Below are 288,358 nucleotides of genomic sequence, written 5' to 3'. Positions count from 1 at the left end.
CTGGCCAACCCCACATGGCATGCCCTTATTAGGACAAAACGGTCAGGGCATCCTCCTGAGGCCCATTTCCATCTGAAACAACCAACTGGAAGCTGCAGATCTAGGACATTTGCTACCGCCTTGACCTCTAAGAAGGGGCCTCCCCCACCCACACCGGAGGCCTGAGGGCTGGCAGTACTATGCACTCCATTGGTAAAGAAGAGGTAAAACTATCCCTCTTTTCAGATGATAGGATCTTATACACAGAAAACTCCTAAGAATTCACAAGAAAGCTACTGTAACTAATAGAGAATTTCAGCAAAGCAGCAGGATACAAAATTAGCATGCAAAAATCAGTTGGATTCCTCTACAACAAAGACAATTTCGTAAAGGAAATCACCAAATCAATGCCACTTACAATACCCCCAAGAAGATAAAGTACTTAGAAATAAATCTAACCAGGAACATAAAAGACCTTGTCTTAGTTATCCAGTGCTACTGTAACAGAAACACCACGAGTGGATGGCTTTAACAAAGAGAAGTTTATTTCCTCATAGTAAAGTAGGCTAAAAGTCCAAATTCAGGGAGTCAGCTCCAAGGGAAGGCTTTCTCTCTCTGTTGGCCTTCTCATCAGTCTTCCCCCAGACTAGGATCTTCTCTGTGCAGGGACCCTGGATCCAAAGACCTGCTCTGCTCCCAGCACTGCTTTCTTGATAGTATGAAGACCCCTTGTGTCTGTGCTTGCTTCTTTCTTTTATATCTCAAGAGATTGCCTCAAGACACAATCCAATCTTGTAGACTGAGTCCTAACTCACTAACACAAGTGCCTCCCATCCACCCTCCTTAACATCATAAAGGTAGGATTTACAACATACAGGAAAATCCCACAATACCAGGAATCATGGCCCAGCCAAATTAATACACACATTTTTGGGGGGACATAATTCAATCCATAACAGACCTATATAAAGAAAACTACAAGATGCTACTGCAAGAAACCAAAAGAGACCTACATAAATGGAAAAATATACCATGCTCATGGATAGGAAGACTCAACACTGTGAAAATGTCAATTCTGTCCAAAGTGATCTACAAATACAATGCAATCCCGTCCAAATTTCAACAGCGTTCTTTAGCAACATGGAAAAACAAATCACCAACTTTATATGGAAAGGGAAAAGACCACAGATAAATAAAGCATTACTGAAGAAGAATAGCAAACTGGGAGGCCTCACACCACCTGATTTTAGAACCGATTATATAGCCATGGGAGTCAAAACAGCCCGGTACCAGTACAACAAGGTCATAGACCAATGGAACAAAATTGAGAACCTAGATGTAAATGCAACCATCTCTCAGCAGTTGATATTTGACAAAAGGCAAAAGTCTATTAAATGGGGAAAAGACAGTCTCTTCAATAAATGGTGCTGGCGTAACTGGATGTTCATCTGCTAAAAAAAAAAAAAAAATGAAACAAGAGCCATAGCTAACACCACACACAAAAACTAACTCAAAATGATCAAAGACCTAAATATAAAATCTAAAATAATAAGGATCATGAACAAAAAATAGGGGCAGTGCTAGGGGCTCTAATGCATGGCATACATAGTATACAAATCATAACTAACAACGTACAAACACCAGAGGAGAAACTAGATAACTGGGAGCTCCTAAAAAGTAAACCCTCACGCTTATCAAAAGACTTCACTAAAAAAGTAAAATGAGAACCTACAGACTGGGAAAAAAAAATTGGCTATGACATATCTGACAAGGGTCTAATCTACAAAATACTTCAACACATCAGTAATGAAAAAACAATCCAGTTAAAAAATGGGCAAATATGAACAGACACTTCACGAAAAGCAGCATTTAGGTGGCTAACAGACACGTGAGGAAATGCTTATGACCATTAGCCATTAGAGAAATGCATATCAAAACTACAGTGAGATACCCAAGAAGCCTGGCACTAATCCAAAAAACACAAAATAACAAATATTGGAGAGGCTATAGGGAGAGCGGAACTCTTATGTACTGCTGGTATCAATGTAAAATGGTACAACCACTTTGGAAAACAATATGGTGCCTCCTTAAAAAGCTAGAAATAGAAATGGTTCACACACAGAGAAAAACATTTTTTGATGGTTACGAGGGTAGGGAAATCACTAAATAGTAGACTAGTGTCAACTTCGGTGAAGGGAAAGACAACACACAATATAGGAGAAGTCAACACAACTGGACCAAAGCAAAAGCATAGAAGTTTCCTAGACACATCCAAACATTTTGAGGGCTCAAGTAGCTGGGGCTGGGGGCCAGGGACCACCATGTCAGAGGATGTCTAAGTCAACTGGCATAACATAATTCATAACGAAAATTTTCTACATTCCACTTTGGTGAGTAGTGTCTGGGATCTTGAAAGCTTGAACATGGCCATGTAAGATACATCTGTTGGTCCCATCCCATCTGGAGCAAAAAAGAATGAAGAAAACCAAAGACACAAGGAAAATATTAGCCCAAAGAACTAAAGAACCATATGAACCAGAGACTCCACCATTTGAGACCAGGAGAACTAGATGGTGCCCAGCTATCGCTACCTACCACTCTGACAGGGATCACAATACGGAGTCCTGGATAGAGTGGGAGAAAAATGTAGAATAAAATTCAAATTCACAAAAAAAGGCCAGACTTACTGATCTGACAGAGTAGAGGAAGCCCCAAGACTATGGTCCCCCAACACTCTGTTAACTCAGAATTGAAACCATTCCTGAAGCCCACTTTTCAGACAAAGATTAAACAGGGCTATAAAACAAAAAATAATACACGTGAGGAAAACACTTCTTAGTTCTACCAAATAAATGAGCCCATATGGGTAACTCCTAACGATAAGCAAGACGAGAAAGCAGGAAGGGACAGGAGGTGGACGAATGGACACAGGGAACCTGGGGTGGAAAGGGAGGGTGTGCTGTCACATTGTGGGGCTTGCAATCAATGTTACAAAACGATACGTGTATCAATTTTTGAATGAGAAATTAAGCTGTAAACTTTCACCTAGAGCATAATAAAATTTTTTAAAAAGTTACAGGCTTGGAAACTCTGTAGGGTCACTATGAGTTGGAATTGACTCGATGGCAGTGGGTAATGGATAATCTTGGTCAAATTATATCATCCTGCTGAGCTTCAGTTTCCTTATTTGTGAACAAGGAAAAATAGTGCCTAACTCATAGCGTTGTATGAGTTAAGTGAGCCAATATATTTAAAGCGTTTAGCATTCTATCCAATACACGATAAACACTCAATGAATGTTAATTATTATTAAAGCATATAGATAATACCTATATAAGATATGGAGCCCTGGTGGCACAGTAGCTAAGAGCTATGGCTGCTAACCAAAAGATCAGCAGTTCAGATCCACCAACCACTCCCTGGAAACCCTATGGGGCAGTTCTACTCTGTCCTAGAGCATCACTATGAGTCAGAATTGACTTGACAGCAATGGGTTTTGATTATATAAGGTATATAAAGTATTGACAGCGAGCTCAATAAACATACACATATAGTCATACAGCTTTATATAATTCTATTCTCATCATTGAACAAAGTCCTGAGATTTCAGGGTCTTTTTTTAATCTAAATTACAAGACTTTGCTAAAGTTTATATTCACTAACACTGTTATATTTTATAAAGTATAATGATAGTTTTTATTAAAATACATAAAAAGTGAAATTTCTTATAGTCCCATCTGTGATTACAAATGCCTAAAGATAAGGAACAAGGTCTATGTGGCTGTTGTTATGTACAACAGAAAACTTCATAAATGATTTTGATAGTTTTAATCTTCAGTATTATTAAAAATCTTCATTGGCATTATTAATTAATTTGACTAATAAACTAATTTGAACACTTTGTAAGCAAACGAGGTTTGTCTCCAAATAACTAATTTGTGTCCCAATAGGGATAATAAAAAAAGGTGAATAAAGCCAAGCAAAGAATATAATTAGCAATTTGGTCACAGTCTTTAAGCCATCGCATTGCTGCAGTCTTGAAGAATGAGAAATCGTTGAATGATGATAGAATGGAAAAGGGTTATGACTCACTTGAGAGTGTTCTTACTTTTGTCCTGAAAGGTGAAGAGTCACAACCCAATTTGTGTTATTTCCAGTGGCAAGAGCCCCTCACAGAATTGGAGAGATGACAATGTGGAAAGGCTGTTGGGCCTGAGAGTGAGAAACACAGCCCATGAAGTTAAGGAGTGCAACAATAAGAACCCTGATAAGGCTCCAGTTAATACCTATGATGGGTAAGTGTTGATAAACAACCTATAGTGGGTTCTTGTACAATATTATCCCAAGCAAGTCAAAAGATGCCACCAAAAGAACAAATTACTGAGACCATGAGAAGTCACAATCCCTGAGAGAAGAAAGGTTTTGCAATCTGCTTCCATAAAGATCACAGCCAAGAAAACCCCATGGAGCAGTTCTACTCCACACATGGGGTCTCCATGAGTTAGAACTGACTTGACAGTAAGAGATTTTTGTCAGACGTCTGTGCCATCACCTCCCACACCCCATTCCCCATCACCATAAAGCTGGCTCCTGAACCCTAACTTACCAGATCAGACCAGTTGCCATCGAGTCCATTCCAGCTTACGGCAACCCCGTGTTTGATAGAGTAGAACCCCACAGGATTTTCAATGGTTGATTTTTTCGAAGTAGATCATCAGGTCTTTCCAGGCAGCTCTGGGTGGACATGAACCTCCAACATTTTGATTAGCAGTCAAGTACATTAACTATTCGCACCACCCAAAGGCTCCAAACCCTCACTTAAGGAGCCCCTAAAAAGCTGCTTTGTGCAATTTAATCAATAGTCACACCAGTGTTGTCATGATTAATAAAAACCCAAATCCACTGCTGTCAAGGTGATCTGACTCATAGTGACCCTACAGGGTTTCCAAGCCTGTAAATCTCTACAGAAGCAGACTCCCACATCTTTCTCCTGCAGAGCCACTGGTGGTTTTGAACTGCCGACCTTTCAGTTAGTAGCTGATCGCCTTAGCCACTGTACCACCATGGCTCCTAAGGTTTTACTCTTCATGCTCTGACCTAAGGGAACTCAAACGCTAACCCCAACTTCAACTCTGCATTCGTATTTGGAGAAAAGTTCAAAAGAATCATATTTGCTTTAAAAAAAAAAATACAAATGATATGTTAGCCTATTGTTCTTTCGTTACTAATAGTTTTTGAGGGAAGGTGTGTCCTCCTGACTTCACTATTAGTCCCTGCTGATCTATTTTCTCATGCACATCAATGCCCTTAAAGCATTATGCCCAAGTCACCATGCCTCACAAGGCAAATCTTGAAGTCTGGACAAAATAGTTGGGCTTCCATTTCTATATCTGAAAAATGAGAATAGTGATAGTCTGCTCACATGCTGTTGTGGGGAATATAAAATGAATGTGAAATCACTTTATAAAATAAAAGCATCACAAATAAAGTTAGGTAAAGAAATTTTTATTGGGTTGCAACTCATGGTCTCCTACTTGGGTGTCCTGATTTTCTTAGTTAGGTCTCACTGATTACAAGTAATACAAACCACATCAAACTAGCTTAAGAAACATGAGGAAATGTTTTATAAGGATGCAGTGGCATCTTATAAAACTGAAGAGTAGGAAAGCAGCAGGGTCTCAGAGGGACTAAAACCAGGAATTGGAAGCTCCTCAGGACTCTATCTTGTTTCTCATTTTATTAGTTCAGTCTATGTTTTTCTTCTCAAGAACTGCCCTTAGACCCAGGCAAGAGAGATCTCTGCTCTAGGCTCCGAGCTTTAGAGGGCACCACGCTTGCCCTTCCCTGCCTCAGCCCTTCCCCATGAGGCAAAGGATTAGGAAGATGTGCCCTTCCAGAGCCCACATCACCCCTTCTGGGCACTTGAGGCCCCAGAATTCACTGCCCCCAGTGAGCCTGAGTTAGCTTCCAAGGCCTGCACCACCATCTTTTCTGGGTCTGTCCTCCCAAAGGCAGTCTGCTTCTCAGGGGTGCCCCTCTAGTCCCAAAAAATGGTCAAGGATAGTTATGTGTAATGGTTGTGGAACTCTTGGATGGAACCCCAGGTTGTCCATGTATGTGCAATGTGTGGCCCTTCATGGTACTTGATGGAAAGGGGAACAGGCCACAAACCAGTTCTCCTCCAAAAAGTCACTTTCCATTATAGAATTCTGAGGAGTCCCAAAATTTTAAATTTGCAAATTTTATCTCCCAGGTTGTTATAAAATATATAGGTCAAAATAAGAGGACAGATAAGAAAACCAAAGGCACAAGGGAAAGACTAGTCTAAAGGACTAATAAGCTGCAACTACCACAGTCTCCCCCAGACTGAGACCAGCACAACTAGATGGTACCCAGCTACCACCACTGACTACTCTGACAGGGATCACAATAGAGGCTCCTGGACAGGGCTGGAGAAAAATGTAGAACAAAATTCTAACTCACAAAAGATGACCAGGCTTACTGGTCTGACAGAGACTGAAGAAACCCCAAGAGTATGGCCCCTGGACACCCTTTTAACTCAGTACTAAAGTCACTCCTGAGGTTCACCCTTCAGCCAAAGATTAGACAGCCTCATAAAATAAAATGAGACTAAATGGGCATACCAGCCCAGGGGCAAGGGTAAGATGGCAGGAGGGGACAGGAAAGCTGGTAATGAGGAACCCAAAGTCGAGAAGGGGAGAGTATTGGCATGTAGTAGGCTTGGCAACCAATGTTAATTGTTTAATGAGAAACTAATTTGCTCCATAAACCTTCATCTAAAGCACAACAAAAAAATATACAGAATTTTATTTAGTAGTTTATTAGCTTGATTTGGAGTCCCTGTTGTTGTTTGCTGTTGATATGCCATTGAGTCAGTTCTGACTCATAGCAACCCTATCCATGGAGCTCTCGTGGTACAATGGTTAAGAGCTCGGCTGCTAACCAAAAGGTCAGCAGTTCAAATCCGCCAGCTGCTCCTTGGAAACCCTATGGGGCATTTCTGCTCTGTCCTATAGGGTTGCTATGAGTTCCTATGAGTTGCTATGAGTCTATGAGTGGAGTCCCTAGGTGGTGCAAATGGTTAACATGCTCAGCTGATAACTGAAAGGTTGGTGGTTTGAGTCTACCCAGAGATGCCTTGGAAGAGAGGCCTAGCTATTTACTTCTGAAAAATCAGCCACTGAAAACCCTATGGAGTACAGATCTACTCCGACACACATGGGGTAGCCATGAGTCAAAATCGGCAAGTGGTTTTAGTTTAATTTATGGCTTTCAAATTTTTTAAAATATGATATAAGGAACTCCATTTGTACTCTTGCTTCTGGTTAATCTTCCCATTAAAGTTAGGGATAAACCAGTTCTAAGGAACCCTAGTGGCACAATGGTTAAGGGCTTGGCTGCTCACTGTAAAGGTCAGTGGTTCGAACCCATCCAATGGGTCTGCAGGAGATAAGACCTGGCAATCTGCTCCTGTGAAGATTACAACCTAGAAAACCCTGTGAGGAAGTTCTACTCTGTCCTTTAGGGTCACTAAGAGTCGGAATCGCCTCGACAGCATATAACAAAAATCAATTCTTCTTTCCCAAAGGCAGGCTATACCCCCAACTCCAAAGTAACATGAAACAGGCTCAATCACAGGCAGAGGGTAACAGTGTTTCAGCACTGACTCTAAATTCCAGGGAGAGAGTCTGACTGGCTTTAGCTTAGATGAGAGCTGGGCACCAATCCCCTGTCCAATCTATTGAGTACTGGGAAAGTGGGTGTTTTCACAGAATTAAGACTGTCAGGGGAGAGAAACACCCTTGTGGTAAAACAGGCAGATCCCAAAGAAATTTGACTGGGTAGATTTCCCGTTGAGCATCCAATGTCACAAATAAAATACAAGCAAATTTTATGCCTTATTTCAATGGGATAGATTTGTGAAAAATATGGAAAATCGATACATTCCACTTAAAACCCAAAAACCAAACCCAATGCCATCAAGTCAATTCCGACTGATAGCAACCCTATAGGACAGAGTCGGAAGCGACCTGATGGCATTGGGTTTGGTTTTTGGGTTTTAATGTAAGGGTCGGCCCCATAGAGTTTCCAAGAAGCACCTGGCAGATTTGAACTGCCGACCCTTACGTTAGCAGCCGTAGCACTTAACCACTATGCCACCGGGGTTTCCACCTAGAAGTCAAATTATATCATGCTTTATTAGTCCTTTTCATAAAAAAAAAAAAAACTTTTCATAGTTGACTTTAATAGAAACTATCAACTATAGTGAAGAGTTCTACTGAAGAGATACTAAAATTTTATTCAAAATGAGATTAAATTTCCATTATCATATTTTAAAAAGGTGATCAGTGTGCTAATACTTTTTTCCTTATTAGAAACTCAAGCTGAAGTGTTTTTAAAGCATTCCATTGACTTGTTCTTCCCAATGGCCTTTGTTTAAAAAAAAAAAAAAAAGTAACACACCTAATAAGGTATACAATGTTTCATTAGAAAACACTTGCCAAGCCTTCCAGCTATAGCAGAATGAATACAGTTCATAACTGAGAACTCAAGCAGTCCTAATTGAGAAAACACAAAGGACTGGAAATGTATTTGCTTTGGATACAAGAAAAGCATCCGGAGTAACATTTTTTCAGTGAGGTTATCGCCATACTCCATGTGACAGTATCAAATTTGGAAAGAATGAGAAAGTATATTTTCAACCTTTTCAGAAAGAAAAGAAAAACTTCATCAAGAAGAAAAAAGACAAGCATACATTTTAATTGTTTCCAGGTATGTTCCTTCACCTCAAATAACCTAATGTTACTGTTTACACTTAAGCTGAGAGCCCCATCCATTATACTTAAGTCTGAAGCTTAATCTCCTCTCTACTTTATGCAGACGAAATTTCTGCTGATTTCATTTGGCTCCCACAATGTACAGCCATCCATGAGTCATGTGCAATTCTAAACAAAGGCATCATTTGCTCAGAAGCAAATAATTCTACATATAGGGGATTTCCGGGCAGTAATCCAGTTGTAGTGGGGAACAGAAGTGTGGTGTTCAAACATTTTTGGTCAAGTATACAACTAAAAGGACATTTAAATACAATAAGGCACATAAAATGCTTTTAAGTCTGTTGTTGTTAGCTGCCATAAGTCGACCCCTGACTCATGGTCACCCCATGCACAACTGAAAGAAATGCTGCCTGGCCCAAACTATCCCCATGATCAGTTATAAACTAGGTCACTGTGATTCATAGGATTTCCACCGGCTGATTTTCGGAAGTAGAGGGCCACACCTTTTTTATGGTCCGTCATGGTCTAGAAACTGCACTGAAACCTGTTTAGTGTCACAGCAACATGCAAGCCTCCCCTGACAGACAGGTAGTGGCTGTGCCTGAGGTGCACTGGCCGGGAATTGAACCTGGTCTCCACGTGGGAGGTAAGAATTATACCACTGTACCACCAATGTATCACTTATAAAACTAAATCTAAATATTTTCACAAGTTTAAATAGAAGCAAAGGATGCAATTCTAGTGTATATTTTGATATTTTAAAAGTAAAATGGTTATATCACAGTTTTAAATATATCAAAAAGAACGTAAATAGTAGTGATTTGACGCCACCATCATTTATTTTAAAACACATAAACAAGTGCTTATTTAACAGTTGCCTTTGCTCCTTGAATTCATATTTCCCTTTTGCTTCCTTTACAGAACTGTATGCTAATGTAATGTTTTGGGCTTGCAAGTGTCATATTGATCACCTTCATTATATTTCTTTGCAATAAAACTATGTGTGTATATATATACATATATACACACATATATAAACTGAAATTAAACTTTTTTTCCCTATGACCACAATGCTCAAAAGTGATTCATTAGAAATCTGAATTGAGGTAATATTACTAATAGTGTTCAATTACTGAAAACAACATAAATCATTGCACATTTTCAACATGGTAAAACTGGGGATAGGCAAGAGATAGTAGGCCTTTTTTTGTCACATGGGAGAAGAACAATTATAAAAAGAAGGGCAGCAAAGGAGTGCAATGATCCTTGACCACAGGGAAATTCTCAGGCAAATCAATTCTTAGAAAGAATAAACATGAAAATTAGTATCTGTAAATTGATTTCCTTAAAGCTGTACGTGTCCAAGTATCCCCTGGAAATTCTTTTTGCACTCTAAAGATATGCATACTTTAAAGATCTCTGGACTAGATGATTTTACTTGAAGTTACATTTACATAGCAAGCACACTTACTTAGATTGTTTGTTCTAATCAATAAACCATTAAAGTTTTCTAAAGATGCTTTTATTGAACACTGAAGAAAGCCTATTTAAAAGGGTTTTATCATTTTCATTTGGATTTGCTTGGAAGAGGGTTGGTAGGGATTCATAAGAAAGTAGAAACCATTTTCTTGTCATCCCTACTCGTTATAGCTATCGCCTACCATTGTTTCAGTTTGGCCTGAAGAAGCAGTTTCCTTTAACCCTTAAAATAATAAATTTTTTTTTTCTTTTTTTTTTTCACCCTTAAGCGACCCCAAATTGCTCAACTGTTAGTCAATCTAGATTGTTGGCCATGGGTGGAGAGAGCCTCACTTAGGAAAGATGTACGCTCTTCCATCTCTGCTTGCAAATAGACTCAGTCCAACCTGAGTCCATATCTCTCTTGAAAACTTCACTGAAAGAAATAAAGACACAGTCAATACATTCCAACGTCCTGATTTTGTTGGGTGGAAGAACCTTTTCTCTTAGAGCTATAGTCTCCATGGGCATTTGGTCTGCTTTCCAAGTTATTACAAATGACAGCTTTCCAAATATTTTTCCCCTATATAATTATGGTAGCCAGTTTTCCAGGTTGCCATAACTGTGTTCTTGCACCCATAGGTAATCACTCAGTCAATGCCTACCTACCTTTAGGTACCAAATTCTGTCTGTATTTTTTAAGATACAGGTTTAGTTGCTATAATAAGACCCAGAGTAATGGTGGTTTAAATAAAATAGTTTGTTTTTCATGTAACAGTCCAGGTTTCAGCAGACCTGGACTGATATGGCAGCTCATGGATCCAGATTCCTGCTCTCTTGTTGTTCTGCTGTCCTAGGTAGCAGTCTTCATCTAAGAAGGCTCACCATCACATCCACATCCCAAGTAGCAGGAAAGAGAAAAGAGATGAAGGGGAAGATATGCTTCTTCCTTTTCAGGATATGACACAGAAGCCACACACATTCCTTACGTTCGTATTTATTGACCAATACTTGATCATATGGCCATACTTAGCTGCAAGAAAAATCTGAGAAATGCAGTCTGTTGGTGGGTATCCATGTGCCCCAGTTAAATATTTAACTATGTCGAAAAAGGTGCGGTAGGATAGTGGGGGACAACTAGAGGACTCTGCTATAAATATCTAGTGAGAAAGCTGTATACATTACCTATACAATGTTGAATGAGTCATTTGGATGTCCTCTGATTGAACTGCTATAGTAAGAGCTGCCACCTGCTTACAGCACATGAAATTATACGTTCAATGATAGTTTTCTGACTTGACTAGCTGAGATTTATCTCTCAAAAAATAATTCAGCCTGTGTGGGATGACTATGCATCACATCAAAAGAAGTGCTGAGAGTAAACAGATCAATATTTTCTCAGAAGAATCGTGATTTGCTTAAAAAGACACTGAAGGAAATACCCATTTTCCTCAAGTGAGCTTTTCATTGAATTAGACTGATACATCCAGAAAGATATTTTTCATTCCCTTCCTCCTTCCTTTTCTCTTTTCCTCTGCCCTTTGCTTCCTAGATTCATATTTAGCAAACAGTTACAAAGTACCTTACTTGTTCCAGGCACTTTCACAAATATACCACCCTACTTGATCCATACAACGATCATACGAACTAGGTATTATCATCCAAGAATTTGCAAATGAGAAAATTGAGACTCAGAGATGTTTACTGACAAGCTAAAGATCACATCACTATGTTACACAACAAAATTGGATTTTAATTATAGTATTTTCCTATTACACTGAAAATCTCCAAGAAGCCCTATATCTCTGTCTCAGCCTAAATCAGGTGATATACCTCGTTATGTAGCTTGCTGCTGGAATGGTGTCAAACATTGCAATCCAGCGTATCAGAGGAACTAATAAGTGTAGCTGGTTTAAAAGCAATTTTAGAACACATGGCAGAGACTGCCAGCTGTCAACCATGGATTCATTCCTTCTTCCTTAGTAACAGAACCCTCCATTTAGCTGGGCACAAAGCTACCTAACCTCCCCTGCAGCTAAGTATGACCAACATAAGTAGAATTTTTATATACGCAATGTAGACAGTATCCTTAAAGAAAAGAAGCATGGCCTTCTTTCTTCCCTATTTTTGTAGGAAGGAATGTAAAGGTGATGTTGGAGCCCAAGCATGTGTCTTAGACCATGAGATGGCTTGCTAAGGACAACAGAGTAGCAAGATAAAAGGAGCTTGGGGCTCTGATGACTTCACAGAATAGAGTTCTGGACTACCTATCTACAGACTTTACATGACAAAGAAATAAATTTCAATATTGAAGCAACCATTATTTGGGGTTTCTATTATTCACAGACTAACCTAATTCTGATACAAGTCACACCCCTGTCTTTCTAAGAGATAAGAATAGCTATGTTTTTATGGTGCCTAGCACTAGCCCGTATAATATTCTGGTTCTCTGTCTATTTTCTCAGTGGGAAAAGTTGGGAGTATGATAAAGCTAATTATAGTATCTAGCCCTGCTAAGGAAGACAGTAAAATTCAGGTGGTTCTTTAGGATTGTTGGGAACTGGAGGCAAATGCCTACAAGGCTGAAATCACAAGTGATTCGGATAAAAAATGATAGCAGCATAGCACAGAGGGGAAAAGCACAAACTGTGGCATCAAATCATCCTGGAATCCAGTTCCAACTCTACCCCTTACAAGCTAACTCAGTGGTTTTTGAATTTGTTATTTCATATCTCTGTTCTTCAGATTTCTCATCTATAAAATACTAGATGATAAAAGGGGTTTGTTAATGGATGTCTTGACTGAGGTTGGAGGGCTTGAATGAGAACTGGCAACAACCTAAATGATAATGACCTTATAGGAGTACGGAGGAGATTAAATTAAAAATGCACATAAAGTGTTTAACACAGTTCCAGACACATAGTAAGTTTCTTCCCACCTCTGAGCGTTTGCATATGTAGTTCAACTTCCCTGGATGCTCTCTAACCATCATCAGGCTCCAGCAAAAATATATTCTCTGGGTAACTCCCATTCATTCTTAAATCTCAGTTGAGGGTTCATCTCTTTTAAAAATCCTATTTTGGACCCCCCTCCAACTAAGTTTCAAAGCATTTTATGATTTTTAATCATATCTCCTAGAAAAAAGTTATCTAGGATAGGTACTTGCATTAAAACTTCACTGATTTCTGTCTTCCCTTCTAGACCAGCACCATTCAAAGTGTGATCTGTGAGCCAGTGCTGGTCTGCATACTGTTTACTACTCATTCTCCAGGAGATAAATACTTAGAAAGTAAGATAAATTTTTATAGCAAATTTACACAGTAATTTAGGACTGCATTTTGCATGTGTTTCATTTATTATTTTATTTTTCTAGTAATTCATTTTTATTATAATCTATAAAGTTTTCTGTTCATAATGGATTAAAAATTATTTTAAAAATAAAAAAACTAATCTTACACCACACAGAGTTTAAGCAGTGTTCTAGACCAGTGGTCAGCAAACTTTCTCAAGGGGTGAAATAGTAACTATTTTTCACTTTATGAGCCATATGCTCTGTGTTACAACTACATAACTCTGCCCTTATAGCATGAAAGCAGGCATAGATAGTATGTAAATGAATGGGTGTGACTGTGTTTCAAAAAAACTTTATATTCAAACACAGGTGTTGGGCCACATTTGGCCCACAGGCTGTAGTGTGCCAACTCCTGTTACAGGCCATAGGCTCCTGGGGGCAGATGTCTTGCTTGTTTTATTCTTCATTGCATCTCAGTGCCTAAAAAAAAGCTCACACAATGTAATTGTTGTTAGCTACTGTTGAGTTTAGGCTTCAACTCATGGTGACATTACTTATAACGGAAGAAAGAACAAAATGTTGTCCAGTCTTATGTTATCCCCATGATCACATAATAGGTACTCGGTAACTATGTATTAAACAGAAGAATAGGCTACTTTCTGAATCAAGTGCAGATCTTGCTTGAGCTGATATATAGGTCCCATGTTCAGAGCCACTAAAGCCATGGGCAACCATGGAAGGGGATGTTAACTGGCTCTGATTAACATGATGAAAACCAGGGATATTCTAGGCATCAAATACAGTCTAGGAAGCAAAGGCAATCATCTCTTGCTTGAAAGAAGGAAAGTGTTGGCAATTGAAAGGATTTTAAGAAGGCTGTAAATGTTTGTGAAGGATGGTACCAAACCTGTCCAGTTGCCATCAAGTCAATTCTGACTCATAGCAACCAACGATTCTGACTCACCGTGTCCCTAAAGGACAGAGTAGAACTGCCTCGTAAGGTTTCCAAGCAGTAATCTTATGGAAGCAGATTGCCACATCTTTCTCCTGCAAAATGGCCAGTGGGTTCACATGGCCGACCTTTTGGTTAGGTTAGCAGCTGAGCACTTTAACCACTGTGCCACCAGGGCTCCTCCTTCAAGGGATAGTAGTGGGAGCTAAAAGAGACATAAATGCTTAGCTGAGGTTGGAGAACATGAATAAGAGGTGACAAGGACCCCAAAAGGTGTAGTTTCCTCTAACAGGGCCTGGGGTTGTGTCCTAGGTAGGTTAGCCTAGAAGGTAGATTGCTACGTAAACCTCTGCCACCTTTCCGCTTAAAAACCTCTGATGACTCCTAAGATGAGGTCCAAATTCCTTTGACTGGCATATAAAGTGCTCCATCATTTGATTGCAATCTACCTTTCTAGCCCCTTCATGGTAACAAACCCTTACCCAATAAGTACTGTTCTGAGAGCCACACTGGGCCATTTACTGTTTTCCTCAACATGCCTTGAATTTCTACAACTCAATGCCTTTGCTCTAGTTATTCCCTCCCCTGAAATGCCTTTCTTTTCTCTTCCATTCAGCAAAAAACCTAGTTCAAACATCACTTACACTGTGAACCCTTCATGACTCACTTATCCATATAGACAGCTCGTCCCTTATTCAAAAGTGCTCTGAAATTACATTATATTCTAATTAGTTGTTTGCATGTGGGCCTTTGTGCTGAGAAAGGGAGCTCCTTGAAAGCTGGTTTTAATATTCTAGTGGTTAAGCAGAACTGGCAAAAAGCCCATGATGCTGCATTTAAAGCAACTCTAGCAATATTTTGTCCTGCATTCTATTTTGCTACAGGAACGTTTTCTACGCTCATCCCTTTGCAGATAAATCACATACTCTACTACTCTCAGACCTAGACAGAGGAGAGAGTACCTCCACGCAAGGCTGAATAAGGGCCTTACCTGTACAAAAAACTGAAAACAACCCAAACCATACGGTTGATTCCAACTGATAGCACCTTATAGGACAGGGTAGAACTTCCCAATAGGGTTTCCGAGGCTGTAATCTTTATGTAAGCAGACTGCCACATCTTTCTCACATGGAGTGGCTGGTGGGTTTGAACAATCAACCTTTCAGCTAGCAGCTGTGCACTTAACCACTGTACCACCAGGGCTCCTTATTTATAAGAATGACCCAATAAATGTTGCAACTGTGTTTTTAAATTACTGAATACTGAATCCACAAAAGGCTCTTTAGAGAATTTTTCAATCTCATGTGTATTTTCAGAGAAATGTAATCAGCATGTTTTTTTATAAGTTAATTTACATTTAACTCACCAAAATGTTACCAGTCATCACACTCCAAATCTAATTTTCTTTCTCAGGAAGCAGAATAATCTTTTTTTTCTTCTCTCTCTATTAACCATTTTTTTTTTTTAGTTTTACCAACTAAAATTTGACACATGCTAATATTAATTAAACCCAATTTCTAGTTCCTTCAAAATAAAGTTTCCTAATGAACACAATAAAGTTCAGAATCTCTGGGTCAATATCATCAAAAACTACTAAAGGAACTCAACTTCTCTCTCTCTCTTTTTCTTTTCTTTCCCTTTCATTTCCATTCCTTTATCTCTTTCTCTTATATAATAATAAAAGTTTCATAATAAAACTACATATTTAAAAGCTATATGAGGTTACATGGAACACACCCAAATGTAGCAGCACAAAAATGAAGCCATTTGAGTGTTACATTTAAATAAATATCCTTCTGAACTTGACCTTTGAACACTTCATTTCACAATAAATTTTGAAAAGTGGGCTCATTCTTCCCAAGTTTTTCTCATTTATAACAGTTCCCAATGTACATGTTTTCATTTTGTGAATCAATCTGACACCTCTAACAAAGTAAACTAATTTTCAAATGTGCATGCTCATTCTGTAACTATTATATATAACAAAATCCTATGTCAGGCATGGGAAAAGGTAACAAAAAGTTAGTTTCATGTGAATCTACCAAATATGATCCAGTTAACTATAGGGGAAACAGGCTCTGATAATAAACATCCATGGGAGTAGGGTGGACGTTTAGAACTGACTCAGCCAGATGCTGGGAGAAGGTACAATACGGGGACAAACTCGATATCTGAAACATTGTAACAAACAACAGGGATTAGCCTTGAAAGCAGTCCCTTAGCATCCTTTACAAGGAGATGGGAACACTCCTAACCTAATAATGATAGTTCCATCTCAAAGAGGCTTACAGAAAAGCTGCAAGAGCCAGAAAGATCAGCAGTACCAATGAAATCACGCAATTCATACAGGCACGGCCTGAGTCTCTATTACCAAGAAAGTAAGACAAAGCCTCAGATTTCCAGAAACTAATAGATTTTTTTAATAGATAAGTTACTGACAGTTACTAACGACCCAGATATTAAGGGTGGATGGCCCATTATTAAAACCAAGATACAAAGTCAGAAACCAACATAGGCACAAAATGATGAGGCTTTGTCAGAGAATTCTTTAGCTAGTTCTTGCCTTTCCTCAGTGTTGGTCCTGGAAACTAGTGTGAGGCTGAGAATGCTTCGGGGTTCAAGTGCAGTTGGCAGTGGGGAGGAAAGTACTGCAAAATCCAGCAACCAGACAGGTCTTTGTGGTGCTGAGAATTGGTCCCTGTCCTCACCAGTGATACTCTAAGAACAGAGAGAAGAGTAGATGGTACTCAAGAGGAAATCTGAGTTACCATTTCACCAGAGGAAGAGTTCATGGATGCTGAGTTGGCAAAAGCAAAAGCTATTCTCTACTGTAAGTTTCAGCACGTATGCTGTTTACCTAATAAACAGAACGTTTTTAAGAGAAGGGTGGCATGTATTCTGAAAGAGTTAAGCTACAAATTCATTCAAAATCATTAACTTCTCTGAGATTCATGCGGGCTTCAATGTATTGGACAGGACTGAAGCCTTTCCACTTTGCTGAAAGTTCTAATTGAACTTTGAACTGAAGACTGAGTTATGGGTGAGTGCTGCAAAGAACTTTGCACTCTCTTAATTCCTCTCTCTCTCTCTCTCTCTGGCTGTTGAAACCTGGAATAATAAAGCTATAAGCATATACCTACAGGTTATAATATATTTGCTAAGTGTTTTGTGAACTTGTGACCATTCTTTCCAGTGCTGCAGTGTCTATTCAACTAACTAATGACACCGAGAATAAAAACATAAGGAAACAACAACTGCTACTGGAGGTCAAATTCACAGCCATTGCCCATCTAGACCAGGAGCAGGAATGGATTCATTCTGTGATAGCAACCACCAAAGTCTAGGAATATGATCCTAGAATAATCCCCAGCTTCCCTTTTCAGTCATTATAGATTTTCCTCATTCTCCAATGGCATTTTAGTCCTCAATCCAAAAGAATTTTTTTTTCAAAATCATACCCTCTTTCCTCATTGTGAATTGAAACTCATAAATGTGTTACAAAATCACTGTTACCAAATCACTGAACTGAATAGTAAAGAAGAGATGGCAAGCAAAGAGAAGAAGAAAGAAAACTTTGTGTTAGCTGTATGTGTGTATGGGGTACCGATATAAGATACATTTCTGTGGATTACAGTTTAAAAAATAGGTATAAACATAGACATAGACAAAGATACAGACATACATAAATATGTATGTATGGAAGAAATGGAAACCCTGGTTGCATAGTGGCTAAGTGCTACAGTTGCTAACCAAAGGGTCGGCAGTTTGAATCCGCCAGGCGCTCCTTGGAAACTCTATGTGGCAGTTCTACTCTGTCCTATAAGGTCGCTATGAGTTGGAATTGACTTGACAGCACTGGGTTTGGTGTGGGTTTTTTGGTATAGAAGAAATGGCTAGCAAGCTCTCCCTAAAATGGGAGACATGGTGTGAAAACCCCATGGGAGTCACCCTCCCCCATAACTTCACAGGCATCTACAAAAGTACAACCATAAAAAAAAAACTATCTTTGACAATAACTAAAAGTTAAAGCAGAGAAAATAAGTTACTTAAATTTTCATGTAAACTTTGGAAGGCAAACTTCAATCTTAAGCTAAACTTCAACAAACTTAATTTTTTCATGTTAAAAAAAAACAGGGACAAGTTAAAAGAATGCACACGCAAAGTCTGCTTAATTCTGTTGTGTCTTTCTGTTCTGTTTAGGATCCGCCATCCCCAAATTTAAGTATTATATTTCACTTTCATCCAGTTCTAGTATGTTTTTCATACAGAGTATTTATCACATCTTCCTTATTTTAAGAAAGTTTATTGTTTCCATTATAGGCTGAATTCCCAACTCAACAAAGAAAATATAAAATAAAGAAAATTCACACTTAGAGCTCCCACTTAAAGCAACTAGTGAAGACTTTCCTAGGCAGATTTAAATCTTCTGAATTTATTTATTTAAAGTTTAAGATGAGGGCAGCTTTAGAGATCACATTATATAGGGTGTTCTGTTTAGCTTATTTTATCTCTTTGAATTATACAGACTTATACAAATGTACTTCCTGATCCAATGTAGAGAAAATCTGTGTAACTTTGCAGTGTCAGCCTTTGTACTGGCAGAAATACCCACTGATAAATTTTGGAGTGGGGGTGAGCACTGGAATTCCTTTTAAACAGAGTATGAGCTACATAATTTTCCTCTGATCTCACACCCACTTGTGCCTATCTTCCTTTTTCTCTGCCCAGGCACGGAGTGGAAAAAGATCAGGGAGGCAGTTTGACCTTCCACTCCTATTCTGCTCTCATTTCAAATATGAGTTCAAAGACAGAAATGAAACCCAAGCAGGGTGTGGTTTCATAGTGGGATGTGAGTTTGGCAGGTGCCCAAGCATTGTTATCTCATCTGTTTTACTCACTCCCTGAACTCTCAAAGTCCTATCTCTGATTCATTCCTTCTCAACCCTCTGAACCTTGAACAGAAAGAGCTGGCATTTTACAACTGAACCAGAGTGACAGATACCATCTATGGCCCATAAGAGCCTTCATCACTGGACCTCTACCTACCCCTCTGACCTCTTCTCCTAAAACCCTCCCTTTCCTCCTCGTGGGCCTCAAACACACTCTGCAAGCTTCTGCTCACATGGTGTTCTCTCCACCTGCAAAGCTTGTCCTTTACATTTCTCCATCACCTAATTCAGATCCTTGGTCTATCTCCAGACCTAAAACTGCCCCTGCCCCATCACTATTCCATGTACTTTGCTCTATTTTTATTCATAGCATTTATCATTATTCCCAAGATTATTTCTATTTGTTCATCATCTCCTCCCACCAGAACATAATCTCCAGGAGAGAAGCAATTTTTTTTTTTTTTTTTTTTTTTTTTGGTTCATTGCTATGTCTCCAGGACCTAGCATGATGCCTAAAAGGCAATCAATAAATACTCAGTGATTAAATGAATTAATCTAACCAGGAAGAAAAGCAAGATGAGTGGGTACAGAGATTGTTGTTGTTAGTTGCCATTGAGTTGACTCCAATTCATGATGACCTTATGTATAACAGAATGAAACACTGCCCACTCCTGCACTATCTTCATGGTTATTGGTATGTTTGAGTTCACTGTGACTATAGTGTAGTGACTCCCAACCTAGGGGGTTCATCTTCCACCACCATATTGGGCAATATTCTGTTGTGATCCATAAGGATTTCACTGGCTGATTTTCAGAAGTAGATCGCCAGGCCTTTTTTCCTAGTCTGTCTCAGTATGGAAGCACCACTGAAACCTTTCCATTATGGATGACTCTGCTGGTATTTAAAATACTGGCGGCACAGTTTCCAATATTATAGCAACATGCAAACCATTCCAGTACAGACAGATAGTGAGGTTATGGAAGTAAGCAGTGTCAAACAAGGTAGAACTGCCTGCCCCCACAGGGAAATATCAAATCCCAAAGATCTGGTGACCTGAATCCCAACAATCAGCTCTTTAGTTCCTCCTTTAAGTAATTTAGGATTTCTCTGCCCACAGTTACAGGAATGAAACAAGAAGATTCCCTATTCTTAGCCTTTGGAATATTTTGAGGCACTGTTTACCACTATTTGCTTGGAATCTCTCCTCTCTTCAGGTGCCCCATCTCCATCTTATTTGGCTTTGAATCCAAGTTCCCCTCCTTCACCCTGGTGACTCAGATTGGATCAGATCTGAATATGGCAGCTCCCGTGACAATGCTTCCAGTAGTTCATTCTGCTTAAGGCCCCTGTCAACAAGTAACCTGCCCCCACCTCAGCCGCCCGGGTCTCCAGGGCCCTGCTGGCCTCCATCCCCACCTCCAAAACCAACCCTTCCTATCTATCCCCAGTTTTTCTAGAGACAAAAGATCTTTCATGTTGATTATCACCATGCCAGAAGATTTCCCTACTGTACTTGTCATATGAGCCAATCAAGCATCTTTTTTAACCAAAACAATTTTAATAATTTGTTACAACTGCAAAAGTCCTGATTAATACAGTGACAAATTCAGTGGTTATAGGAATGAAACTTATGAGCAGTAGTCAACTCTTAGAAACAGATGGTTGGGAGCTTCTTTGTTTTGTCAAGGGGAAGTGAGAGAGCTCATCCTACTTGAAGCTGGATCTCAGTGAAAATCTGTAGGTGGAGAAAGAGTACCTATTCCTCCAGGGAAAGGGAGCTAGCATGGGCTTCAGCAGTGCTGAGATCTAGGCTAAACTGGAAAACTGAGATATATATTCGGGATCTGGGAGAAATGCTCATTCATATAAAATAGACAGCTGAAGCTACAGTGGGGTCAGCCTCAAGGCTAACTTGATGTTAAGCTACTGAAGCTCTCAAATGCTTCCTTGAATGAGAACATGATTGGCTTCAGTGACATCAAGGAGGTGGTAGCATTGAGTGATGAATTTGAGGATGTAGGAGTATTTAAGATGCTCAACATAGGTCTGAGTGATAATAAGGTTCAGCGTATAACCATGGCAACCTGCTTATTATCCTCTTACTCTCATAGGTCTTCAATATATCCTCCAGTACTGGCACTTTACCTTTAAGCATACTTCAGACTCTTAAATTGTGTGTTAGACCTATCTACAAAGATGTGCCACAGGTATCTCAGCTTCAACTTCCTACTTCATCTCCCACCTCTTCTTATCCCATCCAATACAATACTTCCCTTTAATCCTGATTCTTCTCTTGTATTGCCATTCTCAATAGCACATTCATTCAAGCAGAAACCTAAACATACATTCTCTCTCTTCCTTCCTCCTTTTTCTCTTTTTCTTGCTCTCTATTGTCCAATCTAATCAATTATCAAGTCTTTCTCCTATACATTGCTTGAATACATCCCCTTCTCTCCACCCCAAAAACTATTGCCCAGTTTTAGGCCTTTATCCTCTCTAAACTTGCAGCCATGGAATCAATTCCGACTCACAGCGGCCCTACCGGACAGAATAGAACTGTCCCATACAGTTTCCCAGGCTGTAATCTTTATGGAAGCAGAATACCACATTTTTCTCCCCCGGAGTGGCTGATGGGTTTAAACCTCCGACCTTTCCATTAGCAGTCAAGCACTTAACCACTGCCCCACCAGGCTCCCACTCTCTCTAATCTCCTAGCTGACTTCTCTACTCACACTCCTGAAAACCACAGTCTGCACTGCAGTAAAAATCATCTGCTCATACTGCAAGTCTGACTGTATTATTCCCCAATGACTCCCTAAATCAATTCAGAAGTCTTTGTTAAGGTCTATTAGACTATCCACACCCTGACCTGGCCTCTGCCTATTTTTCCAACTTCATCTCCTCTTCTTCTCCCATATAATACTCCATGAATTCCAAACTGTTACTAATACCTTTGTTCACCACACCCTTTGTTTACTGTATTTTTTTTTTATTCCTTATCTTTGTTCTTGTTGTTTCTTCTGTTGGATACACCCTTCCTTCTTTCATATTTCATTATTCCTCATTCATCCTTCAAGACTCTGTTTAACTGACTGAGACTAGAAGAATCCCGGCGGTCATGGTCCCCAAACCTTCTGTTGGCCCAAGACAGGAACCATTCCCGAAGACAACTCATCAGACATGGAAGGGACTGGACAATGGGCTGGAGAGAGATGCTGATGAAGAGTGAGCTACTTGTATCCGGTGGACACGTGAGACTGTATTGGCATCTCCTGTCTGGAGGGGAGAGTAAATGGGAGTACGGAGTAAGGTGTATATAAGCTTATATGTGACAGACTGACTTGATTTGTAAACTTTCACTTAAAGAACATCATTTAAAAAAAAAAAAACTCTGTTCAAGAATCATTCTCTCTTGACTCGTCTGTGTTCCCACAGCATCCTGTGCCTGCTTCTTATTTAACACTTACAATATCATATTACAATTACTACTATATGTGTTTATGTGCCTGTCTTCCTGGCTGGATACTAAGTTTCTTGAAGATTAGTATGGCCGCTCCTTCATCTCTGAACTGTCAGTACCTGACACAGTGTCTACTGAGGTGGACTGAATCATTCAACGTCTATGCACTTGAAAGTAGAACTGGATCGATAACTATTTCCAGCTCTCTGTTAGTCACATGACCATACACAAAAGACCATTATCAGTGCTCTTGGGCCATTATACGAAGAGTTCTGCCTTAGCACTTTTAGTGCAATTAGCCAGACTTTTTCTGAATTACTAGAGGAAATTCTACTTTATTGGAATCTTTTGCCTCGACTACATGATTCACTTTCATCAACAATTTGCAGATGCAATGGTCTGCGGTTCTGTAATATGCATATTATATCTGTGAGGATGAAAGAAAACATTCCAAACCTGGGCTGTCTCCCTCCCTTAATATTATAGACAGCCTACTTCTCACCATTGTTCTGGAGAAAGTCCAGAGGATCTTCAGGGTCAATTTGAAAACTACCATAATCGTCTAACTTCCTATAAGTAATAAATCACAAACTCCAAGTAGACACAGTGACACAGCATTTTTACCATGAGCAGACAATGAATTTTCTTCTACATTTATAAATTAATAGACTTAGTTATATGTAATCATTTTGGCACAGCTACTTAAATGATGCTTTGATTATGTAAGATAGTGAAATTTTTAATCATGTCTCTAGGTTACAACATGTGTTTATCTCTGTTTTGATTGTGATATGTGACCTGCTTTAACTATTCAGACAAGAGACACTGTATAATGTGTTCATAGGTATGTGCTTTATAGTAAAATTGCTTAGATGAATCTCTGATAGGTTCTAATTTTAATGAGAGTTTTTTTTTTTTTAATGCGTCTTAACGCCTCTCTGTTAAGAAACTTAATTTGGAAATGTAGAAATTTTAAAGGGTAAATGTATCTATCACTATTTATACGTTTTTAGATACTCTAATGGCCCATTTTGAGAAATATTTTTATCTTTCTTTTCAAAAAGTAATTGTCTTATTAGTGAATGTTTATCTTGTAAGTACCATGAATAACTTAGAAGTAACACTGATGACTTTGCACAAGACACAGCCTTGGTGCTATATGATGAAAGGGTTAGAGATGATAGATGCTTTACAGAAATACATGAACTAAAGTTTAAACAAAGGGCCAGGGGGAAAAAAGGGGGAGAAGGGGGAATAAGACACAAATTAGATATGTTATTTGCAGAGGTATATTTCAGAGGTAATCAAATGTGTAAAATATTTCAAGTCATTCCAAAAGATTTAAAGCTTGGTTCTTTTAAAATAACACACACCCATGTGTTTACTTTGTAAAAATATATCGAACTGTTTAAGATTTGTGCACTATTCTGTAAGTATGTTATAGTTCAATTTTAAAAGCTTACTTAAAAAAAATACATTTAATACAACTGAGATGATGGCAATACAAAACCATGGGGGGCACTATGGAAAGTAGAACTCACTCTTCTTTTTTTTTTCTTCCCCTCCCCCCTCCATATAAAAAAAAAATAGATCTCTTTAATTCATAAAACAAGTGCATTCACGGCAAGGACTGCTAGTTTCTACCAATGATCCATATTGTTAGCATGAGTTAGAAGTTAAATGAAGATAAAAACTGTAAAGGCAAGATTCCGGTCACTTTCAAATAGGAGCCTCTAATGAGTCCTAAAAAATCTAATCATTTCATGTATGCACATATTCATTAAACATCCAGCACTACGTTGAAGATATTTTAGAGCTTAATCTAGTTAAAATATGGGCCCTAACCTTTCATATTTGCAAAGTACAGTAAGTTCTACCGATCCATATACACAATGCCTGTGCATGCTTTTGTGCGTGTGTGTGTGTGTGTGTGTGTGTGTGTGTGTATGTATACGTGAGAGAGAGAGAGAGAACGCAGATGTCCAGGGAGTTTATACCAGCTTTTTTTTTCCCAGTGAGTCAGTGGTGTTGGGTCAGTAAAATTAACATTCCCATCTCACCCACTCGGTGGAAACAAGTTCACATGCAATGGGTGTGTGTGCTGATACCAATGAAGCCTTCACCCAAAAAATACGAATTGCGTTAGCTTTCCTAATAAATATTCAACAAATATTAAATAGTAGTGAGCCTTTTTTCCCTTATTTTTTACAATAACATCTGATTACCTACATCTGGCATTCAATACCTCCCGTGTCAGAGAACTACAGATGAGAATGTCGCAACTTTGGGTTAAAATTAAGGGTCAGAAATTGGTAACTCACAGTGTAAGACTATGCAGCAGGTACACTTTGTTTGGCAAACACAATGTTTTTAAGAGATACTTCCCAGCATTAAAGAATTTGAAGAATTTGAAAAACTGGAGATTTGCGAATCTTGAAAATAAAAGATCTGGAAATATTGGACTCATCACTATAAGGACTGAGCTGAGTACACTCACTTCCTTTAGAGTGGGGTGTATTCTCCGGTACTCTTGCCATACACCTTCAGCTCCATCACTTACATTACCTGTCTAGCTCGTGCTGGTATTTGAAGTTATAATCCCCGGATTTCATAGATGAGAATCTAATTTAGGTACATAAATTACCTAGTCAACTGGCTTATTGAAATTTTATTTCCTTGTTTTCTTCCCACCCCATTAGGGAGGATACTGATACCTTAACTAAAGTATTCTGTTTGTTAACTTTAAAAATGATTCTAAGTGCCTTTAAAAAAAAAAAAAAAACAGTTGCCATCAAGAGGATTCCAACTCATGACGACCCATGTGAATCAGAGTAGAACTGGACTCCATAAGGTTTTCAATGGCTGATTCTTTAGAAGTAGATTACCAGGTCTTTCTTCTGAGGTACCTGAGTAGACTCAAACCTCCTACTTTTCAGTTTACAGGGACTCCGTAAGCACTTTATGGCCCTTTAAACAAAAACACACCAGAATAAATTCCCTTTTATTGGTTGTTTTAAAACGAGAAAGGCAAGTCTTTCTACTCAACAGATTATAAGCTATTATTTTTAATCTATTTTTATAAATTCAGATTTCCATATAATTATTTACTCCTGCCCTGTACTAGAAAAGCAGGTCTGATGATAGTTAACAAACAACATTATCCTTACATACAAAGCATGGTGTATTTCCATGGAGCTAGTCCAAGGTCAAAGCATCCAGCCAACAACTTGTGGAAGTATCTATGTGTGTATGGATATCCTGCCTTTTATTTCCTTAGGTGGTTTTTTTAAAGCAATCTTTTGGGTTTTTCCTTGAAGCATATACAAGTTCTTGATATTAAATGATGGCAAAAAATATATACTTTCTTTTTTGCCACTCATAGTATTATTCAGTTATGTCCACTCTAAACTTTTTCTATTTGTTCAAACATTAAACGTGGGAATAAACTGGACATATGAATATTCCTCTACAGTACCCATCTTTGTGGTAACTTGATAGTCAGAACCTTTGTAAAACAATCAGCCAAAAGACAGATATACTGTTCAAGTTTTTACCTTGAGGCAATTTCCTAGGACTCAGTAAGGAAAAAGGTTTTTACAAGGAAATACTGAGGCAACCTTAGCTGGTGTTAGTGGATGCAGCCTGCTATATTTAAAAAGAAGGACGCAAAAGCTTAATCTCAACATTTAAAAAAAATCTTCAAGATCTATTTAATATCCATTGAAGAAGAGCTACATGCTTATGTTCTGATGTAAATACTTAAATGAACTAATTTTACCAAATGAAACATTTTAGAAGACATATAAAAATTACCATAGCATTAAGAAGTTGTTGTTGTTGTTTTTGTTGTTGCTAGGTACCGTTAAGTCACTTCCGACTCATAGCGACCCTACATACAACAGAACGAAACACTGCCCGGTCCTGTCCCATCCTCACAATAGTTGCTATGTTTGAGCCCACTGTTGCAGCCACAGTGTCAATCCATCTCCTTGAAGGTCTTCCTCTTTTTCACTGACTGTCTATTTTACCAAACATGATGTCCTTTTCCAGGGATTGGTCCCTTCTGATAACATGTCCAAAGTATATGAGATGAAGTCTTGCCATCCTCGCTCATAAGGAGCATTCTTGCTGTACTTCTTCCAAGACAGGTTTGTTCGTTCTTTTGGCAGTCCATGGTATATTCAATATCTTTCGCCAATACCATAATTCAAATCAATCAATACTTCCTTAGTCTTTCTTACTCATGGTCCAGCTTTTGCATGCATATGATGACTGAAAACATCATGGCTTGGGTCAGGCTCACCTTAGTCCTCAAGGTGACATCTTTGCTTTTTAACACTTTGAAAAGGTCTTTTGCAGCTGATTTGCCCAATGCTATTTTTTTTTTTTTATAGTCATTTGATTTCCTGACTACTACTTCCACAGGCTTTGATTGTAGATCCAAGCAAAATGAAATCCTTGATGATTTCAATCTTTTCTTCGTTCATCATGAAGTTGCTTATTGGTCCGGGCGTTAGAATTTTTGTTTGCTTCATAAAAAAAAAAGAAAAAAAATTTTTTTTTTTTTTTTTATGTTAAGGTGTAATTCACTTCAAATAATTACTAGCTTTCCTTGAGGAATTACTACGCTATTTCTTTAAAAAGATAAATTTTCTTGAAAAACAAAACTTTGTACCAATGAAAGCTCTGGTAAAGAATTTGAGAAACATGCCACTTATTATCAACTACCTCCTATGAAGATGATGCAGCCACCCACCTACAGTAGCCTTCAGTTATTCACCCAGGAATAGGGATAAATATATAACGATCCACAATCTTTCCCACACCACCCATTCCCTCTGTACTTGATGCCTTGTGATTGTGAGGTGGTATTCCAACTGTGGCCAGAGAACTGGAATAATTCAGTCAGTCTCTGTAGGGTGCTAACCCTGTGACTTAGAATTCTGACCAGCTGAGTCAACAGGCTAGGTGCAAATAATGTTGTTTACATGAACAATGCATAATTTAACTTTCCTTTCAAACTGGATCGTCCCAGTTCTCCTACCATCTCTCTTACTATTTTTCAATGCCCATTATTAACTATTACTTCCCCATATAGACAAAAGAGAACTTCTTTTTATTTTTACTTTTTATTTATTTTTGTTTTTCATTGCGTTTTAGGTGAAAGTTTACAGAGCAAATTAGCTTTCCATTTGGTAGTTTGTACATAAAATGTTTCATGACCTTGGTTGCATGCCTCACAACATATCGGTACTCTCCCCATTTCTGCCCTGGTTTCCCCGTTTACTTTCGTCCTGATTATCTACCTCTTGCAGCCTTCTCGTCTTATAATTGATTATTCAAAGGAGTATGTTCTTTTTGGGTGTTACAGGATCTTTTTTTTATACTCTCCAAGTTGGAAAACTTGGCTTCAACCATATTAGGAGCTGTTCTTTTATACAAATATGCACGATAATTTAGCCTTTTCCCCACTGTATAACATGGTTTATCCACTTCTACTTATAGACCCTAACCTAGGGACACCCAGGAACTGGGAAGACAGCTTCTAAGAAGTACCTGTTACAGCTTTTTGCATAACCTCTGTTTTATGTATCTCATTACCACCTTAAGGATAGAGATTATGTTATATTATTTTTTAATGGAGCATTGTATGTGAATATGCTTAAAAATGTTTATTTAATAAAAGCAGATAGGGAATTTTATGGTTTAGGGTGGTTCTCAAATTTTAGTGTGCAACAGAATCAACCTACAGGGTTTGTTAAAACACAGGTTTCTGGGCCCTATGCCCAGAGTTTGATTCAGTAAGTCTTTGTATTTATATACACGAATATATATAATATATAAATTTTGTATTTTTAACAACTTCCCAGGTGATGCTGATGCTGTTAGTCCACTGACTATGTATTGAGAACTATTACTTAAACCAAAAAGGTACATCATTTTAAGACTACATGTTCTATTCATGCTTTCATAAAAATACATAGTCATTTTTTTCTGTTGCCTAGTTTTACACACATATGCTAGGTAGAAATGCTACCTAAGATTTAACATGAATGTAGCAAGAATATAAAATTAAAAAGCTATATAAGAAAACATACTTAAGTTGTTATTTAACACTAATGATGTGTGCTAACAGGGAAGGAAAATGATGTAGTCCGAAAAGAAGAGAAAAGGGAAGAGTTTCTCCAGTGTTTCTCCACAAGGGTGGAGTTGCCTGCCAGTGGCAAAAAACAGGGCAGTTCTGCTCAGAAGCTATGCTGCCCAGCAGCTCCAGAAAGGGTGAGCCTGCATTTTTTCTTCTCTCAAAAACAGGACACAGCTGCTCTGCCAGCACCCTGATGCTCTCTCCTCCTAACCAAGGACAGCCCTTAGTTCATGCTCTTTTCATTCCATAGGGAAGGAATAAATCATATATTTCTCTGCTATTTCACCTAAGCTAGAATATAACTTAAGAACAGTGACTTTCAATGTCATTCACCAAGTCAAAAATGTTATAGCAAAGTTAACAGCATCAACAAGAAATGAGCCAGTTAGAAAACTAAAGAAGAACATTTTAAATGTCATTGTAAGAGTAATTTACTTTTACTGAAAAGAAGGCAAGTGTGCATGCAATGAGAACTTAATGTAGCAAACAGCAAAAAGGGATTAGTGGAATCAAGCAATCAAAATGCCTGTATTTAGACAAAAACAGTTTCTCCTTTTATTTGCGGGGAGGGAGTTTCCAATTTTAGGTAGAAGTCAATGTTCCATATTTCTCAAATTTAGATGACTTCATCATGTTGAAATTAGAGTTATTCTTCTGTATAACATAAGAATATTCCTTTACATTTGGATGTAATGCCTGGACCAGCAGTATCAGCTGGCTTTCAATACAGGTGAGGGACACAACCTCTGCTTGTCTAATTTCAAAACCCAAAGCCTCTTTTTTTCTGATCAAACCCTTTACTTGCTATTGTTGTTGCTGCTGTTGAGTCAGTTCCAACTCATAGCAACCATATGTACAACAGAACAAAACACTGCCCAGTCCAGTGCCAATATGCACCATCCTCACAATCATTTACTAACTAGATACAAAAACTGCCTTTTGACAATCTGACCTGTCTCCTTTCAGTATCATTTCACTTATTCTTTTTTATCCCCCTCTTTCCTGGTGGCACAGTGGTTAAGAGCTATGGCTGCTAACCGAAAGGCTGGCAGCTCGAATCCACCAGCCACCCCTCGGGAACCCTGTGGGGCAGTGCTACTCTGTCCTATAGGGTTGCTATGAGTCAGAATCATCTCGACGGCAACGGGTTTGGTTTTTGGTTTTGGTTTTTCCTATAAACCGGAAATTAAGTCTGACCGTTTGATTAGATTTAGATCAAACATTTTTCCCACTGATAGTTCAGAGGTAAAGAGCCCCGGTGGTACAAACAGTTAAGCACCTGGCTGCTAACCAAAACGTTGGTAGTTCAAACTCACTCAGTGACTCCAGGGAAGGAAAACCTGGCTATCTGCTTCTGTAAAGGTTATAGCCAAGAAAACCCTTTGGGGCAGCTCTACTCTGTCACATGGGGCCAATATGAGTGAAAATCAACTCCATGGTACCTAATAACAACAAAGTTCATAGCTGATACTATAGTACTGTGACCACATTAGGAGCCACATAATTTCGGTTTGCTATAGGAGTCCCTGGGTGGCACAAATGGTTAATTAAAGCACTTGACTATTAACAAAAAGATCAGTGGTTCCAACTCACTTTACAGGCACCTCCAGAGACAGACCTGGTCATCTGCTTCCAAAAGGTCACAGCCTTGAAAACCCTATGGAGCAGTTCTACTGTACACACGTGAGGGCAACAAACAACAACAATTAGTGACACTAAGTCTGTTTAATCACTATGTTAATTCATTACCATTGGAGGGAGGCAGGGCCAAGATGACAGCGTAGTCAGATGCTTCCTGTGGTCCTTCTTACAACAAAGACCCAAAAAACAAGTGAATCAATTATATATGACAATCTAGGAGCCCTGAACATCAGAAACAAAGTTGAGGAGTCAGACTGAGTGGCAGGGGAGAGAGACACAGTTCAGAAGCAGTGGGGGTTTGCCAGACCTGACCTGGCCAGCACCCCGCAGGCTGGATCAGCCAGCCCACACAGGCTGAGGCAAGCAGTGGCGCTTGGGACGCGTTTTCCACACTGGGAGAAACCGAGCAGCAGAGAGTCTACACAAGCCTCTGTACCAGGGAGAAGTGACACTGAGTCTGCAAAAGTTAAGTGCAAGCGTCTAATCTACCACATGGGATCAAAAAAACCTACCCCCCCCCCCCCCAGGAAGTACCACTCTCCCATTTACTGCCCTTCCCCACTCTGCTCTGGTCCCAGTCTGGCTTCAGCAATTGCTGTGCCCCCTGGGCCAGAAGTGGGACCCTCACATGTCCTGAGCCATTCTCCTCACTTTGGAGAGGGCACATATTAACAAACAGGAAAAAATAATCTGCCAACTCCTCTAAACTGGGAACTCAGGGCAGGCACAGCCCCTTTGCCTAGGCACAGCCATAAAGGAATTGAATGCTTTCATCCCTGCCTAGACCTGTGCAGGCCCATTCCAACATTGTAGGTCCTCATTAGCACAGTACAACAGGCTATATATCTGAAGCCTATTTTCAACTGCAACAGCTGAGGGGGAGTGGCAGATTTGTGACATTTCACTCCGCCATGCCCATTAAGCAGGGTCCTCACCTACCCACATCAGTGGCCTGAGGACTGTTGGCTCCACCACTCCATCCAGCCACCCACAACAAGGATCCGAATAAGTGGTGCCTCCTAGTCCTTACGGCCAACAGCATTGGGTGCCCAAAGTCCGGCTGCAAAACCCACCCACCTACGCACTCTAGGAACAGGCATTCATGAGCAGCCATCAGCCCCCTACCTTCCTCAGCACATAACCCCCTACTGCAGCCAGATACTTGTACCTACTTCAGTCACCCCTACATAGCCCTACCTGTCGAGGGCTGTAGGTGAGAGCGTGCAGCACACACTCAGTGGCTGACAACCTGGACACCTGAGCAGAGTCTGCACAAGAAAATTAAATGGAGTCTTGGGCTCACACACCTAGTTAACAGCTCTAACCACCTGGTGACAGGGTGTGAGAACTTCAAAGACACCAATAATCAAAGGAGCTCACATGCCCAGCCTATTTTGGGCATAACAAAACAAGAAGCTAGGACACAGAAAGCAAACCTAAAATAAATAAATATAATAACTTGTTGATGGCTCAGTGACAAAAGTCAATACCAAATCACAGAGAGCAAGATCATGATGGTTTCAGCAAGCTCCCAAACAAAGAAACAAGAAATCTCCCAGAGGAAGAGAGACTCATGGAATTACCAGAGGTAGAATTCAAAAGATTAAAATACAGAGCTCTTCAAGAGATTAGGAAGGAGATCAGGCAAAATGCAAACCAAGCCAAGGAACACACAGACAAAGGCAACAGAAGAACTTAAGGCGGCTATACAAGAGCATAATGACTAATTTAACAGGCTGCAAGAATCCATAGAGACAGCAAACAGAAATCCAAAATTTCAAATTCATAAAATTTCAGAATTAGACAACTCAATAGAAAGTCACAGGAGCAGAGTTGAGGCAATGGAAGTCAGAATTAGTGAGATTGAGATAAAGCACTTTTTTTAAATGAAGACACCCTAAGAATTATGTGGGACTCCATCAAGAGGAATAACCTATGAGTGACTGGAGTACCAGAACAGGGAGGGCACAGAAAATAGGAAGAGGATTGTTCAAGATTTGTTGGCAGAAAATTTCCCTGATATCATGAAAGACGAGAAGGTATCTATCCAAGAAGCCCATTAAGCCCCACACAGGGTAGGTCCCAAAAGAAAGTCACCAAGACATATTATCATCAAACTTACCAAAACCAAACATAAAGAGAGAATTTTAAGAGCAGCTAGGGATAAACAAAAAGTCATAAACAAAAAGTCATTTACAAAGGCGAGTCAGTAAGACTAAGCTTGCACTACTCAGCAGGAGCCATGCAGACAAGAAGGCAATGGAATGACATATATAAAGCCTTGAAGGAAATACACTGCCAATCAAGAATTATATATCCAGCAAAGCTGTATCTCAAATCTCATGGTGAAATTAGGGCATTTCCAGATAAACAGACGTTACGGGAATCTGTAAAACCCAAACCAAAATTATGAGAACTGCTAAAGGGAGACCTTCAGTTAAGAGAATCAATAACATCAGATAACAACCCAAGACTAGAACAGAACAACCAAATATCAACCCATATAGGGAAGTCACAAAAATAAAGCTAAAACACTGAAAATAGGGAAACAGAGATATCATTATGTAAAAGATGACAACATGAAAACAAAAATGAGGGACTAAATAATGTAGTCATAGAACTTTCATATGCAGAGGAAGTCAAGGCAATATCAAGAAATACAAGGTTGGTTTAAAATGAGGAAAAAAAAGGTAAATATTAAGGTAAGCACAAAGGAAGCTAACATCAAAATAAAAAAGAAGAAAAACAAAGACTCAGTAAATACAATACCAACAACAATGAAAAAGATGAAAAGAAAATACATAAAGAAAAACAACTCAGCACAGAAAAATTAAGTGGAACAAAGAAACTGTCAACAACACACAAAAAAATGCATCAAAATGACAGCACTAAACTCACACCTATCAATAATTACCCTGAATGTAAATGAACTAAATGTACTAATAAAGAGACAGTGGCACAATGGATTTAAAAAAACATGATCTGCCTATAGGTTACAGACAAGACATACACCTTAGTCTCAAAGACACAAACTAAAACTCAAAGGACGCAAAAAAATGTATCAAGCAAACAAGAATCAAAAAAGCATAGGAGTGGCAATATTAATCTCTGACAAAATAGACTTTAAAGCAAAATCCACCACAAAGGATAAGGAAGGACACTACATAATGATTAAAGGGTCAATACACCAGGTGGACACAACCATAATAAATATTTACAGACGCAACAACACGGCTCCAAAATACATAAAACAAACTCTTACAACACTGAAAAGAGAAATACAGACCCACAATAATAGTAGGAGATATCAACACACCACTTTCAGTGAAGGACAGAACATCCAGAAATAAGCTCAATAAAGACATGGAAGATATAAATGCCACAATCAACCAACTTGATCTCACAGACATATACAGAACACTCCACCCAACTGCAGCCAAGTAGATTTTGTTTTCCAAAGCACGTGGAACATTCTCCAGAATAGACCACCTACTAGGCCACAAAGGATGCCTTAACAGAATCCAAAACATCAGAATATTACAAAGCATCTTTTCTGACCGTAAAGCCATAAAAATAGAAATCGGTAACAGAAAAAGCAAGGAAAAAAATCAAATTTTGGAAACTGAACAACACCTTGCTCAAAAACTACTGGGTTATAGGAGAAATCAAGGACAGAATAAAAGAAATTCACAAAATCAGAGAATGAACACACATCTTACCAGAACCTCTGGGACACAACAAAAGCAGTCCTCAGAGGTCAATCTGTAGCAATAAATGCACACATCCAAAAAGAAGAAGGGGCCAAAATCAAAACATCAACCCCACAAAAAAAAACTCAAACAAATATAAAGAGAACAGCAAAAGAAGCCCACGGGAACCAGAAGAAAGGAAATAATAAAGATTAGAGTAGAAATAAATGAAAAAGAGAGCAGAAAAACAATTGAAAGAGTTAACAAGACCAAAAGCTGGTTCTCTGAAAAGATTAACAAAGTCAATAAACCACTGGCCAAACTGACAAAAGAGAAACTTGAGACGAAACAAATAACCCAAATAAGAAATGAGATGGGCAATATCACAGCAGACTCAATTGAAATTAAAGAATCATAACAGAATACTATGAAAAATTATACTCCAACAAATTTGAAAACCTCGGGATGCAGACCCGAAATTCTCATAAAAAGACCAGACTTAATGGTCTGACTAAGAACAGAAGGACCCCAGTTGTCATGGCCCCCAGACCTTCTGTTGGCCCAGGACAGGAACCATTCCCAAAGCCAACTCTCTGACAGGGATTGGACTGGACAATGGGCTGGAGAGGGATGCTGGCAAGGAGTGAGCTTCTTGGATCAAGTGGACACTTGAGACTACGCTGGCATCTCCTCCCTGGAGGGGAGATGAGAGGGTAGAGGGGGTTAGAAGCTGGCGAAATGGACACAAAAAGAGAGAGTAGAGGGAGGGAGCAGGTTGTCTCATTGGGGGAGAACAACTGGGAGTATGTAGCAAGGTGTATATAAGTTTTTGTGTGAGAGACTGACTTGATTTGTGAACTTTTACTTAAAGCACAATAAAAAAAAATTTTTTTAATTTGAAAACCTAGAGAAAATGGACAAATTTCTAGAAATACACTAACTACCTAAACTAACACAAACAGAGGTAGAACAACTAAGTAAACCTATAACAAGAGATTGAAGAGGGAATTGAAAAACTCCCAACAAAAAAAAAAAGCCCTGGCCCTGACAGCTTCCCTGGAGAATTCCACCAAGCTTTCAGAGAATAGTCAACACCAGTATTACTAAAGGTATTTCAGCGCATAGAGTACTGAACTCATTCTATGAAGCCAGCATAACCCTGATGCCAAAACCAGGTAAATTCATTACCATTGGTATAAATGGTTTATGTCAGCCACTTTTTATGCCTCTGGACCTCGCTGGAAGTATGTTATTCCAGCTTTAATACATTTAACATCAAGGTGGGTCCCCTTTGAAATAGGTGAAGCTCAGCAGACCAAAGTTGGAGCCTCTTTGTTGTGTAGACGGAGCATTCTATTAGGGCTGCTTCCTGGGTGTGTTAGTTTTGTAAACTTTTGCCTTTTTCCCTTTATTTTTGTGAGATAAGGCTTCCAAGCATAATTAAGGCTTTCCTCTGTAATAGTTAGGGAGCCCTGATGGGTTTGTTTTGGTTTTTCTGTGTCACATTTAGAAAACCAGAGGTTCACCATGTAACCTAACGGAAAAGCATCCACAATAAATTATCCATTTCATTTTCATTGGCATACTGTCATACCACAGATCAGTGGCATCACAGTACCACTTGCCTCACTTGGCAAATTATATTGCCAGATCATATTTCTCAAAATGCATATTACCAACCAAAAATTTAAACACACTCAATTAGTAAACATGCATTCCAATATGAAAACACATGCCATCCAAAAAAAAATTGAGAAAAAATGTAGTGACAAAAAGGTTAAGCAATCAGATTCTCCATTGTAAAGGAAAGATTTTTTCCCTTCGCAATTAGCAAGTAATTTGTGAAATGATACTTGGACACTATGTGAATATCCTCCTCCCCATTGGCCTCTCACCTCCTCCCCATCGGCTTCTCACCTAATTATTTTGGCATGTATGACTTATCTTTGCCTGAATCAATTATTTCACTAAATAAAAAAATAATCAATAATCAATTATTTCACTAGGGATTCTAAAATAGTAATTTTTATCATTCTATTATTTCTTCCATGTTAATGAGCTGGCATTCTTTGGAAAAACAAAAGAACTTTTCCTTATTAACTGTTTTCAACAGTTCTTTCAAAGACGACATTAAAAATTTCTTACCTATTTCCACAGTAAGGTGTAATATAAACATCACCTCCAATGGTAACAAATGAGTCTCTCTTTTTCCTCCTTCTTTTTCTCAATCAGAACTCATAGGTTTTTATTTATTAAATGTTTTATAATTATTCTTTTTGGATTCTTAGTTTGTCAAATTTGGTCAATGTCTGCTTCTTCAAGCTGGCTCCTGTGTTCAAAGGCTTTCCAACCTTCTGGCACAAGATACTAGAGACTCAACTTTTACCTTCTGCCTCAGACATAGAATCAGTCATTTCTCTAAGGAAACCTGGAAGCTATAGAAGTGCTATTGCTTCTGGACCCATTCAGTAGATACCAAAAACAAACGCGTTGCCGTCAACTCTACAGGACAGAGTAGAACTGCCTAATAAGGTTTCCAAGGAGTGCCCAGTGGATTTGAACTGCCAATCTTTTGGTTAGCAGCCGTAGCTCTTAACCACTATGCCACCAGGGTTTCCATTTAGTAGACAGAGCTAAATAAAAAACCTGTTGCCGTCGAGTCAATCCCGAATCATAGCGACCCTACAGGATAGAGAGAACTGCCCCATAGGATTTCCAAGGAGTGGCTGGTGGAGTCAAACTGCCAACCTTTTGGTTAGCAGTCAAGCTCTCAACCACTGCACCACCAAGGCTCCAAATAGAGCTAGGACACATACATATAGTTAATTCATGAGTTAACATTGATACTTCAAATTTAACATTACAGGGATTTTTTATTTCTTTGATTTTACATTCCTGTATCTTTTTCTTACACTGAAAAATCTCATTTCCTAAAACATTTACTTGCTTTTCCAAAAAACAGCAGTAATTGTTCAAAAAGTATAATACCAATATTACTACTAACAATAAAATGACTGAGTAATGTTTAAGTTTTCTTTGTACTTCTTTTAATCCTTTGATTATATTTCACCAAGGATGCACAGTGTTACGTTAAAAATTTACTTGAAATATTTTTTTCTCTGTGCAGTTTTGTTAGTACTTTGATATACAGAAAGACTTCTCTTTTCAATTTTAAAGTTTTTAAATATTGATTTTGTGTTTTTTAATATGTAAAATGTTTCCATGACTCAAAACTGAAACTACATAAAATGGCAAACTTAGCATTTTTTAGTATGCATATGTCCCATGCAATATTTGGGACATACTTACACTAAAAAAAATATTTATTGTTTACCTAAAATTCATATTTAATGGGGAGGCCTGTGTTTTATCTGGCAACCCTACATGAATGGCATTTATCTTGGCTTACACTTAATGTTCACTAATTTGTATCATTTATACTATTGTTTACTATTGTTTCAAGTATCTGTCTACAGCAATTCTCAATAAAGGCTTTTCATAGGGATAATCACCAGCCATCCTCCTTTCCTACCTTTTGATTCGTGTACTCTTCCGCTAAGCTAAATGTGTCTATAAAATGGAGATAATAACTCCTTAGGGTGTAGTCTTTTTATTTATGGAAGATTTATATGTAGAATTAGTAATTATTTTTACCTCAGCATTTCTAATGAACATTCTTGGTTGCCTATGAAGTTTATTGCTCTCAGAATATGTCCTATATCTTTTTAATACGAGTTTTCAGTCCCAGCTGTGTAGAGAAGTAATTCTACTCTAAGATAAACTATGGGAGATTCAATCAGATCCAGGGCCTCACTAGGATGAGGCCTAGCAAAAGACAATGGCAAATATACTCCTGGGCTAATCTGAGAACAGTTCCTTTTCTTTCACACACAGAATTTGTCTCCTGGCTACTTCATAACTATACAGTATATATGTGGGCAATTTTATTCAGGCTCTTGAGAAAAAGATATGTTTGCATTTGCATCCTCAGAATACACTGACTTAAACATTTTCACATACTTTCTAAAAATGAATAAAAGTTATTATACCCTCTATAAAATACAAGAAAGTACTTCACTCTTTATCATCACTTGTACTCTTAAAATGGTGAACGTGAATCACTAAGTGCCATTCAGACCATTTGGACCACAGCAAATCCAATCATTCAAAACTCAGTACCATGATTACAAGTTAGGCTTTCATAAAGCTACACAAACACAGAGACTTTGCTTACATCAAACAGTGGACATCTTTAGTTTTGCTTGTCCAATCTTACAAAGTTTCTTTTACTAAAAGCACACTGAATTTCCTTAGGCAGCCATTCCTCCTTCATTCCACATTGCCAATGAATGTAGCCCCACCCCAGCTATCAATTCCAGGGAAGGACAAACTTGCCAATCAAAGCACAACATCCTCCTGGCCACCGTGATCTGCTAAGAGGTGAGCACATGATTCAAGCAAATCCAGTGAGTTAAAAGTGTCCATTAAGTACGCAGCTCAACAGATGAAAATAGACACCCAGCAAAACACATCATGAAATTTCAGAAAACGTGGAAAAAGAAAAGGTTCAGGAAGAAAAACACTGGTCAGAAACAAAAGATCAAGGAAGAGGATGGCTTTGAACTTCTCCACATCAAACCTGGAAGCTAGAAGTCACTGCAGCAACACGTTCAATATTCTGAAGAAAATTATTTCCAACCTACAATGATATACCACGTCAAACTAATCAATTATGAGGAAAAGAATAAGGTATTTTAAATAATCAAGGTCTGAAAACTTTATCTTTCATGCACTCTTTCTCAGAAAGCTATCAGAATATACAGTTCTACAAAATGAGGAAATAAACCAAGAAATAGGAAGCCATGTTGTTGGTAGGTGCTGTGGAGTCGGTTCCAACTCAGCAAACCTATGTACAACAGTAGGAAACACTGCTCAGTCCTGTGCCATTCTCACAATCGTTGTTATGCTTGAGCCCATTGTTGCAGCCACCGTGTCAATCCATCTCTTTGAGGGTCTTCCTCTCTTTCACTGACCCTCTGCTTTATCAAGCATGATGTCCTTCTCCAGGGGCTGATCCCTCCGAATACCGTGTCCAAAGTATGTGAGATGAAGTTGCACCATCCTTGCCTCTAAGGCCTATTCTGGTTATACTTCTTCCAAGACAGATTTGTCCGATCTTTGGGCAGTCCACAATATATTCAATATTCTTCACCAGCACCATAGTTCAAAGGTGCCGATTTTTCTTCTGTCTTCCTTATTCGCTGTCCAGCTTTCACACACATGAGACAAATGAAAATACCGTGGCTTGGGTCAGGCACACCTTAGTCCTTAAAGTGACATCTTCGCTTTTCTACACTTTAAAGAGGTCATTTGCAACAGATTTTTCCAGTGCAATACATCGTTTAATTTCTTGACTGCTGCTTCCACGGATGCTGATTGTACATCCATGTAAAATGAAATCTTTGAAAACTTCAATCTTTTCTCCGTTTATCATGATGTCGCTTATTGGTCCAGTTATGAGGATTTTTTTTTTTCTTTATGTTGAGGTGTAATCCATACTGAACGCTGTGGTCTTTGATCTTCATCAGTAAGTGTTTCAAGTCCTCTTCACTTTCAGCAAGCAAGGCTGTGTCATCTGCATAACCCAGGTTGTTAATGAGTCTTCCCCCAATCCTGATGCACTGCTCTTCATATAGTCCAGATTCTGAGATTATTTGCTCAGCATACAGATTGAGTAAGTATGGTGAAAGGATACAACCTTGACATACTTGTTTCCTGACTTTAAACCATGCAGTAACCCCTTGTTCTGTCCAAATGACTACCTCTTGGTCTATGTACGGGCGAACCATAAGATATAAAAAAAAAAAAATAGATTCCTAGGATGCTAGTAAAGAAAAACCCTAGGATGACATCTGTTTCCCTCATATAGCTGGCAACCAGTCCAAATGGGAGCAAGTCAGAAGGTTTCTGAAGAGATTTCTTCAAGAAGACAAAAATGAAAAAAATGCTTGATTCATCAGTAGTAATCAAGAAGGTGAAAATGCTTCATTTATCAAAAGTATTGAGTGGGAGAAAGTTTGGTTAGAATTAGTAAAAAGAACATGTTAGTATGAGGCACATAATTCCAACATTCAATGATTTCTGTCTTATAAAAATGGTAACTTCATATGGTTCAATTTAGTAAACAACTGATTCAAAACATAAAAATTAACTTCAGGGAAAAAAGGTGTAAAGAACGGTAATGTAATAATAGATACTATATATGGCTGTTCTACTCTGTCCTATAGGGTCACTCTGAGTCAGAATTGACTCGATGGCAACAAGTATATATCTCTCAGCTGTGATTATCATTTCTATAGTCATAATAACGTAAATAACATAAATACTGAACACTGATCTAATCAACAATATAGTGATGTTGCTAGACTGTGTTCAGAAAGAATGCCTGTGTTTAGTGGATATGGCAAAGAAGAAAAAAGAGCTAAATTTTCATATTTAGAAGTGACAAATCAATAAAGAAATCCTAAATCTGAATAATCAAGAAATAGTAATATAAAATGGGGCACTGGTGGTTCAGTGGTACAATTCTCATCGTTCATGCTGGAAACCTGGGTTCAGTTCCTAGCCAATGCATTTCATGCGCAGCCACTATCCATCTGTCAGCGGAGGCCTGCGTGTTTCTACGATGATGAACAGGTTTCAGCAGAGCTTCCAGACTGAGACAGACTAGGAGAAAAGGTCTGGCAATCTACTTTCAAAAATCAGCCAGTGAAAAACCCTACGGATCACAACAGTTGGATCCACAGCTAATCATGTGGATGGCACAGAACGAGGCAGTGTTTCATTCTGTTGTGCATGAGGTTGCCATGAATCAGGGGCCAACTCCATGACAGCTAACAGCAAAAAGAAGCAGCAATATAAGCTTGCTATATTAAAATGTAAAGTTTGAAACCAAAGGCATTAGTTGATAGAATTTATAACAGTTATCACCATGTTACCAATTACAGTACTATAGATACCTGTCTGTGATTAATTAGAAGCCCAGATTTCTGGCTTGAGCCATTAGGGAGATGATGCCTTTATTCATCAAGTCAGGTAAAATAGGAGGAAGAACAAATACGGGGTGGGGGCTACAGTCTTTGGCATGTTACACTTGAGGCACACGCAGGACAAACAGATAGGAATACAAAAGAAGATGGTGAAGAAGTGCTTCTGGAGCTCAGGAGTAAAGTAGTTTGGAACGATAATTTGCCTTCTCTATCGACGGCACTTGGTTATGGTGGGTTACACTAAGGTGATACCACCTTGCTTGCTGAAAGTGATGAGGACTTGAAGCACTTACTAATGAAGATCAAAGACCACAGCCTTTGCTATAGACATAAACAAAAATCCTCACAACTGGACCAATAAGCAACATCATGATAAAAGGAAAAAAGATTGAAGATGTCTAGGATTTCATTTTATTTTACTTAGATCCACAATCAATATCCATGAAGCCACAGTCAAGAAATCAAAAGATGCGTTGCATTGGGCAAATCTGCTGCAAAGGACCTCTTTAAAGTGTTGAAAAGTAAAGATGCCACCTTGAAGGCTAAGGTGCACCTGACCCAAGCTATGGTGTTTTCAATCATATATGCATGGGAAAGATGGGTAATGAATAAGACTCAAGAAGAACAGACATCTTTGAATTGTGGTGCTAGAGAAGAATATTGAATATACTACGGACTGCCGAAAGAACAAACAAATCGGTCTTGGAAGAAGTACAACCAGAAAGCTCCTTAGAGACAAGGATGGCGACACTGTGTCTTACATACCTTGGACATGTCGTCAGGAAGGACCAGTCCCTGGAGAAGGACATCATGCTTGGTAAGGTACAGCGTCAGCGGAAAAGAGGAAGACCCTCAACAAGATGGACTGACACAGAGGCTGCAAAAATGGGCTGAAGCACAACAACGATTGTAAGGATGGTGCAGGACCAGGAAGTGTTTTGTCCTGTGGTACACAAGGTTGCTATGCATCAAAACCGACTCAATGGCACCTAACAACAACAACAACAACAACGCTATGACTGGCTTGAAAACAGGCAGAACTCCATTTTACTAAAATATGTAACCCCAGCATCTGGCACAAACAGCACCTGGAACATTCATCCCCTCAAAAAAATAAAAAGACATGTATCAAGCACCAATATGTTATTTGATATTTAACACAGGTTTGCTAACAATTTATGCATGTAAAGATGTGGATGAAATTATTTAGAGTGGGACTGCAGGGTGAGAAAAAAGCCACATTAAAACTCTGGGGCAAACTAATGTGAAGGAATATAAGGAGAAAGAACAAAGGAAAATGAGAAGGTACAGTCACAGAAATAACAAGAAAACCAGAAGCGCACAGCCTCAAGAAAGATCAGGAAAGAAAATACTTCAAGAAGGAAGAGGTCAATAGCGTGAAACATCCAAAGAAGTTTAGTAGTAAGATATGAATGACTTGTCAATTGGGAGACCACTGATAACCATATAAGTTCCAAAGAAATTCTGGGGACAGAAGTCAGATTGCAGTGGAGGGGAAAAGATAGCTAGAAAATGGAAAACAGAGGGGTGGATGCCATTCACTAAGAAAAAAAATTAGGAGAAAGGTGAGAACAATAGAACTGAGGTTTAGACGTTAAATTTGAGATTCTGTGGGACACCTAGATTGAGATTTCTGGTAGGCAGAAAGTGGAAGTCACTCTTCTATGGGTGGTAATTAAATCCATAGAAGTGGATGAAACACCTGGGCCAGAACATGCAAAACAGTGGTCCACTAGTCAGGAAAGTAACCTGCAACAGTCTGTTTGGCTATTTCTGGGGTATAAACTCCTTTCCCAGGTGAAAATGACTGTCGCAGTGAACAAAAAAAAAAAAAAAACGTAAAGCTGAGAAACTATGTGAGATCCAGAAACAGTGATCCTCAAACTTCATTGTACATAGGAATTGGCTGGGGAAACTTGTTAAAATGCTTATACTGATTCATTAGACCTGGGTGGAATCTGGGATTCTGCATTCTAGTCCCCAAGTACTGGGATGCTGCTAGTTCTTGGACCATACTTCGAGTCACAAGGATCTAGAAGAAAGGAGAACTATATTAGACAGGACTTTTTTCTTTGTTGTTCTAACTTAAAAAAAAAAACTAGTTTAAGCAATAATAATGATGATGGTTTATGATCTCAGGTAACAGAAAAGACCACTGTAATACTTGGTTTCTGGAAGAGCTGAATTATTCCAGGTACTCAAATGATACTGCAAGAATTAGATTTCTATTTTCTGACTCTGATTTGTTCCGTATTGGCTTAATTTAGACAAGCTTTCTCATTGAGGTTAGCACCTGGCATCACCAGGTGTACATTCCCCCAACTCCACACACTGCAGAAGCTCCATACCTTCTTTCTCAGTAGTTATAAAAAAAAAGACCTAGAATTAAGTTTCACTGCCCATATTTAAACCAATTACCATGTCTAGGAGGCAGAATGCTCTAATTGGCCAGGCCAAGATCATTTGCCCAACTCTGGGGTTATGGAGTGGGTTTAATACCACCACAACCACAGAGACTTCACACGGGAGCAGTGGGACCAGAAGCGAGAGGAAACAGTGCTAAGAGATGGAAAAAAAAAAGAGAGAGAGAGAGAGACAGGAAGATGACACACAGATGACTTCCAGATAGATGATATGTAGCTAGATAGACCTACACGTGCATATATATGTATGTACATACATATTTTTTGGAGATTTTTTACCAACTTCTGCAGTCTGAAATTGATCAAACATGTAATCAGGATGCATTGATAATTACTAGTGATTGGAATGCAAAAGTTGTGAACAAAAAAAAAGGGATCAGTGGTTGGAAAATATGGTCTTCGTGATAGAAACAATGCCAGAGTTCACATGATAGAATTTTATAAGACCAACAACTTCTTCACTGCAAATATCTTTTTTCAACAACATAAACGGTGACCACACACGTGGACCTCACCAGATGGAATACACAAGAATCAAATCGACTACATCTGTGGAAAGAGATGATGGAAAGGCTCGATATCATCAGTCAGAACAAGGCCAGGGGCCAACTGCAGAATAGATCATCAATTGCTCTTTTGCCAGTTCAAGTTGAAGCTGAAAAAAATTAGAACAAGTTGCATGAGAGCCAAAGCACAACCTTGAGTATATCCCACCTGAATTTAGACCATCTCAAGAATAGATTTGACACATTGAACACTAATGACCGAAGACCAGACCAGTTGTGGAATGACACCAAGGACATCATACATGAAGAAACCAAGAGGTCTTTAAAAAGACAGGAAAAAAAGAAAAGAAAATGGATATCAGAACAGACTCTGAAACTTGCTCTTGAACATCAAGTAGCTAAAGCAAAAGGAAGGATGATGAAGTCAAAGAGCTGAACAGAAGATTTCAAATGGCGGCTCAAGAAGACAAAGTATTATAATGACATATGCAAAGGCCTGGAGATAGAAAACCAAAATGGAAGAACACACTTGGCATTTCTCAAGCTAAAACAACAGAAGAAAAAATTCAAGCCTTGAATTGCAATACTGACGAACCCTACAGGAAAAATACTAAATGATGCAGGAAGCATCAAAAGAATCGCTGTATCAAAAAGAACTGGCCAGTGTTCAACCACTTCAGGAAGTAGCATATAATCAGGAACCAACGGTACTGAAGGAAGAGGTCCGAGCTGCACCGAAGACACTGGCGAAAAACAAGACTTCAGGAGCCGACGGAATACCAATTGAGGTGCAGTGCTGGAGGCGCTCGCTCATCTATGCCAAGAAATTTGGAAGACGGCTGCCTAGCCAACCAACAGGAAGAGATCCATATTTATGTCTATTCCAAAGAAAGATGATCCAATAGAATGCAGAAATTATCAAACAATATCATTAATATCACATGCAAGTAAAATTTTGCTAACGATCATCTTAAAGCAACGGCACCAATACATTGACAGGGAACTGCCAGAAGTTCAAGCTGGATTCAAAAGAGGACATGGAACCAAGGATATCATCACTGATGTCAGATGGATTCTGGGTGAAAGAAGAGAATACCACAAAGATGTTTACCTGTGTTTTATTGACTATTCGAAGGCATTCAACTGTGCAGATCGTAACAAATTACGGATAACATTGTAAAGAATGGGAATTCCAGAACACTTAATTATTCCCATGAGGAACCTGTACACAGATCAAGAGGCAGTCATTAAAACATAACAAGGGGATACTGCATGGTTTCAAGTCAGGAAAGGCGTGTGTCAAGGTTGTATCTTTTCACCACATTTATTCAGTCTGCGTGCTGAGCAAATAATCCAAGAAGCTGGACTATATGAAAAAGAACACAGCATCAGGATTGGAGAAAGACTCATTAATAACCTGGGCTGTGCAGATGACACAACCTTTCTTGCTGAAAGTGAAGAGGACTTGAAGCACTTACTGATGAAGATCAAAGACCACAGCCTTCAGTACGGATTACACCTCAAGATAAAACAAAAATTCTCACAACTAGACCAGTAAGCAACATCAAGATAAATGGAGAAAGGATTGAAATTGTCAAGGATTTCATTTAACTTGGATCCACAATCAACACCCATGGAAGAGCAGTCAAGAAATCAAAGGACTCACTGCTTTGGGCAAATCTGCTGCAAAACACCTCTTTAAAGTGTTGAAAAGCAAAGATGTCACCTTTAGGACTGAGGTACGCCTAACCCAAGCTGTGGTGTTTTCGATCAAACCATATGTGTGCAGAAGCTGGAAAATGAATAAGGAAGACTGAAGAAAAGCTGACGTCTTTGAATTGTGGTGTTGGAGAAGAATATTGAATATACCGTGGACTGCCAAAAGAACAAACAAATCTGTCTTAGAAGAAGTACAACCAGAATGCTCCTTAGAAGCAAGGATGGCCGACTACACCTCACATACTTACTTTGGACATGTTGTCAGGAGGGATCAGTCCTTGCAGAAGGACATCATGCTTGGTAAAGTAGAGGGTCAGCGAAAAAGAGGAAGACCCTCAATGAGAAGGACTGACACAGTGGCTGCAACAATGGGCTCAAGCATATCGATTGGGAGGATGGTGTGGGACCAGGCAGTATTTCGTTCTGCTGTACATAGAATAGGTTAGATAGATAGCTAGGATAAATAGATGGATGAATGGATGGACAGACAGATAAATAATAGATGATAGGTAGATAGACAGACAGACACGAGCCCTGGTGGCATAGCGGTTAAGAGCTTGGCTGCTAACCAAAAGGTTGGTAGTTTGAATTCACCAGCTACTTGTCTACAGCATCGTTATGAGTCAGAATCACCTCAATGGCATCAGGTTTTATATACAAACTATATGTAAACATGAAAACCCTGCTGGCATAGTGGTTAAGAGCTACAGCTGCTAACCAAAAGGTCAGTAGTTCAAATCCACCACGCGCTCCTTGAAAACCTTATGGGGCTGTTCTACTCTGTCCTATAGGGTCGCTATGAGTCGGAATCTACTCAACAGCAACGGGTTTATATGTAAATATATATATAATTTGCACTATTTGAGCCAACAATCACTCCTTGAGATTTGTAGAGAGTCAAAGGAAAACAACAAAGGAGATGAAACAGAAAAGTAAAAAAAAAAAAAAAATCCCAGACAGAGCAATGTCTTGGAATCTAAAGGAAAGATAATTTCAAGAAGAAGGGAGTGGTCAATTACATAAAATGATGCAGAGCAGATAAGTACCAAAAAGAGCATTGGATTTTACAGGAAATCACTGATGAACTTCATCAAAGAGGTTTCAGTCAAGTATAGAAGTAGAATCCAAATTGTAGTTTTCATGAAAATGAATGGTAGTACAGATTATTCTGTCCATAAGCTTGATAGAAAAGGGAATGATAGTGTGATGAGAGTTAGAAATGTGTTTTTGTTTCCTTTTGAAGATGAGAGAAATTTGAGGATATTTGCATTCAAAGAGAAGAAATCTAAGGGAGAAAACAGAAATGTAGCAAAAGGAAAAAGAGTAATGATATCCAGAGCACAGGTAGACAATATCTCAGCTTTGGACCAAAGGCATAGACTTATTCATTTAAAACACTAAGGGTGAGGGAGGTGAGGATGGAGAACAGGAAGTTGAGTAAAATAAATCATTTCTTTTGTGAACAAGGAAGCAAGGTGGTTTGCCGGAGAGGGAGAGGTCAGGGGACTCAGGAAAACGAAACACAAGGAAAGGGTACGAAAAGAATGGAACAGGCAGATAGACCAGGATGTAAAATCACACTGTCAAGAAGCACTGTGGGTACAGTAGGAATTGGAAGCCATACACTTGTTGTGGCAATAATCCTAATAATTGCTTTCTTGCAGCATTACTCTCCTTTTCAGGTACCCCTGGATGACACAAATGGTTAAGAGCTCAACTACCAGCCGTACGGTTGGTGGTTCAAACCCACCCAGAGGCACTTCAGAAGACAGGCCTGGCAATGTGCTTCTGAAAGGTCACAGCCTTGAAAACCCTATGAAACAGATCTACTCTGCACACATGGGGTCACCATGAACCAGAATCTATTCCATAGCCACTAACGACAACAACAAAGCTCTCTCTTCCACCCAGGCAGAATTATGCCTCCATGCTCTGTCTTCTTTTGCCACTGTTATGGATTGAACTCTGTCTCCCAAAAGGTATGTATTAACTTGGCTAAGCCATGACTCTCAGTATTGTGTGGTTGTCCACCATTTTGTGATCTGATATGATTTTCCTATATGTTGTAAATCCCACCTTTACAATGTTAATGATTAGAGGCAAGCACCAGGAAGCAGAGCTGCCTCAGTCTCAAAGGGTGGAACTACAGGTTGGTGAGGCTCAAAGGATAGGGCCACAGCCTTCTGGATTTCAAAGAGTCAGATCTTCACCAACTTGGTTCCAGAGCGCGGGGCTGCCTTTCACAAGTACCAGCAGGACAGGGCCAGGTCCACTGCCCAAAGCTGGCATGGCAGAGCTGTTATGCCCAAGGGGCAGAAGAATGGGGCCTACCAGCGCTGAGAGGATGGGGTCACCACTCAGATGAACTAGGAGAATGGGGCCGCCCAAAGCTGAGGGAGCAAAGTTGCCATTTCAGTGAGCTTGGAATGTAGAGCTACAGTCCAAGGCCAAGGGGCCTCCACCCAGAATCTGGAGAGTGTGGCCAAAACCTAGAGTCTGGAGGGCAGAGCCTTTGCCTAAATGGTCTCAGAGAACAGAGGACTATTTTCAAGACTTGAGAACTAATGTAATGTGTTGTGCTGACTTGCCTGGTACCAGTTTTTCCTACTTTCCCCCCCCCATTTCTCCCATTTGTAATAGATATGTCTACCCTGTGCCTATTCAACCACTGTACTTTGGAAGCAGATAACCTGTATTCTAGATTTCACAGATGAAGAGGAATTTTGCAAAAGATGAGATTTTGGACTTGGACTTGATTTAAGACTTCTGGAATAATATGATGGAGTATGTTTTACATGTGGCAAGGACATGCATTTTGGGGGGCCAAAGGGTGCAATGTTATGGATTGAATTGTATCCCCCAAAATTGTGTATCAACTTGGCTAGGCCATGATTCCCAGTATTATGTAGTTGTCCACCACTTTGTGATCTGATGTGATTTTCCTATGTGTTGTAAATCGTGCCTGCATGATGTTAAAAAGACAGGATTAGAGGCAGTTTGTTAATGAGGCAGAACTCAATCTACAGGACTAGGTTATATCTTGAGTCAATCTCTTTTAAGGAACAAAAGAGAAAAGTGAACAGAGAGGAGAGGGCCTTCATTGCCACCAAGAATGAAGAGCCAAGAATGGAATGAGTCCTTTGGACTTGGGGTCCCTGTGCTGAGAAGCTCCAAGACTAGGGGAAGACTGATGACAAGGACCTTCCCCCAGAACCAACAGAGACAGAAAGCCTTCCCCTGGAACTGGCACCCTGAATTCAGACTTCTATGAGAACAAACTGTCAATTAAAGCCATTCACTTGTGATATTTCTGTTATAGCAGCACTAGATACCTAAGACAAACACTGTACTCCCAGTCCTCCTATAGCATTTGTCAATATTTTATTATAGCTACTAGTATATCTATCCTTATACACTGTGCTTAAAAGTGAGGATGGCAGACTTTGTCTCACTTACTCTGGACACATCATCAGGAGGGACCAATCACTGGAGAAAGACATCGTGCTGGGTAAAGTAGGGGTTCAGTGAAAAAGAGGGACACTCTTAATGAGATGGATTGACTCAGTGGCTGCAACAACGGGCTCAAACATAGCAATGATTGAGAGGATGTTACAGAACCAGGCAACTTTTCATTCAGAGTCAAAGCCAACTCAACATCACCTAACACCACCACACTGTGCATTCCTCCAGAGCAAGAACTGTTTTACCCATCTTTCTAATTCCAACACCTGGCATAGGGCCTGGCACATAGTAGGCATACAGTAAATGTGTGTTGAATTGATTTGAATAGCTAAACAAAATGATTAATTCTCTTGCAGGTTGCAATCTGAAAAACAAGTTGATTAAATGTTTATATTGATAGAGGAATTAAAATGTGGTTTTGTTTTTGGAACCACTGAATGTTGACGTGTAAAAATCCATAAGCCCTATCTCATTCAAAAATGGTAAGTTTAAAAAAGCAAACACCTTATATTAAGGATTGCTCAGATCATGTTTATGGAAAGACAAGACTAAAAGCGAAGCTTTCAGGATCAAAGCTGTCATGTTGTTGCTTTTTGTTCCATGCAGCTGAGCTTCCTCATGAGACAAACTTCAGATTCTGTCAGGCTGTCCGTTTCTTGTGTAATGCCCAGGTTACTGGGGCAAATGAGTTTAAAAAATAAAAACAGGTTTCACAGTAGAATTGTAAACTGTAATCACTCTAAATGTTTGTTTCACTTCTTATGACCCATCTAAAAATACCTAAAGCTCTGTATGGATGATCTCCATTTGAGCTTTAAATGGAAATGTTCAGCTTTTCTGATGACTGAGGAGAGCAAGCTAAGGCTAATTACCATTTTTAATCAAAACTCTCACCCTGGTTACTAACACTTAGGTTGGATATAATAGGGGATAGGATATAATAAGAAGAGTTGCTCTAAATCTGCTAACATTAAAGAAGGTTTTGTAAATAAAATTTAAGTGGCGTTTTCAAGATTATAGGGCAATATAAAGAAAAAAGAACATTTCACAGAGGAAATAATTTTCTCGTTATGTAAAGTAGAGGGTCAGCGAAAAAGAGGAAGACCCTCAATGAGATGGACTGACACAGTAGCCAGTGAGGATGGGGCAGGACTGGGCAGTATTTCGTTCTGTTGTGCATATGGTTGCTGTGTGTCAGAACCAACTGGATGGCACCTGACAACAACATGCAAGTGCATCAAACTGTCAAGATAGAAGAAGGAGCTGATTAGATTTGAAGTCACTGATTAGGCTATGTTTGCTAGCAAGTGGGATTTCCAAGTGTTAATATGTCAAAAAGTAGGGGCTTTCTCTGATTCTCTCCCTTCCAGGCCATCAGAGTGCTAAGATGGGGGCTGGCCCAGAATGGCAAAGGCCTAGTCACCTACCTAGCTCACGCTTTCAAACTTATTATCATTCCATGTGGCCAGAATAAGTTCTAAAATTTGAGTTTGAGGTTTGGATGGTGCTTTGGCCTAACTAGATTAGAAAAATGGCTCCTTCCCTAACACTACAGTTCAGTATATCATATGTTCCCATATTGACATTTTGGGTCAAAGTGTTAACTTTGCTTTGATTTACAATTGTTTCTTTTGCATATTCCTGCCACAGGAGCTTCTTGAAGGACTACTGAAGCAGGATTTGAGTATTTGTCCCAAGCCAAAACACCCTCAATATAGCAATAATTGAACAAATAAGGATAAAAATTGGAATGCATTTTCCTAGGCATTGGTTTAGACTGTGTTGGAGTTCTGGGTGGCACAAATGGTTAAGTGCTCAACTACAAGCCAAAAGGCTGACAGTACGAACCCACCCAGAGGTGCCTCAGGAGACATGCCTGGCCCTCTCCTTCCGAAAAGTTACAGCCTTGAAAATCTTATGGAGCAGTTCTAATGGAATTGCCGTGAGTCAGAGTTGACTCCACAGTAACTAACAAACAATGACAACTTTACTGAAATTATCTTCTTACAGGTTTATTTCCTCTAATAGATCGAGGGTAGACAGGGACTGCTTTGGTTCCATTTCATATTCCTAGGCTGTAACACAGAACCAGGCACACAAAGGAGCCCTGGTTGCATAGTGGTTAAGAGCTCGGCTGCTAACCAAAAGGTCTGCAGTTCAAATTCACCAGCCACTCCTTGGAAACCTTATGGGGCAGTTCTACTCTTTCCTACAGAGTTGCTGTGAGTCAGAATCAACTCAACAGCAATGGGTTTAGGCACATAGAAAGCACTCAAATGTCTGAGAGGAACTATTTGTCCAGTTCCAGTTGTATAATTAGAATTTCTTTCATTCCTCCAGAGTTAGGAACAAAACTTCAGTGACCTGCCACTATTTTGAGATGTTGACTATCGTGGAAATTTTCCCAACCTGCTTTGCTGGGATACCCCAGCCACAAGAGCTCTAGCCAATGTAAAAAGTGTAACAAGTATCTTTTGTAAAAACCTGGAGTAGTGCCCGCAAGGCTATGCAAGGAATACCAAATTGGAAGAGCTTTAACCTTGGCGATACTGTTATCTATTAACTATGGGAAAGCCACTACATCTCCCAGGGGCCTTAATCTCCTAGTCTGTCTATTGAGGGGCTTGAATTAAATTATCCATAAATTCCCTTCCAGCACTAACATCTACATTAAATTCATCTTTGTATTCCCAACACAATGCTGGACTCATAATACATGCTAAATATTTATTAGCTGAATTAAACTGAGGTTTCCCCAAGGCCTCTAATACATTACTTTACAATGTTTTAGTTCAAACTTGTCATTATTTTCAATGTTAAGTTTAAAATGTAAGTGTTCTCAGGGAAAAGCGTTTTTTCTCCATTTTTCCTTTATCCAGCTTATATAAAAAAAACACTCATACAATGAGAAAAACCACAGTAAGTAAACCTGTACTTTGTAAAATCTAGATGGACAAATTTTGGCTTTAATTGTGCATAAAGGGTTCTCTAAGAGAAATGACTCAGATTTCAAGAGGAAAAATGTCTTAAACTACTTAAGAGATTGTGAAGCTACCTTAATAAGTTTTAGAAATAAATACACAATAACTTACTAGTAATTCATAAGTGAAAAATACCAGTTTTACTTCTTTAACAAGATGTATTCCCTCACAGAATTTATTTTATTACTCTCCTTAGTTTACTTGTAGTTATCAGATGCATTTCAAAGTTATGCAATTATCCTTATTTTTTTTTAAAAATCTGCAATTCACACTTTTCACTAATTTAGTCTTCCCAACAATCAGTAAAACTAGCGTAGTTTTATGTATGTATAGGATTACACTTGAAAGTATGCAGAGCTCCATCTGAATATGGAATAAAGGTTTAACGGTCACTGTTAATGAGGTTGAACATTCTGGTTTCACAACACCATTAATGAGTATCTGCTGGTCCTTCTTCCTAGTAATCACAATGATGCTTTACGCCCAAGAGGTACTCGTTAATGCTGTCGAGAGACTGGAGTGTTCAACCTCAGCACATCAACAATGACCATTAAACCTTTATTCCATATTCAGATGGAGCTCTGCATACTTCGACTTGATGGCAAAGGGTATACATACAGGTACTATATAACTGACACCTTGCTTTATCTTGTTTAACTCTCTCAACAACTCCGAGATTATTATCATCTCCGTTTTTAAAATGAGGAAACTAATTTTTTTAATGCTTAAAGAAGTTGTCACTTGCCCCAGCGAAAAACAGATTAAGTAAATGTTTTAGTTATCTAGTGCTGCTGTAACAAACACCACAAGCGGATGGCTTTAACAAAGAGAAGTTTATGTCCTCACAGTGAAGTAGCCTAAAAGTGCAAATTCAGGGCATCAGCTCCATGGCAAGGCTTTCTCCCTCTCTCCGCCTCCTCATCAATCTTCCCCCAGACTAGGAGCTTCTCCTTGCAGGGACTCCAGGTCCAAAGGACACGCTTTGCTCCCAGCACTGCTTTCTTGGTTGTATGAGGTCCCCAACTCTCTGCTTGCTTCCTTTTCTTTTTATTTCTTGTAAGATAAAAGATGGTGCAGACCATGCCCCAGAGAAAGTCCCTTTATATTGGATCACGGATGTGACCTTAGTAAGGGTATTACAATTCCACCCTAATCCTCTTTAACATAAAATTACAATCACAAAATGGAGAACAATCACACAATACTGGGAACCATGGCCCAGCCAAACTGATACATTTTGGGGGGGGACATAATTCAATCCATGACAGTAAAATACAGTAAGTACATGGAATGATTCCATCCTAAATTGCCAAACATCAAAACCTCAAAGACCATGCAAGCTCCTAAATACCATGCATTCATCAAGCATTCATGAATTTGTCTGACTCGAATAAGCTAATCAAAAAGCTCTCTATAAATCTCAACTAACTAGGTAGTCACTTAAGGGTAAAACGTCAGTGAGTGGTCCAAGTTCACTGAGTTACCAAAAAAGAATTTAATTTTTTATTATGAATTTACCACTTCTTTTAATATCTGATAGCCAAACTACAGTTATAAGGAATCACCCTATCATTGTCAGAGGACATCATTAATGCTTAACATTCTGCTAATATTAACCACAAAAACAACTGTGGTTTGGCATTTCCTCCGTGGCAGATGTTGATATCAAGACTGATAGTCAAGAGTGTACTGAATTTATCCAGAACTTTAGGTCACAAAGATACTTATAAGTTTTTGTTGTTGTTAACTAAATAACCATTTCAAAATACTTGTTAGTGGAGCTACTTAAAAGACCTCAACAATATACTTTCATACCATTACCTACTAGAAGGACAACGTCGTGAACCAGAATCAAATATACCTCCACTTTACCATTTCTCCATTATTTCGTCCTCTGTTTCTCTGGTGGATTCCATAATTCACTGCAACAGTCACACAGAACTCAGAGACTATACTCACGGTTATGTGGCTTATTCGGGTAACAACGGAGATGTAAGACGATACAGTTCGGGTTGCAACTAAGGGTCAACGTCAGGAAACTCAGGGAAAGGTATACGGGTGAGCGCTACTCTCCGTTGTCAACCAGGACAGCTTCCGGTAAGCTCCCTGCTAAGACAGGTCTTCTCAAGCGACTCTCAGTCAGCTCTCCTCTCGATCAAGACCACTCCGCCCTCGGGTTCCACTGTGTTTATAAGCCAGCTCATGTCCTCCTCATCAAATACAAGGCGGCTGCCTAACCAATCCAAGTAAAGGTCAGTTACTGGGGTAGCGCTCTCCAGCCAATCCGGGTAAAGGTCAGCTACCAGGAAGGCCCCCCCCCCCACCCCAAGCCAATCTGGTAAAGTTCGGTTACTGGGCAGGACTCAGGTAACAGGAACAAAAGGTCGATTTGAAGGTGATTCCATACTTTACACCTTCGCGTGGCTAAAATGTTAACCGTTCCAAATTAAACAACAGTTGTGTCATACAGTCAGTCATATAATCTGATAATCAACCAATATTTATTGATCTCAGGCTTAGAGCCTGAACTTCTGTTACACAACTCCATTTCTAGGAATCTGTCCTAAAGAAAGTTGCATCAAAGATGTTCAACTAGGCATTGTTTATAATACAAAATTTTTTAAATACAAAAAAGGCCACCAAAAAAGGATTAAGTAAAATACAGCACATGGAATGAAATGTGTGGTAGACTTAGATTCACTGATACGGAAAGATGTCCGTGATATATGGCTAAATGAGAAAGATAGGTTGTGAAACCATATTGCTACGTAACAAATTACCCCCAAACTGAGCAGCTTAAAACAGCACTAAACATTTATCATCTCACAGAGTCTACAGGTCAAGAGTTTGGGGGCAGCTTAGCTTGGGCGATTCTAGCTCCAGGTCTCTCTGAGGTTGTAGTCAAGACATCACTTATCTAAAGGCTTGACTAGGGGTGGAGGATCAGCTTCCAGGATGGCTCCCTCAAATAGCAGTCTCAGTTCCTTGTTATGTGGATGTCTCCATAAGGCTGCTTGAGTGTCCTTCACAGCATGGCAATTGACTTTCCCTAGAGCAAACAATCCTTGAAAGAGTGAGTCAGAAACTTGAGCTAGGAAGTTATATTTTGCCATTTTTTCAATATCCTATTGGTGACACAGGTCACCTCTTTCTCATTGTGGGAGTGAACTACACTGGGGTGTGAACACCGGGAGGAGAGACTCGTGGGGGACATCTTGGAGCCTGGCTACCTACTGCACTTAGTTAACCAGTTTGATATTGTTAACTAAAGTTTGGATTTAAGTTTCTGAAAAACAAATGATTACTACATAAGGTGGCTTTTAAGAACTTAACTGTTTAAAGTTTTGAAGAGAAGAGTTAAGCTAAAATTAACTCACATTGAAGATTATATTAGTAATATTTATTATTTTAACAGGAAATTATCATTTGAATACAAATGTGATATATGAATGTCATAGGAATTTTTCCTGGCTGTAACACTGATATTCTTGCACTTACGTGGTCTCTCTTTCTCTCTTTCCCTCGCTTTTAAATGAAGTATAATTTACCTACAGTAAATTTTACTCTTTTTAGTGTACAGTTCTGTGAGCTTTGACAAGTATATACCATGATGTAATCAAGGTACGGAACAGTTCCATCACCTCAGAATATTTGTATTCTCTTGTCCTGTTTTCTTCCTTTTTTTCCCTTACCCAAGCAAGAGGAAATACATGTTTTTAGAATTAAATTGATAGAATACCAGAAATTTTGCAGTCTATGAAACTACAATATACCAACCTTGACCTCTAGAAATGAGGTAAACAGGATTGAACTGAAATAGAAGTGTTGGAAATAAAGGAAGCAGAGAGGATGCCATAGTAAAAACACTATAAAAGTACAAGTGCAATGCTCTAGGGGCAGATTTTCAAGCCTAAATTCTTGTCTGAACTAATCTGATACCAACATTTCTTAAACTTGATTGATTAGAATATTGCAGTGGTTTTTATAAAAATGGACAGAAGAATGCTCTTCTTATCCACTCCTAAGCTGGCTTTGAACTTATGCCAAGAGAAAAGTGAATATTAGCTACAGTTTCCAGACAGAAATAACTTAGCCTCATGCATCCTTGGATGTAATTAAGAAAAAGACATTCTCATTTATAATTTCAATGTATTCATGTCTTTCATGTCTATATTCATCGGGCAAATATAATCCTTATCCCTCTCAGTACATCTTTCATATCTTCTGTTACCTCCACAAGTGTGAATAGAACATATACAAGCTTTAAGTAATAGGTATTTTAAAAGCATAAAAAGAACATCACAGTCGTAAAATTTTATCTATAAAAATAAGATATAAATGAATATAAAAGGATTAAAATAAAAGAAATGCAAATATTTTGAGATTATAAATCAAAGAAGCTACATATAGCATACATAATAGCATAGGTATAGTGTGTATGTATGCGTGTGTGTGTGTGTGTAGATAGATAGACAGACAGATCTAGGTGTGAGGGATCATGAGCCAGAAGGGTAAAGATATTTACAATGGGTGTAATAGTAGGGGGTATTTAAACAAAAGTCATGTTTTTGTTAGGTGACATTGACCCAATTTCAATTCATATTGACTCCATGTGACAGAGTATGACTGCCCCATAGAACTTTCTAGGCTGTAATCTTAATGGGAGCAGGTCTCCAGGTCTTTCTACCATGAAGCCACTGGATGCGTTCGAATTGCTAAACTTTTGGTTAGTAGCTGAGCACTTAACCATTGTGCCACCAGAGCCCCTTAAAAGTCGTATACTTTGGGGAAATTCATAAGTATCTAAAGCTCATTAGGAGCCTTGGTGGCACAGTGTTTAAGAGCTTGGCAGTTCGAATCCACCAGTTGCTCTTCAGAAACCCTATGGGGCAGTTCTACTCTGTCCTATAGGGTCACTATGAGTCGGAATCGACTCAACAGCATCAGGCTTGGTTTTAAAGCTTATTTTTTTGGTTTTAAAGTGAAGGTATTCGACTGTGTGGATCATAACAAATTATGGATAACATTGCGAAGAATGGGAATTCCAGAACACTTAATTGTGCTCATGAGGAACCTATATATAGGTCAAGAGGCAGTCATTCCAACAGAACAAGGGGATACTGATTGGTTTAAAGTCAGGAAAGGTGTATGGCAGGGTTGTATCCTTTCACCATATTTATTCAATCTGTATGCTGGGCAAATAATCCAAGAAGCTGGACTATGTAAAGAAGAACCAGGCATCAGGACTGGAGGAAGGCTCATTAACAACCCGTGTTAGGCAGACAACACAACCTTGCTTGCTGAAAGTGAAGAGGACTTGAAGCACTTACTGATGAAAATCAAAGACCACAGCCTTCAGTATGGGTTACACCTCAAAATAAAGAAAACAAAAATCCTCACAACTGGACCAATAAGCAACATCATGACAAATATAGAAAAGATTGACGTTGTCAAGGATTTCATTTTACTTGGATCCACAATCAGCAGCCATGGAAGCAGCGATCGATAAATCAAAAGACCCATTGCATTGGGCAAATCTGCTGCAAAACACCTCTTTAAAGCGTTGAAAACAAAGACATCACCTTGAAGACTAAGGTGCACCTGACCCAAGCCATGGTGTTTTCAGTTGCCTCATATGCATGCTAAAGCTGGACAATGAATAAGGAAGACCGAAGAAGAATTGACCCGTGGAATTATGGTGTTGGTAAAGAATATTGACTATACCATGGAGTGCCAAAAAATGTGTCTCAGAAGAAGTACAACCAGAATGCTCCTTAGAAGCAAGGATGGCGAGACTACATCTGACATACTTTGGACATGTTATCAGGAGGGATCAGTCCCTGGAGAAGGACATCATGCTTGGTAAAGTAGAGGGTTAGCGAAAAAAAGGAAGACCCTCAATGAGATGGGTTGATACAGTGGCTGCAACAATGGGCTTAAGCATAACAAGGATTGTGAGGGTGCAGGACTGGGAAGTTTTTCATTCTGTTGTACATAGGGTCGCTATGGGTTGGAACTGAGTCGGCGGCACCTAACAACAGCAACAGGTGTAAGAAGAAAACACTAAGTCACTGTATTGGTGACTGGAAAGCAAATAAAGGAATTTTAAAAACAAAACTGAAAAGGAGAAACTATGAGAATACTTGAGAAAAAATTAAAAATTGATAGAATTTGGGAAATAAATGTGTTCGAGCTAAGATATCCAATGACTATCACATACCTGTTAATGCAAACCAGCTTAGAGAAATGTAAATTGTGCCTACTCCCTCAGCTCTCTCTACATTATTCTGACTTTAGCCAGTATTCTTAACAAAGCAACATTCAATTCGTCATGGCTCATTTTTCAAGGGCCTCCAGTTGTTTCTAGTGATCACCAAGTTCTTTTCAAAGCTTCCATTCATTTTATATTTAATTATCTTTCATAGAGTTTTATTTGGGAATTACTTGAAACTTACTGACCTATAATTACTAGGGATGTGTAAAGATACATCTAGTAAACTGACCATTTTGAAAAGAATGTCTGTTCAATTAATGGAAGAGAAGTTACTTTTTACTAGGAAGTATGACAAATGAGGAGTTTTAGCAAAATTAGACACTGTCATCCATCATCAACTCAGAAACCTTCCTAGAATCCTTCCATTTTTACCCCACAACGTACAATCAGTCCTTAAGCCTTATTGATTTCTGGCTTCTCTCCATCTGCCCTGTCATTGCCCTAGCTGAGGCTCTCTTCCTCTATGTCTTCAGTACTACAACAATCTTGCCTCCTCTGACCTATCCAGTAGTTTAGGAGGGTAAATGGTGTCTGGGGCAATGTGGATGTGTTTGCCCCTCCTCCTTCTTCCCTATGCCCCAGAATCTAGACTGTATTTTTCTGCCAGAATGATCTATCTGATTCACCTATCTCATGATACTATTCCCCTGTTAACCATTCTTCAATGGCCACCTATAACCTGAAGCAGGAATAGCAATTGCTAATGCCCACAGGGGCCAGGCAGGTGGCATAAGTGACAGTTGAATAAAGCAGACCTGATAGTGACTGTTGCAGAGTGGTGACAGCAGATCCTCATCTAATGTGGGAAAATGTGTCCAGAGCCACCAATTCTTCAGGACAGGTTGGAAATTCAGATTTTAATGTGAAATTTCTGAATTTTTAAATGTTGACAATTAATTCAAACTCTTTTTAAAAATCAACATGAGCCAAATTATTTCTATAGCCTGGGGACCATCAATCTGTGAATTTTGATCTTATAGGATAAAATCAGGGATGTATTACCCAATAAGCAAGGTACATACAGTCTTATTTGTGCTTATTTACTAATCTGTAGTGCTCAATTTCACCTGTTTTTCACCTCATCATGTGGTGAAACCTACGTGAAATTGTGATCTACAGATTAGTAACACAATTAAGTCCATGCATACTTTGCCTATTGTAAACCAGTGCTTACCTTGCTTACTGGTTAATCTGCTCCTGGATAAAATTCAAACCCCTTAGCATGGCATAAAAGACTCTTCACGATCTAGTTCCTGCCTACGTTTCTAAATCTACCTCTTGCCAACAAAGCATGTATGCTCCATCAATTCTGAATTACTTTCAGTTCCAGAACAAGTGTGCTTTTACTTGCCTTTGTGCTTTTGCCTCTGTTCCTCAGCATGAAGTGCCCTCCCCAAATCATACTGCCTCACTCCCAAACACCTCACCTGATTCCCTTTTCATTAGTTACGCAGCTCCAGTGTCACCTCTTCCTGGAAGCCATCCCTGTTCACACTTTTCTCCTTCCTTCCATCTTGGATAGATGTCGATGTAATTGGTTCCCAAAATATTAAGTATATCCCAGTTGTTAACTAAAACAAAGATGAGAGGAGCAAATCTATGCAGGGAGATGTTAAGTTCCACTTCACATGTATTAAGCTAAAATATTTCATATCAGTAGGCCATTGTATAAATAAGTATGGAAATTAGGAGCACTTTCTGGCCTTGAGGTATGGATTTGAGAAAAACTATGTAGAGGGAAAGGAAAAGAGTAAGGATGCATTCTGGGAAATCAGGTGTGGGCAGAGAAAAAGATGTTATGAGAGGAGTCTGAAAAGTAGTTAGCAAATTAGGGAGAAAACCGGAAGACAGTGGTGCTATGGGAGGTGAAAGAACAATTTCAAAAAGGAAGAAGTATTCATCATGGTCAAATACTGTGAAATGTCTGCTGGATTTAGCAATAACATAGTGGTTGTCCTGATAAGACCAATTTTTTGTGTTTTGGGGTTTTTTTCAGACACTGCAAATTCTAAATTTTCTGCCATTCATACAAGTACTGGTAAGGATTTAATTTTATACCATTGAGCTTTCTTTTTTTTAATGTATTTATTGTGCTTTAAGTGAAAATTTACAAATCGAGTCAGTCTCTCATACAAAAAATTATACACACCTTGTTGTGTACTCCTAGCTGCTCTCCCCATGATGAGACAGTACGTTCCTCCTCTCCACCCTGTATTCCCCATGTCCATTCAACTAGCTCCTGTTCCCCCTGCCTTCTCATCTAGCCTCCAGATAGGAGTTGCCCACATAGTCTCGTGTGTCCTTGAGCTGAGAAGCTCACTCCTCACCAGTATCATTACCTGTCTTATAGTCCAGCCCAATTCCTGTCTGGAGAGTTGGCTTCGGGAATGGTTCCAATCTTGGGCTAATAACAGGTGTGGGACCATGACCTCCAGGGTCCCTCTAGTCTCAGTCAGAGCATTATATCTGGTCCTTTTACGAGAATTTGGGATCTGCAGCCCACTGTTCTCCTGCTCCATCAGAGATTCTCTTTTGTGTTTCCTGTCAGGGCAGTAATCGGTTGTAGCTGGGCACCATCTAGTTCTTCTGCTCTCAGAGTGATGTAGTCTCTGGCTTATGTGGCCCTTTCTGTCTCTTAGGCTCATCTTTACCATGTGGCTTTGTTGTTCTTCATTCTCCTTTGCTCCAGGTGGGTTGAGACCAATTGATGCATTTTAGATGGCCGCTTGCTAGCGTTTAAGACCCCAGACACCTCTCACCAAAGTGGGATGCGGAACGTTTTCTTAATACATTTTGTTATGCCAATTGACCTAGGTGTCCCCTGAAACCATGGTCCCCAAACCCCCATCCCTGCTACTCTGGCCTTCGAAGCGTTTGTATACCATCGAGCTTTGATAGATCTTTAGTAATAATGTAAACAAGATTATAAGTTAAATACTCAGGAAAATATTTTTTCAAGTACTTATAAGCTTTAGTTAGCACATGAACAACTCACGTGTTAATACAAGTCATTTGACCGATTTATTTAAGAAGATCTTTTCGAGTCATTTACTAGGCAATTTTTTTCCTCATTCATAATGTTTTATGACACTGGTTGCAATCCCCACAATGTGATACCACGCTCCCCCGTTCCACCCTGGGTTCCCTGTGTCCGTTTGTCCAGTTCCTGTCCCTTCCTGCCTTCTCATCCTGCTTTTGGACAGGAGCTACCCATTTGGTCTCATATGTTTGACTGAACTAAGAAGCATGCTCCTCACGTGTGTTATTTTTTGTTTTATAGGTCTGCCTAATCTTTAAGGAATGGTGGCTGTGGAATGAATAGAAAATAAGGAAGTGGAAACCATAAATGCAGATTACTCTATCAGGATTAAGGAGTCCTATAGGGTCGCTATAAGTTGGAATCGACTCAGTGGCAATGGGTTGTTTGTATTGGGTTTAGGTGGTACAAATGTTTAAGCACTGGACTACTAACCACTGAAAGTTTGGTGGTTCAAACCAACCCAGGAGTGCTTTGAAAGTAAGACCTGGTGGTCTGCTTTTGAAAAGTTACAGCCATGAAGACCCTATGGAGCAGTTCCACTCTGTGCACATGGGGTCCCCATGAGTTGGAATCCAGTCAATGGCAACTAACAACAACAACACATATCAGAATTATTATTTGGAGTTGAGGAACAAACACTAAACTCAAATATTTGGCCAAGGGAGGATTTGTTCTATGAGCTATTTACTAGTATATTTTTAGGATTTCTCAGCAGAGCAGCTATTGGCATTTCAGAAGGATAATCCATTGTTGTGCAGGATGCCCCACACATTGCAAGTCATTTAGCATCCCTGCTCCCTCCCCCCCACTAAATGACAGTAGCACTCCAGTCATTTTAATAACCAAAATAACCTCCACCTGCATTTCCAAATGCCACTGGGATAATGATATTGATCCTACTAGAGATTCACAGCAAAGTCTCCTCACAATAGGTTGTCTCTCTAAACATTTTATTATGAAAAACTTCAAACAGAAAAGTTGAAAGAATAGTCAAGTATTGGAATGTCCATTACTTAGATACAGAAATTCTTGACATCTTACCAACTTTGCTTGATCTATTTATATGAAAGTAAGCTTTAGACATCATGACACTTCACACATGCTTCTCTTAAAAATAACAACAGATTAATTCATAATTGCAACATTATTACTACATCTTAGAACATAAAAAGGAGCCCTGGTGATGTAGTTGTTAAGGGCTGGGCTGCTAACCGAAAGGTCAGTGGTTTGAACCCACCAGCTGCTTCATGGGAAAAAGATGTGACAGTCTGCTCCCGTGAAGATTACAGCCTTGGAAAGCCTCTTGATCTATGTACAGGTTCCTCATGAGCACAATTAAGTATTCTGGAATTCCCATTCTTTTCTCAATGTTGTCCATAATTTATTATTATCCACGCGGTCAAATGCCTTTGCATAGTCAATAAAACACTAGTAAACATGTTCCTGGTAGTCTCTGCTTTCAGCTAGAACCCACCTGACATCAGCAATTATATTCCTTCTTCCATGTCCTCTTCAGAATCTGGCTTGAATTTCTGGCAGTTCCCTGTTGATATACTGCTGCCCATTTTGAACGATCTTCAGCAAAATTTTACTTGCATATGATATTAATGATATTGTTCAATAATTTCTGAATTCAGTTGAATCACCTTTCTCTGGAATAGGCATAAATATGGATCTCTTCCTGTTGGTTGGCCAGGTAGCTGTCTTCCAAATTTCATGGCTTAGACAAGTGAGCACTTCCAGAGCTGCATCCGTTTGTTGAAACATCTCAATTGATATTCCGCCAATTCCCAGAGCCTTGTTTTTCGCCAATGCCTTCAGTGCAGCTTGGACTTCTTCTTTCAGTACCACCAGTTCCTAATCATATGCTACCTTCTGACATAGCTGAACATCAACCAATTCTTTTTGGAATACTGACTCTGTGTATTCCTTCCATCTTCTTTTGATGCTGCCTACATCTTTTAATATTTCCCCCATAGAATCCTTCCATATTGCAACTCGAGGCTTGAATTTTTTCTTCAGTTCTCTCAGCTTGAGAAATGCTGAGCATGTTCTTCGCTTGTGGTTTTCTATCTCCAGATCTTTGCATCTGTCATTGTAGTACTTTGCTTTGTCTTCTCAAGCTTCTCTTTGAAATCTTCTGTTCAGCTCTTTTACTTCATCATTTCTTCCTTTTGCTTCAGCTACTCAATGTTCAAGAGCAAGTTTCAGAGTGTCTTCTGACACCTTTTTTGATCTTTTCTTTCTTTGCTGTCTTTTTAATGACCTCTTGTTTTCTTCATGTATGATGTCTTTGATGTCATTCCACATATGATATGATGTAATATTATGTAATATAATATATATATGTAATTTGTTGCCATCAAGTCAATTCTGACTCATAGCAATCCTATAGAACAGAGTAGAACTACCCCATAGGGTTTTCAGGGAGCTGTTGGTAGATTAGAACTGTCAACCTTTTGCTTAGCAGCCTGAGCTCTTAACCACTGCTACCAGATCTCCAATATATGTATGTTTGTGTGTATATGTGTATATATGTGTGTGTGTATAGATATATACACACACACACATATATGTACTATCCCAGCATATATATACCCAGTGTCTATATATATGTGTATATTTTTTTAAGAGAATATATTTTATATATTCGTTGACTCGACAATGATGGGTTTGTTTTGGTATACATATATATGCATACATATATATTTATATAAAATTTAGAAGATGTTAACTGGCTATCTACATATTAGTTCATATTTGATTCCCCACTTTTTTAAAAAACAATTTTAACCACAAGTCTTCACTGGGTTAATGGTGGTGTTCCAAGTCTCCCTTTATTCATTATCTTTAAATTGTGATGGTGGGGTAGAATTAAATGTTTTCTGTAAGTTCCTCAGGAACTGTGGGGTCATTTAGCCAAGCCAGACCCTTTGTCTGAGACATAATTGAGGACAACCCAGTGGAATATGCATAATGCTCCAAGATGCTATCAGAATGGACAAATGAGCTAAGGGACATATCAGGATTCACACCACCTTCTCTCTACAACTCCAGCTACCATGCCTGAATCTAGCCTCCCAAATAGAAAGAAAAAGCATCCTCCATTCCAGTCTACAAATATCAAGGTTTCAGTGGCTTGTTATTGCACTGGTGATTTTTCAGTCTTGGAAAATTTTCTTTTAAAATGAGATAAGTCATATTTTATGCCTTATTAGCTAAGATCTTAATTCTCAGTTTTTGCCAGTGATTACTTAAGCCAGCTAACAGCAAGAACCAAAAGGTAGGCAGTTGGAATCTACCAGGTGCTCCTTGGAAACTCTATGGGACAGTTCTACTCTGTCTTATAGGGTCTCTATGAGTTGGAATCAACTCGACAGCAAACATATGTATGTATAGATGTGATGGCGAGAATGAGTCACAGGATAAATGCTTGGGGAAAAGAAAAGTTTCAAAGATAAATTAAGCTTTCTCCACATTTTACCTAGGGTGAAGAACAAATAAATCTGTCTTAAGAGAAGTATGGCTAGAATGCTCCTTAGAAGTGAGGATGGCGAGACTTTGTCTCACATACTTTGGACATGTTATCAGGAGGGACCAGGATTTCATGCTTGGTAAAGTACAGGGTCAGTGAAAAAGAGGAGAGCCCTCAATGAGATGGATTGACACAGGGGCTGTAACAATGGGCTCAAGCATAGCAACAATTGTGAGGATGGTACAGGACCCAGCAGTGTTTCGTTCTGATGTACGTAGCATTGCTATCAGTCTGAACTGACTCAGTGGCACATTTCAACAACATCTGAGCTGCTGTAAATAATTTTGTGTGACCCCTTTAAAGTCCTTCAATCATTCTCATCATTTTTATGATGAACATAATGTTCTTTGTTTTGTGTGTAAGACCACCAGTGACTAGGTTACTCTCTAATTCTCCAATTTTGTGTCCTGTTAATGACTTTCTTGATGGTTTGTGCTCTGATATTATTTTAACTACTCTTCTTCCTGCCTTTGCGTGTGTAAACTACCCCCACCCTCTGCTACACACACTCATTTTTGTGCCTTGCCAACTACAACTTTTCCTTTAGGATGGGCTTATGTACCATCGCTCTCTCAAGGACTTCCCTGACAGGCCTCTCCTAATTACCTCTCCCCTCAGCCCCCCAAAGTAAGGCCTTCTGTGCTTTAATTGTATACACTTCATTTCTTTATCTGCATTCCTATCCTTACATCGCAAGTAATATATACGTACGGTGCTTATAACAAGCATTTTGTATGGATATTAGCTCTTATCATTGGATTAAAATGATGTATTTCACTATCAGTCTTCTCCACTAAACTGTAAACTCCTTAGTCTAAAGGACAGTGCTTTACTCATTTTCTTTAACTTAGTTCTTGGATTATAGTAGGTGATCAGGGAATGTTTGAAACATAAGATGGAAAGGAACTACTATTTATTGAGCTCTGTGTTAGGCAGGATTTCTAAAATGGTCCCCCAAAGATGTCCAGCCCTAGTCCCCGGAACCCACAAATATGATGAAATACCACTGCTGTGTTTAGGTTCTGTTGTATGGTTAATTGAATTTAAGATAGAGAGATTATCCAGGTGTGCCTGATCTAACCTCAAGAACTCTTAAAAGCAGAGATTGGTGGCGAAAGGGGAAGTCAGATTTAAAGCATGAGAAAGATGTGACATTTCTGGCTTTGAAGATGGAGGGGATTATTTGTGAGAAACAGAGAGAGTTCTGTCCATGCTGAGAGTGATCCCTTGTTAGCAGTCAGCAAGAAAATGGGAACCTCAGTGCTGCAGCCAAAGACAGTGAATCCTGCCACCAACCTGAATGAACATGGAAGCAGATTTCTTCCTAAGAGCCCAGCCCAGGTAATATACGCCTTGCTCTTAGCTTTGTGTTACCCTGAGAATAGAAACTAGCCAAGCCCACCCAGACTTCTGACTTACAGAATTGCTAGATAGTAAATGAGTATTGTTTTAAGCTATTAAGTTTGTGGTAATTTGTTATAACAGCCATAGAAAATGAACACGAACCCCTTCAGCAGGCCAAGTATATAGATGTAAGGCTCTTTACATATGTATTGGGAATGAATTTCATTTACAGATTCTACAAGACAGGCCATCTTTCCTAATCTTCTATAAAGAACTTAATTAACTAATTAGTTAATTAGTTAATTTTAACTTTAGAGATTAATAGATAGCTGCTTCATGAAGACCTTATATACGATAGAGACAAACATTGCCCAGTTCTGCATCATCTTCACTATTATGAGGCATATTAGAGTCCATCATTGTGGCTATTGTGCCAATCCATCTCACCAAGGGTCTTCCTTGCCCTTGTTTTTCACCAACCATGATGTCCTCCTTCAGGGATTAATCCTTCCTGATGATATATCCAAAGCAAGTGAGTCAATGTTCTGTTGTTACCTATAAGGTTTTCATTGGCTAATTTTCAAAAATAGACTGTAGGCCTTTCCTCCTAGTCTATCTTAGTCTGACAGCTCTGCTGAAACCTGTCCACCATAGGTGACCTTGCTGCTATTTGAAATACTGGTGGCATAGCTTCTAGCATTACAGCAGCATGCGAGCCACCACAACACAACAAACTGACAGACGGGTAGTACCACTGGCTAGTAGGGAATTCGATATCAGCCATTCTTGATGTTCCCTCCCCTAATCCTTTACCTTCACCAGGGTTGTATGTCAAGCTTTTGAGATCATACACAGTGCCGCTGTGGTTATTAGTCATGTTTGCATACTATTCAATGCTGGAACACCTATCCTAGCCTGCATGGTCTCTTCAGGTCTCTTCTCAATATTTAAGTCCCAGCCAGAGGCAAATTACTGTGAAGCAAATGAAGCTTAAGCTTCAGGGTCTATCACTTGCATGGCTCTCTTCCAAGGTTCTGTATTTAATTATTTGTAATTTTATATTCTTTTTCTTAAGCGAAATACCTGAATTGTATAAATGTCATGCCCCACAAAACCTGGGTACTTCCTTCAGTTCACACCTTTCCTAACTAGCTAATTAAAGTGGTCCCCTCTTTCCTACCCTACTAACCAAAAAAAAAAAAAAAAAAACAAACCTGTTGCCATCCGGTGGATAGCGACTCATAGCAACCATATACAATAGAGTAGAACTGCCCCATAAGGTCTCCACGGAGTGGCTGGTGGATTCGAACTACCGACCTTTTGGTTAGCAGCCAAGCTCTTAACCACTGCGCCACCAGGGCTCCTCCTACACCATACAGTCCTCTCATCTGTCAGTAACTTCAGACATTGTCTTTTACTTTGCTTCTCCTCCCAATTTTTGTTCCTTCGCTACTCTTTTAAAATGTATTCATTTCTTGTCCATCTCCACTAGAATGCAGACTCATCGAAGGCATGTCCTTCATGTTTTATTCACCCCTGTATTTCCAAAACCTGGAATAATGATTGACACATAGGTGGTGGTGTGCCAATGTGTTGACTGACTGACCTCAGGGCAACCAAACTGCTGTATTCCAGTCAAGCTTGGGGTACAGCTATCTTTGGCTAGTGAGAGTCCCAGGCCTAGGTTCTAGCCTCTCTGATGCAGCATTCAGCCATTCACTTTGAGATCCTGTCACATTCTTTGGGCATTGCCAGGGATCAAGGAACAAGACCCCACTCATCAAGAGACCCATAGACTGCCCTCTCATCCATCTTTCCCATGACAACACCCAAGAGTGGCTTGGGAGACTTCCTCTGCTTGATTCCTGCTCCTGTACCCCAAATAAAAACAATATTATATGATATTATGAATCAACATTTTTGTGAAGTGAGAAAAGCAAATTTAGAAAATTTTGCTATTTTTATTTATCTGTAACACTATATAAACATACACATAGCTTCAATAAATTCTTAGCCACCTCCTACACTGCTTCCAAGTAGATTACTAGCCCTGAGCTCTTACTAAATAGAAAGTTGGGGGTGACCATTTCAAGCTAGGAAGGAAAGTGTTTTGAAAGCAACTTCTGCTTTCTTCCCTGCCACAAACATCCCTTGAGACAAGGAAGCAAAGTTGCTATCAGTTTAAAGAAGGACAGGAGAGAAGACAAATACAAGAAAACAGACAAAATCTCAATTTTTTTTTCCCTTTCTCACATGTATTATTCCTTTAATCTTTAAGACAACTGCATACAGCTGATCTTATTCCCACACAACAAAACTCAGCAGGGTCAGCATTATTACCAGGGATGCTGTGTCCATTATCACTGCACTTTGTTGTTGTTGTTCTATTATCTTACTGTGTCCATTTTTACACTCTACCCTATGAGGGAATTTAGATGCTTTTTTCAAGATTTGAGTGGAAGAACATTTGGATGCATATCGCAACTAAAACCAAGGGTGCCAAGATGGAGCTCATGCACTAGAACTTTACTTCCAGATAATAAAGCAGGCTTCAGCTGTAATTTTCACCGTAACTATGGAGCATGACTCTTTGTTCCGCAGCTTCCTTCGTGTTTTCTCCCAGGATACATAGATGTTGTTGTTGTTAGGTGCCATCCAGTCAGCTCCGACTCATAGCGACCCTATGTACAAAAGAACACTGCTCAGTCTGGCACCATCCTCACAATCGTTGCTATGTTTGAGCCCATTGTTGCAGCCACTGTGTTATCCATCTAGAAAGTCTTCTTTTTCACTGATGCTCTGTTTTACCAAGCATGATGTCCTTCTTCAGGGACTGGTCCCTCCTGACAACATGTCCAAAGCATGTGAGTTGAAGTCTAAGGAGTATTGTGGTTGTACTTCTTCCAAGACAGGTTCTTTCGTTCTTCTGGCAGTCCATGGCATATTCAATATTCTTTGCCAACAGCATAATTCAAAGGGATCATCTCTTCCTCAGTCTTCCTTATTCATTGTCAAGCTTTTCCATGCATATGAAGCAATTGGAAATATGACTTGGGTCAGGTCCACCTTAGTCCTCAAAGTGACATCTTTGCTCCTCAACACTTTAAAGAGGTCTTTTGCAGCAGATTTACCCAATGCAATACATCTTTTGATCTCTTGCCTGTTGCTCCCATCGGTGTTGATTGTGGATCCAAGTAAAATGAAATCCTTGACAACTTCAATCTTTTCTCCATTTATCATGATGTTGCTTATTGATCCAGTTGTAAGGATGTTTTCTTTATGTGGAGGCATAATCCATACTGAAGGCTGTGATCTTTGATCTTCATCAGTAAGCTCTTCAAGTCCTCTCCTCTTTCAGCAAACTAGGTGGTGTCATCTGCATAATGCAGGTTGTTAATGCGTCTTTCGCCAATCCTGATGCTGAGTTCTTCTTCACATATTTCAGCTTCTTGCATTATTTGCTCAGTATGTAGATTAAGTATGGTGAAAGGATACAACCCTGACATACACCATTCCTGACTTTAAACCACACAATATCCCCTTGTTCTGTTCAAATGACTGCCTCTTGGTCTATGTACAGGTTCCTCATGAGCACAATTAAGTGTTCTGGAATTCCCATTCTTCTCAATGCTATCCATAATTTGTTATGATTCATGCAGTCAAACGCCTTTACATAGTCCATAAAACACAGGTAAACATCTTTCTGTTATTCTATGCTTTCAGCCAAGATCTGTCGGACATTAGCAGTGATATCCCTGGCTCCACATCCTCTTCTGAATCTGGCTTGAATTTCTGGCAGTTCCCTGTCAATGTACTTGCTGCCACTGCTTTTGAATGATCTTCAGCAAAATTTTACTCATGTGTGATATTAATGGTATTGTTTGGTAATTCTCACATTCTGTTTGATCACCTTTCTTTGGAATGGACACAAGTATGGATCACTTTCAGTCGGTTGGCCAGGTAGCTGTCTTCCAAATTTCTTGGCAAAGAGGAGTGAGCACTTCCAGTGAGTTGCATCCATTTGTTAAACATCTCTATTGGTACTCTGTCAATTCCTGGAGCCTTGTTTTTTTGCTGATGTCTTTAGTGTAGCTTGGATTTCTTCCTTCAGTACCGTCGGTTCTTGATCATATGCTACCTCCTAAAATGGTTAAACGTTGACCAATTATTTTTGGTCTGGTGATTCTGTGTATTCCTTCCATCTTCTTTTGATGTTTGCTGTGTCATTCAATATTTTGCCCATAGAATTCTTCAAAATTTCAACTTGAGGCTTGAATTTTTTCTGCAGTTCTTTCAGCTTGAGAAATACCAAGCATGTTCTTTCCTTTTGATTTCTAACTCTAGTTCTTTGCACATTTCATTATAATATTCTACTTTGCATTCTCAAGCTGCCCTTTTGAAATAGATAAGACACTTTCGTATAAATTGGCCTTCCGCTGGCCTGCTTTGACACACTGAGGCGAGTGTCCCAATAAGCCCCTTCCTGTGATTTTTACTAGATTAGCATACCATGGACTGCCAGAAGAACAAACAAATCTGTCTTGGAAGTATAGCCAGAATGCTCCTTAGAAGCAATGACGGCAAGACTTCGTCTCATGTACTTTGGACATGTTATCAGGAGTGACCAGTCCCTGGAGGACATCATGCTTGGTAAAGTGAGGCTCACTGAAAAAGAGGGAGACCCTCAACAACATGGATTGGCATAGTAGCTGCAACAGTGTGGTCAGGTATAACAACAACTGTGAGGATGGTGCAGGATCCAGCAGTTTTTGTTCTGTTGTGCATAGGTTCACTATGAGTCTGAACTGACTCGGTAGCACTAACGACAACAACATTATTATATATGGCAATTAAAAGGAGCTCTGGTGGCACAATGGTTAAGCACTCGGCTACTAACAGTTGCTAACTAAAAAATTGGTGATTAGAACCCACCAGCCACCCCACAGGAGTAAAGACCTGATGACTGCTATCGTAAAGATTACAGCCTAGGAAACCCTGTGGGGCATTTCTACTCTGTCCTACAGGGTCACTATGAGTCAGAATCGATTTGACAGCACACAACAACAACAGATGGCAATTAAAGTCTGCCAATATTTCCCAAAGTGTGGGATATTTAGACTAGAGGTGCATGAGATAATTTTAGGTGGATGCAACATTAAATAACAGCCAATCGCTTAGCAGAAAAGCTATTGTCTTTTCAATATCCTTTAATCTTTCTGATTATGCTCAATAGAAAAATCTCAGGTTGATGCTATATGTCCAACCCTAAAAAAGGAAGGTTAGTAAAAAAAAAAAAAGAAAAATTTTTGAACAAATTGTAGGCCTTGGGGTCAGATCCTTGATAGGCAAACTTTCTAGAATTAAGAACATTGTTTTCGTTGCATTTATTTTTATGACTTTCTTTCATTTATGTCAACTGGAAATATGTTTTCCACTTACCAAAGTGGTATGAAGTTTCTTTTTAAGTTAAATCTAAGCTTTTTAAAAAGTATAAAGAAATACTAAGTAAATAATAGAATTCGTGGTACCTGGATCTGGCAAAATTTGTTATAAAGGTTGGGAAACACTACATTAAGCAATTCATATAGCTAGCCATGTGATGTTCTAACACTGGACCTGTTACAGGTTGCAAGTCACATATATTGGAGGTGAGTTATGTCTCTTTAGCACTGTGTCCACACTTTGAATTGTTGCCAGGCGCTTGTCTGATTCCCAGTTTGTGGTGACCAGAGGAAGTCTATGCACATATCAGCCACAAGTAAACGTGCTTGGGTTCTGTTTTTGGAATGAAGCCAGGTGTGCAGAAAATTCACCCTAAAAAGTTAGAAGCAAGTTCACTGTCATGGAAAGAATCATCAGGCCCAGGGCAGAAGTGGCGAGAAGACTGACTTTGTAACCTGGAGGCAAGGGATCACATGCTATGTTCCTGAAATTAGGATTGGTCTAGAAATGAGGTTAGAAGCAAGTATTGGTTTGGGTTAACTTACTGGATAGAGCTGAATGTCTTGTGATGCTAGCTGAGTGTTAACTTTTCTTCGGGTTCCTAAGTAGAACATTGTAAAGGAATTACTATACAATGAAAGGGAGCCTAGCCTAGGTATAGAGTACAGGAGTAAAGAGGAGATATTGACCAAAGTGCCTGTTGACTGTTCTACTCTCAAGCTTATACATTTAAATTAGAATTCAGGTTTAAATTAGGGATGACAACATGATAGACACATGACTTAAAAGTACTTATGAATCTTATGCACATTTTTGTACTAAAATGTATTTCCAATTGTATAATAAAGTTAATGGGAAAAAGATTCACTGAATAGAAGTTGGGTTATAGAAAATCTCAGTATGCTGCATTGTATTAATTACTTAAACCTTCAGTATTATTTTATCTGGGAGTCCCTGGGTGCAGCAAAAGGTTAACGTGCTCATCTGGTAACTGAAGTGCCTGCCCAAAGGTGCCTGCGAAGAAAGACCTGGTGATCTACTTTGAAAAATCAACCGTTGAAAACCTCATGGAGCATAGCTCTACTTTAACACACATGGGGTCGCCATGAGTCCAGATTCACTCCATGACAATTTTTTTTTTTTAAATAATCAATGTAAAGTAGGCAAAGCAGTGGGTTATCAATTAAAGAAGCAAAGAAACAACTTAGATTCCGAGGGTCATTAAGTCTTTTCTTTATAACTGAAATTAGCTCCTTTTATATGTAAGGTGTTTTATCAAGTGACAATTAGCCATTTTTACCGTTTATTAATTAAAATTAGCCATTTTAGTCTTATTAAAAGATTAATTCTGAGATTTTGGTTTTTGGGTTTTTTTTTTTTTTTTTTGGTTGTGTTGAATATCCAAAAATGATTTACTCTAGCTTTTCGTCTCCTGTGTTCACATAATGCAACATGATAAAATGAATTTTCACGTTCAGTGTTGTAAGTTCCATTTGATAGTAATCTCCACATTGCACAGGTTGATATGTGCCTATGCTGTTATATTCTCTAGTGGTTTTACTAATAATAAACTTAACTATAAGCACAGTATCTCATTACACTGGACTCTTACCATGTGTGAGCACTTAAAATACATTTATGATTTAATTTAAAATTCTTTAAGTTGACCACAATTAACAAGTAAATGAATGAAAACGCATGTCTGTAGTATAACTACGATTTTAAAGAGGTGTGTACAGATCCTATTCTGACAACTACTTGCATGTAATAGACAAAAACTCCACATGATTAATAGTTGCAGCAAAGAAAAACAATTAGCAAAAATAATTTGTTTGCATTTCTATTTTAAGGCTTAATTTGCCTTAAAGGAGATGAAAGGTATCCTTGCACCCCAATCTATGTAGGAGGCCATTAGAATAAGAAAATATTTGCATTTCTTCACATCTGAGATTCATGCCTGGGCAAATTTTTAAGTTCACTCTGCTATTTTGCTATTAAGGTAATATGAAATGATTATTTTTGCTTTCTTCTTTTTTAAAATAAGAAGTTTTTCTTGTCCTGAAATTAGCCATAGGTCCCTAATATTATTAATTCAACAATAACAAGTTTTTAAATAACTTTTTACTGCGTTTTCAGTGAAAGTTTACACAGCAAATTCGGTTTTTAACAATTTTTATAAAAATTGTTCAGTGACATTAGTTACATTTTTCACAAAATGTCAACAATCTCTTTTTTTATTCTGTTGTGGTTGATGAATAATAACACTGTTTTAAAAAAAGTCCCTAAAAAGTCAAAGATTAACATAGTTTTCTGGCCCTTACAGCAGGGGAGGAAGGAAAGCTAAACTCAGTGTAATTTGCGTATGTTAATAGCCCAGGTAGTTTTTTTGTTTTTTGGACTGGTAGCCTTTGGGAACTGCTTACTTAACCACTGTTGTAGTTGTTGTTAGGTGCCAATTGTATATAACCCAGTGCCCTCGAGTCGATTCCGACTCATAGCCACCCTATAGGAGGGAGTAGAACTGCCCTATAGAGTTTCCAAGGAGCGCCTGGCGGATTCGTATATAGCGACCCTATATACAACAGAACTAAACACTGCCCTGTCCTGCTCCATCCTCACAATCATTATGTTCGAGCCCATTGTTGCAGCCACTGTGTCAATCAATCACGTCGAGGGTCTTCTTCTTTTTCGCTAGCCCTCTGTGTTATCAAGCATGATGTCCTTCTCTGAGGACTGGTCCCTCCTGATAATATTTCCAAAGTACCGGAAATGAAATCTCACCATCCTCGCTTCCAAGGAGCACTCTAGCTGTATTTCTTCCAAGACAGACTTGTTCGTTCTTCTGGCAGTCCATGGTATATTCAATATTCTTCACCAACTCCATAATTCAAAGGTATCAATTCTTCTCTGGTCTTCCTTATTCTCTGTCCAGCTTTCATATGCATATGAGGCAGTTGAAAATACCATGGCTTGGATCAGGCCCACCTTAGTCCTCAAAGTGACATCTTTGCTTTTTAACACTTTAAAGAGGTACTCTGCAGCAGATTTGCCCAATGCAATAGGTCGTTGGATTTCCCGACTGCTGCTTCCATGGGTGTTGATTGTGGATACAAGTAAAATGAAATCCTTGACAACTTCAATCTTTTCTCCATTTATCATGTTGTTGCTTATTGGTTCAGCTGTGAGGATTAGTGTTTTCTTTATGCTGAGGTGTAACCCATACTGAAGGCTGTCGTCTTTGATCTTCGTCAGTAAGTGCTTCAAGTCCTCTTTGTTTTCAGCAAACAAGGTTGTGTCATCTGCATATCGCAGGTTATTAATGAGTCTTCCTCCAATCCTGATGCCACAGTCTTCTTTAAATACTCCAGCTTCTCAGATTATTTGCTCAGCACATAGATTGAATAAGTATGGTGAACGGATGCAACCCTCACACACACCTTTCTTGATTTTAAACCTTGCAGTATCCCTTGCTCTGTTGGAACAGCTGCCTCTTGGTCTATCTATGTCCAGGTTCTGCATCAGCACAATTAAATGGTCTGGAATTTCTACTCTTCGCAATGTTATCCATAATTTGTTATGATCTACACAGTTGAATGCCTTTACATAGTCAATAAAACAAAGATATACATCCTTCTGGTATTTTCTACTTTCGGCCAGGATCCATCTGACATCAGCAATGATACCCCTTGTTCCACATCCTCTTCTGAATCTGGCTTGAATTCCTGGCAGTTCCCTGTTGATGTACTTACTGCCACTGCTTTCGAATGATCTTCAGAAAAATTTTACTTATGTGTGATATTAATGATATTGTATTATAATCTCCACATTCTGTTGGATCACCTTTCTTTGGAATGGGCACAAATAAGGATCACTTGCAGTCGGTTGGCCAGGCAGTTGTCTTCCAAATTTCTTGGCATACATTAGTGAGCGCTTCCAGTGGTGCTGCAGCTGTTTGCTGAAACATCTCCATTAGTATTCCATCAATTCCTGGAGACTTGTTTTTTTGCAGATGTCTTTAGTGCAGCTTGGACTTCTTCCCTCAGTACCATCGGTTCTTGATCGTATGCTACCTCCTAAAATGGCTGAACATTGATCAATTCTTTTTGGTCCGGTAACTCTGTATTCCTTCCATCTTCGTTTGATGTTTCCACTGTCATTCGATATTTTGCCCATAGACTCCGTCAAAATTTCAGCTCGAGGCTTGAATTTTTTCTTCGGTTCTTTCTGTTTGAGGAATACCCAAGCATGTTCTTCCTGTTTGATTTTCTAACTCCAGGTCTTTGCACATTTCATTATATTTTACTTAGTCTTCTCAAGCTGCCCTTTGCAGTCTTCTGTTCAGTTCTTTTATTTCATCATTCACTTTTCTACTGTACATGCAAGAGAAAGATTCAGAGTCTCTTCTGACATCCATTTTGATCTTTTCTTTCTTTCCTGTCTTTTTAATGTCCTTTTGCTTTCTTTATGTGTGATGTCCTTAATGTCTTTCTACAACTCCTCTGGTCTTCAGTCATCAGTGAGCAATGCATCAAATCTATTCTTGAAACGGTCTCCAAATTCAGGTGGTATATATATATACTCAAGGCCATATTTTGGCTCTCATGGACTTGCTTTAATTTTTTCAGCTTCAACTTGAACTTGCATATGAGCAATTCATAATCTGTTCCACAGTCTGCCCCTGGCCTTATTCTAACTGATGATATTGAGCTTTTCCATCATTTCTTTCCACAGATGTAGTCAATTTGATTCCTGTGTTTTCCATCTGGTGAGGTCCATATGTATAGTTGCCGTTTACATTGTTGAAAAAAGGTATTTGCAGTGGTCTTGCAAAATTTCATCATGGGATCTCTGATGTCATTTCTATCACCAAGGCCACATTGTCCAACTACCCATCCTTATTCTTCGTTTCCAACTTTTGCATTCCAATCGCCAGTAATTATCAATGCATTTTTATTGCATCTTTGATCAATTTCAGACTGCAGAAATTGGTAAAAATCTTTAATTTCCTCATCTTTGGCATTAATGGTTGGTGCATAAATTTGAATAATAGTCATATTAAGTGGCCTTCCTTGTAGGCATAGGGATATTATCCCATCACTGATAATGTTGTACTTCAGTATAGATCCTGAAATATTCTTTTTGATGGTGAACGTGACACCATTCCTCTTCTACTTCTCATTCCAGGCATATAGACCATACGATTGTCTTATTCAAAATGGCCAGTACCAGTCTATTTCAGCTCACTAATGCCTAAGATATTGATCTTTATGCTTCTATTTCATTTTTGACAATTTCCAATATTCCTAGGTTCATACATCATACATTGCACATTCTGATTATTAATCAATGTTTGTAGCTGTTTCTTTTCATTTTGATTTGTGCCACATCAGCCAATGAAGGTTCTGAAAGCTTGACTCCCTCCACGTCATTAAGGTCGACTTTACTTTGGCAAGTGTGCTCTTCCCCAGTTGTATTTTGAGTGCCTTCTAACTTGAGGGGCTCATCTTCTACCACTATATCAGACAAGGTTCCACTGCTATTCATAAGGTTTTTACTGGTCAACTTTTTCAGAAGTAAACTGAGAGGTCTTTCTTCCAGTATGTCTTAGTCTAGAAGCTCTGCTGAAACCTATTCAGCAAGGGTGACCCTACTGATATTTGAAATACCAGTGGTAAAGTTCCTTGTATCGCAGCAACACGTAAGCCACCACGGTATGACAAACTGCAGACGTGTGGTGGACTTAACCATTAATATTTTATTTATATACTAATTCTTATTTTAGTTTATTTATTAATTTTATATTCAGAAGTAAATGCTTGCTTCAATAATAGCAAACTTCCTACGAAACTCCTCTTGCCCAAATGAAGACTGGAGTTACTGATCTGTATTCCAGAGCACTTTTATGAGCTACCAAATAGGCCACGTAACATTCTTGGAAAACACTAAGGATAAGCTGCCAGTTTTTCTAGGTAGACAGAAAAGCTAACAAGGCTATCCTCAAATTCCTTTCTTTCACTGTAAGAGCTGTATTCTGGAGTTTTTTAAGTGAATAGGTCTTTTGAATTTTAGTGCTAATTTGGAGTTTCTCAGCTCCTTACTCCATCATTATTCCAAGATGTGGTATTATCATTGGTGTATTTTACGCTTCTTACCCTCACCTTCTATTCCTACAGTATTTTCAGGATCCCTAACCTGGGATCATAACAAATTATGGATAACATTCTGAAGAATGGTAATTCCAGAACACTTAATCGTGCCTATGTGAAACCTGTACATAGACCGAGAGGCAGTCCTTTGAACAGAACAAGGGATAATACATGTTCTAAAATCAAGAAAGGTGTAGGTTAGGGTTGTATCCTTTTACCATACTTACTCAATGTGTACACTGAGCAAATAATCTGAGAAGCTTGGAGGAAGATTGGAGGAAGACTCATTAACAATGTGCAATATGCAGATGGCACAACCTTGCTTGCTGAAAATGAAGAGGACGTGAAGCACTAACTGATGAAGATCAAAGAACACAGCCTTCAGTAAGGATTACACCTCAACATGAAGAAAACAATAATCCTCACAGCTGCACTAATGAGCAACATCATGATAAATGGAGAAAATATTGAAGTTGTTAAGGGCTTCATTTTACTTTGATCCACAATCAATGCACATGAAAGCAGCAGTCACAAAATCAAGTGACGTATTGCATTGGGCAAATCTGCCGCAGAAGACCTCTAAAGATGTCCTTTGATGACTAAGGTGTGCCTGACCCAAGCCAGGGTATTTTTAATCACTTTATATGCCTGTGAAAGCTGGACAATGAATAAGGAAGACTGAAGAAGATTTGATGCTTTTGAATTACAGTGTTGGTGAAAAATATTGAATATATCATGGACTGCCAGGAGAACAAACGCATCTGTCTTGGAAAGAGTAAGGCCAGGATGCTCCTCAGAAGCAACGATGGCAAGACTTTGTCTCAAATACTTTGGACATGTTCTCAGGAGGGACCAGTCCCTGGAGAAGGACATGATGCTTGGTAGAGGGTCAGCAAAAAAGAGGGAGACCTTAATGAGATGGATTGACACAGTGACTGCAGTAATGGGCTCAAAGATAGCAATGACTGTGAGGACTGTAGGACTGAGCAGTGTTTCCTTCTGTTGTACATAAGGGTTGCTAAGATTGGGAACTGCCTCTGATGGCACCTGCCAATAACAACAACCTGGGCTAGAGGAGTCCTGGTGGTGCAGTGGTTAAGCACTTGGCTGCTGCTAAATGACAGATCAGAGGCGACTCACCAGCCTCCTCCGTGGGACAAAGATTTGGCAGTCAGCTTCTGGAAAAATTCACAGCCTTGGAAACCCTATGCGGCAGTTCTACTTGCTATGAGTTGAAATTGGACTGGACAGCAATGCGTTTGGTTTCCATTTTGAACCTGGGAGCCCTGGTTGTGCAGGGGTTAAGAGCTTGCCTGCTAACCAGAAGGTCGGCATTTCCAATCTACCAGCTGCTCCTTGGAAACTCTGTAGGGCAGTTCTACTCTGTCCCACAGGGTCACTGTGAGTCTGAATCGACTTGACAGCAACCGATTTGGTTTATTTTGGTTATATTTCTATGCTGGGACTTGTGGTTCAGGAAATTCAGTCTTATAGGTAGATTGTTTCCTAATCGGATTTTGGTCTATTTTAGTTTCCAATATGATAGCTACAATGTAGTCTACCGGAAAGGGTATCATGCTGAGAGTAAACAACGCTAAATTGTTCACTGCTGTATCCCCAGCATCTAGAACAATGCCTGACCCAGAACAGGTGCATAATATTTGTTGAATAAATCCTAATCCTGCTTTTGGGTGAAATTAAACATCAGTTAGTTCTTTGGCAACTCAGTCAAGACAATCCCTAAATTTCCCTTCGATGGTAGTATTTTATGACTTCTCTTATTTTACTTGTAAACGCTCTAAAAAAAACCAGTTGCATGAAAACAATGGGGTGTTTAGAAAAACATCAGTTGGTGGCGGTAGCAAATAGATGAGCTTATATTAGTATTTGTTACGTATCTCCTTTTTGAGTATGAGTAGTCAAACAAGGCAAATTTAGTGTTTCATTATGATTTTTTTTTTTTTTTGATGGCCTCAAGAGGTGGTTCAAATAAGCATGTCGTTCTCTTCACTGTTAATACGTGCAGTGTCTAGAACCATGACTGGCTTATAGGTATTCAATAAATATTAGAAGGGTGGTGAGACTTGTCTCACATACTTTGTACATGTTATCAGGAGCGACCAGTCCCCTGGAGAAGGACATCACGCTTGCTAAGGTAGAGGGTCAGTGAAAAAGAGGAAGACACTCAAGAAGATGGATTGATATAATGGCTGTAACAATGGGCTCAAGCATAATGACTGTGAGAATGGAGCAGGACCAGCCAGTGTTTCGTACATAGGGTCGCTGTGAGTCGGAACTGACTCTTTGGCACCTAAAAAAAATACTGGTTGAAATGGTTGCTATTATTTACATTTCTTTTGAACCCCATAAGTAGATACGTCTTTAGAAAAAGAGGGAGCAGGAAGCAGAAATCCCTTAAAAGGTCAGGACCAGTAACAAGGCCGAACTGAGCTCAAGAGGAATACTGGGCAGCTTAAAGCACTGAGAGAAAAGAGGACCCAAAATAAGCGTAAGGAGGTTAAAAACAAAAAGCCAGGCAGGAGAGGAAAGACGTTTGGCCGGACGTTTGGGTGTTGGCAGGAAGCCACTGCAATGACCGCAGGCCAACCCTGGGCACTAGGCGGTCATCTCCGGCTGCGATCTGGGGAAACTACGTCCAAAGTCCTTGGCTACACAGATCCAACTTTAAAAAGGTTCTGTTCAGTTGTCAGACGCCCAATTCTTCCAGAGTTCCTTGGAAAGAGAAACCACATGCACCTAACACAAGAACTATCCCCCATTCCATTCAAATAACGCAGGCCAATAGGAAAATCTTCCGTGCTGAGCAAACGACTCCGCAGAGCCAAGACAGCCTCGGAGGCAGGTCTGCCCCGCAATGCTGTGCAGGCCAACTGTTGGCCTTCGGGACCCTGGGAGCCTTTAGTGGGGCAGGGAAACCTTCCTTTCCTCCTTCTTCCCTCTCAGGTTGGTCCCAGCCCCCGCGGCCCGAGCCACACCCGCTTCCCTCCGGTGGCCGGGCCGCCCCCGTCGCAGTTCGCGGGAGCTTTCTTCCTGGGGCGGGCACAGACCCAGGGCGCATGCGCACGGGCCGAAGGGCGCCTCCCTGCCCGGATCTCGCGAAGTTACGTTACAGTGGCCGCCGGTGACGGGTGGCCAGGCCGGGGGCGGGAGGGCTTCTGTGGTAGGAAGGGAGGTCCGCTCGCCCGGGCGCGCCGCCCCAGTGCTCTGTGGGATACTGGAAGTCTCGAGCGTTTCCTCCCGGTTCCCAGCCCTCCTCTGGCCAGCCCTCATAGAAACAGTCACACACCCCCTGCCTCCCCTCTCTTCCCTCTCCGCCTCCCCCTTCCCCCCTCGCGATAAGAAGACCCGGCGGCAGGAGAGGGGATGAAGATGGCGGACGCGAAGCAGAAGCGGAACGAGCAGCTGAAGCGCTGGATCGGCTCCGAGACGGACCTCGAGCCTCCTGTGGTGAAGCGTCAGAAGACCAAGGTGAAGTTCGACGATGGCGCCGTCTTCCTGGCTGCTTGCTCAAGCGGCGACACGGACGAGGTCCTCAAGCTGCTGCACCGCGGCGCCGACATCAATTACGCCAATGTGGACGGACTTACCGCTCTGCACCAGGTCTGTGCACCCCGCCGCGCGCTCTCCTGACCCTGAGGGTTTCCGCCGTTCTTTAGTCAGGGCCTCTCCTCCGCTCTGGGCCTCCTGAGGCTGGGGGCGGCGGGAGAGACTCCCTGCTGTGGGGTGAGGGGGCGGTTTCCCGCGAGGGAGGGAGGGAAAGAACTGGTGGAGGGAGGGCGCAGGGCTTGAGGCCCCCTTCAGAGCAGTTGGTATTAAAGTTGGGAATCGGCTGGTTGACGGGGCACAGGGGAAAAGGGACTGTGGTCTGCTTGGGGCCCTAAGGCCGTTTGTAGTCGTGTGTCTGGGATTTGGGGTCGAGACGAGAAGGGGTGTAATGGGTTGTGTCTGGGCCCCGCTGTCAGGGATTTATTTGGGGGACGGGGATGCTGAAGAGAACTACTTACAAGGAACATTAGGGACTCTCGGGCAGATGGACATCTTTGGCTTGTAGGTGGGCATTGGATTTGTTGTACTTTTTAGGACTTGATTACAAATGATGGTAATAATAGTAATCAAGAGCTCTAAGCCGAGTGCCCTGAGCGAACGATTTCCTGTTTTCTCTTTTATTACTCTTGGTTACTGGGGAGGAGAAAACGGGGTGTAATTAGCTGATCTGCACCGGCTGAAAGGGAGGGAATGGAAGTGAGCGTTCAAAAGTGCTTGTCCATCTCCAGACCGGAACGCTTATCTGAGGTCCAGTACTCGGTGTGAGTTTGCTGCAGTGTCACAGATCCTGGAGCCCCAGGTCCTGGGCTGTGCACTGGAGTTAGAAAGAGAAGAATAAACATGGGGCATTCTTTTCAAAGCCGGTTACCAAGATCTGGTTTTTCTTTTGGGAGTGGGAAAAAGGAAAACTGGTCACAAACTTTCCGCAAAATGGATGCTTTGTGCATGTTAAAGTTTTATAGTGGTCTGATTGGGATCTCTCAATGTTAGCCAAATAAGGAGAAACTATTGGCAATCCAGAGATAATGTTGCTTTGCCTTTAACAGGCCAAAAGCAACACGACCACGTAGAGTTCTGCATAAAAAGCAATTTTTAAATGATGGTAGTAGGTAACAAGACATAGCCTCTTAGAATTTTCCTAGTTGGCAACTTGTAATTACTAGAAAACGACTTAACAGCAATAGCTTCCTCTGACAATGAAGAGATTTGTGAAATCTTTCAAAGTTGCTTGGCTGTAAAGGGAAGATTGCAGCTTTATTTTGAGTAATACTGTAGCAAAAACTTGTTTGGGAGGTTGAAACTTAAAGGCTTTATATTTCATGCATATTAGCTTGCTGTCTTTTGAAAAGAGAGGTGTGTGGTAGCATTTTTCCTTTTACTGCTTCCTGTTGAAGTGAATGATGACTATTTTAAGTTTTATTTAGTTGAATTCTCATATCATAGTTGGCTTATAGCCTTTGTTTACAGAGTTGACTGGATGAATTGAAATGATGGATAAATTAACAGGAAAATCTTGACATCAGAATGTGGTACCCAGTAAGGATATAGCTTGGTCTTTAGCTTTTTCTCAGTTCCATTAATTTAGATTCTTTAAGGTATAGCAAACTTTCTTTAGCCTTGCTTGATTTTAAGGCACAGCATAACTCTAGATTTTAAAAACATGACATTTGAAAATGAAAGAAACTTGTGGCATTCAAATGATATTGTAATTATGTAAGATGAATCTTTTCAAATTTGTTTCAAGTGTAATTTTAAAAGATAAAGCTGTTATTTTATCCCTGAGGTCAGCGTGATTGGATAATTTCTTACATTAGTATGTCTTATTAAAATTGTCAAATAGAAATTTAAACTTCCTATTATTGTTGTAGAGACACCCAAATATATTGGCTTGAAGGAGGATGAGAATCTTTTATACATTAATCTAATACTGGTTTAGGTACTGAAAGAGAAAGCGCACTTAACAGGCTTTTCAGATTCTCTTGTTCCCCCCCCCCATTTGTACAATGTTGCAACAATTACCACACTAATTTCTTCCTGACTAATGAATTCAGTGGTTAGTTTGGCATTATATAGGTGGAGTATTATTGAGTATTTGTTTTAGTTGACAAGTACTTAAGTAGAAGTTTCCAAGTTTATACATAAACCATTTGCATAGTATCTTTTTGTAATTTATCTGCACATTCCTTAAGTCAGTGAAGCAAAAGTCTTTAAAATATGAAGCATTAAAATTTTTATTGCGTTCTCTCCACTTGGTATTTCTCATTTATCAACTCTTCTTATACTTTTTTTTTTGCATTGTGGCTGTGAGAACAAGGAGTTCACTTTGGGCAAATTCAGGACAGCAGATAATGAAAGGTGATAAATATAACTTTTTTAAAAAGAACCACACACACACACACACAAAACTAAGCTTTTAAGAAACCTCCTGAATGCTACTTGTTTTAATAACTTAAATTATAAACCTAAAAGGATCCATTGTTTTTTTTTTTTTTAGTAGACCTTGAATAATTTAACTTCTCAAAAGATCTAAGATACCTAAGATATTTTTACGAGATTAATTATTAGTTATTCATTTGGAATATTCATTTACTTTTTTGTTTTGATCGAGTGTCCTAAATTTCATTGTTAGGAGAAATGTTACAGATACTTCACAACCCACAAATATACTTCTTAATCTAGTATTTTGCTTCCATTTTTAATACAAACAGCTTATATTTAAAGGTTTCTTTATTAAATAGTTGAACAGGCTCTTTCATTAGAAGGTATTTCGTTTTCAGGTATTCTTTTTGTACAGGGATAATGTCGTCCATTTAGGAGAAAGAGCAGTGTTTCTTGTCAAATTCTCTGTCTTGGTCTCAAGAATAGCCCTTTTCCCCCTGTAGTTAGAAAACAGTACTGAAGTTAGGTAACCAAAAAAAAACCAAACCCAGTGCCGTCGAGTCGATTCCGAGTCATAGCGACCCTATAGGACAGAGTAGAACTGCCCCACAGAGTTTCCAAGGAGCACCTGGCGAATTCAAACTGCCAATCCTTTGGTTAGCAGCCATAGCACTTAACCACTGAGGAAGTTAGGTGTATGACCTAATTTCTCGTTATCTAGAATGGAGGTCTGGGGTAGGTTTTCATTTTTATGAGTGGGCAGTAATCAGCTTCTGATTTTGTAGCTACCCGGTAGAGTTTTCTCATATATAATCTTTATAATTCAACATACCTTATAAAGATTTTAGGAGACTAATTCAACTCTATGGCAGTTGGTTTGGTTTGGGTAATAGGGTTGTCTGTATAATGCTTTATTGCTGGTTTTTAATGATACTGGTAGGCATAAAACGCAGGACTGAGATTTCTTCCAACAGTTTTCAGATCATAAGTCAGTTCTATCTTTAGCCTTTTGATTTTACCTTAAAATTTTATCTACTTCCTCTGTGACAGTAAATTCCAATTCAATTTTCTCCAGAGCTCCAATACCTCATTTTCATTTTTTATTGATCTGAAATATTGATTTAATATTAAAATTATTAAAGATATCGTGATTTTATCTTTACAGACACATCTTTCAGTAAACCAATTGCCTTCAGTTGATTCTGACTCACGGTGGCTCCATGTGTATCAGAGTAGAACTGTACTTCATAGGGTATTCAATGGCTGGTTTTTTGGAAGTAAATCATCAGGCCTTTCTTCCAAAGCACCTCTGGGTGTACTCCAATTCTAACCTAACTCTACCACCCAGGGACTCATCTTTAAGTAGTAATATAGAAAATACAGGTCAACCCCCTTTGCCATAAAATAAAAACTGTTTACACTTCTACCTGTGTGATTTCTTTAGAGAATCCTTATTGTTCAAACATAGATTTCCATAGTTGTAATTTTTATAATCTATTATCATTTAAAATTAGTTTAGATATATTTTTTCGTATTGTTATACTTTGCAAGCATCTTTTAAGTCTGAATATTATTGTTAGACAGTTTTACATCAATGTCAGGAATTTCTTTAAATTCAGCCTAAAACAAAACTTAAATATCTTTCCTAACAAGACTACTCTTCTCATTGATGCCCCTATTTCTGTTAATGATGTAGATCAAACTTTTTAAAATATTTTAATTATCGTTTACTTACTCTCCTTGTCTATCAGTCTTCTAGCTCTCTATTTCCTTTCTTCACAATCTCTTTTGCATCAGTTCTTTCCCTTGCCGTGTCATTATTAACCTGGTTCGTACCTTTATTATTTTTATCCATACCGAAAAAAACCTAGTGCCGTCGAGTTGATTCTGACTCATAGCGACCCTATAGGACAGAGTAGAACTGCCCCATGGAGTTTCCAAGGAGCTCCTGGTGGATTCGAACTGCCGACCCTTGGGTTAGCAGCCATAGCGCTTAACCACTATGCCACCAGAGTTTCCGTTTTTTACTTGTAGAGCATAGTAATAGCTTAATTGCTTTCCCTGCCTCTTCTGTTCCTCATCCAATTCCATACATATTGCTCTCAGGTTAAATCTTTTGACAGTATCACTTTGATTATGTCACTTCTCTTTAAATTTACATTTAAGGCTTTTCGCCATTTAACTATAGCTTTTTATCCTTGATATAGGGTTCCATTTGAGTTGGAATTGACTTGACAGCAGTGGGTTTTGATTTTGGTATCCTTGATATGGCTCCCTTATGTGTTGTAGCTAGAGCTTCCAGCCAGTTCATTCTTGTTCAAACCCCTGCAGATAATTTCCATTTTCACCCCCAGATGTACTGAATTAGAATCTAAATTTTAATGAGATCCCTGGGTGATTCTTACGTATAACTTCTTGGGACCTTGTTAGAAATGCAGATTCTCAGCAGGGAACTTGTTAGAAATGCAAATTCTCAGCAGGGTTTGGACCTGAACAAACTAGTTGTATCTTTTACTATATGTAAGTTGGTTAACTTGCTTCCATTTGAACAAGATCTTTACTGTTTTATTTCCTTGCATTTGGCCATGCTCTTTCCTCCACCTAGAATATCATCTCTTTCTTGTTTAACAGTCAGAATCCTATTCATTCTTCAGGATTCACCCCACTTGCTAGCCAGAAGGGATCTTTCTGTTCTTTGAACTTGCCTGTACTGTGGCACTTGAGAGAGACTCTCTTCTATGGGGTACCATACTCTCTGTACCTTGTATTTCGCCCCTCTGCTGCTATTAAAATACTTCTTTTTTTATAAGTGTCTTCCTTGGTAGACTGTAAGGATACAGTCTTCCCAGTCTTTTTTTTTTTTCTTGTTTTGTATTTCCAGGGCCTGGTACATAGTAAAGGAACCCTGATGGCACAGTGGTTAAGCCCTCAGCTGCCAACCAAAATATCAGCGGTTCGAACCCGCCAGCCATTCTGCAGGAGAAAAATGTGTCAGTCTACTTCAGATGACAGGCTTGGAAACCTTATGGCACAGTTCTGCTCTGTTCTCTAGGGTCACTATAAGTTGGAATTGACTGGGCGGCAGTGGGTTTGGTTTTTTTGGTTGGTACATAGTCGTGTTCACTAAAGGTTTGTTGAGTTATATCTTTTATATTGTATCATAGATACGTAGTTTTGTTGGTTGCATGTCGTGGGATACGTTTTTGAAAGCTTCACCTCTGGATACTTAGAATGTTGTTCTTGCATATAGTAGGTGCTTAGTAAATTTTTTTCATTATTGGGAACCTGTATGTTTAGGAAACAAATGAAAAACTTTGTTGTAGATCTGTGCAGGTTTTTTAAATATCTTGAGATTATTTAATCTTCCTATTAAAAAATCCTAAATCAGTCCATATCTTGGGTAAGTGTTAGAAAAATATTATATCCAGTTGAGTCATAAATCAATTTACTACCCATTTTATAAGGGGTCAAGCTAGTCCTATATGGGAATACAAAGTAGAATTAGATCTGTGTTCTGTGCTATTATAATCTTTAAAATCAAGTCATCCTTTTACTTTTTAATACAGACTTGCAGATAAGTTTTGCTCTCAAAATATAAATTTTTATCAATTTATAAGGGAGCCGTTTGAAGCTTCTTTGTAAAATATGTGACTGTCTTGTCAGTAAAAGAAATACTTTAGTCTTAATTCTTTAAGTGCTTGGTCTTCTTGGGCAGACATTTCTCACTGAATAGTAATATGAAATGTAGCTCTTTTAAAAATATTCTCATAGGGCCTTTCCAATAAAGTGTTTTCCAACCAAAAGGAATAGAAACTGGAAGTAGTTAATATTGAATTGTTTGTTACAGAATAATTTGAATGCTGTATATGAGTAGTCTGTTTAAAACTGAATATTCAGTTTATAGTTTAAACTTATTTACCTTTTGGGGGGATGTTAAGATTATGGAAGAGTGCATTGAATCACATATAAGTTGTATTAAAATCTGTATTAAAAAGATTGTGCAGTATCAACTGTTTTCTCTATATAATTCTCTGGGTAGAAGAAGCTGTAACACGTTGTGGTATTGGCTTTCAAAACTTTTTGAATTACCCTGTCAATTTAAAAAAAGAAAAAACCTAAACAAACGAAAGCTTCCAATTCCAAACTGGTCCCTTACTTCCTGCAAATAAATGGGCAGTAGACAGCCCTAGCCAAATACGGGATGTTTTTGGGAGGGCACTACTGCCTACACTAGTACTGTCAATACTGTCTTCTCGGCAGTTGCTGCTTTTGTGCTTCCTGGCAACAGTTTTGTGGTCTGACTTTGAAGTGTCATAACCAAGCCCATCTTTCATGTGCTTCAGCTGCAGTGTGATTGCAAGCTGTGACTGAGCATTTTTTAGTGTAGCCAGGTAGAAGCACTGGATGGAACAGAGGAAATTGTTATTTTTCATTACTTATTTGCTGTACCCCATTTAAAAAATACTGTTCAGGTAACAAAAGTGCTTGTGCTTAAAAAAAATCTATGTAGATGATTTTTAAATATAGCTGTTCATAAATTTTTTTAATTTTGAGTGAGCAGGGTAAGAGAGTAGGACATTGGTTTGTTACAGCTACAACTTGTCCCTTCTTGCCACCTCCCAGATTTGCTATTTTCATTGCTCCTCTGCCTGCAAAAAAATTGCCATCTTTCACCTCACCTTCGTTTTGAAAGTTTGTGGAGTTCCACAGTCATGTTGAAAAGATGGCGTATTGGCATTTAGAGACACCCCTTTGAGAGGTTGACAATCTCTACACAGTAAGGAATAGCATAAATCTAATCCCCTAAATGTGGATTGGATTGATCCAGTCCTCAAATTCCCATTTCCATCCTTGTCACCAGCCACCCCTGGGGCACACTCTCTCTATGACCCTAGCTACGCTAGCGCTCACAAGTCAAAAGGACACTGTCCTTCAGACTGCCGTATTGGTGGACTCCATTTGCAAGTTGGGGGACTCCACATGACACCCCAACCTTCTGATTCGCTGGCCACCAATTTGGAGCTGGTTTCCCACTACCCTTTCAGGGTGCCTGCCGCAGGCTTGGGAGTCCATATGACACCCTTCTTTCTGGCTTGTTGACTTCCACTGCCCTTTTTGGCTTCAATGATTTGCTGGAACAACTCACAGAACTCATGGAAAGTATACCATACATATGACTACGTGTTGCCCTTGAGTCAATTGCTACTCATAGGACCCTATAGAACAGAGTAGAACTGCCCCCTAGGGTTTCCAAGGAGTGGCTGGTGGATTTGAACTGCTGACCTTGGCTGGTTAACAGCTGAGCTCTTAACCACTGCACCACCAGACCTCCAGCCTATGACTGAAAAACTACGATGTATTAAAGCCAAAAAGGATACAAATGAGGAGACACAGGGCAAGGCCTGGAAGGGTTGCTAATGTCAGGCTTCCATGTCCTAAGGGATGTGTTACTCTACCAAGAGCAGATGTTCCTCATCAACTGCGAAGCCCCTCTGGGCCTCCATGTTCAGGGCTTGGTAGGCTAAACCATGCCTTCTTAAAGCTTGTTGATATCAGCCTACCAGGTGGATCTTTTCTAGTCTGCACAGCCCCCACTCACCAGCATAGACTCTTAGGTGTGGCCTGGAAGTCCCAGACCAAGGTATCCCCATTGTTCCAAGGGCCATTTCTCTGGAGCCAAGGACAAAGGCCACCTTATTTAGGGTAAAACTAGGTCCTTTACCCTACAAGCTACAACAGTTACTTTGAATTTTTTCTAAGTTAGAGTTGGATATGTAGTTTTTTACTATAGTTGCCATTGAGTTGATTCTGACTCATGGCGACCCCACGTCTGTCAGAGTAGAACTGTGTTCCATAGAGCTTTCAGTGGTTGATTTTCTGAAAGTAGATTGCCAGGCCTTTCTTCTGATGTACCTCTGGGTGTGCTTGAACCTCCAACCTTTTGGTTAGCAGCTGAGTATGTTAACCTTTTGCACTACACAGGGACTCCAATACTATGCTAAAAAACCTAACGAGTTGCCATCAGTCAATTCTGACTCATGGTGATCCTGTGTATTTTCAGTGTAGAACTGGCCCCTGTAGGATTTTCAAAGCTGTTGTTTTTCAGAAGCAGATCACTAGGATTTTGTTTCCGGACACCTCTGGGTGGGTTCAAACCACCAACCTTTCAGCTGATAGTCAAGCATTTAACCATTTGCACCCCTCATCCCCTTTTAAGAGAAGGAAGTATTCTTAAAATTTTTAGTCATTATGGTTCATGATCGGTACCTGGAACTTTCCCTGTAAATCAGCAGAGAATCAAGTGAAGTATATGTGTGTGTTCAACTTTTTCTTCATCTTTTTTTATTTTAGCTAGCCAACACTTATAAAACCTTTCTATTGTAATTAGAATACAGTAGTATTGTATCTAAATTAGCCTGACAATTTAAAATCTTTCCTAAATCTTAGAAACTGCCAAGATTGTGTTTGACTGGCCATCGTGTGCAGAACATTTGATCAGGTGGTTTGAGAAGTTGTAAAAGAAGTTAGAGCAACAACCAAAACACTCGTATTTTAAAGGCATAGAGTTTTGTCTTTAAACTCCTTCGTTTTTCTTTATCTTAATAGCTATTTATTGTTTAGGCATTGTTATATACTCATTTACAGTAAATGCTTTTTTATACATACACACACACGCTCTCTCACACACTTAAAGAGACAAATGATAGGCAAGCCCATATCAGATATTAAAAAAAAGAAAATTACCTCCAGCTTGTCACAATTCAGTTTAATATCTGACAGTTTATTTTCTGTACAGTGATCATTGATACTTATAATTAGTACTTGGAGCATTACATGAAATGCCAGTAAAATTATCTAAAATAACTTCTGCATTACTAAAACAGACTTTTAATGAAGATCATGTTTGATTTTTAACTGGGAACCTTTTGTTAATAAGAATGCCCAAATTTTGCAAAATTTAGCCAATTATATTACAGGTCTAACTTGGAAGAGGCAGTAGAATTTTTTTTTCTTATGGGTATAGGTGACAGCACAATTTAAAATGTGATTTACTTACTGCCTTTCAAATCATTAATCCCCAGAATTTTATATTTCATGAAACAAAGTGTTTTTTAAAATTTCAGTGACTGAAAGAGAAGAGCCTAATTTTTATTTTGCTGTGTAAGCTCATTAAAAACAAACAACCTGGTCACCTTTTACTGTCATTATTTCATAAAGAAAGGCTATTTCAAGAACAATAACAAAAGGATATAATACCCAAATAAAGGACAGTTGGTACTCATATATCCATCAATAAAATTATTGATATATTGACAACAGTTATTATTGGTGCTTTATCATGCATGTATTCCAGGTATAGAGAGTTAGCTGAAGGTTGAACTGATCTCAACTCTATTCCTCATGCCCTCCTTTTGGTGGGGTAGAGTAGTGAGTACTAGTGGTGGCAGGCCAGGTCACCGGCGGGGCCTGGACCCTGATTACCCAATAAGGAGCAAAAAAAGAATTTATCTGGAAGGATTCAGAAGATTGGTGAAAGCTCCCTTTGGGAACCGCTGCCTTTCATACACCCATACATGCACACCTAGGTACACGTACACTAAATACACTAAATCATGCCTCCTAAAGCGAGTTGATATCAGCCTAGTTGGTACCAATATATGTGAATTACACACACACACACACACACACACACTTCATAGGAGCCGTTTTGGCACAGTGGTTAAGAGATCAGCTGCTGACCGATAATGTAAAGACAGCCAATAAGTCAAAATTTAGCAGGATCTTAGATTTATTTTTAAAATGGAATTTATTATTGATTACCAATACAGGTACAATTTTACACAGTTTATGTAGCATACTTTACAAGTGAATTTCTTTAAACAAAACAAATTCTTGGGTGTTGGTTTAGAAAAGGAATCCTTAGCATACTAGCATTAGAAGCTAATGCATATTTTCTAGCAATTTTAATCAGATTTTTTTTCCTAAATAACACTTTCACTATGAATCCCTGTATGTCAGTGTTTTCTGACCAAGTTAGTATTTTGGTGGTTTGTCTTTTCATTGTTGTGCTGGCTAACCATAAAAAGACAAACTTGAGCTCTGTGTTACTGTCCTAAGCGTGCTTGCTAGAATGCTCTTTCATGGGTGGAGACATTCCATGTTGTCATGTGTTATGTAGGCATTTCTGAAATGACACGCAGTAGAAACCGTGGAAAGGAGTAAAGGCATTCCTCAGCTGTCACCTTTTTAGCAATCTATTTAAGTGTATTTGTACAGTGAGTGAGATATTCTGGAGGGAGAACCTCACCTAATAAAAAGCTTTACTTTAACTTGATCATTAGCTCATATTTGAGCTGAAATTACCTTTTGAGGGGGGGTGGTTTAACATGTTCTTTAACAAAAACAAGATTCTAAAAATATTGTCATTTTTTGAATACTTGCATAATGTAAAGGAGATTAAATTTTGTCAGATGGGAATGGATACCCTCTTAGATATGGTAATTGTGTAGGAAAGTATATTTTTGTGGACTGTTAAACACACACATAAACCAGTTACCTTTACTTTGTAGCAATAAACATGCTAGAGTGTTTACATTTTATAGCCTTAAATTGTTCAGGTGTTATAAACTTTTCCAATATTTATTCTCTTGTTTGGAACATTTCTGAAGGTTTTCTCTTGGAGCTTCTGCTCCAGCATGTTTTTTCAATATCCTCAGTATTGAGATATTGTTTTTCTTTGAAGAGAGATTTAATTTTGAAAATGATAATCATTTGAAGATATGTCAAGTGAATAAGGTAGATATGGGTAATCGTGGATCATAAATATTATCAATGATTAAAAACCCATTGCCATCCAGTCAGTTCCAACTCATAGCAACCCTATAGAACAGAGTAGAGCTGCCCCATAGGGTTTCCAAGGAGTGGCTGGTGGATTTGAACTGCTGACCTTTTGGTTAGCAGCCGTAGGTCTTAACCACTGTGCCACCAAGGCTCCATCAATGATTAGATGACATTTTCTAAAAAGCTTATTTTTAATTGGAGCATAATCATAAAGAGGCCAATCTTTGGATTTTAGTTAACTCTTTTTACATTGTACGGAGTTGAGTAAAGGCTTCAGAACTTCTTTATGATTATTCTAGTATACTGTGTTCTAAATTTTGCATGAAGCAAGTCAACATTATAGCTTTGAATATGGACTTTTCTGTGGCTGTATATGTTTTCCACAAAAGATTTTGATGCTGTTCTTTCCAGATCATGACACTGTATTTCATTAAGAGCTGTTATTTTTCTCATGTATGTGTTAATTTGTACAGTTTAAAAAAAAAAAAAAGATTAAAACAGGCAACATATTCAGTAATTTCTATGTCCCTTCCAAATATATGGTACAATCTGTGTAAAAACGTTGCCTCGTTTTCTTTTTTTTCAGCATGCTGTTTATTAACTATTTGAACTATAATTTTTTATAGTAAAATATTTTAAAATTTCCGATCTTCTCAGTGCTTTTATCTTCTTTGTGATGTAGAGATGCTTAAGTAATTAAGTCTTCAATGTACTCTTGCTTTTACATTGTCTTCCTCATACCAGTTTTTTCTTTTTAAACATAGCTTATTTTCAGATTTTTAAAAATTGTTGTATATATTTTATCTAACATGCTTGGTTGCTAACTGAAGGGTTGGAGGCTTGAGTCCACCCAGAGGTACCTTGAAAGAAAGGCCTGGTGATCTATTTCTGAAAAATCAGCCATTGAAAACCCTGTGTAGCCTAGTTCTAATCTGACACACATGGAGTCGCCATGAGTCAGAATTGATGTAACGGCAACTGGTTGATTCCCAAATGAAAATAGTTTAAAAAAATTTTAAAGATAATAATTATTTAAATAATTACAGCATCATAGAGAAATACTTTAAAAAATTAAATGCTCATATACTGATTTGAGTGTTTGTGATTTTTATGCATATTTCCTGCTTTTTTAAAGTTGCACAGTTAATAAGGAAACTAACAGTTGTACAGAAAGGTCGTGTGGGTTATTTTGACCTTGAGCAAGCATCATTCGACTTGTTTCCGCCTAAATGAAGCAGGAAATGCTTATTATATATTAAACTGTATTCTTAAGTTAACATGGTATCTTTTTCCCTTTTCAGCCCACCCTTGACATTTAGAGCTAATTTTCTGTGTGGAAATCTGTGTTTATTTGTTTTATGTGTGAAATGGACTGATAGTATATAAATTACTCTTTCAAAAATCACTTAGGTGAAAAGTTGCAAGACAGTACGTATGACGTAATCCATCTTGAGGGAGAAACTTAATTGCATAGGAAAAAAGTCTAAACAAATGTACCTCAACTGTTAACACTTATTTCTTCTGGGAGGGAAATACAGCAGATTTATGTCATCTTTGAATCTGTTAATAACAAGTAGAAAAAATAATGAAGATGGATCTAAACTGGAGGAAAACTTTTAAACGGCTTATTTTAGTAATGTTTAAAGGATTAAATACAGTGACAATCACGTAATTAATGAATTTTAGCGTGCTAGGTTTTGGCCACTCAAGAAAGCTGGTGTTAAGGGTTGAGTATTTGTTTCTGTATTTTGGCCACCATTTCTCTCGACCTTTCATTTCATAAGGAAAGACTGATCAGCAATGTGTTAGAGACCTTGGGAGAGTTTTTTAAACAAGTAAGAAAAGGCACTGTTGGTATAATTAGATGTATTTCATAGCTTTTGCTCTGAAAAAGTTCAGAGAAAAGATAAGCACAATTCCCAAAAAGGCAAATAGTTTTTGAGGAATAAAAGATTTCAAAGGATAAAATTTGGATTTTAAAATTTTAAACAATTTTAGTGGGAAAGATTTGGAGGAAGATCTAGAAAAGTGATCTTTTTTACAGTGATTGATATCTTTTGCCCTGTTGCATAAATATAAAAAATAATTGGAAATGATTATCTGTTTTAAGAATGAATTGCAAAAATGGCAACAAACCTCTGAGAATAGAATCAGGAATGTTGAAGCCTGGAGTTAAATGAATTTCGTGAAAATAGTTTTTTTTTATTGTTATTATTAATTAATTTTTATTGTGCTTTAAGTGAAAGTTTACAAATCAGGTCAGTCTCTCATACAAAAATTTACATACACCTTGCTATACACTCCTGATTGCTCTCCCTCTAATGAGATAGCACAGTACTTCCCTCCACTCTCTCTCATCGTATCCATTCGGGTAGCTTCTGGCCCCTTCTGCCCTCTCATCTCCCCTCCAGACAGGAGATGACAACATAGTCTTGTGTGTCCACTTGATCCAAGAAGCTCATTCTTCGCCAGTATCATTTTCCATCCCCGTTTGCACTCCAATCCCTGTCTGAAGAGTTGGCTTTGGGAATGGTTCCTGCCCTGGGCTAACAGAAGGTCTGGGGTCCCTCCAGTCCCCGTCTGACCATTAAGTCTGGTCTTTTTACGAGAATTTGGGATCTGCATCCCACTGCTTCCCTGCTCCCACAGGGTTTCTCTGTTGAGTTCGCTGTGGGGACAGTCATCGGTTGTGGCCGGGCACCATCTAGATCTTCTGGTCTCAGGCTGATGTAGTCTCTGGTTTATGTGGTCCTTTCTGTCTCTTGGGCTCATAATTACGTTGTGTCTTTGGCGTTCTTCATTCTTTCTTGTTCCAGGTGGATTGGGACCAATTGATGCATCTTAGATGGCCGCTTGCTAGCGTTTACGACCCCAGACGCCACTCTCCAAAGTGGGATGCAGAATGTTTTCTTAATAGATTTTATTATGCCAATTGACATAGGTGTCCCCTGAAACCATGGTCCTCAAACCCCTGCCCCTGCTGCACTGGCCTTTGAAGTGTTCAGTTTATTAAGGAAACTTCTTTGTTTTTGGTTTAGTCCATTTGTGTTGACCTCTCCTGTATTGTGTATTGTCTTACCCTTCACCTAAAATGAAACTTATCTAATATCTAGTTAGTGAATACCCCTCTCCCTCCCTTCCTCCCCCTCTCATAACCATCAAAGGATATTTTCTTCTCTGCTTAAACTGTTTCTCCTGTTCTTGTAATAGTAGTCTTATACAGTATTTGTCCTTTTGCAATTGACTGATTGCACTCAGCATAATGTCTTCCAGATTTCTCCATGTTAAAAAATGTTTCATGGATTCAACATTGTTCTTTATCGATGCGGAGCATTCCATTGTGTGACTATACCATAGTTTATTTATCCATTCATCCGTTGATGGGCACCTTGGTTGCTTCTAACTTTTTGCTATTGTGAACAGTGCTGCAGTGAACATAGGTTTGCATATATCTGTTTGTGTAAAGGCTCTTATTTCTCTAGGATATATTCCAAGGAGTGGGATTGCTGGATCTTACGGTAGTTCTATTTCTAGCTTTTTAAGGAAGCACCAAATCGATTTCCAGAGTGGCTGTACCGTGAAAATAGTTTTGAAGGCAGTGAAAAGAGGGCTTTAAAAAGTTTTCTAAAAAACAGGAAAAAGGAAGGTGACTGATAGCAAGGAAGTTATCTTACATGTATGTTTGTTTACGTGTATGTTTGTTTAAAATGGTCTTCTACTCAAGAATGACAAAATCCTAATACCCATTATTAAACAGATAGTTTAGTAGAATTGTGTTGATCTCTAGATACCAGTTTGAGTTCTCTGAAAACAAGTTATGTTGACAAGGTTGGAAATTTAAATGTAAATGAGTGAAATGTTCCAAACCAAGTGTAGCTTGATTTTTTAGTAAAGTCCTTGGAAATGTACTTGTCGTGTCTTTGTGATTAAGGTGACAAAAACCTGGTGTGAATATCAGCAGGGTTAGGTGGATTAACACCTGATGAACCATTATGTACAAATCAGTCTGCTGATTAATAATTCAGTGGGAAGACTAAAGTACTGGTCCTTGTGTTCTTAATCTCAACCCTATTGTGTTTAACATTTTAATAGATAAAGCTATGGAAGCAGAGAGAGAACTTCAGAAAGACAGTGTAAGATAGTAGGTTTTGGTCAATAAGATGAAACTTCAATGGGTATCAATGTGAAGTTCTACATTAAATTTGAGATGAGTATAGGTTGGTAGAGGTTATCTTTGACAGAAAAAAAGCCACTGACAGTTTAACAGCAAGCCCAATATTTGACAACAGTATGATAATGACTTTAAAACATACTAATGCATTATAGAGCTAAAAAAGTAGTGTTTAATTTGGATTTTTTTTTTTTAAGTTTTTTCCTCTAGTGAGATATGATTAGAACTGTTTAGTTCTCCAGTATTAGTGGTATTGTCCACTGTTCAACAGATCTTACCAGTTACAGCCTTCTTTTGATTACCCACCAGGGGAGTGGCTCTATATAGCAATATTACTTGACAGAAAAAAGCAGTCCTGTTGTTCATGAGTATGTTGAGTGTGTGTGCATGTGTGCGTGAAAAATGACAAACTGATACATAAATGAAAAAGGTGAGGTATAGCCAAGTCAGTCATTAGGAAGAGCAAGGTGAGAGGACCTACTTACTGTAATGGGTATTAAGACATTTATAAGGCCACAGTAATTAAGATAATGTGGTATTACTGCAAGAATAGGCAGCAAACTAATGATCATAATAAAACCAAAAAAGTCAAAGCCATTGCCATCAAGTCTGTTCCAACTCATAGCAACTCTATAGGGCAGAGTAGAACTGCCTCATAGGGTTTCCAAGGCTGTAAATATAGAGGCAGACTGCCACATCTTTCTCCTGTGGAGTACCTGGTGGGTTTGAACTGCTGGCCTTTCATTTAACAGCCAAGCACTTAACCACTGTGCCACCAGGGATGCTTTGGGTCATAACAGAGTCCAGAAAAAGTCACAGACAAATACGGGCACTTGATTTGTAATTGATGTAACAAGAGGAGAAAGGGTAGTCTTGTTGATAAATGGAACTCAGACAACATATTCATATGGAAAAAAAAGTTAATCTTGGCCCCCTACACTATAAAAAAAAAAAAAAACTATACACAAGAATAATTCGAAATGGATTGTGAATCTAAATGTGAAATGCAGAAGAAATATTGTAGAAGACAACATGTAAGAGTGTGTTTATAACCTTGGGGTACAGAAAATTTTTTTTAAGCAGAACACAAAGATTAACCATAAAGGAGAAGACTGATTAATTGTACTACATTAAAATAATTTCTGTTCCTCAAAAGACAGTATTAAGAGAAGCAAAACCTCAGAATGCGTTTGTCTCATACAGTTGGCCTAGGGCATATATTCAGATATAATTGTGTATGTGTGCATGTATGTTTAAAAACTACAAATCCGTTAAGACTACATGATCAGGCACATGACAAAAGAAAACATTCAAATGGTGATGAAAGTTATCCAACCTCATTATTCATCAGAGAAATGGAAATTAAGACTTCGATAAGATGTCAATACATATCCACCAGCATGGCGAAAATTAAAAACGACTGATAATAGTAAATGCTGTGAAGGATGTGGATAAACTAGAGTTCTCATACAGTGCTGATTGAAATATGTGAGATTTCACATATATTAAAATATGTTCAAAATTTGCCTACATTTTCCTGAGTTAGATATATGTAATTTTTTTTTTTTTTAATACCACTGGAAACATTTACTTTATAGGTTAATACACATTTTAAAACAAATTTTATACGAGACTGCTGAACTTCCTTGTTAAACTGATGCATTGTAAAAATGTTAGAATTTATGGTTATAGATGGTAGGGACTCTTAAACTGATGAGTTGGTGGCTGGACTATATCAGTATTAGTTTAACAAATATTATTGAGTGCCTTATATATGAGGAACTTTTTTTTTTTTTAGGGAATACAGAGTTTAGCAAAGTAACAACACCCACCACTTATTAATCAAATATATCAGTGTAAGTTGTGTTAAGTGTTTTGAAGGAAAATTATAAAGTGTTATAAAAGAGCAAAAGGTTTTGAGAGTTTGGATGGCATCCCTGAGGAAGCAATAATTCAGTTTAAAACTGAAGAATTGATGTGTGTAACTCGGTAAAGAGTTGGCAGTAGAGGGCGGAGAAGTAGATTCCAGGTAAAGGAAACAATACACCTACACCTCACTTATCGACTATCGTGTTATCCAACATTTTGCATTTATTAGAATAGTGAAAAAAACTACTACCCGACTATTTTGCACTTAACAGCATATGTCTGGCAGTAATGAATACCGAGGTATGAGGTGAGAGTAACGCCGGCTGTGATAGTTAAGGTTATGTGTCAACTTGGCTTGGCCATGATTCTCAGTGGTTTGGCAGTTATATAATGATACACTTTGGCTGTTATGTAATGATGTGGTCATCCTTCATTTTGGTGACCTGATATGGTCATCCTCCATTTGCACATACCACCAATTTTCACATAGTAACATGGCCTTTGGAACCTAACCATGTCGATAAGTGAGGAGTGGGTGTATACAAACGTCCTTCATGAGAAGGAGGGTAGGGAGGAGCAAGGCCTGTGGGAAGAGCTGCAAGAAGGCTAGTGTGACTGGAGCACAGTGGGTGAGGGGAAGAATGGCTCAAGGAGAGGTTTTTGTGTTTTTTTTTAATCTTGCTTTAGGTGAAAGCTTACAGAGCAAATTAGTTTCCCATTTTATAGTTTGCAACATTGGTTGCGTTCCCCTCAGTGTGTCAGCCCTTTCCCCATCCCCGCCCTGATGTCCCTCTTTCCTTTCCTCCTAATTTTCAACCCCTTCCTGCCTTCTCATCTTTGCTTTTGGGTAAATGTTGTTCTTTTGAGCTCATATAATTGATTGTTCTAAGGAACACGTTCCTCTTGGGTGTACTGTTTATTTTATGGTCTGGTCTATTGTTTGGCTGGAAATTGGTCTCTAGGAATGACTTCAGTTCCAGGTCAGAATGGTGTCTTAGGACCATAGTCTTGGGGGTTCTTCCAGTCTCTGTCAGACTAGTAAGTCTGGTCCTTTTTTTTTTTTTTGATTTTTTGTTCTATGTTTTTCTTCTGTCCTGTCCGGGACTCTCTGTCGTGATCGCAGTCACAGTGGTTGGTAGTGGTAGCCAGTCACCAGAAGGTCTTAGAGTCACGTAGACTGGTTTGGGTGGTCCATTTGTTCTTTGGATTAACTGCTCCGTTGAGTCTTTGGTTTTCTTCACTCTCCTTTGCTCCAGATGGTAACTGACCAATAGTTGTATCTTAGATGGCCACAAGCGTTACTCACCAAAGTAGGATGCAGAACATTGTCTTTATGAACAATGTTATGTCAGTTGACATCGATGTCCCCTGAGTCTATGGTCCTTCACCTTGGAGCCTAGGGCAAGCAGAACTTGAGAGGTAGGTAGAGGTCTGATCTAGTAGGACTCAGGAGGCCTTGTGAAGGCCTTTGTGTGTGTGTGTGTGTGTGTGTGTGTGTGTGTGCGCTTTTAGTGAAAGTTTACAGTTCAAGTCAGTTTCTCATACAAAAACTTATACACATATCGTTATGTGACCCTAGTTGCTCTCGCTACAATGTGACAGCACACTCCTCTCCACCCTGCATTTCTTGTGTCCATTCAGCCAACTCCTGTCTTCCTCTGTGTTAAGGCCATTTTGATACTAAGAGCACTGGAAATGCACTGGAGGGTTTTAATTGCTTTAATTGATCAGATTTGCATTTTTAAAAGATCACTGCTGTATGCAGAACAGATTGGGGTGCCAGGGAGGGAGGAGGAAAGAGTAACGCCAGGCCAGTTCCAGGTGCTATTACAAGTAGTTCAGGTGGTATAGTGGTTAAGAGCTATGGCTGCTGAATAAAAGGTTGGCAGTTCGAATCCACCAGGTGCTCCTTGGAGACCCCATGGAGCAGTTCTACTCTGTCCTTTAGGGTCGCTTTGAATTGGAATCGCCTCCATGGCAATGGATTGTTTTTTTTTTTTTTTTAGTAACATGCTATGAAAAAAAGGAATTGTCTAGTTGAATATGTTTAACTGTCTTATGTTAGTACTGCTATATCAGAAATACCTCACGTGTGTGGCTTTAATGTACAGGAATTTATTTTCCCACTGTTTAGGAGGCTAAAAGTCCAAATTCGGGGCACGAGCTCAGGGGGGAAGTGTTCTCTGTCTGCTCTGAGAATCTTCACGTGGCATGACATCTGTCTTCCCCCATCCGTGCTTCCCTGCTTCTGCACCTAATCTAACTTTTTTATATCTCAAAAGCAATTGGTTTAACACAAACCCTACACTGACATGGTCTCATTAACGTAATAAAACCCTATTCCCAAATGGGATCGCATACACAGGTATTGTTTTTGTGTGCCTTCAAGTGAATTCCCACTCATAGTGACCCTGTAGGACAGAGTAGAACTGTACCATAAGGTTTCTTAGGCTGTCATCTTTATAGGAGCAGATTGCCTAGTCTTTTCTCCTGTGGAGTGGCTGGTGAGCCCCAGTGCTGATCTCTCAGTTAGCAGCTGAGCGTTTAAGCATTGTGCCACCAGGGCTCCTTTTCCACAGGTACAGTATTTAGGATTTACAACATGTCTTTGAGGGGGACATAATCCAGCCCATAAAAGAGATGTTCTATTGAGCAAACTTAAGCATATTTTGTCAGAATTACTTACAGTCTTTAAAATGCACTGAAGGGGAATGAAGCTGAGGGAGGAGTTGAGCCAAAGTGATGGAAATAGAATCAGGGTCTTGGGGTGCGAGGAGGTTTGGTTTTAGGAAATAGAATAACATGTAAAAGGGGAGTGGGAGGGTGGATCATAGCAAGGACATAAGGACTCTATTTGTAAATTAATAAAACATTTGTAATAATAGAGTAAACTAAGGTCTACTGTAGGAAGCATAATTTGGTAGCTGTGGAAAATAAGTTAGGATACAGCAGCTGGGAAGCCATTTCAGTAGTCAGTGTGGAGATGAAAATACTCCTGGAAAATGCGGCTTCCGGTCTCCATTTAGTTTGATTTGATGTCTGATGTCACTTTCCTATTTACTGAAAAAGAGTGCTTTTAAATCAATGTTTTGCCATTTTAATCTTTAGAATTTTGTGCTTTAGAAGTGATTTATATTAGAAACTATAAGAAGTTGAGAATTGTTAATTTTCCTACTTTCAAGTCAATAATACTTTCTTAGCTGCTAGCTATATTTTCTGCTTCCATAGAGTTGCCTGTAAATGTTGTGTTATATGTATATTTACAACACTAAATAAAGAAAAATTAAAGTTGCACATACTTAATACTAAACTGAAAAAAATTAAATAATCTGAACTATTCATATTCTTCTTGTTCTGTGAAATTGGAGTTGTTTGTGTGTCTGTGTGGGTGTTGTATTAGCTCAAATTTAAATTAGGATTGAAATTTATAGTAGAATAAGCTAAATTTAAAGCATTTTAATTTTGTATAGGTTTTTAAAGATCAGAAAGTTTGTTTTTTAAAAAGCAAAAGTTCATGGAGAGTATATTTTTAAGTATACTTTTAAGTAGATGTCATAGTTATCCCATCAATTTGCATTTTGTTTGAGTCTTTTAGACTAATTTTCTTACCCAGTCTCTTTATCTCCAGCCAAATGTTAAATATGATTTGTTGTCAGTTTACAAATGATTCCTCCTCTTTTTATTGTGAAAACAGTTTAGCATTAAAGAGGGACTGTGATTTGATACAGAACTTTCAGTTTCATAACAAGTTCTTACAACAAGCGTGAAAATTAACTCCTTGGATTCACTATATCTCTATCTTCAGAGAGGCTATGGTTGGAATGGTAGTGAACACATGTAATAGTGTTTAGCTATGTATCAGACATTATTTTAAGCAGTTGGAATAATAAAAAGTGAACACTTACATAATAGTGTTTAACTGTATATTATCTCACAACAATCCCATGAGCTAAATATTATTACTGCATTTTACCAATAAAGAAAATGAAGTATGGGGTGAAAAGAGGGCATGTGCCGTCAGATTGTGGGAACTGCAACCAGTGTCACAAAACAATATGTGTAATAAATTTTGAAATGAGGAAAAGAAAATGAAGTATAATTGTGACTGCAGAATCACAACAAAGCTTATGAATTGCAGAGGTGAAAGTTGAACCTGGGTGGTTTAACTCAAAACCATTCTCTTAAGTAGTATGTTATAGTGCCTCTCAACTATCATCAGGCTCTATCCACATGGTATCCTCAGGAATCCCTGGTGCTTTATTTATAGGGCCGTTGATGGGCCAAAGCAGGTCTGGTAGGTCAGTTATGTCCTAAAGCTAAACTTCTGGATGAGGCATAGGGAATACCAAGGTTTCGCTTTTGACAGCTGACATGCTCTACTACGCTAGGTCTCACTACTTATGATTGTAGGTGCTGTTTTGAACAAGAAATTTAGGACCCTGTTGGGCATAGTGAATTTTATATTATCATCCCTTGATTCTGAATCCCTTTACCTGAAAAATGCTAACTGAATATATGACTAAAGTATAACACAGAGCTAGCAGGTCATAGGGCTTATGTCGGTATTTTGTTTCCATTAAGTTCTTTACAATGTTCATTTTGTCAGAAGACATTGTGTAAAAGCCTTATGAAATGCTTCTGTTTCATTTTTAGTTAAAGCATATGGAATCACATACCTGCTTTTCTGCTAGCTTTTGCTCTTATATGAAGTCATTTTTTCCATTACTAAAAGCTTGTTTGTTTTTATTGGGTATTCTGGTACCAAGTTTAGAACGTCCATGTTTTACAGGACTCTGGATGACAGCGAGATAAAAAACGAAAGAGTACGAGAAAAGCAGTTCCTACTTTCAGTAAAAATTCAAAGGCATCTTTTTTTGTTTTTTTCCCTATTATTAACTGCTTTCTTCCTATTTTGAAATAAAAGTAAGATTAGAACCTACTTTAAGTATGGTAGTTATTGTAGATACAGTACTAACAACAGTATGCTATTTGAAGACCTGAGATAATTATTAGTAAATTTTCAGGAAAGATTCTACTCTTTGACTCTGTAAAAGAAAAAAAATTTTTTTTTTTTTTTTTTTTACTCTCTAAGACACTGTGAAATTTAACATTTTTTAAATACAGCTCTATATAGGCAAAACCAATTATGAGTTAATACCTTAGCTAAACATTTCCAATCCCAGACAGCGACCCATTTATGTGAAGAAATCATCAATTCTTTCAAAAATTCACTCTAGCAAGTAATCTGATTGCTCCTTAAGCTAATAACAGAGGTCGCTCCATTAAAAATACTATGAACCATTATTAACTTATACACAATAGAATATAGAAGTCTTATTCAAATTTTTAAAGAGACATAGATTTATTTTTTATGTACAGTAATTAAATAAGGTTATGTGTACCATAAGAAGCCCTGGCAGTGCAGTGGTTAAGTGCTTGGCTGCTAACTGAAAGATTGGCTGTTTAAATCTACCACTTGCTCCGCAGGGAAAAAAGACCTGGTGACCTGCTCCCATAAAGGAGCATTCTGGCTGTACTTCTTCCAAGACAGATTTGTTTGTTCTTCTGGCAGTTCTTGTATATTCAATATTCTTCGCCAACACCGTAATTCAAAGGCGTCAATTCTTCTTTGGTCTTCCTTACTCATTGTCCAGCTTTTGCATGTGTATGAGGTAATTGAAAATACTGTGGCTTGGGTCAGGCGAACCTTAGTCCTCAAAGTGACATCTTAGAGGTCTTTTGCAGAGATTGCCCAACACAATACACTGTCTGATTTCTTGACTGCTGCTTCCATGGGCATTGATTTTGGATCCAAGTAAAGTGAAATCCTTGACAACTTCCATATACCACGGACTGCCAGAAGAACACACAAAACTGTCTTAGAAGAAGTACAGCCAGAATACTCATTAGAAGCAAGGATGGCGAGACTTCATCTGACGTATTTTGGACATGCTGTCAGGGGGTACAATCCCTGGAAAAGGACATCATGCTTGGTAAAATAGAAGATCAGCAAAACAAAGTAAGGCCTTCAGCGAGATGGTTTGACACTGTGGCTACAACAGTGGGCTCAAGCATAGCAAAGATTGTGATCATGGCACATGAGCGAGACGTGTTTCATTCTGCTGTGCATAGGGTTGTTATGAGTCAGAACCAACTCGACAGCGCCTAACAACAATTTAAGTTCTACATATGAGAACCAGTGAAAAGCAAGCTGGTTTTTTCCTATTGATATTAGCTAAACTTTTAGTTTTTTTTTTTTTTTTAATTCTAAGGTTATGCATTGGCCCTGTAAAAATTCTGTAAAATATTTAAAGAAAAAAAATTACCACAGTCCTTTTACCCTATATATTTTTTGTAGTTTCCTCTGCCTGCATAGGTGTATATATGTGTATGGATGTATTTACCGTAAAGCTTTATTTCTTAATTTTTGCTCTTAAATAATGTTCATTTAGATGTTTAATTTTCTTTACTATTCCAATTTTGTTTCTAGGTTTTCCTAGCTCACTCCCTCATTCATTAATTCATTCAGCTAAAAAGAAATCATTCAGCTAGCACATATTTATCGCATGCTTACTTTGGCACTAGTAGTTTGATAAGCATCTTGGTGCATAAGAGTTTTTTTCAGTGAAAGTAGGATAATTTCCTTAGCATAAATTGTTAGAACTGAATCTTTCAGGTTACATTGAAGGAATATTTTAAACATCTTATTGTAAGAATTATCAAATTCTTCTCAAAGGATTACACCAATCTAATTACCCAGTAGAAATGAGAGTCTGTTTTATTCTAGTCTCACTGCACTGTACAAATATCAGCCATTGTCAGTTACATGCAGAGATACGGATAATTTTTAGTACCTACTTGATGACATCTAACGAAAACAAATGTACTACAGGTACATTATGTACATTTAAAAATATGTGTAAATTAGATCTGTGTTACAATTTAGTGCTTTCTTTTACAGAAAATGCTTGATTCAAACAAAACTAATATACGAAGAAGTCTCTTTACTTATAAAGGTGGCTATAATACCCAATAAATAATGAGTGAGATTTAGAGCTTCAAGTAGAGGGAAGACAGCTGAAAAGAACACTGATTCTGTGCCTTAGGTTTAAATTATCCTCATCATGCCACTAGAATAGCTTTATATTCTTATATAACCCATCCAAGCATGTTTCCCCTTTTGTAAAATGTAGATGACAGGCCTAAAAAATGATTGCCAGGAATGACAGAGAAGAAGATTTGGAATACACAGGTACTGTATGCCTCCCTTCCAAAAAAAATTCTAGAACAGGATATTGAACAACTTTTCTGTATGTAGCTCCAGCTTTTTTTTGTTATTTTTAGTGTAATTAAACTGTGGCTGTGGTATCTTTAGTTTTAGCGAGCTTTTCAATTTATTTTTTGTTAGAATTTTTACACAGTATTTTCCAGAAATACCTTTAAAAGTTGTTTGAAGATTTTTAATATACCAAGCAGGAAAATAATAGCAATAGGAAAACATGAATAGAATTAGGTAGAACCCAGTGAAGAAAGATTATTTTAGTAACGTGGCAGCTGGAATAAAGATTAGTCAAGCCATGTGTGAATTGAATTACAGTATAACGTGTTAAAGTGTATTTTCAAACATGAATTTTGCTATTTTGGGTTTTGGCATTGTTTTTGTATTTATATTTGCACTTAGTTTTGCGTGTTTTTGGTATTCACTTCAGGCAAAGTGATAGTGTTTCAGCGTATCTTGGGAAATTAAGAAATAGTTCTTTTCTCACCTTGCTCCTTGTTTTACTTCTAAAACACACATGTTTTTGTTGAGAATAGATAACTTTTTGGCCCTTGTAAGCATGAATCAACCTGAAGCCTGTGGCCTTTTGAAGAGTTGAATATGGAGCAAGTGAAATCTGCAGACATTTTAAAGTTTATTAGACAGACATTTACATAATAAAATGTTTATTCTGTGGTATTTTAGGGTGATGTGTCTAAGAAATAGAGAGCTAGTAAAGTGCAGAGGGAAGAACCTGCATCATTGGAATGAGCTGCTTCATCTCTGTGAGTCTTCCTTTTCAAAGTCTGTTAACTGAGGATAGTAATTTGCTGTGGTATATGTGAAAATACCTAGCTAGCACAGCCTTCCTTTCCCACTAGTTGCTGTCGGAATTGATGGGAAAATGAGCTAATACTTGAGTAACTACTCTGTTCCAGACCTTTTGTTAGATGTTGGGACACAAAGTATCTGCCTTTGAGCTTATAGTCTGCTTGGGGATACAAAATGAATAGATCTGAAATGGCTAAAGAACATTTTCTCTGTTAAATTAAGCACTTACATGTAAATGGTATCTTGTTTTATTCTAGTCCAGTAGAATTGGGGAGAAAAGGGAAGAACTTTGATGCAAAAGTAATTTATTGTTTGTAGATGATATGAACAAGCAGATTTTCAAGGGGAGAAAGTCAGCTAATGTGAGGGTGGAGGAGAGAGTTATTGAGTAGAGGGAAAAATGTGTGAACTAGGCAGTAATATTTATAGTGTAGCTTTACATTCACTCTTTGAAGAACTGTGAGTTCATGGTTGTATTTACATTAAAAGATAACTTACAGAAACAAGAAGGCAAGCTATGTACATATGCAGTCAGGATCCAGGTTGTGATGTTTAGAATAAAACAGAAATTTAGGTTCTGCTTGATTGTTGTTTTTGGTAGAATGAGTTAAAACTGACTATGAGGTGAAGAACATGGAAGCAATAATAAAAAAAAGCAAATGGCTTTGAAAGTTTAACATCCATTTTTTTATCTCTTTGAAAACTAGTAACTTTCATGAATCAGGTAAATAAGTGCTTGTGAACTGAATTTCATTTAGTTTTAAAATAAAAATCCCACTTTAAAAAAAATTGTGGATCAAAATTTCAAGAATCCAGCATTTGCCAGAAAAATTGACCCAATTTATTATGAGGTTCAGATGAAATACTGAATGTATTAAAAAAAAAAAAAAAAAAAGAGATACAGTACCAATAAAAAGGCTTAAGAGGAAATGCAAGTTTTTCACCTTTAACGTTATTAACAGTGGAGCCTCACAGGAAATGATGTTCTTTCTTAGAGTATAGACTTGAAATTGAAGTCCTATCTGAATTTCTGTATCACTTTTAAAGGAATTGTCAAGTGTACGAAGAAGTTAACCTTCTATCCATCTTCAACGAAGTTATTACAGAATAAGATCTCAAATCCTTAATGAGGCATGAGAACCTGACTTCTTGTTCAGCTGTATTCTAGTTATGCTTCCTTCAGACCCTTGAATATGCTAAGCGCCTTCTTACTTCCAGCCTTTGTTGTATGTTTTCCTTTTGCCTAGAACAGTATCTCTACCCTCACTCTCCTCTCTTGGCTAATTCCTGCTCATTCTTTAGGTTTTGTCACTTCCTCAAAGAAGCTTTCACTGACTCCAGGTCTTGTTTTCCCCAAACCTGTCTTCCCTTGTTAACACCCTGTTCTTTTCTTTCATACCTCTTCTCATAGGATATAATTATGAATTTATTTGTTTGTCTACCAGTGTAGCCCAAGATACTAGCTCAGTGACTGGCTCATAATGAATTCTCAGTAAATAGTTGTTGAGTGATTAAATTAAAACTTCTGTATCCTTCTTTGAATATTAATCCATTGCTTTGCTTTGCACCCCCCTCCCCACCCCCCTTTTTTTCATCGTTTTCTTTCTTCTTTTCCTTTGGCAGATTTAGATAATAAATAACTGTTCTTATTACTGAATGATAATGTTTACTTTTAGGCCAGCTGTGCAGTTGTCCTATACCTTTTTTTTTAGTAATGACATCATCAAGAAAGTGAGGAGTTTAATTGTTGAAGCAAACTTTTTTGCTTCTCCAGGAGAATTGAGAACATACGTTCACACAAACACCTGTATGCAAATATTTATAGTGGCTTTATTAATAATTGCCAGGAACTATAAACAGCTCAGATGACCTTCAGCTGTCATGTCGACAACCCAAATGTCTTCCAACTATTCTTCAATAACTATAGAAACCTTCCTTAAAAAAAAAGGAGTTACTCTGGAAAAAGCTAACTCTTGAGCATGATTGTTCTTGTTGTTAGGTGCTTTTGAGTCGATTTTTGACTTAAAGCAGCCCCATGTCACAGGGTAGAATTGCCCCATAGGATTGTCTAGGCTGTAATCTTTGGGAATTGATCACCAGGTCTTTCTCCTGTGAAGCCACCGGGGGGGTTTGAACCACCAAAATTTTGTTAGCAGCCAAACACTTAACCGTTTTGTCACCAGGTTTCCTTCTTGAGCATGAATACTACTGAATTTTTCTTTCAAGGGTGACCCCTGTTATTCTGGTTTATGTGATCAGTTTCTCAATCAGTAACTTTGGCTAAGAAGCTTATCCTCATTTCTCTGTAACCTAGAGCCCTCTCCTGTGTTGTCCTTGTGCTCTTTTATATATCTCTGTAACATTTCTATAATTGTTTATTTACTTAACTGTCTCCACTACAATATAAGTTCCGTGATTTTCTTTGTAGCCTTAGCATCTAGCACAGTATCTAAAATATTGCTTGCTAGATATTTTTTTTTAGATATTTAGGAAATAATAGTAGTATGGAAGATTCTCTACAGTGACCTGTTTCCATGACTACCACTTCGGGCTTTGAATAGAAGTGGACATTTGGAAGTTGCACTCCCTCAGTTACTTGGTATATAGATACCTAGATGAGTAGTTAAATTAAGATTCTTAATGGGTTGTTGTTGTTAGGTGCATTTGAGTCGATTCAACTCATGGTAACCCCATGTGACAGAGTAGAATTGCCTCAAAGGGTTTTCTGGGCTGTAATCTTTAAGGAAGCAGATCACCAGGTCTTTCTCCCACTGGGTGAGTTCGAACTGCCAGCTTTTCAGTTAGCAACCTAGTGCTTAACTGTTGCACCACCAAGGCTTCTTTCTTAATTGGTAGGCAATCCTATATTGTGGTACATGGCATCTCATTGATTGCTGGATTGATTTGGTTCATCTGCGTGACTATTCAGGAGCTTAAAATTCAGTTTATATGCTTCCTGAAGCCATATGCTTAAAAAAAAATTACCATTCCAGATTGTGTGGAGATACCTCTGAAGATATTTTAAAATCCTTGACAGGAATGTAAATCTGTGTCTGGAAGGATGCGTTCATGGGTATTATAGTAAGGCTTTAGCTGTAAGACTTACTAGGATACCCATGAACATACCCTTCCAGATATAGAGGAGTCCTGGTGACACAGTGGTTAACAGCTACGGTGAGGTACTGCTGCTAACAAAAAGGTAGGCAGTTTGAATCCAGCAGCCACTCTTTGGAAATGCTACAGGGCAGTTCTACCCTGTCCTATAGGATATCTGTGAGTTGGAATCGACTGGATGTCAGCAGGTTTGGTTTTGGTTTTTGGTAGCTGTAAGAAGCTTTGTTGTTCATGATTTAGGCTTACTGCCCTTAATTGAAAAAGATATACTTATGGAAATGTGTGTAGTGTATGTATTTATTCAACAAATATTTGTGTGCCTACACACATGGGGTCATCATGAGTAGAATCAACTTGAGGGTGACTAACATCAAGAATTATGTGGTAGGCACTGTTCAGGACACTACAGGATACATCAGTGAACAAAGATGACAGAAATCACTATCTTGTGGAGTTTATATGGAGCTTGCATTCTACTTCTGTATGTTTATATATGGGTCTGGATCTGACACCAATGTAAGATAGACAGTATAATAATTGATTTTATTAGTGTTACATATTTTATCAGAGGACTTGGATATAATGAGAGGATAGTAGCCAACCCTTGATTATTTGTAGCCTTATTTCACAGATGTGCCTTTTGAATTTTTTTAATATTTTCCTGCCTTATCCAGAACAAGAAGAGCCAAGAAATTAAATTAAACAATTCCATCAAACTGGTATTTATTGTTCTAGCATGTGCAAAGCATTCTGCTATAAATATTGTAGGGGGAAGAGATGGCTAACATATGATCGATAACTTCAAGAAATGATTTAAAAAAGTGATTAGTCTAATAGAAATAAAGCAAGTACACACATATCGAATACCATCCAGATTAAGACAGAAAAGTGAAACGCAATACCAATTACATATTTTTTTAAGTGGGATGTTATACCAATCAAAAAGGCCGAAATAAAAATATAAAATGTTTTTGAGGATGTAGAGTATCTGGGGCTTTTCTTCCTGATTGAGGTGTAAATTGGTACAACTACTTTGAAGAAATGTTTGGCAGTTTCTTAGAAAAGAAAAAAACTGCATATACCTACCCAGAAATTCCACACCTAATAATTACCAAAGAAAAATGAAAACATATGTTCTAAAAAGACTTGTACCAGAATGTTTGTAGCAGCTTGATTCTTAACATTCAAGAGCTAGAACCAGCCTAGGTGTTCATCAATAGGAGAATGGATAAATAAACCATGGTATATCCATATGAGGGAATACTTACTTAGCAATTAAAGGGAGCAAACTGAAACACGTAGCAATATGAATGAATTCCATAAACATTTTGGTGAAAGAAGCCTTTTACTAAATAAGTATATACTGTAGTATTTCATCTACAGTACATGAAATTTTAGAACGGTCGATCTTATTTACAGTGAGGAAAAAAACCCAGCACAGTGGTTGCCTTGGGGGAATGTGGGTTTTGACTAAAAAAGGGCATGAGGGAACTTTCTGTAGTGATGATATGCTTTAGTCTTCATAGAGGTTTGGATTACACAGGTGTATGCATTGGTCAAATCTCAGCGAATGTGTGATTAAGATTACTGCATTTCATTACATACAAATTTTGCATTAAAAGAAAACTAAACAAATATTAAGCTCTGTTAATGATACGCATGCTGAAATCTTTAAGGAAAAAGTCTATAGGTTTACTTCTGGTGCATTTCAGAGTATCTAGATTAACGGATGGGTGAAGGAATGACTAGGTGGGTAGATACGTGATAGAGCAGTAGTTACATGTTAATGCTAGACCTAAATAGTGAGTATACAGGTGTTCATTGTAAAATTCTTTCAACTTTGCTGTATGTTTGAACATTTTGATAATAAAATGTGGAATCAAAGAGGAAAATATTATATTTGGAAGGTAGTATCGGGAAATGTTTTTATATGAACTTTTTAGGATGTACAAGAATGGAAAGGATTTTTTTTTTGGTTGGGGGAGAAGTTATTGGCTGAAGTGTAGAAAAGGCATTATAGCATTAGAAAGTATTAGAAGAAATACCAGGATAAGAATTGGACTAGTGAGTAGTTCGGTTTGGCTGAAGCATAGGGTAAAATATTGGAACATGAAAATGGAAAATTAGAAGGTATTTATGTAAGAAGTCATGAGGAATTTAGTTTGGGAGTGGTAGATCATTCCTCCTCCAAACAAAAGAGAAGAAAGAAGGAAAGTTGGAAGATGTAAGATGTAACGTGGAAGTAGTAGGGTCCTTAAACAATTCGTATTGACCATTTCTGTTCTCTTGATAATGTTGGAGTATAGCTGTTGGGCGTTTATCAGTGGCATTGTGGTTTAGTGGGATTTAATATCATTGGGTCCTTAAGGAGTCTGGAGGAAATTTGGAGTGGTAGATAGAATGTAATAGGAATTCAAGCCAAAGAAATTAAAAGAAAATATGGTAATAGAATATTACAGTGAAGTTAGGGTAAATTTATAATGGGCCAAGTCAACATGGTTTCTTGATTTTTCTAGCATTGCTTGAAAACAACTGCATAGGAAGACGGAGAAAAAATGAACAGTATTACTTCAGTCCTAGGCATCAACAAGTTTTAAGGAATTCTGGGTGTCAAATGCATAGTGGAAAGAGAAGGGAGGGAAGTAAAACCAGTGAATGGTGGATTAGGAGGAATTGGAATGGGTCAAGAATCAGGAATTCACAATGAGAACAAAAAAAGTGAGAGATTTCAGTCAGAAGAGGAATAAAAATTTGGAAAATAGGTCATGATGCTCTTTTTTAAGGATTTCAGAGTTCTAAGATTTTAAGGGTAACACATTTGAAGTGGTGGCATTTTTACCCTCTGCATGATCACAGAAGCCAGAAATTTAAGAGACATTCTTCCAACCCTGTTTTCCTCTTAATTTCCATCTCAACGAGAGTATTTTAGTTCTTGAGTTTTCATTGTAAAGAAAACCTAAAATGTATATGAGCATGACTAGATAGATTGGTGGAGGACTGAATGACAATCTTACAACTGAGTACTGCATCTTAATTTCAGTTACATACCTTGACATTTATTTTGGAGTTGGTGCCTAATAAAAAGAACAGATTTAACTGTTGGATGAGGAAAGACAAATACAGATTTAATGAAGATGTCATGTTTGCAACAGTTAGGGGCCAATTCCCAGCCAAATGACATCATAGACCTTTTTACAAACTAAAGAGAAAAGTGGTGAGGGAATTTAGTCATAACCCAGCATTTCATAGTATAGAAATGCTGAGCTGAAAAGAATTTGTGCCATAGCAAGTATTAGTAAGTTTAAAATTCACTTTGGAAATCAATTTTTTTTTCCTATTGTATTACTTCACTTATTTTTATTTATATATGCATTAAATCATAAATAAAGACCTAAATTTATGTTCTTCAGATAGCATTGTAATACAGAAATCTCAGCCAATACAAGGGAAGTCTGTAGGAATTTTTTCTTCCTTTCAGAGAGATTCCTGTATATTATTCACATTTGAAAAATGCTGTCCTGCAGAGTCTACTTAATTGTCCCTAATCACCTACCATCCCTTCTTGCACTTTATGATCCTTCAGTACCAAATGCCTCTATCAGATGTACCCCACCCTCTTCCCCCACCCCCTTTTTTTTTAGAAAATTTTTTTTTCTAGAGGCAGAGATTAGGTTTCTCCTACAACCTAGCTGTTGTCTTTTTTATTTTTTTGAGCACCTACAAAATATGGCAATTGACATTTTAAATAAAGATCATTTTATTTCTTGTCTGGCTCCCCATTGAAAAGAAAAAAATCAAACCCATTGCCATTGAGTCGATTCTGACTCACAGCGACTCTATAGGAGAGAGTAGAACTGCTCCATAGGATTTTCAAGGCTGCAACTATGGAAGCAAACTGCCACGTCTTTCTCCTGCAGAGTGGCTGGTTAGTTTGAGCCACCGACCTTTTGGTTAGCAACCAAGTGCTCAACTATTGCACCACCAGGGCTCCTTATAGACTCATAAATTTTACAAGAATCTGGATCAAGCATAATTCATCTTTGTATGCGCAGCACATAATACCTAATACGATAGATGTTCAGTAATTATTAAAAAGACCTGAATAGTGTAGCTGTGCCGGTGAAGGCTTTAAACTTAAACTGTTTTTACTCTTTGGAAAGATGCTTTCTGGAAGAGGAAGTTGTTTATTGTGATAAAATAGAGTTTTGGGGGTTGCATTCATATACTGGTTATGCAGTCTGTTCTTTTATTAACATGAGATAGCTGATCAGACAAGATTGTTTGATTACTATCAGACATGACTGTTCTGTTGAGCTTTACACGTTATTGAATCTTGTAAAATGAACTTTCCGCCTTTTTTTGTTCTTGAATACTTAAAAATTAAATTACAAGCTGATTTACTAGTACATTTTATTCTAAGGGCGTGAACGGGGAAAATTGTGAACAAAATCTAAATAATATAAAAGTCATCTGTTACCTTAGGGTCTTCGCTGATTTCCTCAGAATCACCATTATATTTTCTGGGAGCTCTGACATGATCAGCTCTAGTTGCTTCATGTGATTACTCTTTTTAATCACCTCCAGACAAAGACAATATTGCCCATAACATTTATTAGCTCCTTTTTTTCCAGCAGTTGTCCATGTTGATATTAGTTGGTTATAGTACATTTTACAGGGCATAATTTCTCTAATAGTTAATTTTTTCATTTTTGGTAGTACAAGTTTCTGTATTCCTATATTGGAAACTTAACTCTCTGACCTAAAAGGTAACTGGAAAATAAGCATTACTCCTTACAACCAAAACAGAAGTTGCAGAATCCACACACTTAAGCACAAGCGCTTTCACTTTACTCAGAAGTTCCTCCAGTAGTTTGTATGTACTTTTGGGCTCTGTTTTTTAAATGTTTGTCAAATTAAGAGCTACACATTAGAATGAAGATAGGAGGCTGCCAGATAGTTTTAAGAGGTAATAGCTAAAAACAAGATGAAAGAAAACCTAGTAAAAACAAGTGTGATTCCCAGCAAAGCATATTAAGTATCATTTTAGTTGTATAAACTATTGTCTGCAAGGACATTGTTGTATAAAAGCAGAGTTTAATAGTTGATGCCATAATGAGTTAATAAAAAACATTCAGTTACTTTTTTGTGGACTTGTTTAAAATGGCAAGAAAATGTGTTAACAGACTTAAGGAGAATTTCCATCAAAAGTTTTTTTGTTGTTAAAGAAACTTTTAATGATTTATATATACTCTATATAGTTTAAGCTTTATGAATTTGGTCACAGTATTTTGCAGGAACATATTTAGGATGATTTGCAGAAATATATTTAAGAAACTACAATAAAAAAAAAAAAAATGCAAACCCCTGTCACGGTAGCTTAGTTCCTGTGTCTTGTATATTTTAAGGTTCTTAGGTTTTACTTTTGTCTAGGCGTTTCCATCCATGGGAATCCCAAAGCCTTATATGGTCAAGACTTAGCTTTTAGACTTTCAGTGAAATGCAAGGCACCACTCCAAAAAAAAAAAAAAAACTAACAGGCTTTCACTTTGCCTTCAGTGTTCTCTTCTTGGCTGCCTTTATTACTACAATAACTAAATTACTAAGAACCTTAATGTGCATTGGGAGTCTGCCTCACTGGTGGAAGGAATTCCTTTTGTGGCAGTAGTTTTATGCTAGAATGCTAATGTTATTTTAACAAAACATTACATGTTATTGGTTATATAATTTGGTTTTTCTAAAGGAAATTTTAAAAGAAGTTCTGATTATTTTATCTCACTAGAAGGGAGAGGAGGGGAGTCACATCTGCATGTGGTACAATTGTGAAGTATAAGTTTCATTAGGAAAGATGAAAGTGAAGTTATTATTTGCTCATAGTCCATGGGATCCGTGCTACCTAAGTAGCGGACAGGGGAAAAGTGTGAAAATTCAAGAGCAGCAGTGATAGCCAACAAAGGGCGACTTACTATTTCTACTTGGTACAGTCTTATTTCAGCTCTAATACAGCCATCTTTTTGCTTTGAAGAGTGTGATTTTTTGAGTGATAATGAGTATCACTTATTTATACATTTAACTCCAAGAGATTTTAATATTTTCTAGATAAAAAAATTCGTAGTATCAGTTACATAGTTTTCATGTGGGAAAAAGATACTCCTTTATTTAGCGTAAGAAAATTGCTAAAGGTTTTGTGATTTATCCATCCTCCTGTAATAAGTCAGTATGACCAGAGAAAAATTAATTTCTCAGACTACGGTGCTCTACAGGCGACAAAGCATCAACAACGTATTTTTGAGTCCAACCAATGAAGTTAAATCATACTTATGGGTTCCTCCATTCAACATTTAATTATTCTGTAATGTATCCTAAATACTGTGTTACGAATACAGTGACAACTAAGATAGGGCCCTTGCCTTTGAGATTGTATAGTAGATAAGAAGGGGGGGGAAGAGATAATACATATGAATAGGTAATTATAAGCGTGTTAGGACTGATACGTTCAGAATGTTAACAGAAAATGGAGAAGAGAATGATTTCGCCCTAGCTACGTTAAACCATAGGCTCAGGGAAAATGTCCAGATAAAGACATAAGGTAGTGAAAAGAAGACTAACTTGAAGAATTGTAGGGTGCAGGGTGCGGTAAGGCCTCAGCCATATTCAGTGGCACCCTTTTTCTTCTTCCGGAGAAGTTATTATTTAGTTTTTATGATCAGAAAGATTGAAATGTTACCGTTTTTTCTTGGCAGCTAGACTCAACTTCCTCCTCCTTCCAACCTGCCTTTTTGTGACTAGAGCCTAAGAATGTGTTTTTATAAGGTTTTCAGTGTTGGATTTTATTTTACCTGAGAATACTTTATCTGTCCTGTCTGTCTCATCAGCATTTTGTAGCCTCTGTCTTTTTTGTCAGAGATACCTATGTGTGTCAAAATCTTTTAGACAGTTGGAGAGCCATCCCAAATGATGAAAATCTCATTTGTAGTCAGTCTATTGAGTCAGCTGTATTAACCATTGACTGTCTAGTTTAAGTAAGCAGTAAAAAGACCGTTGAGAAGATTCTTGGCTCTCTGTAGTTAATGGTTCACAAAATCTGCATATGATGTTTTTCCCCCAAAAAGTGAGAAATACTATAAAATTATGAAATTACGAGTTCATTGTTGATCAGCAGTATCTAATAGACTTGGAATTCACAGTGCAGTGGTACTTTCATTTATTAGTTACATAGTATGCATGGGACAGTCGTTCCCAGACTGTGTACCTCAACTTGAATATAAAAATAGATTTTGATGATTAAAAATAGATCTTAGTGAGAAAAGAGACTTCTTGACAAGTTCTGTGTAAAGAAATATGTTTAATCCAGTATTTTACTATTTTTAAATGTAAAAGTACTATCATCTTTTTAGAATAGTTGGGGAAAAAAATAACTAAATGAATTTTACGAAAGAAAATTGCACGTATTTCCCTCAATGCCATGGAATGTATAAAAGCTCCCTGTTCTCTTTTTATCTTTTTTCTTGCTGTTTCCCTTCCATCCTCTTCAAAATAAATCAAAACCAAACTAAACCTCCTGTCAAGTCAATTTCGACTCAGCGACCCTGTTGGACAAAGTAGAGCTGCCCCATAGGGTTTCCAAGGCTGTAATCTTTACAGAAGCAGAATACCACATCTTTTTCTCACAGAGCTGCTGGTGAGTTTGAACTGTTGACCTTTTGGTTAGCAACCAAGTGCTTAACCACTGTGCCATCAGGGCTCCTTTTAGAAGTAAATAATGAAGGAATAATAATTTTTATTATTTATAAGGATAGCTAGGGAGCCGTGGTGGTGCAGTGGTTAAGTGCTCAACTGACAAATGAAAGGTCCTTGGTTCAAACCCACTAGCCACTGTGTGGGAAAAAGATGTGGCAGTCAGCTTCTGTAAAGACTTGCAGTTCTGCTCTGTCACATGGGGTTGCTATGTATCAGAGTCGATTTGATGGTAATAGTTTTAGTTTTTTTTGGATAAGGATAACTTCAGTTTGACTGATTTTTTAAATATATATACTGTTTTCACTCTTCAAGCGTGAGTACAGTTTTGGCACGTTATCAGTTATTTATTCTGATGTTACAGTTTTAGATTGTTTTGGCATATTCAAGAAGTGAGGGGTGGTCCAGTGTGATTAGAGCTTTGAATTTGTAGAAATGAAGAGATAGGTCTAAGTTTAGGTAAATCTTAGCTTAAAGGATTAACTGATGATATTTAAGAAGAGTGGGAATGCAGGAAAAAGAACAGATCAGAGGATAAGTAGCAGAAGGGAGAATGATGTTTGGAATATACAAGCTGAAGCAGTGAAAGCTGATATAAATGCCTTCTACATTTACATTATCAAAATGAAGCAGTGTATTTTTTATTTATTGCATATCAAATCATCACAAAACCTAAAACACAGACATATTATCTCATATCTTTTATGAGTCAGAAATCTGGATATGGCTTAGCTAGGTTCTTCTGGCTCAGTCTCTCTCGTGAGATTGTTGTCAAACTGTTGACTGGGGCTGTGGTCTCACTGGAAGGCTCTTGACATGATTTGATACTTGGTTTCTACGAGGTTGTGGGATGATCCAAGAGGAGGTAAGAAAGTGTTATGCCAAGGGAGTAGAGAGAGCACCCAAGATGGAACCTGCAGTCATTTTTATAATCTTAAAAAAAAAAAAAAAATTTTTTTTTTTTTTTCCTTAATCTCCGAAGTGATATGCTGTCGTGTTTGCCTCATTCACTTTGTTGGAAACAAGTCACTCAGTCCTGCCCACACTCAAGAGGAGGAGTTTTAGAAGTAGTAACTATCATGAGATACGGATCATTGCCATTTTACAAGCTACTATTACAAGCAACAAACTGAAAGAACATTATATATTGTGGCATTTTATATCCCAAAATTTATATTAGTAAATATTTGAAAGTTGATTCCTATTTACTATCCTTTGCTGCTTCTTGTTGTTGTGAGTTGCCATCGAGTGGAGACCAACTCATAGTGACACTGTAGGACGGAGTAGAACTGCCCCACGGGGTTTCCAGGGAGCAGCTGGTGGATTCGAACTGCCGGTCTTTTGGTTAGCAGCTGAGCTCTTAACCACTGTTACCCGTTATCTCCCTTTCTCACTGTGCAACAAGATCCTTGGAAATCAATTGTGTTTTTGTTGTTTTTTCCCTCTGTTCTCCATCCAGATGTCCAGCGCTCTTCCCATTTTCTGTCTTGAAAGCATTACCTTCTGCTTGTTCAGTCACTTCATCAGGGTCTCAGAAATGCAGAGTAACTTGGTTAACTAAAATGGAGGATAGTATTTGGTTAAAATAACCAAATATAAAGATTCTTTTCCATATTTTTCCTCAGGACTCAGAATCATATATCCTTAGCTTCGTCCTTGATAATTTTTGCCAAAGCATATCTGAATATAACAGAACAACTACCAGGTTATAAGCCTGTCTTAGATACATCTTTACTCTTTTCCTTGTTGAAAAGGATATAGGAATGTAATTCCAAGGACTTGGATTACCTCTTTCCTGCTTTATTTTTTCCTTCCATGTCCCAGCATGGCAGAAATTTTGCTTTTTTCTTTCTAAACCTCTCCCCTTTACCTCAGTTTAAGATTTTATTGATTTAACATTAATTCCTGAGGTTTTAGAAAAGGGATATAGGCAGTCCCTGGGTTATGAACATCTAACTTATTATTTACAACCCGTAGTTATGAACCAGCCCCCGTAAAGCCTGACTCTGTGTCCTGGGCCTGGGCTTCTATGCTGGGCCGCACTTCTTCTGCACGTGCATGTGCCGCAGCGGGTCCTTGGGTGGTTGCTGACCCCAGCCTGCAGCAGGAAGCGGAGAGCCAACAGGCAAAGGTTTATCATTTTACCTTTGATTTCTTGTGTTATTGAATATATGTTATTAGGTAGCACCAAAACAAAGGAGCCCTGGTGGCACTGCACTCAGCTGCTAACCTGAAGGTTAGCAGTTTGAACCCACCCAGCGGCTCTGTGGGAGAAGGACCTGGTAACAGACTGTTCCTGTAAAGATTACAGCCTAGAAAATCTTATGGGACAGTTCTACTCTATCACATAGGGTTGCTGTGAGTCAAAAATCAACTTGATGGCACCTAACAACAACAAAGCACCAAAATGTGCAGTATTCCCTTTGGTGCGTTGGGTTATATTTTCTTCCACACTGCTTTCTCTGTCTGAATTTTTGCATGTTTAACGTACTTTTTTTTTTTTTCTTCCTGTAATGGGTCTTCATAGTTGCTGCGATAGGCCAGGCTACAAAAGGTCTGGTCCTTGTTTGAGGATTGGTAAGAAAGGTTTACTCTCAGTACAGAGTTGTATCAAAACAATAAACAAGTTTTACGAAGGATATAAACCAGATAAGCATACAGGGATAGAGAAGGATAGTTTTCCACTGTCTCCCGAGTTCTTCATGTGTTGGTGGTCATTGCAGCTCACTTAAAGTGAGAAACCTACTAGGTGGGAGTAGCTCGGAGCCTGGGTTTTGTTGCATTCTATGTCATCAGGCTATTGGGGGAGGCAGGAAAGGAAGGGCACTGCATCCTCATCTACATATTACCAGATAGGTCATTCCTTGCTGCAACATTTATTCATTAGGATTCTATTTCCTACCGCCTCATTTGGCCTATAGTAGGTCTGGACATGTCTTATCGTAGTTGCCATGCTGTTTATTATGATAATACGAACAAAAGTATGTATAAACTGTCTTGGTTTTGTTTCAGATACATTGGTTAGAGATTGTACTCTTGGTCTATATTTGTTCTTTTTACTTGTTCCCCGGGATTTGTTCCATATTAGCCCATATACAGTTTCCTCATTTTTTTGTGTTTTTTTTTTGTGTTTTTTTTGGGGGGGTGGGGGGGTTTGTTTGTTTTTACGTGGAGGGTGGACTGGCATACAAATCCATTTGTATGGATATACCATGTTTTATTTAATCAGTTCTTTATTGACGAATATTTGAGTTGTTACCAGTCTTACACTTACCAAGCTTTCATGGACAACTTTGTACATGTCATCTTGCACTTGTTAGGTGTATAGGCAGAATATAAATTCCTAGAAATAAAATTGTTATTTCAAAGAATTTGTGCATTTGAGATTTTGATAGGTAGGACAGACTGTTTTGGAATGTTGTTTTACTTTTTGCTGTAGCAGCTGCTGCACTGCTGTTGCTGTCTAGTTTTGTATAGCCTAGTGTTTAGTGGGAAACCCTGGTGGCATAGTGGCCAAGAGCTACAGCTGCTAGCCAAAAGGTCGGCTGTTCAAATCCATCAGGTACTCTTTGGGTACTATGTGGGGCAGCTCTGCTCTGTCCTGAAGGGTCGCCGTGTGTCAGAATGAACTCCGTGGTAACAGGTTTATTTTGTTTTGGTTAGTGGCACAGGTGCTGAAGCCAGACTGCTGGGTTAAAGTCCTGATTTTGCCAATTAGCTGTTAAATGGAAATAATAATAATAGTTCTTACCTATGGAGTTGTGAGGATTAAATAAGTTAATTTATGTGAAGCACTTAGAACAGTTCCCTGGCACATTCAGAAGTTTTATGTAAGGGCTACTGTTTGTTTATTTGCGATCTGGCTTGATTCTGCCATTTTTACTACATACTTAACTCCTTAAAATCCTGTTTTCCCTTTGCTTCCGTAGAACTAGTCTTGTTCTTTCTCTTTCCCTCCTGCCTCTCCAGGCTGCTGCTTCTCAGTCTCCTTTGTTGTCTCCCCTTTCTTAAATAGTCATGGTCCTCCAGGTTTTGATGTAGGCTTTTCTTAATCACATTTTACAAATGCTGCTTGTGCCTTGTTATTTATTTTTCTCATTTCAGTTGACATGGGTATCGGTGATTTTCAGACTAAATGAAAATTCCGGGGTACTACTCTTAGCGATACTGATTTCCCCTCCCCTTCTCGTAAGTCTAGGTTGTTTGTTGAGTTGTGTGTCTTGCCTATTGGGCTCTAAGCTCTATGAGTGCAGGAACCCAGTCTGTATCTTACTTCACCAGTGTATTGCTAGCACCTACTAATGAGTCTTGCCGCAGTAAGCATCGATAAATATTTGTTGAATTAATGAAGAATTCTGTGCTCTTTATTGCCTAATAGTTTGCTGGACACTGAAGAAATTAAGAAACAACTAGATCGTTGACCATGTGGTATGTTTGTTGTTGCTTGTAAAATAACTCAGTGACTTAAAGACGTTAACATTTTGGTATATATTTTTCTATATTTCATTAGACCATGTCTGTGACAAGAATTAGATCATATTATACATACACTTTTTTAACCTTTTCTTTTCATTTAAGAATATTTTGTTAACATCTCTTCAGGTGATTAAATATATAGCCATTCTTAATCACACCATCCTTGCTTCCAAGCATTCTGGTTGTACTTCTTCCAAGACAAATTTGTTCCTTCCTTTGGCAGTCCATGGTGTATTCAATATTCTTCACCAACACTACAATTCAAAGGCATCAATTCTTCTTCTTCAGTCTTCCTTTATTGATCGTCCAGCTTTAGCATGCACATGAGGCAATTGAAAACACCTTGGCTTGGGTCAGGTGCACCTTAGTCTTCAAGGTGATGTCTTTGATTTTCAGTCTTTAAAGAGGTCTTGTGGTAAGTAGTATGTAGTAGGCTATCAGTTGAAAAATTTGTGAGACAATTATTCTGACATTTTTTTTTTTATATGTATCTCTGAGGATTGTAAATTCTAGATGAAATATTGTTCCCTTAGTGAGTCTCCAAATAAAAGTGTTGGCCTCTAAAGATGAGTAAAGTGACAGCTGTATAATAAGAATAGATAAGGGGGATATTTTAATCTTGGAATATTTACTGTTCCCATTTTCTTGTTATTCTTATTCAAATACTTTATATTTGTCGGGTAAGGTTTGAGTGTTTAAGCACTACCTAGATTACCTTTCCCCTGGAAGAGTTCATTATTCAGAAATGTTCATTACTTTTTTTAAATCTCAAAAATATTTTTCTCAGATATTTTTATAACGTGTATTTGCCATGTCTAGCTCATTCAATCAACAAATACATGTTGCACCTCCACCTTACTATGTATTGTGTCTCTTATACTCTAGGTTATTATACATAAGCCTGAAAATTTCTTTGTCCAAATGAAGAATTTCTCATGGTCTAGCCGTATTTGTATAACCTGATGAGGAATTGATAGTTCAGTGGTAGAATTCTCGCCTTCCATGAGGGAGATCTGGGTTCAGTTTCTGGCCAGTGCACTTCATGTAACATCCACCACCCGTGTGTCAGTGGTGACTTGTGTGAGGTGGACTGGCGATATGAAAATCCTATGCATCGCAATGGTTTGATACACAACTGATCATGGGAATGGTGAGGGACCTGGAAGCATTTCATTCAGTTTTTTATGGGATTTCTGTGAATCAGGGACCGACTCTGTGGCAGCTAACAACAACATCTTTTGAATTTATTGTTCCAGCATTTTCTCACTTAAATATATGCCTTATTTTGAGTACAGGTTTTATTTTTACATTTAGATTTCCTGCCCTCTTATATGATAAGTAAGTAGAACAGTGGGAAACCTTAATTAAACGTAAAAGCAGTGCTAAACTTGTTACTTGGGCCCATAAATAAATATAATAGATGGCTTCCTAAGATTATAATTGTTCATTTATTTGCCAGTCTTTTAATGCAAGACAAACCCTTTGTTTTTATTTAGTATGAGAGTAGAGATTGGAGTTCATCGTTGTTTTTCCTATATAAATCACACCCATAATTCCTCCTTTAAAATGTCTAGTTTCAGTTTTCTTTAAAATAGAACAAAAACATTGCTTGGGCATTCTTCAGTTCACTTCTTTAAACATACTGACTGACATCTATGTCACCCTGAATCATGACCTGTTTTCTAGTATAGCCACAAATTTCTGCTCCCATCAGTTGAGCTTTTCATTACTGAAAGTGAGTCAGTTATGTTAGTTCCCAAACTTATTTTTTGCCAGTGGTATTTGTTTTGGTAAGTACATAATTTACTCCAGTGTAACATAGACATGGGGGGAGTCGCTCTGCAGTACCTACGGTTACTCTGTCAACTACTAGCTGAAAGTTTAGTGATTTGAACCCACCCAGGGGAACCTTGGAAGGCATGCCTGGTGATCTGCTTTCGAAAGGTCACAGCCTTGAGACCCCTATGGAACAGTTCTACTCTGCACACATGGGGATTGACTTGGCGGCAGCTAACAACAAGAACAACATAGACATAAAATAAGAATGTAAAAAATAGTTTTTTCTGTGAAGTAAGAATTAAGAGAATTTTTAAGATCAGATCAATATGTCTGATAAACCCAAACCCATTGCCATTGAGTTGATTTCTACTCATAGCGACCCTATAACACAGAGTAGAACTTCCTCATTGGTTTTCCAAGGCTGGAATCTTTACGGGAACAGACTCCCACATCTTTCTCCTACCGAGCAGCTGGTGGATTCGAACTGTCGACCTTTTGGTTAGCAGCCACCAAGGTTCCTTCAATATGTTTGCTCCCTACCAATATTTAGCTGTGTTACTTGATTAGCATAAATTGTAATCATGTGAACTATTGACTATAATTCCATTTTCACCTTAGTTGCTATAATTACATTTATGCAACTAACTCTTTTCCTTTGCTTTTCTCCCTGCACCCTGTATAATTTGTGTGAATGAGCTTATGTAAAAGTTTGAAGGAGATTTGGAATCCGTAAGATTTTCTTAGTGCATCTTTTAAAACCTAATAATTATATAAGATAACTTGATTAGAATTCATTGGTAGGTGGGGCTTCTACTAAAAGTAGTACTGAAAATAATGACAACTCTGTGACAGACACTTTCTTTTGTAATGTATAGAGTGATAAAAATAAAGTTTTGAATAAATATTTTAAAAAAGAAATTAAATGGGGAGGATTTACCATGTAGATTATATATTTATTTATAGAAACGTAACAGCACTTACTATATAACGTGTACCACTTAGGTACTTACATATTTCTCATAGTAAACTTTAGAGATCAGTACTATTATCATTGCTGATATCAGTGAATCCTGGCTGGAAGCAGAGAATACAAGAAGTTTACCTGTGTTTTATTGACTATGCAAAGGCATTCAGCTGTGTGGATCATAGCAAATTATGGATAACATTGTGAAGAATGGGAATTCCAGAACACATAATTCTGCTTATGAGGAACCTGTACACAGAACAAGAAGCAGTCGTTCAAACAGAACAAGGCAATACTGTATGGTTTAAAGTCAGGAAAGGTGTGCATCAGGATTGTATCCTTTCACTATATCTATTCAATCTGTATGTTGGGCACATAATCCAAGAAGCTGGACTATATGAAGAAGAACGTGGCATCAGGATTGGAGGAAGACTCATTAACAACCTGCGCTATGCACAATACTGTAAGAAACCAAAAGAGATCAACAGAGATAGAAAATCATACCATGCTTATGGATAGGTAGACTCAATATTGTGAAAATGTCAATTCTACCCAAAGTAATCTACAAATACAATGCACTCCCGATCCAAATACCAGTGGCATTCTTTAAAGAGATGAAAAAAAAAAATCATTATATGGAAAGGGAAGAGGCCCTGGATAAGTGGGAATCGACTCGATGCCAATGGGTTTATTGAAGAATAAAGTAGGACTCACATTACCTGACCTCAGAACCTACTATACAGCTGTGGTAGTCAGAACAGCCTGGTACTGGTACACTGAGATAAATCGACTGAAGGAACAGAATTGAAAACCCAGTTGTAAATCCATCCAGCAAGAGCCCGAAGTTCATCAAATGGGGAAAAGACGGTCTTTTTAACAAATGATGCTGGCAAAGCTGCATGTCCATCTGCAAAAAAATTAAATAGGACCCATGCCTCACAAGAACTAATTCAAAATGGATTCAAAACTAAATATAAAACCCAAAACTGTAAAGATCATAGAAGAAAAAATGGGATCCATGCTAGAGGTCCTAGTACACTGCATTAACAGGATGCAAACTGTAACTGACAACACACCAATTCCAAAAGATAAACTAGATAACTGGGTTCTTCTAAAAATTAAATGCTTACGCGCATCAAAAGACTTCACCAAAAGAATAAAAAGAGAACCTATAGACTGGGAAAAATTTGGGGGCTATGACAAATCCAACAAAGGTGTAATCTCTAAAATCTACAGGAAAATCCAACATCTCTACAACAAAAAGACAAATAATCCAGTTAAAAAGAGCAAAAGAAATGAACAGACACTTCACCAAAGAAGACATTCAAGCGGCCAGCAGACACATGAGGAAATGCTCATGATCACTAGCCATTAGAGAAATGCAAATCAAAACCACAATGACGTACCATCTCACCCCAGCATTACTGGCATGAGTCAAAAAAACAGAAAATAACAAATGTTGGAGAGGCTACGGGGACATTGGAAGTCTTACGCACTGCTGGTGGGAATGCAAAATGGTACAGTCATTTTGGAAAACAATATGGTGCTTCCTTAGAAAGCTAGAAATAGAAATACCATGGGGATCCAGCAGTTCCACTCCTAGGAATATATCTTAGAGAAGTAAGAACTCTCACATGAATAGATACATGCATACCCATGTTCATTGCAACATTATTCACGATATCACAAAGATAGTAACAACCTAGATGCCCACCAACAGATAAGTGGATAAACAAATTATGATATATAAACACAATAGAGTACTACTCAACGTTAAAGAACAATGATGACTCTGTGAAGCATATCACAACATGGATGAATCTGGAGGGCATTATGCTGAGTGAAATAAGCAGTCACAAGAGGACAAATACTATATGAGACCACTACTGTAAAAACTCATGAAAAGATTTACACACAAAAAGAAACAATCTTTTGATGGTTACAAGGGAGGGGAGTGGTGGGGATGGAAAAACACTAAATAAGCAATAGATATGTGGTAATTTTGGTGAAGGCTAAGACAGTACACAATACTGGGGAAGCCCAGCACAGCTTGTCCACAGCAAGGTCGTGGAAGCTCCATAGACACTTCCAGACTCCCTGAGGGACTGAATTACTAGGCTGAGGGCTGTGGAGACCATGGTCTCCAGGAACATCCAGCTCGTTTGGTATAACATAATTTATGAAGAAAATATTCTATGTTATACTTTGGCAAGTAGCGTTTGGGGTCTTAAAAGCTTCTGAGCGGCCATGTAAGGTATTCCACTGGTCTCAGCAAGGGAGAATAAAGAAAACCAAAGACAGAAGGGAAAATTAGTCCAGATGGATGATGGACCACAAGTACTACACCTCCACCAGACTGAGTGTGGCACAACCAGATGGTGCCTGGCTACCACTATGGACTGCTCTGACATGGGTCACAATAGAGGGTCCTGGACAGAGCTGGAAAAAAATGCAGAGCAAAATTCATACACACACACCCCCAGACTTACTGGTCTGACAGAGAGACTGGAGAAACCCTGAGAGTATGGTCCCCAACACCCTTTTAGCTCAGTAATTAAGTCACTTCTGAGGTTCACCCTTCAGCCAAATATTAAACAGGCATATAAAAAGAAAACAAGACTAAATGGACGTACCAGCTCAGGGGCCAAGTCTAGAAGGCAGGAGGGAACAGGAAAGCTGGTAATAGAGAATCTAAGGTAGAGAAGAGGAGAGCGTTGACGTGCCCTGGGGTTGGTAACCAGTGTCACAAAACAGTATGTCTACTAATTGTTTAAAAGGAAGCTAGTTCTGTAAATCTTCATCTAAAGGTAACAGTGTTAGAATTTATTTCAAATGCTACTAATTTTGTAATTGTGATTTTACTTAGTTGAATTACATAGTTGGTACACGCATTTGTTTTTTATCTGTTTTAGGAATGAAATTTAGTGGTTTTTCAAGCTACACATATATGCCCCACACTCAAATTATGTTCAAGCCAGGGACAGTGTCTGCTTTGATTTTGTATAGCTCCTCTGTTGAACTCTGTTATCAGGCTACTCAACTTTTTCCTTCTAAATGTGTGGGGAAAAAAGAAAGCTTGACCCTGAACTAACTTACTGAGACAGTTAAGTAGGCCTCTTTTCAGTAAAAATAGAAATTTCTTAGGTACTTAAATTAATTTACCCCTGAAGTTGACAAAGCTGCTGTACCTGAAATTAAACAACAAAAGCCATGTCTTACTGATAATTGGTTTCAATATGCGTTCAAAAAACATTTAAGATAAACTGTGTCAGATAAGATTTTAGAACTGTGTTTAAGTTGTTTCTTTCCATAGATGGCTCAATAAACACACCAAATTTAGTCAAATATTTTAAATCACAAAGTCACATGCCTCTTAATGTGCTGCATGTGTTAGCTTTTGATTCTCTTAGCAACAGTATTTTTATAGGCTTGTCTTGCCAGTGTCTCCAGTGTATTTTATAAATGTTCTGGAGAACAGTTTGAACAATTTACATCACAAACTTGAGATTCATATATAATGTGTATTTTGTTATGATGTTTTTAGCATTTAATTTATATTAAAACATTTTAAAAAACATTGTATTTATACACAAAATAAACAGGCAGATTTGATGTTAACTACTTTAGGTATTTTTGTTGGTGTTTCTTATATTGATTTAAAAACATTTAAAATCAAAATCCAGAAATGTTAAATTTATTGGAAAATAACTATTCCTATATGTTAACTTTCAAAGAGCCAGGGCAGTCACCTTTTAAAAATGGAGAGACATGTAAAATTAGCTGTTTGTTTGGAAAATCTTGTATCTTCAGTGCCTAATGAGATGACAAATAAGACTCGATTCTGAACCCTGTCATATCTCACCATATCCTTTAGTACGAAGCTCATGTGTTGAACCTCATTTAGGGGAAATATTTCCCAAATACTACCATTCCTCCTTAGTGCTCCTTTTCTGAACTCTCTAGTAACCATATCCCTATAATTGTATTTGTCATATTTCTTTCAATGTAATCATCTGCTTATATATTTTTTTTAATGCACTAGATTGTAATCTCTTCGAGAACTTTGCATATCTGGCCCTTAACTGACTGAATAAAATACTACAAATGCCTTTTTCTTCCAAGTAGAATATACTGATAATAATTTAATCTTAACCCGTTTTTTTACTGTGTTCCTGATTTCTTCTCAACATTCCCTCCCTGACCAATTTCAAGTCCAGTTGTTTTAATTATTACCTTAATGTAGAAATTTACAAATTGATATTTATATTCCACATTTATTTTCAGAGCTTCGGATCTGCATATCCAGTTGGCTCCTGGACATAAGACATAAATTCAGCATTTCCCCAACCTGCTCCTTGCACCTGTGGTGCCTATCCCAATGAATGACTTCTCCCAACCTCTCACCCCACCACCACATCCCATCTTAATAATAAGTCTTGCACACTTTCTCCTAAGACTCTCTTAATTTAGTTCCGTTCTAAGTAACTGTTGTTGCTCACTTCAGGCTCTTTGCTCATCACATTGCTTTTTGTAATCCCTCAGAAATACTGATCTGATGAAATACTCATCTGCTTAAAAACTGTGACTGTCTTTTTCAAACATTATGTTGCTGAAATTCTAAAACATTTTCTCCCACTTCCCTCTACTACTGAAGTGAGCCACTGTTATTGATGGGAGTGTAGCAGATTCCATTGGTGTGTAGAGTAGAAGGTAGGTTGAAAACCACCAACCTATAGTATCAAATCTAGTCATCCTTGCATTATATTCAGATCTTTTGCCTATATTGTATTCAGATCTTTTAACCACCTAGCCTTATTCTGCTTTTTTAATTTACAGATACTGTGTATCACTGGATGGCTTGCTATTTTCTTATTCCATCCATTTTTAATCATGGTGCCTTTGGTCAGTGAGGTTCTGTCATGGATTGAATTATGTCCCCCCAAAATATATGTCAGCTAACTTGGCTAGGCCATGATTCCCAGTATTGTGTGATTGTCCATCATTTTGTCATCTGATGTGATTTTCCCATGTTGTAAATCCTACTTCTGTGATGTTAATGAGGCAGGACTGAATCTACATGATGAGGTCCTGTTTTCAATCAACATGTTTTGAGATACAAAAGAGAGAAGCAAGCAGAGAGACAAGGGGACCTTATACTACCAAGAAACAAGAGCCAGGAGGATAGTGCGTTCTTTGGACCTGGGATCCCTGCACTGAGAAGCTCCTCAACCTGGGAAGATTGATGGCAAAGATCTTCCCCCAGAGCTGACAGAAAGAGAAAGCCTTTCCCTTGTGCTGGCACCCTGAATTCAGACTTCTAGCCTCCTAGACTGTGAAAGAATAAATTTCTTTTTGTTAAACCCATCCACTTATGGTATTTATATTATAGTAACACTAGATAACCAAGACAGGCTCTATCTTGCCTTTTTTTGGTGCTAGTTGAATTCCTATGTAACCTTCAATCTTGTTCTTATATGTATTCAATGAGACCTGTAGGGGCCCTTTTAGTCACACACACAAAAAAACTCTATATGTGCCTGCTGATGTTTTAATACTTTCTACAGACTGTCTTATATGATCATTTTTTGTTTATAGATCAGCCTCGTATATTATAATGGGACTTTTTTTTCCTTCCCTGTATTCTTAGGGCCTTGGCATATATACCACTACTACCAGTTGTTGAGTCTATTCCGGTTCATGGTGAACCCATGTATATCAGGGTAGAATTGCGGTCCATAGGGTTTTCAGTGGCTGACAGAAGTAGGTCACCAGGCCTTTCTTCTGAGGCTCTTCTGAGTGGACTCGGATCTCCAACCTTTTGGTTAGCAACCAAGAACATTAACCATTTGTACCACACAGGGACTCCATATAATATGAAGAGTAACAAGCCTTAAAAAAAAAAGGAGGGAATTCTTAGAAAAAATTTCTTCATAATATTTATGTGTGTTAATATTTACAGTATTACAGGTTAAAACTGGGGGGGTTAAATATTTATATTCATTTAAAAGTAATATATCCATATTACATAAATAACATTTTTGAATTAAAATAACTTGTTTACTCTTGAAAGCTTGATTTTATCAATGACAACGAATACTACTAGCTGTTTTTCTTAAAGTGACACACTTATTTTGTTCATTTACACAAAAATGGCTGCCAAAAATCTTCAGTTGAAATAATCAGAGTTTTTGTCATTCTTTCAAATGAAAATGTGTTCCATGGAAAAAGTGGCTAATTCAGCTCGCAGACTGGTCACACAAGAGCTTTACTTCAAGACAACCGTCATACAGCAGAAATGCTTTATGCATACTTACTATATTGTTCCACAGAATATTAAAAAGATGTGTACTAAAAGGACAAATATTGTATGAGTCCCCTATTATAAGAACTCAAGAAAAGGTTTAAACACAGAAGAAAACATTCTTTGGTGGTTACGAGCGTGGGGAGGGAGGGAGGGGAGTATTCACTGACTAGATAAAAAAATGGTAGACAAGAATTATCTTAGGTGAAGGCAAGGACAACACACAATACAGGGGAAGTCAGCAAAACTGGACTACACCAAAAGCTAAGAAGTTTCCTGAGTACAGTCAAACGTGTTGAGGGACAGAGTAGCAGGGGTGGAATTCTGGGGACCATGATTTCAGCAACCATCTAGGTCAACTGGAATAAGAAAGTTTATTAAGAAAATGTCCTGCATCCCACTTTGATGAGTGGCATCTTGGGTCTTAAAAGCTAGCAAACGGCCGTCTAAGATGCATCAATTGGTCCCAGCACACCTGGAGCAAAGGAGAATGAAGAACACCAAAGACACAAGGAAAATATGAGCCCAAGAGACAGAAAGGGCCGCATAAACCAGAGACCCCATCAACCTGAGACCAGAACTAGATGCTGCCCGGCTACCACCAATGACTGCACCGACAGGGAATAAAACAGAGAGTCCCTGATGGAGCAGGAGAAAAGTGGGGTACAGAACTCAAATTCTAAAAAGACCAGACTTAATGGTCTGACTGAGACTGGAGGAACCCCAGAAGACATGACCCCCCGGACTGTTAGCCCCAAACTAAAACCATTCCCAAAGCCAATTCTTCAGACAAAGATTAGATTGGACTATGAGGTATAAAATGATACTCATGAAGAGTGTGCTTCTTAGTTCAAGTAGATACAAGAGTATAAATCGGCAGCTCCTGTACAGGGGATGAGATGAGAAGGCAGAAAGGACAGGAACTGGTTGAATGGACATGGGAAATTAGGGGTGGAATGGAGGAGTGTGATGTCACATTGTAGGGAGAGCAACTAGGGTCACATAACAATGTGTGTATAAATCTTTGTATGAGAAACTAGCTCGAACTATAAAATTTCACTGGAAAAACAGTAAAGATAAATAGGAGGATGTTAAAAAAAAAAAAGATGTGTACTCAGGGATCAGTACTTAATAAAATTTATAATTTTCACTGCTTTGTCAGAACATTCATAGGTAAAAATAACTTAAAAAAAAAAAACCTGTATACAATGACTGTACACACTTTATTTGTGCTAAGTCGCCAGCAGTTCTACCACCAGTGCTTTTGCACCCTCAGTGCATATGTCAACACACTGAAAAGAGGAAATAACATCTTAGTACTATTTAGAAAACAATGTTGACCTCATTACTTCTCTGAAAGGATCTCAGGGACCCCTCTTGCAGACCACATTTGGGAACCACTGCTGAGGGGTTACTACTGGTACTTAGTTATAATGTCTTGGTGGTTTTCATTTTAATATATACGTTTTCCTAATTGGGTTGCCAAAAAGAATCTAGTCACATATAGTACTGTTGTATGTATATCTAAACAAGGAAGGACTCTTATAATCTGGTTAGTACCATTTACCTGTTTGATGACATTGCAGTCAAGATAGCAGCAGACCAACTTGCAGAGTAGGGATTTTATTCTCATGATGCATTATTTGCAGTATTAACTCAGATTTTTTCTAATCATGCTTTCTGTTTTGATTCTAGGCTTGCATTGATGATAATGTTGATATGGTGAAGTTTCTGGTAGAAAACGGAGCAAATATTAATCAACCTGACAATGAAGGCTGGATACCACTACACGCAGCTGCTTCCTGTGGATATCTTGATATTGCAGAGTAAGCCAGTTCTGAGTTTTAATTTTATCTCAATACAGTTTTAAAGATCTGAGATTTATTGAACCCATTGCCATTGAGTGGATTCCAACTCAATAGAAGTTGTATTAAAGATAAATGAGTGAACTCATATTAGCATAATGCATGAAATTCATCATTTCCAGGAAAGAGAGTGAGTGATTCATCTCAGTGTTAGATCTTCTTCCTGTCTTCCCACCCTCTTTGGCCTTTGGTACTTTGTATTAATGTGAGTAATTGTATATTTTTTCTCTCCATCCCGATCTCCTTTTCTCTTGATGACAGCTAGAGCGTTGTCAAATGATTCTGGGTTAATATTTAGCAATCTAGTCTATCTTTATGTAATCATATGTTAGGGGAAATTAACAATAATTGTCGATTGGGTTACTCTACTGTCAGGAGAGTATTATATAGAGTTCTCCAGTGAGTCAGTATGTTTCTTCTTGCTTAGCTTTTCTCAAAATTGTTTTCTAAAAATATATTTTTTAGAAAAGTTAGTGAAGAATGGTCATTGTATTCTCAGCTACCTTTCATAGGTTGTATATTTGTTTTCTAGGGCCGCCATAATGAATTTCCACAAAATGGGTGGCTTAAAACAACAGAAATTTACTCTCTCACAGCTTTGGAGGCCAGAAGTTTGAAATCAGGGTGTTAGGAAAGTTGTGCTTTCTATAAAGGCTATAGGGGAGGCTTCCTTGCCTCTTCCTAGCTTCTGGTGTCTCCCTGCACTCCTCGCCATTCCTTGACTTGTAGCTACATCACTCCATTTTCTGCCTCCATCTTCACATGGCCTTATTCTGTTTGCCTGTCTGTCTTCTCTTCTTATAATGGTACCAGTCAATGGATTTCAGGCCCACCCTAATCCAGTATGGCCTCATCTTAACTTCATTATATATGAAAAGACCCTATTTCCAAATAAGATCACATTCACAGGTACAGGGCATTAGGATTTCAACATATCTTTTTTTTTTTTTTAATGCTTTAAGTGAAAGTTTACAAATCAAGTCAGTCTCTCATACAAAAATTTACATACACCTTGCTATATACTCCTAATTGCTCTGCCCATAATGAGACAGCCTGCTCCTTCCCTCCACTCTCTTTTTTTTCATGTCCATTCCACCAGCGTCTGACCCCCTCTGCCCTCTCATCTCCCCTCCAGCTAGGAGATGCCTACATAGCTTCAAGTGTCTACTTGATCCAAAAAGCTCATCCTTTACCAGCGTCTTTTTCTATCCCATTGTCCAGTCCAATCCCTGTCTGAACAGTTGGCTTTGGGAATGGTTCCTTTTCTGCGCTAACAGAAGGTCTGGGGGCCGTGACCACCGGGGTCTTTCTAATCTCAATCAGACCATTAAGTCTGGTCTTTTTATGAAGATTTGGGGTCTGCATCCTGCTGCTCTCCTGCTCCCTCAGGGGTTCTCTGTTGTGTTCCCTGTCAGGGCAGTCATTGGTTGTAGCCGGGCACCATCTAGTTCTTCTGGTCTCAGGCTGATGTAGTCTCTGGTTTATGTGGCCCTTTCTGTCTCTTGGGCTCATAGTTACCTTGTGTCCTTGGTGTGCTTCATTCTCCTTTGGTCCAGGGGTTGAGACCAATTGATGCATCTTAGATGGCCACTTGCTAGCGTTTTAAGACCCCAGACGCCACTCTCCAAAGTGGGATGCAGAATGTTTTCTTAATATATTTTATCATGCCAGTTGACTTAGATGTCCCCTGAAACCATGGTCCCCAAACCCCTGCCCCTGCTAAGCTGGCCTTCGAAGCATTCAGTTTATTCAGGAAACTTCTTTGCTTTTGGTTTAGTCCAGTTGTGCTGACCTCACCTGTATTGTATGTAGTCTTTCCCTTCACCTAAAGTAGTTCTTATCTACTATCTAATTAGTGAAAACCCCTCTCCCTCCCTCTCTCCCCCATCTCGTAACCATCAAAGAATATTTTCTTCTCTGTTTAAACTATTTCTCGAGTTCTTATAATAGGGGTCTTATGTAATATTTGTCCTTTTGCAACTGCCGAATTTCACTCAGCATAATGCCTTCCAGATTCCTCCATGTTATGAAATATTTCACAGATTCATCACTGTTTATTGATGCGTAATATTCCATGGTGTGAATATACCATAGTTTATTCATCCATTCATCTGTTGATAGGCAGCTTGGTTGCTTCCATCTTTTTGCTATTGTAAACAGTGCTGCAGTAAACGTGGATGTGCATATATCTGTTCGTGTAAAGGCTCTTATTTCTCTGGGATATATTCCAAGGAGTGGGATTGCTGGATCATATGGTAGTTCTATTTCTAGCATTTTCAGGAAGCGCCAAATCAATTTCTGAAGTGGTTGTACCATTTTACATTCTGACCAGCAGTGTATAAGTGTTCCAGTTTCTCCACAGCCTCTCCAACATTTATTCTTTTGTGTTTTTAGGATTAATGCCAGCCTTGTTGGGGTGAAATAGAATCTCATTGTAGTTTTGATTTGCATTTCCCTAATGGTTAGTGATCGTGAGTGTTTCCTCATGTATCTGTTAGCTACCTGAATGTCTTTAGTGAAGTGTCTGTTCATATCTTTTGCCCATTTTTGAATTGGGTTATTTGTCTTTTTGTAGTTGAGTTTTTTGCAGTATTATGTAGATTTTAGAGATCAGACACTGATCGGAAATGTCACAGCTAAAAACTTCTTCCCAATCTGTAGGTAATCTTTTTAGTCTTTTGGTGAAGTCTTTGGATGAGCATAGGTGTTTGATTTTCAGGAGCTCCCAGTTATCTAGTTTTTCTTCTGTATTGTTGGTAACGTTCTGCATACTGTTTATGCCATGTATTAAGGCTCCTAACATTGTCCCTACTTTTTCTCTCATGATCTTTATCGTTTTAGATTTTATATTTAGGCCTTTGATCCTTTTGAGTTCGTTTTTGTGCATAGTGTGAGGTATGGGTCTTGTTTCATTTTTTTTGCAAATGGATATCCAGTTATGCCAGCACCATTTGTTAAAAAGACTGTGTTTTCCCCATTTAACTCTTCTGGGGCCTTTGTCAGACATCAACTGCTCATATGTGGATGGATTTATGTCTGAATTCTCAATTCTGTTCCATTGGTCTATGTATCTTTTGTTGTGCCAGCAGTACCAGGCTGTTTTGACTACTGTGGCAGTATAATAGGTTCTAAAATCAGGTAGAGTGAGGCCTCCCACTTTGTCCTTCTTTTTCAGTAATGCTTTGCTTATCTGGGGCCTCCCAGCTTATCTTTTTTGGACAACATAAACTAATTCAAACCCAGTACATGTGTATACTTTTAAAGAAAATCTGATTCTTTAAGCATTTAACAAGGAAGTGTAGATATCCTGACAAAATTCTTTATTTTCCCCTCTTGTTGTTATGTGTCCACATCATAGACAATGTCGTCGTCTGTTTGCTTACATCAAAGCTTATCAACTAATCATTTATTGCATGTGGGAGTTCTACCCTGTGGATCTGTCTTAGAAAGGCTTTCAGTTTTATCTGTCTATACATTTCATGTTTTTTTCTCGTGTATTGGAGATAAGATGCATCAATTTCAAGGTGAGGCAGTATGTAGTGAAATGAAAAGTGTTCTGGCCTCAGAGTCTGAAGATCTTGAAGTTATTTAAGTTTTATTACTTACTGCCATTACCTACTCTACATCTTTGGGTAATTTGTTTCTTTTTTCTGTGCCTTGATTTCTTTATATGTAAAATGAGGAAGTCCTTTTATAGTTGCCCAACAGTGGTTTTTCAGAATTATAACCATGGTTCTCAAGTTTCTTACCTCCTTCCTGTACTTTTCATGCTCAACAGAGAACTTGGATCTCTACTTCATAGAGAAAATAGAATATGTACATTTATCTTCATCTATCCTTAAAGACTGATTGAACCTGCAATCAGGATACACGGAGAATTACGGGTGATTGGAATCAAAGAAGGATTGATATTTGGAAAATATGGCCTTGGTGATAGAAATAATGCCGGAGATTGCATAATAGAATTTTGCAAGACCAACGACGTCTTCATTACAAATACCTTTTTTCTACGGCATAAACGACAACTATACATGTGGATGTCACCAGATAGACTACACAGGAATCAAATCGACTATATCTATGGAAAGACACGATGGAAAAGCCCAATACCGTCAGTCAGAACAAGGCCAGGGGCCGACTGCAGAACAGATCATCAGTTGCCTCATATGCAAGTTCAAGTTGAAGCTAAAGAAAATGAGAAAAAGTCCAAGAGAGCCAAAGTACGACCTTGAGTATATCCCATCAGAATATAGAGACCATCTCAAGAATAGATTTGATGCATTGAACGCTAATGACTGGAGACCGGACAAGGTGTGTAATGGCATCAAGGACATCGTACATGAAGAAAGCAAGAGGTCATTAAAAAAGATAGTGAAGGAAAGACCAAAATGGATGTCAGGAGAGACTCTGAAACTTGCTCATGAACATTGAGTAGGTAAATCAAACAGAAGAAATGAAGTAAATGAGCTGAACAGAAGATTTCAAAGGGCAGCTCAGAAAGACAACGTAAAGTATTGAAATGTGTAAAGATTTGGAGTCAGAAACCCAAAAGGGAAGAACACGCTCGACATATTTCAAGCTGAAAGAACTGAAGGAAAAATTCAAGCCTTGAGATACAATATTGACGGATTCTATGGGGAAAATATTAAATGACACAGGAAGCATCAAAAACAGATGGAAGGAATATACAGAGTCAGTATACCAAAAAGAATTGGTTGACATTTCAACCATTTCAGAAGGTGGTGTATGATCAGGAACTGATAGTACAGAAGGAAGAGATCCAAGCTGTTCCAAAGGCATTGGCGAAAAACAAGGCTCTAGGAACTGACAGAATACCAACTGATATGTTTCGACAAACAGATGCAGCACTGGAAGTTTTCGCCTGTCTATGCCAAGTAATTTGGAAGACAGCTACCTGGCCAACCAACTGGAAGAGATCCATATTTATGTCTATCCCAAAGAAAGATAATCTAACAGAATGTGGAAATTATTGAACAGTATCATTAATATCACACACAAGTAAAATTTTGCTGAAGATCATTCAGAAGCGGCAGCAGCAGTACATCAACAGGAAACTGCCCGAAATTCAGAAGAGGATGTGGAACCAGGGATATCATTGCTAAATGTCAGCTGGATCCTGGCTGAAAGCAGAGAATACCAGAAAGATGTTTACTTGTGGTTCATTGACTATGCAAAGGCATTTGACTGTGTGGATCATAGCATATTATGGATAACATTGCAAAGAATGGGAATTCCAGAAAACTTAATTGAGCTCATGAGGAACATGTACGTGGATCAAGAGACGGTAGTTCAGACAGAACAAGAGGAGGATGCTGATGTTTTAAAGTCAGGAAAGGTGTGTGTCTGGGTTGTGTCCTTTCACCATACTTACTCAATCTGTATGCTGAGCAAGTAATCTAAGAAACTGGACTATATGAAGAAGAACTCAGCATCAGGGTTGGAGGAGGACTCTTTAACAACCTGTGTTATGCAGATGACACAGCCTTGCTTGCTCAAAGCTAAAAGAACTTGAAACACTGACGAAGATCAAAGACTACAGCCTTCAGCGTGGATTACATCTCAACATATGAAAAAACAAAAATCCTCACAAGTGGACCAATAAGCAACATCATGATAAACAGAGAAAAGATTAAAGTTGTCAAGGATTTCATTTTACTTGGATCCACAATCAACAGCCCTGGAAACAGCAGTCAGGAGATTAAAGATGCATTGCATTGGGCACATATGCTGCAAAAGACCTCTTTAGTGTTAAAAAGCAAAGTTTTCACCTTGAAGACAAAGGTACGCCTGACCCAAGCTGTGCTGTTTTAAATCACTGAGTATGCGTGCAAAAGCTGGACAGTGAATGAGGAAGGCGAAAGAAGAATTGACACCTTTGAATTAAGGTGTTGGCGAAGAGTATTGAATATACCGTGAACTGCCAAAAAAACAAACAAATGCGTCTCAGAAGTACAGCCAGAATGCTCCTTAGACACAAGGATGGCGAGAGTAGTCTCACATACTTTGGACATGTTATTGGGAGGGCAGTGTCCTGGAGGAGGACATCATGCTTGGTAGAGGGTAGGCAAAAAAGAGGAAGACCCTTAACAAGATGGGGTGACACAGTGGCTGCAACAGTGGGCTCAAGGATAGCAACGATTGTGAGGATGAAGCAGGACCGGACAGTGCTTCATTTCGTTGTACATAGGGTTGCTGTGAGTCAGAATTGACTCGCCAGTATCTAACAACAACAGCATCTTTAAAGATTAGGTGCTTAGTTCTGGAGTTAACTGATGTGGATTGTGAATGCCTCCTCAGCCACTGTTGAAAGTGTATGATCTTGGACAAGTTGCTTAAATTTTCTAAGCTTACATTTCCTTCTCTATAAAATGGGAGTAATATTTCTTAGGATGTTGTGAGGATTAATTGAGGTAATTTATCAAACATAGTACCTGGCACATAGAAAATACTCATAAGTACTAATCTTAGGACCATTATCTTTTTTATATCCCTGGGAGAGTGAAAACCTAACTGCTTTCTTAAGATATTTAATCCGTTTTTTTTTTTTCTTTCCATTTTTAACTCATGCTTCTGAGTTTGAGAAGGCAAGTGTTTTTCCCCCTAAATAATTTCCTCCCATAGATTTGATTGGTAACCTATTGTTTCACTTGGTGCTTTTGGTTGCAAAAAATAGAATACCCAATTTAAAATAAACTTAAGAGTAAGGGCACTTGCTATGCAAGATAGTATGTTATAATGCACAAGAGGAAGAGCATTCAAATTTATTAAGTTGCTCAGTGTTATCCTCAAGAGCCAGGGGTCTTCCAGATTTTTTTCTTCTTCTGCCTTTCCTAGATACTCACTTTATTTTTAGCCTTGACACCTCATAATCGTAAGATGATTGCCACATCTCCAGAATTGTGGTTTTATACATCCACGTCCAGGAGCAAAATAAAAAGCAGATAGGGATTGAGAATATCCTTCTCCGTACTTTGTGTATGCCAGGGAGGGAAACCTTTCCCAGAGAGCCATCTGCCTGCAGCCAGCTTCTCCCTGGAGAACTTCCATTGGCCTGAATTAGGTCATTTGCCCATGTCCTAGCAGCAAGGAAAGCTGGGAAAGGCAAACATCTGGCATTCAGCTTTTTACATACCAGTAAATAAGTATGGAGAAAGGTAAGCAATTCGCTGCAGCCGTTAATATTATCAGTAGTGTAACTACTTTAATCTTTTGAAAGGTGAGATAAATATGTGCTTTATAGGACTCGTGCAAACAGAAGTGACCTGTTTTGGCCAAAGTTGACTAGAGTTTTGCCTATCTAATTTCCTTTCTATGAATGTTTTGAATTTATGACTGATATGACTGAAGTGTTTAAATTCATAGTTTCTTTAAATGAAACTAAAATTAGAAGAACGATGAAGTTTTTCTTTTGCTCTTCTGTCTTGTGAGTTTTCTAATAATTTTTTTTATAAAAGAGTTTGGCACTTGTTATTTTTTAAGTTAACAGCCCAAAGCCCCTCAAATTCATGATTATTTTTTTTATCAGCATGACGTCTTCCAGCACTTAATTTTACTAACGAATCAGATAAGTTAATGAAGCCCTACTTTTCTTGAATCTAGAAAAATAAGCATGGTGGCTTAAGAGATAAGGTGAGCGTACCTCCTAAACCATGGCATTTATGTAGGTGAAAAAAATCTCTATTCATGATGCAGAGACAACAGCTATAAACCAGGATTGATCCAGGCAAACGGGGGGCTTATGGTCACTCCAAATGGAGCATTTTAGTGTTCAATGTATTGTAACTTGTGTCTCTGCCATTCACTAGCTTTGCACCCTTGAGGAAGCTACTTAGCCTCTATTTATAAAGTGGAAATGATTTGTCTTCTCTCTAGCTCTCATTTCTCATATTGCTTTCCACTTCATGTTTTTCACTCCATTGGTACCAGACTACTTTTAGTTCCTCATCGTTCTCTTTTGGATCATACCAACAAATCTTTGCTCATACGGTTTCCTTTGCCTGCTTTCTTTACTTGACTAGCTCCTACTGAACTCTCAAGGTGCAGTTTGTGTAAGGGTCATTTCTCCCAGGAAATGTTTCTGATGTCCCCTCACTCATTCACCATCATCTCTTAGCATGTCAGTTTTTTACGTGTTTCTTTACTAACTGAATTATGCATACAATACTACTAATTCATCCCTATTGAAATGGGAAGTGAAACAAGCAATCAAGCCCACATTAGTTTACTCTAAGGATTTGAGGATAATTAGAATAAGGTGAGTTCTAATTTTTTGCCTCCACTGGAGATGGAACAAGTGTTGTGGTTACAGTTTAGTTTCTAGACATTTAACAATTTCACATCTGGTCCGTAGCCTAACAGGAGCCAAGTGAATAGGTTCTCCATATTCTGGCTCAATTATATCACGTTTTCACCAAAATAATTACCCTCATCCCATGTCTATCTACATAAATGGCTTAGGGTAAGTTAAGAGTAGAGGTTGTTTAACAGTGTCCCTTCTCCAGAGTGGAATGGAGGAAGAAGAAATGAAGTGAGTTTGGGAAGTTTAATGTAATGCTTAGCATATGCATTGTATTAATAAATATTTACTGTCGCGAGCTTTTCATTCTTAAGAGTATTACTACTTTGTTTTAAAAATCCTGTAATCAATAAATATTTAAGCCTCTACTGAATATATTAAAAAAAAAAAAGTCGCCATCGAATCGATTCCAACTCATAGCAACCCTATAGGACGGGGTAGAACTGCCCCCATAGTGTTTCCAAGGAGCAGCTGGTGGATTCAAACTGCTACCCTTTTGGTTAGCAGCCAAACTCTCAACCACCGCACCACCAGGGCTCCACTGTATATCAGGACAGGTGTCTTAGTTATCTAGTGCTGCCATAACAGAAATACCACAAGTGGATGGCTTTAACAAAGAGATATTTATTTCCTCACAGTAAAATAGGCTAAAAGTCCAAATTCAAGGCGCAGCTCCAGGGGAAGGCTTTCACTCTCTGTCGGCTCTGGAAGGTCCTTGTCCTCAATCTTCCCATGGTCAAGGAGCTTCTCAGGCACAGGCACCCTGGGTCCAAAGGACGTGCTCTGTTCCTGGTGTTGCTTTCTTGGTGATACAAGGTCCCCAACTCTCTGCTTGCTTCCCTTTTATCTCTTGAGAGAGAAAAGGTGGTACAGGCCACACCCCAGGGAAACTCCCTTTACCTTGGATCAGGGAGGTGACCTGAGTAAGGGTGGTGTTGCGATCATACCCTAATCCTCTCAACATAAAATTACAGTCACAAAATGGAGGACAACCACACAATACTGGGAAACATGGCCTAACCAAGTTGATACATATATTTTTGGTGGCAGATAATTCAATCCATGACGTTCCAGCTTCTCTGCCACTGCAGGTACACCATATGCATTGTTTTAATAAATACTTACTGTCCTGAGCTTTTCATTCTTAAGAGTATTATTACTTTTCAAATATGTTTTTAAAATACTGCAATCAATAAATATTTAAGTCCCTACTGTATATATATTAAAAAAAAAAAAAAGTTGCCATCGAGTCGATTCCAGTTCATAGCAATCCTATAGGACAGGGTAGAACTGCCCCATAGAGTTTCCAGGGAGTGGCTGGTGGATTCAAACTGCTAACCTTTTGGTTAGTAGCCAGGCTCTCAACCACTGCGCCGCCAGGGCTCCACTGTATATATCAGGACAGGTATTAAAATACATGCATTAACATCATTTTCTTCCTTTGGTATGCCTAATTGGCAGTATAAAACTCTCACTGTAACATCAAGGTATTTCTCCCTAAAAAGTATGGTGTTGATGTCATTAGGCTATGAATCACAGGTAAAATTGAATAGTATGACTCTACATACTAGAAAAGGCAAATGATTTTTTAGCATAAAAAGACCACGTATGCAATTTATTATTCCAATCTATAACTATATAGTTTTATAACCATAAACCATAATGAACTCATAACTTTAAGTTGTTATGTACAAAGCATTGAAACCAAGTCCTCTGAAGAAATAATTAGATAACAATATAAGGGCTGCACAATGGCAGCATATTAATTTTGTTTTTTTTGTTTATTAACTGGAATACTTTTTTAGAAAAAACTCTCCCATCTATTATTTGGTTACAATTAGTACAGTTCTTATAGGAAATTAAGGATATGTTTTTTACTCTTTCCTTTTATATACTAGATTTTACAATAGTGAGTTTGTTCACTAGCATCCTTCAGTGGAGCTAATTAGTTTTTGGAGGTTTTAAGTAACAATAAGAGCTCATGCAGTTAAACACATATGATGTATTCTAATCCATTATAGCAGTTATCCTTATTGATTTGACAGTTGCCCCAACTTTGGTCCCTGAGAGTCTCTCTAAGTTGGCTTCTTAGTTCTTGGGAGATGACCAAATAGCCTTTAATAGCCTCGTTGCTGTCTGGTATTACAAGATGTTCCAGACTCATATTTTACATCTCCTGCCTCAGGTCTGAAATCAGCCATTTCTCCAAGGATCTCTATTCCTCATAAAACGGTGTTAGGACTGCTCATTGCTACGGAATTGGTCATTGTTTCCAATTCAGACTCAGCGCCAGTGTTTTTCTTTAACCTCTTCTATCCTGTATCAGTAGTACCTTCTCCCTCAACTTATTGCCTAAAACTAGAGGATAAAAATGCCATACATACCTACTCCTTCCTCATTTATCGATTATCTCATTCTCAAACATGTCGGAGCTATGACAATAGTAACACATCTACTTTCCGACTGTTTTGCCCATTAACCAGGCAGCTTTGTGCGTTAAGGAGGCAGCAGGCATGGCGGCAATGGCTGCAGAACACCTTCCCTTGAGGAGGTTCTATGGCCCGCCTTTAGGAAGCTGGGCTGTGCTGCCCTGTTGCCTTCCTGCCAGAAAGGGCATTGTATCCAGCTGCTGTGCTGGGCAGCTCCCTCCGTGGCCACCGCTACCATGGTGCCAGATGCACGGGCAACCCTGAGCCAGCAATCGCCTGTTCTGGGTTCTCACCTGAGTCCCTGCACTTCAAAATTGCTGTAGGGTGGGAAGGGAGAAAAGAAGGAGGAATTGGAGAGGGTGTGTGGGAGAAAGGTGTGCGAGTTTAATGACATATTCCAAAGTGAGCCAAACTGGGCCTGAAGCCTCTGCCTCAGTGGTGCCTGGTGCTCAGCCAGTCTCCCAGTACCTTTGCAGGAAACCCCAAGCGTTGGTGAGTCACCAGACCCAGGAGGCAGAGCAGGCTCTGGGATGTGAACACAGGGCTTGCAGGGGTGGGAGTGGAGCTTCCGTGAGGGAAGCTCTGACCCAGCGCAGGAGGAAGGTGAAGTGGTTAAGCTGTGGACCCTCCAGTCACACCATCTTTATCCAGCTTTATCTCCTCCAAGCCACCTCCTCCACTGAGTAATAATCTGTAACTGGGCTTGTCACAATGATGAGCATGTCAGTAAATCTTACCAAAAACCAAACCAAACCCAGTGCCGTCGAGTCAATTCCGACTCATATCAGTAAATCTTAGCTGCTATTATTTCTATGATCATATTTTCTGAACAGAAAAAAATCAAATGGATGGTCTGTGAACAGGAAAAAAAAAATTCTCCATTTTCACGTAACGGCAATTTTTGCATAACAACCTAATCTTTGGAACCTAACCATGTCGATAAGTGAGGAATGGGTGTAATTACTAATTTGCTTCATCATATATTACACTTATATTACCAGTATAACAATACCACTACCACTAACAGCAATATGATCACTGAAAGCAGTTTGAAGTTTTGTTCCTTGGGGGATTTTTTTTTTTTTTTGCATTTCTTTTTATCCTGAGGGTATTCCACTTGGAAATTACTATGAAATTACTGTGTGTTGAAGTCATTTGCAATAGTTCTTTTTGATTATATCACCAATTGGATATACCGTTAGGTCCGTTCGTTTATTTTTTAGAGTTCGCTTTTTTTTAATTTAATTTTAAAATACCAGGTTCCAACGTCAAATTTTGAGAACAGGGTATCTTCAAAGGAAGTATAGCTTCTAACCCTTTTCTACGACCTCGTTCCCTCATACACCCTATAAGACCAAAAACCGAAACCTGTTAACTGTCAAGTTGATTTCGACCGATAACGACCCTATAGGACAGGGTAGAACTGCCCCACAGGGTTTCCAAGGAGCAGGTGGTGGATTCGAACTGCTGACTTTCGGTTAGCAGCCATAGCTCTTAACCACCCTTTGCCACCAGGGCTCCGTACGCCCTATAGGTAACCATTTTTTGTAGATAAGTGATAGGATAGGGTACACATACTTCTACACTTCGCTTTTTTAACTTAACGGTCTCTTTTGGGGATCACTATCTAAAGAAATACAGAGAATATTCTTCATTGTTCTTTATAGTTATAGAACCTCCATTGCATACCCATTGCCATCAAATCAATTCCGACTCATAGCAACCCTCGAGACAGAGTAGAACTGCTCCATAGGGTTTCCAAGGCTGGAAATCTTTATAGAAGCAGACTGCCACATTTTTCTCCTGCAGAGCATCTGGTGGGTTCAAACTGCCAACTTTCTGGTTAGCAGATAAGCACTTAACTACTGCGCCACCAGGGCTCCTTCTCCATTGTATAGTACTTCATTATAGTTTTATTTAACCAGCCCCTCTTAATTGACCAATAAGTGTTACCTAATTGATTACAGTTATAGCCTTGGATTTGCCTTTTGTTTTTGTTTTCTTGCAAAATACGAGTTTTTTGTTTATCTGAAAAATATTTTTAATTTGGATAATAAAATGATTTGTCTGACCTTTTAGTTATTGATATGGTTATTATTCTGACATAATCTTTGTATTTTAATTTGTTTACCACATTTCTTTTTTAGGCTTCCACTATATAGATGTTTAAGAAATGCTTTTACCTTGAGTAGCTTCAGTGTTTGCCATAGAATTTTCCAATAGAAAGTAAAATTAGCCCTGTATCAAGCTGGCTTTATATAGTTTTGTAGTATAGAGAATGGAATATTAATTCAATGGTACATTTGGAGTTTTTCTTTTTGGGGGGTTGTTTCAAAGATACTGCTGTTGAAGATCAGATCTTACTATAAAATGCTTGTAGGATTGTGACCAGTGACATTTTCATGGTCTTATTTACAACATGGAGCCCTGGTGGCACAGTGGTTAAAGCAATCGACCGCTAACTGAAAGGTCGGCGGTTTGATGAAACCACCAGAGGCTCCGAGGATGAAAGGTGTGGGAGCCTCCTCCTGTAAAGATTATAGCCTTGAAAACCCTATGGGGTCACTGTGAGTCAGAATTGACTGCATGGCAGTGGGTTTGTTTCTGTTTATTTACAGCATAGAAAAAGTTTTATTAGCTTTGTCTCTTGATCATTAAGGAATAAGCCATTTAAGGATATGATAATTTTTAAATATTTGTGGTAGCTTATTTATGGCTTGGCATTTCTTCTTCATGTAACCTTTATTTCATAAACATCAAATAGAATTCTCAAGATTTCTGTTGGTTTAACCTTCAAGATATATCCAGTATCTAATTCTCATCACCTCTTTCATTTCTCCCTAGTCCTAGACACTGTTGGTTTCCACTGGGATTATTGGGGCTGCCTCCTTTTAACTATAACTGTCCTCTTGCCATGTCTATTTTCCACACCACAGCCATTATGCCTTTTAAAATGTTAGAATGCAGATAACATCACATTTTTGTTCAAAGACCTCAAATGGCTCTACACTGCATTCAAGGTAAAGTCGGAGCTCTTCTGAAGGTGGCCTACGAGGCTCATGGTTTGACCCCCTGTCACCTATGACTTCATCTTTTCCACTCTACCCTCAGACTCTCCCCTTTAGCCACACTGGTCTACTTGTTGAGCCTTTAAATAAACTGGGCATCTTCCTCTGTGATATTTGTACCTGCTGACTCCTCTATCTAGAGTTTAATAAAATAATGTTATTTTTGGTGAAAGAATCAGAAATTTTTACCAAATTTAAGAAATATATAAAATTCTTTGCCACCACCCCCTGCATAAGAAACATTTATAATGATTAAGGACTCACAAATCAGACAACTCTTGTGTTTAAATCTTAATTCTGTCAATTAATTGCTGTTAACTTTGGACCAGGTACTAGCTTCTTTGAACTTCTGTTTCCTTGTCTATAAAATGGAATTATTAGTATTTGTCCCTACTTTATAAGATTGTTGTGAAGATTAAATGAGATAATGTGTACAAGACACTTGGCACAATATGTGGCACATGTTTAACACTCAGTAAGTGTTAACGGTAGGGTTTACACCTCAACGTAAAACAAAAATCCTCACAACAGGACCAATAAGCAATGTCATGATAAACGGAAAAAGGATTGATGTTGTCAAGGAGTTCATTTTACTTGGATCCACAATCAATGCCTGTGGAAGCAGCAGTCAAGAAATTAAATGAGGTGTTGGGTAAGTCTTCTGCAAAAGACTTCTTTAAAGTGTCTGAAAACAAAGACATCACTTTGAGGGCTAAGGTGCGCCTGACCCAAGCCATGGTATTTTCAGTTGTCTCACACGCATGTGAAAGCTGGACAATGAATAAGGAAGACTGAAGAATTGATGTCTTTGAATTATGGTATTGGCAAAGAATATTTACTATACCATGGACTGTCAGAAGAACGAACAAATCTGTCTTGGAAAAAGTACAGCCAGAATGCTCCTTAGAAGCAAGGATGGCAAGACTTCATCTCACATACTTTGGACGTGTTATCAGGAGGGACCAGTCCCTGGAGGAGGACATCATGCTTGGCAAAGTAGAGAGTCAGTGAAAAACAGGAAGACTGTCAACAAGATAGATGGACACAGTGGCTGCAACCATGGGCTCAAGCATAGCAAAGATTGTCAGGATGGCGCTGGACCAGGCAGCGTTTCATTCAGTGGTCCATAGGGTTGCTGTCATTTGGAGCCGACTCGACGGCACCTTAAAACAGCAACAAATGCTGGCTAAATCAGAAATTATTGTTAATATCAATTTTTCATCATTATGTTTTTGTGAAAAATAAATAAGCTCTTGGTTCTCCTAGGTTATTTAACAAGGGAAACTATCATCTTTTAGGGCAAATGTATCTAAATGAAAGGGGCAGAGGAGGGTAAAGTAGTCGCTTGTCATACTTTCATTGATATGTGATTATTTGGATCACAGAGGAGCTTGAAAATCTATTGAGTTTGAATTTTATTTACATACTTCTTATCGAGAGTGATACTTTGTTAGTGTAAAGCAGGCCACGTACTTAGATTAGAAATGTTAGAAGGTGATCCTAAATTGAGAATCTTATGAAAATTTTGCAGTCTTTTTCAAGAGATATTTATATCTGACTAAAATAATAATGAGGTACATTTGCCTAAAGCTGTATTATCCTCATATACGTTCTTACTAGGTTTCTTTTTTTTTTTTTTAAACAACTTGATAGAATGTGCGCTATTAGTCGCGTTAAATCACAGCTGTCTCCTATTAGTAATGTTAGACATTCTGAGATACAGCAATGACTGCAACGTAATCTTTCATCTTCAAGTTACAGATACATGTGAAGTCAATTCTAATACTAGATAGGATTTAATGAATCAGGAGTTGTACAAGGAAACTGAAGAAGAAATGATGAATTCTGTTTAGGCTAATTAGAGACCGATTCTAGAGGAGGTGACATTACCTCTTAAATAATGAGAAAGGATTTTTGTCACTGGGAGATGGGAGCTGCCTGAAGAAAGTCATGTTATTCGTTAGTGATAAATAACATTTAACTGGCTGCCACTGTTTTAACTAACACTTGCCATTTCTTTGTTTTTAAAGTATAATAACTGATACGCATATGCACTGAACATTGCAGTTTAGTATGCTACTTCTACTAAGCTCAGTACTTTTTCCACCAGTTGAATTGTCAGCCTACTGAAAACTAGTGGTATTTGTTCTCAGTCAGTTACTGCATGTTGAACTTGTTAGTGATTATATAATTTAATTGAATAGCCTCAAAACTAACGAAATGTGGGCACGAAAGAAAATGGTTGCTATGATAACTAAGTTGAATGCTTTGGAAAGGCTCAATAAAAGCAAGGCTCTAAAAACATAATTGCAGTGTAATTAGATGTGAGTGAGACAACTGTAGAAGAGTGAAAGAAAAAATGGTGAAAATCTAGGATTGTATACTCAGATTGCTTTGCTGTTATCTTCAAGTTGTTGCTTTGTTTTAAAGACATTTCAAGTCTTACACAACACATTATGGGTGTGGTTTTTGTAAGAAAGACAGCATAGATTTTCAGTGATTAGAGATATTTTCCAAAGAAAAGGCCTGGCCTTCACTAAAGGATGCGTAAATGAATATACATGTATGTTTTATGTTCAAATAAGTGTTTTACTTGCATATATGTATTATGTTTTATGATTCCCTATTTTAACCAGTTTTTCTGGCTGACCAAGCAAATATAGGTTCTAACTGCTTTGGATAAAGGAGCTTCCTTGGAGCCGTAGTTTTTCAGTGAGAGGACTATTAGTAGGATATGAAGAGAGTAACAGATAAGACAGAGAAAGTGAGCTGGGGCTATAGCATAGAAAAATTTGTGTGCCGTGCTTAGTGTGACCTTCGGTGGTGGTATATTTTTAGGGAAGTGATGGTCTTCCATGAGTGTTTTAGGAAGACTGTTCTTGACATTGGGATGGTTAGACAAAAGAATTGGCGCAGTGGCAGTGAGATTGGAAGTAGAGCAGATCTGAGAGAAATTTGGAGAATAGAATTGATAAGGCTTGGTTATGATTCATTGTATCTAGGTTGTAAGGTAGAAGGGAAAATTAAAAGTGGCGATGATGAAAATAATTTACATTTATTGAATGCTTACTGTGTGCTAGCCACTGCTGTGAGTCCTTTAAATACATATAATTTCAGTCATCCTGCCAATTATATGAAAATATACTATTACCCCTCCCCAGGCCCTTATGTATAATTCTAAAGCCCGAAAGCTCGGAAAAATGGAGGTTGGGGGGGATTGTAAATTTGGTGTGGACTTTTTTGGTGACAAAACATGACTGGAGCTGATAAGAGGCTATTTGTAGCCTTAGTTTATCCCGTTTATTGTAAATTTATCTTTTGCAGAAGTGTTAATGTGTTCGATTATGGAGTACTACCTCAGACCCCAAGGAGGGTATTATGTAATACACAATATTATCTTCCTAAAATAACAAAGATTCTGAAATATGGGTTTGGATGAGGGATAGTGGGCCTGTATTATAATTCTTATTTTAGAGATGAGGAAATTGACCTACAAAGAGAGTGCCAAAGCTTGGATTTCAACCTAGGCTGTCCAATTTTTCAAGTCTTTACTTTTACCCAGCAAGAAGACATAGCAATCCTAAATGTGTATATACTAAACAGCAGCATTGAAGATAACTGAAACAAAAAGCTGATAGAACTGAGAGGAGAAAAACTCACAATTACAGTTAGACTCCAGCACCCCTTTTTCAACAATTGATAGAACAACTAGGTAGACAAGGTTATAGAACCCAACAGCGCCATCAACCAATGTGCTCTAATTGTCATTTATAGAAAACTCTACTCAAAAAAAGAGCCCTGGTGGCGCAGTGGTTGAGCATTTGGCTGCCAACCAAAAGGTTGACAGTTCCAGTCTACTGGCTGCTTCTTGGAAACCCTGTGGGACAGTTATGCTGTGTCCTGTAGTACCTCTGTGAGTCAGAATCGACTTGACAGCAACGGGTTTGAGGTTTTTTTCTTTTTCTTTTTCTCTTTACTACCCAACAACCAAAAAACTCATTTTCATCAAGTAGACTCCAACTCATAGTGACCCTATAGAAGAGAGTAGAACTGCCCCCTTAGGGTTTCCAAGAAGCGGTTGGTAGATTCGAACTGCCAACCTTTTGGTTAGCAGCCACTACACCACCAGGGCTCCTTTACCCAATAACAGCAGAATACATATTCTTTTCAAATACCCACAGAACATATACCAAGTCAGATCATACCCTGGGTCATAAACATAAACCTCAACAGGTGTTGAAAAATTAAAAGCATACAGAGTGTGTTCTCCAACCATAACGGACTCAAACTAGAAATCAGCAACAGAAAGATAAAAGGAAAATCTCAAAACACCATAGAAACTGAACAAAACACATTTAAATAATCATCAGTCGAAGAATTTTCATGGGAAATAAAAAAATACATTGAACTGAGTAAAAATGAAAATGCAATGTATCAAAATTTCAGGAACACAGCCAAAGCCATGCTGAGAGGGTAATTTCTAAATGGCGTACGTTAGAAAGCAGGAGTGTCTCAAATCAGTAATCTGAGCTCCCACATCAAGAACCTAGAAAAGAAGAGCGAGATAAACTCGAAGCACGCAGAAATAAGGAAATAATAAAGCTAACAGAAATCAGTCAACTTGAAAACAGAACAGTAGAAAAAAATCAATGAAATGAAGAATTGATTCTTTGAAATGATGAATAAAATGCACAGACCTCTAACAAGACTGGCAAAGAAAGAAAGAATATGCAGATTAAACAATACTAGGATTACCAATAACCAAAAACCAAACCAAACCCAGTGCTGTCGAGTCGATTCCGTCTCATAGAGACCCTATAGGACAGAGTAGAACTGCCCGTAGAGTTTCCAAGGAGCACCTGGTGGATTTGAACTGCTGACCCTTTGGTTAGCAGCCGTAGCACTTAACCACTACACCACCAGGGTTTCCGTGGATTACCAATAGCAAGGGAATATCACTCAGGCCGAGCAGGCATCGAAAGGATCATAAGGAAATCAAACAACTCTACATCAGAAAAACCAGTTGCTATCAAGTCTGTTCTGACTCATGGCGACCCCGTATGTTTCAGAGTAGAACTGTGCCGCATAGGGTTTCAGTGGCTGTGCTCTTTTAGAAGCTGATGCCCTTTCTTCTGAGGTGCCTCTGGCTGGACTCAGACTGCAGATCATTTGGTTAGTAGCCGAGCGTTTAACCGCTTGTACCATTGCTAGTTGACGGACTAGTAGAAGGTAATAAACTGGGAAATAGTGTTAATTTGCATACCAGTTTGTACCAAAATAGTATTGAAGAACCAAGAGAGCAATTTTAGTTTCTATTTGTTATTTATTGATATTGTTATTAGCGATTTTTAGGTACTTTGCCTGTACCTGAAGGACTTTGAAGTTAGTGATTAAAATATTATTTTTAGTGTTGAAATAAATGCAAAGAATAGAAAATATTCTTTCTTTTAATAACACCTTTATTGAGATGTAATTCACATACTATAAAATTCACCCTTTAAAGCATACAGTTCAGTGGTTTTTATTATTTTCATGAAGTTATACAACTATAACCACTACTGAATTCCAGAACGTTATTATCATTCCAGAAAGAAACCCCCATACCCATTAGTTCTCAGTCACCATTTTCCCTTTCCCCAGTCCCTAGCAACCACTGATCTTTCTCTCTCTGGATTTCCCCATGGCCTTTTGTGCCTGGCTTCTTTCACTTAGTGTGTTTTCTAAGGTTCATCTGTGTTGTAGCATGTATCAGTACTTCATTTCTGCCATATTATTGCCAAATATTTTATTGTATGTATTTTGTTTATCCATTTATAAGTTGATGGATATTTAAGAGAAAGCCTACTTTTAATATGACTTAGTAAAAGAAATATTTTTTTTAAAAAGTGTGATAGTCATCACTTGATATTTTATACCCTTATCATAGTAAGGTAAACATAGTTCATAGATGAAAAGCTGACATCACGTAGCAGATTAGAGCAAAGAAATAGCAGATAATGTGACACTGTAGCTTCCGATGTTTCAAGGAAGATTTTAAAAATTCTCTTAAAGTGAAGCTTTGGGCAAAAGAATCTATAATTACTGTTAAGTATCATTTTTAAATCTTAGAACATCTCCATTTTCATATTCTTAAGTGGGAAGCTCAAATTTTTTTCACCAAGATTTAGGAATTATTTTCATATCTAGTTAATTTGAAGAAATACTGTTAGAAGTCTGTTTTGTAGTTCCGATTTCAGCAACATTACTTGTACTGACGTTCTAGATGATGTGGCAGTCTTAGTTTAAAAAAGTTGATACATGGTACAATTGGAAATTAAACTATTTGTCACTGTAATAAAATGCATAGTTATTTGAACACAATATTTGAGACTGATTTGTGCTCTTTAAAAATGCTAATATTTGATCTGACAGCTTAAGGTTTTTTTGTGTTAAAAATAGCTGTTATCTCTGAGAAAACGTCAAAGATCTTAAGTCAGAGCTTTTGTTTGGATTCTTACCATTACTCACTGTTTTTCATTATGGATAGAACTTCCAAAGTGAAATAGCAAGAGTACATTCCCACTGAAGAAATATATTATTTATTTATTTTATAATTTTCGTTGGCCACAGAATTGCAGAAGAAAATAACATTTAGTACTAAACAGTATAATGCTCTACTTACCCATGCTGGAATTCAGGTAGCGTAGTTTACATAAATCTTCTCTCGTAAGATGGCTTTGAGTAATTCATTTGAATTTTCAAGAAACATAACTACTTCAGTGGTGTTTTGCTGATACTTCTGATTTTTAGAAATTCGTGTGCAACTTTCCTACTTTGTCTCTTTCATCAACATATTTTTGTTAATTTCTAATTTAAAGACAAAGTTTTTATATAAGGATCAGGTTTTAAAATTAACTGTTTCCCTTTCTGAAACAATTCCGTCTATGGTTTGGTTTTTGGCAAAACTCGGAATCCAAGATCATTAACATAGACTGTCAAAATTTGTCTTCCAAATTCAGTTAACACAGAATCCTGTCCTGCTTATCTAATGTACCATATCCAAGTTGCAACAGATAACACTAACATAACACCTTTTGTTATGTTTTTAAATTAAAACATATACAAATAATTTTGTAAAAATCCATTTGAATCATGTCTTGATTTTGAAGCTTATTTATTTATTCAAAATTATTTATTGACTCATTGAAATAGCTAAATTATTATAAATCTCTATTAAACGTGTCGGTTTACCATTTTTCACTTACATTTTGTAAAGAATTTGAGCATGTACTAGCTGGCATCTCCTATGTTGGCTTCCTTTGTATTGCTTGAGGAAATCATTAACCACTGTTAGGCAAATAAAGGAGCGCTGGACAGCACTAGGTTTTTTTAGGTAGGTGGTAGAGTGGTTAAGAGCTTGGCTGCTAACCAAAAGGTTGACAGTTCAAGTCTGCCAGCCACTGGCTGGAAACTACGGGGCAGTTCTACTCTGTCCTATACAGTTCTGTGAGTTGGACTTGACTCGATGGCAGTGTTTTGTTTTGTTTTTAAGCAAATAAAGCCCTGCTCATGGAAACCCTGGTGGCGTAGTGGTTAAGTGCTACAGCTACTAACCAAGAGGTTGGCAGTTCAGATCCGCCAGGCGCTCCTTGGAAACTCTATGGGGCAGTTCTACTCTCCTGTAGGGTCGCTGTGAGTCGGAATTGACTCGACAGCAGTTGGTTTGGTTTTTTTGGTTTTTCCTTACTCTGGAGTTGCCCATCTGAGAAGCAGCCCAATCTTCTGACTTACAGTTTGGGACTCCTATGTGAAATGTATTTATTTCTTCTGATAAATCTTAAGTATGACATGTTTTTTTAATTAGTAGTCACACGAGCTGCTTCTGATACCCCAACTCCTGTGGTTCTGGAAGAAATCTAACCATCTGTTTTCTATCACCAGGGTACCACAAAGTGAATTTCCTTTATCTAGGTAGCCTGTATTTTGTTTCATATCATCTTAAACATTGCTTTCTAAATGTGGTGATTTCGTATGATGTGATAACAGATAGGATTTTAATTTTATTTAAACTTTATAACACCCCTGTAAGTTACTTTGTAAATTAAGCTTAGAGTGTCATATAGGTATTAAGAGACAGAGGTGGGAGCTGAAACCAAAGTCTGCAGGATTTAGAAGTTATGCTTTTTTTTTTTTTTTCCACTTAATCAGTCTTTGAACAACTTTTTTTTTTAATATAATTTTTATTGTGCTTTAAGTGAAAGGTTACAAATCAAGTCAGTCTCTCACACAAAAACCCATATACACCTTGCTACATACTCCCAATTACTCTCCCCCTGAGGAGGGTTGGTAAGAATTAATGCCATGGGATTTTATTTATTTTCAAATAAATCTTTAAAAGAAAACATGTATGTTTACAAATGATAGTTTCGGAGTGCAGAAGAGTTCTGTCAGTTGTGTGCATGCAGATATACCTGAACTTTTGACTCAGGGATCATTCCAGGTCCTGCTTCCTACCAGCAGTTTTGAAACTTTACTCATTAGTTTCTCTTAACATCCTTCCTGTTTATATAAATTTTGGATTGCCTGTATTAGCTTTGACCTTGTATTTCCTTGAGACTCTGCTTCCCATATAGCTTTGCTCCCTCTGCTGTAACCCCTGTAGCCACTCTGAGATATTCCTTTTATTCTCAGTCTTTATATCCTGTAAATGATTTCTAATACCTGAGCAGACTAGAATTGTTTTTATGTAAATACCCCTAGTTATTTCATTGGGATTCTGCCTAACGAATAACTGCATATCCTCGTGGACCTTACTTAGCACAGTTTCTTATTCCATTTATATCTTATTTATCTACTTCAGATTCATTTATTTGTAGTATGTAAGTAGGTGTTTTTGTTTAATTTTATTTTAGATTTTTAAAGTACATAGGAGAACAGAAAAAATTGCTTCAGTTAAAGCATATTTCAGTTTCTATAAGCCCCATGAATATCATAAAAATGAAACATTACTTTGTATTTACGGGAGAAATGTTTACAATATATTGTTACACGTAAAAAAGTCAGTGATACACATATACAAAATAAACTTATTGCAGAAAACTTGGAGAACAAAATAAAAACCCCCGCCCCGACCCCCCCCCCAAAAAATCAAACCAGTACATATCTCTCTAAATCCTGCCTCCTAGATATAACCATAGTTAACATTATGGTATATTTCTTTCATTCTTCTCTTCCTCTTTCTCCCTGTGTTTATAAAAATTATATTTCTGCATAGATACAGATCTCTAGATGTTTAACACCTTAAAGCAAAAGATTGGTGGACTTCACACAGCCTTCAAACTTCAGTAAGACACAAAATGCTATAAGCAAAGTAAAAAAATACATACAATGACAATATGGGAGAAAATATTTTCAACGTATCTATTAGTCAAAGTAAGGAATAACCTTTTTACTATATACCATTGAACGGCACTATCATCCATCCATGAAGCCAAGAACTTCAGTTTATTCTAGATACTCCCTTGCCCTCAATTCTTATACCTAACTGATCACTGAGTATCTTTTAGGTATCTCAGGAATTCGTATATTTTTCTCCGTCCAATTTAAGCTTCCAACAAAGCTTTTTTGTACTAGCTCCCTAACTAGTGTACCTGTTTCCATTCTTTCTCCATCCAAATTTATTTTCTGTACTGCAAAAAGTTATTTTTTGGAAACACGTAACTTACCATGTAAGCCAGCACCTTAAAAAAAACACTCAATGACTTTGTTGTGTATGTTAGGGTATGTTTGTTAGTGAGAGAAGGATATAGAAATTGATCAATGCATGATACGTTTTAAGTTACTCTCAGAAAAATGAACCGTGCCCCTGTCTAGCCATAGACACTTCCTGTCACAGAGCTTTGGTACCTTTTGTTCTCCCTCCCTGAAACACACGGTCCCTCCATTCTCTTGTTCATAGCTATATACTCTTAATATTTTTTCTCAAAGAATCCTTTCCTGGCCCTAGAAAATCAAATCCTTCTCTTATTCATTTGTAAACACCACATAATTCTCTGTCATAGGACATATCACAGTTTTATATTTCTTTGTATGATTAGTCATACAAATGTCTAACTTTATTACTAGACTATAAGCTCTTTGAGGGAAATGGCAGTGTTTGTTTTTGCTTATCATTGTATTTCTGTAATGTAACATGGTGCTAGGTACTTACTAGATAAAAAAATAATACCCCATAAATATTTGTCAGACGAATGAGAGGATATAAATAAATGGTTCACAAATGGAGAAATACAGATGACAATAAAATTATCTCAGTAGTTTCAGCCTCGTGTAATCAGGAGATACAAATTAAAATAATGATAAAATGTTATCCCGAGCAAGTTGGGAAAAACCTTATAGCTTGATAATGTCATGTTTTGATGAAGAATTACAATGTCCATTATCCCTTGTCATCAAATCAGTTCCAACTCAGAGTGACTCCATGTTTTACAGAGTAGAAATGAGCTCCATAGGGTTTTCTTGGCTATAATCCATATGGAAGCAGATTGCTAGGCCTTTTTTCCATAGCACGGCTGGGTAGGTTCAAACCATCAATCTTTTGGTTAGTAGCTGAGCATAAAGAGTTTGTGCAACCTAAATGTCCATTAAATAAAAGTATGGTCCAGCAACACAGTGGAATATTTTTCATCTGTTAGTAGGGAAGAGTTGCATTCTACTTCATTTAGCATAATCCCATTTATTTTTGTTTTACAAAAAAAAGAAAGCTCAAAGTGAGTCTATATATGTATATTCACATAAATTCATAGCAAGGCTACTAGAATGATATTTACCATATTGTTGATAGTAATACAAGGAGAGATATAAAGTGATTCCTTTTTCTCTGTGACTTTTTTTTCTTTTACAATGAGAATGTTTTATGTAGTCTAAAAAAAAGAATTCTAAACAGGAATTGCTTAGGGACTGAGGGAAAAAGTACTTTTGTGTGTGTGTGTGTGTGTGTGTGTGTGTGTGTGTGTGTGTGGAAAAAGTCATTCTTTACATGTTGGAGAACAAAATCAGGAACCCCAAAAGAGCATGGTTTAATTTGGAATTATAAGCAGTTCCGTATTGCTGGAGCCTAATGTTTGATACTGAAGAGAAAGAGAGGCTGAAAAAGAGGACAAGGCCAGATCATTGAGGGTAACATATGTTTTCCCTTACTTAGCATGATTATTATCTTTGTGTGCTGTTGAGTTGATTCTGACTCATCGCAACCCTATATAGAGCCATTCAGAGATTTTTTTTAAGTTGGAAATTGACACAAAAGGAATGTATACTCTTTTGCATCTAGATTCCTTTTGTAGGTTTGATAAAGCCTATGTATACTTTTTTCAGAGTTGTGGTTTTAAATGCATAAAGTAAAATATGAAAATAATAAAAATTAGAGCAGAAATAAATGAAACAGAACAGTAAAACAGTAGAAAGAATCAACTAGAGTAAAAGCTGGTTCTTTGAAAGGATCAATAAAATCAACACACCACTGGCCAAATTGACAAAACAAAAAAAAAAGGCAGAAGATGCAAATAACCCATATAAGAAATGAGATGGGTGACATTACAACAGAACCAACTGAAATAAAAAAGCTCATAACAGAATACTATGAAAAATTGTACACCAAGAAATATGAAAGCCTAGAAGAAATGGACAAATTTCTAGAAACACAACGCTTACCTAAACTAACACAGACTGAGGTGGAAAATTTGAAGAGACCATAACAAAAGAAGAAATTGAAAGAGTCATAAAAAAGAACTCCCAGCAAAAAAAAAAAGCCTCAGCCCAGATGGCTTCACTGGAGAATTATCCCAAATGTCCAGAGAAGAGTTGACACCAGTTCTATTCAAACTATTCCTGAACATGGAAAAGGAAGGAGATCTCCCAAATTCATTCTATGAAGCCAGCATATCCCTGATACAAAAGCCAGGCAAAGACACTGCTAAAAAAGAAAACTACAGACCAATATCCCTCATGAATATAGATGCAAAAATTCTCAGCAAAATTTTAGCCAGTAGTATTCAAACGTATATTTAAAAAAAAAAAAAATCATGACCAAGTGGAATTCATACCGTGCATGAAGGGATGGTTCAACATTAGAAGACCAATCGACGTAATCCACCACATGAATAAAGAGAAGAATCACATGATCATCTCAATCATTGCAGAAAAGGTATTTGATAAAGCCCAATACCAATTCTTGATAAAAACATTCAGCAGTCAGGAATAGAAAGGAAATTCCTCCATAACAAAGGAAATTTAATCAAAACCATCAGCCAACATAATCCTCAGTGAAGAGAGCCTGAGAGCATTCCTCTTGAGAGCGGGAACCAGGCAAGGACGCCCTTTATCACCACTCTTATTCAACATTGTATTGCAACTCCTACTGAGAGCAACAAGGTAAGAAAAGTGAATAAAGGGCATCCAAATTGATAAGAAAGAAGTAAAACTATCCCTGTTTGTAGATGATATCCTATACCTAGAATGTCCCAAAGATTCCACAAGAAAGGTGCTGTAACTAATACAAGGATTCAGCAAAGTGGCAGGATCAACATACGAAAAGATGAACATGCAAAAATCAGTTGGATTCCTCTATATCAACAAAGAGAACTTTGCGAAGGAACTCAGGAAAACTATACCATTTACATGGGCCCTGGTGGCACAGTGGTCAAGCGCTCAGGCTGCTAATCAAAATGTCAGCAGTTTGAATCCACCAGCCGTTCCCTGGAAACCATATGGAGCAGTTCTGCTCTGTGCCATAGGGTTGCTATGGTGCTACTCACCAAAGTTGGATGTAGAACATTTTCTTTATGAACTATGTTATGCCAGTTGTCCTAGATATCCCCAGAGACCATGGTCATCAGCCCTCAGCTCCAGGAACGCAGTCCCTCAAGGTATTTGGATACGTCTAGGACACTTCTCTGTCCTATAGGGTCGCTGTGAGTCGGAATCGACTTGATGGCAGTGGTTTTTTGTAGGACACTTCTGTGACTTCGCCTTGGTCAAGTTGTGCTGACTCCTCTTATGTTGTGAGTTGTCTTTCTCTTCACCAGAGTTACTACTTGTCTACTATCTAGTGATTCCACCTCCCCACCCCCGTCTCTCGTAACCATCAAAGATTGGTTTTGTGTGTGTGTGTGTGTGTAAACCTGTTCTTGGGTTTTTATAATAGCTATCTCATACGAGATTCGAACTCTTATACACTGTTGTTGGGAATGGAAAATGGTACAACCACTATGGAAAATGGTATGGTGCTTCCTCTGAAAGCCAGAAGTAGAAATACCATATGATCCAGCAATCACATTCGTAGGTATATACTCTAAAGAAAGAAGAGCTGGGACCAGAATAGACATATGCACACCCATTTCATTGCAGCATTATTCACAATAGCAAAAAGGAGGAAACAACCTAAGTGAACATCAACAGATGAAGGGATAACAAATTATAGTACATACACACAGTAGAATAGTATGCAACAATAAAGAACTGTGTTGAATCTGTGAAACATCTCACAACGTGGATGAGTCTGGAGGGCATTATGCTGAGTGAAATAAGTTGATCACAAAAGGACAAATATTGTATGAGACCACTATTATAAAAACTCCAGAAAAGGTTACACACTGAAAAAAAAACTTGGATGGTTACGAGAGAGTGGAGGAGTGGGAAGGGGAAATCACTACCTAGATAGTAGACAAATGTTAACATTGGTGAAAGGAAAGATAACACACAATGTAGGGGAAGTCAGCACATCTTGACCAAGGCAAAGACATAGAAGCTACTTAGACACATCCAAATACCTTGAGGGACCGAGTTACTGGGGCTGAATGCTGGGGATCATGGTCTCGGGGGACATCTAGATAAACTGGTGGGACATAGTTCATGAAGAAAATGGTCTGCATTCTACTTGGTTGAGTAGTGTCTGGGGTCTTAAAAGCTTGTCAGCGGCCATCTAAGAAGGTACAACTATTGGTCCTATCCTATCTGGAGCAAAGGAGACTGAAGAAAATCAAAGACACAAGGAAAATATTAGTACAAGGACTAATGGACCACATGAACCATAGCCTCCACCAGCCTGAGCCTAGAAGAACTAAACGGTGCCTGGCTACCACCACCTACCACTCTGACAGGGATCACAATACAGAGTCCTGGACAGAGCAGGAGAAAAACTGTTTAACAAAAAAATAGAACTCATCAGACTTACTTGTCTGGCAGAGTGTTGAAGAACCCCCGAGACTATGGCCCCTGGATCCCCTGCTAACTGAAGCAACTCCTGAAGTCTACGTTTCAGCCGAAGATTAGACAGGCCTATAAAACAAACAGTAACACACATGAGGAACATGCTTCTTAATTAGTTTAATCAAGCGTATGAGACCAAATGGGCACACCTACCCAAAAGCAAAGATGGGAAGGCAGGAAGACAGGAGAACTGGATGAATAGACACGGGGAACCAGGGTGGAAATGGGGAGAGGGCTGACGCATTGCAGGGATTGCAACCAATGTCACAAAACAATTTATATATAAATTTTTGAATGAGAAACTAATTAGCACTGTAAACTTTCACCTAAAGCACAATGAATTTTTTTTTTTTTAAAAAAAGGGTGGAAACAACCTAAGAACCTGTCAACAGATGAATGAATTAACGAACTGTGGTACATACACACTGTGGAATACTGTGCAACGGTAGAGAATAATGACAAAGGCGCAGAACATCTCACAGCATGCATGAATTTGGAGGACATGGTGCTGAGTGAAATATGTCAATCACAAAAGGACAAATGCTGTATGAGACCACCGTTATCAAGTAACAACAAAAAGTTTACGAACAGAAAGAGAAAAATTATTTGATAGTAACAAGCAATGGGAGGGGGAGGGAGATAAAATTACCAAATAGATAGTAAATGTGTATTGATGAAAGGCAATACACAATATGGGAGAAATCAGCACAACATGACCAAGGCAAGAGAGGAATGCAGGAATGAAGGGCAACTAAAGTAACTACTGTAGTATAGACAATCCTGCAACAATAGTATTAACAAACAGTAGTTTATGAATGGATACATAGGTAGATAGATATGCCAAGAGGTATGGGAGGGTGTGAGGGAACACACCCACCAGCACATTCAGGTTTGGTGGTAGATATTTCTACATACATGAATGTTGGTACTACTTGTGTATTAATATAGCTAATGGAGCACATAAGGGACACTGCCAGGGAAACCTTTCAGACATTACGAAACACCTTGAAAGATGAAATTCCGAGGCTCAAAGGCAAAGGACTGTAGACTCAAGGGACATCTATGTCAGTTGGCACAACATAGTTCGTAAAGACAATGTTCTGCATCCTGCTGTGGTGAATAGCATCTGAGGTCTTACAAACTTATGAGCCACCATCTAAGATACAACCATTGGTTTCTTCTAGTCCAGAGCAAAGGAGAGTGAAAAAGAAGAACAGACTCAAAGGGAACAATTTGTCCAGAGGATTGATGGACCACATGAACCACAGCCTACATGACCCCGAGACCAGAAGAACGACCACTACTAACTACTCTGACTGGGATCACAACAGAGGGTCCTGGACAGAGGGGGAGAAAAATTGTTTATCAGAAATCAAATTTACCAGACTTGTTGGTCTAACAGAGACTGGAAGAACCCCCAAGACTATGGTCCTAAGATACACTTCTGAACTGGAACTGAAGTCATTCCCAGAGACCAACTTTCACCCAAAGAGTAGACAAGCCCATAAAATAAACAGTAACACCCAAGAGGAACGTGCTGCTTACAACAATCCATTATATGAGAACAAAAGGGCAGTATTTGCCCATAAGCAAAGAGAAGGCAGGAAGGGGTAGAAAATCAGAATGAAAGGAAACGGGGAACCCAGGGCGGAAATGAAGAGAGTGCTGTTACATTGTGGGGAATGAAGCCAAGGCCATAATACACTATCGAATGGGAATCTAATTTGCTAAGTGAACTTTCACCTAATGCACAATAAAAAAGGTAAAATACAAAGTACAAAGCAACCCAATTTTATTAGAGTACATTTATCAGAATATTAGAAAGAAATACATTAAATACAAAGATCTAGGTGGCAAGTCTAATAACTATTCTAATTTCAGAATAATGGTAAGTATAAACTATTTTAAGATACTTGCATCAATTGAATTTTTCTTGTACCCTCTGAATTCTTTCCATGGACCCCAGGTTAAGAACTATTGCTTATGAGATAAGATTGGTAGCATGGAAATCAGTTAGGAAACCAGTTCACATGGAGATGAATAATGTTAGTGGAAGCAGTATGAATGATCTATGAAAAATCTCTAATTATTATCAAAAGCTAACAGATTTTGTTTGTAAAGAAATGTGTGTATATTATTGAAAAATTAGGAAAGACTTTTTTTTTTTAAATCATGCTGTGTGATTTTTTTTTTTTAATTTAAATAATGCATATACTACCCTTGGTTTTTATTACTGCTCTTACAAAGGAGCTTCACCCATTGCTTTTGCATTTAGTCTTATTTCAATGACACTGCCTTAGCTTAACTGTCTTCCTTTTTGTTTTGTAGGTTTTTGATTGGTCAGGGAGCACATGTAGGCGCTGTAAACAGTGAAGGAGACACACCTTTAGATATTGCTGAGGAGGAGGCAATGGAAGAGCTACTTCAAAATGAAGTTAATCGGCAAGGTACAGTAAGAGCAACCTAAATGGGAAAATGTTTAAAACTGTTTAAACCAAAAACCAGACCCACTGCTGTCGGGTAAATTCCGACTCATAGCGACCCTGTAGGACAGGATAGAGCTGCCCCATAGGATTTCCAAGGAGTGGCTGGTGGCTTCGAACTGCCAACCTTTTGGTTAGCAGCCAAATTGTTAACCACTGCACAATCAGGGCTCCAGAACAGGTATAGGAAAAATATAATTTGACGTTTTCAGTAGAAGTATTTGTTGACATCGAATGATAATCATAATTTCAGTGAAAAAAAAATACTAGCTTACTAAACAATATGTGCAATATGACTCCATTTGAAGGGGTATATGATTCTCAACTTTATATCTTTTTAACATTTTTGAAGTTGAAAGAAATATCATGAACAACAAGATCAGGCATAACGTGGTAATAAGAGTTTTAGATAGAAATAAAGCAGACAAAGGGAATAGGAAGCACCTAGGGTAGGTGTCATGCAATCTCCAGCATCGTTTCTGTCATGAAGGCCATATTTTTGAACCACCGATCCTTCCCTATTTCCAAATTTCGCTTACAATTATCAGTGCATCTTAATTGCATGTTTGATCAGTTTCAAACTACAGAAGTTGTTAAAAATCCTCAATTTCTTGATCTTTGGGTTTAGTGGTTGGTGCATAAGTTTGAATAATAGTCATATTAACTAGTCTTTCTTGAAGTGTATGGGTATTATCCTATCACTGACAACGTTGCACTTCATGACATCTTGAAATGTTCTTTTTGATGATGAATGCAAAGCCATTGCTCTTCAATTTGTCATTCCCGACATAGTAGATCACATCATTGTCTGATTCAGAATGGCCAATACCAGTCCATTTCAGGTCACTAATTCCTAGGATCTGCCTCCTTAAAGTAGAGTCTACCTTAATGACACGGATGGAGTTAAGCTTTCGGGACCTTCATTTGCTAATGTGGCACAACTCAAAATGAGAGGAAACAACGGCAAATATCCATTAATAATGGGAACCTGGAATATACAAAGTATGAATCTAGGAAGATTGGAAATCATCAAAAATGAATTGGAATGCATAAACATCGATATCCTAGGCATTAGTGAGCTGACATGGACTGGTATTAATCATTTTGAATCAGATAGTCATGTGGTTTACTATGCTGGGAATGACACCTTGAAGAGGAATGGTGTTGAATGCATCATCAAAATAACATTTCAGGATCTATGCTGAAGTACAGCGTTGCCCGCAATAGGATGATATTCATACGCCTACAAGAAAACTAGTTAATATGACTAGTATTCAAATTTACGTACCAACCACTAAGGCCAAAGATGAAATTGAAGATTTTTACCAACTTCTGCAATCTGAAATTGATCGAACATGTAATCAGCATACACTGCTAATTACTGGTGATTGGAATGTGAAAGTTGGAAAAGAGAAGGATTGGTAGTTGAAAAATATGGCCTTGGTGATAGAAAACAGTACCAGAGATCGCATGACTGAATTTTGCAAGACCAACAACTTCTTCATTGCAACTACCTTTTTTCACCAATAGAAACTGTGACTATATACCTGGACCTTGCCAGATGCAATACACAGGAATCAAATCAACATTTGTGGACAGAGACAGTGGAAAAGTTCAGTATCAGTCAAAACAAGGCCAGCGGCCGACTGTGGATCAGACCATCAATTACTCATATGCAAGTTCAAGTTAAAACTGAAGAAAATTAGAACAAGTCCACGAGAGCCAAAGTACGACCTTGAGTATATCCCACTTGAATTCAGAGACCATCTCAAGAATAGATTTGATGCGTTGAACACTAATGGCTAAAGACCAGATGAGTTGTGGAAAGCCATCAAGGACATCATATATATAGGAAGCAAGAAGTCATTAAAAAGACAGGAGAGAAAGAAAAGACCTAAATGGATATCAGAAGAGACTCTGAAAGTTGCTCTTGAACATTGAGTAGCTAAAGCAAAAGGAAAAAGTGATAAAGTAAAAGAGCTGAACAGAGGATTTCAAAGGGCGGCTCGAGAAGACAAAGTCTTATGATGACATGTGCAAAGACCTGGAGATAGTAAACCAAAAGAGAAGAAAATGCTCAGCATTTCTCAAGCTGAAAGAGCTGAAGAAAAAGTTCAAGCCTCGAGTTGCAATACTGAAGAATTCTATGGGAAAAAATATTAAACAACATAGGAAGTATCAAAGGACGATGGAAGGAATACACAGAGTCACTATACCAAAAAGAACTGGTCAGTGTTCAGCTATTTCAGGAGGTAAAATATGATCATGAACCGATGGTACTGAAGGAAGATTGCCAAGCTGCACTGAAGCCATTGGCAAAAAAAACAAGGCTCCGGGAATTGACCAGATAACTGAGATGTTACAGCAGTCTAATGCAGTGCTGGAAGTACTCACTCGTCTGTGCTAAGAAATTTGGAAGACAGCTACCTGGCCAACTGACTGAAACAGATCCATATTTATGCCTGTTCCTAAGAAAGGTGATCCAACTGAATGTGGAAATTATTAAACAATATCAATAATAACACATGCAAGATCATTCAAAAGTGGCTGCAGCAGTATGTTGACAGGAAACTGTCAGAAATTGAAGCTGGATTTAGAAAAGGATGTGGAACCAGGGATATCATTGCTGATGTCAGATAGATCCTGGCTGAAAGCAGAGAATACCAGAAAAACGTTTACCTGTGTATTATTGACTATGCTGAGGCATTTGACTGTGTGAATCTTAAATATTATGAATTACATTGCAGAGAATGGGAATTACAGCACTTAATTGTGCTTGTGAGGAATATATACATGGATCAAGAGGCAGTCGTTGGTATAGAACCAGGGCATACTGCATGGCTTAAAGTCAAGAAAGGTGTGTGTCAAGATTGTGTCCTTTCACCGTATGTATTCAATCTGTACGCTGGGCAGATAATCCAAAAAGCTGGACTATCTGAAGAAGAACAGGGTGTCAGGATCTCAGGATTGGAGGAAAACTCATTAACAACCTGTATTATGCAGAAGACATTAGCCTTGCTTGTAGAAAGTGAAGAGGACTTGAAGCACTTACTGATGAAGGTCAAAGACCACAGCCTTCAGTGTGGATTATACCTCAACATAAAACAAAAATCCTCACAACTGGACAAATAAGCAGCAGCATATGAATGGAGAAAAGATTGATGTTGTCAAGGATTTCATTTTACTTGGATCTACAATCAACAGCCATGGAATCAGCAGTCAAGAATTCAAAAGACACATTGCATTGGGAAAATCTGCTGCAAAGGACCTCTTTAAAGTGTTGAAAAGCAAAGATGTCACCTTGAGGGCTAAGGTGCTTGGATCTACAATCAACAGCCATGGAAGCAGCAGTCAAGAATTCAAAAGATGCATTGCATTGGGAAAATCTGCTGTAGAAGACCTCTTTAAAGTGTCGAAAAGCAAAGATGTCACCTTGAGGACTAAGGTGTGCCTGACCCAAGCCATGGTGTTTTCAGTCACCTCATATGCACGTGAAAGCTGTACAATGAATAAGGAAGACCAAAGAAAAATTGATGCCTTTGAATTGTGGTGTTGGCAAAGAATGTTGAATATACCATGGACTGCCAAAAGAACTAACAAATCTGCCTTGGAAAAAGTACAGCCAGAGTGCTCGTCTCACATACTTTGGACACATTATTGGGAGGAATCAGTCCCTGGAGAAGGATGTCATGGTTGGTAAAAATAGAGGGTTAGCGAAATAGAGGAAGACCCTCAACAAGATATTGACACAGTGGCTGCAACAGTGGGCCCAAGCATGATGATTGTGAAGATGGTACAGGACTGGGCATTGTTCCCTCCTGTTGTAATAGAGTCACTATTACAACACTAGAGAACTGACTCCACGGCACCTAACAATAACACATTTTGTACCAATAGATCAAGAGTTTGTCTTCAGACATATTATGTTTGTTGTGCCCGTTGAGTATCCAAGCAGATACGTCAAGTGAGCAGTTGAATATGAGTCTCCGGAGCGCTTTAGGCTAGATATAAATTTGGGAGATATAAAATTTGGATTGTTGTTAGGTGCTGTCTAGTGGAATTTGGAAGATGCCAGTTAATACGTGTTTTGTTAAAACCTTGAGACTTCTTAAATTGAGTGTAGGCATAGAAGAGATGATGGCTAAGGACTGTAATTTGAGGTACTCCAATATTAAAAGGTTGAGGAGATAGAAAGTCAGCAAAGATATAAGTCAGAGGGAGCACCCAGTGAGATAGGAAGAAAATATCAGGGTGTGTGGTTTCCTAAAGGTCAAGTGAGGTTCTAAGTAGAACAACAGCAATATAAAGCAGTAACAACTAACATTATTTAGTGCTTACACTATGTGATACTCTTCTAAATACTTTATGCGTATTAATCATTTAATCGTAACAAACCTGTGAGCTAAGTGTTTATAATCCAGTTTTACAGATGAGGAAACTGAGGCAAATAGAAGTTCAGAAATCTAGTAATTTGACTTATAGTACTAATGATAGTAGTCATGGTGGAGTCAGAATTCAAACCCTGGCAGTGTGGTTCCAGAGCCCACACATGTGACCACTACATGTTTTGTCACATAAACACGCTGTGGGCATGGCCAAGTTATTTACCTCCTTGGTTTTTCAGCTGTTAAGTAGGGATAATATCTACCTGTCTTGTATGGCTATTGTGAAGGGCGAAAGGATAGCACAGTATATGCCAGTGAGTGTGGGCTGTAGTTGTATTATTAAAAGAAATTCTTGGATTTATATAGATTGGACTAGGTTGCTAAGATTTTATAATTCTCTAAAGAACTGAAATTATTACTTACACTTACATATAAGTGTCGCCCTGGTTGCGCAGTGGTTAAGTGTTTGGCTATTAACCAAAAGGTCAGCAGTTTGAACCTACCAGCCATTCCTTCGAAATCCTGTGGGGCTGTTCTTCCCTGTCACGCTGAGTTTATTTGTTTTTTGATAAGTGGTCACAATCAGTTATACCTTGCCTGTTTCCCTTTAAGCCTGTATTTTTAACACTTTGTGTATAATTTTAAAGAGATGTTTATAACATAGCCAATCCATCTCTCAATAACATGTACTTTGAAATTTTCTGCAACGTAAATAACTACCTTGCAGATTTAGTATCTGTTACTCAGATTGTTTCTACCTATTTATCATGGTTTTGGTATAGGGAACATCTTCCTCCTGATTAAGTTTTCTGTTACCAGTGTATGGACTTGCAATTTATAGTATATTCATTGAAGTTTTATTTATGTTGAAGTAATAGAAGGTAAATATTACTATTATTTTTTTGTGAATTTATTGCTTTTTTTTTTTCGCCGTATTTGCTCAGTGCAGTACATCATGTAATTTCTCAACTGTTGCTTCTGTGAATGGATGTTTATTGTTGATCCAAGTAGAATGAAATTTTGACAACTTCAATTTCTTCTGTTTATCATGATACTACTTATTGGTCCAGTTGTGAGGATTTTTGGGTTTTTTAATGTTGAGATGGCAGCCATACTGCACGCTCTAATCCTTTGATCTTCATCAGTAAGTGCTTTAAGTCATCTTCACGTTCAGCAAGCAAGATTGTGTTATCTGCACGTTGCAGGTTGTTAATGAGTCTTTCTCCGATCCTGATGCCATATTCTTCTTCGTATAGTCCAACTTCTCTGGCTATTTGCTCAGCATGACTGAATAACTGTGGTGAAAGGATGCAGCCCTGATGCACATCTTTCAAGTCTTTAAACCACACAGTATCCCCTTGTTTTCTGTTCGAACAACTGCCTCTCGGTCTATGTACAGGTTCCCCATGAACACAATTAAGTGTTTTGACATTCCTGTCTTTCCAGTGTATTTCATAATTTCTTACGATCCACATAGTGGAATGCCTTAGCATAGTCAACAAAACACAGGTAAACATCTTTCTGGTATTCTCTGCTTTCAGCCAGGATCCATCCAACACCAGCAATGATATCCCTGGTTCCACGTCCTCTTCTGAATCTGGCTTGAATTTCTGGCAGTTCCCAGTCAATGTACTGTGGCAGCCTCTTTTGAATTTGAATTCTCTTCAGCAAAATTTTACTTGTGTGTGATATTAATGATATTGTTTGATAATTTCTGCATTCTCCTTTTTTTGGAATATGCACAAGTGTGGTCTGTTGGCCAGGTAGGTGTCTTCCAAATTTCTCAGCATAGATGAGTGAGCACACCCAGCATTGCATCTGTTTGTTGAAACATCTCAATTGCTATTTAGTCAATTCCTGGAGCCTTGTTTTTTGCCAGTGCCTTCAGTGCAGTTTGGACTTCTTACTTCAGTGCCATCAGTTCTTGATCATATGTTACCTCTTCAAATGACCATTTCTTTTTGGTACAGTGACTGTGTATTCCTTCCATCTTCTTTTTATGCTTCCTGCATCGTTCAGTATTTTGCCTGTAGAATCCTTCAGAATTGCAAGTCAAGGCTTAAATTATTTTTGCACTTCTTTCAGTTTGAGAAATGCCAACTGTGTTCTTCCCTTTTGGTGTTCAAACTCCAGGTCTTTGCACATTTCTTTGTAGTACTTTGTCTTTTCGAGGTGCCCTTTGAAATCTTCTGTTCAGCTCTTTTACATGATCGTTTCTTCTGTTCACTTTAGCTACTCTACATTCCAGAGCAAGTTTCATAGTCTTATGACATCCCTTCTGGTCTTCCCTTTCTTTCTACGACTTTTTGCTTTCTTCATGTTTGATATCATTGATGTCGTCCCACAGCTCATCTGGTCTTTGGTCATTAGTGTTCTGTGTGTTCAATCTATACTTGAGATGGTCTCTAAATTCAGGTGGGATGTACTCAGGGCCACACTTTGGCTCTCGTGGACTTCTTTTAATTCTTCATCTTCAGCTTGAACTTGCTTAAGAGCACTTGACGGTCTGTTCCACAGTTGTCCCCTAGCCTTCTGACTGATGATATTGAGCTTCTCTCTCATCTCTTTCCACAGATATAGTCGATTTGATTCTGTGTATTCCATCCTGCGAGGTCCACATGTATAGTTACCATTTATGTTGTTGAAAAAAGGTATTTGCAATGAACAAGTCACTGGATCCAGCAAGTCTGTATTTTCCAGCTACCAATCCTTTTTTTTCCAACTTTCACATTCCAGTCACCAGTAGTTATCAGTGCATCTCGATTGAATGTGTGATCAATTTCAGACTGCAGAAGTTGGTAAAAATCTTCGATTTCTTCATTTTTGGCTTTATGGTTGGTAAATAAATTTGAATAATCATATTAACTGGTCTTCCTTGTAGGCTTGTAGATATTATCCTGTCACTGACAACATTGTTCTTCAGGGTGTTTTTTTTTTATTGTACTTTAGATGAAGGTTTACAGAGCAAACTAGCTTCTCATTAAATAGTACACGTACTGTTTTATGACACTGGTTAACAACCCCAGGACATGTCAACACGCTCCCTTCATGACCTTGAGTTCCCCATCACCAGGCTTTGTGTCCCCTCCTGCCTTCTACTCCCTGCGCCTGGGCTAGTGTGTCCCCCTAGTCTCACTTTGGTTTACAGGCCTGTCTAATCTTTGGATAAAGGATGAACCTCAGGAGTGACTTCATTATTGAGCTGGAAGGGTGTCTGGGGGCCATACTCTCAGGGTTTCTCCAGTCTCTGTCAGGCCAGTAAGTCTCGTCTTTTTTTGTGTGATTTAGAATTTTGTTCCACATTTTTCTCTGTCTGTCTGGGGCCCTGGATTATGATCCCTGTTAGACCAGTCAGTGGTAGCTGGGCACCATCTAGTTGTGCTAGACTCCGCCTGGTGGAGGCCATGGTAGTTGTGGTCCATTAATTGAGTTGTTCTTTTTGATGATAAATGGACGCCATTCCTTTCTACATTGTCATTCCCGGAATAGTAGACCATATGATTATCCAATTCAAAATGGCCAATACCCATCCATTTCAGCTCACTAATGACTAGGATATAGATCTTTATGTGTTCCATTTCATTTTTTACTACTTCCAAATCCTAGATTCATAATTCATATATCGCACGTTCCCATTATTAATTGATTTTTGCAGTTCTTGTTTTGAGTCTTGATATGTCAGCAGATGAAGGTCCCAAAAGCTTGACTGTTTCCACATTAATGAGGTTGACTCGACTTTGAGGAGGCAGCTCTTCCCCAGTCGTATATTGAGTGCCTTCCAATCCTGAGGGGCTCATCTTCTGACACTGAATCAAACAATGTTCCACTACTATTCATAAAGTTTTAAATAAACTAACCAATTTTTTTAGAAGGTGATCGCTGGTTCTTCTTCCTAGTTGTCCTAGTCTGGAGGTTCCACTCAAACCTGTCCACCACGGCTGACCCTGTTGGTATTTGAAATACCAGTGATATAAGCTTCCGGCATCACAGCAACGTGCTGGCCACCTTAGTAGTGCAACAAACTAACAGAGGAGTGGTGGAGCTAATTCTTATTGAATGCTTATTATATGCCACGCATTAAGCAAAAGGCTTTACATGCATTATCTCATGTCATTTTCTAATCCATTCTATCTGGTTGATACTGCTGTTATCCCCCCATTTTACAGATGAGAAAATCAAGGGTCAGTGATTTGCCCAGAGTCATGAAGGTAGAAAGTAGCAGAGTTACAGTTCAATCCCAGGCAGTGTGACAGACATCTTGAGCCCATACTGTTGACCATTGTACCATACTGCCTTTATTAAGAATGTCTCCTTGAAAACACTTCATGATATTCCTTATATACATGTAATGGGAATGCATGAATTTATATAGCATAACTTTATTCCAGAGAAACAGAAGGTGTGGTAGTATTTCCAACAGATTTTAATAATTATAAAAAGAGCACCCCAAATATATCTCTAGTAAAGATAAAACATCTCAAAGGGTTTATCCTGGTATAAAAGTTATTGTTTAATATTTTAAATTCTTTTGGCTTTCATTTCTTATTCTAGAACATATGATCAATAATGTGTTATGCTAAGTAAACTGACTTTGAAAGTAGTAATGATTGAACAGTAGCTAAAAGTAGTTCTCATTTATGTTTTAATATGATTTTCTTTTATTTAGCTAGGGATACAAATTAATTTTTGTATCTGTTACCTGGCCAAATTTGTATATGTATGTGTGTTCTTTATTTTGTACTTTAGCTGAAGGTTTACAGAGCAAACTAGCTTTTCAAAACCAATGTTTTACGGCATTGGTTGCCAACACCATGAAATGTCAACACACTCCCCATCTCCACCTTAGGTTCCCCATTATCAGTTTTCCTGGCCCCTTCTGCCTTCTTGTATTTTCACCTGGGCCAGTGTACCCATTTAATCTCGTTTTGTGTTTTGGGCTTGTCTAATCTTTGGCGCAAGGGGAACCTCAGGAGTGACTTCATTACTGAGGTACTAAAAGGGCATCCAGGGACCATACTCAGGTTTTCTCCTGTCTCTGACTAGTAAATCTGGTCCCTTTTTTTTTTTTTTTGAGTAAGAGTTTTGTTCTACGTATTTCTCCAGCTCTGTCTGGGACCCTGTATTGTGATCCCTCTCAGAGCAGTTGGTGGTGGTAGCTGGGCAGTATCTAGTTGTACTGGACTGAGTCTGGTGGTAGTTGTGGTCCATTAGTCCTTTGGACTAATCTTTCACTTTTGTCTTTAGTTTTCTTCGTTACCCCTTGCTCCAGACAGGTTGAGACCAGTGGAGTATCTTAGATGGCTGCTCTCAAGCTTTTGACACCCCAGATGCTACTCACCAAGGTAGAATGTAGAACATTTTCTTTATAAACTATGTTGTACCGGTTGAACTAGATGTTCCCTGAGACCGTGGCCCCCACAGCCCTCAGCCCAGTAATTTGGTCCCTCGGTGAGTTTGGATGTGTCTGTGGAGCTTTCGTGGCCTTGCCTGCCTCAGGTTGTGCTAGCTTCCCCAGTATTTTGTACTGTCTTACCCTTTCCCAAAGTTACCACTTACCTATTGCCTATTTAGTGTTTTTCCATCCCCACCATTCCTCTCCTTCATAACCATTGGATTGTTTCTTTTTGCATATAAACCTTGCCATGAGTTATTATCATGTGCTTTGTTGTTTTGTGATTGACTTATTTCACTCAGCATAATGCCCTCCAGGTTCATCCATGTTGTGAGATGCTTCGCAGAGTCATCATTGTTCTTTATTGTTGTGTTGTACTCCGTTGTGTGTATGTACCATATTTTGTTTATTCATTCATCTATTGATGGGCATCTAAGTTGTTTCCATCTTTTAACTATTGTGAACAATGCTGCAGTGAACGTGAGTACGCATATGTCTATTCGTGTGATGGCTCTTATTTCTCTAAGATATATTCCTAGGAGTGTAATTGCTTTATCATATGGTATTTCTATTTCTAGCTTTCTAAGGAAGCACAGGGAACTGCCAGAAATTCAGGCCAGTTTCAGAAGAGGACGTGGAACCAGGTATATCATTGCTGATGTCATATGGATCCTGGCTGAACGCAGAGAATACCAGAATGGTGTTTACCTATCTTTTACTGATTGTGCAAAGGCATTCAACTGTGTGGACCATAACAAATTATGGATAACATTGCGAAGAATGGGAATTCCAGAACACTTAATTGCGCTCATGAGGAACCGTTAACATAGATCAAGAGGCAGTTGTTCAGACAGAACAAGGGGATACTGATTGGTTTAAAGTCAGGAAAGGTGTGCATCAGGGTTGTATTCTTTCACCATAGCTGTTCAGTCTGTATGCTGAACAAATACAAGAAGCTGGACTCTATGAAGAAGAACGGGGCATCAGGATTTGAGGAAGACTCATTAACAACCTGTGTTGTGCAGATGACACAACTTTCCTTGCTGAAAGTGAAGAGGGCTTGAAGCACTTACTAATGAAGATCAAAGACCACAGCTTTCAGTATGGATTGCACCTCAACATAAAGAAAACAAAAATCTTCACAACTGGACCAATGAGCAACATCATGATCAACAGAGAAAAGATTGAAGTTGTCAAGGATTTCATTTTATTTGCATCCACAATCAACAGCCATGGAAGCACCAATCAAGAAATCAAATGATATAGTGCATCCGGTAAATCGGCTGCAAAAGATCTCTGTAAAGTATTAAAAAGCAAAGATGTCAATTTGAGGACCAAGGTGCACCTGACCCAAGCCATTTTCAGTCACATCATATGCATGTGAAAGCTGGACAATGAATAAGGAAGACCGCAGAAGAACTGACACCTTTGAATTGTGGTGTTGGTGAAGAATATTGAATATACCATGGACTGCCAAAAGAAAGAACAAATCTGTCTTAGAAGAAGTACAATCAGAACGTTCCTTGAAGCAAGGGTGGTGAGACTTGTGTCTTACATACTTTGGACATGTTGTCAGGAGGGATCAGCCCCTGGAGAAGGACATCATGCTTAGCAGAGTACAGGGTCAGTGGAAAAGAGGAAGACCCTCAACGAGGTGGATTGACACAGTGGCTGCAACAATGAGCTCAAGCATGACAACGATTGTAAGAATGGCGCAGGACCAGGCAGTGTTTTGTTCTGTTGTGCCTAGGGTCGCTCTGAGTCAGAACCAACCCGACGGCACCTAACAACAACAAGGAAGCACCATATCGTTTTCCAAAATGGTTGTACCGTTACTGCTTTCTTACCAGTAATGCATAAGAGTTCCAGTCCCTCCACAGCCTTTCTAACAGTTGTTTTTTTTTTGTTGTTTTTTTTTTTTTTTTGATTCATGCCGGTAATGCCAGGGTGAGATGGTATGTCATTGTGGTTTTGATTTGCATTTCTCTGATGGCTAGTGATTGCGAGCATTTCCTGATGTGTCTGTTTTCTGCTTGAGTGTCTTTTTTGATGAAGTGTCTATTCATTTCTTTTCCCCATTTTTTAATTGGATTATTTGTCTTTTTGTTAGAGAGGTATTGGATTTTCCTATAGATTTTAGAGATTAGACTTTTGTCAAATTTGTTGTAGCAAAAATTTTCTTTCCCAGTCTGTAGGTTCTCTTACTCTTTTGATGAATTTTGTGATGATCATAAGTGTTTAATTTTTAGAAGATCTCAGTTACTTAGCTTATTTTTTCGAGTTTGTATTTTGTTAGTTATGGTTTATAGTCTGTTAATGCTGTGTGTTAGGGCCTCTAGTGTTGATCCTGTTTTTTCTCTATCATCTTTACTGTTTTGGGTTTTATATTTAGGTCTCTGATCCATTTTGAATTAGTTTTTGTGTATGGTGTGAGGTATGGGTCCTGTTTCATTTTTTGCAGGTGGACATCCAGTTTTGCCAGCACCGTTTGTTAAAAAGACTGTCTTTTCCCCATTTGGTGGACTTTGGGCCCTTGTCAAAGATCACGTGATCATAGGTAGATGGATTTACACCTGGGTTCTTGATTATGTTCCATTGGTCAGTGTATCTGTTGTTTTACCGGCACCAAACCATTTTGGCTACCGTAGCTGTATAGTAAGTTCTGAGGTCAGGTAGTGCAAACCCTCCTGCTGTATTCTTCTTCAGTAGTACTTTATTTATCTGGGGACTCTTCCCTTTCCATAAAAAGTTAATGATTACCTGGCCAAATTTTAATTTTATTTTCTCTTACCTACATTTCGGTCTAATATGTACTGATTTTAAGTAGTAGTAATAGATTCTAAATAGTCTAATCACTTTATCATATTTGGTTATCCAATTTAGTTTTGTGTCATTTTCATTATTTAACAACTTTACAGTTTTAGCAGGTGAATTAAGGATCAGTTAAATGCATTATAAGATTTTCTTTCTGTAGACCATAAAGCAAGAATAATCATAGAGTTTTAGAGCTGATAATAGTTAACACATTAGTGTTTACACCTGATCTAAGCACTTTATAGATTTATAAATATATATATTAATTTAATCCCCACAACAACTCTATGGGGTAGGTACTATTATTACCCTCATCTTACACATACAGTTGGAGGTGTTGTCAGGTGTCTCATATGCATGGATAGCTAGACAATGAATAAGGAAGACCAAAGAAGAACTAATGCTTTTGAATTGTGGTTTTGGTGAAGAATAATGACTATACCATGGACTGCCAGAAGAACAAACAAATCTGTCTTGGAAGAAGTACAGTCACAATGCTCCTTAGAGACAAGGATGGAAAGACTTCATCTCAAATACCTTGGACATGTTGTCAGGAGGAATCGGTCCCTGGAGAAGGATATCACGATTTGTAAAATAGAGGGTCAGCAAAATCATGGAAGACCCTTAATTAGGTGGATTGACACAGTGGCTGCAACAATGAGCTCAAACATAGCAACGATAATGAGGATGGTGCAGGACTGGGCAGTGTCTTGTTCTGTTACTATCAGTTGGAATCAACTCATTGGCACCTAACAGTACCACCACCACACATACAGAAAATGAAGCATAGATTAACTGTCTTGCCCAGGGTGATACAGCTACTAAGTGACAGATCAGGAAATCAAACCCAGCTAGTCTAAGTTAATATCTGTGTTCTTAACCTGTTATACTGATATTCAAAGAAGTTAAGGTTTTCCCAAGGTCACTAGCCAGTTAGGCACAAGACTGAAATTAGAAAACAGGCCTCCTAATATATAGTACAATGAGTTGTGTTGGGTTTTTTTGTTTTGTTTTGTTTTTAATTAAGTGTGGTCAATAAATAGACTACTGTTATTGTTGGATACTGTCAAATCAGTTTTGACTCAGAGTAATCCCAAGTAACAGAGTACAACTGCCCCATTCAGTTTTCTAGTGTGCAATCTTTACAGAAGGGAACCTGATGGCGCAATGGTTAAAGTGCTCAACTGCTAACTGAAAGGTTGGTGGTTAGAACGCACCAGCCGCTCCGCATGAGAAAGATATATCAGCCTGCTTTCGTAAAGATTTACAGCCTTGGAAACCCTACGGGGCAATTCTACTCTGTCTTATAGGGTTGGTATGAATCAGAATCAACTTGAGGGCAGTGGGTTTTTGTTTTTTGTTTTTTCTTTTTTTCAGTCTTTGCTGGAATAGATCGCCAGGTATTTCCCCTACAGAGCCTCTGGGTGGGTTCAAACTGCCAACCTTTCTGTTGACAGCTGAGCATTTAACCATTATACCACCGGGACTCCTTCTAGAGACTCTAATCTGTAGTATTTACAGATTTTTTTTTTAAGGAACAGGAAAATTTTTCTTTTCTAACGTAATTTTCTTAAACATAAGAAATTTCCCCTCACATATGTGAAGTTTATACCTCACACATGCCTTAACTTTCAATTTAGATTAAAAAAAAAAAAAAAGTCCATACATGAGCATAATTTGGAAGCAAAAAACGGTAATTGCTTTGTAATTTGATAAAAATAGCGTGAAATAGGATCAATCCAGCAGTTGCAAAGTAAATGTTTTTTATTTCAAATTCAGAGGTAAATTTATAATAGTAAAAGACAATAAAAGTCAGATTTTTAAGATAGTAAAGACAATAATGATGAAGGTAATGGAGTTTCAAAATTTAAAAGTAACAGAATAATGCATAAGAAAATAAAATAGATTCATCTGAGACAAATCATTTAGTAAAAAAGTTATTAAGGTTAGTGAGAGGGCTATAATTACAGCTTTATAATTTTTTTATGAATAACATTAGAAGGCATCTTAAATAAGGTGGACTGATTATCTTTTGATTACCTCTTCTGTTTTCTATAAGGAAGAAAGTTTTTTGATACATTATGGAAATTTTATTTTTATAAAAATTATAGTAGGTTCATGTTCATTATGTTCTATAGTGTATAGAACTGAATTTTTATAAAGTCTATTTGGAAAATCTTATGTTTCTTTCAAATGTTGTAATTAGTAAAATCTCTAGTCTGAAGATGACTTAACCTCCATGTGTTTTTTAAGTATTTTTAAGTTAGGAACTACCTTTTTAAAATCAAGGTTCAGTTGAATTGTATCTTGAAGGATAAGTAATACTTTCCTAAGCAGATAAGGTAGGAAAACATTCCAAGTAGAGGATAATAGTTTACACTAGAGCACAGAAGCCTGATGCCTTTGGGAACGTTTGTGGAGGTCTGGATGGTTAGAATAATGGGTGACGGTAGAGGAGAAAGACTGGAGATAAGGTTAAAAATACATTAAGACCAAATCATAAAAGGCTCTGTCTGCTACACTAAAGGCCTTGGTCTTTGTCTTATAGTAGGTGAGCAGCTATTGAAAATTTTTTGTAGAGAAGGAAGATGATGAAATTTTTTAATTCAAAAAACTAGTCTCAACATCTTTTCTGTTCTTCTCTAGGCTTGGATATCCGACTAACTACTTGATACCTCTGACTGGATACCTATTAGGCATCCCAAACTTTACATTTCTAAAACTAAATGGCCATCTAAGTTTTCCAGTTGCTTAGGCTAAAAACTTTTGATTTACCTGGACTTCTTTCTCATTTTCTCCTTCACCCAGACTAGCAGCAAATTCTCTTGGTGTGCCTTGAAGAATCCAGAATCCAACTACTTTACTACCTTCAGTGCTACCAGTCTAGCGCAAGTCACCATCATCTCTTATCTGGATTATTGCAATAGCCCCCAAATAGATACCCCTGTTTCTACTCTTAAATTGAGTCAGATCATGTCAGCCTCCTCAACTTCATCCCTCCAATGACTTTCTCACTCAGAGTAAAAGCCAAACTCCTCACCACTCTGTAGACAGCCTGACCTTCTAAATATAGAAGATAATGACAAGCAGGCTCCCACTTCAGAACCTACTGGCACCTCCCTCTGCCAGGAATAGTCTCCCAGATAATAGCATGGCTCTTATTCACTTCCTTTGTTTCTCTGCTGTAATGTCATCTTGTCAAAGAGACTTTTTTTTTTACCGACCTGTATTAAATATCAGCCTCTTCTTATTACTCTCAGGTGTTTTACCCTACTTTATTTTTCTTCACAGAAAAATGCCAGTCTACTTCTGTACCCATAGCACCTAATAAAGTACCTCACACATAGGAGACAATACATATACTAAATGAATGTATGAATAAATGAATGGAAAAAGTCTGTCTAGCAGATAGTTGGATATATAGATCTGAATTTTAGGAGCGAGGTCTTGGCAGAGAATTTATATATATTATTACTCATTTAGTAAACATTTACTGATCCATTTTACTTTATGTCAGATGTTCTGCCAGGCAGTTGGCATACAAGATAAAAAGGCAATATCGTTACCTTTAATAATCATATAGCCACCTAAGGTAAGGCAGATTATAAATGCATTGTGTTATGTACTGTTTATTAGGCAGGAATTGAAGCCATAAGACAACAGGAAACCATTCAGGAAGAACTGTAATATCTTTTCTATTTTAATTTTTTCCGCAAGATGTTGAGCTATTCAAAGGTAGGAACTAGAGTGTCCTGTTCCTTTTTGTATTTTTCCCATTCTTATCACCTCAACCTAGTACAGTACTTATAATAATGCTTTCAAATGAAGGAATATCTGCATACCTGTTATTAAAAGTATGAAACTAATACTAATGGTATGGAAAATGTATTATATTAGAAAAGTGAGGGGAGTTTGTTAAAAAAAAATTATCTGTTTTAAGGTCTGGTAAATTTTAGATGAAGACAGGACCTCCAAATTGAAGTATTTGATAGACATTTGTACCTACTAGACTAGAGTTCAGAAAGCTGGTCAAAGCAATAGGAAATTTGAGATCTATTCACATATGGTTTTTTTTTTTTTTTTAAAGTGCGTACTTTGGGTAAAGTTGTAGGTGTGTACTTAGGAGACCAAAGGAGTTATCAAAAGAGATAGGAGAAAAACAAAAACAAAATAATATTATGGGGCCAAAAATAATCATTAGAAAAGGCTAATAAAATACCTACAACATTCCACATTCTTTATTCAACCAGCTTGTTACAGGCACCTCATTTTTTAACAATATAATTTCATTTTTAATGTTCATTTAAATTTGAAATGTTTTGAATAATTTTATTTCTCAGCATAACAAGAAGCATTCTCTATAAGTAACAAATTAAAACAAGTGTCTCATTTTATCAGGGGTTGATATAGAAGCAGCTCGAAAGGAAGAAGAACGGATAATGCTTAGAGATGCAAGACAGTGGTTAAACAGTGGTCACATAAATGATGTCCGACATGCAAAGTCTGGAGGTACAGCACTTCATGTAGCAGCTGCTAAAGGCTATACAGAAGTTTTAAAGTAAGTATTGTTTTTTACAGAGCCGTTTTTCTACCTGGATTTGTTTTCTTTACTTCACTGTTCTTTTTGTTAAGATTCCCACAAACATTATTTTGAAACAGCTTTATAAAAGAGTTATTTAATGTCCATTTTCAGGAAAAAAGGAACTGCCTTGAATATTTTTGCATTTGTTTCTGATGTTCTTTCTTTCACTCTCAACTTTTGATTATCCTGCCTGTTGTTTTCAGTTGTAATTTTCCAATAAGTTAAATTTAAATGCCAGTCAACCATTATATGTTACCATCTGAGCTAATAAATTATTGGTCATTTTAAGGTTCTTAGCTTGACTAACTCTTATTCCTGAGGGTAAGAACAATGTCCTGCATGTATATATGACATAAATGTACCATCAGATTTTGAGAGCTTGATTCCTACCTAACATTTAATTTATCTAAAATAGTTTTCTTTTCACCACATCAACACTAGAATTCAGAGTGCTGTTAGAAACCAAAAACCAAACCTGTTACTGTTGAGTCAATTTTGGTTTCTGGTTACCCCATTTGTTAGAGTAGAGCTGCTCCATAGGACTTTCTTGGCTATAATCTTTACAGAAGCACATCACCAGGCCTTTCTTCTCTGGCATCGCTGAGTGAGTTCACACCACCAACCTTTAGGTTAATAGATGAGCAGAAACCATTTGTGCCATCGAGGAACCTAGAGTGCTATTAGCATAATGTTAAACATCAAGCCATAGCATCATGGACTATACAGAGGCGTATATATGATCAGCAAATTTCCGTGGAACAATAAATGTCATGTATTTATTTTTACTCATGCAGTGCAGGGGTATTTGTGTTTTTAGCTGTATGCAAAAAATAATTCAGTACATAAATAAGGCCCTCAGCAAAAATCTCGTGCACTCTTTGTATTGCTTTGTTCCACTTGAGCTTTTAGTATGAACTTGTTCTCGTTATCTTCTCTCATCACTAAAACAGTGAAGATGTTTAAGTGAGTCAGCTGTTGCCAAGTTTCCTCTATCTCTACTCTCACTTTAATAACTTAAGCTTTCTCATAAAATAGTATAGTTGTTTTTTAATCGGTTTCCTTCTTCCCACATTTGTTTCCCACTGTGATCTAAAACTTTTCAAACCCGTTAGTTGGTTGTGAAATGAACTTAGTGAGTTGCCACTAGCTTTTAACAAACAGAAAGGAATAGAAAATACTAGAGTATTACATATAATAAACATAAGTATTATTTACTAAAATTTTAGTTTCTCTAAGAATATATATGAGTACTGGCTTTCATCCTAAAACTCGTTTCTAGACTGCTTCCATGTGGTCAGTGTGGTCATTGTAATTAGGTTATCCCAGCTCTTAAAATCCTTCATTAGGGTTCTCAGTAGATTTCAGGATAAATTTCAGACTCCTCAGCTAATCGTGGAAGACCCTTTGTCATCTTGCCACTGTCAGCCTTTTTAAGCTAAGCTGCCACCATTGCACCTCAGGCACACATTACTTCGAGTACGTACATGCTTGAAGTTCTGTCATATCGTAACACGTGCTTTTCTCTCTGTCTAGATGCCTTCTCTCCACCATCTCTTCAACTGGCTTATTTCTTTTGATCCTTTGACTCAGTTCAGGGCCATAAGCATATGAAAAACATGTTCAACTTCATTCACAATAAATGCAGTAAAGCCACAACGGGTCACCGTTTTTCATCTGTCATGTTGGCAAAGATCAAAACGTTTGGCACACTGTTAGTGAAGAAGTCAGGGAAAGGCACTCTTACGTTACTGGTGAAAGTACATTACAATTGAACATATTCTGTCAAAGTAACAGTTATTCTTTGGCTTAACAATACTGTCTCTAGGAATGTTTTTTAACAAATATTCTCATTCACACAAATAAGGTGTGTGCAGGCAGCATTCTCATAATGTGAGTAGGAGAATGGTTGAAAAAATTATGGTACAACTTTTCACTGGAATACTCTGAATATTCTGCAATTAAAAGGAACGGGAAATCTTTTATATTGATACAGAAAGAGCACTAAGATGTTTTATTAAGTATATGTTATTAAAACCTAGGACAAAAACATGTGTCATATGTATGTATGAAAACAGAAACACATTTGTATTTGCTTATATATGCATAAAATTTCTTTGTAAGGATACAGTCAAAACTGATCATATGGTTATCTGAGGGGAAGGGAAACTGATTGACTAAAGGTTAGCTGTGGGACTATAACTTCCCTATATATCCTTCTATCCCTTTTTATTTTTCAACTTTATGAATATATTATGAAAAATAAATAATGTCGTATGAAATGAAAAATAGGTTCAAATGTAACTCTTTCCCTGCTTACCCTCATCTCCAACACATACATGCATACACACACACACACACACACACACACACACACACACTTTCCTTCAATTTGATTCTGATGCTTTCACTTCTGTACTCCTGTTGTATCTTGTGCGTCACCATCACAAAACCTGTCTGTGAGGGGTTTGTTTTTTTTTTAACTTTTGTCTTGCATTGGAAGCTCCTTGAATAAAGATACTGCGCCTTATTTTTTTAAGATCCTTGTAGTACCGGGCATATACAGACAGCCAGATGCTTGTTGAAAAAACTGAACCTACCATCCAAACTCTCTCTTCCCTTTCCACACAGACTCCTAAATGCTTATAATTTTATGTTGCTCAGGATATTTATTATTATTATGATTCTTATTTCCTAATGGAAAGATGTGTTTTTATTATCTTATATTCCAGTATTACTTCTGCCTCTCTTAATAAAAAGGTTCTGATAAATCTCCGTTAGCCTGTTATTTAGATCAGTGGCTGTTAAGTGCTGGCCTACAGACAGGTCCTAGGAAAGTGATATAAGAATCATATGGGAGACTTACAAAAAATACAGATTAATAGGGCCTATGTCTTAATTTGCTGTTTGCTGATTAATTCAGTAACACTAGGCTGAAGCTGGGGAATCTGTATTTTTTTTTTTTTTTTTTTAACTTTTATTGAGCTTCAAGTGAACGTTTACAAAGGAATCTGTATTTTTAACCAGCTCTTCAGACTATTTTATTATGGAGCCAGGGTTAGGTACAGCTGCTTTAAATATTGTTAGATACAGAGTATCAGTTCTTGAAACATAAATGAAGGGTTATATGTTAGCTGTCACTACCACCTCCTGTAGGTAAAAAGAAGGCCTCTTCAAGTTCAGCATTTGGAAAGTAAGGTAAAGGCCAACCAGATTTCCTAAGTCAAAGTAATTTAGTGTTCGTCTGTGTGGGGGGGGCTGTGCTGCGTGTAATTTATAGACCCATTCTTTGCTCTTTGTGAGCTTAATTTTCTAAACAAAATAAAGATTGATGCCAGTATACAGTTAGAAGGGCATACTAACATAATTTATGCAACTCTGCAATGTATTAAAAAGTATTCCTGTTTTCTAGCTTTGTTGATGATTAGAATATCTGCTTTCTACTGCTGCGGAAAAGTAGATCCAACCCCTTGGATTATTTGTTTTGCTTTGTTTTGTTCCTGACAGTCAGGTTGTCATTCCCCTTTGAAAATTTCCCATGGTAGATCATAAAGGTTTAAGAAAGGTGTCAACAAACCAGCGCTTCAACTGCATGTCAACAAAAACACTACAAAGTATGCTTGTTTGATACCAGGATTTTTTAGAACACGTTTAGCCAGAGGCGATATATCATATAGCTGTCTTGAGGATAACCCAAACCCAGTGCTGTAGAGTTGATTCTGAGTCATAGCCACCCTATAGAACAGAGTAGAACTGTTCCATAGAGTTTCCGAGGAGCACCTGGCAGATTCGAACTGCCAACCCTTTAACCGCTACGCCAGTCTTGAGGATAGCCTCTGTAATAAATGAGTTTTATATGCAAATTGATCCCATAGCTTTTGGTCTCACCTTGAAAAATTATAGGCCTTCCCTGTAAAAATTTTAACTGCAAGTCATATTAACAAGGATTAGTTAGTGTCACACTGAATCATAAGACTAATAGTCATTACAAATTAAAACTGAATGAAATATTATGGCAGTGACTCAAAATCCTCTTTCCAGTGTTTTCTGAGAATTACTTTCTATTTGCCCAAGTTAAATTATTGAGGGGAGGGTGGTTTAAACTATGACAAGAATATATACTGCAAATTTTGGTTAACTTGCATGGTATTAAGTTGTTGATCATGCTTGCTCATTTCTAGATTTTAATTATTTATCTAATTTACCATAATTTCTTCAGACTTTTAATACAGGCAGGCTATGATGTTAATATTAAAGATTATGATGGCTGGACACCTCTTCATGCTGCAGCTCATTGGGGTAAAGAAGAAGCATGTCGAATTTTAGTGGACAATCTGTGTGATATGGAGATGGTCAACAAAGTGGTAGGATTTTAAAACATTTTAAATTTTAAGAATAATAATTTTAGCCTTAGCTGTTATAAGAATATAAATTATATACTTGTATTTAAGTTTTATCAACATTTTTCAATTAACTGATTTTTATTATTAATTAATGGTTTAAGTCATTTTCACCTACCTGAAAGTGGTACCTTGTCTTGTTCAAATAAGAAAGAAATATTACCCTTTCAGTAATCATAGTGTCATACATATAGAGTAGATTTTGCTACTTCCATTGATAATATATTTTTAGGAATTCATAAATTAAGAAAATTTTGTATTTCTACCTGAGTGTTTTCTGCCATCACTGTGAGTTAGAGCATATGTTGAAGGGTGGTTCTAATTTTCTGAAGCCAATATACTCTTACTAGCTTGCTTATAGCAATTTCTTAGGCTGCATCAGTAGTGGGCTCTTATAGCAGTGAAGATAGTAGAAATCAAAGTTTTATACCAGATAAGACTATAGAGATTCAACTCAACATCTAGTCTTTCTAGTTTTACAAATGAAAAAACAGTTTAGTGGGGCAAATGATTTACTTAATATCACCCAGTTAGGTAGAAAGAGAGGGCAATGGTGGTTCAGTAGTAGAATTGGCGCCTTCCGTCCTGGAGACCCAGATTCAATTCCTGGCCAGTGCATCTTAAGCATAGTCAGTGGACGCTTCTGTGTTGCTGTGGTGGTTGGCAGGTTTCAGCAGAGCTTCCAGACTAAGACAAACTAGGATGAAAAGCTTGGTGATCCTACTTCTAAAAAATCAGTCTATAAAAACCCTATGGATCACAACAGTCCGATCCCGTTGTGCATGGGTTTGCCATGAGTCGGGGACCACCTCGACGGCAGCTAACAACAACAGGTAGAAGGAGGAAGGAGTGAATGTCTTGCGTGTTTTTATATATATAAATATATATTCATTAAAAGATTCAGGAATGTTAAGTTTCTTATTAGATTAGATTTGTCTCATCTGCTTCCTCTCAGATGCCATCAGTCAATCATCAGTGTCACCAGTGTTCCTGCTAGTCCCCTCCCACTCCATGTTAGTAGATGATAGGAATCTAAGCAATCCTTATTGGAGAGTTCAAAACATGTCTCCTCTAGTGAGCTGCATAACCCCTGACTTTCCACAGAATTTCCCTGGTATATTGCATTTCATAGGAGATTGTGGTAAATTACTTAGCAGAGGTTCCTAAAATGATCTCATCTTAATTTAAATGGGGCTGTCTAATTCTATCGTGTTCATTAATATGGGGTGGTATGCTGGTGCTGCTTGTTCTGGTAACTGATTTCTAACTGGGGAGCTGCAAAAGGAGGATAGTCAGTTTGATATACCTCATGCCCTCTGAACTTCTTTGCTATTTCTGGGGTAGAGTCCTAGATATATATTTTGTTAACCGATTCACAAGTGTATTTTATCTATAAGAAATGTGCAGACAAGAAAATCATACCCAGTACCATCAAGTCATAGGAAGTGATTAACATCTTCAGGAAAGTCAAGATAAAAAATGTTTGAGAATGATCCATTTGTAAGTATAGGTTTGTACTTACATGTAAGTACAGAAAACCTTGATCTAAATTTTTAGTCAAAACTTTCTATAATTTGTTTTCTCTATTGTTTTTGCTTTCTGTTTTGTAGTCATTTAGCCTTAGAAGACAAATGTTGATACTGTCTAATTTTAAGTAAAAGGCTAGCTAATTTTAGCTTTAAAATTTCTATTTCCTTTCCCTCTGTATAGAAATTCCCGCCTGCAGTTGGAATTTTTCTGAAGAAATTAGTTGATACCTTAGTTAGCACCTGGTACCTCCTGAACTGTAGTCTGCATTCCTGTCTTTCTCCCAAACTTCACCGCCTAAAGGCTACTCACCTGTTCACATGGTTCATTCAGTGATGGATAATGACCTCCAGATATGGACCAAGAAGAGATAAGCTTATTAATTGAAATGGTTTTCCAAAAGGATTAAAACACCTCCTAGTTTACACATTTGTTTCCTCTGCTAAATCAGTTTGCTAGTAAAACATACAGGATATTTAAACCAAAAAGCCCATTGCTGCCGAGTCGATTCCAACTCATAGCAACCCTGTAGGACAGAGTAGAACTGCTTCATAGGGTATATATACTACGTATGAAAAAAGATTATCTTGCATCTGTTCTGTAATTGTCTAATTCCTGTGCTATACAAGTCATCATAATTCTGCTCTAGGAGAAAATACATATAAAATTGACTTTATATCCTTTTGTTTCTACATTACTATACTATTCACTTCTTATATTTCCCTAAATTTTATTTAATGTTTTAATCCCCTCAGGCTATAATTATACGACTCTTCTATGTGATCTTAACAGAGTTGTGCCAAATATTTCCTTAGAGATTTACAGTTTTCAACTTTTTCTCACGTTAAAAAAAAAAATTTTTTTTTTTTTTTAATACTGTCTAATGCTAATTTTTTTTAGTAATCTTAAGTTATCTAAGTTTTCAGAATCTGGACATGATTAGGGAAGTTGAGTGATTTTTCCTAAGTTCTTTTAAATTAAGTGTTCTTTTTATTCTACTAAATTCTCCTGCAAATTTTTCTTAGTTTTAGTTTTCTCATTTTTTTCCAGATACACTAATTCTTCTTAAGTTATAAAAATGTGATTTTTATTTTTTTAATCAAAAGATTTTTTTTAAAAAAAAAAGATTCTAAAGACATTTTTTAATGTGAGGAGCTACATAACATATATAGCATCCTTTTGTCATAGGTATCTGATAATATTTTTTTAAACTTTTAATAATGAAAGATGTTTTATTTTTGTAAGACTTTTCTCTTAATTTTTAGAATTTCAATATAATTGTGTCTATATTTGTTAGGCTTTCTTTTATGTTTGTTTCCGTTGGCCAATTTGAAGTTATAATAATACTGATGACATTTTATAACAATATGTTATACTTCATGTTTAAACAAAATAAATTACCTTTTACTGTATAAAACTATCTATTGATGTTACATATGAATTTGTTGTCATTTGATATCTTCTTTAGTATTTGTACATTGAAAATTTTTACTCAAGTTCTTTTAAAAATGAAATCAAAGAAATGTAACTAAGATACTATCAGTTTGGATGAATAATTTCGTAATAGAAAATGTAATTTGGGGAAATGTATAATTTAGAAAATACAACAAATCACATCATAGAACATTTGAAAATCTTTCTACATGAGAATGAGGAAGATGTTCTAAAATAGAGGTTTCTGTCTCATTTCTTTAACTTAATAGATAACTTTAATGCACATTTGCTCTCATTTTAATTCATTATTATAAATTGTGATAAAAACTTTAAGGATAAAAATATTGACTTTGCTTTCTTAATTTACTAGAAAAATGTTATTAGAACATACCCTAATATCATCCATTCTTAAATACACCCACTCCTCACTTAATGACATGGTTAGGCTCCAAAGACTAGCTCATTACTCAAAAATCATGTTACGTGAAAATGGAGGAGGACTATATTGTTACATAACCACCAGACCACTGAGAATCATGGCCCAGCCACGGTGACCCATAACCTTAACCATTACAGCCATCTTTACTGTCATCTCGCACCTCATGCGTTTACTGCCAGATAAGTCATTAATGCACAAGGTAGTCAGGCAGTAGATTTTTTACTATTGTCATAAATACAAAATGTCAGATAGTGAAATAGTCAATAAGAGTATGTATATTAACTAGGATGCCCTTCTAGTTGGAATTTTCTCCTAGTGCATTATCACAATGATTAGCAGAAAGTTTTTAGCTAGATAACCTGTCATTGTAAAGATTCAAATGAATAACAAAGTTGTTTCTCTTCTTATATGGACACAAAGGATTTTTTTTCTGGTTCTGTCTGAGGTTAGCCTTACTTCCTGTAAAGGTAAAATGATATTCTAGCGTAGTAGAGACCTAGATTCTAGTCCCACTTTCCCTTCATTACCTACATGACCTTAGGCAAATAACATAGCATCAGAGCCTGGGTTTCCTCATCTGTACAGTAGGAATCATAACAATGCTTGTCCTGATTACTTCATTGGTTGTTGTGAAGGTGAAGGGAGAGATCATATCTGCAAAAGTGATGTAGTTAAGAGACATGAGGAAAGAATGAAGAGACTATGAAGTTAGACTTAAATATGGCTCTACTGTGGCTCTGGTATAATGACCAGATGTGTTAAAATGATATTAAGCAGTCTTTTTTTTTTTTTTTTTAACATAGTTCTCCTCATTGACAGAGTTCTCCTATTTTTCTCATACCCCAGCAGTGTGTCCTCCTCAGCTCTTTCCTGGGTGCCTTGTATGACTTCGCTTTATGCTGCATTGTTTTGTACATAGGTAGTGAAGCAGAGTAGCCTTATGGTGGTCAAGATTCAAGTAGTTTATAATTTTACAATTATTAGCTTCATAATTGTACTCCAGACTGTTTAAAGAGCATGGTTAAGTTATTGAGTTAAGTTGATGAGTTTGATTTTTTGAAATTAGAAACTTTTCTCTGTTTATAGCCTACATTTTACGCTAGTTCTTCTTCTCTCTCAGCTGCTGTTTGCAAAGTAGACTCATTTATCAAGAGAGAAAGTCAGAAAATCCAATCTCGTATTCTTAAAAAGGAAAATTCCTTATTAAAACAACCCCCACTGCATTTAACTGCTGCTTACGATTTAATTACAGTTCAAAACAAAAATAATTTCAAGGTGGGGTATTTCATTCATGAGAAGATTTAATAAGTTCTTAAAATAATATTTTTTAAAAAACTTATTTCCACAGTAAAACATGATCTTGAGCACAGCTTACTTGTAAACTTAACTTTGTATTTGTAACCTTGTAGAACTTGATGATACAAAGAGAGGATAAAGCAAAACTGGAATTAACATATATTATGAATCTAAAAGGCACCTTAAAATTTCAAGCCAGCTATTTTATTTCAGAGCAATTCGTTTTTCAGGAATTTAATTCCTGGCTTCTGTTACTCAAAGTTAAAATGGAAAAAAAGAGTATTAAAAGTTACAACTTTTTTTCTTGGACCAGGTGGGAAAGGACAGACTTGTCTCTTAAATTCCTACGAGGAAGACTTTCTAGGAAGAAAAGGCAGATATAAGAAGTGTCTTTCAATCTTGTAAATTTCAAATTCACACACTTTCCTATCTTGACGAAGTAACATTTTATGTACTTTTAAGATATACTTCATAAACCTTTTATTTCATAAATAGGCAAGGGAAAAACTGGCTCTCGGGTATTGGGTAGATTATAGTAAGTTTTATAGTGATTGGAAATGTAACCCTTTTACGAGTAAACGTCAGCATCCTGTGCTGGAGTAGAGTTCAGGATTGTAGTTTGTTTTTAAATGGAATAGTTAATGTAGTTCAGTGGTAGAATTCTCTCCTTCCATGCAGGAGACCCATGTTTGGTTCCTGGCCAGTGCACATCAAGTGTAACCAACACCTATATCTGTCATTGGAGTCTTGTATGTTTCTGTGATGCTGAACAAGTTGCAGTGGAACTTCCAGAATAAGACAGACTAGGAAGAAAGGCCTGGCGATCTACTTCCGAAAATCAGCCAGTGGAAATTCTGTGGATCACAGTGGTCCAGTCCTGTTGTGCATGGAGTTGCCATGAGTTGGGAGCTGACTTGGTATCAGTTAACAACAACTAATCTACATATTCTGACTTTGTTATGAATATGCAAATACTGTTAATGAAAGAAACTTGAACTTCCTTTTAGGATGATATATTTTCTAGTTGAAAAAATAAATTTTTCTGAAAAAGAATCATATACTAGTCAACATATGAAAGAGAATATATTTTAAATAATGAACTTTCAACATTTTAGAAACTTGGACCAGTAGAGTTAACTATAAAGACTTGTACAGACAGTAGGAAAAAATTATTACAATGTTTGGTCAACAGCTCTTTGAAATTTCCCTTTTCCACAGTGAATACAAATAGATTATTTATCTTGACAAATTTTTTAACCTTTCTAAATCTCCCCTTTGGCTGACTGAACTTTAAGCTAGAGACACAACCTCATCTGCCCTGGGATCAGAACTAAATGGTGCCCAGCTGTCACCACTGACCATTGTAACTGTGGTCACAATACTTGGTCCTGGCTAGAATGAGAGAAAAATATGGAGAACTTAAATTCTTATAAAAATAAGAATAAGCCAGACAAACTGTAACAGTAAAGGACAGAGGACCCCCTGAGACTAATGCGCTAAAACACTCTTTAAATCCCCTGAGATCACCTTTTAGCGAAATAGTAGAGTGGCACACAAAATAACAGATATAACCCACAAGATTGGTGTCCTACTTAAAAACCATCAACCTGAGACCAAAAGGTCAACACTTTCCTAACCGCAAAGATGAGAATATAAGGGGGCAGGGAAACTAGAGTACTGGAAAGGAATCAAACAAACAGAACACAAAGAGAATGTTGATACACTGTAATAAATGTAACTGATACCACTGAACAATTTGCATGGAAATTGTCAAATGAGAATCTAACTTGCTGTGTAAACTTCTACCAAAAACTCAGTGAAATATTATTATTTTAAAAAAAGAAAGAAATTGGGTTAAACATGGAGTTGCCACATGACCCAGTAATTCTACTTCTAGCTATATACCTAAGAAAAATTAAAAGGCATTCACACAAAAACTTGTACATGAATGTTCATAGCAGCATCATTCCTTAGAGCCAGAAAAACCAAATGTCTATCAACTGATTAATGGATAAACAAAATGAGGTGTATCTATCCAGTGGAGTATTAATCGTAAAAAGGAATGAAGTACTGATACATGCTATAGCTTGGGTGAACTTTGAAAACAGTATGCTAAGTGAAGGCAGCCAGTCACAAAAGATGACATATGATTACACTTACATGAAATGTCCAGAATAAGCAAATCTTTAGAGACAGAAAGTAGATTAATGGTTGCCTCACTTGGGGAGGGGTGGGGGGAGATAGGGAGAATGGAGAGTGATTGCAAAAGGGTATGTTTTCTTTGGGGATAATAATAATGTTCTAAAATTGATTGTGGTGATGGTTTTACAACTCTGAATACACTAAACACCATTAAATTGTCAGATTTACGAATTATCTCTTAATAAAGCTGTTACCAAAAAAAAGAAAGAAAGAAGGGGAGGTATGTCAACTGCTTCTCTCTGAAATGGATTTCTTTTACATCTCCCAGAGTCATCTGTATGATGTCACTTAAGACTACCATAAAAATGTTATCTAACCTCTCTTCATGTATATCATACAGAATCACCAAAAACAAAGGCATTGTATAATTTATTGACTTTTTACCACCACCATTCCCCATATTTCCTACCCAGGGCCAGACAGCCTTTGATGTAGCAGATGAAGACATTTTAGGATATTTAGAAGAGTTGCAAAAGAAACAAAATCTGGTATGTTTGACAACTATCTAAAAATTGCCTATATTAGCAAATACGCTTAAATAGTTACTTGAATTTCAGACATTTAAAAAGTAATCCTATGATATTTTGTTCTTTTTAGTTTTAAGTTATTCCTAACAATCAAATGGCAATAAAAGAATAAAGGATGTTGGTGATGTTTAGCCTTTTGTGTTGCTTATCCCCATTCTATTTCCTCTCCTTGATAAAATGAATATTTTGTATAGTGTATGTGTTCCCAAGGATAACACGTTTTTTGAAATTTCAGAAGAAAGTTTACTTGAATTTGGAGCTGCAATAAAACCTCAGATTTGTAATAGCAGATGCTGAATAAATTAGGAGTTATGTAACTACGAAGCAGATATCTAAATAAAATTCCATCAGCCATTCTAAGTGGTTAGTGGACCCTGACTCTTCAAATGAGTCAAAAATTGGAGGAATCTAAGAAATCCAACTTAGTCCTGCATGGAGCTTTTAGCTATCTAGTCCTGTTCCTTCTTTACCAAGCCCTTTTCTTAACAAATACAATGTAAATCTTTTATATGTTGTTTCTTTTGTTTTTGGTTAATGTTTGAAAAACTTATTTTATATGCTGTATTGTACTAATTAATATTATTTCAATGCTGTTCTTATTTTCCTTTTTTATTCTTATTTTAACTTTGTATAAAGCTCCATAGTGAAAAACGAGATAAGAAATCTCCATTAATTGAATCAACAGCTAATATGGACAATAATCAGTCACAGAAGACTTTTAAGAAGTAAGTAAGATATTAAAGTAGGATTTGTTGTTATTATGAATGAGTTGGCATAATAGCCACGGATTATTTGATTTTGTGGATCTGTGAAAAATGAATATGTTTTTGACCTTTTATGTTTATAATCATTTGAAGGCTCTTTTCCTTCCATAGCAAAGAGACATTGATTATTGAGCCAGAGAAAAATGCATCCTGTATTGAATCTCTGGAACAAGAAAAGGTTGATGAAGAAGAAGAAGGAAAGAAAGATGAATCTAGCTGCTCTAGTGAAGAAGATGAGGAAGATGACTCAGAATCAGAAGCTGAAACAGGTAAAATTTGAAGGGTAAAGGAATTAGCATTGAATTTTAATACTTTATAAAATAAGACAAGATCATACTTTAAATTTTTAACTTTTCAAATTGATGTGCTACTTGTTCGGATATCAGCCAAGCCAGTAAATTATCTTTCAATGAATATTAGATACTTAGGCGTAGTTGGTTTTTTTTTTTTTTTAATCACGTAGAGACTTGTTTGAACCTATATTCTGAAACTTGAAATCGGGGCAGAGGCTTTTAGGACTCCCTTAGGATGGTGCAGATAGAGTGTGAATGGATTTCCAGCAATTCAAAATGCTTCTGAATCCCAGAAGTCCAGGAAGCCAGTTCCAGCAACCGTCTGAATTCTTCCCTAAGACACAGTAAAGTTTTAGAAAGTTGAGACTGAATCAAAATACCTTCTTGTGGGTGTGGGGGGAAGTTTACTTTGTTCTGAGAAATTCTAAAGATACAGAAAAGTATAATATAATAAAAATTCATATTCCAACTATATTTAGCCATATTTGTTCCGATTTTTCTTCTAATAAAATTAAAACATTGCGGTTGTCATCTTTAACCACCAGCCCTAGTCCACGTCACTTTCCTTCCTTCCCAAAAACTATCATTACCATGGGTTTTTTTCTGTAGTTCTCTAGTCCATTTGTATACTCTTTAATCATATGTGTACATTCATAAGGGATGTATAGTAATTATTATAATGTTCTGTGTTTTAATTTTCATATTTTTGGAATTGTTCTGCCACATTTTCACTCAAGAGATTTAATTTTTAGATCTGTTCATATCTATATCTTTATTTACCTGCATAATTTATCCCTTTAGCTGCTGTAGAGCATTCCTTTAAATATATCCATTTCACTTTGATGAATATTACTTTTTAATTTTTTGTTATTCAAATAGTGCTGCAGTGATCATCTGTGCACTTACCTCCTTACGTATCTATGCAAGAGGTTTTCTAATGGATGTACTTACAAATTGATTTTTTGAGTTACAGGGTACACACATTTTCAGTTTTCATAGATTCTACCAAATTGCTTTACAAAGGCACTATAACAATTTATATAATTGTGCTTTTTATATCAAAGGTATGATTTCTTCATTCCCCCACCCCCCCGTGGCCCACATTTTTATACATTTTGTTTACCAAATTGCTTTTATTAAATAGCATTTATTTTCTTGGCCTGTATTAGCTTATCATTCAGCACTTCTGAATAGCATTTGACACCAGTATTGTCTTAGTTATAAAACCTGTCATTTTACTGTACAATTTTATCAGAAGAAGATACTCCATTTTCATTAATATTTATTATTATTTTTATATTGTGGCAAATATATATATAAACACAACGTTTGCCAACTCCACCATTAAGATTTTTGATGAGTGAAAAAACTGTCATCATTACTAAGACTGGATTGGCAATCATTGCTAAAACCCGAACTGGGCCCTAAAATTAACTGAACTCTCTGTATCACCTCTAAACATAGCAACAACACTTTTTTTTATTTTTTAATTGTGTTTTAAGTGAAAGCTTAAAAATCAAGTCAGTCTCTCATGGAAAAATTTGTGTACACCTTGCTATATACTCCTAGCTGGTCTCGCCCTAATGAGACAGTACACTCCTTCCCTCCACTCTCTATTTTTGTGTCCATTCGGCCAGCCTCTGACCTCCTCTGCCCTCTCATCTCCCCTCCAGACAGGAGCCAGCCACATACTCTCATGTGTCTACTTGATCCACAAAGCTCATTCTTCACCGGTATCATTTTCTATCCCATAGTCCAGTCCAATACCTCTCTGAAGAGTTGGCTTTGGGAATGGGTCCTGTCTTGGGCTAACAGAAGGCCTGGGGACCCTGACCTCGAGGGTCTTTCTAGTCTTAGTCAGACCATTAAGTCTGGTCTTTTTATGAGAATTTGAGGTCTGCATCCCACTGCTCTCCTGCTCCCTCAGGGGTTCTCTGTTGTGCTTCCTGTCAGGGTAGTCATTGGTTGTATTTGGACACCATCTAGTTCTTCTGGTCTCAGATTGATGTAGTCTCTGGTTTATGTGGCCCTTTCTGTCTCTTGGGATCATCATTACCTTGTGTCTTTGGTGTTCTTCATTCTCCTTTGCTCCAGGTGGGTTGAGACCAATTGATACATTTTAGATGGCCGCTTGTTAGCATTTAAGACCCCAGACACCTCTCACCAAAGTGGGATGCAGAATGTTTTCTTAATAGATTTTATTATGCCAATTGACTTAGATGTCCCCTGAAACCACGGTCCCCAAACCCCTGCCCCTGCTATGCTGCCCTTCAAAGCGTTCAATTTATTCAGGAAACTTCTTTGCTTTTGGTTGTGCTGACTGACCTCTCCTGTATTCTGTGTTGTCTTTCCCTTCACCTAAAATAGTTCTTATCTGCTATCTAATTAGTGAAAACCCCTCTCCCTCCCTCCCTCCCCCCTCTCGTAACCATAAAACAATATTTTCTTCTCTGTTTAAACTATTTTTTGAGTTCTTATAGTACTGGTTTCATACATTTGTCCTTTTGCAACTGACTGATTTCACTCAGCATAACACCTTCCAGATTCCTCCATATTATGAAATGTTTCATGGATTCATCATTGTTCTTTATCAATGCGTAGTATTCCATTGTATGAATATACCATAACTTATTTACCCGTTCATTCCATTCATGGGCACCTTGGTTGCTTCCATCTTTTTGCTATTGTAAACAGTGCTGCAGTGAACATGGGTGTGCATGTATCTGTTCGTGCAAAGGCTCTTATTTCTTAGTATACGTTCCAAGGAGTGGGATTGCTGGATCGTATGCTAGTTCTATTTCTAGTTTTTAAAGGAAGCGCCAAATTGATTTCCAAAGTGGTTGTACCATTTTATATTCCCACCAGCTGTGTATAAGTGTTCCAGTCTCTCCGCCACCTCTCCAGCATTTATTATTGTGTGTTTTTTGGATTCATGCCAGCCTTGTTGAAGTGAGATGGAAATTCATTGTAGTTTTGATTTGCATTTCTCTAATGGCTGATGATCGTGAGCATTTCCTGATGTATCTGTTAGCTACCTGAATGTCTTATTTAGTGAAGTGCCTGTTCATATCCTTGCCCATTTTTTAATTAGATTATTTGTCTTTTTGTAGTTGAGTTTTTTGCAGTATCATGCAGATTTTGGAGATCAGGCAATGATCGGAAATGTCATAGCTAAAAACTTTTTCCCAGTCTGTAGGTAATCTTAGGAAACCCTTGTGGCATAGTGGTTAAGTGCTATGGCTGCTAACCAAAAGGTCAGCAGTTCGAATCTGTCCTATAGGGTCGCTATGAGTCGGAATCGACTCGACGGCAGTAGGTTTTTTTTTTGTTGGTAGGTAATCTTTTTACTCTTTTGGTGAAGTCTTTGGATGGGCATAGGTGTTTGATGTTTAGGAGCTCCTGATTATCTAGTTTCTTTTCTGGCATTTATGCATTGTTAGTTATGTTTCGTGTTCTGTTTATCCCCTGTATTAAGGCTCCTAACGTTGTCCCTATTTTCTTTCATGATCTTTATTGTTTCAGATTTTATATTTAGGTCTTTGATCCATTTTGAGTTAGTTTCTGTGCGTAGTGTGAGGGATGGGTCTTGTTTCATTTTTTTGCAGATGGCTATCCAGTTATGCCACCACCGTTTGTTAAAGAGACTGTCTTTTCCCCTTTTAACTGACTTTGGGCTTTTGTCAAATATCAGTGCTCATATGTGGATGGATTTATGTCTGGATTCTCAATTCTGTTCCATTGGTCTGTGTATCTGTTGTTGTACCAGTACCAGGCTGATTTGACTACTGTGGAGCTATAATACGTTCTAAAATCAGGTAAAGTGAGGCCTCCCACTTTGTCCTTTTTCAGTAATCCCTTACTTAACTGGGGCCTCATTCCCCTCCGTATGAGGTTGGTGATTTGTTTCTCCATCTCATTAAAAAATGTCATTGGAATTTGGATCGGAATTGCATTGTACCTATAGATGGCTTTTGGTAGAATAGACATTTTTACAATGTTAAGGCTTCCTAGGAAACCCCGGTGGCGTAGTGGTTAAGTGCTACGGCTGCTAACCAAAGGGTTGGCAGTTCGAATCCGCGAGGTGCTTTTGGAAACTCTGTGGGGGCAGTTCTACTCTGTCCTATATGGTCACTATGAGTCAGAATTAACTCGACGGCACTGGGGTGGGGGATCCATGAGCAAGGTATGTTTTTCCACTTACGTACGTTTCTTTTGGTTTCTTGCAGTAGTGTCTTGTAGTTTTCTTTGTGTAGGTCTTTTATGTCTCTGGTAAGATTTATTCCTAAGTATTTTACCTTCTTGTGGGCTACTGTAAATAGTACTGATTTGGGGGTTTCCTCTTCGGTGTTGTTTTTGTTAGTGTAGAGGAATCCAAATGATTTTTGTGTGTTTATCTTGTATCCTGATAACCTGCGGAACTCTTCTGTTAGTTTCAGTAGCTTCCTGTGTCTAAGAACCTGTCACCTGCAAATAGAGATAATTTTATTTCTTCCTTACCAGTCTGGATGCCCTTTATTTCTTTATCTAGCCTAATTGCTCTGGCTAGGCCCCCAGCACAATGTTGAATAAGAGCGGTGATAAAGGGCATCCTTGTCTGATTCCTGTTCTCAAGGGAAATGCTTTCAGACTCACTCCATTTAGAATGATGTTGGCTGTTCGCTTTGTATAGATGCCCTTTATTATGTTGAGCAATTTTCCTTCTATTCCTATTTTGCTGAGAGTTTTTATCATGATTGGGTATTGAACTTTGTCAAATGCCTTTTCTGCATCAATTGATAAGATCATGTGGTTCTTGTCCTTTGTTTTATTTATATGGTGGATTACATTTACTGTTTTTCTCATGTTGAACCATCCCTGCATAGTATGAATCCCACTTGGTCATGGTGAATTATTTTTTGATATGTTGTTGAATTCTATTGGATTGCATTTTGTTGAGGATTTTTGCATCTAAGTTCATGAGGGATATAGGTCTGTAATTTTCTTTTTTTGTGGAGTCTTTACCTGGTTTTGGCATCAGGGCTTCATAGAATGAGTTTGGGAGAATTCCAGCTATTTCTGTGCTCTGAAATAACCATTAGTAGTAGTGGTGTTAACTCTTCTCAGAAAGTTTGGTAGAACTCTGGGGAAGCTGTTTGGGCCAGGGCTTTTTTTAGTTGGGAGATTTTTTATTACCTTTTCAATCTCTTTTATTATGGGTCTATTTAGTTGTTCTACTTCTGATTGTGTTAATTTAGGTAGGTAATGTGTTTCTAGAAATGCATTCATTTCTTGATTTTCAAATTTGTTAGAGTACAATTTTTTGTAGTAGTCTGATAAGATTCTTTTAATTTCAGTTGGGTCTGTTGTAATATCGCCCATCTTATTTCTTATTCAGGTTATTTGCTTCCTCTCCTGTTTTTCTTTTGTCAGTTTGGCCTGTAGTTTGTCAATTTTGTTGATTTTTTTTTTCAAAGAACCAGCTTTTGGTCTTGTTAACTCTTTCAATTGTTTTTCTGTTTTCTATTTCATTTAATTCTTCTCTAATTTTTATTATTTGCTTTCTTTTGGTGCCTGAGGGTTTCTTTTGTTGCTCTCTTTCTATCTGTTCAAGTTGTAGGGATAGTTCTTTGATTTTGGCCCTTTCTTCTTTTTGTATGTGTGCATTTATTGAAACAAATTGACCTCTGAGCACTGCTTTCGTTGTGTCCCAAGGGCTCTGATAGGAAGTATTTTCATTCTCACTGGATTCTATGAATTTCTTTATTCCAAATTTGATGCGTTTTTGAGCAGGGTATTGTTGACTTCCCAAGTGTTTGATTTCTTTCCCTAGCTTTTTCTTTTACTGATTTCTACTTTTATGGCCTTATGGTCAGAGAAGATGCTTTGTAGTATTTCGGTGTTTTGGATTCTGCTAAGGCTTGCTTTGTGACCTAATATGTGGTCTATTCTAGGTAATGTTAAATGTGCATTGGAAAAGAAGGTATACTTGTCTGCTCTTGGGTGGAGTGTTCTGTATGTGTCTATGAGGTCAAGTTGGTTGATTTTGGCATTTAGATCTTCCATGTCTTTATTGAGCTTCTTTCTGGAAAGAAAGTGGTGTGTTGAAATCTCGTACTATAATTGTGGAGCTGTCTGTCTCACTTTTCAGTGCTGTTAGAGTTTCTTTTCTGTATTTTGCAGCCCTGTCATTAGGTGCATAAATATTTAATATGTTTATATCCTCCCAGTGTATTATCCCTTTAATTATTATATAGTGTCTTTCTTATCCTTTGTGGTGGGTTTAACTTTAAAGTCTATTTTGTCAGAAATTAATATTGCCACTCCTGTTCTTTTTTGATTGTTGCTTGCTTGATATGTTTTTTTCTATCCTTCGAGTTTTCGTTTGTGTCTCTAGGGTATGTCTCTTGTAGGCAGCATATAGACAGATCGTGTTCTTTTATCCATTCTGCCACTCTCTGTGTCTTTATTGGTCTATTGAGTCCATTTATATTCAGCATAATTTTAGATAGGTATGAGTTTTTTTTTTTTATGAGTTTAGTGCCATCATTTTGATGTCTTTTCTTGTGTGTTATTGACGGTTTCTTTTTCCCACTTAATTTTTTGTGCTGAGTAGTTTATATACTGTGTTTTCCTCTTATTTGTTGTTGATTTTGTTTTTACTGAGTATTTTTTCTTGCATTTTATTTTGATGAGTAGGATTGTTAGTCTCCTTTGTGGTTACCTTAATATTTAGCTCTGTTTTTCTAAGTTTAAACCTAACTTTTGTTTCTTTATATTGCCTTGCCTTCCTATCCATGTGAAATATCTATGACTACATTTCTTAGTCCCTCTTGATTGTTTTAGTGTTTTCTTTTTTTTACATAATGACATTGCTGTTTCCCTGTTTTGAGCATTTTTTTGTCTTGATTTTTTTCAGTGATTTCCCTATCTGGGTTCATATCTGATTGCTCTGTCAAGTGTTCTAGTCTTGGGATGATATCTGATATTTTTTATTTTCTAACCAGTGAGCCTCCCTTTAGTATTTCTTGTAGTTTTGTTTGGTTTTTACAAATTCCCTAAACTTCTGTTTATCTTGAAATGTCCTAATTTCGCCTTCATATTTGAGAAACCGTTTTGCTGGATATATGATTCTCAGCTGGCAAGTTTTTTCCTTCAGTGCTTTATATATGTCATCCCACTGCCTTCTTGCCTGCAAGGTTTCTGCGAAGTAGTCCAGGCTTGTTCTTTTTGACTCTCCTTTGTAGGTGACTTTGTTTATCCCTAGCTGCTCTTAAAATTCTCTCTTTGTCTTTGGTTTTGGCAAGTTTGATCATAATATGTCTTGGTGACTTTCTTTTAAGATCTCCCATATATGGAGTTCGAAGAGCATCTTGGATAAATACCTTCTCATCTTTCATGATATCGGGGATGTTTCCTGCCAACAAATCTTCAACAATTCTCTGTATTTTCTGTTATCCCTCCCTGTTCTGGTACTCCAATCACTCGTGGGTTATTTCTCTTGATAGAATCCCACATGATTCTTAGGGTTTCTTCATTTTTTTTTAATTCTTTTATCTGATTTTCTTCAAGTATATTGGTACCAAAGGCTTCATCTTCAGTCTCACAGATTTTGTCTTCTACTTGCTCAGTTCTGCTCTTCTGACTTACTATTCAGTTGTCTAACTCTGTAGTTTTATTATTAATCTCCTGAATTTGTGATTACTGTCTCTGTATGGATTCTTGCAGCTTATTAAATTTTTCATTGTTTTTGAATAACCTTTTTAATTTCTTCAACTGCTTTGTCTGTGTATTTCTTGGATTTTTCAGCATACTGCCCGATCTCCTTCCTGATCTCATTCCTGATGTCTTGAAGAGTTCTGTATATTAATCTTTTGTGTTCTTTATCCTGTAATTCTAGGAAGGCACCTTTATCCAGAAGGTCCCATGATTCTTTGCAGTTTGAGTGCTTGTTGGAGTGATCATGGTCTGCTGCTTTATGCGATTTGATATTTACTTTTGTCTCTGAGGAAACCCTGGTGGCGTAGTGGTTAAGTGCTACTGGCTGCTAACCAAAGTGTCGGCAGTTCGAATCCGCCAGGCACTGCTTGGAAACTCTATGAGGCGGTTCTACTCTGTCTTATAGGGTCACTCTGAGTCGGAATCGACTCGACGGCACTGGGTTTGGTTTTTGGTTTGGTGGTCTCTGAGCCATCTATAAGTTATTGTATTAGTTTGTTTTATGTTTGCGTAGTGTATCCTAGTTTCTTGCATTGTTTTATTTTGATATGCCTGAATAGATAACTTGAGTGAGCTAGGTTGATTACTTTTGCCTTTGAAGCTCTAACGTCCTGTAACCAAATGGCTAGAGCTGTTTATCAGGTGTATCAGCATAGGAGTCCATTCATTTTCCTAGTATGGGTTCAGCTTAGGTATCCACGTAATTGGTCATCAAGTTTGTGGTACAGGATCTGTCCTACAGTCTTAGAGGGGCAGGGGTAATTGGTGTAGGTACTGGTATCTGGTTGCAGTAGGGGGTCACGCTCTTAACAAATCAGGGGGCTTTCAGCCATACCCCGAGTATCTGTAAGGAAAGCGGGTCCCTGTTCTCTAGAGTGCCCAGGTGGGTGGGTTCTGCAGACAGACCATGGGCACCCAATGTAAGAGTTGGGAGGTTCCAGTTTATCCTTGGACCCCTGTCACAGGTGGCTGGGCGATCTGAGTGGGAGCCACCGGCCCTTAGGCCCCTAATGTAGATAGGTGAGGACCCTGTTTAATAGGCAAAGCGGTGTCAAACATCAAACACCCACCTCTCCACCACACAGCTGAAACAGTTGCAGTCTGCAGACAAGGGCCTATGCTCCTGAAATAAGCCCACACAGGTTCATGCCAGGGGGAAGGTATTCAAAGTCTGTGGACCATTTATGCCTGGAAAGGAGCCGCTTCTGTCCTGAGCTCCCCAGGTTAGTGGAGCTGGCAGATTATCTTTTCCCCAGTTGTGAATTTATTCCTTCTCAAAGCCTGGAGAATGGCTCAGGGTGCTCAGCAGGGCCTATCTCAGACCCAGGGAAATGAACAGCCACTGAAGCTGGCTTGGGGGCTAGGGGTGTGGTAAAATACACACAAGGACTTAGCTTTTGCCAAGAGTGCCGTTCTTCTTTGATTCCGGTGATTGAGTAGGCTGTGCAGCTGGCTGATTCTGCCTGAGGAAACTGTGGCCGAACGCTACCACCAGCCCAACAAAGTCACTCCTGGGCATGGTGCCGGTGGGTTCCCGGTGATTCAGGTCCGGCAACTCCTCTCCACTCCTGAACTGTCGCCCCCCCAACCCTTCTGCTGCTCAGTCCATTTTCTAACTTTGCCTTTGATGTTTAGGGCTCCTAGCTTGTCATAAATATAATTGTTTCACTTGTTTTTTCTGGTCTTTGTTGTAAGAGGGATCACTGGAAGCATCTGACTACTCCGCCATCTTGGCCCCACCTCTCGCAACTACACTTTTGAATCATTTTAATTTTTCTTACTTAGCGAAATATTTTCTGCCAGAAAAAGCGAGGACCAGGTATCAGGGAACATACTGCTAAACCTGTTGCTTTAAAGATATAGGCTAGCTTTGTTGTGGGTGGTATGTTTTGGATTCTTTTTTTCTTGAAGCTTATTAACCCTACAAGTATAAATTACTTTTCATTAATATGCAAAGAATTTATGTAGTACATAAATTTCTAGACTCTAAGTTACTTAAAAAAAAAAACCCAGTTGTCGTTGAGTCAATTCTAACTCATAGTGACCCTAGAGGATAGAGTAGAACTGCCCTATAGGTTTCCAAGGAGCGCCTAGTGGAATTGAACTGCTGACCTTTTGGTTAGCAGCTGAACTCTTAACCACTATGCCACCAGGTTTCCCTAGCCACTTAGGGGTTTAAGTTTTTCATCAATTGCTGTTCCATTGCTGATCAGGTGAGTCAAGATATCTTTTACTTATATGAGAGAGTCATATGGGCAAAACTGGAGGCTACAGCAACAGATAAACATTGTTTATCTGTTTAATTAGCATATCATACAACTTATTTATATGACATGCTACTTAAAATATAAAGCAAAGTATATTGCAGTCAACATGTGCATAGTGTTAAGAACATGGACCTGTTCGTGCATGTAATTATATGTGTAGGAAATTCATTTAATCTCAGATTTCTGAACTCTAAAGTCAGGATAATAATACCTGCTTTATATGGATGCTGTGTAAGGATAAATCATTTTATAATAAGTGTTGGGTTTCATATAATAATTGCACAAAATTGAGCTCTTATTTAAATGTAATCAAGATACCTGCTTATCACTTCAGTTAAATTTGTGCTGTATTCTTTGTGCATTTTACAAAAAATGAAAAATGAAATGATCTCCTTAAAATTTAAAATGACCCAGATACTTTTACAAGTATTTAAAGTTATTTTTATGTAGTTAATCTCCTCCCTGGGCCTCCAGCTTATAGTAAAGCATATCATTACAAGTCAAACCATGAACCCAGGTCTCTTAATGGGTATGTCATGTTTTTTACTTCTCGTGTAGTAGGATTCAAGAACCAGAAGTCCAGACATCTCTTTCAGGTATTTCTAAGTTATTGTTAGGTAACTTTTTCTTACTTGGCCCGTTTTATACAATTCATTGTTCTATATTAGGCATCGAAGAATTATTTAAAACAAGCAAAAGACTTCAATTTTAGATCAGTCTTGCCCTAACTAGCAAGTCGCCTGACCTCCTTTGGTTGAAATTTCTTTGCTTGTAAAGGAAAAGCAAGAATTGGACTATATGATCTGGATAGTTCTTTAAACTCTGCTGTTCTATAAATATAAGTAACTATTATCAAATTGTATCAGTCCCCTGTTTAGCATTTAAGGATACCCATCACCCTCTGCTCAGTCTCTCACTGAGCTAACTTTAAATGTTCCTTTGAAGCATTGTGCTTTGTTAATTTTGTTCTTCCTGTTGCTAGTGGTTAGTTGTGCCAGGAAAATTTGACTCTTTCTCAAGAATTAATCCATGTAAACGTTGTTTGGTTTCTTCTCTCACTCTTTTTTTTTTTTTTTTTAATATCAACAGGGCTTTATCATACTTTATTTTGCAAACTTGAGAAAGAGTAATTTCCCTGTAGCGGCTACAGCTGGGTTTGACAATTTCTAAACCTTCCCTTCCACCCACTGCTTTTTGTAGGGTTAGTGCCTAGGGAAACTATTTGACATAAACAATAACTATTTTGCTGAATTTTAACAAATTTACCTAACCAGTTTTTCTTTAGCGTTCTTTCTCTTGCCATAAACCAGATAAAAATGGGAACTCAACCAAAGGATTTTAATTGCTTTCCAAATGACTTATAAATTTGAGAGGTAATCGAGGAGTGAGAAAAGGGGAGCATTTTTTTTTTTAGAGGTTTTTCCCTCTAGAGCTTGAAATTTTTCTTCTTCGTTGAACTCAAATGCATAGGCAGTCTAAACAATATTGATAATGTTTACTTAAGTTGGGTGGTGGGTACATGGTGTTTGTTTCATTATTATTCTTTAAACCAAACATAAATGTTTACATATATGTATATACACACACTCTAAATTTCACTAAAATAAAATAAATTTTTAAACTAGAGGAAACAGGAATAAATATGTTGAATTTTTTACTGTTTAAATTAGTTGCTATCGATTTTTTTTTTTAGGCTTTTTTTTTATAATATTCCAAATTGCCTTTCATTCACTCGTAATATGCTACATATTTTATTTATCTTCATTATTACATATTTCTCTCACCAGAATGTAAGCTCCACAAAGTTATTTTGTTTTTCACATTAACTGCCATATCCACCGTACTAAAGTATAAACCAAAAACCAAACCCATTGCCATTGAGTTAATTCTGACTCCTAGTGATCATATAGAACAGAATAGAACTGTCCCATAGTTTCCAAGGAGTGCCTGGTGGGTTGAAACTCTGACTTTTTGATTACTAGCCATAGCTCTTTACCACTGCACCAGGAGGGTTTCCGTACTGAAGTATAAAAAAAAAAAGTACTGAAGTATAGAAACAATAAATGTTTGTTAAATGACTCTCCACGGTTAGGTAGATTTGTTTTCTGGGATGATGGTCTAATTAGGTTATGCATGACTTGTATGTAACTGTGTTGAATAGTATAACCTCTGTTGAATGAAAAGAAGTATTATTTAACAGTGCAGAAAAGCTCATACTGAATTTAGCTTTCATTCAGTTTATTCGGAGCTAAGGTTATAGTGATTTTTAAATGCACTAATTTGACCTTGACCTTGACTATATATATTTCAACGTATTACACTCTTCACCCTGTTAGCCATCTTATGAATGTTTTCTGAGTCATAAGTACAGCTGGATGGCAGAGCTGGATAAATTATTATGAATTCATCACTCTTGGTGGAAAGGTTATATTTGCTCCAAAAATAAGAGTGTTTCAGTACTTAAAAGTATAGCAGCATTACAATAGTGATAACTCAAGGTGGAAGATTTCTTTGGAAAACTGCGCAAACCTAGGGAGAAAGGTAGTGTAATAAATATAAATCTCTTACAGAGCTTTGTTTTCCCAGCCATTGAATCTTAATTTTGTTTTGTTTTGGTTTTTTAATAGATAAGACAAAACCATTGACTTCTGTAACTAATATCAATACTTCTAGTACACAAGCAGCTACTGTAGCTGTCACAACACCTACTGTGACGTCTGGTCAGGCAACACCTACATCACCTATTAAAAAGGTAAGCCAAAATTATATTTGCTATTGTGTTCAAGTACCATTTGTACTAAGGCATTAAAGTAGTTCTAAATTTTTGTAGTTTATTCCAAAAGTATTTAAGGTTTTAGAGTAAGAATATATTTTTGTCTGTAATTTGACTGATATTTCCTCTGAACCACATTTTATTCTTTTTTCTTTCCTTTTTTTTATATATTAGAATATTACCTTAGTTACGAAAGTAAATAGCAGAAAAATTAAAATTTTCATAATTTTAGAACTAATGATCATGGTAGTTTTTACTTCTTTTTTGGAAAAAACTCATTCTATGTCCTTTATCTCTGTTCAGTAGAGGACATGTTGATAGTTTCACAAATAGGTAAGTTAAGCACAAAAATTAACTACTACAAGTCAGTGAAGGAACTAAAATCTAGATTTTCTAATTCGTAGTACAAAGCTCTAAGCATACAACTATGGTATGACAGCAAGAGCATAATCTTTGATGCCAGACACACCAGAGAGCATCTTCTAGCCTCAGCAGTTGCTAGTGTGGACACTGAATAAGGTACTTAGTACTGTCTTTGTTTGCAAAAACAAAGAGAGAAAGTTAACATTGTAAGCGTTGGTCAAGACAGAGAGCCTGTCTAGTAACTAAGTGCTCCCAAAATGTTAGTTTCATTTTTTCTTCTCTCTTTCTCTTGTTCATGCCTGTAACCTCCTTGTTTCTACCAAAGCAGTGCTTTCAAACTAGTGTGTTGACCTTTTTAAAGACTTCAGTTTCCCTCCTTCTCCAGAACCTGTCCATCTTTTAACCCAGATTAAAGATTTAGATTTTTTTTTTTTTTTTTACTGACCTGTGCCTTTTTTAAGGAGCCCTGGTGGTCGCTATGGGTCAGAATCGACTTGACGGCACTGGTTGTTTTTTTGGTGTCACAGTGGTTAAGAGTTCGGTTGTTAACCAGAAGGTTACAGTTCTAATCCACCAGCCGTTCTTGGTCGCTATGGGTCAGAATCGACTTGACGGCACTGGTTGTTTTTTTGGTGTCACAGTGGTTAAGAGTTCGGTTGTTAACCAGAAGGTTACAGTTCTAATCCACCAGCCGTTCCTTGGATTTCCTATGGGGCTGCTCTACTCTGTCTTTTAAGGCTGCCATGAGTTAGAATCGACTCGAAGACAACGGGTTTGGTTTTGTTCTCTAAATAGAGATCTCTCCTCCCCAGCCCTTAATTATCTTTAATGGGCACACTCGTTTCCCTCTCTTTGTACACACACACTTTTCTTTATTGAATCATTTGGGAATGGATTGCAGGCATCATGGCATTTCATCCTTAAATACTTGAGCATGTATCTCCTGAATAAAAAAGCATTATCCTTTATTCCCACAATAAAATTATCATACTTGGGAAATTCAATTTTGATATAATATTATTTATGCTAACTGATATACAGACCATACTCAGATTTTCCCAATTTTCCTAGTAATGTCTTTTTTAGCTTTTTGTTTGTTTTTTCAAATCAAGGAAGGGTCCAGTCAAGGATTGTACATTGCATTAGTTGTCATGTCTTTGCCTTTGGACTTATTTTGTTGCTTCTGTGACATTACTTGATTTGCATGAGTTTGAGGACTGATTTTAAAAACCAATGGTGTTTCTATCATGTCAGTATTGTTAGTCTAGATTTGGCTTCAAGTGATCAAAATGTAGATCTTTTTAACATGGTAAACTAGAGAATTTTTTTAAGTCCATACTACTAGGCATAATCTTCCTCTAAAATTTTTCCCTCGGAAAGCAGTAATGTTAATTCCTAGTGGTGATGTATGAGTTTCAGTATTATACAGTTTATGTATCAGGAAACTATGTAATGAGTTATTTCTTTGTTCCAGGAACTGGTGGGTCTTCTTGAATTAGAGCCCATGTTCATATGATCATAATTAAATATGCTTTAAAATGAAATTTAAAATATATATATTTTATTGTATTTTAGTTGAAAGTTTACACAGCATATTAGGTTCCCATTTAACAATGCTTATAAAAATTATTCCGTGACATTGGTTACATTTTTCACAATGTGTCAGCACTCTCATTATTTCCATTCAGTTTGTTCTGTTTCCATTAATCTGTCTTCTCTGTAAAATTAATTTCTTTGAAAGCAGGTCATCTGCAGAATTTTGAAGACTGTTAATGTCACAGTTAGGGTCACCATGAGCTACCTTAACTAAACCCATTGCCTTCGAGTCAATTCCGACTCATAGCATATAGGACAGAATAGAACTGCTCCAATAGGGCTTTCAAGTAGCAGCTGGTAGATTTGAACTGCTGACCTTTTAGTTAGCAGCCGTAGCTCTTAACCACTGTGTCAAGTATAATTTAATTCTAGAGCCATCATATAACTCTTAAGAAAGCACTGAACTTCTGCCTGCATCTTCAGCTCTTTTGATTTATTATCATTAGAACTATAGGATTATCTAAAGTTCCCATAAGCTCCATTTCCCTGGAATATCTGGGCAAAAAAAAAAAAAAAAATTGCTCTGTTTTTGGTATTTGGCTATACAAACCCTTTTCTACTAAATTCAAATAATTACAGCAGACTTGTGGTCAGTTTTATTTTTCTCAAGTGTAGCTCAGATTATGGCAATTTACTTTTTGATTTATGCCTGCTGCCCTAATTGAAAGCAAATACTTTGGTGGCATGGTGGTTAAGCACTTGGGTACTAACCACAAGGTCAGCGGCTTGCACCCACCAGCCATTCCGTGGGAGAAAGATGTAGCAGTCTGCTTCTGTAAAGATTGCAGCTTGGAAACCCTATGGGGCAACTCTGCTCTGTCCTGTAGGGTTCCTATGTGTCAGAATTGACTTGATGGCACTAGGTTTGGTTTTGGTTTGGTTAACTTAATGGGCCAATAATGTCTTTGCTATAAAAATTTATATTGAGTTACCTTTGATTCTGTAATTAAATTGATCTAACAACAACCGTCTGCTTCTATAATTTGCATATTCAGAAACTACATTTTCTCAATTTCAAGTGTCATAACTTACTTTGAAGATTACATTATTATGTTTTATATCATTGTAGCATCAAAGTTGCTGGATTTTCTTTCATAAATTTACCTAACCAGGTTTTCTTCAATATTCTTTCTCAAATAGGAACTTAACCAAAGGATTTTAATTGCCTTCCTAATGATTGATAAATTCGTGGGGTAATTAGGAGAGTGAGAAAGGGAAAGCCTTTTTTTTTTTTTTTTAAAGGGTTTTTTGTTTCTTTCTTAATTAGCCAAATGTTATTTGGCTGGGTTTTGTAGCCAAAATAATGAAGTCATGGTGTGCTAAATATTTGCAGTATTATTTTTAATATGTTGGGGAATCCTTTTACCAGTATTCTATGGCTTTTAGAATCTGTTGTTATGGTCAGTGATACTGATACTCTTTACCTACTTTAATATAGCGTTTTAACATATTTTTAAGCTTATTTCAAAATTTTACCTGTAACTTTAGAGGCCTAACAGATACAAATCCACTTAAACTTACTGTTAATTTCCAAATGCATTTTAAAGTATTTTGCAGCTAAAAGTTCTAGGTATTTCTAGGTTCCCATTTACTACTTTGCATCTGATACTTAGACAGCGTTATCTTCAGTCCTCTGGCTTCCTCCAACTGTGTATAAACTAGATAGATAGGTAGGTGGGTAGAGAGAGAGACTAGTGGCAAGGAACATATCACCAAAAAAGAAAGCTCATAAAACGTAATAAATTTCACTTATTTACGATAATAAATCATAGTAATTACAGAGAAAGACACAGTTGTATTCACTTTAAATGATCTTCTCAAGTTCTTAACTCTTCAGCCGGAACTATTTTTGTGGCAATAAGATCAGGCCCTGTGATTTGTGGAGCTATCATCTATAAAATCATCAGGTAGATTTTTTGCTTTTAAATTTTAACTAACAATAAGTTTACATAACTCTCTGATCAAAATAAATATTGTTGGGATCTCTAAAACAGATTACCTACTTTGCTGTATGGATATGCATATCCATAAACTGTTTTTCTTTACTGAATGATAAAATAAAAGCTCATTTGGAATTACGTGTTCTGGTTAATTGAATCAGATTTAATAACCATAATAATTTTTTAACAAAAGACTGCTGTGTGCTGTGGGTATATGAAGTATGTTAATAAAGCTGTACAAATGCAACACAATAATTTAAAAGTGGAAGAAATCATATTTGGTCTGGGGTACTAGGATCAGAACATTTAAAGTAGACTTTGAAAGGATTTGTACGTAGTATTTCAACTGGAAGAGAGGACGGATTGTAGAGTTTGTTGAAAAGGAAGGAAGAGAAGCAAGCAAAGTAGTGATAATATTTTGAATGAGTAGATTATTTTGCAGGAAAATGAATTGTCTGGTTTCAGTGAATTATACGGTATGTATATACAAAATAAAACAGGAAAAATAGATACCAATTGTAGAACGTCTTCATTTCTAGGTTAACACTTTTATAATAGGCAAAGAATACATAGCGAGTCATAGAAGATGTTTGAACAAGGCCATGAGAGAATTATTCTTTATAGAATATTATACTGGCAGTAATGTACAGGTATGTTTGAGGTGAGAGGCACATTGACAGAAGGATTATTAGAAAGTCATTGAAGTTGCCCAGAAGAAGGGTGATGAGAGTATAAACTAGAGAAGTGGCATTAGGCTTATAAAGAAGAGGCAAAGACTTAGAGACTTGGCACCTAATTTATGCATATAGGAAGATGACAAAAAAGAAGTCTAACTTGATTGTCAAGTTTGAAACACAGAGGGTTGGAAAGGTGGTTGGTGCTGTTAAAAAAGTTGATTTGGAAGTAAAGATGTTTGATTTTAGACATGTTGAGTTTCAGGTCCCAATTACTGTTCTAGATAGTGCAATCTACAGGTAGAAACAAATTCAGGACTGGGAATTTAGGAGTCAGACCAGGCTAGAGAATAACAAATTTAAGAATAAGCTGAATAAAATTAATGTTTAGCCTGATGAAGTAGAGAGGACCCTGCCCCCAACTCCCAAGAGAGGAAAGAAGATGGGAGATCTGAGAACAGACTCTTGGAGCACTTATGTTCCAGGACTTGGACAAGGAAATTTGATAACAACAAGAAAAAAGGCCAAGAAAGGAGATGATCAGAAGAATAGGGAATTCAAGATATTATCCTGGTATGAGTCAAAAGAGAAGTTTCAGGCAGAGGGTGTAGTTAAGTATTTCAGTAAGGTTTGTTTTCATACCAAGTAAAATGGAAAGGTGCTTTTAAACATATAAACAACTCCTCAAATTTAAATGCATGTAAGGCAGAGTTAAGGTAATCAACCATTAGAGTGTGTAACGAATGTCCATTTCAAAACTGATGTTACTGCCTCATTTTCCTCAACATTAAAATAACAGTAATACTAGTATTTCTTGTGTCATTGTAAGAATTAAATGAGATAATCCATGTGACATGTTTAGTTTAATACCTCACTTCTTAAATGTTAACTCCTTTTATAACATTTGGTAAATGTTATCTGCTATTATCTGGGCTACTTTATTATGAAGGAAAACATCTGTTTCCAGTTTGGGGAGGCAGGGTGAGGCTGAGAAGTTTCTAGAGCAAAAATTGGCAAACTCTTGGCTGTTGGCTAAACCCAGCCCACTACCTGTTTTTTGTTACAGTTTGAAAACTAAGAATGGTTTTAATTTTTTTCAAATGTTAGAAAAAATTCAAAAGAATATTTATTATTTTGTGACATTAATGCCCCTAAATAAAATTTTATTAGAGCACAGTCACACTCATTTATTTATGTATTATCTAGGGCTGCTTTTGTGCTGCAGCAGCATAGTTGAGTAGTTGCAACGAGACTCTATGGTCTGCAAAGCCTAAAATACTTAGAGTCTAGCCCTTCACAGTAAAAGTTTTCCAACCCCTGTTCTAGAATACTATAGCTTTAAATTGAGTAGTCTCAACACCTTATCATATTACACAGAATACTATGTGTATATGTAAAATAGGTTCCCAAATTTCTCAATCCCCATAGAGACCCTGGTGTCTCCTTGACTTTTTTTCACAGGGCCACTTGGCCAGAAGAAACTCCTAAGATTTTCGTTATTAAATAGTTTGGTACAGATTAGTTATTAGCAGTTGGTGCAGTGTCCAACAGATGTCACTGTGCTTCTCTCAAAGCTAAAATATCCCACAGTACCACTGTGATTTTGCTGAAGTAGAAAATATGAAGGAAAGAGTCTTTTAGATATCAAACCCTATGCTTGTAGCAGCTACTTAGTTGCTATATTCACCCATCTATATTTAACTGTGATTGAATATTTAAACTCTGGAAGTGTTGAAGTGAACTAGTTAAAGATAACAGATACTGCAGTTTTAGGACCATTGGAAAGCTTATGGAATAAATATATATAAAAATAGCTTTTAGTTGGAATGTTTAAACTTATATTTGTTGGGAAATCAAAGAGTAAACTTAAGGCTATGATATTATTATTAAATGTTATAATTAGAAAATGTTAAAAAAATTTTATTCATTATGTTGGATTTAAAATGGTTTAGCCAAATTATATAAATGGATAAAAACAAAATTCATGTACAGTAGTTTGTTCACTCATATGCAGTATCTACTCTGTGTGCCTTTAACTGCTTTAGAAATTTCCTTATTGGGTTCTTTCACATTATCTCATGTTAAAACTGCGGCTTGTTCCCAGTACTTTTGAAGATGGGATCAATAGCCAACTATTGGACTTTTATTATAAAATTCTTTTAAAAAGAAAAAGTGGGTTTTTTTTCTTAACTTCCCTTTTCTATTTTCATGCTTTCAATCATTATCTCTTTACCTGTCTTATTTCAATTGGCTTTAGTATGATTTCATTGCTCCTATCATGCCTGTGGTGGAATCAGTAGATCCTGCATCATGGAGGCAGGGCTTGCGCAAAACTGGCATTGTTCTTGTGCCCAATAAGGGTGAAAAATCTATGGTGAGGCATTTTTATATGCAAGGATTTGTATTAGGTTACAACATAACAAGTTTAATATAAATATTGGTTCCAGAGATGCATGGTTTTAAGTCCTGATGGTGTGCGTATTTCTGTTTTCTGTATTTGCATCATAATTTTTCTGTGTGATATAGAGTGTGGAGTGTGTTTTCTTAAATCTAACTTCTGGAGAGGTAATATATTCCTTTTTCAGTTGTAAATCTTTACAATTTTTACTAAGATATTAACCTACTCAGTAAAAGTGTTTTTTTTCCCCCTGAAACTATTAACTGTAATTTTAGACATATTATCTGTAAACTTCTCATTTTCCAACTTAAGGACTGATCAGCCTTGATAATTTCTTTTCTTTCTTAAATATAAAATAAAATAAAAACAGTTCCCAACCTCAGCTGCTAAAATCTCTCCCAAAGAAGAAGAAAGGAAAGATGAATCTCCTGCATCTTGGAGGTTAGGACTTAGAAAGACTGGCAGCTATGGTGCACTTGCTGAAATCACAGCATCTAAAGAGGCTCAGAAAGAAAAAGACACTGCAGGTGTTATGCGCTCAGCTTCAAGTCCCAGACTTTCCTCCTCTTTGGATAATAAAGAAAAGGTAATCTATTTCACAATCTTAATTTCTATAATAATTCTAAGACTGTGTTTTCCAGGAGCATCAAATCTGGTGGATATTCTTCTAGGTACTGTTAGATCTAGAAGATATGAACTTAATTCACATGACTTCATGAATTAAAACATAATCCAGATGTATCCACTTTAAACAGATACCTCTAAGGAATCATAGGTACTGGGAAGATCTGGTGTATTCAACCAAAACGTAAATTATGAGACTATCATGAATTAAAGGAATTCTTTATCTTACTTGAGATATTACAGTGGAATGAATTAAGGAGCAAGCTTATTTAATTTAGTATGCTTCAGTAAGTTTTTAGTAGTTTAGGAACACATTTATTCTTACAGGTTGTATTTATCCAGTATCTGAAAATTTTCTTCACCCGCTTCTTTCCTCTGACACATTACAAGCAACTTTGTCTTATTGAGTAGTTTTAAAAATTGTATTTTGAGAAACAGTATTAATATGGCATCATGTAGGATGTACCACAGTTCCTTCAGCACAATTTTATCTATTTGGAATATTAGTTTTCTACTGCATTTTCAATGCTTGGACTATTTTTCCTGTGTAGTTTTCTTCCTCTATTTAGAAGTGTTTCCTTGTATCAGAGATTTATAAACTAAATTTCTCATAAAATAACTAATATATTTTGAATTTTGATAAATTTATTGCCCAATTGTTTTTTAGGTACTTTGTGTCAGTATACCAGGGATATATCAGAGTGCTATTGTCACTACACTCTCAACCAGATTTGGATAATATAATTTAAGTAACTTTCGTTTTGAATATTTTAATGTTTTAATTTAAAGCACGAAGTATCAAGGTGGTGAATAATTTGTATATATTATTAGGCCTTCTCACTGAACTGTATTTGAGACCCTATTTCTCTGTCAGAAATAGGATGTTGTCACTTACGACACTGCATAACTTTAATCTGTTGTAGAAGTTTCAGAAAAAAATCTTAAAATATAGGGAAATATTTCTTCCTTTCTCATGTTAAAGTATTATCTAATTCTAGACCCTAAGGGGAAAGAAAAGGAAACTTTAGTTTGAATAAATTGTGCTTGATTGTTGATGGACATCAATTTTAGAGTTTGGAACTGTGAAAATACTATAAACTGATGACTGTGTAATTCTGCATTGTTGAATAACCTTTCCTTCATTCATTTTTTTTTCCCGTTGTGCAGGAGAAAGACAGTAAAGGAACTAGGCTCGCATATGTGGCACCTACAATACCAAGACGACTAGCCAGTACATCTGACATTGAAGAGAAAGAAAACAGGTGAATTCATAATGATTTGCTTTATGTTTTTTTCACTGTAAAATCTGTATTATATAGCACCAGAGATATTTACTGTTGGAATGTGATCACAGGCAAGTCATTTTTAACTTCTGAGCTTAAGTTTTTTACATTTTTAAGACAGGACTAATATCTTCTGCCTGGCTTACCACACAGAATTGATACTCTAAAGTGAGATAGTGTCTTTGAAAGTGCTTTGACAAGTTTACTAAGTGCTTAACGTAGGTTATTTTCTATGATGACAGTGGTGGTAATGGTATTCCAAGTGGTTTCCCCTTTTGCTTGCTCAGTGAGTGAAAAAGGCAGTACCTTAGTATCTGTAAGTTACATTTGCATTCTCCAAACTCAAGATAGAGATTTAGCTTTTAAAAAATGTACATATTGTATTTTTTTGAAGATATGAATATAGGGTAGCAGAAATGCCATTTTATAGAACTAAGCAAAGCACCTTATGCTGTAATAATGATACTGCAAACACTTGCATAGCATCCACTATGTGCTAAGCATTTTTATAAGTGCTTTTATATCATTAACACATTTAATTCTTACAGTGATCCTGTCAGGTAGGTACTGTTATTACCCTCATTTTACAGAGGAGGAAGTTGGGACAGCATAAGTAATTAGCCTAAGGTCACACAGTGTGCTGCGAAGTGGAGAAGCCAGAATTTTTGAGCTCAAGCATTTCTGATATTCTCTACATGCCTATATCTGATGTCATGATTATCTATATTTATAACATAAAAATCTTTTAAGATAAATTGTAAAGCATTTTATTTTACAGACTTCTGACAGACTGTGTTTACACGTAGATCTAAACTTTTAAAGATACTACGTAAAAAGACTTAGTTCAGTACCTGGAACATAGTAGGCATTCAACAAATGGGAACTTGGGAGGATAATCTGAGAGCATTCACAGAAAGCTTTGTGGAGGCAGTGAAATGTCAGCTGACTTTTGAAGCATAGGTAGAGAGGAGGGTTAATTTGTGGTGTAGAGCACCACTTATTTGAAACACTAAGGCATATAAAACCACCAAAACCTGTATAAGACTTACTAAATCATTAATTCATGCAGGAGATATTTATTGGGCATCTACTATGTACCGTGTAACAGAGCTCTGGAAATATACAGAACCGTGAACCAAAACGGTATTGTTAGCATCATTCATTATGAACTGGATTGACATACTGTCCATGTACATTAAACATCCATACCTCCAAAAAAGAGGGCCAGATGAGTTGGTTTGTTGTCATCCAATATGGAACAGCAGAATGATGCATTAAGACAACTCACAAGCAATCAGCCTGCCTGGTGTTGAGCCTATACATGATTGCCTTTACCCTAGGTTCCTATCCATGCTTTAGTCAGTTATGGCAAAGCTATCAGGATTGGGTTTACTTCAAGTGCATGGCTTAATTTAAGACAACTGTATGTACAGAGTTTCATTGATTCTCCTACATTTATAGCTTTTTATGTCCCGTTACCTTATTAATGTGAAAACATTTTAGATGAAGAAACTGGCACAGAGGTAGATAATACCCACGGTCCTTTTACAACTCAAAAGTATTTGATCTTTGAAACTCTTAGCATATCAATTGGTCATTTTGCAAGCCCTGCTGTGAAAATGCTCACAAAAGTACCAACTGGGTACAATTCCAATGTTTTAATCCTTCCAAATTTCAACTTTACAAAAATAAGGTGCGTTCTAAATCAGTTCTCTCAGATTCATTAAGAATTCATTCAGTAACTTCTGAATAATTTGTTGCTTACTTTTGAATAGGTGAAAAAAGTACTCTTGTGTTCTTTAATCCTTAGATTATGTCAGAATTAAAAACTGCTATGGATAGAGAAGGGAGCCCTGGTGGTACCGTGGTTAAGCAATTGGTGGCTAACAGAAAGGTTGGTGATTCAAACCCACCAGCTGCTCTGTGGGAGAAAGATGTGGCAGTCTGCTTCTGTAAAGAACTGTAGCCTTGGAAACCCTATGGGGGAGTTCTGCTCTGTCCTATAGAGTCGCTATGAATTGGAATCAACTCGACAACAAAGAGTTTGGATTTTGATTTATTGATAAGGAAAAAGGGAAATTTATTTCATGCTGGTCTGCTCATTTCCATTTAAGAGATCTAATTTCTTACGTGCATTAAATGACCTTTATACCGGTAAAGAGTTGGAATCACTCTCAGGTGCAACATACTATCTTAGATGTATGACAGAGTGATACATAGTAACTTTGTATTTCAGCAGAAAATTGTAGTTTTGTGTGTATCCGTAATAAATTGGTTAAAGCTAGTTGATCTAGTGTTCTACCGACTGGAGATTTCTTTTGTCTGTTATTTCAGTAGATTTATTTTCTAGTATCCATAGTGATGATCTGGTGGTTTTATAAATAAATATCTTAAGTCTTCTCTGTATCATTAGTATATATGTGGTAACTTTCTGATGGCTCTTCCCTCATCATGCTGTTGGATTTCAAAATGGTTAGAACACATCAAGCAGTGTTATCACGGGACTAGCAAAGGTTTCTGCCTAGTGTTGTTTGCTATCAAGAAAAGGTTATTAGTAAATAATTACTGAACATGAACGTTTTCGTAGACCTTGAAGAAATAAGGATGAGTAACATAACACTTTCTTCCCTCATAGCATTCGCTGTCTAATGTTGGAGACATATAGAAAAATAGTTAGCAAGATAACAAGTACTAAAGTAGAAGGATGAACTTTAGTTAAGTAATAAAGTTTTACTGGTGCCTGCAATTAATTTTTATAAGTACCGTTTGAAAATTTCTTCAGCACTTCATGTCTGGATACCATTTATGTATTAATTTACTATAATGAATAATGCTACTTATTAATGTTTTCATCATCGTGTATAGCTTCATCTTAAATTTGTTTCCATTATTCATTCATTTAACAAGTATTTATTGGCGACTTCCTAATTGGTAGGAGCTAGGGCTACCGCTGTGAACAGTTCCCATGGTATTTACATAATGGGGTATATGGAAAGGAAGAATGGATAGGAAGATGTTATTCCCAGTAGAGAGAACATCAGGTGCTTGGTCCTGAGCAGAAGTAGACTTGGTATGTTCATAGACTAGTACATGTGCTCTAAATAATTTGAACTTCTTGCAGAAAAGAAGGAAGAAAAGCCCTTACTTAACCACTGTCAACATTTTAGTTTGTTTCTTTTGATTTTTTAGCCCATAGAGTTTGAGAATTTTTTGATGTAGTTCTAATCGTATTATAGTATCCAATTTTGTGTCTTGAATGTTTTTTCACCTAACATACCATAAGCAGTCTTATATTAATACATATTTTCAGTAAACATTATTTTTCATCAATACTTAATATTCCATAGAGTAGACCTGCTGAGATTAAAGTAACGATCTCTTCTGGCCATAGACATTTAAATTATCTATTATTTTGTGATCATTAAATAATACTTATATAGGATCTTAATTAGGATTTTATCTTAGGGGTAGAGTCTGAGAACAGAAATTACTTTCATATTTTCATAAACATTAAAAAAGTACTTTCCCAGGGAATTTTACTAGTTTTTACTTCTACTAATCTTTATTAACATACTGCTTTCTTAACTCTATTTTAAAATTATCTACCAGAATCTAAAGGATATTCTTTTTACAGAGACTCTTCAAGTTTGCGAACAAGTAGTTCTTACACGAGAAGAAAATGGGAAGATGATCTCAAAAAGAATAGCTCAATTAATGAAGGACAAACCTATCATAAAAGGTAGTAATGTAATTTTTAAGTAGCTCTTATGTATTTTTTAAATAAAATATATGAGGCTGTTTCTTGGGAGCCCCTAAATTTACCATCAACATGCTTTTATTAGATAGTATATCTTTTGTTGCTTACGTAAAACTTGATTTAAAGACACAGACTGTATATATTTCAAGATGGATGAAAATTTGCTTCTACTTAAACCTTTCTCGGGAAACCCCGGTGGCGTAGTGGTTATGTGCTCTGGCTGCTAACCAAATGGCCGCCAGTTCAACTCCACCATATGCTCCTTGGAAGCTCTGTGGGGCAGTTCTACTCTGTCCTGTAGGGTCGCTGTGAGTCGGAATCGACTCAATGGCAGCAGGTTTCAGTGGGATGCCTTCTAGTATATATTTAATTCAACTCGGTATATTTTGTGGTATATTCTAGATTGTAGCATACTATAAAAGGAAATGCTTATGTAATTGACAAGAACAATTGAAATAGGTTAATGATGTGATTAATCTGGTCATCATTTGGTGAACTGGAAGGTTTCTGCTCACCTTGGAGCTCAGAGCTATAAAAATGCCTTGAATGAGAATGTTGGTAATACCATATTGGAGGGGAAACAAAAAATGTATAAATTATTTCTCTTCTGAAAGCAGCCATATGAACACATATAATACTGGCATGGGCCACTCTTAGGGATTTGACCCATCGCTAAAACAGTTTTCTTCAAAAATATCAGTCTTGCTTTCCCTGGGTGAAACCAAACCAAAGTATTTTTCTCAGGCTCAGCTAAACATATAGTCTGGAATAGTTCTAGAAATGTGAAATATCAGATCAAATCACCTTTGAGTCTTGTTTAGAGGGGGAGCAGTAAAATGATACACTACCAAATTAGTTAAATATCTAGACTCTAGCAAGTTGTAGATGCAACTCTTGGTGCTGGAGCTGGTGGTGTATTTAGGAACACGATGTTATATTTTTCGTAGCCTTGTGAGTCTGTATAATGTATAAACATTAACTGTAGAATACACATACAAACACATCCTATATAGATATGACTCTTTCCTTTAGTTGCTCCTTTGGTAGAAGACAAGATGATTTGATTAGTTCTAGTGTTCCAAGCACCACATCAACACCAACAGTTACCTCTGCAGCTGGGCTTCAGAAAAGCCTGCTTTCCAGCACAAGCACTACTACAAAGATTACAACGGGTTCTTCCTCAGCAGGCACACAAAGCAGGTAAGTCACAGATCCATTTTGTGTTCAGGTCTACTGTGTGCTTATGTATGTGCATGCGTTTTTGTTTAGATCGTGGGGCTCTGGATTTTTTCATTTACCTTATTTACAGAAAAAAATGGTACCAAAAAGAGGTAATTATGCATGCCAGGGGAAAAAAAATTAAGTTCCTGAATTAAGAACTTTTCTTATTAGATTGCTTAAAATGTAAGTTTCTTTCTTTGATAGCTGTGGGTGAGCTTTTTGGTTCATGGTTGAAAGATGTCTGGACTTCTGTTTTAAAAAAATCCATTCGTCAAGTCACATGTTTTCAGCTTCTAGAAGTGCTTTCATTGTTTAGCTGTTTTCCTTTTCTCTTTTTGTGTTGCTGCTTATGATGCTCTAGTACCTCAAATCGTTTGTGGGCTGAGGATAGTACTGAAAAAGAAAAGGACAGTGTTCCTACGGCAGTGACCATTCCTGTTGCTCCAACTGTTGTAAATGCTGCAGCTTCTACCACAACCCTGACTACAACTACTGCTGGCACTGTCTCCTCCACATCAGAGGTCAGGGAGAGACGCAGGTGTGTAAAGGTCTTAATAGTACTGCTGATAATACCTTGCCCAGTGATGAAAGTCTTTTTTTTTTTTTTAATCTCATGAAGTTGGTGACCCATCTATCCAGTGACCTAATAAATGAAATAATCTTTGTCAGCTCAGAGCTATGTAAATTGACATAGGTAGGGATTATTATCATTTAGACTTGGTAACCCACCTCTGGAGTCCCTGTGTGGTGCAAACGGTTAAACACTTGACTACTAGCCAAAAGGTTGACAGCTCAAATCCACCTAGAGGTGCCTCTAAAGACAGACCTGGTGATCAGCTTCTGAGAAGTCATAGCCTTAAAAACCCTGTGGAGCAGTTCTACTCTGCACCCATGGGGTTGCTGTAACTTGGAATTGACTTGAGAGCAACTAACAACAACAACAATCCACTTCTGACAGAGTGATGTTTTTGTTTATAGGCAGTGAGTGAGATAGGTGTCTTCTTAGCCATTTTAGTTTTTTGGTGATGGTTTTAATTCAAAACATTTTTTTTATAATGAAGACCTAAACATACACGAACACTAGACGTAGCATGTATAAAAAACAGGTTTTATCATTCTTCTCGTTGGGTCCCCCATATTTTTAAGAAACATGATAGATATTAAACTATTGCAGTTGGTTTTTTGAGAAATTCATTTTAAGATTATATTGTTAAGGCAAAGCTTCGGTGCATGTATTTAAGCCAATTAATTTTGTTTGTTGAATGTATTCACTTATTTTTAATTCTGGTACACAGTAACCAAACCCACTGCTGTCGACTCTGACTCATAGCAACCCTGTAGGACAGAGTAGAACTGCCCCGTAGGGATTCCAAGGCTGTAGTCTTTATGGAAAACAGACTGCCACGTCTTTCACCCACAGAGCAGCTAGTGGATTCGACCCTCAACCTTTTGGTTAGCAGTTGAGCGCTTAACCACTCCTTTACCAGAATGCCTTAATTTTATTGAATACATTCCCTTAGTTTTATACTGGTACACAGTAGGCACTCATTGATTGAAAAGGAAAAAAAGAATCTATGAATTTATTTTATGTGCTTAAAGGCATTTAAGAGCATTGCTCACTTTTTCCTGCAACTGACTGTTGGTATGGAATCACAGATGTGGAAAGGAAATTGCCTATTACTTTTTGTGATATCCTTGCTTTACAGATAAGGAAACTGAGACCCAGAGATGTTAAGTACAGTTACTTAGTGTGAAAACTGAGGCTAGACCCAAGATTGCAGGAGAATCAGTTCAGTGCTCTTTCTGCTATATGATGCATAGTCCCTAGGGTTGAGGTTTTTTTTTTTTTTTTTCTCTTAAAAAAGAAGAAAATCTTCAGAAATTCAGTGTAAATCATTTACTTACTAAAATATCAACCAGATTAACTTTTATTTCTGGCACATATTGTTGATATACCAAGTGATACTCATCTTTTGTCTCTGGTGCCTAGCAAAATGCCTGACCTATGTTAGTAGCAGCCTTACAGTAAATATTTGTGGTGAGTATATGAAAAGTAACAAGTTACTGTTATAAAGGCCAAATCTTCAATACCGATTTTGTTGGGACTCTTAAAACTACAATTTTAAATATTTTCTTTCTATTATTACATCTTTAGTTTCTATCAGAATATTTATATTTCATTTCTATTTTTATAGTAACATACAATGATATTTCTGTAACACCAGTGCAAGTTAGAGACTCAAAATTAATATTTTGAGCACTTTTTGATTTGAATTACTAGTGTTGGTCATATCATTTTCATTATTCATCCCTTTTTTTTTCCCTATAAATTTAAACCAGTTCTAGGTCTTCGTGGTACTTTCAATAAGACTATACAACCAACAGAAATAAAAGGATTTTAAGGCATCTATCATTTTCTTCTACTAAAAATAAGTTTAAAGGCTTTGTTTTTCTTTCAGGGGAGTTGAAGGAAGGAAGGGTTTGGAGTCCTTGGTTTTTTACTCCTTTTCTGCCATATTCCCTGATCAGAATCCTCTCTGGGTTAAAATTTCCTTTTCTGTAAATTGAGGTGTTCTAGTTACGTAATTTTTAATTTTAAAAAAATCTTTGTCTTTAGCATTCCATGCTTTTAAAAATTTCTCCAGTGACAATTAAATCCTAATGAATGTTGCCCCGGAATCATCAGTTCTTACAGAACAAGTTATGATACTTAACCTCCGTGTTCTTTATTTTTGTGTTCTGTCGGAGGGAGTTGAATCAACTTTTTAGAATTGACGGGGAGACATTAAAGATTGAAAATGATGCATTTGGAGATATTGTTAGGACAGAGCAGGTTCTAAGAGCATGAGAAACAAAATGTGTTTGTCGACATGTTTTCTGGTCTGTACAGAGATTTTGCTTGTCTTTGTTTCAGTGATGTTTGCAGTAATATTAATGTTTGTGTTTGGTTCCACGTGAAATAATTGTTTGCAATTTTGAACACATTGTTGGCCTCTTCTGTTTGTCTTTTAGTTAAATTTCATTAATGGTCCTGAAATACGTGATTGAAAATTTTCCAAAAAATGTATATATAATGATTCAAGAATACATTTTGGCCGAAGAAGGAAAAGCAGTATATTTATACCATATGTACCAGAGGGTATTATGCAAAGTTACCATGCACACTATTAAATTCCACAGTATTCTCAAATTTTCCTATTTTTATTAATCAGGATATCCTGTTTTTGTTGGTTAGGATTTTTCTTGGTTTAATTTTTCACTGGCAGTAGATAGGAGAAGCTACCTTTAAATAGTGGAGCATATAGCAAATTCTTTTCCTATTTAAATACTCCTAATCCTCCATCGTCTTTTCATAATGCAAAACAATACCTTACTAATAATTTTGTACTTGTAGAGTGAATTCACATGGAACTATTGCTTTAGTGTAACCACTCTTTGACTCAGCCAGCTCCCATTTCCTTCACTCTGGAAGGAAAAATGCTGCATGGGAAACAAGTGTGGCTGTTCAGTTTAAGGTGTAATTTTCTTGACTAACCGAAATGTAGATATTATAAATAAACATTTGAATTAATGAATGTCAGTGAAATAAACCATAGAATAATTGCATTTATTGAAAAATAGCCTTAATTAAAAAAAAAAAAAAAAACCTCTGATCAGAAAATAGTAAGCCATCTAAGCCTACTAAGAGTAAAACTGTATACCCTGGATAGCTATAAGAAAGAGATCCAATATGACGGACTGGCCAGTATATTCTGCTGTCTTTTTGATAATCAATTCTTTGGAATTAAAAAAATATGTAAATTATCTTACTCCTCTATATCCTATTCTTGGAGCCCTGGTGACAGTAGTTAAGAGCTTGACTGCTAACCAAAAGATTGGCAGTTCAAATCCACCAGCTGCTCCTTGGAAACCCTGTGGGGCATTCTACCATGTCCTATAAGGTCATTATGAGTCAGAATCAACTTGATGGCAATGGGTTTTGTTTTTTGGTTTGTTATATACTGTTCTTTGAGGTCTGCTTAAGGTAAGGACCCCAGAGGAGAAAAAGGAAGTATCAGATGGCAGCAATCAATTAGAGGAAATATATTGTATATTACAAATTGATACGCTAGAATTTTTTAGGCTAATTTGGAGCAAATGTATGGAAAATTATAATGAATGGATTTTATAAATCTTTCAACTAGTAATTTTCATCCCCTTAGCCTGCATATTAACAGATTTGGTTTAACCTGCATACAGAGCCCTGGTGACTTAGTGGTTAAGAGCTATGACTGCTAACCAGGGGTCAACAATTCAAACCCAGTAGCCAGTCCTTGGAAACCCTATGGGGCAGTTCTCCTCTGTCCTATAGGCTCACTATGAGTCAGAACCCACTCAGTGGGTTTTTGTTTGTTTGTTTTTTTGTTTTTTTTTTTACCTGCATATGTTTTTTTTTTATGTTAAACCAGGTATGATAAATCAATTTATTAACTTGCATAGTAACTTGAAATTGTTGAAAAAGAATCCAGGCTCGTTAAGAGAGAGTGCAATGGTTGATAAATGCTATCTGCCATCGGAGTAAAACAGGGAAGTGACAACACAAGGTTCATATTGGTTTTTCCTGTTCTAAACTAAATACGAAAACTTTGGTCATACAGAGAAGAAACCAGAGTTCAATAGTGCATGTTCATACTTGTTTTCAGAGCAGCTTATGAAATGCTGAAGTGATAGGTGGAGCCATCTGGCCTGCTATAAATTTTCTTTAACCAGATTGGCTATCATGTTTAGGTTTCATCTACTTATACTTATTTATTTATTTTTTCATCTGGTGGAAGTCCAAAAAAGAAATCATTTGCATGGCAGGTCCAGTAGGTACATAAGTTTTAAATGAATGAATAAAAATTAGCCACTGAGAACATATTTTCTGAATTGATGTTGCAAGGTACACCTCTGTACCTTGTATTAATAGGTGTTCCACCAAAAAAAAAAGAATTTCTTACTTAAATATTTTTGTGAAATGCTAAGTTTAACAAAAACAGGTTTCTTCCCTTGATTCTTCTCAGATCCTTTAGTATGTTACTGAGATTTTCTTAGAGGAGGCTGGAATGTGTAGCATTTCCCAAATTTATTAATCAACTTCTGTGTCAGTTATGCCCCTTATATCATACCCCAGAGTTAATGTTTTTTAAACATTCAGAAAGATGATCAGTTATTCTCTTTCTCTCTTTAAGTTACTTGTTCCAGAAAATTACTCTAGTTGTTGTAAAAACTAGGAAGTTTCTCTAAATAAAAAGCTTAAAATCCAAAGAGAGCTGATATGTAAACAGAATGGGAATATAAAACAATGGAAGAAGAGAGAAGCATCAGCCTTAGTGCAGCATGAATATCATGGAAAAGAGGGCTGGCCCTACCAATTGTACTTCCCTCCTTGGATCTGTGCATTGGTACCGATGAAGCCATATGTAGCAGAATCTCAACTAAGGGAAAGTCAAACTAAGGAAAGATTGATAACCAATGTATGTGATCAAGTGGATTCCACCCTCCCCCCCACCCCCCACCTTGTATTTTTAGGAGAACAAGTTAAAGTAACAATTAGGAATATAACTAAAAAATAAATAAATTAAAATTTTAGGTTATGGACTTAGTGCAGTACTAATATTTTAGTAGAAACCAAATTTGGTAAGTGGAGCTCTTCAATGAAATGCCTTGTTGATGGCATAAATATAGTGCTAGTCTAACAGCAAAAAGATACAATCTTTCAGGATGTCCTAGAAACACAGAGGTGAAAACATGGTAGAGGACATATGGATGAAATTAAAAAGAGAAAAAAAAGTTATATCTTCATGAGACATTACCATAAGTTACTCAACCAGCTAGAGGAAACAGGTGATATTTTCTCAAACAAGGGCATAAAAACAAACTTAAGTCAAAATATAGTAGTAGTGGAATTTTCATCTTTCTTTGAATTTGCTGGGTGGCTCAATTCAAGTAAAAACTTGAGAATTTCTTGACTTTACCTTGCTCACAGTTCATCTCTAATTATAGTAGAAGCAACAAGGGGAACCAGCCCTCTGGAACTAATTATAGCCAATAAGGTAAGAGCTAATTGAGGAAATGAAGGCAACTACGATGTTTAGTAGGAAATGGCATTGTCATCTTACAGTAGTTAATTATATAAGGAGGTGAGTGCTAGGAATAATGAGTTGTGCATTCTAGTTTTAGAGGGACAGATTTCAGAAAATTCAGGAGTGTGGAGGGAAAGAGATGAGTTCCTGTGTACTTAAAAGGAATGTGACCGCTCTAAATAGAATTCTGAAGAAATTGTTAATGCTTCTAAGGAGCTTGAAGATATGGTTGAATTCTGTGAACTCAAGAGTTTTAAAGGACATACAAAACATAGACAATAAGGTATTAAAAAGCAGGATAAATTCAGAAGTTTGTTATGAATAGTATCAGGGAGGCTAAAGAGCAGAATGAATTACAAATTGAGCACTAAACATAACAAAAGAGCCTTTTTAAAGGTAGCATTTGAATAAAGAACTTACTAGACCATTGCTTGAGGTTTGGAGAGGGGTACGGTAGTATAAACTCAATAAATTTAATAAACAACATAGAAAATTGATTTATTAAATTTGTGTTTTCTGAGAAATATGAGCTAGATAGTAATATAATTAGATAAAGTATAATGATTGAACTTTCAAGTAATACTGGCTATTGAAGGGAAGTTCCAGTGTTTTGCCAGTTCTGTCTTGTCTGCCTGTTTGACAGTTTTATCAGCTATTTAACTCTTGACATAGATTGTATGCTTTTGAAACTGTGCACATTCTGTGACAGGAATGGACCATAATCTGATGAAATTTACTAAAGATACATGCCAAGTACATTTCTTCATATCAGAAAATCACTCAACAGTAAGATGCTGGCTTACAAATAGTTCATGTATTTTTAAAAAAAAAAGCTTCAATTTTTAGAACAAGATGTGATGTCTACCAAAAACATCATTAATAATGACAAGAATACAAGGGAGCACTCCCTCCTCACCTGTCATCTCGTAATCTGAATGTTGCATTCAGTTCTAATGGTGTACTGGAAGAAGACATTGACAGATGCTAGAGGTTAGCCAGATACCATCACTTGTCATCTAGGTTGATGTTTCACGGAACCAAAAAAGGGGCTTAGCAGGGTGATGGAAGGAACTAGGACTACTTATCTTAGAGAATAAAAGATTTAGAAAGGAATTCGATACCTCTCTTCAAATATTTGAAAATACTGTTGGGAATTTAAAGTTCTTTTTCAGTATGGCTGTAAAAAAAACAATAGAACAGAACCCATTGCAGGAATATGATTAATAGGTAAATTTTAGCTCAAGTTTAGGACAAACTTAAGAATTAACATTGAATGTTGCTTCAAAGAAGAGGTTAAATTACTAGTTTTCACTGACATTGTTGGGGAAAAAAACTTCCTGAATCAAAACAACAAAACAAAAAAATGTTTTTACTTCCAATCCATCCTAGTAAATTGTGATTTTGCTAAATGAAATGCTTGTACCTCTTTCAATAGAGCTAAAATCTTTAAACTTAGATTCTGTTAAGTCCTTTTTTAAAAGTGTATTCCTCAAGATTACATGATTTAAAAAAAAAAAAAGTAGGAAGAACTGGAAAAATATACGTTAATATGATTAGTTCCAGTCCAAAAAGAAATTGATTACTAGAGTGCATTGTTGAATTTCACAGTGGACACAACTAATTTCTGAAGACTCTTTTTCTTAAAACCCATTAAAAATACTAAACTTGTGTGTTTCATTCACACATATTCATATATAATTGTATTCGTAAGTATTTTATCTCCAACTAACAATATTTATTTATTACTTTAGATCATACCTCACTCCTGTTAGGGATGAAGAGTCAGAATCCCAAAGAAAAGCAAGATCTAGACAAGCAAGACAGTCTAGAAGATCAACACAGGTATATTTAATATGTATAATATTTAAAACTTAAATTACTTTTCTCCTTCTTACTTTTCACTGTCCTATGAAAATATTGATGTCATTATATAGTGTGAGCAAATCTCAAAAGATAAAGCTTACCTTAGTAATCCTTCCATCACCTTTTGTATATAACAACATGGTTGCACTTTTACTGTTATTTTTTGTATCATTAGCTGTATGCCTTTGTGTTTCTTTGAATATTTATTTTATATCCTCATTCCTAATATAGTGCATAACACAGAGTGTTTAAAAGTGTTAAAATGAATTAATCATATATGATGTCTAATACTTATTATTAAAAGTTCTGTGAATATTTGGAGGTGGGCAGGGAGTGGTAGAGGATAGGCCTCTTTTTATATTATTAATATCAAACAGCTAATGTGTAAGTATGAGAAAAATGTTACTCAGGCTACTTATTACTTCTTTACCTCCTCTTTGCCATGATATCTGTCTTTACCTTCCTACCGTTGAGGATCTCCACAGTCCAGTTTCAGCTATTTAATCCTAATCATTACTTAGCTTTAAAGCTGAACTATTTGCTAGTATCTTAACATACTTCTTTTCTTTGTACCTTTTACATCTTGAAATCTAACCTGTTCAAGGCATAATCTTCAAAAATGATTTCTTTGATGGATTCTCCTCTGTAAGCCTTAATAATTATGATGTGTGTATATACAGAAACACATATATAAAAACATAAATACATAAAATGTAATATATGTGTCCTTCTCTGAACTTCTTGAGAGCATTACATATTCATGTGGCATTTCTGTCATCTCTGATACTATATTTTTCTTTTTTTGCATGTAGAGACAATTTCTTACATGTGTATATATCTTTCCCAGTACCTGTCATTGTGCTTGCTTGTAGTGAGTGATACCTGATTGAATGAATGTGACTTGCTGGGTAGAAAATCTGTTTCTTAGTTTGCAAACCAGTATTTGACCTTTAATAATCTCCTTCTAAAATATTCCTTTCCTTTGAAACAAGTTTTAATGCACCTCATAATTAAATTCTTTTTGTTTGCAGGGGGTGACATTGACTGATCTTCAAGAGGCTGAAAAAACAATAGGAAGAAGTCGCTCTACCCGAACCAGAGAACAAGAAAATGAAGAAAAAGAGAAAGAGGAAAAAGAAAAACAGGATAAAGAGAAGCAAGAAGAAAAGAAGGAGTCAGAAACATCTAGGGAAGATGAATATAAACAGAAATACTCCAGAACATATGATGAGGTAATAGTACACCAGCAATACAGCTAGGTCAGATGTTAAGAATATTTTCTTGTGTTTCTCCATATACAAGGGATTTGTATACCAGCACACCATACAGAGAGTGCTTGAAAATACTTTAACTGGAAATCCGAATTACTGTGGCTTAATTAGAACAGTAAATACCTTTTCTTTATTGACTTACGTGTTCTGTTTGTTTTTAACTGTGTTTAATATTTCAAATGGGTTTTAATTTTGATGTTCCACAGACTTACCAGCGTTACAGACCAGCATCAACTTCAAGTTCAACCACTCCATCTTCTTCACTTTCTACCATGAGCAGTTCACTCTACACTTCAAGTCAACTAAACAGGCCAAATAGTCTTGTAGGTATAACTTCTGCTTACTCCAGAGGATTAACAAAAGAAAACGAAAGAGGTAAGAAGACCAAATTTTGAAAACACTTTGTTTCTCTTAAATAATCCTTTGAATTGGCTCTTCCTAATTAATAGTTCAGCAGAAACTGTGACAGCAACCTGCACTGTGACTCACTCTACCTAAATAAAAAAAATATGATGGTTAAGTATGAAAAAAATAGAAAATGATGTGGACTGGACTTGATAACGTGTATCATTACAACTTAAGACGTCACAAAAATCTTCATGACCACCTACAAAAAAGTCAATAAGAAAGAACTGGTGAATGATTATTTCTAGGAGTGGTTCATTAATGTAATATTTTTCAAATGCCTTAAGCTATTGTTTGCCTACTGTGTAGATTATATCTTTTAAATGTTTTTTATAAGATAGTTTTAAATGAAAATCATTTAAGACATGTACTGTCCTTGGTAAAACAAAGTTGTTTTCATGCATATTCCTTGAGAAGTAGATTTTTCTCAGCGATACATTGGTGTTTTTGATGTAAACTTATTATTTAAATTCTAATTCCTACTTTAAATCGGACATGGGTACTATATAAAATTATTCCTGATTATAGGCATTTTGTATTTTAAAAGCTAGATTCCATTGTATTACTCATGTTATTATCAATAATTAAAAAAAAATTTATGTAGGGTAAATATGAGAAAATAAGAGTTTCCTAATTTCCTACTGGTTTTTCTATTGTTGATCATTGAGATGTTTTTGTTTTTTAAACCACTCTGTGAGGCATGCATAATGTTCATAAAAAATTAATTAAAATTATGTGATATTCACATAGAAAAATTAGGGGTATTCACATAAAAGTCCAGACTTCTGGCTTCTTTTGAAAAGTTGGAAGATTGACGGTGCTGGCTCTGAATTCTTACGTGTCAGCAATCGTCTGGAACAAGGAGTAGCAGCCCCTCACTCTTTGAGTAGCACCCTCCTGGCATGGAGCCCTGGTGGCACAGTGGTTAAGAGCTTGGCTGCTAACCAAAAGGTTGGCAGTTTGAATCCAGCAGCCACTCTTTGGAAACCCTATGGTGCAGTTCTACTCTGTCCTGTAGAGTTGCTGTGAGTGGGACTCAACGGCAACGGGTTTGGGTTTTTTTTTTTTTTTTTTTGGTCCATAACCAACAAAAACCAAACCCAGTGCTGTGGAGTCGATTCCGATTCATAGAAACTCTATAGGACAGAGTAGAACTGCCCCATAGAGTTTCCAAGGAGCACCTGGCGGATTCAAACTGCTGACCCTTTGGTTAGCAGCTGTAGCACTTAAGCACTATGCCACCGGGGTTTCCATTTTTTTGGCCCATACTACCATTTATATTATGGAGGTGGCCACTAGAGGGGTTTGAGTTTTAGATCTCTGCTGTAAACTAATTCCAAAAACAATAATCCCTCTTCTACTATTTTGGGTTTTCTTTTGCTGTGATGCTTTGCTAATAATATAGTAGCTTTCAAAAAATTATTTTTAATATTGTTTTTGTTCCATATACACCTTTTGTAGCATATTCAAAAGCCCTAATATTCACCTTTTTTTTTTTTTTTTTATATGCCTAAACACATTTTAATTGTTCCAGGAAGGAAACAGATTTTAAGACTAACATATTTTATGCTGATTTGTTTTAAATAAAAGATAAATATTTTTTCTAAAAGAAAAGGATTTGAACTTTGATACTAATAGAAATTAAATGAATACTGCCCTTGTTCTGTTGCTGAGCGAGGACTGGCAATAGTAGAAGCAGAAACTTAATTTTGTCTGGTGCCTACTAGCTGTTCCATCATTAACTGTACTTTTTGTCTTTAAGTATTAAGTTTGGTTATAGTAACTGTCTCGCTAGCAAACATTAATAACTGAAGCTCTCTCCTTTCACAAGATTCAGTTATTTTCTGTTCAACAAACATTAGTACTAAATGTGTCTTTTATGTAACATTTTTATGTTAGGCACTAGGAAAATGAAGATGATTAGTTCCTGTATTGATCCTCAAGAATGTTCTAATGGGAAGTACAGATAGATGTAGTTTTGGTGTGAGCGACATAAGAATGTTTACAGTGTATAGGAGCACTGAGACAAGCAAAAATTAATTTCAATTAGAGAATCTGAGTGGGCTTCACAAAGGAAGTTGGCTTAGAATTGAGTTTACATTTACCTTATAAACTTCTGTCAAGATACAGTGCTATCATGTGGCTAATTGTAATCCTCAACAGAAGGAGAAAAAAGAGAAGAGGAAAAAGAAGGAGAAGATAAATCACAAACTAAATCAATCAGAGAACGACGGCGACCAAGAGAGAAAAGAAGATCTACTGGAGTTTCATTTTGGACACAAGATGTGAGAACCTTTTAAAATATCACTACTTGATAGTATACTTAATGTTTCTAGGAGTACATACTAGTAACTTCTTATATGCCTCAGATTCTTTAAACCATCGTTACGTTTTCTAAATCAAAAGTTGTTAAATCAGAAAAGTTTTTCTTTATAAGAATAGTTAACTGCTACTTAGATATTTGGTACTACTTAAAATTAGGAGTTCTGATGCGATTTTGAAATAAAAACAATAATAGTTGCAGCTCAGAGTATATTGATTATTTCATAATGGCTAAACTGCCTATAGGGTCACTATGAGTCGGAATTGACTCGACAGCATTGGGTAAACTGTCTTTATCTTAGAGATTCTTGAAAGAAAGTTGCTGTACATTTATTTCCTGGTTTCATAAATATCATCATAAGATCTTCATAACAATTTTTTTTATTTCAGGGGACACTGAATAGAAGCAGTGCTTTACTTATCAAATTACAATAATTAATTCTATTAAATTTAACGTTTATCCTGATCCCTGTTTGTGTGTCTGACATTGCTATTCATATGCAGAAGAAAACAGAGCTATAGTATAGCACTGTTAGTGTGAAATTCATGCTGTTTCAATACAACACTCAAGCACAGAAGGGCCAACATAGTTTTTCTTCTTTAGCCTCGATTTTTTCCTATTATTTCTCTTTTAATTTTTAATATAGAAATGTTCAGGCATATGCAACAGTACCAGAATAATGACCCCCAAGTATCCATTGTTTCAGTTAAATCCCCACCCACTTCCCCAACTCCTGTATTATTTAAGACCTCACAGTCTTAGCACCCTAGCATAGTAACTCTTACTACTTAAAATTATCTCATCTTATTTTTTATTAAGAACCCATGTGTGTTGGCAATTTCATGACCAAAGCTTTACTTAGTACTTTTCCTCCAATTTTATTTAGACCAGTTCTGCTTTCAAAACTGTACTCTCTGAAGTTATCTACATACCCAGCATTGTAAGGATCATTCCTGAGATCCATATTGGCAATAACCATCTTAATTTGAGCCAGCACTGAATTAAATTCTAGTCAGCCTTTAAAGCACTCATCTCCTTTCCCCTTCATAGCCACGTGTTTGAACCTATATCATACAACATGCAAAAAAAAAAGAGTCAAGGGCACTGCCAAAGGGCGATGTGTGGTTAGGCAGCCCTTTCCTCTACTGTATTTTTATGTTCCTTTTTTCAGTTATAACCTTTCAGGAATTCTGAGCCTCCCCCACTTTATTGTTTTTTACTACATTAGTGTGTTTCCTCACGAAATTCCAATACATAAATACAGTTCATGCATGGAATTAATATTACTGTTATCATTGTCACCATTATCATTATTGAAATCTCCTGTCCACAGAATAACTTCACATATCACCATTTTGCTAGGTACCAAAATGGTACATGAATTGATTCTAATACTCAGAATAATAGTGTTTAAGTTTCTGTCCCCACGTTATGGATGAGGAAATTATGGCTCAGAAATTTTAAAATAATTCTTCTTAAGTCACACAGCTAAAAGTAGCTATACCAATATTTGAAACTAGATTTATCTAGTTTAAAACCTGTGGTATTTTTATAGTATGTTTAAATGCAAATTTCTCTTTTCTTTTCCTTTAACCTATTTAGACTTGTTGAGATTTTCAAGGCCTTCTTGTAGAATCGTCCCATAGTCTGGGCTTCTAGGCTTGTAGCCTGTTGAACCCTTGATTTTTCTATTTGTTGTGCTCCAAACTTCGAAGAAGTTTTTAGATGGATGAGTCACCCAAACATAGTAGGACTCTTACAGAAATCGTGCCAAGCTTATAGAATCTAGCTTTTCTTATTTAAAACAGTGAATTTCATATTCTTTTTGATGCCTTGTTATTAGTTGAACAGCTAAATAGTACTTATACTCTAAAGTATAGTGTAGTATCACTATTATTTACAGTTTAAAGTAGAATATCTTCTCTTTTTCTCATGCCAAGCCTCCAGCATTCTATTCCCCATATGAATGTGTTTCCTAAGCCAATTTGTCATGTAGGTGGTCTTTCTCCACCATATATGCTAATCTACTTAGCTATGCCATGGCAACAAATTCAGTTTACATAAGATAGAAAAGCTTCTACTTAAAAATCAAATTTTCTTTTGATTCCATGGTGTGGTAGATTTTTCTCTAGTCGTTTTAAACTAGAAAAGCCCTAAAGTTTTCAAATACCACCTGTTTGAAATTTATGTTTACTTTTCTAAAATATATTGACAATCTATTTTAGAGTGATGAAAATGAACAAGAACAACAATCAGATACAGAAGAGGGATCCAATAAGAGAGAGACTGAGGTAAATAGCATTACTTTTTGTATTTAGAAGTATTCATATATTTCTAGGACTACTTTTTAATTATATTCATTTATGCATATTCAAAACAGTTACTGAAACTTGAACCTACATGCTGGGGATACAGTATCAGTGGTTTGCTTGGAAATCAGAGATAGAGGGACTATTAGGAACATGAAAACTATTTTAGAAGTAATGGAAATGTTTTGGATCTTAATTGTAATTGTGGTTTTATGGATATGCACAACTGCCAGATCCATCAAATTGTACACTTTATATGGATGTAGTTTACTATGTGTAAATTATTATTCAAAATTGGAAAGAAAAAACCAGAAAGATAGTAGTACCCTTAACCAAAGGAAAATACCTAAAGTCTATTCAGAAGAAGTGGACACATTTCCAGGCCCACATTTTAGTTCTGTAGTTGGTGAAACTGTGTGCTAGAGCAGATGATAGACGTCTTTAACTGTGTTTACATCTGTTCAGAAATTTAGAGTCTCCGAAGGGCTTTTACATTCATAATCACAGCTGATCTTCACAACAATCTTCTGAGAAAGCCATTTTTTTCTCAGTACTAATGAAGGACCTAACGCTAGTTTAAATGACTTAAGCTTGAATAGCTAGGCAGTAGTAGAAGTTTCTTTTTCCCCATTGGGTTGTGCAAAAAGCTAAAATTCTTTAAGGAACTCCATCTGTGTGGGGGTAAGCTGTACAGCATTGAATTAGTTCTAGTCTGCCATATAAACCCAGCACTATCTAGCCTGAAATGGCGTTTTGGTCATGTTAAGTTTATCTTCTTGATTTTGACTTGGGGCTCCTTAGCTGTTAGATTTCCTTTTCATCAGTAGGGATCTACATTAATGTCCAGAAGTGGCCAGAGGTTGGTTAATACCTGTGCTATGTAACTGGATGTTATTTTTAGGGCCAAGTTTGCCTGTCTTGACCCAAAAGGCATTTTTATTTTATCTTAGGTAGCCAGAGAGACAGATTGAGGAATATATTATTTCCAAGGATAAATTATTTACATGGTTAAAGTTTTGTCAGTTTTAAGACCTTTTACCGTTACTTGCCAGCACTCCCCCAATTCGACTCTGTCCCTTATTTCCTATATTTCATATTTTCTATAAACTTGTCCATCTTCTTCCTTTCTAAGTGGAAAGGTAAACAAGAGGAAGGAGGAAAGTTAGTAAACTCCAGCTGACACTTCTCACTTACTTATCACACAGACCCCCACCTCCCACCAGGCTAGAGTGGGAGGGAAAATATTTTGCAGCTTCCAAAGTTACAACTTCAAATTAGTTCTTCCTTAAAGCATGTTGGATGTTGTGTTTAAGTTTTGCTGTTAAAATTACGCATGCGATACATTATGGTTAAGTAGAACATTGTCTCTATGGAGAAAAGTGTTCTTAGTTCCGCACAACTTAACTAGTTTTTGTTTATTTTAAATAGAGGATTATTTAGCATTCTTTCAGTGTGTAAAAGAAAAACCAAACTGGATTAAATAATAAAGAGAATTTATTGGGCTCCAGTTATATTACACAACCCTCTGCATCAGCTTTATCCTCAGGCTGGCTTCCCTCATGAGGGTGAGATTATATTAACCAGCTTAGGCCAGTCAGGAACCATCATCAAAATATTGCAGCCATATTGTTACCGAGTGGGCAACATACTCTCCCACCTAGTCTTAATGACTGCTACATAGTGAGGAAGGGGAAGAATGGAGATTAAGAAGGTAAAGCCCAATGTCTGCTGCAGTAGACTAGAGGAATGTTTTTGCTGTGTAAGTGTGCTGCTCACTTTTGGAAACCAGTAGCATCAGTCCTTATTTCTCTATGAAAAGAATACTTTTCTCCATAGAAACGATGTTCTAGTTAACCATACTATAAAAAACATAGCACATATCTAATTTTAACGGCAAAACTTAAATACAACATACTGAAAATTCTTCTGTGCTTTTCCTGAAGTAGTTTTATTACTACCTCAAAAATATTTGATAACAAACTTCTGTGTAGTTTCTATAATCCAAGTTAATCATATTGAGAGATGGCTTTCTGGCATGTACCTCTTGCACTTAAAGAAAAAGTAAATTGTAAGATGCCTAAAGTTTTTGAAAATTCACAATTGTATATGAAGCTGAAGCTATCTGCCTTAGCAATATAAATTAAAAGAAAAAACCTGTAAACCAAACCCATTGCCGTCGAGTCGATTCCGACTTACAGCAACCCTATAGGACAGTAGAATGGCCCCATAAGGTTTCTGTGGAGCGGCTGGTGGATTTGAACTGCCGACCATTTGGTTAGCAGCCAAACGCTTAACCACTCGACCACCAGGGCTCCAATTAAAAGAAAATTAAGGTAAAATTTTATCACAGATAATTTGAATTACTTTGTCATGATATCATTGCTCACTATAAAAATGGGACTTCTGTTGCTTTGGTTACTGTGATTTGCTTTCATTAATCTATCTATTGGATGGTAAGACTCAATATACAAAGAACATTAGTAATAAGTCAATAGGATACCAAGGCAAGAAATCAATAAGAAAAAATGAACAGATTTGGTTATATAAAAATATATATGTTGGAATATGGCAGAAGATACCCTTATTAAATTGAGACATAAATTTGCTCAGTTTAAAGTAAATAATTTTAGTTCTTTTTTATAGCATTTGAAAGATTAATATCCATATTATATAAAAGACTTAGCAAATAAATAAATGGAGAAGAATACAAAAGAAGAAATGCATATGATCAGTAATCTTGAAAATATATTTAATCTTATTAATAATCAAACACGTGATAAGTAAAACAAAAGTGAAATTGGCAAAGGTTAATGCCCAGATTTGGCATGATTAGTATGGAATTAGGCATTCTCACATAAGGTTTTAGGGCTATACTAAGTTCAGCCTTTTCAAGATCAATTAGCAATGTGAATCAGAACCATGAAGAAAATGTTCATGCCTTTTTTTTTTTCTCTCTCTTTTTTTAAATTGTGCGTTAAGTGAAAGTTTACAAATCAAGCCAGTCTTTCATACGAAAATTTTTATACAGGTTGCTATGTACTCCTAGTTGCTCTCCCCCTAATGAGACAGCACACTCCTCCTCTCCACCCTATATTCCCTGTGTCCACTCAGCCAACTCCTGTCCCCCTCTGCCTTCTCATCTCCCCTCCATATAGTAGCTGCCCACATAGTCTCATGTGTCTACCTGAACCAAGAAGCTCACTCCTCACCAGTATCATTTTCTGTCCTATAGTCCAGTCCAATCCCTGTCTGGAGAGTCAGCTTTGGGAATGGTTCCAGTCTTGGGCTAACAGAAGGTCCAGGGACTGTGACTTTTGGGGTCCTTCTAGTCTCAGTCAGACCATTAAGTCTGATCTTTTTACGAGAATTTGAGGTCTGCATCCCCCTGTTCTCCTGCTCCATCAGGGATTCTCTGCTGAGTTTCCTGTTAGGACAGTCATCGGTTATAGCCGGGCACCAACTAGTTCTTCCAGTCTCAGGCCAACGTTTATGCCTTTTTCCTTAGCAATTCCACTTCTAGAAATTTATTCCCAATAAAACTGAAGTATACAAAGATAAATCTACAAGGGATTCATAGTAGCAGTGCTCATAAAGCAAAAAATTGAAAACAGTCTATGTATCTGTTAGTAGAAAATAAACAAAATGTATTGCATAGGTGGGTGTTTTGTGTGTTCATATCATATTATTATGTGTACATAAAAAGGTTAACAATGCTTATCCAGGAGGTAAAGGGATGAGGAATTACAGAGGAACTCTTTATACTATAATACTTTCATATGAGTTTACATTACTTTAAAATCAGAAAAATTAAGAGCAGAGTTTTACTTTTTAGGAAAAAAATTGTAAAACACAGTGAACAAGGGTACAGTTGGTTTTGCAAATGAAATGTAAGCAGACTTTAGTAAAACATTTTTAGTCCCAAATCGACTTTAAACAGTCCCAAAGGAACACATAAAAAATACAAATATAATGGGAAAATACAGATACCTAAATTCAGGAATTTGACAAACCAATTTCGAATCGTTACCTTACAGAAGGTTATAAATTCACTGAGTACTTCAGGAGAAAGAGGCAAAGAACACCAAAAAAACTACTTTGGCCCCATTAAGACTCTTTTGCCCTGTTAATCATTTCATCATTTGGATGAGAAGAGTTACTGGAACTTAAACATAGCATACCACTTGCTTGAGAAAATTAGCTTAACCATCATTTCCTGCCCCTTAATTTCTCAACCTTAAAGAAATGTAGAGTTGTATTTCCAAAAAAGAAGTTTTAGACAAAGTATGTGTATGTGTTATACATAAAATATCTTAGGTGTTCTTTTGTTTGCCTCTCATTTTATGCCTCAGAAACAGAAAAATGAGATATAAAATAGCTGCTTTGAGATGCGACATTCTAAACTTGGCATTTCTTAATGTTGAATGTGTTGCTTTCTAATGCTGAGAAATGGATATTTTTCTTAGTCTCTCATTTTTTCTTCTAATTATAAAATAATGTATATAAGAATTTATAGGAAGTCAAAGGATGTTCATAAATTTCCAAATATCTATTGTATGGTATTGTGCATGTAAAAATACACAGTAGATCTGTGTTTTAGAATCTCTTTTTTAGAACAACCACATTAAAGAATATACAGTGAATAGATAAGTTTGTTTAATAGTCTAAAAATAGTATTGTAACATTAAACTATCAATCATAAGTCAATAGTTTAATGAAAGCATAAAAATTTAGTGTGACTGTGTTTTTCTTTCTTTCAAGACGGATTCCATCTCAAGGTATGTTTCACTTTTTTTTTTTAATTAACCTTTATCTCATTTTTATTCTTGGCTAAAAAAATGTTACTACAAATATAAGAACTTTATAAGTTGATAGAATTATTTTGGTAATAAAAATCTATAGATATTTAGATGAATCTCTTTGCATGCTTTTGATTAAAAAAAAAAAGACAATGAAGATACTCTAAAAAGTATCCTCTAACTGAGCATCAGTCATCTTTTCAGAGACCTCCTAATACATTCTTGAATCTAATCTCCATTTCACTTCTCATTCTGATAATTGTTAACCAACGTCCTGTAAGACCAAGAACAAATTTTTATATACTGATGATCTACTGAATTGAAATGCCAAGGCAATAGCATTTATCAGGAAAGATGATCTGACCTGAGAACAAGATTATAAAAAATTCTCATTTATTTCTGTTTAGTACAAACCTGGAAACCCTGGTGGCATAGTGGTTAAGAGCTGCATCAGCTAACCAAAAGGGTCAGCAGTTCAAATCCACCAGGTGCTCCTAGGAAACCCTATGGGGCAGTACAAACCTATACCTATCACTTTGGATATACTGTAGTTCATCAAATCTGTTACTGATTTTAAAACACACCATTGTATTACATACCTCTAGAAAAAAAAAAAAAGTGCTGCCAGTTAAACTAAATTACACCATCATTTCAAAGCCATGTCCTGATTTTAGAGATGTTAAAATGTGGGGAAGTGTACAATTTAAAGTTACTGAAATATGATTATCATGTTATGAAACCATGTTTGACTTACAGATATGGAAATTTTGAGCTACTTACTCAAATAATGCAAATTAGTACTGTTAAAAATAGCTTTTCATTTATTATGTATTGCCAAAATATCGATTACATAACAAAGGAGGTAACTAAGTGTTACCTACTATTTTGGAACATCAAGTTAGTCTATACTGGGATGCATGTTAATGAAAATTGTGAAAGCTTATAATAAAGATTTTGATAAACTCATCTTTTGAAGATATGAAACCAGTTCCACATCAGCGAGTGATCGGTATGATTCCTTGCTGGGTCGCTCTGGATCATACAGTTACTTAGAAGAAAGAAAACCTTACAGTAGCAGGCTAGAAAAAGAGGATCCAACTGATTTTAAAAAGGTATTTGGATTATTTAGTTATATTTAATTAAAAGTAACTTATTTTTTGTATCGAGATATTTGTTTGAATATTATTCCTAGAAACTCATAATGAATCAGCATTTTGAAATTACTTCATTTTCAGTTTTTGGCAAGTAATGGTAAGTAAAATATAAATAGCTGTGTTTATTTTTCTTTAAGGGAAGAGAGATGTACTCGAGACTTTCTTATTTCACATTTAAGTGTCTTAGGGCAAAACTACTGAGAATTGAGCTGAAAAGGGACATACAGTAGATGGCATATGTATATTTCTTTATCTCCTTGTTAATAGGAAGCAGCCAAATAGAGAATATAGTTTTTCCTAGGTGACAGAAATACTTGTGGTAGTTAAATGCTATTAAAGATAGAAATAATTAAAGAATAAACCCCCAAAACTCAAAAATGTAGTATTCTGACTATCAGGATTCTTAATTTTATGTGCTTGGAATAAACCTAATAAAGTTTGTATTTACACATGTTCCCAGGTATCAGGAAGCTAGTTGGATTATCCACTTTCTTAATAGGCCAAGTGCCTATATCAGGAGAAGGAAAGGGAACTTTATATTGGAATAGGATTCAGCCATTCATCCATTCAGTAAAGAACTGAACAGTGAATTGTGCTCAGTAGTGAGATACTCATGGGCAGGTAGAAATAGAGAGATTGTCTTTACTCTCTTGAGACAGACATTATCATAAAATCTTATAGAAGTATATGTAAAAGGAAATTAATGAGGCCTAGAGATAGATTAAGGAGCCCTGGTAGCGTAGTGGATAAGCACTTGGTGGCTAAGCGAAAGGTTAGTGATTCAAACCCACCAGCCACTCTGTGGGAGAAAGATGTAGCAATCTGCTTCCATAAGTATTACAGTCTTGGCAACTACAAGGCAGTTCTACTGTATCGTATAGGGTTGCTATGAGTCAGGATCAACTTGATGGCTAGAGATGAATTTCCTAAGAAAGTGAGGCTTGAGTCAAGAACAGAAGAATCATTAATACTTAACTGACAAAAATGAGAAAGAAAAGTGTTCTAAGTGGTGTGAACTGCAAAAGTCTAGACCTGGTGGTGGATAAGTGCATGATACATCGGAGGAATTAAAATTTCAATATGGCTAATAGAGCAGAGAAGATGGTGATGTGAGATTGCAGCTGAATATGTAGACTGGGACCAGGCCATGCATAACCTTACAGACCATTTTAAGAATATGCTAAGAACGATGGCCGTTCAAGGGTTTTTTAATTGTGATGGGGTAATGGAGTGGTTGGCATATGAAAACTGCGAGATTTTCATTTTGAAAAGTTAACTCTTCTTTGTTTAAAATAAAGGGAAGTCAGGGAAAATAATTTGGTTATTAGAAAAGTCTAGATGACAGATGATTGCACCAATGAGGAAAAAAGAAGTTGAGATTTAAATGTTATTAAAGAGGGGGAGAAGGAAAACTGGGAAAGGAGAAAGTATTTAGTTTGATCCTGGACCTGAAATATTTCACATTCCTTTCATAACTTTACTATAAGCAATACAAGCTTAATAATAAATGCAACTGATACTTTAACTCAGTTTTGGGTATACAAGAGGGGGTGATGAGCAGAAAAGCTCACTGATGCCATATAAAGATCATAATGGCTCCTCAGCTCCAGCCGATAGTTGCTGTGCAGGTATGTGCTCCCCTTTTATCAGGTAATCTTTTTGTTGTTGTTTTTGTTTTAAGATACCCTGGAAAGTCAGATTTTTCTTTATAATTTTTAAAAAGTTGTAGCTATATTTTAAGAGGTTGTGTGGGACATACCTGCATGATCAACAGCTTCTGCTTGAAATCACAAAGCATTAAAAAAATACTTTTAATGTGTCCTTTAATATCCATGGAGTCCCTAGGTGATGCAGATGGTTAATGCACTCAACTACTAACCAAAAGGTTGAAGGATCAAGACTACCCAGAGGCACCTCGGTAGAAAACCAAGCAAAAAACCAAACCCATTGCCATTGAGGCGATTCCAACTCATAGCAACCCTATAGGACAGAGTAGAACTGCCCCGTAGGGTTTCCAAGGACCAGCTGGTGGATTTGAACTGCCGACCTTCTGCTTAGCAGCCTGAGCTCTTAACCACTACACCACCAGGGCTCCTTGAAAGAAAAGCCTAGTGATCTGTTTCCAAATAATCAGCCATTGAATACCATATGGAGTGCAGCTCTTCTCTGACACACAGGGGTCACTTCGGTTGGAATCAGTTCTACAGCAGTTGGTTTTAATAACTCGTCTGTTATATTAGTCTTTCTGTCTTAATGTTGCAAAATGTCAACGGGAAGCTTCTTTAAAATGTTTTAGATAGTTGCCATCAAGTTGATTCCGACTCATGGTGACCCCATTTGTGCAGAGTAGAACTACTCCATCTGGTTTCCAGCCAGTGACCTTCCAGAAGCAGATCACTAGGCCTGTCTTCCAAAGCACCCCCGGTGGTTTTGAACCACCAACCTATTGGCTAGTAGTCAAACGCTTAATTGTTTACATCACCCAAGGTCTCCCATAAAATGTTAACAGAAAAGTAATTTCTTATTCTACTCTAATTTTTATAGCTTTATGAACAAATCCTGGCTGAAAATGAAAAGCTAAAGGCACAGCTACATGACACAAACATGGAACTAACAGATCTTAAATTGCAATTGGAAAAGGCCACCCAGGTTTGTACCTTTTTTTTTCTTTGTTACTCTAAAGGTAATGGATCTCGCTTATCTTGTTTTAAAAATTTCACTGGCATTTTCTCTAATATTAGTTCTAACCATAAGTTTAGTTACTGATAATAGCTTATTCGTAGGTAATGCAGCTTACTGATAATCTCATTAATTTTTTTCTGTAGTACTTAAAAATACAAAAATATAGCCTTATAGTGAAAGTCAGGATATTTTTAAGCTTTTTAAAACCTATGTTGTAGTACATGAAGGATTTGTTTAAATGCTTATTTCCAACATACCAAATATAGCAAGGCATTAATAACATCTATACAGAATCTACTTATAGTCAAAAATTTCTTTATAATAATTTCTATTTATTATGAATATTTTGTTTATTCAGATATTGTTATTTGCTATACCAGTACTGGAGGAAGATAATTTTAATCACAACACCTTTCATCTTAATGTTCTTTCCTCTACCTATATAATAGCCTATAAGAGGCAATTTTAGACAATAAAATTAGGATACCCAAGCAAAACTCATGACCATGTGCATATGATCTAGGATGTGTAGAACATTTGTTTCCCAAGCTCTTTTTTCATGGAACACCAATTCTGGGAGATAGATAATAGGCATGTTCCCTCCTTTCTTCCCCTACCTACCATCCCCGAAAAAGCTTAGTGATCAAAGAAACTTGGGAAATGCTACATATTTTACATCTGGGAGATTTTACAGGGTCTGTTTATATTTTAAAGACTCTGAGGGATCCTACAATTAAAAAAAAAAATTGTTTAGTTTTAACGTGGGGCTTTCTAACATAAATACATTTCCGTAGCACTGGTCTTAAGATTTGATTTTTTTTTTTTTAGTCTTAAGAGTCCAGCTTGAAAGCACTGGTCTAAAATGGCATCTCCAGTTCTGTGAATGGGACTCTGCATACTTCTTTTGGCCATTCTTTTATACTTTTTCCCCCCCGTGGTTTTTTAAATCCGTTCTATATGTTGAATTTGTACTTAGCTGTCCATTTGTTAACGACTATTATGTAACAAAGCAGTAGAAACTGTGCCAAAATTCTAGTGGATATCTTAGAAAAACTATGTAAATGCTATTTAAAACTTTTAGAGATACACAGAAAAGTAAAACTGATGAACATTAAACTTTTTGTTCAACTTCAGAGTATTTCTACTATGTATTTAAGTCTACTGCGAATCCTTTTTTCTTTTTTTAAATAGTGACTGCTTATACATAGCTATTCAGGAATATGTGTTAGTGGTGGCAGTTTTGATAGTTGCGTGGAATTTTTCCAATGGAGAATTATCATACTCCCAGAAATTAATCTTGAGGCTTGGGTCTATTTGATAGTATTTAGTCAATGAATCCCAGAATCTCTGAATCCTGCCCTAGCCCAGCCACCCTCCTCCATATGTAGTTTCCAAGAAGGGAAATAGACAAGTTCACCAGAAAACAGTTCTCTGAATAACCACTTTGTCGAATGACCAGTTCACCAGATTTACTGATTGTGATTTTAACAGCATTAACTGGAATGTTTAACAAAAATATTAATAACTCGGTAAAAATATTAACTAAACTGAGTTTGATTTTCTACCTAGGAAATTGGCAAATGAATATTAAAAATGCTAAAATGTTCTATATTGAAAAATACCCACATATAAAATTGTATTAATTCATATGTGATAGCATTGTTTTAGCTATTTCTGATTTCTTTCAGGTGCTTTTGAATGTCATTTACAAATTTTTCAGCCTTTTAAACCTTTTTAGGATTCATTTATAGATTCTCAAATGGCATAGGACAGTCTTTGTTTTATATTTCTAGCAGTTAAAATATACATTTAAATTGTAAAAGAAACCAGAATTAGCTGAATCAGTGCCATCATATTTCAAATTCAGAATTTGATTTTTAACAAGAAGCAATTGGGATACATCAACTTTTATTTTTCCCAAGAAAGTAAATACAAAAGCATAAAGCCATTTAAAGTAACAAAGAAGTACAGATACCTGTGCATGATTGTTTTTTTAATTTTAATATAGACTAACCTTAAAAAGAAATTGTGAAAGAAGAATCAAAAAATGAATGCAAAAGAGAAAATTAGTATATAAAGAAATACTTGGGGGGAAAAAGGCAATCATAAGCCAAAAAAATTACCATATTTAACACTGAAATTTTGGTTAGTTAATGGTGAAATATTTTTTTAAGTGTCCTCTGTGGTCAGTAGCCGCAAAGGAGCATGCTTGTTGAAGTTGTCAAAAGCAGTTTTTGGTGAATTGGTAAAACTGGTTACTCAGTAAATTGGCTGTTACAGAATGAGCTATTTGATGAATTCATATTTGGCAGATTGGCCAGGAATCCTAAGGAGATCTATGTACAAAGGTCAGGGTAAATAAGAAGTAAAATACCACTTGTTTTAAACTGGGCCTGTGCCAAACACCCAGATGCAGAGCTCTCTGGTAGAGAGTACAACAGTGTAGCTTAAAACTCCAGAGGCTTTCCCATGTCACTAAAGCTAAACCAAAATCTCATGGCCTTATCAACTTTGAGCTGCTTTCACGGTACAGCAAGCAGGAGAAAAAATGAGGGCTCTGAGGTCATACAAGAAGAAAAGCTATATAGCTAGGTCTTTTTACAAGTGAAAATAGAAACAAGCCCTCTTACCAGTTCTGGAACATGGGTGATTAGAAAAGAAAACCATAGAGAATTGAGCAGAATTAAGATAGCTGTGGGACAGGGCAAAAAGACCAGTTTATTGGTCTGGATGCATAGATGGAAAGTTAGTCAGTCTGGTAATAAACACATTCTAATCAAGGTTCTGCAGTCTGACCATTCAGATTAGCCACTCCTGCTGGTGGTGTAGGAAAAGAGGCCAGAGCTTAGTATGTAAGGAAAACCTAGGATGTTTTTGTTTTTGTTCCACAGCTCTCACTCACCGCTAACCCCAGCAAAACTATGTAAAGACCTGAAGAAAGTAATATACAAACCATAAGATGAGAGCTGTGGAGACCATTCTATTTCTAAACATCCTTTCTTTCACTGTTATTTCAACACAAATCCTCTTTTCTCTTTTCTTTACTCATACTTGTGTGTTAACTACTCCATCTGAATAGTGTGATTTTTTTAAGTAGCTTTTGATTTTCTTTAATTGTGGTAGAATATGTATATGTATACATACATATGTGTGTATATATATATATATAAAACATTTGCTGTTTCAACTACTTTTACGTGTGATTTCTTTTAATGCACATTAAAGGGGAGTTACTGTGTTACGCTGCCCCCCATCTTTATTCTTTATTGCACTTATATCCCTTTTATAATTTATTATATTACAGAGACAAGAAAGATTTGCTGATAGGTCACTATTGGAAATGGAAAAAAGGGTAAGTGTTTATCTTATTGAGTAAATAGTCATTTTCCCCCTTTAATTGTTTTGTGGAAGGAGCTCTGGTAGCACAGTGGTTAAGAGCTCAGCTGCTAACCCAAACGATTGGCAGTTTGAACCATCAGCCACTTGATGGGAGGAAGATGGGGCAGTCTGCTTCCTTAGAGATTATAGCCTTTGAAATCCTATGGACTCACTATGAGTTGGAATCGACTCTACGGCATTGGGTTTTTTAGTTGATATAAAAACCTTTTTCTCCCTTTGCATTTTTAAAATAACCAATTTGTTTTTTTTTTACTAAAAAAAGGAGAAATTATTTTTAAAAATGCAGTATAAAAATAATTACAGTCTGTTAATGCCTATATCATCTACTAAATTCTACCCTGCAATAGCTACCAGCTTTATTATTATTTCAGCATGTTTTTAAAATTAGTATTCTGGGCCATTAAAAATTATCACTATAGCTATTAATTGCTAAAATTTTAGAATCATTTATTATTTTATTGAGTTTAATGTTGCTTGTTGTATCTTTTCACAATATAACTTGTTGAATTTTATCCCCATAATATTCGGAAATAACAAAATTAGAAATAAAGTCATACTAATGGTTGAAATGAAAGACATCGATAGTATAGAATATACTTAATCAGAATATTTATTTTTGAGACACAAGTGCTCACATCTTTTCAAGAATATTTTTTCTTATAGCAAAAGAATTAAAATCAACCCTAGTAGTATCTGCCCTTCTCTTTTTTCTAAATGTATACACACACTTGTTCATATTCTGACATTTTCACCCAATTTTCACTTTATCTGCCTGTCAGGTGCAGATAAATCACAATGTAGTAATGTACTTTTAATTTAAGATGATAATAATGGTATTATTAATAAAACCATTAATAAAAATGCTGATTTTTTTCCAGCACTGTCTGTGTACCAGGCAGGCACTGGGCTAAGCAATGTACATGTATTTTAAACATATGTTTTTTTAATGTTAATGAATTGGCCAAACATCAGAAACTACCTGCAGTTTTACAGTTGTCAAATAGATGTCATTGAGCCAATAGGATATTGGTCAATTTGGTGTAATATTCTTGCCTTACTTTACCACTACGTAGTTAAAAATCTTGAAGAAACCTAATAAAATAAGGCTAGTAGGGGTTATTTGTCAGTCAGGAAATAAGCTATTTCTGAAACCTCACAAAGTTAAAAGTATCAAATATGATACTATCTATGCTAGTATTTTGAGAAATGCAATGATTTATGTGAATTTGTCATGGCTATATTATTAACGAGGAGAAAGGAAAGGGTATGTATAGAAAATGACATCTTTGTATATGTAATAATGTTTAAGCATGCCAATATTAGAATAACATGGTACTTAAGAGACTGAGTAGGATTCTATCTATTTTTAAAATCACGTACCCTAAAAATATTAACATTTACAGTGAATGAACTATTTTACTAAATATCAATATTAATTATTAATCTGGGAAAGAAATGTCTTGAAAATAGTTTCAGTGTGATTAAACTAAATTTAAATGGTTTATATCTGAAAGGTGACCGGCAAGAGTCAGTATCTTCTGGGCGGTATGACCTAACCAAAGTTTTACATCACATCAATTACTGCTGCACTTTTTGCATAACACCTTAGACTGCTTATTACTTAAGGGGGAACAGTAGAACCTGCTGCAATAATCTGTTGTATGTTGCCTTTGCCTGTCACTCTTTGAGGAGATATATAGTTTAAAATAAATGTTGCAGTTGCTTCTTCATTAAATTTCACTGCACTGATGCTACACCTAGTACCGACTTAAATACAAAGCTATAAAGTTTATTGCATATATGCGACTAGTAAATATTGGTGGAGGGGATGAGAATTTCTTAGATCCTTTTGAAATTTTAAAGTACACATATTTTAGGCACGTTTGCTTCTCTGCTTTTCTGCTTCTGTCACTGTAATGTAATTGCATCTTTGTGTGAGGTTTTTTTTTTTCCTTTTCTATATACTCTTCAGTCTTGAGTATTGATTTACTTTATTCCTAAATTTTATGTGAAGTAAAAATACAGTTTGAACATGTTATGTAGAATCAGAAAGTGAAACCTTTAAATAAACAGTTTATAGAAAGTAACAAAAACACAAATCTTCAAATTTATTTCTCTCAAATTTTGGAAAGCTCTTTACACGTCACTGGCATCACATCTTTTTTCTGTACTGCTCCTGATTTGATCAATGATTCTAAAGTATCACAGTTTCACAATATAGAAGAAAATTTAAGAATGTAATAATTTTATAATTAATACTAGTACCTTGTATTGACTAGGAACGAAGAGCTCTAGAAAGAAGAATATCTGAAATGGAAGAAGAGCTCAAAGTAAGTAAACCATGCTGTTTATAAGAGAGAGTGCTGTGTATTAATTTAAATTCTATAATGCTATGTTTACCTTAATTGTTCTCAAAGTTGATTGCCTAATTTGTAAATTATCTGTATCTTCTGCTTCTTAAGTTCTGATTTTAGGTGAGCTGTGAGTTGGGAGAGGATTTGAAACTCAAATCATTTTGATAATTTGTGTAGCACTTTTGAAGTTCACATGTAGAAGAAATTAGACAATAGGGATGATACAAGATTTGGGATTTTTGTCTCATTTTTGTTACCAATCATTCTATCCCTTTTCTCCTTTTAGCATTAGTAATGTCCGTTTGATGTTGATCTGTTTTAAAATTATTACAAAATCCTAAATATATTTCCTATGTTTTCTTTTAAAAAGCAGCAAACTAGCAGAACCTGTCTTAGGTAGAATTGCTAAGCTAAGTAGTATTTTAAAGTTATTTTTTATTGTTTATATTTCCACATATTTTTCCTATGTTTTTTGGAGAGTAAATAGGGGGATCGATATAAGGTAAGTGTTCTCCTCTGAAAAGAAAGGACATTAGAGGAGTACACAGGAAGAGCTATATATTATTGGCCTCTGTATTACCTGTGGAGATAGTTTGTTTTGAATGTGGAAAGGAACACTTTGCAGAGAAAAAAAGGCATAATTAAATGATTACCTCTTACCACATTGTCTTGTATAAAACCTCTTTATTCCATTATGAATTAATGAACTAATGCATAGGAAATTGTGCCCATAGAATTTGAACTTCAATATGTAAATGTTTTATTATAGAATTGTTTGGTTCATTATCAAACTATTTTTTTTGGATGGTTTTGAAGATTGGGAACAAATCTTTTGGGTATTATTTGCTTATGTACTGTTTTGTTTGAAATGGAATTTTAGGAATATACTGTTTACTTTTCTAAATTTCTTGGAATATTCTTTTAAAACTTTATTTTTTTTCTTCTTATATTCATTACCTGTGATTCTCTTTATTTTTATTGTACTGTTTTCCATTTTCTTTCTTTTGTTCTTATTTCTTTATGTTCTGATTCCTGTAGAAACTGCACCAAATAAAGCAAATTCAAACTCTGAGAGAGTTGAATGAGCAACTGCTGACTGAGAATAGGGCCTTAACAAGAGTGGTAGTTAAGCACTCAGGGTTCTCTGGACAACTGCACTCTGTGAACCTATGATTTACAGCTTCATCGTTTCTTCTTGGTAGAGCCAGGCGGGTGTTTTTGTAGAAGTAACCTAGTCTGAGCCCACTTTGACAAATTAATGCCATTGTATCTGGAGCTTACCATATAACTATTTAATAATGCATGGCTTCTCAGAATGTTAGACTTATAAATTACGGTAAAGTTAGGGAATGATTTAGGAATTAAGACTTGTCTGCACTTTTGCAAAGCTTGTATACCTGTTTGGCTCTACAGATATTTTAGAGCTTAAAATTATGGCTATTATTTAAAAGTTTTTTATTAGAACGAAAATGGAACATAAACAGTGCAATATATTTTTTACATACAGTTAGTATATTTTGAAGCTGAAAATTAAACATGTATTATCTATTTTTCAAAATATTTTCAGTAGGAACCATCTAAGTTTATATTTAGTTCTGTATTACAGAGATAAATAAAAAAAAAATCCTATAGAGTCTTAATGTAAACTTCAGATTATTATATTTTATAATTAAACATTCTCAACACTTAAGAATTGATTGGTTTCAATAGAATTAAACTCTTCCTTAAATAAACATTTTGCCTAGGGTAGTTTTGTAAGTAGAAGTTTGCTAGAAGATAATCTAGAACATTTTGAAAGCTAAAGGGAGGAATAGATATTTTGGAAACTGGATTCTTAAGAGGAAGAATAAATTATCTTTAAGAAAACAGGTAATAACTATTTACATTTCTCTAAATTAAACTGGTTCTAGTATACCTAAATACTTTTTAATGCCCTTTTTCCCTATGAGATAGAACAAAATTTTTTAATGTCCAAAATTTAAGCTATATCATTTCCCAGCAAACCAGGCAGAATACATTCTTAGTAAAAAGTCCAGTTAACTTGTAACATTCCTATCTTCTCAATTTGTTGTAAAACCACAAAAAAATTGAGTTCCATTGTTCTGAAGATGTGAGGGTATCTTTTTCTATTTGATTCAAATACTAACCAGTATTTTTAATGCTTGGATGATTTTATAACTGCAGATTTACTACTCTAACTTATAAATTATTTTTTTACTATTCCAATAATAATAATTGCTTTGCTACCATTTAATGAGCACCTGTCTTATATCAAGGAGCCCTGGTGGTCCAGTAGTTAAGACAGTCAACTGCTAACCAAAAGGTCAGCAGTTCAAAACCACCAGCAGCTCTATGGGAGAAAGATGTAGCAGTCCGCTTCTGTAGAGATTTACAGCCTTGGAAACACTGTGAGGTCACTAGGAGTCAGAATCGACTTGACAGCAGTGGGTTTGGTTTGAGTTTGGTATCTTATATCAGATGTTGTACTAGGCACTTAAACTTTGGGACTGTATGAATCCCTTAAGAAATTTTAATAATTTAGAACAACTCTGACCCCCTTAAAAGTTTCTAAATAGACTTGTGGTTATAGGAAAAACAGTTAAGTATTGTGGTTTTAGCTCTGACATACATAAAGCAAAAAGCCTTGTTTAGATACTGATAGCAACTCCCTCTAAGCCTATCCTAACAAACACAGGTTTCATTTTCTTGGCTGTTCTAATACAGTGTGTTTGTGAGTCATAATATCAAGTGATTTAGTAAATTTTTATTGATACTTTCAAAGAATCAACCTTTCAGTGAGTTATTTTTTAAATTAGCTTCACAATATCAAAGTTTGATTTTTTTTCTCATACATGTTTTAGCCCCTAGAAATATATATGACTGACAAATCTCATTCATGCATCTTGTAGTGAAATATAATGTTTGTTAATAGTAATATTTTATCTTTTTATTGAAGTAAAAGATTCTTCTATTTTTCCCCTCATAGATGTTACCAGATCTAAAGGCAGACAACCAGAGGCTAAAGGATGAAAATGGGGCCTTGATCAGAGTTATAAGCAAACTTTCCAAATAAATAAAAAAGCAGCAAGTCATGGAATTGCACATATTAGTAACCCAGTGGACCATAAATGGCAGTCACTGGAAACCTGGGAAGAATCCTTGGAGACTGTCATTTTCGGATATCCTGCCAAATGCCCTCTTATCTAGGGTTTTGTTTTGTTTAATTTTGGGTTTTTGTTTTTTTTTTAAATCAAGACCATTGTTTCATGTTAATGCAGCTGCTGAGAAGATTTTTTTTTTTTTAAATGACTGAGAAAACTTGTTTACAGCTCCAGCATATAAGGAAAGTGTTCAAGGCCAGATATGCCTCAGATATTTAACCAGTAAGCCTTAGTTGTACATAAATACTTTTGTGTCAACAAGAACTTTCAGCTCTCACAGAAGACAGTTATTCAACATTTTTTGATGTGCCACGGTTTCCAGTTTTTCTATATTTAATTTTTTTGCTTTACATCTTAAGCTTGGGTTTGTATTTTTTCCTTCTAACTCTTCATGTGGCAGACATTTCTATGTTTTCACAACTTTTTCATTTACAGAAAAGAACACCTGCTCTTCTGAAATAAATGTATTAGCTAGTGCTGTGTTGTCTCCCACCTGAAACTGAATTGCTTGGTGGAACGTTTGCTTTCACTGTTTGTGCAATATGCATTTATTTCTTATATGAATGCTTTAAAGTCAATTGAAATTAGATTCTTTTAAGTCCTATTTTCTGCCTTCATTGGTCACTTTTTTATTATTATTATTGTAGTATAAGATGTTAGATTCTGTAATCTTCACATTCGTTTTAGCAGGTACTGAGTGATGCTGTATATATAAATAAGTGTATTGTTTTGATTTTTAGATCACCACATGGCATGCTTGACTATTTCCTTATTTCACACGTCTGTTAGTGCAAAGTAGGCTACTCCATAATAGTGTTAAAAACAAAACTTGCGAACAATGTGATGTAAAGTCTTTAAAAGTTATACATTATATGGAGCCCTACCTTTACAAAAGATTTCTACTGTAAAGTGCTTTTACTTTTATTTCCAGTTTTCATTTGATAGTATTCAGCCGTAATTAAAGTTGCATAAGATAATTAGTTCACATTTCACATACCTGTATTTATCTGAGTGCTGTCTAAAACTGTTGTGCTAGCCAAAGTAATGCTATGAAATCATTTGCAGATTTAACCTGGGAGTTAATGTTAAATGCACTGTTATTGCCATGTGAAGAGGCATCAACTTTGATACCACCATCATGTTCAGACCATTTTATACATTTCAGTGGCCTTTTTAAAAAGCAAAACCGAGTACATAGTGAAGATGGCTTTTATTTGGACAAATAGCTTTTATATTTTCATTAAACCATGCAAAAAATATTACATCTTTCTGGCACATAACTGTCTCCTTAAAAACCACTGAACAGTTCAGCCATTTGAATAAATTGTACATTGTAAAGCTTAAAGTAGCTAATTGTATTATTGATTGTATTGTATACTGTATTAAATGTGAATTTGTACCCCTTCATTTTAAAAGGTCATTGTGTTCTACTGCCTACATTAGATTACTTGAGGGTTGGGTAAGGGTGTTTTGGTAAGCAGGATTTTAAATCCTCTTTCTCCTGATTGGTTTTATGAAGATATAAGGTTATGCTCTTACTACCAAGCTCAGGATTCTTGATTTTTAAAGGTACAAGGATAGTTGTGGAAGTTTTATTTTTGGTTTTATTTGGATTGTATGAATGGTGGGTCTGAATATAGAGAATTTCCATGGTCTTATTGCAGAGGTAAAATATACAGATAATTGATCAGTTTGAATGACTGCAACATGTTTTGGTTGCACAACAGTTAGGCATGCTAAGAATTATATTTGTGAAGTTTGGATGCCTGTGAAGAATGATTAAATACATGTTTCTAATATTTTAGTGTTTTGTACTTAGGTTATTTATTCTTTGTATCTAAAACTGAACAGCTACTGTGCTATATTGATTTTATTGGTAGTATTGAGCAGACCTTGTTTCTGCATGAAACTAGTTGCAAAACCCACTATTTTGAAAATAAAAATGTATTTTGACATATACAAATAAAATGAATAAAACTATTTTAAATGTGTGAACTTTTACTGAAGACATTTTAAATTTTGTTTTGAAACTGATATTTAAATTATGCATGGGTATTTTTTCACTAATTGCTTGGATACCGCTTTGAATAATTTTTAAAATTGTAATTTTGTGATAATTTGCACAGCATTGTACATGCACAGCTGTAAATGCAATCTTAATTTGCCATATTTATGCAATTTCTGTACCAATTTGGACAAATGTTTATATATTTTACATAAAGCTATCTGTATGCAGAATCTGAGAACTAGTTTTTTATGAAAATAAGTGGGTAAAAATAATGATAACAGTGAGTTTCTTGAAGACAGTTGCTTTGTAGCACAAGACTTCATTTCCATAAACATTTTTGTTTTTTAAATTAAACCTTTTTTTAAGCTACAGACAGGTTTGGGAATCCATATGAAGAGGTAATATTCCATTGAAATGCAAAATTTACATTTTAATACTAGATCATTTTCAACCTAGATTTTTCAAGGTTCAACCACCAGTCTAACCTATCTGTAACTAGATAAGAGACACTTTGGATTTTGAATCTTTGGTGGAGCACTTGTAGTGTGTGTTTAATCAAATTAATACAACAAAGATAGAGCTTTATTCTTCTTCCAATACATTACCCATGCATGCTCACAGAATGATAGTTATTATTGTTACTTGTCCTCTGTTAAAAAAGGATTTGACATGTAAATACTTCAGATCCAAATAAAAGTGTCTATAGAGCTCTCCAGGAGAGTATCCATATAAAAAGTAAAGTAGATATTCACTGATCCCTTAGGATTACCACTTACTCTCTTCTGGCTTATTAAGTTGGTCATGACTCCCAGTGCTAACACTCTCTGAGAAGAAAATATCCAGAGAGCCAAATTCTTATCTTCAAACTAGGACCATGTATTTCCAGCAAACATAATAGCTTTATTGATTGCCCTTCACCTTGTTGATATAAGCAGCATTCAGAGCAAAGTCCATTAATGATCATTAACTATCCATTTGCTCTATCTTGCTAATGAAATCCTTTGGTTACAAAGGTGAATGTTGCCTGATACACAGTCTTTTCTGCGATATTCCATGCTTTACATTCTGTGTGTGTGGGTGTGGTCTCTGTGTGTCTGAGTGTGCATGTTCAACTGAGATAATGTACATAGGAAAATTGTCAAAAAAATTAAGTGTAAAATGAAATACTTATTTCACTATTTTATTATATGTTCTTCAATAACTAAATCCATTTGTTAACTTTCACTTTGGAAAGGTTCTCTGGAGTTAAGTTTGGTGTAAACAACAGAGAGGGCATTTTCTCGTAGGTAAGTGACACAGAGAATGTCATATTGCTATTTCATGCCACAAAATAACTGGATTACAAAGTACCACATTTAAAATAAAAGTATAAGAACCAGAAGTGTAAGATTTTATTTTTGGAATAGAGTAAAATACATAATGAGTTCTATTCTTTTTACTGTAAATTTGAAGTTTTATTACAAGTTTTCTAAAGTGTATTAGAAGTAAGCTCTTTTAAGCCAGTCTATCCCATTGTGTCCCTGCTTAAATTCCAGTAAAAATCTAGGTCACAAAAGTCAACTAAATTTTCATTTTAAATAAAGATGAAGAAAAGAGAGGGCAAGACTTAAAGAAATGAACAGGAGTAGTAGATTCGATCCTAAAATATAGCTAGTAGAACCTGTACTTGGTACTTGTCAGTCTGGAAGTATGTTAGAGGAAAAGAGATACATCTTCTCTCCCCGTCCTTACCCTCAATTTTTCTTACATGTCTGTTTTTATATAGTTCTGATTTAATAAGATGTTACCTTGTTTGATCCCTAAAACAGACTAGGTAGAGTATGTCTCCATTTTACGGGTGAAAAACCTGAGGTTTACAGATAATTAACTATTTCAACATCCCAAGCCTGGTGTAAAGCAGAGCTATTACCCAACTTAGTGGTAGTTGTCATTTTTTCTCTCCAATTAATTGAGAGCTTTATTCACTATTCCACTTACCTTAACAAATTATTTGCATGAAATTGCCTGAGTTAAATATGACTCTATTTTGTATGTTTAGGCTTAAAATACTTGGTTATATTTGAGGAGCTAAAATGGACTGGTATTGGTCATTTTGAATCAGTCAGTCATATGGTCTGCTACGCTGGGAATGACAAATTGAAGAAGAATGGTGTCATATTCATCATCGAAAGGAATATTTCAATATCTAGCCTTAAGTACAGTGCTGTCAGTGATAGTATAATACCCATATGCGTAGGAGGAAGACCAGTTAATATGACTATTATTCAAATTTACACACCAACCACTAATGCCAAATATGAGGAAATTGAAGATTTTTACCAGTTTCTACAGCCTGAAATTGATCAAACATGCAGACAAAATGCACTGATAATTATTGGTGACTAGAACGCGAAAGTTGAAAACAAAGAAGAATTGGTAGCTGGAAAATAGGGCCTTGGTGATAGAAACAATGCCAGAGATCACACTAAAGAATTTTGCAAGACCATTTACTCATTGCAAATTTATTTTTTCAGCAAGATAAACAGCAACTAGGTATGTGGACCTCACCAGATGGAAAACACAGAAATCAAATGGACAATGGAAAAGCTCAATATCATCAGCCAGAACACGGCCAGGGTCTGACTGTGGAACAGACTATCAATTGTTCATTTGCAAGTTCAAGTAGAAGCTGAAGAAAATTAAAACAAGATCACGGGAGCCAAAACATGACTTTGAGTATACCTTACCTAAATTTAGAGATCATCTCAAGAATAGATGTGACGCATTGAACACTAATGACCAAAGACCAGACACATTGTAGGATGACATCAAGGACATCATACACGAAGAAATCAAGAGATCATTAAGACAGGAAAAAAAGAAAAGATCAAAATGGATGTCAGAAGAGACTCTGAAGGTTGCTCTTGAATATAGAGTAGCCAAAGCGAGTGGAAAAAATTATAAAGTAAAAGAGCTGTATAGAAGATTTCAAAGGGCAGTTTGAGAAGTCGGAGTATTATAATGAAATGTGCAAAGACCTGCAGTAGAAAATGAAAAGGGAAGAATATATTCAGCGTTTCTCAAGCTGAAAGAACTGAAGAAAAAATTCAAGCCTCGAGCAGTTTTGAAGGATTCTATGAGCAAAATGGAAGAAGTACAACCAGAATGCTCCTTAGAAGCAAGGATGATGAGACTATGTCTTACACACTTTGGCACATGTTGTCAGGAGGGATCAGTCCCTGGAGAAGGACATCATGCTTAGTAAAGTACAGGTTCAGCAGAAAAGAGGAAGACCCTCAATGAGATGGATTGACACATGGGCTGCAACAATGGGCTCAAGCATAACAATTTTGAGCATGGCACAGGACCAGGCAGTATTTCATTCTGTGGTACATAGGGTTGCTATGAGTCAGTACTGACTCAACAGCACCTAACAACAATGGGCAAAATATTAAACGACGAAAGAAGCATCAAAAGAAAAATGAATGAATACACAGAGTCACTGTACCAAAAAGAATCAGCCGACATTCAGCCATTTCAGGAGATAGCATATGAGCAAGAATCGATGGTATTGAAGGAAAAAGTCCAAGCTGCACTGAAGGCATTGGCGAAAAACAAGGCTCCGGGAATTGACCTCATACCAACTGAGATGTTTCAGCCAATGGATGCAGCACTGGAGGTGCTTACTCGTCTATGCCAAGAAATTTGGAAGCCAGCTACCTGGCCAACCAACTGAAAGAGATCCGTATTTGTGCCCATTCCAAAGGTGATCGAACATAATGCGGAAATTATCAAACAACGTCATTAATACCACATGCAAGTAAAATTTTGCTTAAGATAATTCAAAAATGGTTGCAGCGGTACTTTGACAGGGAACTGCCAGAAATTCAAGCCAGATTCAGAAGAGAATGTGGAATGGTAGATCTTGGCTGAAAGAAAATACCACAAAGATTTTTATCTGTGTTTTATTGACTATGTAAAGGCATTTGACTTTGTGGATCATAACAAATTAAGGGTAATACCGCCAAGAATGGAAATTCCAGAACTCTTAATTGTGCTCATGTGTAACCCGTACATGATCAGGAGGCATTCATTAGAACAGAACAAGGGGATATGGCGTGGTTTAAAGTCAGGAAAGGTATGTGTCAGGATTGTATACTGAGCGAATAACACAAGAAGCTGGATTATATGAAGAAGAACAAGGCATGGGGAATGGAGGAAGACTCATTAACAGCCTGCATTATGCAGATGCTAAAAGCTTACTTGCTGAAAGTGGTGAGGATTTGAAGCACTCACTGATGAAGATCAAAGACTAAACAGCCTTCAGTATGGATTACACCTCAACATAAAACAAAATTCCTGGCGGCGGAGCCAAGATGGCGGACTAGGCAGACGCTACCTCGGATCCCTCTTACAACAAAGACACGGAAAAACAAGTGAATCGATCACATACATAACAATCTACGAACCCTGAACAACAAACACAGATTTAGAGACGGAGAACGAACTAATACGGGGAAGCAGCGATTGTTTCCAGAGCCTGGAGCCAGCGTACCAGTCAGGTACGGCACAAGCACAGAGACCTGCTCCACCCCCCTGAACTAACCCCGGGAGGGGGACCAGCTGGTTCCACGGGCGGCGTGGGACACAGCCGGTAGGAGAAGTCCCCGGGAGGCAGTGACTGATCTTGGAGCAGAAAGAGCAGCATCCGAGCCGGGGAACCGTCCCGCAGGGATTAGGACTGCACGCAGGTACGCCATAAACACGGAGAGTTGCTCCACCCCCTGAACTAACCCCGGGAAGGGGACCAGCCGGGTCGCGCGGGCGGCGTGGGACGCAGCCGGTAGGAGAAGTCCCCGGGAGGCAGCGACTGGTATTGGAGTGGGGAGAACAGCGTTCCAGCCAGGACACTCGGTCGCGGCACAAGCACAGGGAGCTACTCCACCCATCTGAACTAACCCCGGGAGGGGGCCCACCTAGTTCACGGGGGCGGCAGGAGAGACGAGAAGTTCTCACGCCACGCGGCTGGAGAGACGAGAAGTCCCCGGGAGGCAGCGACTGATTTTGGAGTTGAGAGTGCACCGTCCCAGTAGGGGAGCCTTGACGCTGGGCGTGGGGCTGGAAGCGGAGGATCTGACCGTGACTCCAGCGGGCCAGACCCCCCGGGGGCAATCTCCACACAGCCAGCACACATAGGCGACGCGCCCGTGAGAATCTCAGATATAACAGTCATTCCAAGCAAGACAAGCAACTCTGGCTATATTCTGAGGTGCTACTCTCCTATCTCTCTGTTCCCTCCCCCACCCTTCCCAGGCGGCTTCATTAACATCTGAATAGCCTGAGCCAAAGGGAGAACTCTGATAGGGATCTGACTGCAGTTTTTTTTTTAGCGGATTTTCTGGAAAAACTAGTTTCCCAGTGATGGCTCGGAGACAACAATCCATATCAAACCACTTAAAGAAGCAGACCGGGACAGCTTCTCCAACCCCCCAAACAAAAGAATCAAAATCTTTCCCAAATGAAGATACAATTTTGGAATTATCAGATACAGAATATAAAAAACTAATTTACAGAATGCTTAATGATATCACAAATGAAATTAGGATATCTGCAGAAAAAGCCAAGGAACACACTGATAAAACTGTTGAAGAACTCAAAAAGATTATTCAAGAACATACTGGAAAAATTAATAAGTTGCAAGAATCCATAGAGAGACAACATGTAGAAATCCAAAAGATTAACAATAAAATAACAGAATTAGACAACGTAATAGGAAGTCAGAGGAGCAGACTCGAGCAATTAGAATGCAGACTGGGACATCTGGAGGACCAGGGAATTAACACCAACATAGCTGAAAAAAAATCAGATAAAAGAATTAAAAAAAATGAAGAAACCCTAAGAATTATGTGGGACTCTATCAAGAAGGATAACCTGCGGGTGATTGGAGTCCCAGAACAGGGAGGAGGGACAGAAAACACAGAGAAAATAGTTGAAGAACTTCTGACAGAAAACTTCCCTGACATCATGAAAGACGAAAGGATATCTATCCAAGATGCTCATCGAACCCCATTTAAGATTGATCCAAAAAGAAAAACACCAAGACATATTATCATCAAACTCACCAAAACCAAAGATAAACAGAAAATTTTAAAAGCAGCCAGGGAGAAAAGAAAGGTTTCCTTCAAGGGAGAATCAATAAGAATATGTTCTGACTACTCAGCAGAAACCATGCAGGCAAGAAGGGAATGGGACGACATATACAGAACACTGAAGGAGAAAAACTGCCAGCCAAGGATCATATATCCAGCAAAACTCTCTCTGAAATATGAAGGCGAAATTAAGATATTTACAGACAAACACAAGTTTAGAGAATTTGCAAAAACCAAACCAAAGCTACAAGAAATACTAAAGGATATTGTTTGGTCAGAGAACCAATAATATCAGATATCAGCACAACACAAGGTCACAAAACAGAACGTCCTGATATCAACTCAAATAGGGAAATCACAAAAACAAACAAATTAAGATTAATTAAAAAAAAAAATACACATAACAGGGAATCATGGAAGTCAATAGGTAAAAGATCACAATAATCAAAAAGAGGGACTAAATACAGGAGGCATTGAACTGCCATATGGAGAGTGATACAAGGCGATATAGAACAATACAAGTTAGGTTTTTACTTAGAAAAATAGGGGTATATAATGAGGTAACCACAAAAAGGTATAACAACTCTATAACTCAAGACAAAAACCAAGAAAAACGTAACGACTCAACTAACATAAAGTCAAACACTATGAAAATGAGGATCTCACAATTTACTAAGAAAAACGCCTCAGCACAAAAAAGTATGTGGAAAAATGAAATTGTCAACAACACACATAAAAAGGCATCAAAATGACAGCACTAAAAACTTACTTATCTATAATTACCCTGAATGTAAATGGACTAAATGCACCAATAAAGAGACAGAGAGTCACAGACTGGATAAAGAAACACGATCCATCTATATGCTGCCTACAAGAGACACACCTTAGACTTAGAGACTCAAATAAACTAAAACTCAAAGGATGGAAAAAAAGTATATCAAGCAAACAATAAGCAAAAAAGAAGAGGAGTAGCAATATTAATTTCTGACAAAATAGACTTTAGACTTAAATCCACCACAAAGGATAAAGAAGGACACTATATAATGATAAAAGGGACAATTGATCAGGAAGACATAACCATATTAAATATTTACGCACCCAATGACAGGGCTGCAAGATACATAAATCAAATTTTAACAGAACTGAAAAGCGAGATAGATACCTCCACAATTATAGTAGGAGACTTCAACACACCACTTTCGGAGAAGGACAGGACATCCAGCAAGAAGCTCAATAGAGACACGGAAGATCTAATTACAACAATCAACCAACTTGACCTCATTGACTTATACAGAACTCTCCACCCAACTGCTGCAAAATATACTTTTTTTTCCAGCGCACATGGAACATTCTCTAGAATAGACCACATATTAGGACATAAAACAAACCTTTGCAGAGTCCAAAACATCGAAATATTACAAAGCATCTTCTCAGATCACAAGGCAATAAAACTAGAGATCAATAACAGAAAAACGAGGGAAAAGAAATCAAATACTTGGAAAATGAACAATACCCTCCTGAAAAAAGACTGGGTTATAGAAGACATCAAGGAGGGAATAAGGAAATTCATAGAAAGCAACGAGAATGAAAATACTTCCTATCAAAACCTCTGGGACACAGCAAAAGCAGTGCTCAGAGGCCAATTTATATCAATAAATGCACACATACAAAAAGAAGAAAGAGCCAAAATCAGAGAACTGTCCCTACAACTTGAACAAATAGAAAGTGAGCAACAAAAGAATCCATCAGGCACCAGAAGAAAACAAATAATAAAAATTAGAGCTGAACTAAATGAATTAGAGAACAGAAAAACAATTGAAAGAATTAACAAAGCCAAAAGCTGGTTCTTTGAAAAAATTAACAAAATTGATAAACCATTGGCTAGACTGACTAAAGAAATACAGGAAAGGAAACAAATAACCCGAATAAGAAATGAGAAGGACCACATCACAACAGAACCAAATGAAATTAAAAGAATCATTTCAGATTATTATGAAAAATTGTACTCTAACAAATTTGAAAACCTAGAAGAAATGGATGAATTCCTGGAAAAACACTACCTACCTAAACTAACACATTCAGAAGTAGAACAACTAAATAGACCCATAACAAAAAAAGAGATTGAAACGGTAATCAAAAAACTCCCAACAAAAAAAAGTCCCGGCCCGGACGGCTTCACTGCAGAGTTCTACCAAATTTTCAGAGAAGAGTTAACACCACTACTACTAAAGGTATTCCAAAGCATAGAAAATGACGGAATACTACCCAACTCATTCTATGAAGCCACCATCTCCCTGATACCAAAACCAGGTAAAGACATTACAAAAAAAGAAAATTATAGACCTATATCCCTCATGAACATTGATGCAAAAATCCTCAACAAAATTCTAGCCAATAGAATCCAACAACACATCAAAAAAATAATTCACCCTGATCAAGTGGGATTTATACCAGGTATGCAAGGCTGGTTTAATATCAGAAAAACCATTAATGTAATCCATCACATAAATAAAACAAAAGACAAAAACCACATGATCTTATCAATTGATGCAGAAAAGGCATTTGACAAAGTCCAACACCCATTCATGATAAAAACTCTTACCAAAATAGGAATTGAAGGAAAATTCCTCAACATAATAAAGGGCATCTATGCAAAGCCAACAGCCAATGTCACTCTAAATGGAGAGAACCTGAAAGCATTTCCCTTGAGAACGGGAACCAGACAAGGATGCCCTTTATCACCGCTCTTATTCAACATCGTGTTGGAAGTCTTAGCCAGGGCAATCAGGCTAGACAAAGAAATAAAAGGTATCCGGATTGGCAAGGAAGAAGTAAAGTTATCACTATTTGCAGATGACATGATTATATACACAGAAAACCCTAAGGAATCCTCCAGAAAACTACTGAAACTAATAGAAGAGTTTGGCAGAGTCTCAGGTTATAAAATAAACATACAAAAATCACTTGGATTCCTCTACATCAACAAAAAGAACACCGAAGAGGAAATAACCAAATCAATACCATTCACAATAGCCCCCAAGAAGATAAGATACTTAGGAATAAATCTTACCAAGGATGTAAAAGACCTATACAAAGAAAACTACAAAGCTCTACTACAAGAAATTCAAAAGGACATACTTAAGTGGAAAAACATACCTTGCTCATGGATAGGAAGACTTAACATAGTAAAAATGTCTATTCTACCAAAAGCCATCTATACATTTAACGCACTTCCGATCCAAATTCCAATGTCATATTTTAAGGGGATAGAGAAACAAATCACCAATTTCATATGGAACGGAAAGAAGCCCCGGATAAGCAAAGCACTACTGAAAAAGAAGAAGAAAGTGGGAGGCCTCACCTTACCTGACTTCAGAAACTATTATACAGCCACAGTAGTCAAAACAGCCTGGTATTGGTACAACAACAGACACATAGACCAATGGAACAGAATTGAGAACCCAGACATAGATCCATCCACGTATGAGCAGCTGATATTTGACAAAGGACCAGTGTCAATTAACTGGGGAAAAGATAGCCTTTTTAACAAATGGTGCTGGCATAACTGGATATCCATTTGCAAAAAAATGAAACAGGACCCATACCTCACACCATGCACAAAAACTAACTCCAAGTGGATCAAAGACCTAAACATAAAGACTAAAACGATAAAGATCATGGAAGAAAAAATTGGGACAACCCTAGGAGCCCTAATACAAGGTATAAACAGAATACAAAACATTACCAAAAATGATGAAGAGAAACCCGATAACTGGGAGCTCCTAAAAATCAAACACCTATGCTCATCTAAAGACTTCACCAAAAGAGTAAAAAGACCACCTACAGATTGGGAAAGAATTTTCAGCTATGACATCTCCGACCAGCGCCTGATCTCTAAAATCTACATGATTCTGTCAAAACTCAACCACAAAAAGACAAACAACCCAATCAAGAAGTGGGCAAAGGATATGAACACACATTTCACTAAAGAAGATATTCAGGCAGCCAACAGATACATGAGAAAATGCTCTCGATCATTAGCCATTAGAGAAATGCAAATTAAAACTACGATGAGATTCCATCTCACACCAGCAAGGCTGGCATTAATCCAAAAAACACAAAATAATAAATGTTGGAGAGGCTGCGGAGAGATTGGAACTCTCATACACTGCTGGTGGGAATGTAAAATGGTACAACCACTTTGGAAATCTATCTGGCGTTATCTTAAACAGTTAGAAATAGAACTACCATACAACCCAGAAATCCCACTCCTAGGAATATACCCTAGAGATACAAGAGCCTTCATACAAACAGATATATGCACACCCATGTTTATTGCAGCTCTGTTTACAATAGCAAAAAGTTGGAAGCAACCAAGGTGTCCATCAACGGATGAATGGGTAAATAAATTGTGGTATATTCACACAATGGAATACTACGCATCGATAAAGAACAGTGACGAATCTCTGAAACATTTCATAACATGGAGGAACCTGGAAGGCATTATGCTGAGCGAAATTAGTCAGAGGCAAAAGGACAAATATTGTATAAGACCACTATTATAAGATCTTGAGAAATAGTAAACCTGAGAAGAACACATACTTTTGTGGTTACGAGGGGGGGAGGGAGGGAGGGTGGGAGAGGGTTTTTTATTGATTAATCAGTAGATAAGAACTGCTTTAGGTGAAGGGAAAGACAACACTCAATACATGGAAGGTCAGCTCAATTGGACTGGACCAAAAGCAAAGAAGTTTCCGGGATAAAATGAATGCTTCAAAGGTCAGCGGAGCAAGCGCGGGGGTCTGGGGAACATGGTTTGCGGGGACTTCTAAGTCAATTGGCAAAATAATTCTATTATGAAATCATTCTGCATCCCACTTCGAAATGTGGCGTCTGGGGTCTTAAATGCTAACAAGCAGCCATCTAAGATGCAGCAATTGGTCTCAACCCACCTGGAGCAAAGGAAAATGAAGAACACCAAGCCCACATGACAACTAAGAGCCCAAGAGACAGAAAGGGCCACATGAACCAGAGACCTACATCATCCTGAGACCAGAAGAACTAGTTGGTGCCCGGCCACAATCGATGACTGCCCTGACAGGGAGCTCAGCAGAGGACCCCTGAGGGAGCAGGAGATCAGTGGGATGCAGACCCCAAATTCTCATAACAAGACCAAACTTAATGGTCTGACTGAGACTGGAGGAATCCCGGCGGCCATGCTCCCCAGACCTTCAGCTGACACAGGACAGGAACCATCCCCGAAGACAACTCTTCAGAAATGAAAGGGACTGGTCAGCGGGTGGGAGAGAGATGCTGATGAAGAGTGAGCTAATTATATCAGGTGGACACTTGAGATTGTGTTGGCAACTCTTGCCTGGAGGGGGGATGGGAGGATAGAGAGAGAGGGAAGCCGGCAAAATTGTCAAGAAAGGAGAGCCTGAAAGGGCTGACTCAAGACGGGGAGAGTAAGTGGGAGTAGGGAGTGAGATGTATGTAAACTTATATGTGACAGACTGATTGGATTTGTAAACGTTCACTTGAAGCTTAATAAAAGTTATTATAAAAAAAAAAAAAAAAAAAATTCCTCACAACTGGACCAGTAAGCAACATCACAATAAATGGAGAAAAGGTTGAAGTTGTCAAGGATTTCATTTTACTTGGATCCACAATCAACGCCCATGGAAGCAGCAGTCAAGAAATCAAAAGATGCATTTTATTGGGCAGATCTGTTGCAAAAGTCCTCTTTAAAGTGTTGGAAACGAAAATGTCACTTTGAGGAGTAAGGTGTGCCTGACCCAAGCCATGATATTTTCAGTCATCTCATATCCATGGGAAAGCTGGACAGTGAATAAGGAAGACCAAAGAAGGTGCGTTTGAATTATGGTGTTGGCAAAGAGTATTGAATATACCATGGACTGTCAGGACAATGAACAAGTTTTTCTTGGAAGAAGTATAGCTAGAGTGCTCCTTGGAAGCGAGGGTGGCGAGATTTCTTATGTACTTTGGATGTGTTATCAGTAGAAGGACATCATGCTTGCTGAAGTAGAGAGTCAGCGAAAAAGAGGAAGACCCCCAATGAGACGGTTGACATAGTGGCTACAACAGTGGGCCCAAACATAGCAATGATTGGGAGGATGGGGCAGGACCAGGCACTGTTTCATTCTCTTGTACAGAGGATTACTATGAGTCAGAACTGACTCAACAGCAACTAACAACAACAGAACTCCCTTACTAAATACCACTTTGCCCTGTAAGGGTTTTTTTTATTTTTAGATTGACAAATGCTCTAGTGCTCAAGCAGCCAGGTGATTCCATGGTGCAAATTCTGTCTGTGCCCAATAGTCTATCATAAGTTTGTAAAAGATTTTCATAATAACCCATGTGAAAAAGAAGTTATTTTTGCATTCTTTAGAAATGGATTTTTAAATTGATGACCAGAGCTCTAAGCCACTTAATACCCAAGAACCTTTTGTATTTCTATTAAGACAGGCTGATAGTGCTGTGGCTTTAATAGATTTTTTGCCAGTGAAAACGTGGAATCCCAATATAGAATACAGACTAAATTTGTGTTTACGATAATTCATAGATTTGGCTTCTGTCCCAATAAAGTACTCAAAACTTAAGCACTCTGTAAGAAGTGTCATGACAGCAGCATCACACCCTCACTTGTTACTGTATAGTCCTTAGGTTATGACCAGAACATGCTGAGCAGATGCACCTGACCTGCGCTTTTATTATTAAATGTGCTTTTTTTATAACATACTGTAGTAGTGTACCATTTTATGTGAGTGATTATGTGTTGGCCTGAATTTTAAATACGGTACTACCTTCCTCAACAATGCCAAAATCAAATATTAGTACACAAATGTTAGTTTAAGCCCCACACAAAAATAACTTGGCAGTGCAAGTGAGTGCATTAATTTTTCCAATTTTGTATACATTTGAGTAAAGTTTTTTATTACGGTTTTTAAATAAAATCTAAAACATTTTCGCAAACTTCATATCAAAATTTGTAGATACATAAAGCACCTTAGCACAACCCACAAGGCACTGTTTATTTGAACACTTGACATGGTAGAAAAAGCTTTGGCTTCAGTTAGATCTGGGTGTAAACTCTGGTTTCACCATTTTACAAGTATATTTCTTGGATCTAAGTGGGTAGATTCTCAACAAATCTAATTATTATTACTTTGAAGAAATTAACATTAACCTTATGGCTCTTATAAAAGATAACTTGGAATGTAACTTTTGCTAATCAGAGATCTTTTGATGAATGTCTATAAATGGTGTTTCCGGATAATCTAGCATTAAAAGAGCTTACAGTATTATTTCTTTGTAGAATATATTAAAGCAAAATTATGGAATTATTTACCCAGTTACCATAAACCTAATTTTTCACTCTGAGACCAGAAAGGGAGAACGATTTAAGAGGTGGATTTTGAAGGACTCTTCAAACTTTGGGAAGGAGAAACTTCACCTATGTGACCTTACCACCATATCTGCCCTGAAGGATTCCAGGAACACTGACCCGCTACTCCTGTGAGTCTGATCCATTTACAAATCCCAATTTCTGTTACCAGAGAGGGAGAGAGAAGGAAATACAAAAAGCAGCAAATATATTTTGAGGGTAGTTTATTGATGTGACATACAAAATGTGTTTGCCACAGTAAAGGTGGTGATAAGTGTGGGCTAGTAAATATTTTAATAGTGTTAATTACTAAATATTTCCTGTTTTAACTAAAATTTTTAGTTGTTAGAATGTCAGGATTATCACTAATTTTGGCAGCTTATAAGGTTTACATAATGCTTCTCATAAAGTATGCTGACATCATCTGGGCTATTTATCAGTCTGTAGGTCAGACTAACTGTTACATAATGGTCTTCTGCATAAGAGTTTTATAATCTGTGATCCCTTTTGTCTGAAAGCTAAATTCTGGCCCATCTCAGTCTTAACAGCATGCTATCCTGCACCACGTGTCTACTGCTTGCTTTACTGAGACTTGTAGTGGGAGAGTCAGAAGGGAAGGGAGCTAATTTTAGTCAATTTTTTTTACATACCTGACCCCACACATCTTGTTTTTCTGGCTTAAAAAACTTTTTTTTTTAAAGCTTTTTCCTATATTAGGATATTCTTGAAAGGACAGAGTCTTCTTTTTCAGCACGTAGCACAATGCCTGCACATAGTAGGTATTTAGTGAATGTCTTAAAGAGGAAAGAGTAAATCTGAATAATTAAATTGTGACATATATATTTTTTTAGAAGAAAAATTTTGGCTAGTGTCTAGATTTTTAAGGAAATCTTTTATTTTAAGATACTAAATATAAAATTCTAATTCCTGCAGACATCATCTGTCATTCAGCAAGTTCTTGTTAGCACTTAATATGTTTAGGCACTTTTTATGGTGGTGGAGATACATGCATATGCCAAAGAGACAAAAATAATAAAATCCCTGCTTTGGGGAGGTTACATTCAAGAAGCAGGGAAATTGGAAATAAACAATTATACATTATTTTAGGAGGTAACAGGTACTATGAACAAAATAAACCTTTAAGTGATTATGATACAAGCTAAAATTGAGAACTACTGGCCTGTAGTTTTCAAATCTAGATCATTTGGACCGAGTTGAATTTAAGGGTTTTGTTTCTGTTTTTAACTCACATTTTTCAAAGACTATTACTGAGGGATTCTTTGAAGTGTAATTCCAACTTAGCCAAGCTGACGTAGTGTACAACCTTTATCAAGGACAGATTTTAGACTAGCTGTAATTCACAGAAACTAAAGGCCCAGATGGCTTCCAGGATGAATACCTATCAAAAATTAAGGAAGAAATAAGGTTTTCAAAATCAGAAAACAGAGAAGGGAACACTTCCCAATATATTTTATGAGGCCAGCATAACCCTGATACCAAAACCTAATACATTTTACAAGAAAAGATAATTAAAGGCCAATACCCCTCATTAATTTGGATACAAAAAAACTTTAACACAATAATGCCCATGAAGTCAAGCAATATATAAAAAGGTAAGTCATCATAACCAAATGTGGTTTATACATTTGAAAACCAATGTAATTCACCGTATTAACAGAATAAAAGCAGAAAACAATCATTTCAATAGATGCAGAAAAAGCATTTAACAAAATAAAACACCCATTCATAATTTAAAACTCTAAGCAAACCGTTGTTAAGTGTCGGTTTTGACTCATAGTGACCCTGTGCACAACAGAACAAAACACTGCCTGGTCCTGTGCCATCCTCACATCAGCACCATCCTGCGCCATCGTGCCACATCAGCAACTCTGCAAACTGGATAGGAGGAAATTAGGAATAGAAAGAAACTTCCTCAGTCTGGTAAAGGGCATCAATTAAAAGCCTACAGCTAATCTAATGGTGAAATATTGAATGCTTTCCCCCTAAGATCAGGTACAAGTAGTAGATGCCCCCCTACCCCTTCCATTTAACATCATACTGGAGGCTCCAGCTAGTGTGTTAAGGCAAAATAAACAAAAGACATATTGGAAAGGAAATACAACTGTATTTGCAGATGATACAATATTTACATTGAAAATTCCAAAGTATACAAAACAACTACAAGAACTAAGAATTTAGCAACACCTCAGGGTACAAGACCAATTAAAAAAGTAGAAAATGAGGGATTTAAGGACAACATTATTGCTCAGAGGTTAAGATTTTGAGTCCTGGGATAAAAAAAAAAATTGTATGGGTGAGCTAAGTGCCAAAAATAGCCAAGGCAATTTTGAACACTCAGAATAAGGTGAAATTTTACCCTGTGAACTAACAAGACATTATAAAACCACAGTATTTTAAAACTGTTGCATTTGCTCAAGAATAGAAAAATAAATGGAGAAGAACACAGAGCTACGAAATAAACCCAGACTTACATGGGAACTTAATAAATGGCAAATGTAGTATTAAAAATCATTAGGGAAAGAATTGTTGGGAAAGCTGGTTATCTACATAAAAAATAATTACCCCACCCCATATGCAGAAATTCCAGGAAAGTTATAGGCCTCAATATGAAAAGCAAAATCTTAAAATTTTTAATAAAATGTAGGAAGCTATCTCTTTGATCTAATGGTAAAGTAAAAAATTTTAAAACTCAAAAATTAAACCATATAAAAAATTTGATACACTTGATTACATTAAAATTAAATACATATACAAAGTGAAACAACAATTCACATAATTGAAGAGGCCAACTCTAGACCAAAATCCTTGTGTAATCCTTCAGGCCCAATCATAGGCAATTATAAGGCTATGCCGGGCAGGCTTCATGGGGAGAAGCTGCCCTCCCTATACCAGACTTCATGCACACCCAGTGCATTGTAGCTTTGTGGAGGGAGTTGCAATCAGGGACCGAGTCCCCACCCCCGCCCCATCCCATCCCCACCGTGTACCCCCCACACCCATGTTTATATCCCTAGCTGCATTCATAGCTCACCCAGGTGCTTCCATTTTTATTGGAGTCCTCAGCTGAGGCACTTTTCACTGCTCAGCACTTTTCCAGTCTTAACCCTTCCCCCTTTGCTCCCCCTCCATTCCGTAAAAAGGCAAGGGGCTTTTGTTCAGGGCTCCTCCACAGCAAGGTGATTTCCCAGTTGTACTACATGTCACCTGACCCTTGTCTGGTGTTGTTCTGTGGGGGAAAATGGAACACTGAGAAGCCAGTGCCTTTCTCTTTTGCCTCTTACCTGCATTATTGTCACAGTAACAGCGAACAAATAAAAGTCTTGATATTTTCTGTTTGATTTGTAAACCTAATTGACCAGTTTGACACCTGGCAGTTCAACAGCAATGGGAGAGGATATTTACAAGGTACATAACCTATTAGTTACAGGATTAGTTCCAAAATATGAACTATGAATATGCTGAAAGATATGAACAGAAGAGGAAACCTGGAAAGGCTGATAAACATACAAATGATGATACAGCCTCATGTACAACCTCATTATTAATGAAATGCAAATTAAAACAACAATGAGATATTTCACAGCCACTAGATTGACAAACTTTTTAAAAATATTACAGAACTGAAAAAGGCCAGACTTAATGGTCTGACTGGGACTGGAATGATTCCAGAGGTCATGGTACCCAGACCTTTTGTTAGCCCAAGACAGGAACCATTCCTAAAGCTAACTCTTCAGACAGGGATTGGACTAGACTATGGGATGGACAATGATACTGGTGAAGAATGAGCTTCTTGAATCAAGTAGTCACATGAGACTATGTTGGCATCTCCTGTCTGAAGGGGAGACAAGAGGGTAGAGAGGGTCAGAAGCTGGCCGAACGGACAGGAAAAGAAATAGAGGCGGGAAGGAGCGAGCTGTCTCGTTAGGGGGAGACCAATTAGGAGTATACAGCAAGGTGTTTATAAATTTTTGTATGAGAGTCTGACTTGATTTGTAAACTTTCACTTAAAGCACAATAAAAACTAAAGAAAAAATTACAAAACTTAAGTGTCAGTGAGAATGTAGAGCAAATGGAATTTTTATATGTTTGGATGTGTCCTTTGGACTCTCCCTAAAAACATAGCTAGTGAGTTTTCTGCAGGGCTTCGAATCAGTTCATTGCAGAACAAACTGGTTAGAAGCCCTAGTTTTCTGGAATATTATAAAAATTTCCTCCTCCCTGAGCTTTCTTACCCCATGAAGACAGTATGAAGGCAGTTCTGGCATTTCCGGCTGGTACTATTAAGTGGGCCATTATCAAGTCCAAGTTTCAAGGAATCATCTTAGCAACATTAGGACCAGCTCTAAGAGTCCTTTCCTGGTCACTGAATCCTGAATCACAGGAAATTACTCCCATGTCAATCAGTTCTCCCTGATTTCAATCTTAAATTCTTCCCTTCCACATAACCAACACCCTTCAAATCCACTCCCACAGGTTTCCCTGGTTTCTGTTGGTATATACAAGGTAGGTAGTAAGAAGGAATGTGTTATTTCCTCCTAAACTAGGGAGTATATAGCTCTGTTTGGCTGGTTTTGTGTCCTGATCCTAGTTATTGTTCTAAATGCAATGAGGGGCTTGAGGTAGATATTGAGGAGGATAAGCATCACTTGAGAAGCATGAGATTCAGGTAAAGGTTTTCAGGATCCTCAAGTAAAGAATGCTATTCTCTAGCAAAGAGAAGGAAGCTATTTCAGTCAACCTGGTATGCTCACGAGAATCTGGGGATTCATGATTTTCAGTCCTGTCCACCTAGATGTTCCCACTCCAGGTCTTAGGATTCCACTCTTTTCCTATCAGGGCCCTAACTGACATAGGAGACCTGTCAAGGTTGTAAATACAATCTACTAGTCTTACAATAAAATCCTGGGCCTGATTTTCAGCCCAAATTGCCCTGTGACTATGCATGATAAAGGTATCTTTAAATAGATAGAGGGCTTCTAACTCTTGAAGAGTGTTCTGAATTAATTGGCCAACCTTTGTCGTTTTCTTCTTTTCTCAAAGTTTCTAAAGCCATTAACAAAAGCCACTGAACTCCACAGTCATAATTAACATTGTCCTGTACAACGCTGATCACATGAGCTAATGCTTTATCTTCTAGCTAGTCAGTCTTGATCACTGTAATGCTCCTAGAGGCCAGAGGTTATCATCACTCCCACTTACCACCAGTAAGAGGGTCTCTCTGATGGATTAACAATTCTGAATCATCCTGAGGCTCTGTTTTGGTGCCATTTCTAGTGCTTAGTGTCTTACCCTGAGTTTCCCCTAGAAAGCAATGCTTGATACAGATAGTTTATTTTGAGAAGTTCAATGAGATTCTTTCAACTGTAAGTTAATATTTTTCACCAAAGTTGGGAAATTTCATCCATAATCCTTCAAATATTTCTTTTCCCCTGTTACATTATTTTTCCCCTCTCCCTCTAGGATTCCAATTGCATACTTGTTAGGCTGCTTGCTCAGCTTACTAAGGTTCTGTCCGTTTTTCTTCGTTCTTTAAATATTCATATTGGATATTTTCTATTAATCTGTCTTCAAGTTCACTGACCCTTTTGCCATCTCTAATCTGGTGGTAAGCCCATCAGATAATTTTTCATTTTGGATATTATACTTTTTAGTTCTAGAATTCCATTTTAGTTCTTTATAGTTCTAATTTTTCATCTGAGAGTCCCCCATCTGTGACTTATTATGACTATCTTTTCCTTTAAGTCTTTGAAAATATTTGTAATAACTGCTTTAAAATCCTTGTTTCTAATACCAGCATATGGGTCATTTCAGGGACTGTTCCTATTGACTTTTTCTCCTAACGATGGGGTCCAATTCTTCTTTTCCTTTTTTTTTATACTAGACATTATGGATAATACATTAATTAATCATCCTCCCAGTAAAATTGGTTTTCATTCTAACAGACATTTAAATTACTGGTTGATGATCTTGAAATTGTGTAAGCTTGCTTTTTAAATTTTGTTTGGATAGCTCTATCTCAATTTTACCCTTAGTTTTAGAGCAAATTCTTAGTCCTAGGAAACAGTCTTTACTACAAAGGTGTGTCTCCTATCGGACATTTATTGACAGCTTGAGGTATCTATCAGGGCCCTCAGGCTTGGTAGGATTCAAACCCCAAACGCTACCTCTCCTGAGGCAGGCAACAACTGAAATTTCTGCTCAGCGTTTTCTATCTTTTGCTTTCCACTAGGCTCCTTTGAGATCACGTGTATGCAACTCAGGGGTCAGGCAAGAATTTGAAGAAAGTTGGTGTACAGATTTTGGGACTCTCATTCTCTATGGCTTTCTCATTTCCAGAACTGCCTTTCAATTTACAGTTGTGGTAGTCCCAACTTCTGCCCTTTGATACCTCAAGCCAATAAGACTGCAGCCTGAGTTCTAGTTGTCCTCTGCTAGGGAATGCCCGTAGGCGTAAATCTGTTTAAGCTTCCATCTCCCAAAGTACGATTCCCTTATTTCAAGGGTTGAGTCCCCACCAGTTTGTGCCTGTGTTTGATAACGCTCTTTTTTTTTTTTGGTCCAATTTATAATTATTACCTGCAAGAGGCTTAGTCCAATGCATACTCTTGTAGAAACAAAACTGCTGTATTTTATAATTCAAAAGCTAGCTTTAAAAAATGACGAGAACAAATGAACCAAAATATAATACTTTGTGTTAGGGAGTAGCTTTATAGGTGATATTTTCCTTTTATCTTCCAAATTTTCTTTAAGAAGATATTTATCTTTATAATTAAATGTTTTATTTTTTAATAGGTGTGATTTGCATGGAATTGAGAGGCATCCCAGATGATAGGAAGTGTGTAAGTTAGGCGCAAGGTGTGTGTGTGAAGAACATGAGTCATTTTTGGGTCACCTGTTGGGTGGAGCAAGAATGGTCTTGCAGGGGTGGGAGGTGCTCGGAAAGTGTAAAGAAACAATGAAACTTTACCATGTACAAAGGCCATTAGCCTCAACCCACTGCCAAATGCTAGGTTGTAAACCTGCTGGATCACCTCATATAGTGAAAGAATCTGCCATAGATAACCTTGAATATTTTATTTAAAAGCTCAGACTTTATATTACATAAAATAATGACTACAATTAATATGTATGCATTTGTATGCAAGTTTAGAAAGGGATATAGGAAAGGGATAACCGCTGATTTGTAGAGTGATTTGGGGCTGATTTTTAAGGCCTGGGACACATATAATGGGTGATTTTCACATTCCCATGGAATTCCTAGATAGTGGGCTCTGGTATATAAAAAAAAATAAGGCAAACTGTAGGTTAATGGGAAATTTCCTTTTAGCCTGCAGTAACATCCCTCCCCATTTTTCTCTCCTATTATGAAAGTGTATTAAAATTCAAATAAGCAAGAGGAACATTATTATGAGAAAAAAATCAATTCTGCTCTAGCTTACTAAAGTAAATAATTATAAAACCTCGTCCATTCACTTAGCAAATACTGAATGCCTACTATGTGCAAAGCACTGATTCTATTTCAACTGTTACTGCAAATGATTTCTTAACACAGTTCATGACTGATGTAACATAGAGATTGAGAGAATTCATGCTCTCATAATTTTCATTGTTGTAATGTTGCTTATAAAATAAATTAAGATTTTTAATAACTTAAAAATATCAAGCTTCGGTCAATACTCAATTTCTTAGAAGTCTTAACAGCAGACTAAGTAATCCTATCACATTCTCAATAGTGAGGGTAAACAGACCAGAAGGTAGAAAAAAAAGCAGACATCCAAAACTTTTGCCTTGCCTTTATTCACCATATCCAATCACTGCCCAAATCCTTTTTCCCTACTTTCAAAATATGTTTCATGTGCATCCCTTTCTCCTAGCCCTGAGTGCTAACCTTCTTACCTAGTTTACCTTGCATACCTTTATCACCTAATGTTTTCATCCATAATGTAACCTCCGTGAGGGTAGGGACTTTGTTTTATTCAGTGCTGTATTGTCACTTAGTAGTGCCTGGCAGGTGCTCAATAAATATTTGTTACTGATTTCATTATTCCCTGACATTTTACTTTCATTATTTCCCAGTCGTTATCAAGATAAAGTTCAAATTCCTCAGGCTTGTTTTCAAGGGCGAACTTTTATAACTGAGCACTAGATCTTACCACTCACCCCTCTCTTACTTTAACACTCTAAGCAAATATTTACTGAATACCTACTATGTGTAATGCGTTCTGTTTCCCAAAATACTGTTTCTACTCCCCAAAACACCTGTGCTCCTAATTAGAAGACTTGTCCCCTCTCTGGCTACCTAGCCACATCCAATCACCTTTCCAAGTCCGTGCTCACATCACATCTCCTTAAGGGCTTGCATGTAATTTCATCTCACACTCATTTTTCTCCTTTTCTGTTGAATTAACAGTCTGTTTCACCAAGTGAAAAAACCTCTGGCCTCTTTCCTATCGTCCATTGCACTCTTATTTACCGGTCCTAAATGTCTATGTCTTACCTCCCCACCTGGATTTTTAGAATACTAGAAATTTAGAGGCTCCATGCATACCAAACTTTGATTTTTTCCTACTCTCCATGCCTTTTGCCCTGGACTTTCTTTTGTTTCCTCATTCCCAGAAACTCTTTACTCTCCCTTTTGTTTGACTAGCTCACTTCTCAGGCTTCAGCTTGAAATCCTTTCCTCTAGGAAGCTCTCATCTCCTAAACAAGAGTCCCTACTCTGCTACACACAAAAATACTCGTTATACTTCACTGTAACTCTCCCTACTTGACTATAAGCTTTGTGAGGGTAAATCTATCTTGTTCATTGCTATACTCCCAGCATCTAGCCCAGCACCTGACAATAATAAGTCCTCAACAAATATTTGTTGACTTAAAGAATTATCTGCTTATTTCTTTTGCTTCTTCCTCATACATAATTATTAATATGTATTAAATATTTAATATATTCCTATTTAATGAAGGAAAGGGTAATAAACATTTATGGAGGATCCATTTATAAACCCAGAGATGGATAAACATTATGACTACTGGGACAATGTCCTGCAGAGTAATTGGACAGAGTTTTCAAAGCCCTCCACCAATTGGTCTCTCATTCTCTCTTTCCCCCCCAAATTTATTGAGACCTACTATGTGCAAGACATCAGATATGCAATGGTAAAAAGATGAAGTCCCTATCATTCAGAGACAACTTAAAGCCTAGTAGGGGAAGATAGAATATTAACCAATAAATAATTTAAGGTAAAATCCAGAAACCCAGTGCCATCGAGTCAATTCCGACTCATAGCGACCCTATAGGACAGAGTAGAACTGCCCCATAGAGCTTCCAAGGAGCGCCTGGCAGATTTGAACTGCCGACTTCTTGGTTAGCACTACACCACCAGGGTTTCCAATTTACTGTAAGGCGGTGATAATTATTACAAAGAAAATCAAAGTAGTAACTGGGGGGAATGGGAATAACTATTCGAGATGAGGTGGCCAGAGACCTGAGGCAAGTGAGAGAAAGAGCTGTGTGAATACATGCAGTCCCTGGGTTACAAACAAGATCCATTCCTGAGTGTGTCTTTAAGAATTTGTAGTTAAGTCCAAACAAGTGCGCACTGTTGTTATTTAGCCTTACTTTAGTGCAAGAAAGGAAACCCTGGTGGTATAGTGGTTAAGAACTACAGCTCCTAACCAAACTTTTGGCAGTTTGAATCCCCCAGGCGCTCGCTCCTTGAAAACCCTATGTGGCAGTTCTACTCAGTATTGTAGAGTCGCTAAGAGTTGGAATCTTGAATAGCAGATTGCATCAAGTGAAGGTGATTGTGATGAGAATTTGGTTTCAGTAGGGATTGGTTTGATCCTTTCAAAGTGAGGGCAAATTTACATAACGTTAAAGGGCAAGCACAAGTTGTCCTTGAGTCAGAGACATTCCTTTTTGTTCCTTATCCTGAGACTGCCTGTATCTGAAAGGAACTAGTGGTGGGAAATGCAAATCCCTGAAGGAGGACTGAATTTAGCTTGCTTTAGGAAAAAGGAAAGAGACAGTGGGCTAGAGCAGAACTAGCCCGGTGAAGACCCCTTGCCATTGAGTCGGTTCCGATTCATAACCCCATAGGGTTTCCAAGGAGCGGCTGGTGGTTTTGAACTGCCGACCTTTTGGTTAGTAGCTGAACTCTTAACCACCGTGCAGCCAGGGTGAAGAGTGGTAAGAAATTAGGTGAGAGAGGTACGAGGGCAAGTAACACAGGTCCTCATGGACCAGTGTAAAGTCCTGGGAGCAAAGGAATGACATAATATATATCCTCTTATTTTTCATCATTGACTCAGCTTCTGGTATATATCAGGCACTGTGCCAGGCCTACTTCTTCAACCTCTGAGCTCCATCCAGGAGCCCTGGCAGCGCCATGATTGGCAGTTTGAACCCACCAACAGCACCTGGAAAGGAAAGCCCTGGCAATCTGCTCCCATAAAGATTATAGCCTAGGAAACTGTATAGAGCAGTTCTACTCTATCCTACAGGATTACTATAAGTCGAAATCAACTCAATGGCATACAATATGCTCTATCCACACTACCATATTTGTGGCTGTCAGAACAGGCCCCAGACTTTCCATGCCTTTGCCCACAGTATACCTTGTTTCCCCTATGCAGCTTTCAAGACTCAGCCAAAATGGCACTCCTTTCCCTGAAATCTTGTTTTCCTTGGGCTCCCACAGCACTGCTTTGTGCTTCTCTCACAGTAGTTATAATTAGGAGCAGATCAGTTTCTTCCACCAGACCATAAATGAACAGCATATCTTACTTTTGTCTGAGGCCCTGAAATGAGTCATTTATTCCCTTTACAGTTGTGCAAGTTGAACTCATTCTAGCTAGAGGGCATTTTAAGCATAAAAGAACAATATGTGTAATATGATAGGAAACAAAATGTTTTCAGTAAAAGAAAAAAAAAGATAATCATTGAATTTAAAGAAATACTAACACAAGACCTGTGTTTAATGAAGCATTTTATCATTTATAAATATTAATACAAAGACTTAGTAAGCACCACATAATTAGAATTCGTCTTGTAGCCTCTCCTTGTCAAGTCAGAGGTTGGTGGCTAAAGAGTTTGTTGAGTAATCAGTTACTACAGCTAAACCGTCAGGTAAATTGGCTAGAATGTCAAAGACATAAATAAGGAAAGGAAGAGCAAAAGGAAACCCTGGAAGACAGGTGCTAACAACTTAAAAATCACAAATGTGAAAAAGCCTATCCATTCTTGTACCTTCAGGGCCTGCATATACATGCTAGTGGGGCTCAACCTGCACATGTCCTCTTGTCTGTAGGTCTGGATGCGGGGATACTCATTTCCAGAGCCCTGGTGGTGCAGTGGTTAAGTGCTCAGCTGGTAACCTAAATGTCAGCAGTTTGAATCTACCAGCCACACCAAAGGAGAGATGTGGCATGGCAGTCTGCTTCTGTAAAGATTTACAGCCTTGGAAACCCTATGGGGCAGTTTTACTCTGTCCTGTAGAGTTACTATGAGTCAGAGTGGACTCAAGGGCAACTGGTTTGGGTTGTTTTTTTTTTTTAATATTCATTTCCATACTTGTTCCCCTGAGCTAGGAAGAAAAAAGTATTGTGTAAGAAAACCAAAAGCCAAACCAAACCCCTTGACTTCGAGTTGATTCTGACTCAGCGACTGTTTAGGACAGATTAGAACTGCCCCATAGGACTTCTAAGGAATGGACGGTGGTTTCAAACTGCCGACCTTTTGGTTAGCAGCCTAATGCTTAACCACTGTGCAACCAGGGCCCCACTGAGGGGGACTGTAAATACACCGAGGGTAAGTTCAGATGACTGTCCATAATAGTTAAAGACATACACTTGCAAAGTGTTTCTTCTGCAGCCTTGGTTAGAATATATGCATCAGAGAGACAGGCAAATCCAAAACTCCCCATACATACCGAAAACTAAGTGAATAAATAAATAAATAGAACGATGATAACAACAACAAAAATCTGTTGCCCTCAAGTTGATTTTGACTCATAACCTCCCTACAGGACAGAGTAGAACTGCCCCACAGAGTTTCCAAAGAATGGCTAGTGGATTCGAACTGTCAACATTTTGGTTAGCAGCCAAGCTCTTAATCACTACGCTACCAGGACTCCTGAACAATCATAAGCGTAAATAAATAAGAAATAGAAATTTGCAAATAGCAAAAACAATACTTGATGGACTTTTCATTTTTAAAAGAATCTGGTTGAATTCTAGTGATAAAAATAAGGACACAAAAAAAATTCAGAAGTCTAGCAAGGGAAATCTTAAGCAAGATTTCAAATGCAAAGCTATATAGTTCTACTTAAGTACTACTTCTTACACATAATTAGTACTCAAAGTTTTCAATTTTAAAAAACTTTCTGTTATAATTTTACTTTAAATATAGTGAGATGAGTTTTTTTTTTTTAAAGGGCTCAGTTTACACTTTACCAGTATGACAGTCTTTTTTTTTTTTTTTTTTGCTAAGTTAATCAATAAACCACTAAGTTAGCAACATTGTTATTGTGTGCTGTTGAGTGAATTCTGATTCATAGCCACGCTTTAGGACAGAGTAGAACTGCCCCATAGGGTTTCCTAGCCTGTAATCTTTATGGGAGCAGATCACCAGGCCTTTTTTCCAGAGGAGTCACTGGTGGGTTCAAACTGCCAACCTTTTGGTTAGCAGCCAGGCACTTAACCGTTGTGCACCAGGGCTTATGGAGTTAACAATGGATGTGTCTATAAGCATAATTTATTAATGCAAGAATGTGTATTAGTTGCTATGCATCCCAAATATAGACACTACATATTAGTAGTGATATTTTATTTGTTACATGTTTATATTTCTGGTTTGGAGACAGTAATAACATTGGGAGAGGTAGTGAGTCTTGAATGGATCCGTAACTTAAAAATTATCACCTGTATTCACTTATGTATCTTTGCAGATGTTAGTAAAAAGCAAGGATGTTTTCTCAAATCATGGTGTTAAAATTTCTATAGAAACCACCAGCATTTCTCATTTAGTTGATATTGATCCTAAAAATAGAAATATAGAAATATTCATTTTATATTCCACATATTTATTACCCTCTTATTCTTTAAAATGTTGTATGTTGGCTCCAAGCTAACGAGTTTACAACCTCAAGTTAAAATGTAACAAGTTAGTTTCACTATCTTGTAATCATTAGGATTTTAAAATATGTATCCCCAGGCACAAAATCTACAAGTTATAATTACATAATAATAGATTCTTTGGGCATTAAGAATTTTACGTGAAACTTATGAGAAACAGCTTATGATGTCTTTGCCAATGCGAGTCTGTGCTGCCAGTGAAACCAAAAGACCATGGGAAAGAACTTTGAAATCTTTGTTGATTGCCCTACTAAATATTATCTTAGGAAAAAGATAACGTCCCATCTAAGCCAAGGAAAAATAAATGAACATTTCACGATCGCCCATTATGTGTGCCAAGCATTAATAAGCACCTTATGTACATTATGTGATTTAATCCTCACAACAACCATGAGAGGCTTTATGATTCCTTCCTGGTTTACAAGGGAAGAAATTGAAGTCGAGAGTTTAGGGCGTAAGCAGTGAAGCCAGCATCAGAATAATATCTGTGTGAGTCAAGTATTCATTCCACCTTATGTAGCTTCAAGAAGTCAAAATAATGGCTTCATGTACTTTTCCTTCAAACCTATTCTGTTCCCACCTGTCTTCAACATGCAGTCTGAACCATTTTACCTGGAGAATTCTGACGGTGGTCTATTGTTTAGGTTTTGTTTGTTTTAGGATAAAACAGGTGTCAATTTGTCAGTATAATTTACATGAAGAATTTAATTCCTGGCATGACTAATGAGTAGTGCCCATAACCTCATCTCTGATCCTAGCCCTTGAAGATGAGTTGTATTTTTGTCATGTTTTCTTAATAAGTCTTTTTTTGAATTGGCAGTCTGAAAATATGCTTCTAGTAAAAAATATTGGAACAACTGAAAACATAATTTGTATAGATTGAAAGTTTTAAATGGGCATTTATATTTGTTTTCCAAATTTCTCTTGTTAGCTAGACTTTTTCAGCCCTCTCAAACATTATCTCAGACCTTTTTCTCTTTTGCTACAATTGTACCTCACCTCTGTTCCTGAAATGTCTTTTTCTTCTCTTTCTGTCACTGGTCCCATTCCTCTCAATGGCTGCTATTGTACAGTGCTATTCTTAGGTTTATTCACCTTCACTTTACAGACTTGTTAACAACTTCCCCTTTCCTTGTCTACCAAATATCTTTCAGGTACTTGAGTATTTAGTCATCATTGTCATAACTGTTCTGAAAATAGCTTTGATAAGTGGGCCAACCCAGAGGACTAGCAATTTCTAAAGTGAATAACACCTTGGGCAAACAAATTATTTTATGATTCACTACTTTCATGACCCCTTATGAGAGAAAGAAAATTGTTATATGGTGAGAGTATAGGTGTAATTAACAGTTTAAATATCCAATAGTTGTAGAAATTGGTTTGGTCTGCTCAGATAATTGTTTTGATGCGAGAACAAGGATTATATTTGCTAAGTGTAAGTTTTCATTGAAAGACATAAATGTTCATTTCAAATGTATGTTCATCGAAGATTTAAAAACCTTCTAATGATCACATTGTGCACTGAATTCTAATTGAAGCCCTGATGACATTAGTCTTTCATATGCTTACAAAATTTCTTACACAGGTTAATACCTGATTGAGTAAAAGAAGGCATTTTTAAGTATCCACTCTAACCTGATTATTAATTTTACAGAGATCCTAAGCCTATCTACTAAATAAGAGTTCACTATTATAATTTAAGATTAAGTTGTAATTAACAAAAAATTTGGGCCTGCAAAAAATTTATTAAGAAATTTGCTTTATAAAGAAGAAATATTTTAATTAGCAGAGATAAACTTTATAGCAAAACCAAAAATGAGCCACCTCCTTTGTATTCTGAAAAGAAATTTTCACATAAAATATCATAAAGTGACTAAGCTAGTTATCAATGACTGTTAATAATTGAATTATCATTAGCAAAAGAGATCTAAAATGTTCTGAATTAGTACTATTGGAAATATATATCACTCAAACCACTAGGTGGCACCAACAAGCTTTTTCCAAATATGTACACTAAAAAATGATTAAGATAATCCTTGAATTCTAACCACCCATAAAAAATATCTGATACAACCACTACCAACATATCTATAAATTTTACTCATCTGCTTAGGAAAACTTTGTAAAAACCATACCTCTAATAAAAACAACAATAAATAACAAGGTTATTACCTTGACAAATTACTAGCTGCTTAAGAAGCCATTTGTGTCCTTGACAAAAATGTTGATAAATCAATCAAAATAAAAAATAGGGGAGGTGGGGAAACACTGGACTGAAGGTCAATAGCCCTGGTTCTGTTCTCAGCTCCACTATCTCAGTGTCTTGAGTAAATCACTAAACCTCTCTGGTTCCTAGTCTTCTGATCTGTACAATGGCAGATTGGGATTCGAAGAGTTGTTTTCACAACTAACTAAAAAACACTTTATCACAAAACCCCACAGATTTCTAATACAGAAAATAGATGGAAATAAGGATGAGGGTGCAGGGGAATAGAGATTGGAAGTTGGAGGGAGTACAGACAAGAAGCTCCTGCTCAGCTTCCCACCACCTCCCCAGTGTTTAACTTGTGGCCCCTATAGCATAATTTGGAGACAAGTGATACATAAAATTACTAGGTTCCTTCTGCTCCAGGAGTCTTGTGACCCCAAGTACAGGCAGTAACCGGGTTACAGGTTACTAACGACAACTCTTACTTGCCGTTTAATGGTACGTAAATTTGTCTTCATTTTAAAATGATTGAACCAACCCCTACTGGCAACAAATTTTTCATCATAATCACCTTCGCTTGCTGCATATGAAGTTTGGAAATCATTGGAAAGGCTTTTGAGCCTTTTCTCGCACCAAAGTAAGGCTAAATGAGAACCAAATGCACCTGTTCCAACTTACCTACGAATTCAACTTAACAACTTAAAGACACAGGAATGGATCCTGTTCGTAACCCAGGGACTGCATGTAGTTAGCATTATATGCAAATTCTTAACCATTTTTCCACGTAATTTGCCAAATTACATGAGGTACATAGTACAGTGAAATCTGTGAGAGCCAAAACTCCACTCATTGTTTTTCTGGGTCCTGCAGCTTTTCCTCCTTTGACAAGGTGCAGTCTTACCACTTGTCTATCACTTGTTTTAGTGGAAAATATTCGAGTTTTGCTTCTATGACAGGTTTCTACCTTAACAGTTTCTGGCTTTCACAGGTCTTACTCTACAACTCTTATTTCCTCCACTTTACAGATGAGTAAACTAAAGCTAAGTAATTTATGTCTTTTTAATAATCACTTAGACATAGCATCAGAACACAGGATTTCTGGTCTTTTTTTTCAATTAAGCTTTTTATGATGAGAAAATTGTAGATTCACATGCAGTTGTAAAAAATAATACAGGGAGATCCCATATACCATTTATTCAATTTCCCCCAATGGTAACATCTTGCAAAATCATAGTACAGTACAGGAGAGGTGGAGCCAATATAGCAACGTAGACAGATGCACCGTGCCATCCCTCTGCAGCAAAGACCTGAAAAACTAAAACAGATACAAACTTCAATCCTGGAACCCTGAACATAAAAAGAAGGAATAAAGAACTAGGTCAAACACCGAAAGGAAGAAGAAACTGATGGAAAACAGAGAACCGAGAGAGATGGAGTGGAGCTCCCCTGTCAAATAACATGGCATAGCATCACTGTGTTGGAACATAGTCAGCAATGACCCTGCACAGGGAGTATGGGAAGGCAACTTCAGGGAGCTCCCAACAGGAGACAGACCACCTGCCCCATACAATATCTCCTCGCCTTCCTGCCAGCCCCCCGGTCTATGCCAAAGGATAAAAAATACATATATCAAGCAAACAGCAACCAAAACAGAAGTAGCAATACTAATCTCATAAAATAAACTTTAAGGCAAAATATATCATAAAAGACAAGGAAGGACATTATATAATCAATTAAAGGGATAATCCACCAAGAAGACATAAACTTAATAAATATCTACACACCCAATGACTGGGGTCCAAAATACATAAAACAAACTCTAACAGCACTGAAAAGAGAAAAAGATAGTTCCACAGTAATAGTTGAGACGTCAACACACCACTACTCTCAATAAAGGACAGGATCTAGAAAGAAAACCAACAAAGATACAGAAGATCTAAAGGCCCAAATCAACCAACTTGACCCCATAGACATACATAAAACACTCCACCCAACAGAAGCAAAGTGTACATTCTTTTCCAATGCACATGGAATGTTCTCCAGAATAGACCACATTTTAGACCACAAAGCAACCCTCGATAAAATCAAAAACATCAAAATAATACAAAGCATTCTCTCTGATCACAACATGATAAAAGTGGAATCACTAACGGGAAGATCAAGGAGAAAAAAAATCAAATATATGGAAAATGAGTAACACCTTGCTTAAAAACAATGGGGTAATAGAAGAAATCAAGAGGGAATAAAAGATTCCTAGAATGAAATGAGAATGAAAACACATCATATCAAAACCTTTGGTGCTGAAAGGTCAATTTATAGCAATAAATGCACACATCAAATAAGAATGGGCCAAAATCAAATGTTAGCCTTACAACTCAAGCAAATAGAAAAAGAACACCAAGAGAAGACCACAGGCACTAGAAGAAAGGAAAGAATAAAGGTGATAGCAGAAATAAATGATAGAGAACAGAAACACAGAAGAAAAACTAACAAGACCAAAAGTTGGTTTTTGAAGAGATCAAGAAAATTGACAAACCATTGGCCAAGTTGACAAAACGAAAACAGAAGAGGAAGCAAATAACTGAAATAAGAAATGAGATGCAAGACATTACAACAGATGCAAATGAAATAAGGATCATGACACAAAGCAATGAAAAATTGTACTCCAACAAATTTGAAATCCTGGAGTAAATGGACAAATTTCTAGAAACACACTACCTACCTAAACTAACATAAGCTGAGATACAAAATCTGAACAGACCCATGACAAGAGAAAAGATTGAAGAGGTAATATAAAAAGAAAACTCCCAACAACAAAAAAAAGCCCTGGCCTGGACAGCTTCACTGGAGAATTCTACCAAACATTCAGAGAAGAATTCACACCAATACTACTCAAATTATTTCAGAGCATAGAAAATGAAGGAATATTCCCAAATTCATTCTATGAAGACAGCATAACCCTGATACCAAAGCCAGGCAGACACCTCCAAAAAAGGAAATTTCAGACTAATATCTCTCATAAATACAGATGCAAAAACTCTCAGAATTCTAGCCAGTAGAATTCAGCATCGTTAAAAAAAAAAACAAAACACTATGAACAAGTGGGATTCATACTAGGTACACAAGGGTAGTTCAACATTAGAATATCAATCAACATAATCTACCACATATAGAACAAAAGAAAAGAATCACGTGATCATCTCAATTGATGCAGAAAAGGCATTTGATAAATTCCAACACCCATTCCTGATAAAAACTCTTGATAAAATAGGAATACAAGGGAAATTCCTCAACATAATAAAGGACATCTGTACAAAACTAGGAAACCCTGGTGGTGTAGTGGTTAAAAACTACAGCTGCTAACCCAAAGGTCTGCAGTTCAAATCCACCAGGTTCTCCTTGGAAACTCTGTGGGGCAGTTCTACTCTGTCCTACAGGGTCACTATGAGTCAGAATCGACTCAATGGCAGTGAGTTTGGTTTGTTTTTTTAATACAAAACCAAGAGTCAACATCATTCTCAGTGGAGAGAGGCTGAAAGCATTTCCCCTGAGAAGGGGAATAAGACAAGGATGCCCTTTATCATCTCTTATTCAACACTGTGCTGGAAGTCCTAGCTAGAGCAATAAGGCAAGAAAAAAGGCATCCAAAATAGAAAGGAAGAAGTAAAACTATTCCCATTCATAGATGATGTGATCCTATACATAGAGAACCCTAAAGATTCCACAAGAAAACTACTGTAAATAATAGAAAGATTCAGCAGAGTAGCAGGATACAAAATCAGCATACAAAAATCAGATTCCTGTACAGCAACAAAGAGAGTTTTGAAAGAGATATCAGGAAAGCAATGCCATTTATAATAGCCCCTAAAAAGATAAAATACTTAGAAATAAATTAACCAGGGATGTAAAAGATCTATACAGAGAAAACTACAAAACACTATTACAAGAAACCAGAAGAGACCTACATAAATGGACAAACATACCATGCTCAGGGATAGGAAGACTCAACACTGTGAAAATGTCAATTCTACCCAAAGAGATCTATAGATATAATGCAATCCCGATCTAAAAACCAACAGCATTCTTTTAACGAAATGGAAAGAAAAAGGAATAAGCAAAGCATTGCTGAAGAAAAAGAACAAAGTAAGAGGCCTCACACTACCTGATCTCAGAACCTACAGCCATGGTGGTCAAAGCAGCCTGGTACTGTTACAATGACAGACACATAGACCAATGGAACAAAGCTGAGAACCCAGGTGTAAATCCATACACCTATGGTCAGCTGATCTTTGACGAAGGACCAAAGCCCATGAAATGGGGAAAAGACAGTCTTTTTAATGAACTGGATGTCCATCTGCAAAAAAATGAAACAGGACCCATATGTCACACCATACACAAAACTAACTCAAAATGGATCAAAGACCTAAATATAAAACCTAAAGTTATAAAGCTCATGGAAGAAAAAATAGGAACAACACTGGGAGCCATAATATATGGCATAAATATAGTGCAAACCATACCTAAAAATGCACAAACACTAGAAGAGTACTAGATAACAGGGAGCACCTAAAAATTAAACACTTATGCTCATCAAAAGAAAGACTTCACCAAAAGAGCAAAAAGAGAACCTAAAGACGGGAAAATTTATGTCTAAAATTTGTAGAATACTTGGACACCTCAATAACAAAAAGACAAATAATCCAATTAAAAAATTGGCAAAAAATATGAACAGACACTTCACTAAAGAAGAAATTCTGGAGGCAAACAGACACATGAGAAAATAAGTGCTATCATTAGTCATTCCAATAAATCAAATCCATTGCTGTCGAGTTGATTCTGACTCATAGCAACTCTATAGGGCAAAGTAGAACTGCCCCATAGGTTTCCAAGGAGTGATTGGTGGACTCAAACTGCAGATCTTTTGGTTAGCATCCAAGCTCTTAATCACTGCGCCACCAGGGCTCCTCATTAGCCATTACAGACATGCACATCAGAACTACATTGAGATATCATCTCACTCCGACATTACTGGCACAAGACCAAACAACAG

General features: G+C 37.2%; 1 protein-coding gene across 3 annotated transcripts; it reads left to right on the top strand.

Annotated features, from left to right (window-relative positions):
• The first annotated feature begins 81,401 nt into the window (after positions 1-81,401).
• Positions 81,402-254,555, top strand: PPP1R12A (protein phosphatase 1 regulatory subunit 12A). 3 transcript variants are annotated; one of them, XM_049885164.1, is made up of 25 exons: positions 81,402-81,867; positions 133,226-133,356; positions 163,782-163,900; positions 180,926-181,085; positions 185,326-185,470; positions 192,818-192,892; positions 193,568-193,656; positions 193,807-193,964; positions 206,578-206,702; positions 214,065-214,280; positions 215,486-215,580; positions 219,236-219,340; positions 220,391-220,558; positions 220,941-221,117; positions 228,435-228,525; positions 229,578-229,778; positions 230,024-230,192; positions 232,386-232,507; positions 234,771-234,836; positions 239,613-239,629; positions 240,627-240,762; positions 243,349-243,453; positions 246,791-246,838; positions 249,165-249,215; positions 252,226-254,553. In XM_049885164.1, exons 1-25 carry the CDS (start codon positions 81,631-81,633, stop codon positions 252,310-252,312), a joined length of 3,093 nt encoding a protein of 1,030 aa, XP_049741121.1. In that variant the 5' UTR covers positions 81,402-81,630; the 3' UTR covers positions 252,313-254,553. The 3 variants fall into 3 exon arrangements, with proteins under 3 accessions (XP_049741121.1, XP_049741123.1, XP_049741124.1); XM_049885166.1 differs by lacking the exon at positions 220,391-220,558 and having other exon boundaries at positions 252,226-254,555; XM_049885167.1 differs by lacking the exon at positions 220,941-221,117 and having other exon boundaries at positions 252,226-254,555.
• The last annotated feature ends 33,803 nt before the right edge of the window (positions 254,556-288,358 follow it).

This window comes from Elephas maximus, chromosome 4 (genome assembly GCF_024166365.1).
Source record: "Elephas maximus indicus isolate mEleMax1 chromosome 4, mEleMax1 primary haplotype, whole genome shotgun sequence".
In the NCBI taxonomy this organism is placed as follows: Eukaryota; Metazoa; Chordata; class Mammalia; order Proboscidea; family Elephantidae; genus Elephas; species Elephas maximus.
The sequence above is the reverse complement of the archived record's forward strand: the minus strand, read 5'-3'. Positions and strand labels throughout refer to the sequence as shown.

Coding starts and splice junctions, on each gene's coding strand:
- PPP1R12A (XM_049885164.1), top strand. CDS start 81,631: ATGAAGATGGCGGACGCGAAGCAGAAGCGGAACGAGCAGCTGAAGCGC. Junction 133,357..163,781: donor GGATATCTTGATATTGCAGA/GTAAGCCAGTTC, acceptor TTTGTTTTGTAG/GTTTTTGATTGGTCAGGGAG. Junction 163,901..180,925: donor AAATGAAGTTAATCGGCAAG/GTACAGTAAGAG, acceptor TCATTTTATCAG/GGGTTGATATAGAAGCAGCT.